The following is a 236,345-nucleotide window of genomic DNA, read 5'->3' as shown; positions in this document are numbered from 1 at the left end:
GACTTAGAAGAAGAAAGGGGGCTTGTCCAGCAAAAAGGCATTTACGGATTCTGTTACTTGACTGCCTAAAGTACGTTAAAGAAACATAACAACAAATTAAACAAACCTTGACATTGTATCGGGATATATATAAAAATATTTAAGACCCAAAATGCTACTTTCGAGACAAAATCTCCGGAACAAAGTTTTAAAGTCTCCTTCCATGATTATTCAGTATTTACGATCACACGTACAATTGTAAATTAAATTGTAATGTTCAACAGTCAATTCACTGTGAAAATATAATTACGGCCAGAGTATACCTTTGTGTAATTATATAGAAAAAAAAACAGATATCTATAATAAAATTAATGATAATAGCAGTGTTAAGGGTACTTGCTTGCATGCTATTCGAATAAATTGTTGCAATTAAAATCTCATGTATGCTTTAGTTTTATCATATAGAATCAATTTTCCTCATTACCTACCTGCGTTTAAAAAGTTATTCATAATAAATGCCATTCCTTAATGGAACGAATTATGCGACGTCTTATTTGGTATAATTACATTCCTTGACTTAATATGCTTATGTATTACATATAAATAAAATTGTATGCCCATTCGTTTTAATACCCCGTTTTATACTAATTTGAAAATATTAATAGTTAAGTTATAGCTAAATACTATGCAAAGTGCTTTATAAGATATTTAAATTGATCTACAGAGGGACTGAATCAAATATTAATTCTCATAGACAATAGTCTAGCTTCTAGGTTATAAATCTAAATATATTTAACATATTACTTTGATTAATTAATTGTAAGCAGAACAAATACCGACTTTTAATATTCGACCTTGAAAACACCTGTCTGTCTGATTGATCATGATAACCCCAGTGTTTGGCACGCTACTGTAGAAAATTACTTGGTACATTATTTTTAATAATTTCGAATAATTAAGTCGTTGATACATGTAATGATTGAATTAAATATGTTTAAATCTCACGTCAAATTATAACCCTACTGTGAAAAATACTGACATAATTTTTAAAGTAAAACCTTAAAATTAAGCTCATGTAAAGAATGCAGTTACAAACAGAATTTGAATGATTCAAAATGTAATATGGTATAGGTAGGTATATAGAGAACTCGGCGGTACTGAGAAGACCTGATGCGCTCAAGCTTACTGGAATACCTACTAAGAAATCAGCTGTACCCCTCTCCGTCTCTTGAAGAAGCAACACATGATCGTTTGCTCATGCTACCGTGATGCATTGACAGTTGAACCATCTCCAATCTTTACTGGTCTCCAAGCTAGAAGTTCTCGGGGTACAGAGATCCTCGGCGGCGCTTACATCGGGCGCCGACACTTTCTTCCTGGTCTTCTTCTACAGAGTGAATCAGTGGAGACTCACGCGCCCGCTCTCCGACATCACAATTTCTCAAATAAAAAGCTTTTCTCTCACCTCTCGCTTGCCTAGCATGGTGGTTATCACATTCGCCAACGAGTGATCTTTGCCGACTATCTCCACCAGGGAATGTCCCAGGGGACCCCAAGAGGCACAATCCATCTGGGCGTGATGCGTCTGGTATTGATATCTGATATCCTATATAGATAAATCTAAAAAAAAATCTAAGTTTTAATAATTTCTATATTTCTATTAACTAACTAATCTAATAGGTTATACAATACAAGACCGGTACTATTATAGTATTAGGTACACAGGAAACCACGTAACCGCAATCGACAGCAGTCAGCATCCGATAACTTAGCAGTATAAAATATATTCGTAAGCCGTACCCATCAGTTAATGCTGCTGCAAAATAATAAATAGGTATCCCAAAAAATATTTGTGTAATTAGTTATTAGCAGTTTGTATACTCTGAAAAGGATTTAAAACATTAAACACCTTATAGGAAACTGTATAAAGTGATTTATTGAAAACGGTTTTTAAGTTTAACTTCATTAACAGTTGAATGTTTAAATATGGAATTATTACAATCAGAAAAATACATATTATATGAAATCCTGTGGCCTAGTGCTAACGGCTAATATCTATAACCCTTACTTTTGATAACATATGAACAGTATGTATTAGTAATGGTGCTTATGACATTTTAGCACAAATAAACTCCTTATTTATTAAATGATTTGGCAAATGGCAAAATGTGGTTTACATTTTACTGAAAATAATAATACCCTAGCCCTATTAGCACTAGGCTACAGAATTAAGCATTGATACAAGTACATCTCTAATACTGAAGAATATAAATAAGTTTTGTTTTAATTTAATTGGCAAGATTAAGCTTGAGTATAAATAAAATATTTATATCTATTAATAGTTAGATATTATAACAGTTTTAAAATAATACATCTGAGGCAAATATCGATATCGTATACATATAAAAGCTATTTCTTAGAAGTCTACAAATTGGTATATAATAAGCTAATTGTGCAATACGAATGTAGTTTTACATTGCTTGTTAAAACGCTAAATTCTTGGAAAGTCACATCTGTAATCATAAATTGCGTTGAGAAATTATTGATCGTCTGGAAATTTTAAATTTATACATATATACAGATGTATTCAATACGAAAACATTTTGTGACTATAAATATAAATACATTTTTGAGTTGAAAGATCACACGTTGTTACGCTAATATCAGGCGATAACATTTCGAAATCGTTCTTTGCTTCCTAACTACCAAAACGCGATGCGTTAAACTGTGCGCATACATTGCAAACATTTAAATACTCTACATAACTGTGACTATTTGCTTAAATTGGCAAATATATGCACGCTTTGATTACAGCGAATACCTATGTACATCCATACTTCATTAGTATTGTAAATAGTGGAATCAGCAACCCAAAAAATATGATTAATAATTATAACAAGACCGTCCTAAAATATAATAAAATCATATATTTTTTTTTTAATCAAATATTATAATATTTTTTTTATAATTTAAAGTAATATATAATCTGTAAAAAGCGTAACATTTATTATTACTCTATGCCCAAAAACTTTAGAAGAAATTAAAAAGAAGCTGCTTGTTGTTTTTTCAAATTTATGTATTTTAAATTCTTAATTATTAATTATCTATGTTGATTTTTAAAAGAATTACTTTTTATATCCGTAATATTAAAATTTAAGAAAGACTTCTCGAGATCATATTTATTCATCGTTCAAACATGTAAAAAGTTTATCTTACTTAGTACTCTTGTAATATCAAAACATTGGTCGGTTATAAGCAAGCTATACATTATATATACTTCATACAACATTCAAATATACTAATGTAAATGATGATAATTTTCTGAATTACCAAAGATAAAACTTTTTTGTTGTAAATAAAATTGTAAATACTTTTTATACATGAAAAAATATGAGATAAAATTGTGTAAATAATTAAGTATATAAAAAACTTATTTCTTATATCTAAGTATAAAATTATAATGATTTGAAAATATCAGTCGTAACATCCAATAAAATAGAAGTCTGCAACATTTGCAGGTAATATAAATTATATGGAAAATTCTACAAAATTATTACGATTAAATTGACATTATCGCCTTTAAATAAAGTACATATTTAATATACTAAATGTTACAATAGTTAAAAATAGTATAATAACTGTAAGTAGAAGACATTTACTTAAACAGAAAAAAATTTACAATATATTCTTAGTTTAAAAAAATACTAATTTGAATAATATCGAATCAAATATCTTGAGAGACTAAATTTAATATGATTTTGAATATAACTAGAATCAATAAAATGCTGTAATATTTAAATAGTGGATGGGTATTTAGAAACGAGTGTTTTATTTGTGCTTAGTTGACTTATAATTATTTTGTTTGTTGATATAGAATCAGGTATGTTAAAAATGACTAAAGTTTGTTGATACGTTCGAAAGTCGAACAACTCTAATAATAATAGATACTATCAGTAATTGTATAATATATTAAATATCAATAAATACTCTTCCGCTAATTTATCCTATCTCACGAGTATTGTGCGCTCCAAGTCTTCATCATCGCTTATAAATACTACAAAATGTTTTACAATTCGAATCTTCTAATAAATATTTTCAAACATTTATTAAGCTTTTACATCTTTATAAGATACTCCTAATACATTTTAATATCTTCCTTATTCTTTTTGGTATTACATACAAATATAGTAACGCTCCCTTTAATCCCTATCGTAAATATTTTTCAGTTTTATACATAATACACGGTAACATCAAAACTCGATCAGTCGAAAACGTGCGCACCTCGAGAAGCCGAGAGCCCGTAATTACTAAGCACACCAAACTCTATAATTGAACAACTGTACCGATGGTACACAAAACTTCGACAAACAAAGCGACATCACAACACCTAACTCGAAAAGACCTCGGGGGTCGAGAGAAGGATCCAAAAGGCGCCAGCGGAGCACGAGCGTGTCGCTGGCGGGTCCGGCGGACGCGGGAGCGAGGCTCAGCGTGAAAGCATCGTGACGTCACAGCGCGTCACGAGCGGCCGGGGCCGTGCCGGGGCAGGCGGGGCGGGGTCAGACGGGCGCGCTGGGCGCGGACTACGTGGGCGACCGTCAGGAGTCGAGCAACACGTGCCAGCGTTGCACCTGGAACGCCGGGGCATTATATCACGCAGTGTTAATATCAGAAACTTTGAAAATATCTGAAAAGCCCAAAACTTTTAATTTCCGTTATCAAAATAATATAATTAAAAATGTATGGCAGCTTAAATGAAGAAGCAGTTTAGGTTCTAATTTCTTTACCTGCTGTCCTTGCCTCTCACACAGTTCCTGCCAGTGCCGCTCCTCCTCTCTTCCTGTGGAACTGTGCCCAAGCGAAAACCAGCCCACCATCTCGTTGCGCTTCACGCTGCGTCGCCACCACACGGACACCATCAGCGTCACCTCGCTCAGTTGGAATAGAGCCACCTTCAATAACACAAACTATACTAAATGAGGGAAAGCAAATGAATCAAAAGCCTGTAAATTTCCCCCATCTCCTCAATGGGCTGGCCCATTGAGGAGATGGATGCAGCTGTTAATTAATGTCAGTGACTTGTGAAATTATTGTGCATTCTCTTTAATTTTTATCAGTCCAGTACAATTTCTCACCCACAGTTTGCCCGTAGTTTTAGCAACTGTGTGGATCGGTCATGCTGTTACTCATGTTTTTACTTTTCGAGACTTTGCCCAGGATGCGACGTATTAATAAAACATAAAACATGTATAAATTGGCTCTTTCCATTTCATTTTGTTAAAATACGAATGAGCAAGCACATTTATTTTTAATATAATGAAAGAACTGCAGGATTTGTAGATTTAGGATTTCCTGTATAAGTTATTAAGTAGGCCGTTAGATTAGTTGTAAACCTGAAATATGAAGAGCTCCTTGTAAAGCGGATTAGACTGAGCGCGGCGCGTGGTGGATTTACATCGACCCATCTCCATTCCCAGCGAGCTGATGAGGCAGAGCTTAACGTAGGTGTCTGGCGCCTTGTTCGGAGACAACTTGCGGAAGTGGGTGCCCTTTATAATCTGTTATAAAAAGGGTGAATTACATTAGTAGAGTAACATACTATAAACTGTATTTTTTAGAGGATTGAATATTCAAAATGTTATCCTATGCTAAACATAAATTAGCATTTCTAAAGGCATTATCCTTGAAAATCGATTTTATCTATATTAATATTATAAATTTGAAAGTAAATCAGCCTTTCTGTCTGTCGCTCTTTCACGAGCAAATTGCTGAAACGAATTTAATGACATTTGGTATGAAGCAAACTTGAACTCCAAGAATGGATATAGGCTACCAATAACCTAAAACGCGAGCGAAGCCGTTGCTGGACTACTAGTTTAATAATAATTCAATCGATTCAAATCCAACACCTAACTCGAAAAGACCTCGGAGGTCAAGAGAAGGATCCAAAAGGCGCCAGCGGAGCACGAGCGTGTCGCTGGCGGATCCGGCGGACGCGGGAGCGAGGCTCAGCGTGAAAGCATCGTGACGTCACAGCGCGTCACGAGCGGCCGGGGCCGTGCCGGGGCAGGCGGGGCGGGGTCAGGCTGGCGCGCTGTGCTGTGTGTGTAAATTCTATAGTGTTCTATAACTTACCTCAACGGATAAGTATCCGGTGGTAGCGTTATACTGCAGGCCTAGTAGCAGTTCTGGGGCGGAACGCGTGCTGCAGCACGAGGAAGCGGAGTCCGAGCGCGCCAGGCTGCAGGCCTCCCCGCCGGCTGCGCCCGGGGACATCACCGTCGTGATCGACGACGGGCTCGCCAACACTCCCGTCACCGACTGATTGGGATCCAATTTTGGTAACTGAAATTATTACGAACATATCATTATGCTATCAATTCCTAGAATTACTATACGCAGAATACTATAGTGGATGTATACTGTATATAAGTATCCTTTTCTATCCCAACATAGAGAAGCTGATTAAATGGACAATGTAATAAACAACAACAACAGAATGTAAATTCCCACTGCTCGGCTAAAGGCCTCTCCCTTAGAAGAGAAGGTTTGGAACACATTCCACCACGCTGTTTCAATGCAGGTTGGTGGAATACACATGTGGCAGAATTTCTATGAAATTTGTCACATGCAGGTTTCCTCACGATGTTTTACTTCACCGCCGAATACGAGATGAAATATAAAGACAAATTAAGCACATGAATCAGCGGTGCTTGCCTGGGTTTGAACCCACAATCATCGGTTAAGATGCACCCGTTCTAACCACTGGGCCATCTCGACTCATGTGATAAAAAACTAGACGAAACTTAACGAAGCGGAAATAAGTAATATCCAATAAATAGTCTAGTTGGTTGTGAATTCAAACAATTTTCAAGTATTCGATTTTTTTTCTCACCCGTCATACACGAATATAATTTTCCGAATGGGTTTTGTCTTTTGCTGAAATATATGTTTTTTCCTTTAAAAATATTCATATGAGTATGAACAGCAATTTTACGGATTATTCCAGTCCAATAGATTAATTTTTTAAGAATGGGTTAGCTGTAGTGAGTTTATTAAACCATAAATTTGAAATATAATTTTGCATGATACCTACTTGCAGACTAGGTTGATGATGCTGTCGAGGTGCCAGTTGCAACCATAAATTGTTTTCTAGTTCCAAATTAAGCGAGGCGAAGCTGATAGTGGCTTCGCCTAGCAATCGCTGTCTGCGCATGCGCTCACATCCATATATTCTGATACGAAGTCCAAGACCATGAACGTCCTCTGTGAACAAAATAACATTTAATTCAATTAAAGTTCTAAGTTATAAATGTTTGCTTTAAATAGTCTGAAGTCTCACTAACCCGGATTTATTTTGTGTAACACGAAACTTTCCATATACTGTGGGTTTTCCCCGTTACGAATTTTTGATTTAAATTTTTGTTTCTTCAGTGGCAGCAGAACGATTCGAACCTGAAATAATAAAAATAAAAATGTAAATATTGTTTAGAGGTGGATATTTTAACGCTTAAACAAACAGTGGTCTTATTTTTTGAAGATTTTGGTAAAAAATATACATATGCATCGATACCTGGCTCTGTAGTACTTGGCCTTGAGTTTTCTGCGGTAACGAGCGCGCTTGTAGCATGTGCACGGTCATACTTCTCACGGGAGCGTCGTAAAGCAGCGTCAATTCTACGGAACCACGTTCTTGGGAACTGCCGCTTTCACCGCAGAGCAAGGACGTATCCTATGACAGTTTATTAAGACATTATTTACTTATAAAGAAGCAGCTTCATTTAAAATATATAGAATAAAATAAAAGTTACATTATGAGCGATCACATCGCTTTCGATGCTGCTCTGCGCCTCTAGGGTATGGATATACTCAGCACGCTGTGGAACAACCTCATCAATTTTTGTCTCTCGAAGGCTTGTCTCTCGCATTGCAGTCTCTATAAGGTCTACTTCCACCTTCGCCTGATTTTGGTTCTCATTTTTTTCCTCGTATCTACATTCCACCCCATCCTTATCCTGAAATAAATGATAATTTAAATTGAAGGAAAATGCTCACAAGATTGTTACATTAACGTGTATTAGAGCCGTTACATTCATTTTTGTAAAGTAGAGAGAGTGCAGTACAGAACTGCCTGGTATGTAGGTACCTAATCGCTTACAAGATACAAACGTGATCACAAAAACTTGATCCTCATGAATACAAAAAGGTAACATTTTCCAATTAAAATCAAAGGAGGCTTCTTCTGTTCCAAGACTAATGTAATTTTCTTTTGGATTGTTTTTGCCCAAAATGGTCTTTAATTGTTTTATTAATGTCACGTAAGGCTTGAAACGTGAGGCAATATAAGAAATTATATACATTATTATATTAAATATGATATTTCAAAGCATATTTACACCATAAGTCATTTTTGTTGATACGGTAAAGTATTTGTATGCAAGGATGTCGGTTTGGTAGGTGTCGCCATTACACATTAATTGTGCGACCACCTACTATCAATTCTCTATATTGCCACGTTACAGTTTTAACCTAGGTGAGCCAGTGTGGTTACATGGACAAGGCATATAACATCCTAGGTCAAATCTTTGGTGTTACATTTACTGTAAGGAGTATTATATATCTAGCAATGTTGATGCCTTTGGGTGAAAGATGACAGGTTGTTTATAAATCTAAATTAAAGTAAAAATGCTGTTGACTTCTTCTCTTAAAAAACCAAAGTATATGATTAGACAATGACCTCTTCTTAGTACTACCAATACACAAACTGTTCTAGAAAACTATTCTGTAATAGAAAAATAGTTTGCAAAATAAAATTAACGAAGTATTTTGGAAATTATAGTCTAAAACACATAAATATTTACATTGTGTTACCTGTTATAGGTAAATTAAATTACAATCTATCTTTGTTTACATACGAAATGCATTTATAGAAATTTACATGTTCTTATTTTATTGGAGAAATTCTGAATTATTACAAATTAAATGAGTTACAGCAGTAGTAGATAATTGAATGAATAAATAATTTTAAATTGTCCGATTGAAATTACACATCAGTGCAAGAAGATATAAGTTTTCTTTGAAGATCAATAGAGCCATTAGGTAGGTAGATCGCCCTCTACAGGTGGTGATTACGATAACAAAATCAAAATGCAGCCGATTCAAATACAAATACTGTATAAGCTAGACACAGACAATAAACCAATTTAATTGATGGAGCTGTTTACTTTATATATGATGTGATGAACATATATTTTTTTCTGTTTGATTCCAATATGATACAAGCTGAAAAGTAGTTTTTATCAAATACTGATGTAATTTCACTTACAGAACGCACATGAACAAAAAAAATTATAATAAAATGATTACATCATATTATTTTTATGAAATCCTGGCTTGCATGTTTGAATATTTAGATTACGAATTATGTGATATCAGTAAGTTTTGGTACATGTATCTTTATCGTAGACACACTAGGACTTTTTCGTAGACTTATTTACCTGTTGTATGCGCAAGCGCAGCTCTTCATCTGAGTCGGAGGCTTCGAACGTGAATATGCGTTCTGGGTAATGGTTCGGTTTCGACAAAGCATCTATAACAACACAGACGTACGCACAACGTCAATCAATATAATAACACTCTAGGAACTAATTAATAAACTACAAATTAAAAAGTTATAAAACTGTGCTTAGTGAATAGTACACTATTCTATCGACGACCACATATCCCTAATTAACGAAACACCTTATTGACGCATTCGTTGCCCTTGGAACTATGTCACTACTTCAACATTGACCTAAGGTTCTATTGTCCCTAAGTTAAAAGCAAATGGTTTGTAGGATGCATACATGATTATTTAACAAAGCTTTAATTTAGGGATCGATCTATTTACTATTCTAAGGACGTATTAGGATTATTTAAGGCTAATTATAGCCTACAGAGAATATTAAGGCTATATAATTAAGAAGGTGACAACAATTATAGGTAATCTATAGAAACACAAAACTAAAATAGTATGCAAGTCTTACCAAATTGAGCATTGTCGATTGGAAGGCCTGGTGACGTTACAGCAGCGTTGACGGTAAGGATGTCATCGCAACATTTGCGCCCGAATACCGTAGAGTGGCACCACCGCCTTCCCAGAAACAGTAGCACCACCAATACGATCACGGCAAATGCGGCTACTGCACTTATATATGCCGTTGCCTCAACTGCATAAAAAACAACATTAGGTGCCTGAAAGCTTCACAATGCATTGTGTAGGACATTGTTTACCATTAGTCGGAGTGATGACACCGATGTTGGCCACCATCCTGGCTCACGCGTCCATCGCTGGGCGGCATTAACACCTATTTATTAGCTGACCTTTTCAAAACAAATTCCAAGATACAACACTGAATTTTTACTAATTTTAATAAGGAAATAAAAATGGAACGCGTTGGCACGGTCGCTGTCAGTGGCGCACATGCGCCGTGAGCGAGGGGCACGGCAAGGCGTGTGGAATACTGCGCGGTGATAGGACGAAGGACCCACAGGTATCTGAATATCTCAATAGCTATAGCGAAGCGTCGTCAAGGCCGAGGGCAAGTGACCTCGGTAGGACGTGAGGGTAAATGATTAGACAAAGAGGATTAAGGACAGGATACCATCGATTAATTCAATTACTGCCTTGTGTTGAATTTATTATTTTTTATCTGACCGTTGAACACGAAAAATACTTATTAAAAGAAATGCAGGATAAATATATAACAAAATGCATACATATACAATAATGGGCATTAAAAATTTACATTATTTCTCAAATGTAAGGAGTTATTTAAAATAAAATATATCTAAACTTATACCGCGTTAGGTAATGCGGATAGCGGAGATAAATAAAGCTGTGAATTGCGTAACGTCTACAAGCGTTGCAATCAGGACACATTGGAATATTGCCAAGCCGCTGGGAGCGATAGTTGTTTCATAAGGCATCTAGTTTTCATGAATATATAATTTAATAAAGTTTCTATCTTTCGGTGACTTAATGACGAACCTAGTGGCCCAGTGATCTCATTCTCTACTTCATTTAGAAAATACGTGGGTATTTGATAGGTTCTCGCTATTTTCTTATTATAAAACAAACTGAAACTATGTAAATACTCATCATATACGTATTAAATAGGTATGAAAAGACAAGTCCATTCTTTATTTCTCAAATCACCGATTTAATTTTTAAATTTTTATTAAACGAAATATTCATGTATTACGCCTCCTTTCTCTACTTCTATTACTGTAATTTCAGAAACGTGTTGGTTAAGCTTTATGACTGTTTCTTATTTCATTTATGGTAATAATAAATAACACTTTTTTTCAAAATAAATATGCACATCATTTTGCAAACCCTTAAAACCTTTTTAACACGCTTTTATAAACTTGGGCTGTATGTATGTGTATCTTTGAGCGCGACTTTAAGCTATTTCCAGAAGTCTAATTAATTTGAAACTTTGCATACATATTATGTGCCAATAACAATGCCATTAGCGTATTTTTTAGTTTTTTTTTTAAACTATTATTATTATTTATATACGACAAATAGTAAAACAACAAATTATAATAATAAAAGAAACCATAAAAACTTCCAGTATTAGAATTTCATCAACAGCAATGAGGTCAGCACGATCGTCCTTGAAAAAAAACCATAAAAAGGTTACCTACCGAGTAAGAAAAGTATAGCGACCTTCAAGACACGCCCACGGTCGCGCCGCGCCAGGACACGGGACGCGTCGATCTCAAGCCACGGGCTGCGTTTCGTAATCACTCAATGTTTGCATGTTTCCATTGGTTAAATGTAGGTGAGAATCCAAACGGATCTTAAATTAATGTTACATTATTTGAATACTTTAAAGATTACCTATATTAATTGTAAACGATAATCCCGAATATACTATTCCAATAATAATAAAATAATTTTTAATTTTGCTCTGCTACAAATTAATCACTGTATACGAACCTTTTTATTTATACTTTTTTTTTTAATACAAGACTTTTGAATGGTTTTTTGATTGACAACAAATACATATTTATTAATAAATAACAAGATCTACATAGATCTTGTTATCTAATGATGTACTGTTATGTTTTTGGCGACTCCGTTAAAACGACTCAAAATCAAAAATAGGTGTATTGTAAATTTGACGTGTCAGATTAGGCCTGAAGTATCTTGACGCCCCGGGCTGGACTGCATTCGGCTTTTTATATTAGACTTAGTTATTAGAGTTAGACTGACCCGAGAGGGTCCGATTGGTTCCAGAGCGGTCGTTAACCTTTTTTTAGACAACTATTTGTAATATTTTCTAGTTATGGCATTTTATTCCAAAAATGAACACCTTTTACACGTTGACTTATTAAAGCTTGCCTCCTCAAAATAATTAAAAAAACATCGTCCTTATATCAGTCAGAGTAATTGGCAAATTAATAGACGGTCCAATACAAGTTATATTATAAGAAGTTTTCAAGCATTTGTAAGGAGTTTTCATGCATCGTCTGTAAACACCCGACGAAAGTTAACTCAGGAGTAACGTGACATTGGTTTGTCGCCTGTAAAGACGGTGGTGAAAAGGAGTGTAGACCATGATTAAGGACGCGTAAACCATTTTGATTTCACTGGATGTTATTTTGTTATTGAAGTTTGCACCATTGGCTTGTTATATTATTTTTTATTACCTCACTTCTGGTTGCCTAAAATAATATATTTTAGGAAACAAGAAGAAATAAAAACAAATCTTTACGTCCACATCCTATTATTTAAGAACGTAAATAGGTACTTATATTAAAATTTAAAGCGCCGCCGTTGAAGCTGTTTGCTGTAAAGCCTGAAAGTGTGTCGTACCAATTGAGTTAAAATTATGCTGTTTATTACTGACATACTGTTTTATCGAGCTAGTTCACGAATTTGCCAACAGATTGTTCTGTAAATATCTAATATTTTAGTAAATAAAATAAATAAATATGTGATTTTTCTTGTTTCTACACTTAATATAATTTCTGTAATTAAGTGCAGTCTAGTCTTGAATCTACAACAGTAGTCGAGTTCGTTTGGTTAAGTAGACCAGTAAGATAATGTTATTATGACGATGAAATGTCAATACTTTATCAGTCCCAAGGAATTACGACCAGAGCCAGATTAGCTATGTTGGAGCCTTTTTGACTGACAAAATATTATTGCCAATGCAGTAATACCAATGCATCGTCTTATCTTTTAGAATTTTTTGGTCTATTGAAAATACATCACCTATCTTAAGATCGTCATTTGGTCTAAGAATTCAAATTATATAAAATTAATTATCGTTCATTGTTACAAATGAAGAAAGGAATACTTTCTAAACTTTTCAAAATTAACTTTTAAAACGTGAACTAGCATTTCGTACCCGGCCTGAGTAATTTTGGTTTAGAGCTTACACATATTTAATTCATTGGTAAAGATCCGCTAAATGTTGCCATATATCATCCCTATGACGTAATTTAATAATCGCCTTCGACTTCCGTCACATTTTCACATTTATAGGATTAAAAATTCCCAATTATCAATTAAGATGTTTAGTATAATTCATATTACTAGATATATACTTATAAACAAGTAAAATACATTATAAAATATTGTAAATATAAAAAAAAATCATTTAAAAGAAAACAGAAGTTAGGTTTACCTTTATAAACATCGCTCTAATTATCCCAAGCGTTAGTTGTTTTAATTAATAAACTTGGCGCATACTTAAAAGCTCATTAATCAGTATAACTATTCGGGTCAATAGTCTTGCGATGTGGACCGTGGATTGCTGGCCGATGCTTTTGCAGTTGCGTAACTACTAAGGACTTAATGTGTAAAGAGAAAAGACAATTGTTTTATAATATTTTATTAGTATTAATAGTATTAGTAGTATCATTGTATTAGTATTTCAGCATAGATTTTTAAACTTCTACATTTTAATACAATTAATCTATTCTTATATTACATCTGTCTAAATATTTTATTTTACGATAATACTTTGAGAAATCATATAAAAAGTGTGCATAATAATTTCCTACTGGCAACACCCGAGGAGATATTGATTGAACTATTTTTAATCCTTAATCGATCCCGTCCAAAAAAGCAAAAGTACTTGCCTAGTTTAGTAATTTGTATAAAATCACTAATATTATTTCTTTTTGGGGATGTGTTATGTATTGTATAATTACTAAATATGTTATTGTGCCTCATTTGGGCGCAAGTTAAATTAACATTGCATTCTCTATTTTGATGTCTTACAGTCTTCTGTATAGTGATTCGAAAAATAACATACGGAACGGTTTTCTGCACTTATTTTTTCCTGAACATCTGTAACTGAGGAAACGTTGAAAAAAAGAGAGTAATTGTTTTCTCTATACATATTTAAATAATGTATTTCTTTATCTTTTTCAGTAAAAAAATTTTGAGCGTCTTCGATTAAGTGTTATGTTCATTATCAAGTCAAAATACAAAAAAAAAATGCATTTTTACTAAGAGTGAAGTCAAGACCTCGACTATTAGTATTATTAGTTACATAATTAGAATAAAAATTGTTTATTTTTTACATAAATTTGTCAATCACAATATCATCTCATGCTGTTCGTATATGGGTTGAAGTATTTTAAATAATAATGTTATTTAATCCTAAATTTATTAATATGCATAAAAAAATTATTTTATGCGATGAAAATTAAAGTTTTTTGGGTTCAATGTAGATTTAATTTTTTTTTAATGTTTATTGAATTAATATATTTTGTTCATAGAAAACTTTTGTATTTGAGTGTACAAGGTTATTTTAATATTTTATCTGTGATCAAGGACAGTGTGTGCGTACCTTAATGTGATTCTCTATAATGTAAAGGTAGAGGTATAAGTTCGCTCACAAGCAAATCAGACCAAGGTTCAGCATAAATAGAATTTAATAAATATTAGCTAATATCAATGAAACATCGCAATAATATTTTGAAAATGTTTTTTTTATTAACACTTACATTTTTACAGCGTTCCTAGCCAACAGAGTAATACTATAAAATAAAACGGTGTAAAGAACTGTCGAACGCAAAACAATGTTAGTTCTACAGTGTACGTTAAACGAATAGCTTACAAAGATCCAATCATTACAATAATATCAATCATAATCAACGACTATTGTCTGTGAAATGTACATCGTTCTCTTGAACAAGCACAGAAAGTCACTCTAAAGAAACAAACATCATTTAAATCTATAAACATTTCATATAATTTAGATTTATAGTCGCTATAATGTAATATAATTATTACTTTTGTAACCATTATTATATGTTATATGTATTCGTTACGAAAATTGAAATAAATCGCTCGTCTCGGCGCTCCGCGCGCGGCCGGCGGAGCGCCGAGCGGCGACCAAAACAAGATGACTCTATCATAACTGTATAATTTTAAAAATTTCTAATTACGCATTTCTACGTTTTGTTTATTATCTTTTAATTAAGAAATAAAATCTTATATAATAAACATGAGCAGCCTATTTTAATAAATCTCACGAAAATCACTAAGTTTTCAGTTAATTTTAGAAAAAGAAAAGCATAGTGTCCGGCCCCGGCGCGCGGCGACCGGAGACGCCCGTGCCAGTCCGGGTCGGTCGGTGTCGGTCCGCGTCGGCCGGAGAGGACCGGCGTTCCGGCGACCGGGCCGGCGCCGGCTTCCGTCCGCGGCCCTCCAAGCTATCGCGACTGTGTATGCTTCGTTTATCTACTTTACGATTGAAAATATGGCTCAAAATTTCAACTACCTACCTAACAGTAAGCAGTAGTACACTATAACTCAGGCACTCCACATCGACCTCTCACACACCATGCACCCGTTCGAATCGTCAACTAAACAATATTCACTCGAAAAAATCAACTTAATCTAAATCACTTAAATAATAATTATAATCGTGGCTTCTTAAATGTAATTTTACAACAAATGCTTCTCGTCGGCCGCCGAGCGCGGCGCGGCGGAACGATGATCTACCGCTAGACGATATCTTGTTACTTATCGTATAGTGTGTGAAAAACAACATTATTAGTATTATATTATTCTATCTTATATGACCGAGGGCGAACGACTACTGCGACGTGTCCGTCGCGGCCGCTGCGCGAGGCGTGTCCGGCGAGCGCCGCGTGCTCGCGTGCTCGCGCGGGCTGCTCGCGTGTGCTCGCTGCTCGCGAGTGCTCGCTGCTCGCGCGTGCTCCGCGCCTGCTCCGCGCGTGCTCCGCGCGTGCTCCGCGCGCCAACAGAGATTCAACGTATTCCCAGAAAGATCCGTTAACATATCGCATTTGGCGATTCGAGATTACTCAAATTACATTTCAAAACGATTTCGATACAAAAATAACGCGATTCACAAATTTAAAATTATAATATGTGTACAATATTTTTTAACATCACAAATTCAATTCATTCCTCACTGCATATATACATAGATAGTTCGTTAAGAAACGATAACGCGAGGCGTCCGCGGCCGAGGCGGAGCCCGACGCGGTGGACAGACACACTCGGCAGGTACTCGGGAGCCCTGCGGGCGGCGATGCGGTAACAAGCGGTGAGAAGCGTACACGACAGCGATTACACATATACCGAAACGGCACCGCAACCTCTGTCAGTCTGATATAAGAACACAAATGAACTTTATGTACGCGGTACTAACTGTTGCACGACGCGACGGTGTGGACAGTGGTCGGTGCAGCTTAGTAGTAAGTCTCTTGTTCGAGCCAGCCGCCCGGGTTGCGACGCAGGTAGAAGCGCCGGATTTCGTCGTAGATGAAGATCGACAACATGAATGGAATGGCAGGCAGCCACCACACGAACCTGTCGACGGTTTCAATATTAACATCGAGATCGCAGCCGAATTATCTAAAAGACACTCAAGGTAACTGTCACTGAGGCACTCACTTGAGAGGATACATCCGCAGGCCCTTGTCCATGCCGGGCGTGTAGGAGAGGAAGGCGGCGAGCGCAGTTTCGAAGATGAGTCCAAAGTTAAGCGCCCAGTTACGCATGCCCTGGTGCACGATCGAGTTACGGCGGGTCTTGCAAATGATCAAGTCAGCCCACTGCACCACCACGATGGACACGAAGAAAGCGGTGTGGCAGGTGAATTCCAGAGCCTTACGGTCGCGGTAAGTCTGCGAACACACACAAACATGTGTGAAGGATTCCAATATGACAAGCTTTTAACATAAAACACAATTTGCACCCAACTTTGATGCTACATACCCATTCCTGTCCATAGGAGTCAGTCAAGTCGTTGATGGCCTTCGAGTCCCATTGCTTTCTGATACCGAAGAGTTTCAAGGGAAGGAATCCGTTCTCAGCCATAATCACGAAGTATACGAAAAATCCAGCGGCGGCTTGGATCATTCCGATTTGACCATATGCCATGGAAATCAGCCTGTTAACACCCAAAATCAATGTTATAGAACTTGTCAGGCATTCTTGGCGATTGTGACAGCACCGGCTTTATGTTGAAATGGAGATATATATTTACGTCCACTAATTGAGGCAAATTCATTAGAAAAAAATTAGGATATTTACTTCTTATGTATTGCTTGAATAATTAAAAACTTAAAGCCAGCACCTTTAATTACACGTGCATTCTTTAAGCATTTTCTGTGAAACTCATAACGCAAATCAGAAAGTTCTAGTCATTATTTTTTTATCTAAAACACTCCAAACTTTTATACTTCTGGGGGGGCACTTAATTAAAACCAATAATCATGCAGCATTTTGATTATTATACAGATCTAGCACATTAATACATTTTGCGAACCTAAACAAGGCAAACTGCGAAAAAGTGTAATCATCTGAAAACATCGATATTATATCGATTTAGAAAATATCGATTCTCCCGTAGGCAGTTATCAAGTCATTTAAAATGTACATTTTCTTCATTCGCCATATTTAGGTATAAGCTTTGCGATGAAGGTAAAACTCAGTTACTGGTGTATATACATTTTTATACAGTATTTTGTCATTGATATGGCATTAATTTTAATAAAATGTATTCGTTTTAATTCCATCGCTGTTGTTAGTATAACCATTTGTTAGTAGGTACTTACAGTTTACGCCATACATGCATTAACATTGGGACCATCGATAAGCATTTAAGCATACGAGAATTTAAAGCGTTTGTGGAAATAGAAGATAGCTCGATAATATTACCAAGATTATGAGTGTTGTGTTGTGACGTAAGCTCTATAGCATTGTGAACGACTTAGCGTCGTGCTTCTAATAAAACTGCAATATTTTATAGTTAATATACCCGCATAATAATTAAATAAATATATAATAATAAAAAAATAAATAAAATACGATAACTATTAAAGTACGCTCCATCTCGTCAAGTCATTCCTTGAATAAAAAAAAGTTCTATTATAAATAATCTATTTCTTCTACAATTTCTAAACACAATCACACACAGTTAATCCACTAGTACGCCTGTATGATAACTAATTTTCACTAAATTTTTCACTAACGTGCAATTATTGACATTTCACTGCTAAATGTCTTTTTTTAATCTATCTTTAAAATATGGAAGAGTGAAGATTGTAAAGAGATTAAACACTATTATCTAAGTATTCTAGAGTTAAAAAGGGTTCTAGGAAAAAACTATTTTTATTCATTCTCAAGGATCTAAGAGGAAACAAAGAATATGTCGTGTATTTTACACAGAGTGGAGTATCTTTGGTATAGATATAGTTTTATACTGGGGCTCGGTTCGATTCTACACAGGTGGTTGCGTAGTGCTGGGTTGAGGGTGGGGGCCTGTCTTCATAATCACTCTTCCACATCCATGTCAAATGGAACTGTTTAACCATTAGTAGCCGCACCATTAAAATATTTCATTGTATTAACTGTAACCAATTCTGTAGACTAATACAGGGTACAATTTTGTTGTAATGAATGATAGGCTTTCTATTCGAATCAAAGGTCTAGAACTGCTGCATCGTAATTTGTTTTCTTAATATCATGAAATTATTTACTTTTTCACTGCGTCGTGTAACTAATTGCGTGTAAGTGAAAAAATAATCAATTTCGATGTTCAAACATGTTGACTGTTTTCATCTACATGCATTTCTATGGGACATTCCGGTAATAAATTGTACCCTATATGTAATTTTGATAGTGAGGCTATACATGGCGTTAACACCCAAATGAGAATCTAGTAAGCGTTGCCACGACAGTGGCGGCGAGTGCGGGCCGACCTTCTGTTGACGAGGTTGTCACGGTAAGGGTCTCGGGGCTGCCGCTTCATGATATCGGACTCTGGCGCCTCGTACGCCAATGATATAGCGGGTACCTTCGTAAACACCAAGCAATCAGCACAAACCAACACAACGACCGCGCTCCTCTTACACGATATTGTTGCCTACACACCCCAGTCGCCTCCAACTCTAACTCTAGCTCCGGTATACATATATAATAGATATAAAGTATCACTATATTTACTTAATATTACAATTATATTAGAAAATACTAGGAAATTGTTGTAAAATAGAAAGATATAGCGTGTTAGATGTAAAATAGCACGTCGATGTTTATTAAAAACAGCACAGTATAGAATATCTGAAATACTACGCTAGATGACAGGTACAAACCAGACCTAGAATAACTCATATGTAATACGAATACGTGTATGTGCTCATATAATATATAGTCGACAATGTATCCTAGCACGATATATACGATAAATGCGGTGAATGATTCGTACGCCGTTGTATCCTGAATGGTAACGATACTGATGTAGAAGTGTGTGTCATGGTGTGCGTGAAAGGTATGACAAATCAAAATATAGATAAAAAAATACAAGAAAAATAAACGATATCCGTATTATAAAGACGTTAAAGTGTGTTAGAATGCATGCACGGAAGACAGATGGCAGACACAAGGAAGTTTTCGGACAACTTACCTTAAGAGCGATCACTTACATACACCACAAATAGTAATAAATAATCAATAAAACCACAAATTAGAAATGGAACAATGTGTTTTGCCCGGCAGGAGCCAGGACGAGACGTAGAAACACGTTATTCCACAACGACATCAAGCTACGTTAGAGGATAGAGGAAATCAGTTAATAAAGAAAAAGTTAAAGACAACGCAAGGCAGAAAACTGGAGCGGTGCGATTGTCGCCTTCAATATCCACACTCTAACTCGTGTACCTACAGGACACCGTTCACACTGCAGGCAACAACCAAACCCCAAATATTGAAGACTAATTTACACGTGGTAGCAAGCAAATAGCAGATAGAATAATATCTTTGTACGAGCGATGTCACTCGCCGTATTTTTACCTCTCGTTAACGAGCTTATCAGTGAAAGGATTACGCGGCTGTCGCTTCATAATGTCAGATTCGGCCTCCTCGTAAGCCAGGGAAATGGCGGGCACCTACACAAACACTAGCTATGAGAGCGATCGGCAAGCGTGCGTCGCCACTCACGTGTCCACAACATCCAACACTTAACAAGACCTTTGCAAGCATACGCCCAACTTCGCGCCCTAAATTACTTTAGCCCAATTTTGTAACATATTTTGTCCAAGTCCAAATCGAATCCAATAATTGTGGACGTTTGCTTGCAATATCTTGCAAATACTTAAAATTATCATAGAAAACAAAACGTTAAACACAATAAAAATAGACTATGATATGACGTTCGTTCTCAATACCGCCAGGATGTAAAACAAAATCTAATCGAATGATCGGTGGATGAATTCGGATTGCCTTTGGGTATCGTGTCCAAATGACGAACATATCGTGATGACGATGGAAATGATTATGTTGTGATTGTTGTAGGTTCGTGTTATGTCCGCTCTCATGTGCAACATTACCTATCGTTTTTGATCATTTGTATTTCCTACTAGTTGTGTTTACGATCGAGTCCCTTATGCTTACCGAACACATTTCTGTACACTAACATCAGACACAAATTAGTTCCCGAGTCTATGGAGCACTAAAATTTATTGGTATTACTTATTATACTTTGGTGACGAGTGTTTTTCGTCTGATTTATAAATAATCAGTCGTCGATTTTTTTAGATTTCGGATTCTTTTGTGTCATTAATAGTCACTCGTCATCAAAATATAAAGACATTGAAACATATCATAAAATCAAGCATCACTCCATCATTAGTAGAACTCGACGTTCGCTAAAACTCCACATATTAGAATAAAAAATTGAACAACATTCTTGAAATGAAATTGTTTGTAATCATAATATACATGTACATATAAATCGATATTACTGATAACGTTCCGTTACAAAATATAAATGTTATGATTACAGACAACTTCACACTGCACTCGTCACGATACCGAGACAACAGCGGCGTTAGCTGAAAACCGGTTAGGGGTTAAGAAGGCGGCACATTGTATTGTAACGAAAAAGAAACCTCTCGTTGACAAGTTTGTCGCAAAACGGATTTCTAGGCGGACGTTTCATAATGTCCGCCTCGGCTGACTCGTACGCCAGCGCTATGGCGGGCACCTATTATCAATATCTCATTAAATATAAGCTATATCTTCCTCCGCGACTTTACAGCTGCAAGTTACTTCACCTCCAGTTGAAAATAAACAAAATTCAAGTGGATAAAATCTCAAACTTACTTGTATCGACTACATAAACCAATTCTTTTCGTCAAAACGAAAAGTTTTCTATTTAACTTTCTAAATATTTTGTTCACAGCGAATTTCGCTTTCTCATCTAATCGTCTCATTCTCACTTGTAAGTGTATACAAATCATTGTTACCTTGTAGCTTCTAATCTCGCAAAATTTCTTTATATGTGATAATTATTCGGTAACGTGTACAACTTATATCCACTTGCAATGTAATATCGTCAAATATTGAACTGTATCGTTTAAAATATAGAGTCCAACTTACCATGTCAGTTCCGAGATCGATGCAAAGGATGGTTACAGTACCGAGAGGCAGCGGGATGTCGCAGAGGATGAAGGCAAGGAAGGGGGAGATTTCGGGAATGTTCGAGGTGAGGGTGTACGCGATGGATTTCTTCAAGTTGTCGAAGATCAAACGGCCTTCCTCTACACCTGTCACGATGGACGCGAAGTTATCGTCGAGGAGGATCATGTCAGCAGCCTTTAAAGAAAAACACTCGTTATTTAATCATTCGGCTAAACATATATAGTAAAGTAAAAAAAAAAGTAAAGTAACAGCCTGTAAATTTCCCACTGCTGGGCTAATGGCCTCCTTTCCCATTAAGGAGAGGGCTTGGAACATATTCCACCACGCTGTTCCAATGCGGGTTGGTGGAATACACATGTGGCAGAATTTCAATGAGATTTGTCACATGCAGGTTTCCTCACGATGTTTTCCTTCACCGCTGAGCACGAGATGAATTATAAAGACAAATTAAGCACATGAAACAGCGGTGCTTGCCTGGGTTTGAACCCGCAATCATCGGTTAAGATGCACGCGTTCTAACCACTGGGCCATCTCGACTCCATAAGAAACATATATAGTCCATAATTAATTACTATGTTGGTACGAAGTTCTCACCTGTTTGGACACGTCAGATCCGGCGATACCCATAGCGACGCCGATGTCGGCCTTCTTTAGGGCGGGCGAGTCGTTGACTCCGTCGCCGGTCACGGCTACGATGGCTCCGAGTCGCTGGCAACCTTCCACGATGATCAGCTTCTGTTGCGGGGACGTACGCGCGAACACGATTTCGGTGTGGAACCTTGTTTCAAAACATATATTTAAATTATGTGTTTCTGTATTTGCATAATTTAGTTATGTAATTTGGGCAAAAACGTTGATAATATTAAAGGAAATCTGCAATTATTTTGTAATAGAAAAGTTACTTGTTTATAAGACATGGTATATATAATGTATTTACTTGAGAATTTCGTCGAGTTGATCGGAGTTCAGTTCCCTGAGCTCGGTTCCGTGGACTACGGCCGCCTTGGCCTCGCGGGGGTTCACTTCGGACACGGGAATGTTGAGACGAGCGGCGATATCCTCTACGGTTTCGTTGCCTTCAGAAATAATTCCTACGGACTTGGCGATAGCCTTGGCAGTGATGGGGTGGTCACCGGTTACCATGATAACCTAAAATATTTAATTGTTATTAACCAAAATACAATATCTAAAAACTGACAATAATTGAGCAGACCACAGCTCACCTTGATACCAGCAGATCGGCACTTAGCAACAGCGTCGGGTACGGCGGCACGGGGAGGATCGATCATGCTCATGAGACCGACGAAGCGAAGGTTTTCCAGGGGGAAGTTGGGGTCATCGGTATTGAACTTGTAGCCGATGGGATATTTGTCGGAAGGCAATTGCAGATCGCAGAAACCGAGCACACGTTCGCCGAGACCGCCGAGTTCCAAGTAGGCATTGTTGAAAGCTTCCTTCATTTCTTCGTCCAAAACCTATTTAATGATACAAAATATTTTCGTGAATTAATTAATCAATTTTTGTTTTATTAATATTTTTTCGGAAATTATAAATACAAAAGCTACCTTTTCCTTGCCACCGATGAAAATAGTGCTGCAGCGTTCCAGAATTCTCTCAGGGGCACCCTTCATTACGAGCAAATGACGAGGGTCGCTGGGATCATCACTTTCGTGGATAGAAACTTGGTACTTATTCGTAGAGTTGAATGGAATCTCGCATACTTTCTTGTTCCTCTTCCTGATCGATAGCACGTCACCGAGAGCCAGTTCCATACATTTGAGTAAAGCGGCTTCGGACGCATCTCCGGCAACTTCCTTCTTCAAGATTGGCACACCATCTTGACCACCTTTGAACTCAGCTCGGTTGCAAAGAGTAGCAATTTTGGCAAGCGCTTTGAATCCAGGGCTAGTGCGATCTGTGAATGAAAAACAAAAATTAGAATACTCAAGGCAGTTAATATAAGAGTGTTTACTTTTAAGTGGTCACCAATTTCACGTACCATATTGTACTCCAGACTGATCCTCAGTTGTATCAGCTTCAATGATCTGGTTGTCGAACCACATATGAGCTACAGTCATCCTGTTCTGGGTCAAAGTTCCAGTTTTGTCGGAGCAAATCGTTGAGGTTGATCCGAGAGTTTCGACGGCTTCCAAGTTCTTAACTAAGCAATTCTTGGAGGCCATACGTTTGGCAGTGAGAGTCAGACATACAGTTACGGTCGCCAGTAAGCCTTCAGGTACGTTGGCCACGATGATACCTGTAACATGATCGAATAATCAGTACATTGATCACTTTGCGCTTTGAAACACTATGATGAAACGTTAATTAGTATGAATTGTTTACCAATGAGGAAAATAACAGCATCCAGCCAGTGATAGCCGAGGATGAAGGCGATTAAGAAGAACGTTACTCCGAGGAACACAGCTACACCGGTGATCAAGTGGATGAAATGGTGGATTTCCTTAGCAATGGGGGTCTCGCCAGTGTCCAAGCCTGACGCCAATCCAGCAATACGACCCATGACCTACAATCAAAGATTCTTAATTAAGTCAAACTTTATACTTTTACTAAGAGATATTTGTCAAAAAATATTTTTGTCTATGTACATAGAATTTAATACAACAATTATTTTCTTACCGTGTTATCACCACAACAGATTACTACACCCTTAGCAGTGCCTTCAACAGCGTTGGTAGAGAAGAATGCCAAGTTCTTGGTTTCAAGGGGATTCTCGTTGGTAAACTCAGGTCCACGTGATTGAGGTTCAGACTCGCCGGTCAAACTCGAGTTGTCTACTTTAAAGCCACGTGCTTCAATGATACGAATATCAGCGGGAATCCGGTCGCCGAATTTAACCTAGTCGATGAAATTTTTGTTTGTTAAAATTCAACATTTATTTCATAGATTAAATCATGACTTAGTTAATTATTAGAAGCTCGATATATTTTCTGCTTATGTCTAAATACCTCAACAATGTCACCGAGCACAAGATCTTCAGCACGAAGTGTTAGTTTCTCTCCTTCGCGGATGACCGTGGCGAATTGAGGTACCATGTTCTTGAAAGATTCCATGATCTTGGACGACTTGCTTTCTTGGTAGTATGAAAAGATTCCAGTCACGATTACAACAGCCGCCAATACAATACCAAGGTACAAGTTATCATCCGAAGGTTCCTCAACGGTACTCGCCTAGAGAACAAAAAGTAAAAAATAAATAAATAGGAAAACTTGTTTTTTTTACAAACAAATTAACCACATAATTGAATTACGTTTCAAAAAATACTGACCTGAATTCCGTAGGCAATAAAGCATAGAATAGCACCAATCCACAATAATAACGCAAATCCGCCGAAAAGATTTTTACAAAACTTTACCCATTCGGGTGTCTGTTTTGGGGGTGTAAGTGCGTTTGGACCATCTCGTTCAAGGTTTTCTTTCGCTTTTGCGTGACTGAGTCCCTGTAAATTGCATTAATCTTAGTATCTTTTCTTGTACAAGATTAAAAAAAAAAGTTTGAAGTTGTTTATTGAACTTACATTTTCGGGGTGTGTTTGAAATCTTTGGTACAGTTCTTCGGGCGTTACTTTGTGGTAATCGATATCTAACTCCTGTTTAAGGTCATCTAAATCTCCGGGTTTCCGCTTTTTCGCAGGAGGTTTCCGACGGGTCTATAACACACACAATAATGCAAACTCATTAAAATTTTATAAAGATGTATTGTATAGTTTTGTTTATTTATATTCAAATTATAAAAATCAAAAGACTTACTTGTTGCTTATAATCAAGTCTTAAATTAGATGATTTTATGGCATACAGTTAAATAAAATGAAAAATAAAATGTATGACGTTGAAACAAAAGCATGCTCAGCGAGGGCGGTTGACAGCGGCGAGTGGTAGACTTACAGCTGTCATCCGTCACTCGTTAGATGTAGATGTGATAATGCAAATTATAAACCTTGTACTGTCCATCAGCAGTTCTATTATCATCCTTTATGGGGCCGATGGTGGCGACGCGGTACGAGTCGGTACGGCCATGCTGCAAACATAACTAGGGGCTAGACACATTCTACAAGGCGGCCCTAGGGCCATGCAATGAAACTAGGTGAGAGTGAAAATGAATATCAACACTCAAGAGATATTCATTAAAAAAATTTAATGAAAATTAAATTTATTTTTATTTCCAAAATCTCTTGGTTGTCGCAATATTCTAAATATAATATGACATGAGTAAAACAAGGAATGGTAACGGTAATTGTACACACACATTAGCATTAAATGAAAATAATTAAAAAATGGAATCGAGCAAATGTTACAAAAAAGATACGATAAGAATTAATTAAAACAAGACTACAAAAGACCACTGAAAACTAAATGAAAAAGTAATTTCAATTACCATTGTGTGCTACGAGTAATAATACGACGTATTGTACAGGGAGCACACGGCAACAGCGAGCGTGTCCGCGAGGTGTAACCTTGACAAGCTGCTCTATAGTCCTGTTAGGGATCACCGGCTCAATGGCGCTCAATTGAACTGAACTAGTTGCGTGTGCGAAACTCACAGCGACAATATGGAAGCAGGGCACCGCGCACCTCTGTGCATCGCTGCCTCACTACACATGCGCACTACTCATTCACCATTGAACTAAATTCATCGCTCGTTGGAACCCGTTTCAAATATCACTGGTGTATGACTGCGCATTGGATAAATTATGACCCAGTTTTAGTATTGCCTGGAAAAGCACTTGTGCTTATGAAGGCAATAACGATATAGCTATGTGCAAACTAGCCATAATGTCACCGAGGCTAAATGCGTCCGCGATGCCGTAAACAAGCCGGCCGTCGCCGTCGATAATTGATGAACGTTTTCATAACGGACCTCATTAAACCGCGCCCTGAATTTCCATGAAGGTTACAGTCAGACAGGGATAATAGATTGCGAAATGCAATACTATTTTTTCTACATGAAAGGCAGTAATCTAATCCATAAAATGAAGACGTCACGAAGTATTGTCTCGATTGCCTTTTACGTAATTCATATCAATAACAATTTATGGGCGTTGGTCAGGTCTTTGAAAAGTATTCCTTATATATAAAAATTTACGGTATTTTTATTGTCGATTTGGAAATTTAATATTTGGCGTATTATTATTTGTTCAATTTATCTTTAGAACGAATAAACGACAAAGGAACTTTCGCTAACATTAGTACGAAAATGATGAAAAATTCATACGATGGAAATGGAAGTACGGTTGCACGTTGGAAGGAAGGCGTGCTCGATTCGTTACATAAGAGGCACGCAGTACGCAGGCGCACTGCGACTCAACCCCCGCTACCCTCGACATAAATAGCTGAAAGACAAGGTTGCCACCCCCGGGCCCCAGCGACCGCATTCTATAATCTCTGTAAAGGTTAAACCGGAATATCTGATGGAAAATAGAATCCGGTTCCGTCGAAAATAAAACGATCTCACATTTAAAAAGATGGAAGACTCATTGTGATACTTGGGCTTGATAAAAATTAATAATGGTTTCTGGTATGAAGCGAACATATCCTTTAATTATGCTCGTTATTTCATTAAAATATACTTAATGTACAACTAGCATGCTAAGTTCTTAATTAATGATATACTTGATAGCTACTATTATTTTAATCTACGTCTCATTTTACAAGGACTGAACAAGCGTTGATTTATTTATTTCGAATGTATGAATCATTGAACGCTCTACATTTTACTGATTTAGTTCGCTCAAACTATCTTTTTATGTAAAAAAACGTTCGAATCGATACCGAATGCCGGCGATCAGATGATCATTGCCATGGTCACGAAACTGCTTTATACCGAAAATTTGTGGTTACTATCGTAGTAGTTCCACAACATGTGAATGAGACAATTATTTTTAACTAAGTCGGCGTCGCGACGCTCGACGCGTGATTCCCGACATGCAATTATAATATGCGACTGTTGCCAAAACACTATTAGTAGCCAGATTCACGTGTGTTTGTTGATGTGGTGTAACATGTGCGTCAGTGTCTCTTTACCTTTTGGCATCCAGAACAAAAGAGGCGATCGCGCATTTAGATATTACTTCTAAGTCTATTGTAATTCTCTCATCTTTAATCGACGTTATCTCATAATGAGAGTATTATTAAACTATCAACAGATATTAGAACTGGACTTAAAGATGTCTAGATTACAACTTTAACATTGAATTAAGCATTTTAATTACAAGTTATTGCACTTAATTGCCGCAGATAGTCGCCATATGATTTGAAAATGTTTTTGTTACTAGAATTATTATTTTAATCATGTATATTACGTAAACTCTGATTTAATATACCTTAATTACCGTGATAACGAAGGTAAATGAAAACAATAATAATATTTGCGATATTAATTGTTTCGTAAGAGACAAAAAGGTTAAATTATGTAAATTTCAATTTATCCAATGCGTTTTATTGATATGTATAAAGTATTTTTAAAAAGATCTGAGATTGTGTTAGCAATCAAAGACTTGAAAGTTATTGTCGCAGCAAAAAAAAATGAAGTACCAATACGACTTCTTATTAATTCAATAATGATTTAAATACTTCATATAAATGGTATTACTATTACAATAATATTAAAAAAGCTTGGATTGTATGAGACTACTCGTATATAAATTGAAAGATATGTAATTTGATTGGAGAACAGATTAATAAGGCACCGATTGCGTTTCAGGTTCTACGGTAAAACATTCTGCTCCTCCGGTACTTTTAAATAATGGTTTAGAAAACTAGTATAATAATAGTAGAATATTTAGAATAATATTAGAACTGAGTTCGTAATAGTTCTTGAATATTTTTAAAATTATTTAACAAAGTATATCATTTATGTTTAAAGGTATCGTTCGACTTCCATAGCGTAAAGCGTTAATTGGTTACATAATGAACCATTGCCCTAAACCCTATAAGTTTTAGCCGGTAACGGATTCTCAAAAATGGAAAAACGAGAATTTAACATTAATGAATCGAATGCAAGTTGTAAGTATACACAATTTTAGTTCGTATAAGTGAACTTGAAGGACTTTGTCTAGCAACCTAATTGCTCGGTGCGTGCTATCGTCATAAAGGATAAAGGAAATACTCCAATAGACCGACGGCACTCTATGCGATTTAAATGACATAATGACAAGGCAATTTTCTAATAAACCTTCGGTGCTCTTATATCTAGTTCTCGTGTCCGAACCACAACCGCCTCCCGCTACAACCCGTTAGCTACTTCCTTCAGGACACCTTGCAAGGAATTGTTTCAATGAGAGACTAAAATCGAAGTAACTCAAATAATTTTTTTTATATTTTCGGATTGTCAACGAGTAATGAAATAAATTTTCAAGCAACATCGCTTTGTGGTATATCCTTTAATAAAACGTGACAGTACTCATATTAATTTTATAACACTTAGAAAAAAAATCTATTAATCATTCGTTAAAGTATTCGACTGATATCATTATTTTGTTAACGTTGTCATTATAGACACAAGTCAACGATTCATATTTCAAATGATATATAGAAATAATTTTAAAGTCCTGTTATAAGAAAAAGGTATGTTTTATATTAAAAATATTCACAATAAACTAAATTAGTAGATTGTATGAAGCAATGAGTGATGGTATACGAGGAGACCACAAAGCGAAGTGTCTCGCTTGCCGCACAGATCAATACGAGCTGTTACGCAACTGGACTGGCGCTATCTCCGGCGCTTAATTTTACTCTTTTGACATTCTTGCACACATATTTTTTCGTTCTAATCATATTTGTATTTTACAATCACGAAACTATGACATACGATATTGAAATAAAGACATATAATATGACAAAAAAAAAACTAAAGGAGAAAATAACGCAAGCTACGAAGGAATTGCCGACTGTCTGTTCAATTTATTCTAATTGGTGCACAAGCTAGGACAACACTTGAATATGTTATAAGAGAACAAAGACAATGAGACGTGCAAATGGATCCCCTGGATGAACAAGGGGACTTGGCTGAAAGCAAGCACTATACACAAGCAACGACAATTGCTGACGACGATCGCTGTTCAATAGATTCTCCGCACTCACTACCAGCTACATGCACTCACATCTTCACGAAAGCACTGCGCCATCGGGAAATATTTGCTATTTTAAACGCCCTGATAAACACTACTGCAAGCGCACTGCACTCACCTCGCCCATTTTAGCTAGTCTTTATGCAAAGGCGGATTTAAAAGAGCAGACCGCCTTGTGGTCTCTTCTGCGTTCCTCGACGGAATGAAGTAGATCGTCTAGTTCTGGAACAACGGAGACCGTTACGGCTTCCTCGTCTCAATGGAAAAACTAAAATGTGCGCTTCACGTAGTCTCGTCGCACGACACTGAGGCTATGTCATTATGGTACGAAACTAAAACCCGGTATGAGAGAAGTGTACGGGTGGAGGAGGCGCGTAGGGCGCGTCTTTCGGCGGCCTGTTTCGGGCGGCGACTGACGATGGGGCTGGCGCGTATCGAGCCGACGGCTCGCTGACGTCACACTGCGTCACGACGCCAGCGCCGCCGCTACCACCGGCGCGCGCACCCCGCTCTACGACACACAGCGCCCTCTAGCGCCGCCGCACCGATTGCTCCACCCCGCGCGTAACCTTCCACAACCGACACGGTGACAACCGCCTCTTTCGGCCAATATATAAGATATTACGTTGCCGAAGAAGTTCTACCTTGCCGTTATTAAAGCAAAATCCAATGTTTATTAAAATATTTCGTATGTTAGGAACTAGCTGTACTGTATAATTGCCAATGAATTCGTAAATTTTTATTCGCACAGCGGCAGGTCATTTGAAGAGGCGCGCCCAAGTTTAATGTAATATTGAGTAGGTACCGAGATAAAAATACATTGGCAATCGATAACAACATAAGTAGTTAAATAGGTAATTCTGATGTCCTTAATTTTAATGAATCGTAATTAATATATTATTTTACTACAAACGTAACGTTCCACGTCAAGTACAAATAAATGTAATTTTTATGACTTCGTTCGATATACCTATGTAACAAAATATTTTCAAATTGGGGCATCTAGAGTTTCTCTAGAACAGTAAAACTATTTTAAGGCAAACACATTTGCGGTAGTTTTATTGCATACGCATTTCGATAATGTCATAACAGCCGAATATAAATAAATTGTAGACGCAAAATCTTTATATCCAGAGACCTTGAGGGGCTTAAATAGATCTAAGTACTTCGAGCACAGATCGATACCACAGAAAATTTCAATTCTTATAGTTTCAATAAGGAATCCATTGACTGAATCCAAAACTCAACATCAGATCTTTACGAAATATTAATGGAAGAATTTTAGAATAAACCTCTTTCAAAAAGGAATCAATTTCTAAGTTCGTCTATACGATTGACGTGAGCCCGAACATACATAAAAAAAGTTGTAAACCTCCTCCTTCTTTGAAGTTAATTAATTATAACAAACAAATGTTCACGGCGTACAATACTATTTATAATGAATCGATTGAGCAACTACTAAATACACATTTATTCTAAGTACGTATATCATGGCAAGAAAATGTGTTAAGTATCTTTTTAAAAAACAATTTCGCTCGTAACACTTCCTGTACGGATTCTCTACGCTACAGGAGACGCTGAAGTAATTTATACACACGCTAATGAAATTAGTTAATCTTAGATTCGTTAAATACGAGCACATTTTTTTTCATAAATTATTGTAGTTACTGGCTTCCTTTATTTAATTTTTTTTTTCATTCGTAGACCGAAACTTGAAAGAATAAATGATTTTCAAATATAATTCGAGATGGATCGAGGTGTATATAGTCACAAATACGGCAGTAGTTTCGTCGTGAGGGGGCGCCACCTGTCAGATATTAATTTCCGGCACTTGACGTCGTTCCTCGCGCAATTACACGTCAGCAAATATAGACGTGCCAGCTCGTTGCTAGCCACCGGTCAGGTTCGCCCCACACCACTTATGCACGTAGCCATATTGAAATCATACATTTTATTGCCAGGTACTACTAGTTCTAATAAAAGTACCGTCATTAAAACTTGAAAACATTACGCTTTAGATAATACTGAAACAATAACTCATGAGTTTAAAGATATTTATTATTGAATAAAATATTATTTAAAGATAACCCAGGATACCTATAAGGGCAAAAAACAGCATATAGCAGACAAATATACTCTTCTGCACAGGTTCGAGATTCGTTAGCAAAAAAATCAATATTATTCAAATGTTAAAAGGTAGTCAAACCTGGGGCTGATTTATGCGACGTCAGCGAGTATTAAAGATTCCATCTAATTCGGGTACGAGACAGGGTTTCGAGATATCACAGCCACCACTTGACCTTCTATTATGCTATCATAATTTGTAGATGAGAACCTCGCCCCAGACACGCACAAAGCTTAGGGGTTTTTTTATATACGATTGAGTGATTTTAATGTTCAGAAAGAAAAATATGTTTTTAAAAAGCTATGCTATATAAACGAGTGATGAAGCTACAAATTAAAAGTTATAATTGGACGAGGCGTTGTTTGTAATAAGGGTTTAAAGAGAGGCCATGTACACATAGAAAACAATACGCATAGTTGCCTACTCTTCCACTGCCGACGTCGGCCGTGTCCTGCTTTTGTGGAAATTTTTCATTTGAGCAGCTCGGCTCCGGAATGTTAAACAAAAGGATGTTTCCCGTTCATTCGCTTTTCACGTTCAACGACTCCATTGTGTGAAATATATTACTTTATTTATGACAATATTAGTATATAATACATATATATGTGTGCTCGTTTTAAAAATAGCACATTATAAATGAAAAATTGTAAATTATGTATCATTACGTCATACTGTACAGAATATCATCTGGATTTCAATGCAATATAAAAAACAAATCTTCCGTTTAACCAATTTATGTAAAATGTTTGTACTTTTTTTAAATGTATTCAATTATTCTCTTTTCTTTTATAAACACCTGTACTTGTAAGTTCCTAACCATTTGTTCCTAAATAAATTTAAGCTCAGAACTCCACCCTCCTAACTTAAATATGACAATCAATATTAGTGCAGCCTGTCAGCTATTGGAATACTATTAACTACGCATGCACCGCCCTAGCTGGATTTTCCCAGGAATAGGTCAGTTATTGACTTATAGAGGGATGAAAATGAAAGAGGGGAGGTGATGCGTAGGGTATATATTATATAATACAATAGGTGTTTAGATGTAGTTTGTTATAATAGAATATCTGTTATATTCTATTTATTATATAATGTTTTAAGAATAATGTAAAAAGATAGCAAAATAAAAAAGTATAATCTTATATGTAAATAAAAGCGAATTTTTTAGGAGATTATTGTTCTGAATGAGGTCTGTTATTTGAGAAGTTACTATATTTTAGCCTAAAAATAAATTTCACTTGACTACCTGTCAAATCGGTTATATTTTTTGGGAACTACGCTAATTATATTTGACACACGTCAAAAGTTGAGAGGACAAAGATATTTCAAGCGACGATAATTGAACAAGGCGTTCGTAATGTATTATGTAAGGCATTAGTATCAAAGCCGGGGCAACGGGCCATTCCTTCGGCGTGGAGAATCGGCTGATATGAAAATTCGTCGTGGAGCGTTTGTAGTGGGCTGGATCATGTGGTTTGAGGGTGGGGGCGCACGGAGGTTCTATTTGGGTCACCCCGGGCGTCACTCTCCACGATCAATAAGCGGGGCCGGCGCGCGCCGTTTACCCTCTCACTTGCGCCGCCTTGCCATCTACCTAACCCGTCTCGTGTACTGCTTTATCGACGTTAATTATTCTATTAATCGTTCTTATAAACAATAATGGTTCCAATATCGATGTTCGGAACTATTGCTGCGAGGGTGTATCGAGAGCGTTACGTTTAGCGAGCGTTACCTTTAACAATGAATACGGAAAAACAAGACCCGCCCTAAGTTCGCCGGCAGCCATGAAGTCTGTTTCTAACCAAAGTCTAGTGAATGTTTATGTAACGTAACATTTATAAATATTTTAAGATCTCTGTTACCTAAAAATATTTTTTATTCTTTTGGAACGGTCCTTGGTAATCTCTGTAATAAAACGTAAATGGTTTTCTTCATTTTGAAGAGAACAATTCGTATACAGTGTTTTAGTTTCGCATACATAAATTATCATAATAATATTACGATTATCTTTATTCACACATCTTGCAATAGAACAGCTAAGGAGGTATTATATCACTATGAGCTCAAGTGGCTTATATTACTTTAAGAGCGCTGAAAGCTTAACGGAGACGTTTCGAGCTCGATTCTGAAGTCGATAAAAAAACCATTCACGTTTACATCATACATAAGTAATACTGCATAACAATAGTAGTATTAAACTTTAACTTTTATGTAAAAACAGCGTTATCTAGATATCGAATTGTAAGCTGAAGTAAAATATGTTTGCTCAGCTGATAGCCTCGCGTTATATTACCATAAATGTCGCTTTAAGCTTTCAAATACGCTGTCATCAAGTTGAGACTTACGAAATAGTAAATATGAAAATAGGATACACGATGTTATTCTCGAAATTTGCATAACTGAATCGAGTTTGGCAAACTTTTCACATCAAGCTATGCCTAATGGTACTTTTCTTTTTCAATTCATATTATATACATATATTCAGTAGCACATATCGTCCGCGTATTCGCTGTGTTTTATGGGTTAGACATAAAAAAAGTACTATATGTCACTCCTTTGGATTCAAGCTTACTACTTACTAAGAGCCTATGGCCATGATAAAGATAAGAACAGATAAAAAACATAGGTACTTTAGCATTGAAAATATAGCAGATACAGAAGTATAGATTATTTCAGGTGAAATTATATTGTAATATAATATGGGTTGTTTTTTAAATACAGACTCAAATTCAGACGTAAATACTGGTATTGGTGGAAAGTACGTAATAAAAACACAAGATTGGCTGACAAACTATCCTGAAAGGATGTATTTGTATATATTTAGTATAATTTAGAGAGTATAGCAACAGCCTGTTCAAACCTGAAAAGTAGCCCTTTTTTCTTGAAGGTTTGAAGCGTATTTCACCAGATTATTCTAATATGGAAAAACACATTCACTAGTAGACAGCTTAAGCGTAAGGGACTTTGTTTTATACTATGTAATGATAATGATGAAACGAAAAAATTAAAAACGATTCTTTAAGTGTAGAATTACTGTAATAGACCATAAGTATCCTTTGATCAGTTCCGTCAGTCCATTGATGACGTCATGATTTCATTGTTCTATAGCAATTGTAATTGCTTCTGATATGAAATCGAAGATCGGGATGACGTTTTATATCCCAATGATGGGTTGAAAATAATATATACACTAAAAATGATTATTGGATGCTGTCCTCAATACATACATATACATTATTCATCCGATTGTGATTAAACTTTGGTTATTTATTCTCACGTACGCCCGTGAAGGTTTTGCTCCGAGAAAAATAAGTTTGTTTTTGTATGTTTTCCTTAAATATGAATGTTTAACGTAGACCCCCGAAGCCGAAACTAGCTAGTATTTATATACAAAAATGAATGTTATGAAATAGTGCAAAGAAATATTTATGTAGAACTTTATGCACGGCATAAATTATCTCTGATTTATATTAAAGAAGTATATTATTCAAACAATAAAAATAAAATAAATCAATAAACGAGTCATTTACTTACACGAGTATTTTATTAGTACACGTATTTAGTTGCGTAATAGTTATAATAAAAATAAATTTATTTCATATAGACACACGTTACGTAATCTATACGATAATTCTTTCATAGAATACATTAATTCCTTAGCTTTAAATTTAATTCAACACTGTAAAATGGCGATTGAGAATTTTTGAATAAAGAATATTTAGATTTTAATCTTAATATTATTTAAGACCAGATGTTTAATCTTAACTTACTAATAATATAAAAACGAAAGTTTGAATGGACGGATGTCTGTTAATCACGCTAGAACAACTGAAATCAGAATCAAATTAGAATTAAATTTGGCATAGATATAGATTATAGCAGATAAATTACTTCTTATTCCCTGGAAAATACAACCAACAACCGCAACCACCCCCTAACCTCAAAAACCGGAAACTAGCATATATTACGTATCGGTTCATGTCGGTTTCGCTTTTAATAATAATAACTTAATTACCTTATATGGGATGTTCGTCGTATAATTTTATCCAGTTTTAATAAAACCCAGTCTGATTATATGTACGTTATGATAATGGAAAACGACTAATCAGGGTAATTCTACTAATTTATAACAGGTGCGAACGACAACTGGATTTTTGTATTAGTACAAGGGAAAGAATTGAACGACGGCGATTTTGATACGATGCCATCTGATAGCTGAAAAGTGTCAATTAAACCTAAAGAATCAAAAATCAATTAGTAGAATTTAACCTCCATATTCAATTTTATCTATCGCTGAGAATAACACGACGTCAAAAATCCATCTCACCAATAAAAGCGATACAAGTTTTAATATTCAGTACAAAGTGTATTTAGAACGTGTTTATAATTTATCATCTTCCAACCATTTGTTTAGTTTACGCTATACATATTCGTACTATAGGCCGACTTATAACATTTTCAACTGATAAACTCATGATCAGAGAATTTTAACACAAGTAACTCGATCGGTACAGCCGTCACCAAATACAAAGACATATAAATTATTGTACGACATTATAATTATTTGGACCGTCGTTTTAATGTTTGAGGGTCGGTGATATCTGAAATAATTGGACGAAATTCGAAAGCGGGTCGGCCTCACTATAAATTTTCCATCTGACTCTTTTAAGTCTAGCTTCTGAAGCGCTTATCAAAGTCAGATTAACTAATTTGAGTTTAATCTCAATGTTCATTGGTCGATGACATCCTTTGACGCAATAGACGACCAATGAGCGCTCAGTGTTAAGTCAGATTAGTAAATCTGACTTAGCTCATATTTTCAGCTAGCGGTTACAGGGCACTATTCACATATTAATATTTTAATATACTTTCCAATTTCGAAGCGAATATAATGAAAATTTAATGAAGCATTCGCTGTTCACGTACCAAAATAAAAATCTCATTAGAAATGTAATTTAAAACTTTGGGAAACGCAAAGAAGTAGACTGAGATTACTCTGAACTTGGACTAGGGTTCCGTTACATTTACATTCATAAGGTTTCTTCATCTATCCTCATCGTTGGAATATATAGAACGAAAAAATTACAGCTAGTAGTGACCCACAACTGGGCAAAACCCTGCACTCCATCCACGAAGTTTTCATTGCCGAGCACGATATGAATTATAAAACAAATTAAACATATGAAAGTTAAGCAACGCTTTGAACCCGCAATCTTCATTTAAGATTCACGTATTCCCTCCGCTCGCCCATCTCGCTCAGCTTTATACATACAGTACGTAATAGTATACAACAATAAAAGCCCAACAACAAGGTTACTAAGCAATCCCATTTAGAGGGTTTTAGCAAATCGAATACACAATACATGCCTCTGTTGGTATTATATTCTAGGCGAGCAGATGCCGCTCCGAACCGCTTCGAAGAGGAAACTTAGTGCAGAATCAGCAATTGCCTACTGCGTCGCTGTATCAATATTACATTACAGAACCACATTTGACATGGCAGACGTATAAGTCGTGATGTTAACCTCATTTAAATTATACAAATGCAAGATTACATTATATTTAATTTCCTATTCTTTACTATACTACAGTCTGCTTAGAATTTGAACTAGACTAGCGTAGTGCCTAGAACGCGTGCATCTTAATCGATGATTGCGGTTTCAAGCCCAGACCATTTTTATTTTCATTGAATATCCATGTGCTTAGTTTGTGCTTATATTTCATCTCGTGCTCAGCACTGAAGGAAAACATCGTGAAAAAACCTGCATGTATCTAATTTAATATAAATTCTGCCACATGTGTGTTTCAACCCGCATTAGAACAGCGTGGTGGAATATGTTCCAAAACCTTCTCCTCAAAGGGAGAAGAGACCTTAGCCCAGCAGTGGGAAATTTACAGACTTGAAAACCAGTACTTGTAATTCGTTGGTTTTTAATTTAATGAACACTAATTTGGTTTAATTATAAATCTTTTCTATATATCTCGCCAAGTGATTTAACATCTAATAATAGCTTAATGACTTCCGTTGCAAAACAGATTTAAATAAGATGCCACAGATAAGCCAAAAGTGAAATATTGGAAACATAGTAATGATTAAAAGGCAATGATTATCATCCCAGAATGCCCTTAATTTATGTAACTTTGTCAAACCAAAAATAAATAATGCCATGTAGTCGCTCTATTTGTAATGTATAAGTATGCGATTGTCGATACGAATCAACATTCATCATTTACTTGTGGTCATGCCATAAATTTAAATGAATATGTTTAAATCGGCCGGAAACCCTACGTCATAGCGGACTATTTAAATAATCGATAGTCTTAAGATGCAAAAAATACCAAAAATAGTATTTCGGTCGATCTTCTTCTATCTTTTAAATCTAAATTATATATTTTAAAAGCCATAATATTGTAAGTGTCTATTAATATATTATTTCTCCCACTGTTTTGAAATTAGAAAACCTGATAGACAACCTACCTGCAGGGGCTCTTAGAAATATTGACCATTCTTTCCATCACCAATGAGCTACTTCGCCAACAACCTTGGAATATAAGATGCTATGTTTATTTAATTCCACTGGCTCACTCCATCATACCGGAGCATAAAAATACGTCCACATCCATTCCACTCCACTATTGACGAATATGTCAAGAGTGGATGGTATCAACACTTGCACCAAGTAAAATTATACCATTAATCATACTATCGAAAAAAATAAACTTTTTCTCATCTCCAAAAGCTTGCAATGGGCATATGAAAATTAAGCATATTTAATTTGACTCTGTCATCTTTAATTACACTAGAGAGCTTGACTGCTTATAAAAAATAAAGCAAGTGGAACAAATACAAACATTCGCTGTATTAAAAATAATTATTTCCTTTGCATTTCCATCTTTAAAAATAGTTTCTACTTATTTAATAAATGAAATAAGAACATGAAATATGAGTGTCATCGTGTTTTTAAAATGTATATTTTTTTTCAACAACGAAACGTTTTTAATGGAAATGCCACAATTATAGTTTTCCAACGTTACCTACGCTGCAAGCCATCGAGGTCAGAGCGAATATAACTCGTAGCCATGTCGATTTCCGATATTAAATTCTTCCGATACAAAAATTTCGCAAGACAGACGGCATCGCTTTAATACGTTATTGTTATTTCATTTCATCGGTCTCAATGCATAATGTATACAAGGGATGCAATTGTTGATTGATCAACTTAATTATAATCTAAAAAAAACTAGAAAGGATGTATAAAATATATACATTTTCATTTGGTATTGTTACTAAAATTAATTGTTATATTACTCCGTATAAAATAAGGGTGCTTAAATTGATATTTTTTTTTATATTAAAATCTATGAATAATACAATAATCGGGTAAGAATCGAGTAATACAGACGACGAGTGATAAGATCAATAATTTTAATTCTACTTGAATACCACTCTTAGTAAAAAATTATTTCATTTAACAACTATCAAATAAAATAAAATCATTTTAATCGGGTCACAGCCGGCGGAGTTATCGCGAAACATACGCAAAAAAAAAGACATGATGAATAACCTACTTCTCAAGTCGAAGAAAGAAGCCAAGAAAAAGAATAACTACGAAGTTTTTGCCGACACTTAGTACACGTAGTTTACATTCCGGTTGCTACTAGCTTTACCTAAAGCGCTTATTGTCTTATACCTAATTGAGTAACGTAATTTAAATTTAATGAAAATCATTTAGTTGCAAATATACTTCTCTAAAAACGACAAAGCAATTTAAGAGTTTTTCTTAACAAAACTTAGCAAGAAAGACGTCAGCACAACAAAGGAACGCATGTAAACGTAACATTTAGCGATGTCGGCGATTACAAGACTCAGACATTACATTTTCTAAAACATTTCAGTCAATGAAATTATTATAGAGTAAACCGAATATGAGTGAAGATAAACAAATCTCGTCATGGCCGTTACTAAGCCGATTCGGTTGAATCACTGGCTTTCATATACCTACAGGCTGAAGGTGAAGACGAAGGAAGTTTATTAGAATATAGATGAGATTTATAGTTCACAGAAATATTCTTGCGCACGTCTCACGTCTCAAGTTGTAAGGAATTTCAAAACGATACCTTCGTTACGAAAACATTTTTTTTTCTGAATGACCAGTATTTATTTTAATGTGTATCCTATTATTAGGAGCAATGCCATATTAAGATCATTGAAACTAGCAAAGGAGAGAAAAGACCCAGCGATACAACGTGGTTACGTAATACCATGAAACCTATCAACCTTCAGCTACATGAAACTCCGCACGTAAATAAACCCGCCAGGTGACATTTGAGAGCTGCGGTAATTTGCAATGCAGTATTCAAAGCAGATTAGTTGAATCTCTTCCGACAAGCCCTATGGGCGAGGTTTGAAACAACGGCGCTGTTATGTAACCTAACCACAAATTCAGCTGAGGCAAAAGTTAAATGAGACTTAATAGCACTTGTGCTAAATCAAGAGGAGACATTTTGTACTTTAGTTTTTTTATTTTTATTTCTAGACAAAAAAAGAACAATGTTCAGTCAGAGAACAGTGCGCAGTCGCAGAGAGTAAAACGAACTGGGGTAAAGTTGAACGCTCTTCTTGCAATTGATTAAAGTACCTCACGAAAGATAGATCGCAGACAGACCTACGTTACAATGTGATGTAAATTAATATCGTTGTTCATTACGATCATTAGAGTTCTGTTACGATATATATATATATATATATATATATATATATATATATGTTTGCTCTGTTATAATAACAATTTACGGTACATTAAATAATGGAAAGCACATCGATGCTTTGGCACCATGCACTAATATTAAATGTAGTAAATTGTTGGTATAAATACTACATGTTCTGCAATCCAAGTGTTATCTAATTCAAATGTCTAAATAATAACATCGAATGGTAGTACTATAGACATTTTATTACCCAATTCAATTCCCAAGTCTGCTGAAATCCATTTTATTCTTAAAATTTGGCATTTGAATCTACTACACTTTATTTAACTAGATCTCGAAGTATTTTTGGCATTATGTCCATAAATTTGCCAAGTCGCTTCTTGGCTCATTGGTCAGATAAAATATTCTTTAGTAAATCTACTAGAAGAAAGTAATACTATACGGTTAGTCATTTCCGATGCCAAGATTCATTTTTGGATATGTTTTAAACATAGCTTAATCAAAGTAAGTATCACAATGTCGCAAGGGCAATGCTAATACTAAATATACTACAGATTTTTTCTTGTTTCTTTACCATATTTTCCATTATTTATAAAAACCTTCCTCTCGAATCACTATCTATTAAAAAACACGTTGCATAATTTGAAAGATCTAAGCATACATAAGGTCAGACAGCGGTAAGCGACTTTGTTCTATATCGACATATAAAGTTATCTCAAAATACATAAGAAATAAAAGATAATAAGATATGTAGGACGGGGTCGTTTATCCGCTAAACAGTCCAGGTTATCTTATATTATGTAAATCCAACCGTGAATCGGCTAACGTTAAGTGCATGCGAGAATTGCCGCGGTCGACATAATTCAATTATGAGCCTGCCGGTTCGTCGCAAAGGTATTGTACGAAGGATAAACTTGCTCGGATAAAATATTAGACTCGTGGGAACGTTTGAATTAACGTACTCCTAAAAATTAATTAATTGAAAGAAATTGAACGTTTCCCTTCATTGCTGTTGCATGATATACCTACATAGTTTTTTATCACGATTGTCTTGAGTATTAAGGCATTAAACTCATTTTATCATGTACATTTTGTATGATGTGTAGCTTGTTATTTGAGCATAAGAATGCCGTTCACCACCCAAACCTTCTTTCCAAACCAATCAGTGCCAGCTTGAACCACTTGAGGTGGTTCAGACTAGAACATACTTCTACGCATCCTTTAACGCCAAGAAGTTCAATGACCATTTTACGATGTCCTACAAAGAAGTAATAAATAAAGCAAAAATATTATATGACGATAAAAAATAATAATATAATATTCTTAGCAATACCTAAACTTAGAAATTCCGATATCATAGGAGTTTAGAAAGTTCAAATACTAAATATTCATGAAGCAAATTATTTATCTGTAAAAATATAACCAACTAGCGGTCGCCCGCGGCTTCGCCCGCGTAGATAACGGTTCATAATCAGTCTTTTAATATCCCTACTGCTGAGGCACGGTCAGATTTGAAGAATTACTGCAACCGGCGCTTGGATCTATTGTGATAAACCTCAAATTCGTGATCACAACACCTCAGCCAGACCAACATCAGCCACGAATCTGATGAGGTTCTTAGGGTCGGAGGCCATTATGCCCTCTAGGGACCGGAGTTAGAACATTTTATAGTTCTATCTTTTATAGTTTAGGCATCATACGCAAAAAAACAACTTTTTTGGTAGATTTTTTCCTTTTTTGTCCGAAAAGCCCAAAACATCTTACGGAACCCTATTTTTTTTTCAAAATAAAATTTAGCCTATGTTATGCGGGATTAATTTAGCTTTCGAATGGTGAGAGAATTTTTAAAATCGGTCCAGTAGTTTTTGAGCCTATTCATTACAACCAAACAAACAAAGTTTTCCTCTTTATAATATTAGTGTAGATATTTAATCCATGTTTTGTGTTTATTCAATTCAATTATTAATAGAATAATCGAAGACAAGAATCAATGTTGATCGACATTAACAAAAATCACTGTTTATAAATCATAAAATACTTTCAGGCTTTGTATGGATATAATGTGTTGATTATCCACGACCAAGATACTGCTTTAAATTTTAAGATTTTAAAAATTTCAAGCAGTCTATCTTCTATATTCCTAAAAGCATATAATTTTAAAGCATTAGTTAATTTTTATATTGATACAAAAATTTGTTAATTTTTAACATCATATTAAAGGTCAATCCATACTAGTAGAGAGATAGAGCAAAATAATCAATAAAAAAATAAAATGCAAAAAAAAATTAAGCATAAAGTGACATAGCACGAAAAACTCTCGAAATAGCCGAACACGAGCTGCACTTTAATAGGCAGAGATTTATCATTGTACGTTATGAATGGGAGCATCAAACTTATAACGATTTTACGTAATGATGAAGTGTTTCGACAAGCCATTTGGCAGAAGCTTTTGGCAAGTTGGCTAAGTTGAAGCTGTTTTAACAAACTTAATGCTTCTTCGCAACGGACCAACTTGCCTATTAGTCTTTTCTGAAAACTTACGGTTTGAATTAGTATTTATGATACCGTCACATGATTAAGTTATCGGTACTTTAAAAGTTGTATGGATGGTGTACGTCGTAATGTGAACCCATTACGACGTACACTATCCATACAAGTACTAACAAACCATTATCCAAGCCAAATTGCGCGTAGGTTTTGAGCATGAATGAGGTTTGTGAACTTGCTATTGTCAGATAATACCTGTATACACTGGTTCAGAATAAATTTTAGTGTGGTCACAACACGCTCTCAGTAATATATTAATATTAGAACGCCTCGTAATATCACCGTATTAAAAAATCACGATTATGATCTACCTTTGATTGGACAAAAGTGAAAAAGTAAGTCCATCTCCCACTAAAATTGTACTTTTTAAACTATATATTTAGAGTTATTAGTTTAGTTAGTTATTTTAAAATAATGTTGTACTGTTAGATGTAAGGTATACTCGCAATCATACATTTTATAAGAAATAGGGATGTTCTTTCCACAACGCCATTTGATTGGATTTGAAAACTCAACTTTGCTTTACTGCAAGCGTATTAGGATATATCCATTCCTCTCGTCATATATTACCACCAAACAACAGTACTTAAGATTGTTGTTTTTTGATTTGAAAGGCCAGCCAGTGCCACTAAAAGCACAAGGACCTTAGTTGAATAAAGAAATTTCTTAAAGCGCCAATGTCCATGGGCTGTGATGATCACCTAGATGGTCCATTTGCTCGTAATCTTGTCTTTATTACAAGAAATGAACTATTGTTAGTTATAAACTGAATTCGCAGTATAGTACTCTCATTTTATATATTTACGTTATGTCTTATAATGCTCTCAATATTATGATAATATTATAATTCATATACAAACAATAAAACACATGTGTATACTGATTATTGAGTGTGTAGTTCATTTATATAACCAATTTAAAGAGGTCGTTACTGAGTTTATTCTACGTGAATTCTATCGGCATAATTACAAATAGAAAGACATTTTCAATGGATTTATTTGACACTATGTTATATAAAGATAAACATATTTGGTGATATAATACATATCACCTAGTATAGTCTGTTATCATAGTTTTTTTTTTAAATCATAAAAAACAATGTTATTATTTTAAGATGTTTTGTTGCAGATGGTGATACTAAAAAAAAACAAATGGTCAGATTCGCGCAACTCGCTAGCGAGTAAATTGAAAGTTTTTTTTTTTTTTTATAATAGCCTTTTGATATAAAGTTGATGATAAAGGCGTGAGTTATTCTGACACTATTCACTACTACTTAAGTATAAAAAATACATCACTATACTTTACGCTTACGTTACGGCTCCATAGGTATTTCAGCATCTGTTTGCGGATAAAATCAAGATCATAAGATCTAATACAAGTCAGTATAGGACTGAATTGTTTATCGGTAGTTAAAGTAAAAGCAACAACGGGTTCAATAATATCTGAAAAGAACTGGTGAAAGAATTTTAGTGGTTTTTGCAAACAACATGACTAAACTATTTGACTCGCTTGACGATCTATATAGATATTTATCTATATAGGTATGTATCTATATAGATCGTCAAGCTATATAGACATATTGCTAAATGTTGCTATAATAACTAAAACGTTTCCTTAGTCGTATAATCATGAAACTTTTAAGTCGTGTTAACTTGCCCTATTTCTGCGATAAATGTTCTGTCAATGTCAGGATAAGGACAAGATTAGTAAAATATAAATTACAGTGACGTATACTCCGACACACATGTGTAGCGTAGCTGACACCAGCGATTAATACAAAGACACCGTTAATTGCATTTAGTATCTAAAACATAGTAATGCTTTTGTAAGATTTCTAATAAAGATAAGGTTTTATGCGAGTGTAATAGAAAACTGACGTTAGCGCTATATAAGACTCCGACTCATTCGTAATGAAATGTATTTATTATTTTCTCGACCTTGCATATAAAAACTGCCTAATTTCTACTTTCGTTTAACATTATAATATCGAATCTGACCTTAATTACATTTAAATGACCATCCTAACAATCATTTTAAATGTAATGGTGGATCTGTTTATTTGTTATGATTTCTCTGTGAAATATTTCATACACATCGTTAGGGGTATAACATCTACTCCCACGCGAACGGAGACGCGGGCGGAAACTAGTATAATAATAGTAATAATGTTAAATATTAAAATTTATACTACAGAGCCGAGGGTAATTATGATGATACATCAAACAATTTCGTTATTGAGCCACAAAAAAGTATTTACTAATTTAATACCACGTGACTGTACGCGATCTACTCAATTAAACCAAATTATAATCAAATGATTGTCATCAGCAGTTAAATCTGGATTTCGTTTCGGCCTTTGGACTTGTTCATTGTGTTTATCTGGTATAAGTGAGATGTGAGTCAGAGGAAAGGAACAGTTAAGCCTCATCGTCAGTCACCAAATTACCTAGTACTAACGCAGACTGTCGAAACGAATTAACCTTGATTTCAATTAATTCATACAACTAAAGTCTAGTATATGAAAACGAAAACTTCGCAAGGACCAAATTATTTTCAGAGTATAGATTGGACAACATCACATACATTACTCAGATCACAATGTAAGTAGCTAAGGCATAGAAGTAACGATGGTACCACGAATATCCAGACCCAAGACAACATAGACACTTAATGAGCTTTTTAAACATCAACTGGGCCGGAAATCAAACCCGGGACCTCGGAGTGGCGTTCCCATGTAAACCGATGTCCTCACTACTCGACCACAGAGGTCGTCAACATGGCTAAGAGAACCATAGACGAATGCTCTGATTCATTAAGCTGAACATCTTTTTATTTGTCGTCAAAAATATATGTTGAAATGTGAAGGGTAATTTACATACCGAATACAAAATGAAACCAAAATATTTATGACATATACTAAAATATGTTATTTTAATCATTTTTATTTCATTTTTTGTCACTCGGAATATCGACAGCAAATATTCACATTTTATATTTTAATTTATTTATGATGCGAAAATAACCCAACAGACTACAACGTAATCTTATATAATCGTATCTTGATATAAATGGTTTTATCTTAAACAGTTTCTTTAAAAAAACTGTATAATATTAAATATATGTATTGCTGTTATCATTGATATTAAAATTTTCAAATCTATCTATAAATAATCTGGGGGCACGGCAGTGCCCCAGCCAAGTCTCGAGCAAAACAGGCACGGCCGTACCATCTTTTGATGATTCACACAAAACAAATAATCTGATCACAGGTCTCGTCAGTAACATTTGCACATAATTCCAGGCAGCAAGCAGCTTTTAATTTGTGCTCATTGCTAAGTCGCTATAATTATAATATAAAGAAAACTATTGATACAATTACTAAATGTTGATTTATAACTACATAATAATTTGAATAGGACTTGGCTTCTATGAGATCTCAAAACTTTTTACGATGGAAAAACTGCTGTGAAAGGCTTGGCATTTTTTACTTTTAATGTTTTTGGTGGGATTATGTATTTACGGAAGGTAAACGTCGCATAATGACCGTATATGAACTCGCGTGAATAAGATCAGTGGTTACGTTAACTATGTCTACGAATCGTATGAGTACTGAAATATTGTGACATATTAAATTTGTTAACGAACTAACGACTACATCCAGAAGCAACGATGCTCGCATGTGTCAAAGGAGACTCAGATTGAATACATTAACACTTGCGCAATGCAGCTAAATCTAGACAAAACTAATATCGCGAATTCAAATTGCAATGAGTTCAAAGGAAACGGTGTTAATAACTACATCCTCATAAGGATTCTCTTCTGTACTGTGATAATTCCAATTTAATAATAAAATTAAAGAACTAAACACTGATTCTTAAGCATGGTAAAATTGTTTTATAAATATTAAAAAAACCGGCCAAGAGCGTGTCGGACACGCACATGAAAGGGTAGCTATAAGATGGGCCATAGTCGGAAATTTAGCAATCTCTATTTCTACCCTGGCCCAATTATGTATGTAGGTATGTAACATTCCTACTTATTTTCTTAGTTTGTAGGTAGTTATTTCCATACATTAACATTTTGATCCTCATGGTTTCAAGACAATTTTTGTTGTATTTAAAGATACCTGTTTAACGATACCAAGCCGATGTACCAAATTTGATGAAATTTAGTATGAAGGAAATTTGAACTCCAAGGAAGGACTTTTTACGCGTAACACGTCATGACGAATAACCCCCTAAAAAGCGAGCGTAGCCGCGGGCTTCAACCAGTAGCTAATTAAATCTTCAAAAGTCACTAAGCGCCTAAGGAAACAAGGAACAAATTGAAATTTATTTTAGACTTGTATGAAATGGCATTTAAAAGAGTTAATACTAATTGAGATTTAAAAAATTAATGTAGAACGTCATGAACACCTGTGCTGATTGATTTTTCAAGCGCAATCACGAGCCTTACAATGCAATAACTTACTTTTAATATACGTAATAATACACATATAAGGATTTAAAAAAATATATTAGTCTTTACTGACATACTCTGTAATTAAAACGTTGGAAAACGAATAACTACTGACTTTGCTGCTGATCCTTCTCGGTAGAATCTACTTTCCGAACCGGTAGTAGCTTTAGTTATTTATAAATCTTTTACGGGAATTTTACGAGCCTACATGAATAAAGAATATTTTTATAATAATAATTTAGTTTTGATAATATATATTTATAATAAAAATTAATACAGTTTGTAAGAAGTATGGGGGTCGTAATAAGGCCTATTAATTATTTTTATTAACACAATTATTATCTACATTTATTAATTATTTTAAATAGTCATAGAACATTATAGAAAAGCAAATGTTCAAAAGATGTGTTACGAGAGTAACCTTAGCCTTCAATACGGTGTTATGACATTTGATTCTATATCATAATTGATATTACATTATTATTGCATATTATGAATAAAGCTATTGAATTTACTTTATTATGTACTTATATGGCATAGCATTTAATACGGGCATGTAACACTATTTCTTATTTAAAATATGATTACGCTGCCATTAGAAAACAATTGGATTATAGCGTGGTATTATAACAAAAGAAAGCGAGATTGGAGCATCATTATAAAACGATAATATTATTTTGCCCATCCCGAACTACTGAAATTACAGATGTTTGCTTCAAAATTTGAATAATGATAGTAAAAGTTCGACCACAGCATAAATAAATTACTTCAAAATTCAATTCACCCTACGTATAAAGTATGCACACATTTTAATACGATAATCTAATTGAGTGCTATATAGGAACTCTGAGAATTGGTCCAGGAGGTGTCCTGGTCCACTGTGGTTAAAAAGGGAAAGAAGGGAAAGCCGGCTTCCCTTCCGAGCGTTGCAACCACCACAGTTGCGCCTATGGTGCCTAAGGCTGGACAAGCAACGAAGCCTAAGCTGTCCGCGCCTCGTACAGCTGCAGTGGTATTAACTCTGCAGCCGGAAGCGGAGAAGAAAGGCATCACGTATGCTCAGGTCTTGGAGCGCGCTGAGCAGAGCGTGAAACTCCAAGACCTTGGGATCAATGGTGGGCTCAAAGTTCGACGCTCAGCGACGGGGGCCAGAGTGTTGGAGCTGCCGAAAGCACAGACGGAACAGGCAGAGAAACTAGCCGACAAGCTCCGTACGGTGTTGGATGGAGTGGCCAACGTTGCTCGCCCCATAAGAAAGGTGGACATCAAGGTGACAGGGTTAGACGACTCCGTCACTAAAGATAAAATTATTGCCGCAGTCGTTCGCGAGGGGAGTTGCCCCGCTGAAACGGTAAGGTGCGGGGATATTTCACGAGGACCTGGTTTCATGGGTATGGTCTTCGTGTCTTGTCCAATAACTGCGGCAAAAAAGCTGGCTGACACCGGTCGTCTTTTGGTTGGGTGGAGCTCGGCCAGAGTGTACGTGATGGAGCAGCGCCCTCTGCGCTGCTACAAGTGCATGGGTCTAGGCCATACAAGGTTGCTCTGCCCATTCAGTGCGGAACGAGGAAGCCTTTGCTACCGGTGCGGCGTTGATGGACACAAATCGTCTACATGTACCGGGAAGCTGCGCTGCGTAGTATGCGCAGACGCCGGCAAGCCCTCCGGGCACGTGATGGGGTCTAAAGAATGTAGCCCCCCCATCACGAAAGGTAAGGTGGCCCTCGCTACTCAGACTACCAATAACGTCGGACGACGCCAGGCTGAGGAGGAAGCTGCAATGTCAACATGAGCGCAGACTTCAGCTTCCTTCAGACGAATATCAACCACTGCGCCGGGGCTCAGGATCTTCTACTGCAGTCCATGGCGGAGTGGCAGGTAGACCTGGCGGTGGCCTGTGAACCCTACTACGTCCCTCCCCTACCTCACTGGCTGGGAGACTTGGACGACACCGTAGCGGTCCTCACGAGGAGCGGAACGGGGCCCCCCCTCTCACTCATCGAAAGGGGTTCGGGCTACGTAGTCGTGGGGTGGGGGGAGTACGTCGTCGTCGGGACGTACTTCTCCCCTAACCGCAGCCTGGCTGAGTTCGAGACCTATCTCGGCTTGGTCAGAGCTGCGGTGGCCAGGCAGTCGCCGAAACCGATAATGGTTCTCGGCGACTTAAACGCGAAGTCGCGTGCCTGGGGTAACCCTGTCACGAATCCGCGAGGGAGGGCCGTCCAGGTGTGGGCCCTGCTCTCCAACCTGTCCCTTCTCAACAGGGGACAGGTTCACACCTGCGTTCGCCATAACGGGGGTTCCGTGGTGGACGTTTCGTTCGCCACTGCTGTCGTAGCACGCAGAGTGGTTGATTGGAGAGTGGAGGAGGAGGTGGAGACTCTATCGGATCACCGGTACATCCGATTTGAGATCTCCACTTCTCGCAGGCCGGCGGAACCCCAGAGGGTGCCGACCACGTTGCCGAGGTGGTCTCTCGGCCAGGTCGATCGAGAGCTGGTCAAGGAGGCCGCAATCGTGCAGCGGTGGGGTTCCGCAGCGAGGAGGGAGGGCGCCAGCGCAGAGGAGCTGGCAGGCCGGATGCGCAGTTCACTCAAGGAAGTCTGCGATGCGGCCATGCCTCGGACCCGGCGCAGAGTTCCGCGCCGACACGTATACTGGTGGTCGCCCGAAATCGCCGACCTTCGGGCGACGTGCTGTCGGGCACGGAGGGCCTACGTCCGCTGTCGAAGACGCAACGGCCTCGACACGGATTTGGAGGGACAGTTGCTGGACGCCTATCGCCAGCTGAAAAAAGAGCTGCAGCTGGCGATACGCAAGGCCAAGGAGAAGGCCAGGGAGGAACTTCTGGCGGGCCTCAATCGAGACCCGTGGGGGCGCCCGTACCGCGGTGTACGCGGGAAGTTCCGCACCCAAGGCGCCCCCGTCATCGAGACGATGCCACCGGAACTCCTCCTTCGCCTGGTTGGGGAACTCTTCCCCCATCCAGGCGAGCACGTCCCTCCGCAGATGGCGCCCCGCTCCGTGACCGAAGACCCAGTGGTTTCACCACTGATTACGGAGCGGGAGATGGAGATGGCCCTCGGTCGCTTGAGGGCCAGGAAGACGGCGCCGGGTCCGGACGGGGTTCCAGGGCGTATTCTGTGCGACGCCCTGGAATACCTAGGTGCAAGGCTTCGGGAGCTATTCGACGAGTGTCTGTGCAGCGGGCAGTTTCCGAAGCCTTGGAAAGAAGGGAAGTTGGTCCTGTTGCCGAAGGAAGGTCGGCCGTTGGATTCCCCTTCGGCATACAGGCCAATTGTGCTGCTGAACGAGACGGGAAAACTCTTCGAGAAGGTCCTCGCAGCCCGTCTCGTTCAGCACCTCGAGGAGGTCGGTCCGGGTCTCTCGGAGGCGCAGTACGGATTCAGGGCGGGCCGATCGACAGTCGACGCCCTGAATGCCCTGAAGACTCGGACGACGGAAGCGGTGGCCCGGGGGCAGGTCGTCCTGGCTGTGTCGCTTGACGTGGCGAACGCCTTCAACAGTCTCCCTTTCGAGACTATACGGGAGGCACTCCGATACCATGGGGTGCCGACCTATCTGAGGAGACTGCTGGAGGCGTACCTCCAGGACAGGGAGATCCTCTGGGCGGGGGTCGATGGGAGGATCGTCCGGCATCGAGTGGGCTGCGGCGTTCCACAGGGGTCGGTCCTCGGCCCAATTCTATGGAACGTCGGTTTCGACTGGCTCCTGCGGGCTCCCGTCCTTCCCGGGATGGGGGTGTTGTGTTATGCTGACGACACTCTCGTCACGGCGATTGGACGGGACTTCCGGGAGGCGGCTCGCCTTGCCGAAGTCGGAACGGCTCTCACCGTGGACCGCATGGGAATGCTGGGCTTGAGGGTCTCCATATCCAAAACGGAGGCCCTCCTCTTTCACGGTCCACGAAAAGGACCCCCACGAGGGGCGAGTATCACCGTCCAGGGGACGGTTATCAAGGTGCAGGCCCAGATGAAGTATCTGGGCCTGATCCTGGACGGACGATGGAGCTTCGGGCAGCATTTTGTTCATCTCGGCCCAAGGCTCATCAACGCCGCTGCCGCTCTTGGTCGCCTCCTTCCGAATGTGGGAGGGCCGGGGTCGCTATGCCGGCGTCTTTATTCCGGCGTAGTGAGGTCGATGGCGCTGTACGGTGCCCCGATCTGGATAGACGCCCTCACCGCTAAAAATCGGGCTCTGCTGCGAAAGCCGCAGAGGGTCATAGCGGTGAGAGGCATCAGAGGATACCGTACGGTGTCGTGGACTGCGGCGACACTTCTCGCGGGCGATCCGCCCTGGGAGCTCCAGGCGGAGGTGCTCGCGGAAGTGTACCGGTTCCGGGTCGAGGCGAGGGACCGCGGCGACCGTTCAGGGTCGGCGGAGATCGGGCGGATCAGGGCTCTAGCCCAGCAAGCCCTGATCGCCCGATGGCAGGAGGATCTGGGGACTCCCACGGCGGGCCTAGCGACAGTGGAGGCGATCCGTCCCCACTTGAGTCGCTGGGTCGAGAGGAAGCACGGCACACTGTCGTATAGAATGACGCAGGTACTTACCGGACACGGATGCTTCGGTAAGTACCTGCACGGGATAGCGCGGCGGGAGGAGTCACCCTCCTGTCACGAGTGTGGTGCGCCAGTGGACACGGCGTACCACACCCTGTACGAGTGTGCTGCGTGGGGGCCCCAGAGGCACATCCTTGCGGCGACTATGGGCGGAGACCTCTCGCTACCGAGCGTTATCAACACCATGCTCGGTAGCGAGGTGTGCTGGTCAGAGATGCGCTCCTTCTGCGAAAGTGTCATGTCGCAGAAGGAAGCAGCGGAGCGGGAGCGGGAAAAAAATGCCGCCGCTGACTCGCTCCGCAGAAGACGACCGGGGAGAAGGAAAAGGCGCTACGCGCATCTTCTCCCTCCGCCTCAATAGGCGCCGTAGGGACCGGGGGGGTCCCAGTACCCTGGGAATCCCCCCTAGCTGTTGGAGGCCCGTATAAGCGGGCCGACCGTCAGGGCGTCACGGTAGCATGCGTAAGCGATCCCGTGGCGTCCGCCGAAAGACGGAGAGGGTACCGCTGGTTTTTTAGTGGGTAAACCCGGTGTGCTTGGGCGCACTCGGCGTTCAGGGCTCCGGGGAGTCCCACACACCCCCCCACTTTCCATCACGTGGGGGAAGCGCGCAAAGCGTTTTTCCAGCGTAATAAAAAAAAAAAAAAAAAAAAAAAAAAAAAAAACTCTGAGAATATCACTCTTACTTAAGCTAAATTAGATATTACATTATCATATAACCATATAAAATGCTTGAGTATCATTTTATCTACCACTCGCTTCATGTGATGCTGTAATGACGGCTCCGAGTGTCACTCAATATTCAATTAACTTGTGAAAAGGCACTCCATATATAAAACAGGCTACTCCTCACGGATTCACTCGCGCTAAGTGCTCTGCCACCGTGAGTAGCACAATGTTATATCACAATAATGCCTAAACAATCTCGATAAATGTTAAATAAAACTTCGATATTCCAAACACAAAGTTTTTTCAAATTGGATTTGTAGATCTCTACCAAACAGACTGTTTAAATATTAGTACAGGTTATATAGAAATTTCATATAGTATTATATATTTTATTAACGTAATACATAAATAACAGGCTTCGAATTTTTGATATAATAACCGTGTAATTTTCCATGGTTTCGTAAAGGCCGGCCTATGTGGGTGGGCTGTACCCACATACGTCTCTCATCGATTATTCTGCAGACAAATATCAGTACTTTGTGCTATTGGAAAATGGTATAATGATTAATTAATGAGCCAGTACAACCACTGACTAAGAACAATTTACCTTTACGTCTCAGATACCACGTTTGACAGCGCAGCGCAGTTTAGGGTGTGGTTGCTAATTCCTACAGTGCCAATGTCTTTGAGCAAACGCCATCATCCATCATACCATCGATACTGTCAGGTGACATTTTGCTCGTCATTCATTCGTTAAATTAAATTTAAAAAAGGAACTCATTTTGCATTATCAATAGTTTAAAATATATCCATAGTATAGGTTCAAAATGTAATATTTATATAATTTAAATTTAGAAGATAAACAGTATACTAGCAGAGGGTGTTACTGAAAGTAGGTTACAGTAAGTTACAACGATAGTCTGCAGGCGTAAGGGGCGCGTCGCGTCGTGTTATGTAACAACTAAGAGTCCTGTCCTAATCAATACGGCAGCACTTGAAGTAAAGCTAATGCACGGAAAAAAGCTCACAGCGCTTGATACTCCACCTATCTCTGAATCGATCTCTGGTAACAATGGGATGGTCTACATAAAAGAAGATATCGTGAACTTTTATATCCGCTTTAAAAAACTTGTTCCTTTCTCACAATTTTCAATTGGAACACTTGCCGGAAGATTGTACAATACAGTGGAACTTTTTTCTTATATTAAACATTTGATTTCTACTACAGCTCTCTCGCTAGACGAGGTCGAGACTACTCCGAATTGTTGTTATTTTTTACCAAGTAATAAATCTCAACTTCAATATAATATTATATTTTATGCTATTTTGTATCCGATGACATAAATCACAAAAGTTATAATGTGTCAATTACATAATTATTTCCATCTCAACGAACTTTCGATCACGGTGAACATTTAGAAAAGGGATCCCAATAGTATTCTTAGCTGACAAAAAGCACTGGACATTGATATATAATATCCAAGGCAAACAATTATCAGGTCGCAAACGATTTTGTTTAAAGACTTATTTTTGGTTAGCAACGTGCGCACACATACCTAAAAATCCTTTAACCCATGACCTTTCACATCTTATAACAGAATGCTTACAGAGGCTCTTTGGTATTCCCTAGAGTTTTATTTAGTATTTATATAGGTTGAGCCGAGTTGCGGTACTTTGTTATGCCCATAGTATACACTCCTAGATGGAGCTATGACATACGAAAAATGGCTGATGACAGGTGTAATAGTATAATGGTAAATTGCTAGTATTTCGGACTCAATGACGCAACTGTTGAGGGACGAACATGGGGCTTATAATAATTATGATATTTTAGACTTTTTTAGACAGGTAATCCTAAATACCTACTTAAAATACACAAAAAGATGTATACAGTTTTTTCTGAATTAGCTAATATCGCTATTAATACAACACTCGTATATATTAAATCGTATATATTTTAATTTTTAATACGTTGATTGTCAGTGTACTGTTTTAACTCAACACATTGTCATAAAGTTATTAAAAGGTATTAATATTAATTTTTCATATAAGGTCTCTACATATGTAATTGAACTCCTTGTTCATACCTTGTTTGTTTTATATAAAAACTTGATTAAAAACGTTATGCTTACACTAACGTTTAGTGCTTGCTTTCTGCTCAAATTATTTTCCACGAGGTGTTTCCACTCAATAAACACACATGCTGAAGTGTATTTAAGATAATTACATTTTTATAAAAGCATTTCATTCGATGGTGCCGCGCCCAACTCGACACCAAATTAATCTGGATAGTGAACTGACCTTCCACGACTAATTAATTCCGCTTCGCCATTTAATAGGCTCCTTCCTGATTCCTATGTATGTTAACACACATTTTATTTATACTTCGAATTCAATAATGTTTAAATTATAGCAAAATATAGTTTTACCTGAACTATATTATACCTATAATATCTATTTATGAATAGGAGTGTAGTACATTTCGTTTAAAAATCATCATATTATCTAGAAATAAAATGGTTCATTTTTGTAATGGCCTAAATAAAAAAAAAACGTAATCGCTATTTGTCGGTGTACGACTTCATAAAATATAACTGCCTTCAAACTGGCGCCAGTGCATCTAGCCGGCGTGCATGCGACGAGTTGCCCCGATCGATGGCGACCCCTTTACCGACCAATGCACCTAGCTGAATGCCCGGGAAAACCGACTTTGTTCTATATTATGTAACCATTTCATATTTTAACATTTTCAAATATATGTTAAATTTAAAAATAATACCACATACTTATACGACTTTCGTTGACGGCATATAATATGCCGAGCTGAAATATTCTGTTTCCAAAAATTTTGCGATAAAGTTATCGGCTTAATTTTATGAAGGCTGTGAATAGATATGATATTATTTATAATGAATCGAACTAAGTACATATATTGTGAAAAGAAACCGGAACACGGAAAAAATAGGACAGGCTTGAAAGATGAGATGGTTTTGTTAAGTAATGTTGATCTGCACCGATAGAGGATGATGGAACAAGTATTTTCTTTTCTCTCTGTATTTATATAATCTATTTCGTATCGCGCATTAAAAGTCACTTAACACAAAGCCATAAAAGCATTCATTAAATACAGTTTACATTGTTTTATGTTAGTTAAAATAACATTAACATGAGTCGTCTATTTTTATATAAAACTAGCGCAACTGTAGAGCTCCACTCTTGCCTATAGCATTTATTTCATGAAGAGAATAATTTCAAACATTAGGACCCATAGTAGTATTTATATATATATATATATATATATAATATTTTGTAAAGTCTGAAAAACTGATATTCAAAATTCGACACTAACAGTAAACGAAAAATGAGCGAGTTGCACGCAATAATCTAAATAAGTCTTCATTTGATAGTTTAATACCTTACGATAAGAATACTGAAGGTTCAAAACTTAATAGATATAGCACGTAAGAAAATTTAAAAAAAAATACTTGAATAATTAAAAAAAAATAGCCTTGCATAAAAAATCAATACATTTATGTAACGAGAGAGTATAAATGCGATTCAATTCAATATTCAAAATAAAATTATTTTATGTAATCGTATATTGATCAAATCTTACGATCAAAGAATCAACGAGAGTCTTCCAAAGAACTCCTATTATAAATACACCTTCAGTAATTTTAAGAGATAAATATAATTTTAAGAGAAAACATACAAGAAAATTAAATTCAAAGAATTTAAATCGGAAATTCTTTCAATAATCGTATATACTTGAAAAGTTACAGAAAATCGACATCGAGAAGTAATTTGAGACGATAAATTATCATCAATAGATTTGCTTAAAGATATCTTTAATATACAGGTAATCTTGAATCAATTAGGGTTTTCGATTGCTTTTTTTTTAATTCAATTTTAATTTACTAGAAGTTAAATAATTTTTCCATTGCAAAGCATTGACCAATCAAATTCTATTATCTTAATCATCATTACATAGTATAAAACAAAGTCGTTTACCGCTGTCTGTAACTATGGATGCTTATATCTTTAAAATTACGCATCGGATTTTGCTGCGTTTTTTTTTAATAGATAGAGTATTTCGAGAGGAAGGTTTTTGAATATAATACATTACGGTTACATACGTTAAAATACACTGATAATTTTAGAAGTAACAATGTAATGTAGTATATTACACCCGTGTGAAGCTGGGAGCGGATCGCTAGTTTTAAAATAAATTAAGGCCTAAATAGGTAGGTAGATAGTCGCCTCACGTTCAAATGTCTCACAACTTTATCTAGTATAATATGTAAGTTAAGTATGTTCAAAATTTCATGAGTTGGAGATAGACTAGAATTTGTAATTCAGCAACTCGTTGTAACCGACCCTCGGTTCATCTCAGTAAGAATAGCTCACGCATTGTTATGTAATCTCGCAGTCTGCCAGTACCTCTGGTACTCCAACCGTATTACGTAATATACGTACAAGCCTGCGTCTGGCAAGCATAAACCTTTATCTATTGCTATCGGCCTTCGTATCGTCTACGTTCTGCTTCGACTCAAATAATACATGAAATCGATTGTCTCATGCCGGTAGCAGACCAGCCTAATCGATTTTTATGTTCACCGTATTTTACGATTATAATCGATTTTGCTGGTAACTTTAACATAAGTAAAGACGATAAAAACAATTTGTTTAAGCTAGTTTTTAGAACCGATATTCAATTAAAAAGCAATTTGTAAATAAAATATTATATTATATCAAAGCTTAAACGTAAATAGCCATTACTATACATGTAGAGTTCAGTTATTTTAATTAATATTTTAAGCAAAGTTACATAATGATTCCATGGTTCCAATAATAGACTTTTATATTGTGAAATAGAAATAATTTGTATAGTAAGTTCGAGTCAGGTCACGCAGTTAATAGGGTTTCTTATTCACTGCCTCGAATCAAAGTTATTCATTTAAGTTTGTAGAAATAATTCTGATTGAACATTCCATTGTAATTCTAGTATTTGTAGGACCTTTTCGTGTATGTAAGTCTAAATAGATGAATAATTAAAACACATTGCAAGCCCTGTTTTTTTTACTACATACCAATTTTTCATATCAACGTACATTCTTTTGTTATTTGACGTTGACTTGTTACGCAGAATTTATGTAATTAAACTTTAAATCACTATAAGAACAAGACGCAATGCGGCTTTGCCGAGATCGTCCTGAATAATATCCTCATTATGAAAGCTTTCATTGCTGCTATCCGAAATGATAATAAAACCGAATGTTTTATGACAAGCTGTTCATATTATATTCACACAAAAATTTAGATTGCATATTAAATTTGACCATTAAAGTCGACCGGATTCAGTCGCCAGCGGCTACCCACGATAGTTTTATAAGGACACGCTCTCATTCCCGACATCCTACGGGAAGTAGGACCACTTGCGTCAGCAGAGAGGACCTTAGCCCGCACTAGACGACATGTCAGACGATTACCATCTATACCACTGGTAGGATGAAATACACCGATATAAACATTTGTTACGTTTACATGAGAAACCTAATTTTTACATCATAATAAAATTATAGGTATAGAGAAATAAATGAGAGATGAAAATGAGAAGAATGTAATTATATCTTTAATTAAATTTACATTAAAAAAAATTACAAAACTCATATTCCTATTCAGATCTAAGGTTTAACCTTTCAGGTAAAGGCTTTCAATGGAAATTAGAATCATGGGTATGAGGATACATTGTGAATTTCTTCTCCCTATCTTTAATATTGAGAAAGTATATTTATTGAGTATATTAAATTTGCTCCGTTAACAAACAGAAGATTGCCGATCCTTTATTTACAGATTTACACAGAAGGTCTGTATTGCATCGTCTCTTTCGATTTTCTTAGGTGTGGTCGTATTTCAACAAGATGTAGTCAGTAATAAAAATAAATAAAACCATATACAATATTACAGTCTTTTACAACACGGCATTTATCAATCTTTATAGTGTAAAAACACATATATAGCAATTGAATAAAATCATGTACAATCCCATCCCTAATATAAGACGTATGTCAGTCGTGATTTGTTTTCTTAACTTTTATTCAACATCAGGAGGCTTCGTGTTTAAACAGCTATCGACCATTTGGTTGTAAAAAGATAATGTAAAATACATTAATTAATATGAGATAAATAAGTCATTCAAGTAGTCCCATGCATCCTGCAATGTGTAAAGTGAATTATACAATGTTAGGATGGGCTGGTAAGGTCGAACTATTCATGTCTCGGTAATGGCCATACATTGAATCGAATACAAGTGATGGTATCTACAAGTAATTTATTTAATTAATATGCACATTCATTATACTTTGTACTTTTATATTACTTACGTTTAATACGAATCATTTTATTAAGATATTAATGGTATTGCTATACGAAAAAAAATCCTCGTGTTAAATTTATTGCACTTTATACAAAAGGGGTGGCATTCATTATTTGTTAAACCATATTTGTAAATCAATTAGTTTTCTTTTAAATTTATAAAATATGACGTCAATGCTTTAATACTATATTATCTGTTCAAAAATCAAATCGTTGCATAAAAATGTAGCTATGTCAATCGCGATTTTTATTTGATAGCGAGAATACCGACATGACTTTGAAAGACGCAATAAATATTAATCAAATTTATTTCATTATAGATGAAAAATGTAATACTAAAAGATAGCTCTTAATAGAAGGTGATAATATTATTAAGATCGAAATGTCCGCAATAAAATACAACCTACTCGCTCATGTGGGTATTTTTCCTATGCCGGCGTAACCTTGGGCGAAGATGAGCGCGTCTTGGAGCGTGCTTGTGTCCTCTGGCACAAATGCGGATGCGCTCAATTGGCGCTGGTCCGTATCGAACCGCGCTAAACACCGTGCAAGGTACATATACGCTTTTTGCGAAGCTGGTAAAGTTCACACAAAGAAATACATAATTGTGCCATTTTATCATGCATCATAATAATAAATCAATCAATAACATCTAAGGTCATATGAAGAGTACCAGTGAAGATATTTAAAAGAAATATTCTTTTATTTTTCTAATTTGAATTAAGAAAAGAGAATTGATATCAGTTTTGCTTTTAAAAAGCAACTCTTACTGAAAATCAAATGAGTTCAGACTCATCTAACAGTGACATTGCGAACATCTAAATTCCGTTCCTCTACTGAGGATCTATTGACAAAAACTTACAGACCTCGGTTTTGCTCCAGTGAGTTTTAGTTCTAAAGCGAATAAGCAAGAGGCAAGACCAGCCAAGTATACTATGATCAACGTAAAACCTGTACAGGCTACTGCCACATTGATATATAAGAGTTCAGTTTAGTTATCACGGTTTTATCTATAAAGTGAAAAGCTTGGTAGGTCAAATGGTCTGTATGACATTATTACATAAGTATTTTGGAATACACTTAAATTAGGGAAAATTATTGCATATTCCTATTTATATATAAGTTATGTAATTGTTCATATGATATTAAATTGAATGTTTCATTAAAAGAGACAATGTCATAACACACCCATAATAATATGTATTGAACAAATATTTTACTTTAAAAAATAATCTCCTGAGTAATGATTTTTGTGACAATGTGTACCTGATAGTATTTTAATCAAATTGAACAATAATGTTTAACAGAATGAAAGCAGAAGTTTGATTTGATAGAAGTTCATAGTTAAGAGTATCGAATCACCTACGTCCAAACTAAGTAGGAGTGACAAAAATCAATACATCCGTAACCTACATACCGATTTACGTTCTAATTCGTAGTATATGTAATATATAATTTATTCAAACCATTCGTTTAATTAACAAGCCGCATTATCATTTTCGCATTCATGTTACATTTAAATGAAGTTTTAAGAAATAAAATCGATTATATTATAATTTTCGAATCGGAAATATGATTCAAAAATGTATTTTCTTCTAATAAGAACCGAAGTTACAGTCCTCTTATTCAAGTTTTGGAATAAAAGCCGCTAATATTGAAAAATCTAGTAGTATTTGGAAGGGCGTGGTCTTTACTAGATTTACTGGGTCCATAGAACTCGTTTAAGTATTTTTAGAAATTACAACAATGCGTCGATCTAATACGGACATTATCAGTCAATAATATATTAAATATAGGTCGTAAATCAAAAAGAAAATTTACTTACATCAAGAGATTCCTTTGACGCCATTTTCACACACAAACAGTTTGACGTTTAATTTGTTGTTGAAGTTTCGTATCAAATGTTTTACAAATCGATACGTTATGTGTTCGGATACATATAATCAATGGGCCAATTAGAAATTATTATTTTCAGATAATCGTGTAAAACTATTAGCGATACTAATTAGATAGTTCGTATTAATATTAAATATTCTCAATTATTTTTTAGACACATCTTGAAATATTCCGAAGATTGATCATTTGTCAACCGGCGCAAGATGTTTGCTTTTATGAGTTTCAAGTTTGACATTTTCTTAAAATGTAAGCAGAAAAGTCTCAGACAAGAATAACAAATAAAATTGAAAAAAAGTTTTGTTCAGTTATTACATTATATCCGAAAAATACAGAAAAAAAGTATTTTGTTGTAAATACAGTGTATTGAGGAATATGCATATTCTAATAACTATTAAAAGTGGTTTACTATTGTGATTAAATCTTATCAGCCGGAATAATTGATAAAATTAATATATTACTGTAATCCTTTATAAGAAGTGTGTTCAAGTAACATAAATTTGACAATTTAACTCTAGCATGTGGCATATAATGAATGAGATTTATAAGTTTCATTGATCAAGAGAAGCCAGCAAAGCAATATGAGGATAAGAAGATTGTCAGCCCTATTTTGGGCGACATGTATTATAGCATTTATATTTATTCTATATGTTGTAACAGATCTTAGTTTTAAATTGCCTAGTATAAAACCTGCAATGGTGGATCTTGAAGATGTAAGTGTAAAAAAAATACATTGTAGTCTAGTCAGTCAACTTTTTCTCAGAAAAGTTTTATTAAATTAATTATAACACATACTGAAATGTAAGCACTTAATTAATCAAATATTTTAGAACAAATGGTCTTCGTTCGAATCAAAACTGCGAAACATAGAAAACGAACTAAACCAGCATCATGCTGTAGTTGGAGAGATTAAAAGTGCCATGGATCAGATTGTGGAGCAATCCCAAGAGTTTCATCCACCGCAGATAAGACCCAAACCCGTACACAAAGAGACTAAAATCAGGGAATTTAAGGTTGTCGGTGATGAGCCACCAAGGATGCATAGAAAAATAAATATGTCCTACTGCCCTATTCTTCAAACATCTTCTAAAACAGATGTGCAGGTAAAGTTTTACATTACACATACATTCACAGATTTTTGACTACAACACAACACTATTAATATATATGTAGTATTAATTTGAAATAATTAACCAGAAGTTAGTTTTATTGTTACTGTAATTTATGATTTTATTCAACTGATTAAAAACCCCAAGTAAATCATGTATTATATATGGAAGAGTACTTAGTTTATAGTTTATTAGCATAAAGTTAAATAAAATTAGAAATTACTGTTATTCATGTATTGTTTTTTTCATAATGGTACAGCTAATTTTCACATAATGAACTTAAGAATGTCATTTGTTAATTATGTAACTATTATTATATGGAAACTAATATGTTTATGTGGATGTATTTTTGTATATATTATTTGTGATGTCCTTATTATTTGTTAATATGCAGCATAGCTTTACATATACATTTATATTATGTAATATTCTTCATATAAAGTTTATATGAAAGATAGCTGTTAAAACATGATATATCCTTTGCCTATTTAAGCTTTACCTAAATTACCACTATTATTTGTTTATTTTGGGGTATAGTTCAATATATTTTACACTTAAAATACAAAATAACACAAGTCCTCTTGAAGTACTGCTTGTGTGCAACAGAATCAATAACTAATTATTTTCTTATTGCAGATGCTTTCAATGTATGACAGAATAATGTTTGATGATGTTGATGGTGGAGTGTGGAAGCAGGGCTGGAACATAGAGTATAAAGATAATCAATGGAGTAGTAAAAACAAGTTGAAGGTTTTCATAGTGCCCCATTCTCACAATGATCCTGGTAAATACATTGTAGAATATCTTGAATGTCATATACATATATTGGTTTGTGGAAACAGCTGATTTGTGTCATGTTATGAGAAAAAACATTTTTATGTTATTAAAAAGCAATAAATTATACAGGGTGGATCAAGACCTTTGAGAACTATTATAAGACTCAAACAAAAGCCATATTTACAAATATGGTGGAAAAACTCAAGGAAAATGTTGGAAGGAAATTTATTTGGGCAGAGACAAGTTATCTTTCATTGTGGTGGACATCTGATGCAACAGATAAGGAGAAAACAGATTTTCAAAAGTATTAATTAATTTTTATTAATAAATTATTTTATTTTGTTTTGCAGTGCAGTAGTTACTTTGTGAGCACTGTTAATATAATACTGTACTATGAATAATTATTTTTACATACCAGTGTTTAAACTTTGAATATATATAATAATCATCAGTATAATATTATATTATATCTATCCATACATAGAAAATAAAAATGAAAATGATTTATACACAAAAAATTTTCTATTGGATCATGAAAGTCAAATAAGCTATGAGAAATCATATAAATAATATGAGTTCATTAGGGGTGTCAAAAATATTAATACATAGCACACATATTTATTAAATTAATATTAATTTAAAACTTATATATATACTATTAATTTGAGTTCATAAAACATATTTTTTCCAGCTTATTAAAATCAGGACAAATTGAAATAGTGACGGGTGGATGGGTTATGAACGATGAAGCTAATTCCCACTGGCTATCAATTGCTCAACAACTAACAACAGGACACCAATGGCTACTTGATAATCTTGGTTACATACCCAAAAATGGCTGGGCAATCGACCCATTTGGGCATTCTAGCAGCCAGCCTTATTTATTGAAGTTGACGGGACTTGAAAATTCTGTTATACAAAGAGTACATTACAGAGTGAAGAAGGAACTTGCTTTGAACAGGCAACTGGAGTTTAAATGGAGGCAAATGTGGGGTAAGCTTGATTTTTAAAAATTTTCATTCAACCTTTCAAGTCATTGTAAAAAAATTCTTATGATGTTGCAACTATTAAATAGGCTAAAAGCTGAAACAATATTTGATAGATATGATTTGTCAGACAATAACGCTATCAAAGACCTGGAAGACCTATTCTGGATGTCAGAAAGTCTTCTCACATTAGTAAATCTGTAAGAAAGTCGAAATTTAGATACAAAGTGAATTCTAACAGAATATCACTGCAGAAGCCTATCAATTGAATATTGCACTGTGTCATTGTAAAAAACATGTTTGTGTATTTTATTGTTATGCCCTATAGAACTCTGGAGTTAAGTGTCTTTCTAACAATTTTTAAGATTGGATCATTAGTTCCGAAGATAACCATTAAATTTAAACTTATATACTGATGGATGTAATTAGGTTGAATTTACTTTGTCACTGTTGTAGGGTTTGTTAAATGAGCGAGAGACGTGTGTTCTAACTGCATTTATTCTTACGACTAATGTTACAAACACTATAGCGGGCCGGTGACATGAACGTATATAGGTATAGATATGGATATTAAGCTTCCTGATAATTGATTTAAAAATTGACCGAACATACCGCCCACCAAAAGGACATATGGTCCTTTTTAGATCAACTAAATGCTTATGAATGAATACAAATCTAGTAAAACATTGTAAAACAATAATTGCAAGTAAATCAGTTACATTATTGTTACATTGAGTCTATAGGTAAAGCGCAAAGTTTTGTTACAGATCGTTTTGTTATAGCACTGTTACTCTTCACACTGTATACTCTTGTAAAACCATCTGCACCTGGATGCTTATCAACAATTCTTCCCAGCGACCATTTTCCAGGTGGTAGATTATCTGTTTTAATTAATACTATATCTCCTATGTTTAGTTCCTTCTGTGTTTTTAGCCACTTAGGTCGCTGTTGAAGTCTTGACAGGTACTCATCTTGCCATCTGTGCCAAAAATCATTAACAAGTTTTTGAGTGTGTTGCCAGCGTGATAAGGCAGACATTTTGATGTTACTCATATCTGGTGAGGGAACGATGATGGGTGCTTCTCCAATTAGAAAATGTCCTGGCGTGAGTACATCTAAGTTGTCGGAATCAGTGTCATCTAGTGGACACAAGGGGCGTGAATTCAGACAAGCTTCTACCTGGCATAACACCGTGGTCATCTCTTCATATGTAAGGTGAGTTGTAACAATTCTTTTTAGATGGTGTTTAATGGATTTAACGCCTGCCTCCCACAATCCACCAAAGTTCGGGCTATACGCTGGTATGAAATGCATTTGTGTGCCATCTGTTGTTAGTGTTTGTGCTATCTCTTCTTTGTAGTCTAATTTGGCTTCGTTCCAGGCTTCTACAAGTTGTTTGTTAGCACCTACAAAGTTTTTGCCCTGGTCACTCCACAAGTGACTGCATCTGCCTCTTCGAGCAACAAAACGTCTGAAAGCTCCTATGAAAGCTTGCGATGTAAGATCTCCTACTAATTCAATATGAATTGCTTTTGTGGACATACAAATAAAAATTGCTATGTATGTTTTTATTGTTTTATTTCCTCGACCCTTTGACGTTAATGTTTGAAAAGGGCCACAAAAATCTACTCCACTGTGTAAAAATGGTCTGGAAGGAGTAACCCTTTGTTTTGGCAAATCTCCCATGATTTGAGATTTAGCAGTAGCTTTTATTCTGGAACATATGAGACATCTGTGTATATAACTTTTCACTAATGATTTTGCTTTTATTATCCAGTATTTAGAACGTAGATACGTTAACATCAGTTGTCTTCCACCATGAAGAGTTTTAGTGTGTGCATCAGCGATAATCAATAGTATAAGTGAATTTTTGCTTCCTATGATAATTGGATGTTTTCTAGAATAAGGTAAGTTTGTATGCCTGAGACGACCGCCCACCCTGAGGATATTTTCACTATCTAAGAATGGGGTGAGTGACTTCAGTAGACTTTTATTTGTAACTTGTTTATTCCTTTTCAGACTTGCTATTTCATCTTTGAATTCTTCTTCTTGTACCTTTTTAATGCAAATGTGTAATATGTCTTCTAGACTTTTAGTTGTGATTTCTTCTTGTTTTTTATAGTTTAGAAACATTTTACAGTAAGTTAATGTTTTTATTAATTCTGTTAAACTATCAAAATTTTCAAATTGTGATACTAATAATTTTCCTTGTTTTTCAGGTTCTACTGTATTCAGGTAAGTATTAATCTTTTCTACTTTCATTTCCATGTCTGTCATTATAACTTCTTGTTTACTAATCTTTATTTCCCTTTCAGCCAACCAGCTAGGACCTCTCCACCAGAGATCATTTTTCATCAGCGCCGAGAGAAACATTCCACGAGAGGCTAAGTCTGCGGGATTGTCACTCGACTGTACATGGTACCAATGTTTGTTGTTAATATTTTCTATGATTTGTACCACTCGATTGGCCACAAATGGCTTCCATCGATTGGGTTCTCCACAGAGCCACGAGATAACAATTGACGAGTCTGTCCATGCGTACATTTTGGATGTTGATATTTTCATAGCTTGTCCAATTTGTTTCATAAGTTTGCTGAGAAGTAAAGCACCGCAAAGTTCTAAGCGTGGTAAGGATATTGTCTTTAGTGGTGCTACCCTTGTTCTTGCAGCGATGAGATTTGTCATAATATTTCCTTCTGTTGTTATGGTTCGAATGTAAACAGCAGCTGCATATGCACGCATTGACGCATCGCAGAATCCATGTATTTGTATATTCTCTATATTATCGTTAGTTGTTCCTAGCCATCTTTCAATTTGTATGTTATTAACATTTTCAAAATCTGATCGTAACTGTTTCCATTCTTCTTCTAAAACGTCACTGATGTTTTCATCCCAGTCAACCTTTTCGAGCCATAATTTTTGAATTAATATTTTAGCCATAACTGTACTAGGAGCCAGCCATCCTAATGGATCAAATAACCTTTGTACGTCAGCTAAGATTCCTCGTTTAGTAATGGTTTTTCCCATCGGTGGTAAGTTTAAATTGTATCGAAAATTGTCTTCTTTTAAGTTCCATGTAATACCTAATGCTTTAATTGTTCCGTCAAGATTTAAGTCTAATTTGATATTTGTAGATCTTTTGTTTTCTTCAATGGACTGTATAAAATGCATGTTGTTGGATGACCATTTCTTAAGTTGAAACCCTCCTTTTTGCAAAATATCTGTTATTTGTTGCGCAATGATGATAGCCTCATCCACAGAGTCAGCGCCTGATAGAAGATCATCAATGTAGAAATCTTCCTTAATGATTTGCTTAGCTTGTGAATAGGAACCACCTTCATCGTCGGCTATTCTTTTCAATGTTTTGACCGCCAAATATGGAGCAGGGGCAGTACCAAAGGTGACTCGCAGAAGGCGATAATCTTCAAGGTTATCGGATTCATTCTGACGCCAAATGATCCGCTGATAATCTGCATCGTCTTTCGTCACTAGTATCTGCCGATACATTTGTTGAACGTCGGCTACAAAACAAACAAGCTTCATCCGCCATTTCATAATTAGGTTTCTTAAATCTTCTTGTAGCTGTGGGCCGACTAGTAACTCATCGTTAAGAGATATATTATTAATCCCCTTGCAGGATGCATCAAATACAATGCGTGTACGAGTGGTCTCCTTGTCACGGACTACGGCGTGATGTGGTAAGTACACTGACTTTGTTTCTTTTTCTTTTTCAGGAACTCTTTCCATGTGACCTTGCTGTATGTAATCATTTATAACTTTTGTATATTCTATTTTTAGGTCTGGTGATTTTTTAAATTTCCTTTCTAGCTGTAGAAATCTTTGTGTGGCGATATCCTTAGTCTTTCCTTCAGGTGATAGTGGATTACTTGTATTGAACGGTAATTTAACAATATATCTTCCTTCTTCATTTCTGGTCGTTGTGTTTTCATATATTTGTTCACATAGCTTTTCTTCTTGTGTTAAGCGTCTTTCAGTATCTACTTCTACTTCCCAAAAAGATTTGAACAGGTCATCAACGTCGATTTGATGGTGCATTACTACGTAAGTATCGTGTTGAGGTGAATGAATTTCTCCAAAAAGAATCCATCCCAGGCTGGTCTTCTGTGCACACGGTGTGCCTGGAGGACCTTTGATATAGTTTTGTTGCAATATTTCAGAATATTCCTTGACTCCTAAGAGTATATCTATATGACCTGGCTGAAAATAGTTTGGATCAGCCAGCTCGAGGCCCTTGAGGTGTGGCCATGGGTGTGTAGCAATTGTTCTGGCGGGCAACTTTGTGGTCAGCTGTTTTGACATGACATAAGCTTGAATAGGTAAGTTGAAATTTGGATCCCATCGCGATTTTAATTGTAGCTGAACCACATGCTTGATTTCTGTTTTTACTGATCCCACCCCAATGACATTGCCTTTCATTGGTTTACGTTCTAACCTAAGTAGTTGTGTTGCCTTCTCGCTAATAAATGTTGCTTGTGAACCTTGGTCTATTAACGCTCGTAGTGGAATGTTGTATCCTTGTTCACTTACTGCTTCCACGACTGCAGTCGCTAATAGTGCTACTCCCTGTCTGGTTGTAAAGTGTGACGCAATCATTGTATGTGCTTGTACATCTTCTTGCTTTTCTTCTACATGTTGTGAAATTTGCGGTTGTGGTTTTGAATTGCTCGTTGATGCCGCAGATTCCTGGTTCTTGGTTACATGTAGGAGAGAATGATGACGTCTTTGACATATTCTACAGGACACAGGTATCTTACAACTAAATGCTGAATGTCCTGGCACCAGGCAGTTGAAACATAACCGTTTGGCTATTGCGTAATTGTTTCTCTCAGTAGGTTCCATTTTCGTAAATTGTTTGCAGTGACAAAGTGTATGGTTATCATTACACATGATACAATTTTTTGTTTTGATTGACTTTGCAATATGGAAAGAACGTTGGCTCACTGTTGGTCTACTTTGGTGAGTGGAATGCTGTGTAGTATTTGCTGTCATCAATTCCAAGGTACGAAACTTTGACTCTAAGAATTTTTTAAATTCACTCCACGTGGGTAAAGCTTCTGATTCATCCTTGTATGCATATTCCTGCCAGCTTCTGTGCGTCTCTGGGTCCAACTTCTGAACCAGAAGATATATTATTATAGGATCCCAAGAGTCCGTTGAGATGTTCATATTTTTAAGGTTGTTCAAACATTCCATAGTAGTATCCAACAATCCTTTTAAAAGCGCAGCCGATTGTGTCATTATTTTTTTCTGATTAAATAATCTTTTCATTGTGCAGTTTAAATTTAAGCGTTTGTTTCCATATCTTTCCTTCAAAATTTCCCAAGCATGTGTATAATTATCGGACGTTACTTGAATATGCTTCAACAATGATTCAGCTTCGGCGGTAACACTTGTCTTCAAATAGTGTAATTTTTGTACGTCGCTTAAGTTAGTATTGTTGTGCACTAACGAAATAAAAAGATCACTAAAGGTAGGCCATGCTTCGTAGCTACCGCTGAATGTTGGTAATTGTATTTTTGGCAGTTGTAAAAGACTATTTTGTGGACATGAGTTTGAAATACTTGTATGCATAGATATTTCGTTTGATGAATTTGTTGACAATTTAATGAGCATATCCTTCAAATCTCCGTGAATAACATTATATAAATCTTCATAAATAAAAAATTCTTCGTTTAAAAAATATGGTAAATTTCCCTTGAGTTCCTTTGGTGTAATTTTCACTAAATCCCGATGAGCGTTCTTAAATGTGTTCCAATAATCATTAATTATTTTTGTCCGTGCTTCAATATAACCAATAGTTAATCTTGCCTTCGGGCATTTTTTTAAGTTGATTTGTGTTTTTTGCAATAAACTGGCGGTGTCTTCTAATACGGAGAGAAGTTGATTTTGTTCTTGGGTAGTCATTTTACACTGATAATGTTCCAAAAACTTTTATTTTAACGTCCAATAAACACTAAATAATAACCAATGTCACAAATTAATTCGTACTATTGTATAAAAACTTGTTTACAACTTCGTTGCATAGGCGAACCGTCCTTATCTATAAAGGAATGCGATTGTTTTGTACCGCTTCAGCGCCCGTCTTTCGATTCTCATCCGGCTCGAAGGACCATATGATGGATGTAATTAGGTTGAATTTACTTTGTCACTGTTGTAGGGTTTGTTAAATGAGCGAGAGACGTGTGTTCTAACTGCATTTATTCTTACGACTAATGTTACAAACACTATAGCGGGCCGGTGACATGAACGTATATAGGTATAGATATGGATATTAAGCTTCCTGATAATTGATTTAAAAATTGACCGAACATATACAAAGAGACAAATTAAAACTATTTTAATTTCAGATGGTTCTGGTAAAACCGATATGTTCACCCACATGATGCCTTTCTATTCGTACGATGTTCCTCATACGTGCGGACCGGACCCTAAGGTTTAATTTCATACACATAATTTGTTCGAAATATTATTGATGACATTTCAATAATATTTCGATGAAAATTTTAATTTCCAGATCTGCTGTCAATTCGATTTTAAAAGATTGCCCGGGAACGGGGTCACTTGTCCCTGGGGACTACCACCCAGAAAAATTGTCCAGAAAAATGTTGATGAAAGGTATGGTGTTTTTTCTATTTAACTTTTTTTCCAACTACTTTAACTTATTTTTTACATTTATTCTACCATACTATTGTATTATTTTCGCACATTTGGTACACTATGTTCTTTTACCTGTACCGCTGATCGAAAATATCATTTAGGTTGCAAAGGTAAGCGTAACAAACAAATAAAAAAACTTTTTTTATGGTATACGTTAGCGGACTAGCTTATGGGCCACCTGATGGTAAGTGGTCACCATCACCCATAGACAATGACGCTGTAAGAAATATTAACTATTCTTTACATCGTCAATGTGCCACCAACTTTGGGAACTAAGATGTTATGTCCCTTGTGTCTGTTGTTACACTGGCTCACTCACCCTTCAAACCAGAACACAATATTACCGAGTACTGTTATTTGGCGGAAGAATAACTGATGAGTGGGTAGTACCTACTCAGACGGGCTAGCACAAAGCCCTACCACCAAGTAAAACTAACTAAAAAGTTTATAAAATTATAATTTAACCTTATTAATGATCACGTTTTTATAAATATTCATTCAAATTTTTTTTATGTTACAGGTCTTTCATGATCTTGGATCAATGGCGTAAAAAGGCCCAGCTGTACCGCAGTAATGTAGTCCTCGTGCCGCTGGGCGACGATTTCCGCTACGACAGAGCGAATGAATGGGACAATCAGTACCAGAACTACGAAATGATCATTGATTACATAAACAGCAACGACGCGTGGAATGCTGAGGCGAGTTCGTTTTCAGTATTATATTGTATTGTATCTGCGAGCGGGTAAAGATTGCATTGATTCTGAGATTCGCTGGTTCTTCGCAGGTATGAGGTGCTTTTTCCAGATGGTGATTTTTTGACATTTATAAGCAAAAATGATGCTTCTATATGGAATAAAGATTTTGAGTATGAATTCCCTTCGATTCAACCAAATGCAGATAAAATACTAACAATGTACAATAGACTGATGTTCATATATTTTACGATTCGAAACGTACAATTGTCGTTGATTTTAAATAATATCAGTCAGTATTTATAGAGCTAAACACTGTATAATGTGTATTAGTACTGCCATGATGAATACCTTTGGGTATGGGGCCTCGGGAAAGAACTACTCTCTCACTAATAACCGCCTTATGATCTCAGGGTGTTGGGTACCAATAGCGGTTACGGTAATATTCCCCTTTCGACGTGCATATCGATTCTTTTTTGTTAGGGCTGGGGTGTAAATGTGCATACCTTGGAAAGTATATCAGCTCTAGCGAGATCTGTTCATTCTCTGTAGACGTGGATGGATCGTGCATGAATCCGTCACCATTTAAAAAGGAATTATAGCTTAGCTTCTAGGTATTTCAAAAACAATATTGCTGATGTAGAGTTCCGTACGTTTTCCTTCGGGAACAAGTGCGATCTGGTCTCATTTAGGCTATCTTAGGGCTATCGCTTCCATCTTCACACAGAGGTGGTGAGTCGCTAGCCCGTAAGAAGAAAGCGGATCTCATTGGTAAGAATACCACTAAGATTAGCTTTCCCTAGCGCGTTCAACTCGAGATTTTTAACGGTGAGAATTGGTTTAACAAAAAGCTAACTTAATGCAGCTTCGCTCATCAGGTACAATTTGGCACTCTCCAAGACTACTTCAAGGCGGTGCACGAGGAAATTAAACTGTCCGACTTCCCGGTGCTGACGGGCGACTTCTTCACGTACGCCGACCGGAACCAGCACTACTGGAGCGGGTACTACACGTCGCGGCCCTTCTACAAGAATATGGACCGGGCGCTGCTGGCCTACGTGCGGTGAGCAGTGTTGCCACCTGCTAGATGTTCACGCATAAATATCCCTATGACTAATGAAAATGTTGAGAAAGCTGGAGTAGCCCAAAATCGTCAAAATAAAATCTCATGTATCCCATTTGGGCGAAGTAGCCCAAAATCGTCAAAATAAAATCTCATGTAGCCCATTTGGGCGAAGAAGCCCAAAATCGTCAAAATAAAATCTCATGTATCCCATTTGGGCGAAGTAGCCCAAAATCGTCAAAATAAAATCTCATGTAGCCCATTTGGGCGAAGTAGCCCAAAATCGTCAAAATAAAATCTCATGTAGCCCATTTGGGCGAAGTAGCCCAAAATCGTCAAAATAAAATCTCATGTAGCCCATTTGGGCGAAGTAGCCCAAAATCGTCAAAATAAAATCTCATGTAGCCCATTTGGGCGAAGTAGCCCAAAATCGTCAAAATAAAATCTCATGTAGCCCATTTGGACGACAAGCGATTTTTCATATTTTTATATCGCCGTTTCGTCGGCGAGGTAGCCCAAATGGCGATAAATCGCCCAATCTGGCAACCCTGGCGGTGAGTTGCGAGTCGCTCGGGGCGACGCCGGGCCGACTCGCCGCTGACGGTGCTGGTCCGCAGGGCGGCGGAGACCATCACGGCGCAGGCGGGCGCGGCGGGCGCGCTGAGCCGCATCTCGGCGCTGCAGCTGCGCGACCGCGTGGAGCAGGCTCGGCGCGCGCTGGCGCTGTTCCAGCACCACGACGGCGTCACGGGCACGGCGCGCGACGACGTGCGCGAGGACTACGCGCGCAAGTCAGTACATACTAACGTCTCTCTGTCTCTTTCTTTCTCACGGACACACCACTGGGCCGAATGTGTGAAACATGCTTGAATTGTAAGGATGGACTTTACATGGCAAATACAAATAGAAGCGAAGCCGTTGGCTTATCATATGTACAGGGTTATTGGTAACTCGACGTACATCCGCTAGGAGGTGATAGGGGTGACTATTTGCAATATTTTTAACACCCATATGCATTATCCAAAAGTGAACCATTTTTGAGTTATCACGTTTTTTAGATTTTTTCAAAATTTGTCAAAAATGCAACTTCAAAAATTTATTTCGACAAAAATATCAATAAAAATCTATTTTGTCTTAAATCTTCGCGATTATTACACATTTAAATAAAACTAGTTATAAAGGATTTTAATCGCGTATATTAATTATTTTGGACATCCCGACGCAATTATTGCAAATAGTCACCCCTATCACCTCCTAGTGGATGTACGCCGAGTTACCAATAACCCTGTATATAAAGAGTAACTACTGAGTTTCATACCGATCTGTCTTCTCGAATATCCATTCGAAACAGTAGCTTTAATTTGATTTTGCTCCGGCACAATCCACGCTTCTTAACACTTCCCGTACGAAGACTTATACATTATATACCTATTAACGTACTTGGTACTGTTGCTACTTTTAAATTCGAGCTTATCTTTACAGAATGCTAACGGCCATCAAATACAGCCAATCGGCGATACAGCAAGCGGCGTACTATCTCTTGAAGCAACCTGCGATCCAGGACCAGACGCAGGAAGACGTGTACTTCGACGTGGACGACATCTGGCGGAAACACGACGAGATCCCGTCCCGGATAACGATCGCCCTGGACCCGATGTCGCCCTCGAGGCGGCTGCTGTTCTATAACGCGTTGGCGTTCAAGAGACACGAAATTGTGACCGTACTAGTGTCAACGCCACACGTTGAGGTGAGATTTGTTCTTATGCCAATATAACCGTGTTATTTAGGACCTGGTAAAATTAAATAGAACAGTGATAAGGAATGGTATGAACTAGGGATGTTGCGAATATTCGCGAATGCGGAAGTTCAGCATTATTTTAGACATCCGCAACCACATCCGCAATAACCGATGCGATTTGCATGCGGATGCGTATGTGGCACAAGTTGCTACAAGAAATAAATTTCGTGGGGCCGGCGGTCGGTGCGTGCTCATTGACCAATAGGAGCGAAGTATCGTTCGAATGGATTGTCATTTGTTTGCCGTTTTAAAATTATATTTTTTAATTCAAATCAAATCAAAATAAACTTTATTCAAGTAGGCTTTTATAAGCACTTTTGAATCGTCATTTTACAATTAAGTGAAGCTACCACCGGTTCGGAAAGTAGATTCTACCAAGAGCAAGAAACTCAACAGAGTAGTTACTCTTTTTTAACATTTAAAAAATACAAAGTTATGTTAGTTAAATACAATTATTTAAATTAATATATCCTGCTTGGAAGTCAACAGGTATTAGCTCCACGCTTTTTTATCATCTATAAAATGTTGTATCGTATAATATGCTTTTTCTACCAATGTATTTTTTACAAACGATTTGAATTTACTAAACGGCAAAGTTAAAAATGTCTGCGGAATTTTATAATAGAAACGGATACCTTGCCCCAAGAAGGACTTATTGACTTTGCGGAGTCGGAAACTTGGCGTTATAAGCTTATCCTTACTTCTAGTGCATATACAATGATTATCACTGATTTTATCAAAGTAATCAATGTTACTGTGAATATACATAATATTGTTGTAAATATATTGCGACGCAACAGTGAGTATTCCTACTTTGTTAAAAACATCCCGAAGAGAGTCTCTAGCTCCAAGATTATGAATAAACCGGATTGCTTTCCTGTTAGGGATGATAAATAAGAACTCCACTGAAGTTTGGAATCCAGTTCTATTCCTAAGAACACCGTAGCATCAGCTACTTCAAGACAGTCACCGTTTAAAGATATATTATAATTTTGCCTTCTAACATTGGGTAGGGTAAAAACTACAAATTTAGTTTTTTGAGCATTTAAAACTAAACTATTTACTGTAAACCAATTGTGTATAGTCTGAGATAATGCACCGTTCACATCGTCATAGTCAGTTTTTTTCCTGTCAACCTTAAAAATCAGCGAAGTATCGTCAGCAAACAGCACTATATCACAAATACCTTAAACATAGAAAGGAAGATCATTTATATATACTAGGAATAGAAAGGGACCCAAAATTGAACCTCGTGGAACACCCATTTTTAACGTAGATCCAGAAGACTTTATTCCATTAATGAAAACTTGATTACATGAGTTTTCAACCTAATTACCTTATTTTGTATTTTAACTAGGTATTCGACCCGGATGGCAACCCGATAATGGCTCAAATATCGCCCGTGGTAGCTGGAGAGAAGCGACTCGGCTTCGCAGCGAACAAGTTCCAGTTGTCCTTCCCGGTGGTCGTGGACGCGTTGGCTATCACCGTCTACACCGTGTCGCTGCGGGACAACATGGCTATCAATAAGTACGTGAATATTGTAACAGTCACTTCAGTTTTATTGTGTTTACTGAATAAATTAAATAAATAAATTTACTTGGTAGGGCTTTGTGCAAGCCCGCCTGGGTAAGATATCACTCACTCATCATATATAGCACTGGCTGTATGTTCGTCGTAGTCATCTGCTGCATCTATCGAAATTTAGCATTTATGTTATGAGTATATTATATTAAGCACTACCGATTTTGACATATTGAAGTACTTATTTAAAGTTACTTGGTGGGAGGACTTCGTTCAAGACCGTCTGTGTGGGTACGATCCAATCATACTCAGTATTGTTGTGTTCCAGTTTGAAGGATTATTGAGCCAGTGTAATTACAGGCACAAGGAACATAAAGGAAGCTTAGGTATATTATATATCGCGCGGTGGTGATCACTTGCCATCAAATAGCACGCGTTGCAAGTTCGCGCACATATTTCATAGTCGAGATGGCCGCGTTGTTAGAACGCGTGCATCTTAACCGATGATTGCGGGTTCGAACCCAGGCAAGCACCGCTGATTCATGTGCTTAATTTGTCTTTATAATTCATCTCGTGCTCAGCGGTGAAGGAAAACATCTTGAGGAAACCTGCATGTGACAAATTTCATAGAAATTCTGCCACATGTGTATTCTACCATGTGGAACAGCGTGGTGGAATATGTTCCAAACCTTCTTCTCAAAAGTGAGAGGAGGCCTTTAGCCCAGCAGTGGGAATTTACAGGCTGTTGTTGTGTTGTGTGTTTGTTATGCAAACTCTATAGCCCGTGTATAACAAATATAATTTAAAAATCGAACATAATATCTTGTAAAATTTAAACACTACATTCACATACATGAACTGTGATGTAACTGAACTAAAAGGCCGAATCATGATTCGTCTCTCGTATACACAACCACAACCTAATTAGAAGAACAGCTCAAACACCGCTTTCATAATGTTTCTTTTACATTCTACAATCTTGGAATATGTTCCAAACCTTCTCGTCAAAAGAGAGAGGAGGCCTTTAGCCCAGCAGTTTGCATTTACAGGCTGTTGTTGTGTTTTCGTTGTTGTACATATTTCATAAAAAAATAACCAAAGTATCGCGTACGTCCGATGCGTGTAGGTACACGTCGTACGCGCGCGTGCGTGTCTACAACGCGGACTACTGGTCGGTGGATCTGCCCAAGGTGTTCGCTGTGGAGCAACCTGCGGCGCGGCTGGCGGCCGACGTGGCGCTGCAGGCCGGCAATAGCTCGCGCGTCGTGGCCACCATGAGCGGCCTGCTCAAGGCCGTAATCGCGCCCGACGGACACACCATGCCCGTGCACATGGACTTTGTTCAGTGAGACACTTCGCTATTATTACATTTTATACATACAAAATATCTTTTAATACTCGATAATGTTTGTTTATATTGCCCAATTATTATATTTACAATCTGATTAAGACTATGTATATAAAGCTCTCTTAAATTATTAGCTGTCAGGTTGTAAGTGGAAAGTATAGTACGACACCACTTAGTATGTAGCATCGGCAAAATTCATAAAACCGTTCACATCCGAATTAAGTACACGATCCCGGATTATCAATATTCATTTCTTATGTGACTATGATCTTTACACAAACGTAAAAACATATAATATCATATGACCTAATATATTTGTCAATTTGACACGTCAATTTGCTTTCTCGGGTTGAACTGACTCGAAAATCTATAGCGACGAATAGCCTCGAATGGCGCGTTAGGGAGCTATTTCTATTGGTTGTGTTAATCGCCAGTAATCGGTTTTACGAATTTTACTGATGCTACACCTAACATGTGTCGTACTATACATATATCATCAGAAGTCTTTACGAAAATTTCAAGAACATTTAATAAAAATTCAAATCAACTGAATGAATATTTAAATCTAAGATTTGTTTCTGTTAACTGTCATTGGAATATAATACTGGACAATTATAAATAGTTTTTGATAAAAAAAATTAACCTATTAACCAGTTAATTATAATTCACAGATATGATACTCAAAAAGCTCAAGACAACAACAGCGGAGCGTACCTGTTCATCCCGGACGGCCCGGCGACGCCTTTCAAGCCGGACCCGTTCCCGGAGATGGTGATCACGGAAGGACCGTTCAAAGCTACGCTGTACTCAGGCCTAGTGGGACCCAAAGCTGCTGAAATATTGCTTGCGGTGAGTTATTGATTAATTCTCACAGTAAATATGTTTAATGTAGTTTTAATACTCAACTTTACATGTACGGCCAATAAACTTCAATGATTTTTTTTTTTATTTATTATAGTTAGGCAGACTCGCAGATATAGACAGGCCGCCTGATAATAAATTTGGTCGAAATGATCTGTGACGTGATTAGTAGATTGTTTCATCTGCGTTGTATTAACAATTAATTCTTTTAATGGCCCAGTGGTTAGAACGCGAGCATTTTAACCGATGATTGCGGGTTCAAACCCAGGCAAGCACCGCTGATTCATTTGCAGTAGTAATTTACAGGCTGTTGTTGTTGTTGTTATTGTTGTTATAGAAACTTGAATATCTAATTTAATAAGAATACGTATTTCCATTACATGTCAAGATAAAACTTATCAAACAACACTTGCAATATATATTTTATTGTAATTTGTAACCAGTTAAGATTATAATTAATACTCTTGGTTGGCTCCGTCTGAAAGTAACGATAAACAAACAAAGTGAGCCTCGTTCTGAATTACGTATTTTTGTAATAAATATTTAATACGATACCTATTTTAATGAGTCATGTTTATTTGGCATTACCCATTCCAATCTTGAACAACATAATCTCAAATTAAATTAAAAAAAACAACATTTCATATTATTTTAAATTAGCTAAAAAAAGTAACAACAAACAATTTCGGTATTGGTAATCGGTCAGTTTCAATACTAACCTAATCTAAATCGGAAGTGAATAGTTAAGGCAGTGAATATTTGATTATATTGATTGTATGTAACTGATTGTAATACCATTAGATATGGATAATTTAAAATATGTAATAAAAACGGTTTCCCGGCATTGTTCCCACAAAACAGTTCTGATTGAAATAGGGTATTTTCGGTGGTGAAATATAAATTATGAAAGTTGATAAAACTTAAAGATTCTGATTTTGAGTCATAAAAACACATTATTACTTTATAATACTAAATTAAAATTTGTAAAAGCAGAACGCCGGTCGTATTTATGAATATGGACTTATTTATACATGTGTGACGTCACCAAAATGACTGACAGCTTTTTTTGCGGGAATAAAAAGGTTTAAATTTTAATTTCATTTTCGGGCAAGAAAGGGTGTTTATTTTGTCAAAATATATTTTTTCTGGCTTTTTATGATGATATACCTACAACATTTTGAAGTACAATATTAAACACCCTATTAAATAGCTGAATACACCAAAAGCTCTGGCTATTGAATCAAATGAAGCCGAACTGATTTACTATTGTAAGGATCAGAAGTGGTTAAAGATAAAAAAAAATAACAAATATGACAAACATTTATATTTCTTACAATTTATTTAAGGAAACAAAATGTCAATCAACACTTTAACAAAAAACACACAGCAATTCGATTCGATAATAGAAATAAACGTAAGCAAAAGAGTAATTAAAGGGCTCACGTGACCAACGATCCGACCTCTCGGACTGTCGACAAGGAAATGTTCCCACAAACTTCTGTTATCGCTCTTTTATACGATTTGGGTAGCAGCAAAAAAAAATTGTTTGTCCTATTTTAAAGAAGCTTAGCTTATACTATTATAATTGAATGTAAATCAAAAAATAAGAAATATCTTGAATTTTCTTATAAAATAAGATATCTTTTTCGAAACTCACTAAGCGAAGGCAATGTATATTGTTTGCCATAAATATCCAGCGTAACTACGGACACAAGGAACAATATCTTAATTTACAAGGCAGGTGGCGGGATGACTCATATTTTTATGGTGGGATGGTAATTACCATCAGATATCTCATTTTGTCAGTTAGGCTACTGAATTAAAATGAAATTAATGTATTCTATATTCTACATAGGTGAAAAAGGCGTATTATTCGATACAAGATTTTGTAGATGATAAAAAAGCATGGAATTAATACCTGTTGACTTCCAGGCAGGATATATTAATTTAATAATTGTATTAAATAACATGACTGTATTTTTTTAAATTTTGAAAAAGAGTAACTACTGAGTTTCTTGCCGTTTCTTCTCGGTAGAATCTACTTTCCGAACCGGTGGTAGCTTCACTTAATTGTTAAATGACGATTCAAAAGTTCTTGTAAAAGCCCACTTGAATAAAGTATACTTTGATTTTGATTTTTGATTTCTAGTCCATCTTACCCCTCGTTAGATCTCAGTGTACAACAACCCGTCGCTACCGCACGCTGAGGTGGAGATCAGCAACACATTGTTGATCGACCCTCAGGTGGACGACTTGGAGCTCGCAATGCGCTTCTCCACCCCCATCAAGAACGGAGACGTGTTTTACACGGATCTCAACGGAATGCAGGTTAGTGGCCTTTCGAAATATATTATAATAGGCTATTTGACTGGTTTTTAAAATCAATTTTATATTATTCAATAGAAGTTAAGGAACCCAGTAAAAGTTGTGTTTTTTTATTTCTAGTAAATATTTGCCAAAAAAATATCATATTAAAAATTCCATATTTAAATGGCGCGCAAAAACGCTACTTGGACAATATGACACTGCAAGGTCGGTGACGTCACTTTCTTGTATTTTAATCTGTGGTACGTATAGTAATATAGAAAAGCAAAGTTTACAAAAAAGTGACTTCATCTTAAGCCTGGCCAATCAGGAGCGTTTTGTGTCACGTGACAAACGTTTGAAAATTTGCATTTTTATTTATGGATTTATGAATAAATTAAGTATTATTTTCAACTTTCGTTAGTAAATAACCATTTATAAACTCATAATATACACTGATTACAATAAATCACAATTTATTTTTCGTATTGTCGAATAGCCTATTACCTGATATTAACTACAGGCACAAGGGACGTAACATCTTAGTTCCCAAGCTCTGTGGCACATTGACGATGTAAGGAATAGTTAATATTTCTTACAGCGTCATTGTCTAAGGGTGATGGTGACCACTTACCATCAGGTGGCCCATATGCTCGTCCGCCAATCTACAACATAAAAAAAAAAAACTTAAAACCTCTAGGTACTAGCAGACGAGGTACCTAATTAATCCGAGGTTTGGCGTGTCTGCTGTATGAGAAAAACTATTACCGATCGCTTGTTTGTTGTATCCTATGTTCCATTTAGACTTTGATTGTAATATTTGAATGTATATCCAATTGTATATCAAAATCACTCACGGAATACTTATTTTATAAATCCGAACTCAGCTCGATTAGATATAAATACATTTATTTAACGTAATAGGTTCAATCTGCATAATTCCATGTTGTACAATCGATCATCCTTAACTTTCATGATAACCCCTTTCAAAAACCCCGGATTCTGACCACCGACAGCTCTCTTCTGTTTTTCTTGTTTTATTTCTCCTGTCACCTCACAATCTGTCCAGTAATCCAATTGGTCAGCCGAACAAAGTCGGCTTTCTTAACCAGCCAATCACGACGCAACAGTGTTATCATCTCAAAATCAGAATAATATAATTAAAATCATCACACTTATGTCTGGTCTGGGCCGGTGTCCGTTACAGCTGATCAAGCGTCGGTACTTCGAGAAGCTTCCGCTGCAGGCGAACTTCTACCCGCTGCCGGCCGCCGCCCTGCTGCAGGACGGCGCGGCGCGCCTCACGCTGCTCACCTCCACGCCGCTCGGCGCCGCCGCGCTGCGCAGCGGACAGATCGAGGTATAGCACGACACAACTTAGATGTCGCATCGGCAAAATTCGTAAAACCGATCACATCCGAATTGAGTACGCTATCCCAAATTATCAATATTTATTACTCACACGAATATGATCTTTGCACAAACGTAATAACTTGTAATATCATATGACCTAATATATTCGACAATTTGACACGTCGATTTACATGCACTTGCTTTCTCTGACGCGTGAATCTATAGCGACGAATAGCGTCGAACGGCGCGATAGGGAGCTATTTCTATTGGTTGTGTAAATCGGCAGTAATCGTTTTTATTTTCATTCCATTGCATTTTCCGATGCGACAATAGAAGATTATATTATAGATAAAAATCACATTTACTTATAAAAACCTATATTACAACAGTAACTATAAATATAATATTAATAATAATAATATGAGACAACATCACATACATTACTCTGATTCCAATGTAAGTAGCGGAAGCACTTGTGTTATGGAAATCAGTAAGTAATAAAGTAACGACGGTACCACAAACACCCAGACCCAAAGACAACATAGAAAACTAATGGTAATCTACATCGACTCGGCCGGGGATCGAACCCGGGACCTCAGAGTGGCGTATCCGTGAAAACCGGTGTACACACCACTCGACCATGGAGGTCGTATAAGTTATGTATGTTTTAAAAATCAATGCAAATGCAGAAACTTTGCAGTCGGTTGACAAGTAAAGCTGTTCTTAATGGAGGATCCGTTCCCAGGTGATGCAGGACCGGCGCCTCAGCCGCGACGACAACCGCGGCCTCAACCAGGGCGTGTTGGACAACGTGCGCACGCGACACACCTTCCGCCTGTTGCTCGAGCGCGCCGGACAAGTCTGCGCGGTACATTCCGACCCATGTCGCCCACGACGTGTGCGCAAACAAACGCACACTGACTATTCCTTCGTTCCCATGATGTGATGGGAACTCAAACTCAAACTCCTTTATTCAATATAGAAGCATTACACTTATTGATTGTCAAATAAACACTACCACCGGTTCGGAAAAAGGAACACCCTGACCTGAGAAGAACCGGCGAAAGAAACTCAGCGGGTCCTTTTTTTTTTGTTATTTTTTTTTGTCAAATTAATAAGATACATAGTAGTATATGATTAGAAATAGCCAGGTGGCGATCGTTTCATTCCCAAGGTGTGCTATCAAACATTAACTCGCTTATTGTATAGTAACCTTTTGCACACAAGCGTTCCTTAACAATTTTTTTAAATTTGGCAACAGAAGCATTTTGGACGCTTTCTGGGATCTTGTTGTAAAAGCGTATACATTGCCCCACAAAAGAGTTACTGAAACTATGCAGTCGAGTAACAGGAGTAACAAGATTGTGTTTGTTCCTTGTACCAATGTTATGAGAATCACATTTTCTCATAAAAACATTAATATTTTTCCGTACATACAAAACATACCTGACATTACCTATACTTGATTTGTAGAGAAAATGTAGTGACATGATACTAATTAACATTAGAGTTCTTGCCTCTTTGTATCGTCGTTCTAATAAAATAAATAATTTCGTGATGTTTGATAAAATTTCGTATCATATATAATATATTGCATTACTACTAGCTCATTTTTTATATGTAACGTATTAAATGATAGATTGGGAGTGGTTCAAGGTCAACTGAAGAGTGTAATGTGTAATGCTTTTATATGTAACGTATTAAATAATAAATAAATGATTTGCAGTGGTTCAAGGTCAACTGAAGAGTGTAATGTGTAATGCTTTTATATGTAACGTATTAAATAATAAATAAATGATTTGCAGTGGTTCAAGGTCAACTGAAGAGTGTAATGTGTAATGCTTTTATATGTAACGTATTAAATAATAAATAAATGATTTGCAGTGGTTCAAGGTCAACTGAAGAGTGTAATGTGTAATGCTTTTATATGTAACGTATTAAATAATAAATAAATGATTTGCAGTGGTTCAAGGTCAACTGAAGAGTGTAATGTGTAATGCTTTTATATGTAACGTATTAAATAATAAATAAATGATTTGCAGTGGTTCAAGGTCAACTAAAGAGTGTAATGTGTTATGCTTTTATATGTAACGTATTAAATGATAGATTTGCAGTGGTTCAAGGTCAACTAAATAAATGTGTAATGTATGTTGTTTTGCAGTCGAAGTCCCCCTAAATAATAAATAAATGATTTGGAGTGGTTCAAGGTCAAGTGAAGAGTGTAATGTCTATTGTTTCGCAGTCGAAGTCTCCCGAGCAGAGCAGCGAGTACCTGACGCTGGGCGCGCACGTGTCGCAGCAGGCGCTGCTGCAGCCGCTGGTGACGATGCACTACAGCGCCGGCGAGAACGAGCCGCGCCCCGCCTACGCGCGCTCTCTCCTCAGCGCGCCCGACGTCGTACTTGCCGCCTTCCACTCGCACGTCGCCGCCAAGGTTGTTAAATGACCCTTTCAAATCAAATTAAACTTTATTCAAGTAGGCTTTTATAAGCACTTTTGAATCGTCATTTAACAATTAATTGAAGCTACCACCGGTTCGGAAAGTAGATTCTACCGAGAAGAACCGGCAAGAAACTCAGTAGTTACTATTTTTTAACATTTAAAAAATACAACGTCATGTTAATTAAATACAATTATTTCAATTAATGTATCCTGCTTGGAAGTCAACAGGTAATATACAACATATACAACAACAACCTGTTGTTGAAGATAGAACGACACGCACGCGAATAAATTCACGTTCGCGCGAACTCGCCCTTACAGCGACGATGCACCAATTTTACGCCTTAACACTATAATTAAACTAGTTCTTATTCTCGTTTGAACCGATATCTAGCTAAAGGGATTGGACGAGTTTGCAGAGTCTACAGAAAACAACAACAGCCTGTAAATTCCCACTGCTGGGCTAAAGGCCTCCTCTCCCTTTGAGGAGAAGGTTTGAAACATATTCCACCACGCTGTTCCAATGCGGGTTGGTGGAATACAAATGTGGCAGAATTTCTATGAAATTTGTCACATGCAGGTTTCCTTACGATGTTTTCCTTCACCGCTGAGCACGAGATGAATTATAAAGACAAATAAAGCACATAAATCAGCGTTGCTTGCCTGGGTTTGAACCCGCAATCATCGGTTAAGATGCACGCGTTCTAACCACTGGGCCATCTCGACTCGACCCTTTATATACCAATGGTTTAAGACATATGGCCGATGTGTTGGTAATCTAATTTTTTTTGTTATAGATTAGGGAACGAGCATATGGGCCACCTGATGGTAAGTGGTCACCATCACCCATAGACACAGTGTCATTGTCTAAGAAATATTAACCATTCCTTGCATCGCCAATGCGCCGCCAACCTTGGGAACTAAGATGTTATGTCTGTGCCTGTAGTTTAACTGACTTACTCACCTTTTAAACCGGAACGCAACAATACTGAGGACTGTCGTTTGACGGTAGAATATCCGATGAGTGGGTGGTACCTACCCTGGCGGGCTTGCACAAAACCCTACCACTAAGTAATAACTGTCTATCTCTGTAAATGGAAATAAATTGAAAAAATGATTACTTGGTGGTACGGCTTTGTGCAAGCCCGTCTGGGTAGGTACCACCCACTCATCAGTTATTCTACCGCCAAACAACAGTACTCAGTATTGTTGTGTTCCGGTCTGAAGGGTGAGTGAGCCAGTGTAACTACAGGCACAAGGGACATAACATCTTAGTTCCCAAGGTTGGTGGCACTTTGACGATGTAAGGAATAGTTAATAATTCTTACAGCGTTAATGTCTATGGGCGATGGTGACCACTTACCATCAGGTGGCCCATATGCTCGTCCACCAACCTATACCATAAAAAAAAATGATTAATGTCATAATATATTATCAGATACGATATATTCCTTTCTACTGCCTAATAAATGAATGTGGCAGGAGAGTCTGACCGGATCTTGGTAACCACAAACAAGTACAGGGAGTATGAGACATGCGTGTTATATATATATATTATATCGGTAACGTTATTTTTTAAATCCAGAATAAGGACGGCGCCATACACCACGGCATGGGTATGACCTTCCAGCGTGTACAATTGGACACTTGCTACGGCAACAAGGCGATTGAGAAGTGGTATCCACTCAGCGAGGGACAGGTACAATATTATTAATTACTTTGAAAGTAATTATTTTATCTAAGATGAGTAAAATGCTTTTGTCAAATTTATTAAAGATATTGACATTGAATTTTATTTAAAACAACATCCAACACACCTCTCCCTTTGAGGAGATGGAGAGGTGACGTTTCCTCACTGTGTTTTCCTTCACCACTAACCACGAGATGAATTATAAACACCCGCAATCATCGGTTGTAACCACGGGGCCATCTTGCCTCTTATTTATAAAATATCTGACGACCTCCGTGGTCGAGCGGTGTGTACACTGGTTTTCATGGGTACGCCACTCTGAGGTCCCGGGTTCGATTCCCGGCCGAGTCGATGTAGTAGATTAGTTTTCTATGTTGTCTTTGGTCTGGGTGTTTGTGGTACCGTCATTACTTCTGATTTCCATAACACAAGTGCTTCAGCTACTTATATTGGGATCAGAGTAATGTATGTGATGTTGTCTCATATTTATATTTATTATTATTATTCAAATTTCCAGATACCGTTGACAGATATGGTGGACGTACAGCAGGATCAGGTATTCGACAGTTCGTTGACATTCGTCCACGTAAGGAACCCAATACCGGAGGCATTTATCGCGCTTTGTCCGATGGAAATACGATCTGTCTTCATAAATCAAACGTTAAAACGCACCTAAGACTTAATTACTAATAAATACTATTCAATGATTAACTTGTAAATTATTGTAACAAATTTTAGGCAATGTTTATTATAAACTTGAAAACAAAATTAGAGAGAAATAAAAGACGATTTAAAAAAAATATATCTATCTCAAGAACGTGCTTATATAAGTATAGAGAATATTACTCGTTGTTGTAATCTTGAAATGTGCTTAATAATAAAGTGTATATAGTCTGTTCCAATCTAATTACAAAAGGAAATAAGTTAAATAAACATTTGATATCATTGGTCGAAGGCTTGTATAATCTATGATACCCATATTCGCGTTTTCATATTTGACAAACTATACTCCAGCCACATTCGATCTAGAATTTTAGTAAACAAACCATGTGTCATCATAATTAGGGTTGATACACTCTTAATAAAAAATAATAATAATTATAATTACAACTATATTCATTATAACACAATTTCCTGTTTAAAAACAAAAATTTTAATTTAATACAGAATCCAAAAATTTTATTTAGCCGGTCAATACATAATTTTTATGAAAATTAGCTTAAAATAAAAGTTTAATAATTTTTAATTACCACTATAATATTACTACAAAACTAACAACCCTATATTTTAATACTGACGTAAAGAAATCGCAGGTTTGTAACATTTGGAGTGTTTTTTAAGCAATTGGCAGATTTAGGAAGGTATATAATAGCGATACAAGCTCTTCGTAATTGTAAGAATGTTAACATTACACACAACGTTTTATTACACATAGATTAAAAAAAAGACATCTTGTTTTGGCTAGCATAAATATAGCACTAAAATCACTGTTTCAAATTAATCTAAATTAGTCCTGTCGTTTGGGAGGCGATAGATAAAGTTAATAAAGCGAATTATATAACTACGAGGTAATTTCTGATATCATTTTAAAATTGGAGGTATTATTTTTGAGATCTACATTATTCCAGATGATCATAAGTATTATAATTATAACCAAGAATGCGCTTAGTCCTTTGTCTTAAATATTTTATTATTAATCATCAAATTTAATTTTTATTAACATCAAAAATAATTGTTGTACATATTTCTAAAAATGTTTTGAGTATCTGCCTGACGTTGGTTGCTAAGCAACGCTTTGTTATTAAACATTCCACATCGAAGTTGGCTGGAGTATAGTACGAAATTTGGAAGTAAAGTTAAAGTCTATATAAGAAATTGTTATCTATACTTAATATTATAAATGTGAAAGTAACTGTCTGTTTGTCTGTTGCTTTTTCACGACTAAACTAATGTACCGAATTTGATGAAATTTGCTATGAATCAAACTTGAACTTTAAGAAAGAACATAGGCTACTTTTTTGCCTAACACATGATACAACAACAGCCTGTAAATTCCCACTGCTGGGCTAAAGGCCTCCTCTCCCTTTGAGGAGAAGGTTTGGACATTTTCCACCACGCTGTTCCAATGCGGGTTGGTGGAATACACATGTGGCAGAATTTCTATGAAATTTGTCACATGCAGGTTTCCTCACGATGTTTTCCTTCACTGCTGAGCACGAGATGAATTATAATGACAAATTAAGCACGTGAATCAGCGGTGCTTGCCTGGGTTTGAACCCGAATTCATCGGTTAAGATGCACGTGTTCTAACCACTGGGCCATCTCGGCTACCACATGATAACCAATCCCTAAAATACGAGCGAAGCCGCGGGCGACAGCTAGTGGTAATATAAATAAAGGTATATTAGTCGAAAACACTTAGTAGTGCATTGTGAACTACTAATTGTTCTAAGCTGTAATTGCTAAGCTACGAATCGCGTGACATATGTATGGTACAACACAACTTAGGCTTTTGACGCGTCTATTTACATGCACTTGCTTTCTCTGACGCGTGAATCTATAGCGACGAATAGCATCGAATGGCGCGATAGGGAGCTCTTTCTATTGGTTGTGTAAATCGGCAGTAATCGGTTTTATTTTCATTCCATTACATTTTCCGATGCTACATCTAATTTGTGTCGTACTATACGTAAATATAAGGTTTGTTAATCTTTAATCCTTCTTGGATTGGAATAGACTATAACACCAAGTAGTGGTTCTGTATAAAGTGACTTAAAACAATTTACAAATTAAACTAGAAGTTAACTTTAATATACCACATCTATATACTTCTATAATTATATTAACGCACAATAGATCAAATCATAATATAATATATAAATCACACACACATTTAACGAATTTGTATATAATAATATATTAAAATTAATGAAATTTTGATGTTAAAATGAATACTATATGTAACACGTCACACCAACACGTACACCAAGACCATTTATTTATATATTCAATGTATGTAATTTTGTTATATTCTTTCATTATTTTATTGCATACGGCATAATATTTCGCTATAATAATTATTAAAATATGTACTGTTATATGTAAATTAACCCGAATATAACATCAGTATCTATTTTATGTGCTTAAAGATTATCATGTAGGACAATGGATACATTTTATATTTATTACTAATTAAAATAAAGAGTGACTCTATCCCGAATAATTAATAGGCTGTGTCTTTCGATTAGAATAGTGAGTGAGTCAGTGACGTCTTGATGGTGTATATCGTTTATATAAAATTGTTATAGTGCCTAGTGCAGTGTCTATGAACGATGATGACCCTTTAACATCAAAACTAACATTTAGCGTTCGGAAATAATAGGCTATTTGACTGCTTTTTTAAATCTATTTTATAATATTTAGTCGAGGTTAAGGACCCACTAAAAGTTGATTTTTTTATTTGTAATATATATTTGCCGAAAAATATCATATTAAAAATTCCACATTTAAATAACGTGCTAAAACGCTTCTTGGACAATATGGCGCTTGCCTTTAATCTGTGGTATATATAATAGACAATCGAGGTTAACAAGCAAATGACTTCATCATAAGACCGGCCAATCAGAAGCGTTTGTGTCACATGACAAATGTTTATAAAATTCATTTTTATTTATGGATTTTTTAATAAATTAAGTGTTATTCTCAACTTTCGTTAATTAATAACCATTTTTAAACTCATAATATATACTTATTACAATAATTGACAGTTTATTTTTCGCATTGTCATTTAGCCTATTTAAATAAATCGAATTATTTCTAATGTTTGATCTCTTTAATCTTTAGATCACAATGTAATTGTTTTGTTATGAAATGTAATGTTAAGATGATTTTTTTTTTAATTTGATTCATTTGGACAAGTGCCAAGGTTGAATTTATTCACAAGCCTGGTTTATGATAAATTGTTTCCTATTTTTGTAAATTTTCCTTTTCATAAATTGTTTAAATAAAATATAATATTTGTATATATTATAGTTTCGACATTGATGATGTACTTGATACTTTGTAAATATAAATTAAATATAAAAAATGTTTCATTTAAACCAATTCCTCAAACGCAGAAATATGGTTCACATAATTAAGTAACATAACATATAACATATTTAAAATTTTTACATATATGTGGAATTTTATTAAAAAAATATGCCAGCCTTAACGACACTTAATAAAGTATCTAATACTCACTAGTGATTGACGCGGGAGATATGACAGGTTGTCTCGCTCTCGCAAACAAAATTCACGTTAAATTTTTCGAGTCCACTGTCATAAATTAATATTTTGGCGCGCCAAATTGCTGCGCCTTGTTTATTTTGTTCGAGCGCTACGCTGAGGGAAGTGGTGTGTCATCTTCATGTTACGAGATTCCAACGGAAATGACGTTTTATTAAAATTAAGACCGCTGATTCCAATTGCCTCTTCTCAGTTTCTATGTATATAGCATATGTATAGACGTTCAAATGACATACAATTCTTAATAAATTACTGAACTAATTATAATGTATTAGACATAAATTCAGTTAATATATAAAAAAATAACATTTGGAGTAAAGAGGTTTTTTTCGTTAAAGTTTAGATATTTTAAAAAAAAAACCTCTTTACTATTAACGCGTGATAATTGTTCTGAATAAACATGAATATAAAATACAACTTGATTGAAAAATTATCTTTTTTAATTCGATAAAAATGTATTGCCATCATAATTTATTTTTCTTTATAGCTAAAAGTTACTATAAGTTAAAATAAATACTCCATCAAAACGTTTTTGCCGTGCTTTACCTGTAACTTTTATTCTATGACATGTAGAAATTTTTGAAATAATGCATTTTTAACAAATAAGTAATTTGACAAATATCACCTTATAAAATATTCTGTTAAAGGAGACTAAAATTTTTTACATTAATTTTTGTTTGAGTAACTGATAGATATTTGACTTTATAAACTTTCCTAAAAATGGCTAATCCAGCATAAGCGCTCTGACTAGAAAATAACGATGATTTATGATACTTTCAAATAAATCAGATCTTGTCAGGACTATTATATGTTTCGAATGATGACGCCATATTGCGTTATGCGCTTGTTGCTAACGGCATAATGACGTACTGATACATAATTAATTATTAAATTAATTACATTAACAAATAAACATTTTCAGTCTAAAGTTACTATCGTGGAGCTAGTGCCTATTGCACAATTATTTGATACGAGGAAGTATAATACGATAGGAACTTCATTTTGATACAAGAAACTGATATAAAGCCGCTTTATTATCACAATTAATGAATACCATATCAAAATAAATGAATACCGAATAATTTAAAATTGGAATATCAGAACTAAAACTATTAAAACTTAAATGTGGTCGATGGTTTTTACGGGCTATAAAAACATACCTACAAGTTTTTTTTGTCCTTGAATACGTCTGTATGTATTTTAGTTAATAGCTCAAGGTCGCGATCTATTAACGGCTGGTATTATATATTCAAAAATTAATTACAGACGAAATAACAATTATAAAAATAAAAGACACATAAAATTATTCAAATACTTTATTCAAAGCTTCCATTACAAACATATTAACAATGCAAATATTTAACCGTCATTAATTCTAAAAACCGATAAATTATAAAAATTCTAATGACTAACATATAGTACGACACAACTTAGATGTCGCATCAGCAAAATTCGTAAAACCGATCACATCCGAATTGAGTACGCTATCCCAAATTATCAATATTTATTTCTCATGCGAATATGATCTTTGCACAAACGTAATAACTTGTAATATCATATGACCTAATATATTCCTCAATTTGACTCGTCGATTTACATGCACTTGCTTTCTCTATCTATACCGACGAATAGCGTCGAATGGCGCGATAGGGAGCTATTTCTATTGGTTGTGTAAATCGGCAGTAATCGGTTTTATTTTCATTTCATTGCATTTTCCGATGCTACATCTTATTTGTGTCGTACTATAATGAATTATCACAGCTACTCTATACAATTAAAAAAAGCTAACTATCACGTTTTCAAATCGCGCAACCATGGTCCATTCAAAATATTTTAATTTATTATCTTTCTTAGTGTAAAAACAAAAAAAAAATCAAATACATGTGTTTGTACTATTACAAAAAAAAGTCTATTAATACTATATATTTCAATTAATAAATAAAAATACTTTTATAATAACATTGTTAATGGCAAATAATACGGCAATAACAGCAGTTATCTTGTGGAATAATTCAGGAGCAAAAATGATTAAAATTACAATTTAATAAATTCATTCTACGGACAAACGATTCGCTACACAAGTAAATTAATATTACCAAATTTAATTTAAATTACCTCTTCCAGTAATGTCAGAAAAAGATTTTTTGCTTTTTTTTCATCGTTCATCTAATCATCAACTGTATATTTTTTAATATATTAGTAACATAATGTAATCGTTAAAAAACTACTAATACAATTGACAAAGAGCATAATTTTATTAAATACGTAACAAGTTAATTGTTCATATAGGTACGCCGACAACCGTTTCACAATTCATGAACTAAGTAGAAAGCGGATGTTATTTAACTTTAAATTATTCTGTGGAATTAAATACACCTTATGATTTCATATGCAAATTAAAACAAATTCACTTTTATCTATACTTAATTTTAAATAATAAAAACAATTTATATCATTTAACAAAAAAAAACTTCCGGTACGGAATGTAGATAAATTAAAACACCAACAGTTAAAATAATTACACATCATATGGAATCAAATAACACAGACGTTTTTAAATAACTACAAACTATATGTAAAAATAATACTATGGTAACAATAATTATTTAATTAAACGCAGGTACAAAAAAAATCTTTACCTTTACCAAGTCTAGGAATTAATACTTGTCTTTGTCTTGTTAATCTTAATCTAGGGCGTGTTCGTGGAAGGCAACGAAACCTACAATGTGAGAACATTGTAGGCAGTTGCGTAGCTATCGTAGGGCCAGGTGGTGAGTGCAGGCCCCGGATTTCTGGGGGCTCACTTAACTAAACCCTAACCTTCTGGAACTAGAAAATCACGACACTACGCACAAGATTTCTTATTTGGTATCTATAATTTTAAAGGGTTATTATTAGTTAAAGAGGGATGGGAAAGAGGGGGTGAGGGCCCGATTCTTTTTCTATGCACCGGGGCCCTTCCTCACCTAGCTACGTCACCGATTGTAGGCTTTTAAATATTGGACAACATCACAAACATTACTCTGATCCCAATGACTTACAATGGGGTCAGAGTAATATACTAATAATGCTAAAGCACTTGTGTTATGGATAATCAGAAGTAACGACGGTACATACAAAATATTCTTAATTCAAGTAGGCTCTTAAAAGCTCTTTTGAATTGTCATGTAACCTGTTTCCGAAAAGTAGAACCGGCAAGAAAGTCAGTAGTTGAGAGTTTCGCGTCATTTTAATTACAGAGTTTATGGCAAAAAAGTATAATTGAATTTATTTATGTATATGCGGACATCAAGCCAAGCAAATACCAAGTCCACGCTTTTTTATCATTAATATAATCTTGTGCGCATGTACCCTAGGTACGATGCATTGGTTTAGCGAAGTCTAGTTTACCTTTTTTCCTCCTTAGACACAAGTGATTGTCGTTGTTTCTTTCAAAAATATTTTTACTATAGTATTGTTCCATTTCCCAGTATCGATAAGTCGGCCAACCACGTTTGTGAATTTGGTTTTGTATTTGATTGTTTTAACAATATCACAGCGGCAATACCGTCATATATTTAAAAACAATACATTTGTTTCAACTTTGTACAACTTTTACTTAAGCAATGGGGGTATTTTATCCATAATAGCTAATACTCCTAGTACATGCGTGGCTTCAAGACCTTATCTGGTCCTATCTAAGCTCTGACATTTAAACATATGTTGCATACATTACCAATTTGAACTCATGTGACGAGTAACCCAATAGTTATTTACTAAAAATACTTTATACAAAATGCAAAGATAAAAATTGGAAGTAACCCTTTGGAACGGAATCCGTCAGGTCGGTGAGTAGTTTATTCGTTATTTTCTTTTGTTTTAAGGCGAGTTTTATCTACAACTTCGCTTTGAAGTCATCTTGATTAAATATAACCGAATTATTTTTACCAAAATCAACATCACATTTTGGTAATACCGATGATATCAAACGACGACATTCCTCGAGTTTTATTGGCACCGTATCATATGTAACTTGTTGCTGTTTGCTGAAAACAAAATATGTAAACTAGTATAGTACGACACAACTTAGATGTAGCATCGGCAAAATTCGTAAAACCGATCACATCCGAATTGAGTACGCCACACCAAATTATCTATATTTATTTCTTATGTGAATGTGATCTTTACACAAAACGTAATAACTTGTAATATCGTATGAACCAATAAATTCGTCAATTTGACACGCCGATTTTCATGCACTTGTTTTCTTGGGTTGGACTGACGCGGGAATCTATAGCGACGAATAGCGTCGAATTGCGCGATAGGGAGCTATTTCTATTGGTTATTTAAATCGGCAGAAATCGGTTTTATTTTCATTTCATTGCATTTTCCGATGCTACATCTAATTTGTGTCGTACTATACTTAAAGTCATTTACGACATTACTTGAGGACTATGTTGTGAGGAAGATCTTGAGCATGGACATTGGACGTGGATGGATATGGAGGAAGGGGACGACCAAGAAAAGATGGATGGATTGTGTGAAAGGTGATATGGCTGGCAATAATGTTACTTGTGAGATGACGTCAGACAGAGAAGTATTGAGGAAGACATGCTGTGCTGACCCTAAATAAAATTGGAATAAGGGCAGGATGATGACGATTACTAAACAATCTAAATTCATACCAGTATTTTTAATAATCTTACTAAAAACATTCCCAAAACTACAATAACATAATGTTATCGGCTGTTTGAATTGATCAAATGTCATTATGGGGCGAGGCCATTTAAGAAACACCATCATATGGATTGACGATTTCATTTATGGCAAATGCCAAATTGTTGTAATGAATCTGGAATAGCTTTAAATATTGCACAATACACTTTGTTTAACCTTGGTATAAGCTCTAGATTATTAGATGCATAAATTTGTTCAATTTATATATTACAAATTAAGAGTAGGCCACAGCGAATATTATATAATTAAAAATTAATAAGTTTTTTATTCGTTTCATCATAATTAGTAAAAGTCAAAATATGTAATTATATTTTGAAGTTAGTTTACCTCCTTTGTTTGACGAGAGCTCCGTAAAGCGCCAGGCCTTGCAAACAGTTGTTGGCCGCCTCGAGGCTGAGGCAGTAGGGGTGGTACCGACCATTCTCCACTCGTTCCTGGACCAACTTCAACGCCCGTTTGTGCTCACATCTCTTATGCTGAAATATTTGGTGATATTGAAATATTTCTATCAATTATTATAGAAAGCATTGTCTTCAAATCCTTTCGAAAGAAAATTAGTAAACCTATGGTATGTCTTTTTCACTCCTGCCATTGCAATATGCAGTATTAAAAAATTACTGTCTAGTTGGTCTAGTGGCTAAATATAACGAAGGATCTGACGAAGGCAGATCCCGAAGTCCTGAGTTCAAACCTCAGGTGCGACCACTAAAAAATTTTTATTGCGTTTTTAACCAAAAAATTCTCAGTAATAGTCCTTAGTCTAGAAGTTGGGAACATTCCCCATCCTCGGAAAACACTTAAAGCCGTTGGCCATGCTTCCGTTATAACAGTGATAGAAAGTGCATCTGTGTTTACTATAGTTGATCTCCCTTGAGTTGGCTGCTGGAATCGAAATCGGTCAGGATGACATCAATCATCAATTAGTAACGAAACAATATAAAGGGTGTATTCACCAGCGCCATGACCTCCGCACACGTGTGCAGCGTGCGCAGCGCGGGCGCGACGGCGCCGCGCAAAAGCGCGTGCAGCGCATGCGCGCCCCCCGGAGCAAGCGCGGGTGACGTCACGTCGTTACGCACGCAGTACTCCAGTGCAGCATTGAATGTCTGCCCAACAAGTAAACTTACTTTAATAATAGTAAAAAATACATTTTTTGATTGAAATTGGAGTAAAAATTTTATACAACGGAAGACACTTGACATAATCCAAGGTACCGACGAACACGTCTATAGAAAAATTTTAGTAACAAAGTAGGTTAAGGTAAATAATGTAATGTATGGATTATTTAATTTGTCTTAAAAAACGGCAGGTCAATTCACGAGGGTCATTTAATCAATCACAAGTACAAAACCACACAGGTAAAATCGCGAGCGCAATAAAGTCGATATTTTAAAATAAATTCTGGCATCAAACGTGAATACAAAAAAAAATATTACAAAAAAATCAAGACAATCTCGATTGTACATAAACTTGTGCTATTTATTATTCATGTTAAATAAAAAAAAAACTGGTTCTTTTTACTGCTTTATTACATTATTTAACCAATAGCCTTCGAAAAATATAAAATAATATTGAATGCTTACTAAATTTTTTGCAGTATTCAATTAAGAGTATCAAAGATAACTACAATGCAGTTACTGCCGATGATATGTAAATAACGACGATGTACAGTCAGAGCAAGAAAACCTTCGTCAGTTTTCAAATTTATTCCTTTATCAAATCTTAAGCTCTTAGTTCCTTTTGGGTCTAAACATCAAATCATTGCGACGCAATATGTCATTCTCAATCGGTAAAGCGGATTACCGCTCACCCTGAGCACACGAAAATAGATCTTAAGGAGACGAACCTTTACTTACCCCGACTGTACCTGGCTTGTTTTTAACAGCTACAGCGCAATATATATGCATATATATTGGTTTAACTTGTATGTATTGTTTTTAACGACTTAATGAAAACAATTCACAATTATATAATAGTAAGGAAATACTAATTTACATTGTCTCAAAAATAACACTTACATATACATTATATAAAAACACAAACTCGTACATATTTAATCATATATTATTTTAAGTGGATTTTAAATGGAATACAAATATAGTATGGCTGTATGAGTTTATATTTATTGTTTATGCAAGGTTTAAGTAAAAACATATTTAAATTTTATCAAATTTAGGTTCAGTGGTTTTGCCGCGAAAACGTAACGGACAGATAAATAAATAAAATATAAATATTGGATAACGTCACATACATCACTCTGAACCCAATGTAAGTAGTTAAAGCACTTTTGCTATGGAAAAACAGAGGTAACACTGCATCACAAACGCTCAGACCCAAGAACAAATAGAAAACCAATGAACTTTTTTCTACATCATCTCGGCCGGGAATCGAATCCGGTACCTCGGAACGGCGCACCCACGAAAACCGGTGCACACACTAACTCGAGCACGAGAGGTCGTCAACAGATAGTTTCTAATATTAATATTAAAAATGAATTTCAAACTCAAACTCAAACTCAAATAACTTTATTCAATATAGAAGCATTACACTTTCTTATTGATGGTCAATTGAAACACTACCACCGGTTCGGAAAAGAAAATACCCTGACCTGAGAAGAAACTCAGCGGTTTTTTTTTTTTTTTATTTGTCTCATATATTATTTAAACAATTTAATATGAGATGAAATTAGCCAGGAGGCGATCGTTTCATTCCCAAGGTGTGCTATCGATCATAAACTCATTAATTGTATAGTAACCTTTTGCACACAAGCGTTCCTTAATAGTTTTCTTAAATTTGGCAACAGAGGCATTTTGAACGCTTTCTGGGATCCTGTTGTAAAACCGTATACATTGCCCCACAAAGGAGTTACTGACTCTATGTAGTCGAGTAACAGGAGTAACAAGTTTGTGTTTGTTCCTTGTACCAATGCTATGAGTATCACATTTTCTCATGAAATCATTAATATTTTTTCGTACATACATAACATTGCAGAATATATATTGAGAAGCAACAGTCAATATCTTGATTTCTCTAAATTTATTCCTTAACGATTCTTTAGCTCCTAGGTTATAGATTGCGCGAATAGCCCTCTTCTGTAGCACAAATATAGTATGGATAGCGGCTGCGTTGCCCCACAGCATAATACCGTATGACATTATACTGTGAAAGTAACTGAAATATACTATGCGAGCCGTATCAACATCGGTACATAATCTAATCTTTTTGACCGCGAATGCCGCAGAACTCAGTCTACTCGCCAATCCGTTAATATGGGGGCCCCATTGCAACTTGGCATCAACAGTAAGGCCAAGAAACTCAGCAGAATCAATTGGATCCATAGATTCCCCGTTAATGAGTACATCGGCTTTTACATTATGTACATTTGGTGTACTAAATTTCACAAATTTTTGTTTTATTATTATTAAGCCTAAGATTGTTTACGCTAAACCAATGTACTATATCAGCTATAGCATTGTTTATGTCGTCGTACTGTACCTGTTTTCTATTAATTTTAAAAACTAAGGAGGTATCATCAGCAAACAATACTATATCATGTTTGTTCCCAACAAGAAAGGGCAAGTCATTTATATATGTGAGAAACAGAAAAGGTCCAAGAATTGATCCCTGAGGGACCCCCATACCAACTGAGACCCAAGGAGACCTTTTTCCTTTAAGAGGGTTGACGCCCTCTGAATTCTATTGTTAAGATAAGAAGTCAGAAGGTCAAGCGCACATTCTCTAATTCCATAGTGATAAAGTTTCCTGACCAGAGTCTCATGTTGAACACAATCACAGGCTTTGGATAAGTCACAGAAAACCCCTAAGGCATCCCGTGACTCCTCCCAGGCTTCATAGATATTCTTAACAAGCTTGATACCAGCGTCTGTTGTCGAGCGACCCCTCGTGAATCCAAATTGTTTACTATGAAGCAGATTATGTTTGTTAAAATGTTAGAATACCTAATATGTTAGGTAGAATCGAAATTGGCCTATAGTTATTGGGGTCTGAGGAACTACCAGATTTAAATATTGGAATAACTTTACTATGTTTCATCAGGTCAGGAAATATACCACGTTGGACACAACTATTAAATATTAAAGCAAGAAAAGGTGCAATCACATCAATAATCGAATTTATCACCTTTAGAGAAATACCCCATAAATCAGCCGTTTTCTTGATGTCTAGTGTCTTAAAGGCGCGTATTATGTCGTTGGGGTTTACAAGGGTAAAATTAAAGTTAGATTCAACAATTTTGAAATTTAATAGTTATTAAATAATAACTATTTTGAAATTTAATAGTTATTATTTAATAACTATTAAATTTCAAAATTGTTGAAGATAGAACGACACGCACGCCAATAAATTCACGTTCGCGCGAACTCGCCCTTACAGCGACGATGCACCAATTTTACGCCTTAACACTATAATTAAACTAGTTCTTATTCTCGTTTGAACCGAAATCTAGCTAAAGGGATTGGACGAGTTTGCAGAGTCTACAGAAAACAACAACAGCCTGTAAATTCCCACTGCTGTGCTAAAGGCCTCCTCTCCCTTTGAGGAGAAGGTTTTTGGAACATATTCCACCACGCTGTTCCAATGCGGTTTGGTGGAATGCACACGTGGCAGAATTTCAATGAAATTAGACACATGCAGGTTTCCTCACGATGTTTTCCTTCACCGCTGAGCACGAGATGAATTATAAAGACAAATTAAGCACATGAATCAGCGGTGCCTCCCTGGGTTTGAACCCGCAATCATCGGTTAAGATGCACGCGTTCTAACCACTGGGCCATCACGACTCGAAAACAACAAAGCCAAAAATATATTTATGGACTGTAAATACATATATATAAGTGTTAATATAAACTCTATCGAGTTGCATCTGAATGATTTGTCAATTTAAACTATCTTGACAACAACTGACTTCTCTCGGGGTAACTGATCCCTGGATCCCTTCATTAAATAATAAAACCTTGATATTATATATATACAAACGCAGGATAATGTCCATAACATTTGATAACACGACAGATTCAACCATATAAACAAATCAAAAGTATACTTACAATTTCTTCAGTCTTCTCCAAGTGGAAGAATTCGTGTATAAGCATTTTTCTAAGTCTGTAGTAGTCCGCAGATAGCTCTTCTACAAAATACAAATAAAAAAATAAACTTAATTAAAGGCAGAAACAATACACAGACCTGTATGATCTACTATCAATACAGATGGGAAAATCAATCTAACCATAAAAGAAGTTACAGCTTATTCCCCGATCCATTCTGTGTCCCTAACTATATTTTCCGTCACCGCTGAGCAATGAACGTATTACAAGTATAATAAAAGTCTAGAATTTGAAAAATCAATGATGAGTCCGGGTTTAAACATCGGAAAAACACATGAAAAAAAAGACTAAGGTTTATCAATCATTACATAGTATAAAATAAAATCACTTAACGCCGTCTGTCCCTATCTTAAAAATACAACGGATTTTGATGCGGTTTTCTTTTAATAGATAGATTGATTCAAGGGAAAGGTTTTAGTAGATAATACATGGACAATATAGTAGAGAAATAGTGACAATTTTATAGGTTTATGAAGTGATGTAAGTTTATGCGTTTGATTGCAATATATTTAGTATCGCTAGTCTATTAATATTCGTACCTTTATTCGCGACGCCTCTCGAGGTTATGAGGTATATGATGGCGGGCGGCACCAGGTAATGTAAGACGGGGTTCACATACAACTGTAATTGTATTATCGGTATCGCATTCACAATGGTCTCTGCCTTTAAGATGTGACCTGTGGATATGTAATGTGTTAAATAGGCTATTTGACTGACTTTTTAAAATCCATTTCATATTGTTTAGTAGAAGTTAAGGAACCCAGTAAAAGTTGTGTTTTTTTATTTCTAGTACATATTTGCCGAAAAATAATCATATTAAAAATTCCATATTTAAATAGCGCGCAAAAACGCTACTTGAACAATATGACGCTGCAATGAGGTCGGTGACGTCACTTTCTTGTATTTTAATCTGTGGTACATATAGTAGAAAAGCAAAGTTTACAAGAAAGTTCATCATAAGCCCGGCCAATCAGGAGCGTTTTGTGTCAAGTGTGAAATGTTTAAAAATTGTATTTTTATTTATGGATTTTTGAATAAATATTATTGATTTTTGAATATATATTTTGAACTTACGTTAATAAATAACCATTTTTAAACTCATAATATACACTAATTACAATAACTCACAATTTATTTGTCGTATTGTCAAATAGCCTATTATATTAATATGGGATTTGTACGACATGTACGCGCTATAACGCCAGATTCTGGACACTTCAAATAAGCTAAGAGAAAATAGTAAATATCGAGGGTACAAAATTGTGAAGTAAACTAAAGCATGATAACTGTTTAGTTTTGACTCAATTTATATTAATAACTAGTTGTTACCCGCGGCTTCACCCGCTCTCTAGCGGTTGGTCGTCACGTGTTAGACAAATTAGCTTATGTCTTTCCTTGGGAGTTCATGTGTGCTTCATAACAAATTTCAATAAATTCGGTTCATTGGTTTGGTAGTGAAAGAACGACAGACAGCAAGACAGAGTTACTTGAACACTTTTAATATTATAGTATAGTAATAGATTATAGCAAATTATGTCTCAATAATCATAAACAAAAAAGGAGCGAGCCTTACAATAGTAGCATTTGATCAATATATCTTTATTAATGATTTTTTTTGTTTATCCTTCTCAGCCTTCACGAGGTTCTCGTCAAGAGGGATGGTGACGTCAACAATTATCGTGCGGCGCTCTGACCGATCTATCACCACTATATCAGGCCTGTTGGCGACAACAGTTCTGTCAGTGATTATAGATCGGTCCCCGTACAGTGTGATATGACCATTCTCAAGAACTGGGTCGGGCAAATACCTGTAGTATGGTACCTCTGATACCACAAGACCGTATCGAAGTGCAAGTTGTTGATGGATAATCTTGGCCACTTGATTATGTCTGTGCAAATACTCTCCGTTAGCAAGACGAGAACAACGGGAAATAATATGTCTAAGGGATTCGCCCGGAGTGTGACACGCCCGACATATGTCCATCGTGCCATCCTTCACAATATACTTCCGGTAATTGTTCGTTATGATAACTTCGTCCATAATCGCACAGACAAAACCTTCGGTTTCACCAAAAAGATTGCCGAACCGTAGCCAAGATACGGACGCCATAAAGTCAACATCGGGTCCATGAAGGGCCCGATAGAAGCGTCCGTGTAACTCCTTGCTCTTCCATACCTCCCTGTGGTTTTCAGTACTTAGTACTACAGGTTTGCGCCAGTTCTCTTTGCCTAAAGAGAGCGGAGTTAGCCCCTTGTCCTTTATAACTACATCTCGGTGCATATCCAAGTCAGTGTGGAGAAAATACTCCCTGAGTTTGTATACCTCACGGTTATGTAGGGTCTTGGCATTTAAAAAGCCATGGCCACCACATCTCCGTGGGATATACAATCTCATCACCGAAGATCAAGGATGTTGCATTCGATATGTAGTCAGCAGGACACGGACTCTCCTATCCAAGGCGTCTAGTTCTTTTTGAGTCCACTTGAGTATGCCGAAAGAGTACATCAAGACCGGCATGACCCAACCATTGAAGGCGCGAACCTTATTGCCACCTGATAAAAGACTTTTGAGTACTTTTTTCAGGCGACCAAAGAAACGCTCCTTCAATGATTGTTTCATGTCGGTCACATTGATGCCTAACGCTTCCGACATACCCAAGTATTTGTATGATTCGTTTGCGGACAGTGATTTAAAGTTTATGGAATCTGAAAGTTGTAAAACGTCAGATTCCATAATCTCCTCGCTTTACATGCATAACCGCGCATTTGTCAACTCCAAATTCCATTCTAATAGAATTACTAAAAGTTTCTGTTACCTTTAGTAACTCCACTCCTAAGTCATCCATGTAAAGTAGGTGGGATATTACTTTACCTTCTCTCCGCAAACGATAGCCTAGCCTTGAACCCTCCAACAGAGTGCTTAGAGGGCTCAAGGCTAAACAAAACCACAATGGACTCAAACTATCGCCCTGGAATATTCCCCGCTCAATCCTTATTGGTTCGTCATCACCATGAATCGTTCGTCATCCAGGATAGCGAAGGACTGTCCGCCATTGCCTCATACATGATCTCAAGAACCTGCATAGAGTTGTATCTAATTTATAGAACTCCAGCACCCTCAAGAGCCATGTATGCGGCACGGAATCATAGGCCTTCTTGTAATCTATCCAGCATGTCGACAGACTCTTTCGCAAACGACGAACCTGTTGGCTAATGGTCATATCAATGAGGAGTAGCTCCTTAGTGCCTCGTGATCCACCCCTAAATCCATTTTGAGACACAGACAAAATACTATTATTCTGTATGTGACTATTAATCTTATCTCTCGGATTTTCCTAGTTTACATTTAAAAGTAAATTAACAGCCTGTAAATTTCCCACTGCTGGGATAAGGCCTCCTCTTCCATTAAGGAGAGGGTTTGGAACATATTCCACCACGCTGTTCCAATACGGGTTGGTGGAATGCACATGTGGCAGAATTTCGATGAAATTAGGCACATGCAGGTTTCCTCGCGATGTTTTCCTTCACCGCTGAGCACGAGGTGAATTATAAACACAAATTAAGCACACATATATATATATATATATATATATATATATATATATATATATATATATATATATATATATATAAATACATATATATATATATATATATATATATATATAGTGGTGCTTGCCCAGATTTGAACCCGCAATCATCGGTTAAGATGCACGCGTTCTAACCACTGGGCCATCTCAGCTCATTATACAGCTAGTTACATTTATTAACATTATATTCTCGACAAAAGTTTTGCAGCGTGGTGGAATATGTTCCAAAAACCTTCTCCTCAAAGGAAGAGGAGGCCTTTAGCCCAGCAGTGGGAATTTACAGGTTGTTGTTGTAAAATATTATTATTCTAAAAGTTACTCTTTTAATTTTAATAATAATCACAACATGGCGTTAAATATAAACGCTATGTGTATTAAATATTTTTTTTAAAAAGCCAAAATGATTAGTACATTTGTCCAACTTGTTTTCTAACACAATTCGTAACTCATTTATATAAACTTTTTAAAATCCAATTGTCAGGGCCACAGAAGCATTCCGGAACAGAATAATTAATGAATACTTATCATGACATTCGTGTTTTAATATATATTAGGTGTATTTAATTTATATAAGGCCACTAGACTAATTAGCCATTACATGTATGTAGCATTGGTTTAAATTTAGAGTCGGGAAAATAAGTTGTCGGGTTTTTCTGTCAAGATATTGTCGGAAGTACGACGTGAGTATCGGATATTCTGTACCAAGAAAATTTAGTAAGACATCTGACCTTCGTATGGACTCTTATTTATTATTTAATCGAATTTTGAGAATGCACTTATATTTACGCACACAATTGAAGGCGACTTATAGGATCATGCATATGGCCCAATTCGCCGACATGGCTAAAGTCTGTCTCCTGACTGACTTGGACATGATCATATTTCATGCGATAAATTTAAAGAAAACATTGTTTTCGTATTTTTGTAGATAACACATTTAAAATATTTGAAATCACATGACAATTAGATATTTATTAAATCTGACCAAATATTATCAAAACGATTAGATACGTTAGTAATATTAAATAATTTGATAATTGACATAGGATTTATTAACATTGAGTGTTTCACTGACATTCTTTTAGGGCGTGAACTTTTTATTTATCTAATCTTTTTATTACAAATATAATTTTGTTGATATAATCATATGTCATAGTAAAATTGATACATAGTATAGACTTACCTTTCATTTTCTTCTGAACATCGGAATTGATATTCATAAGAGCACTAGACACGAGCCTTAATCTATTGTTTGCGTCCAATCTCATCAAACTCTTGTGCACGACCAATATTCTTTCTACACTAGTTTTAACGTTGTTTTCAAATACCGATGCGCCGAGGGCTCTTAGTACCAGGATCAACCATTCAATTTTCTCCAAAACTTCGTCTAAAGTCATCGTCGCGTTCTTCGTCAGACTTTCCATCAAAACAATCGACAGCAGATTGGATATCGTCACCACTGTGCAGTTCTGTTGCATCGTCACCATGTGATTGGCGATGTCTTGGACACTCTTAAACTGATCCGCGGTTAGTTGTTGCAAGTCTAATGGTTTCAACATTTCTGCGGAAAGAGGCAACTGATTGCCGACATATTCTCTAACAGATACCGGATCGCCGAGATTTATGTAAATATTTCCGTAGTGATCGTTCAACTTATGTAGAGATTTAAGGAGACCCTGCAACAAATCGGAAACGGTATTGTTATTACAACTAAAAATATGGCAACGCTTATTTATATTAGTTATTTTTTTTTATTTCGATATTATTCAATATTTTATTTAAATATATACAGTAGTTAATAAAATCGTGACATATTCGCGAATATATGCAGTGGCACAGACTAAAAAATCTTCGAGTTCAACATTAGTTTGCAAAATCAATCCCCAGGAGGCTAATAATAGGCCTCGAATTATTGATAATCAACAACACAATTTGTCTAATCTGCAAATAATGTATGACGAAGTGAAGCTCGATATCAATCAAAACATAAGATAATAATACCGTTCATTTTTATCAACAATATCGTCTCATTAATTTAATAAAACAATAAATGCAGATAAGCATCCTAGTGACTACAAACCCCTGTAGTCTCCTTTGGTTTTGGAACCCCCAGGTGCTCGTACGCGAACAGCCCTTGCTCCATGAGACGGTCGTAGCTTATGTTCACAGGCACCACTGTGATGTCAGACACTTCGCTTGCGAAGTAAGGCAGGAGGGTCATTGACAGCATGCCTGTTTTCAAAGACACAATTAGCCCCCTATTTGATCATAATTTTTCAAGGGGTACTTTAGTGTGACTTCACGAGAATAATATATGATACATTATATTATATTAGGACACGAGTATACCTTGCTTTTTTTACAGTTTAGCATAAGTTATTACAGTTAAGCATTACTGCCATGTATAATCAGGTGCAAGTACTGCTCACCATATTTGGGGGGTAAGCTCTTATTGCTCCTACTCCTGGTTCCCTCGAGGAAGAACTCTACAGGCGCGCTGTACTTGGCGACCAGAGTGCGCACGTAGTGGCGAAGCGTGGCCGAGTACAATGGCGCACCAACTAGAGTGCGGCGGATGTAAAACCCACCCGTCTCACGCATTTTTTGACCGACCACGGCCATGGAATAGAAATCTGTTTGAAAAACATGAACCCATGAAATGTGCAGTATTTTTTTGGAACAAGAGGACGGATTAATAATTGAGACATGTAGACTATATAATCGTAAAAAATACGACAAGTCATATTATTTGTCCAATCACTATTTTGACCGGAACACACGATTAGTAACAGCCTATAAATATCCTTCTGCTGGGCTAATACCCTCTCTCCCTTTTGAGGAGAAAAGTTCCTCCGTCACCACGCTGATCCAATGCGGGTTGGTGAATAAACATATAGCAGAATTCTATTGAAATGAGGCACTTGACTTTCATTGAAATTAGGCGATGTTTGACTTCACCACAAAGATTCGAGTCTAGTTACAAACATAAATTAATAACATGAAAATTCAGTGGCGCTTGCCTAAGTTTTAACCCGTAATTATTGAACACGATGCACGCGTTCTAACCACTCGGTCAGCTCGGTTCAAAGCAGGAATACGAGAGATGAATGACTTGCTAAAATTTCTACTATTCCTATACTTGCTTACTTGCATTACCTACTAGCCGTTCCGATGTCATATAACTATTTTTTCCCGTTATTTAAATGCCTACGTCCTTATCGAGATATCATGATGCCTCTGTGTTCAATGTCAATACGATCTGTTTAATGGTTTTATCGTGATGAGATAAAATATAAACAGAGCTATTTTCACATTTATAATTTGAGTACTAAAGACTGCTATATAATATAAATTGTATTGTAATATTTGGCAGAATGACGTTTACAAGCTTTAAGTATGCGTCCTGAATGATATGTGATAGTGAACATAACAAATACTCAAAAGCGGTCACCACCGCCCATAGATATCAGAGCTGTATGAAATTATAACTATCCCTTAAATCACACTAATGATCAACCGACTTCGGGAACTAAAGCGTTCCTTGTGCCGGTAGTACACTGACTCACCTTTCAAACTGGAATACAACAATACTAAATATTACTGTTTGGCGGTAACCTAAACTACCCAGCCTGGATTTCACAGTCCTTTTTTTTGTGGCTTTTATTTGTGCCAAAGAGGCACAGATTATTTCGCCAAATTCACAGTCCTACCACCAATCAAAAAAAAAATTGACGCACCCTAAGAAACGTCCAAACACTAAACATATAACATTCATACATTTCCCTAGAGTTTTAATTGAGCTTGTAAATTAATTTCATACGAAGAAATATTTTCAAATTTTTAGTTCCATCTAACATGCGAGGCATACATGTATTACTAATAAAAATAAATGTATGAATATATTCACGCAGGTATTCTAAGATGAAGCGCAATAATCATTTGCTTGTATCAATGTAAGCAAACATTCTCAACGTTATTTAAACAAATAACATAACCATGGCCAATGGATGTATAATCGATACATGTAGAAATATACATCACGTAAAAAGACATGCTGAATACAATATTTTTAACTCTCTGCCTATCTATTGTCGCTCCTATCGTATCCTCATATCCTCCCTCGTTGATCTAATGGCTAACTAAAAGCTGAACTCGATTACCTCGATTTATAGATATATCATTTCATTAAAGCAAGTTTGTTTTTTATCTAGGAAATCTCAATATTTAACAACCATAACAGGAAAAAATCCAAATAAACAACGCGATATCATTGGTCGAGAGCTTGATAAATCTATGGTATTCGCTATGGTATTACGAAAAATAGCGATTTTGATTACGACGAAACTGTAATCGGAATTATGGAAGTAAATTTGATTGGAAATAAGCAATGATGTTCTAGTAAACAGATATGTCATTAACGCGCAAAAAGTGAAGACTAGAAAACGTCCTAATTGGGACGTTTGCCTTTAGTCGTTTTCATGATAATTATGCCAGTAATACGTTATAATACATCACAATTATGTAGTAATACGTTTTGCATAATTTAAACATCTAGTTATCCTTTTACTTATTGTTTTTATCAAGCTATTATTTTTGCTTGTAACGAAATGTAAAATAAACGGGCCCGGCGCGGCACACTTTTTTCTGTTGTTTAGTATAGGTATAACATATATGTTTATTAGAATATCATTGGAAATAAGTGGTTAAGTGCAATATTGATGTATTATAAACAGAGATATATTAATCATAAACTTTTATTAGTGTACAATACAGCTGAGTTAATAACTCACATTAAATACCCAAATCAAAGGTTTGTTTATCTTTTTTCCTACTTCCGTTGGAATAGGCTATACATATCTGCACTTCTTTATCTCTAAAAGCACATAAAGCCTTTGGTGACACATTTATTTCTTTTCAATTGTGTAGGGTAGCCATTTTATATAAGAGTGAGGAATAATAAACATAGAGCACATAGTATGTAAGAAGATTATTATAATATTTTATATTTGAACAATTTGAAATACAAGTGATGTAAATGTTTATATTGTAACGGTTTATAGTCCTACAAAATATGTACAGTTTATTTCAAAATCTTTGACTCAATTTAAAAAAAATAAATTGAATAACAGATTATGTAAAAAATCTTAAACTAACATATATGATTGAATTGATGAAACAAATATAACCATGAAAACCAATACGATAATTGTAAAACTTTTTTCTAATCATGCACTGAATATATTGAACTAATATATTATATGATTTAACTAATGCATTAGTTACATACCCATTCCTGCAGCAACAGCGGGTAGATCAATGTCATAATGATAACAAAGGTATGTCATTAGACAGAAATCAGCATAGCTTCGATGTGTTGGCAAGAACAGAACTGGATTCTTCCCCATAGATGATTTTAACTTTAATATAAACAAATGTCATTAAAAATCCAACAGTGCCTTTAATATAAATTAAAATCACAATCAATCAATGATTGATAAAATTAAGTAAATAATTTGAGAATATTATACGTAACAATATCATACCTTTAATACGGAAGATTCATTTACAAATACTTCTATTTTCATCATAAAACATATTTTGAGGAACACAATTCCCATCCAACGAATTACATGTAATTTCTTATCCATTGCTATTTCTTCTAAGTAATCCAACACCTCTTTTCGCAGTTGTTCTTTCGGAATTCCATTTCTAATACTTTCCTGAGTAATAACCATGTCATTAAAAACAGATGTACGGATACAGTAAACAATAACTCATTAATGATTACTTTTTTTACCTTTTCTATAAAAGCGTCGATATACACAGAATCGGCGACAACTTTTTTGAGTTCATGCGGGAAGTAGTATTTATCAAGAGTTAAGGTTTTCGTGGGCTCCCATGGTCGTGTCATAAATTTAAAAATTCCGAATTGAGAGTTCCTCGGTTCCAATATATTAACAAAGTTCACAATTTCATTCATCTCGACTAAATTTTGATATTTTATCACAAATCTAATAGGCTTCAGGCACTAAAATAGCGTAAATACATTACATAATCATTGGTTTATTATTATATTTATAACTGTAATTCACTCGTATTTTTTTAATTAATGGTATGGACATAAATATAAGATTTTGTTTTATAAAATAATTTTAATTTAAAAGCTCTGCCATGCACATTTTTCACAACCACTATCACTCGAATGTCAATTTTACTGATTTGAAGTTATATGAGTATTCTGAAGTACTGTAATGTCATCTGTTCTGTCAGTGTCACCTTTTGATTTTCTTACTTTCTAAAACAGACAAAGAAGTTGTACCATACAACCTACCGGTAGGGAGTAGGGAAATGACTTTTTATTTTGTTTTTCAATCGACTTCAAAAAGGAGGAGGTAATCAATTCGTCTGTATATTTTATGTTTGTTACCTCATAACTTTTTACTGGGTGGGCCGATTTTGATATTTTTTTTTGTTTGAAAGGTAGTGCTTCCCGTGGGGTCCTATTTTAATTTTATTTTTTTCCAATGATGGTATCCCTATGAAAACGATATAAGTCTTAAATTTGCATTATATGTGCGCGACAAATAGGTTAATAACTTAAAATTGTGCTAACCAATTTTGATGATTCTTTTTTTACTATAAAGGATATACTTCAAGGGTAGTTTGGTAAAAGTTTGGTAAGGTTCTGAGCATAGATAGGATCCATGACAAAGTGACGGAACGGCAGGGAACGGAACAATTCTGAGGAACACGTTAGCGATCCTCGGCCGAATCTTTTATTTATATGTTATTTGGATATTTGAGTCACCTTCCGCAACGTGCTTATGTTCATGTAATTGTCATAGGCGAATATTATAATCAACTAGCGACCTGCCCCGGCTTCGCACGGGTGCAATACTGATACTGAATATACTACAGAAATTGTTTATTTACAACATCATACTGCAAACATCTAAAATTATCAGTGTTTCTTTACTATGGTGTTCATGTATTATATACACAAATCTTCACCTCGAATCACACTATCTATTAAAAAAAACCGCATCAAAATCCGTTGCGTAGTTTTAAAGATATAGGGACAGAGAAATCAACTTTGTTTTATACTATGTAGTGATGGAACTTCTAAACGGCTTACAGTTAGGGTGCGATTTGGGGCAGAATTTCTTACTGTCTTTAATAAAATTTTGTGTATATGATGTGATGCCATATGATGTAGGTATGACATATATTAGCTCTTTTGCAAAGTTTTTCAGCCAAGAAAACCCTATAGTATATCCCTATAATATACACATCAACATCATCTAGGGATATTCTGTATAAAATTCTTAAACTAAAAAAATCATAGCAAGTTTTAAAATCTTTTGATGAAAGACTATTTTGTAAACCTTCTTGGACGATTCTAAATTTGAATTTGAAAAAAATAAATAAAAATAAAATATTTACGCGACATAATTGTAGCGAAAGCCGAGAGTTTCGTTTACCTACAGTCATATTGAGATATTTTTTTGTGTCAAATTTAAATTTTATAACAAATGTAAGATCAATCCCAAAGAAACACCACAATCTACTTATTAAGTTTATTAGACTTTACACTGCACTCATTTACATATACTATTCGTTCAAATATTATAGCAGTACTACAATATAAATTATACAATTATATCAATATATCTCGACATACAATTATATCAATATATCTCGACTATAATTATATCAATATATCTCGACTAGACTTTCGTCTTTTTCAAGTTCGCGCCAGAATGCCCCACCGCCAACCAGCCAAGAAGAATGTCACTTTTTCCCGCCATAAAACTCTGCTCCCGATTGGCTCATGTTCATGACATCACGTTGTCATCAGCCAATCGTCGAGCAGCCCGCCAAATATTTTACGTATTAAGTGTTGCTATACTAGAAATTAGTTTTTATAAACAAGCCTTTTTTAAAATATAAATCAAAAATTAAAAGACCTAACAATCGTCCGTCCTGACACCGTGTGCGGCCCTGCACACGGCTCCAGGTGGAAACCTAACAATCGGATTCTTGGCCAGTTGTTTGAACTTCTTACAATAATAAAAACTCTGAAAATGTACTAGTAACAAATTATAACAAATGTATTTAATATAGAATTATTACATACTATTCGCAATCAACTAATAAACTTGTTATAAATTTAATAAAACAGTAAAATTGAGTTACAACGATTATACATATTTCAAATACATATTTATAACGAAATCTTTTGCTATTTTTTTCGAAACTAACCCAAACGATCGATTAATTGGGTTGTTACGTCATGGTTAAGTTTACGACCGATCGACTTATGTCACAAAACTAACCAGACAGTTAAATGATCGATTATCTTTACTAACTGAAAAAGTCATTGATTTAACAACTTATCAATTGATATCAATTACATTGAGCATAGTTAACAAAATACATTTTAAGAATAATATTAAATATTTAATCAATTCATTACATTATATTCGACTTCTGCATACATGTAACGAAACCTCTTAAATAGTTTATCGAAATGAACCCAAACGATCGATTAATTGGGTCATACAACAGAGTAAGTTTACGACCGATCGATTTATGTCGTAAACAAACTAGATCCCTGAACGATCGATTAATCAGGGTGCCCTAACCTCCTGAACGATCGATTAATCAGGATGCCTAGCGACGCCCGCACGAGCCGATCGATTTATGCTCGTGGAGCAGCCGTAGGTCTTTCTCTAACATTCGTAGTATCCAGCCTGCGAACCGATCGATTCTCGCATGCTGGCTCTGTAACAACGAAAAATATTCTGTACATAACAAATCCTTAATTTGGCATACAATAAGATGTTAGTAAACTAGTTCGAAATATTGTCAGTATTAATTTCGTTGTTAAAATAGCTATCAACTTCGTCGGTCTCATCGACCTCTAGAGCAGCCACATGAATCCATGGCTTCATGCGGTCTGCAGCAACGGTCGTTGGGCGTCTGTTTTTGGTATACCCTAAGCCCGGTATGGGTGCTACAACATAACGGTCACTGCCTAATACCTTACTAACGCGATATGGACCCATAAAAGGGGGCATGAGTTTCTTGCTTTGTCCATCGTTATTAAAACATGTCTGTGTTATTTTTACTAGGTCACCTTCATGATAGGTACGCGCCGGTTTTCGATTACTATCATACCTATCCTTCTGTTTAACCTGCTCCCTATCTATTCTAGCTTTAACTTCTTCGCGTATGACATCTAAATCTTCGTTATTACTACTATTAGCATTACTTGTGGCGTCATTAAGCATAGGGTTAAATTCGCTGTTCATAGAGGCTCCGAACATTACTTCTGATGGTTTCCTTCCTATTGTTTTTTGAATAGTGTTATTGAGTCCCCATTGAATTTTACCTAAGTTTTTATCCCATTCTTTTTCACCATGCTTAATACTAAATGCCTTCAGAGAATCTTATATTGTTCTATTGTACCGTTCTACCTGACCGTTTGATCTGGGGCTAGCTACTGCATTTAGAACATGTTTTATCCCCCTATCTAGACAAAAACGCTTGAACGAATGTGACGTAAAACAACTACCGCGATCACTTATGAGACGGTCAGGATTCCTGAAAGTGCTGAAGATATCCTCCAGAACCCTAACTACGTTTTGGGTGTTGGTGTTTCTAACGGGTTTGAGAAAGCAAAACTTGGTAAAACCGTCCACAATAACTAACAGGTAAGTAAAACCTCTATTAGACTTCACAAAGGGTCCAAGGTGGTCCACATGCAAACTATGAAATGGTATTTCTACTTTGGCAATGGGGTGCAGTAAACCCTCCCTAGTAGCACAGTTGTTTTTTGCATATGCACACTCAATGCAAGCTCCCACATATTTCTTGACGAACCTGGACATCTTTGGGAACCAATAATTATTTTTAATTCTCTCTAAAGTTTTCTCAACCCCAAAGTGTCCAATATCGTCATGATTAAGCTTACATATTTGCCACCTTGCACCCTTTGGAACTACCCATCTAATACTATCCTGATCCCCATTCAAGTAACGAAATAATCGATTATTTTTAATGATATAATTCTCCTTAATGTATCGCAGGCCCTTTTCGTCTAGATCGCTATTTAATATGTCTATTATTCTGCATAGCTCCGAGTCACCTAGTTGGAGTGTATAAAGCCAATCATCGCTACTAATGGACAATATCATTGGAAACTGAACCTCGAGATTTTCCGATGGTTCTACAGGATTTCGAGACAAAGCGTCTACATGGTTCATTTTAGTACCAGCCCTATATTCAACTGTACAGTTAAATTCTTGTAGCGTCAACCACCACCGTGCTATTCTTGGGATTAAATCCCGCTTTGAGAACGTGGAACGCAAGGCGCTGCAATCTGTAACAATTTTGAATTCTTTCCCTAGCAGATAAACTCTAAATTTACGAAGAGAACAAACTACTGCAAGGGTTTCTAACTCGTAAGAGTGGAAGTTCTTCTCTTCGGGAGAAGTCTGCCGACTATAGTATGCAACAGGGTGGAAATTCGCGCAGCCTTGCGTTCGCTGTAGAAGAATGCCACCGATCCCTAGCCTACTAGCATCGGTGTGTAATTCCGATTCCGCGGCAGGGTCATATATCGCTAGAACCGGTCTACTAGCTAATATTTCTTTTAGCCTCTCAAACGCTTGTTCTTGATCTTCGTTCCATACCCAGGACGTGTCTTTCTTAAGTAATTTGCTAAGAGGAGACGAGATCTGCGCAAAATTTTCTATAAATTTACGAAAGTAGCTGGCAAGTCCTAGAAATGGCCGGACGTTGTGTATATTTTCAGGTTTTGGAAAATTAATAACACTACGTATTTTCTTTTCACCGGGCCTGATATGTGCACTAATTTCATTACCTAAATAGTCTACCTTGTCTTTCAAGAACTCGCATTTTGTCAAATTTAGGGTAAGTCTCGCCTTCTCTAACATTTGTAAAACTTCTTCCAATCGTTCTAAACACTGATTAACGTCTTTACCGAAAATGAGGATGTCATCAATGTAAGCTGTTGCTTTAGTAAAACGAGCTGAACCTAGTATTGTATTCATCATACGTTGGAATACGGCAGGTGCATTAGCTAGCCCGAACGGCATACGATTGTACTCGTATTGGCCGTCCGGTGTAACGAATGAGGTCAAATGCTTACTCTGTTCCGAAATCGGCACCTGATAATAGCCAGAGGCTAGGTCGAGGGTGATGAAACAAGATTGCCCAGCGAGACGTGCTATCTCATCTTCAATAAGAGGCATAGGATATCTCTCATTAACCGTCACCGAATTAAGCATGCGATAATCAACACATAACCTCGAAGAACCGTCTTTTTTCCGCACGAGCAGAATAGGACTAGCATAGTCGGAAACAGATTCTCGTATCACTCCAGCATCTAGCATATCACCAACCATAGAACGTACCTTCTCCCGCTCGTGGTGCGACAACCTGTATGGACGATAAACGACTGGACGCTGACAATTAAGTTCTATGCTCATTTCGGTGACATTGGTACAACCCAGCTCCTTTAAGGAATATGCAAAACAATGTTGATATTTCTTAAGTATTTTTACGAGATCTCGCCTTACATCTTCAGAGATTCCTTCACCCACGCGTACCTGACTTTCGTCAAACCCCTGCTCAATTTCTACAACAGTCTCATTGACGACCCTATTTACAACATCTACTCTTTCACCGCGGCAAAAAACGTGCTTAGGCGATATACGGCAAAAATCAGAACAAGGCACGACCATTACGACAATATAACCATCTATTGAACGATGAATGCCACCAACAATTATATATTGTTGATTAGGTTTTCCCGAAATCATATACTTTAAAAGAACTTCACCATCGAACGCCGGCCTAGTTTCTACTCTAACAGACGCTGAACCATATATGTCAACTGTTCTGGCTATTGAAAATCTCAACAAATTGTCACTCTTATCAATAACTCCAGAATAAGGCATCTCATTCCCAATATCGTAAAATTGTAACGTAGTCCTATCTTTATAGACCGATATATGAGACTGCTCTGTGAACGACTGTCCTATTAGTACAGCGACCTCTAGCAGATGATCACTCACTACCTTAGAAACAACCCTAGCTTCTACACCATCAACACTAATGTAAACAGTCAAATTACCTAACGATTGAACCACACTATTCCCAAATCCCTTCATAAGTGTAGGAATATTGTCGTGAGATATCCCTAGTTCCCTAGCTGTAGATTCTTTAATCAAAGTAACATCGCTTCCGAAATCAATGAAAGCTTGAAGTACAAAACCATTAACTTTTATTTCTTTCATAAATTTCGTACTAGGGCAAACATTGATACTTGTGTTTTCGTTGTTCATAAAATCAATTCGCATAGCCTGCTGCACCGTACCATTACCATTAGTTGTTTTATCATCTAACCTACTTAAACATTTTTCCGCAACGTGACCTATCTTATTGCAACGTGTGCACCTTAGCAGTGGTTTAGGGCAGTGCAAGAAACTATGGCCCCTTTCCTTACAATTGTAGCATCCGGCTGCATACCGATCTGGTCTAGCCATTTGCCTAGAGTTCGTCGAGTTAGAACCCTGAACTATCAAAATTCCTACTCCTAGCATGAAATCTGTCCGGACCGGATTGATTGTAATCCCTATTACTAATTAAATACTGTAAAATCTGATCAGGATGTGTACAACGTAATGCTAAAGCTCCCGATTTGAGTGTCTTATCTGTAATGCCATGTATTATACATTCTACTGCGCGAGTACCGACTATATCACATTGATTAACTAGACTTAATTTCTCGTAGTAATACACTTCTATGGATTCGTTGTATCTACTCTTTCTCTTGATCATGTCTTCCAAGGTCTGGCCATAGTTCTGTTCGCACGGAAATGCACTTAACAATTTTGTTTGCCATTCTTGCCACGTATATAAGATAGTATTTAAACTTTCGTACCACGTTTTGGCCAGACCTTGCAATTTCTGCATAGCAAAATGAATGGTGGTTCTTTCATCCCAACTGTAAACCGAAGCGCACTCATTAACCTTTTTTAACCATACGTCCATCCGCTGACTTTTAGTCGATGGATCAAAATCCGGCAATATATTTTTATGATCAATTTTCTGCAATTGTTGTGATGCGCTTTGGTTCACAGGTGGTAATGCTAGACCATCCCTCAAATTCTTAATAATATCGAACAAATCTTTTTTTGAAGAAGTCGGGCTACGTGACCTTTCTGTCCGTTGGGCGTGGTCGCGCTGCAACTGCTCGCGCTCCACACGATGCTCTGCACGTAGCTCTGCGTCCCGGCGCCGTCCCGCGGCGGAGGAGCGGCAACGGCTGTCGTCTCGTAGCTCCGTGTGATGCGAAGCGCGATCGGCGTCAGCGGCGACTCGCATACGGCTGCGCTCCCGTCTTACTTCATCCTCCAGTATGCGAAGACGCTCCCGGCTCAGTTCCATGTCCAGCTCTGGCCGATGACGATCTTCTGATAGCCTTCGACTTCGACTCCGCGCGGCAGAGTGAGGCTCCCTGCGACTTCGACATGGAGTTTCTAGCCTTCTAACTGGCGTTTCTGACATGGTCTGAAATCTTACAACAGTAGGGTTTTAGATATACAAAAACATAACAGCGGTAACCCTAGAAAAACAACAAAACATAAATAATTCCAAACCGGCGTCGGTAGAACGTAAATGAACTAAAACTTGCAAAAATAATTATTTGAAATGCTGGGATTGTTCATTTTATTTCAATACTATAAGCAAACGTAACGTCTTCAAATTGAAATAAAAGTTAACTTTATTAATAGTAGTCTCAATAAAGCATAAATGCTATGTTATCTGTTTTAATAAGCATGAGATAATCAAGCTAGTCATAGGGAATCTAGATAGACGGCCTCGAAAGCCCTAGAAAATCCCTTTACCAGCCATCAATACACCATCTTCCCTAATAAGCAAAATCTCTAATATCTAGGTTATGCAAACAAGGTAACGGAATTACTATACTGGCCTAAGAGAATCTAGATAAACGGCCTCGAAAGCCCTAGAAAGCTCCATATCCCAGCCATAGTAACCATACGAAACAGTCTATATAACCGCAATAACAACTGGGCGTGTTACTTACGTTTTGGTTGCAGAATCCCACTTCTGAAATGTAAGATCAATCCCAAAGAAACACCACAATCTACTTATTAAGTTTATTAGACTTTACACTGCACTCATTTACATATACTATTCGTTCAAATATTATAGCAGTACTACAATATAAATTATACAATTATATCAATATATCTCGACATACAATTATATCAATATATCTCGACTATAATTATATCAATATATCTCGACTAGACTTTCGTCTTTTTCAAGTTCGCGCCAGAATGCCCCACCGCCAACCAGCCAAGAAGAATGTCACTTTTTCCCGCCATAAAACTCTGCTCCCGATTGGCTCATGTTCATGACATCACGTTGTCATCAGCCAATCGTCGAGCAGCCCGCCAAATATTTTACGTATTAAGTGTTGCTATACTAGAAATTAGTTTTTATAAACAAGCCTTTTTTAAAATATAAATCAAAAATTAAAAGACCTAACACAAGTTATCGATTAATTTCGAGTTAAACCTATTGTGTGTATCATGCAGCGGCGCCATTTAACGTAAGAAGAAATGCTAAGGGCAGTAGGCATGCTACAAGCTGGGGCTACTCAACGAAGTATTGCTGAAGATATTGGAACAAGACAAAACGTTATATCTAGGTTATGGTCACGCTACCGTGCTACTGGTGAAGTGACGGAAAGATATCCAGATGGGAAGCGCATAACCACTCAATGACAAGACCGATATTTGCATGTTACCACGAAAAGAGAACCAAATGTTGCGGCACTGCAATCGGTTCAGAGGCTCCAGCCAGAGGACCAGTTGCTTGTGAGTGACCAAACTGAAAGGAGAAGGCTGCATGAAGCTAACCTTCATTCTCGCAGACCGCTTCGTCTTCCAGCACTACGCCGAGGCAATCGTGGGCGGCGACTAGAGTGGGTTCGTGTAAATTTGCTCTCGGAAGATAACCAGTGGTCTGTAGTGCTACTTACCGATGAGTCCCGGTTCGGTTCCATCCCGATACACGTAGAGTACATGTTTGGCGATTCCCTGGTCATAATAGCTGTCTGCAACATCTTCAGATTGTCCATTCATACCACGGCGGGACAATTATGGTTTGGGCGAAAATTCATCTTGTTGGAAGAACAGACCTCGTTTGGATCAGAAACACCATAGCGGCTGAAAATAGCGTAACGAGATGCTTGTGCCAATAATTTAGCCCTATAGACTTAAAATGGGCCAAGAATTCACGCTCATGCACGACAACGCTCGTTCGCACACAGTGAGCGTGGTGATGAGATGGTTGCAGTAACAAGACGTATCGGTCTTAGGTTGGCCCGCTCAATCACCTGACCTAAACCCCATAGAGCATGCATGGGACATACTCCAAAGAAGGGCTACGAGGAATTTCCCTGCAAATATTGCGACGGAAGAGAAACTTTTTTGCATCTTAGTCGGACCTGGGACAATATACCGCAGCAAGGCTTGGATAACTTAATCCAAAGTATGAAACATTTTTGCAGGACCGTTATAATTGTCCTAGGTGGTTTAACAGACTACTGATTTTTCATATGACTGTTAGAAACAATAACTTTTCTATATTTTTCACATTTTCTTGAGACAAACATTAATTGTTAGTTTTACCATTATTTTACGTTGTTTTCTTTATTTCATTATAAATTTGTTTACGCAAAGTAATAAGGTTTATTTTTTATTCTGGAGTATAGTCAGATATTTATCTGACCCATTTGGGTTTTATAAAAGCCCATTTGGGCTTTATAAAAATATAAACATGTTGCATGTTATCTCTAATAAATTTTGAAATAATTGAGTAAATGCAAAATATCCCTAGACAATGTTGATGTGTGTATATTTCTTACAAATTACCTTTTATACGATAATATACTGGGTTAATCAAGGTGCTCGTATCGCTTCTTTCTTTTGATTGTTGAGGCGTGTGCCCGTGGCTGACGCCGGCTCCTAATATAACAATAACTATAACTACATTATATAATCGTAAATTGACTTTTAAGTAGTCTAATATTTTTCATTTCATTTTACCAAGAGGACTCTAAAAATATGTTAAATATGCAATTATTTTTATTACTTTTTAATGCATTTTTATTTGTTTTAAAATAGTGTTTCGTTTGAAGTCGGATTTCTTTTTGTTAAAATTTTTATGTAGCATAGACTGTATCTTAAGGATCATATCAAATTATAGTACCGACACAAATTAGATGTAGCATCGGAAAATGCAATGGAATGAAAATAAAACCGATTACTGCCGATTTACACAACCAATAGAAATAGCTCCCTATCGCGCCATTCGACGCTATTCGTCGCTATAGATTCTCGCGTCAGGGAAAACAAGTGCATGTAAATCGAGGTGTCAAATTGACGAATATATTAGGTCATATGATATTACAAGTTATTACGTTTGTGCAAAGATCATATTCGCATGAGAAATAAATATTGATAATTTGGGATAGCGTACTCAATTCGGATGTGATCGGTTTTACGAATTTTGCTGATGCTACATCTAACTTGTGTCGTAGTATTATATATTGAAGTATCAAATATAAAAAACACTACAACTTTCCATCCTTACATCCAGCAACAACGAACTAGGGCCGATAGTTAGAAACTTGAACACACAACACTTTCAACTCGAGACAGAGAAGCCGAACTTGCCCTGTCGTACAAAGATAGATATCCTCTCCAAATGATCCCTCTTTTACCTACATGTACGTTTACTTCGGTAGCTTTAAAGAGTGGGACTTTTCTATTAATATCTGGTTGAGTGTAGACCGCCATGATTGCGATTGATCTTCCGAGAATCTTCGCGTGCCTCAATAGGCCCCCATTGAGGCAATACCAACCGATTTGAAAATAAAAGACAGTTGTCTATAAAAATATATTTTATTTCAATAAAAACTTTTTAATCATGTTGCAGAGTAAAATACCGATTTAACAAATTAAACATTTGGTAATCCTAAAATTATGTTACTAAAATTATAAAAAATAGTCATATAGTATCGACTGTCATGTCATCCCATTAATGTTTTTTTGAATTTAAGAAAATAAAGTTTTTTTGTTATGTTTCGACTGTCGTTTCACAGACGATCCTATGTGCTATCACAAATCATATGGTTATTTAGATATAATATTTAAAACACAGTAGAACCCCGAATATCCGGACTAATTCGTCTCGACTGTTAAATATGATTTGACGGATAGTCAGAGAGACAAATTATTTCCAACCAAAATTTTAAATATAAGTTAATAAAGTTATAGTATGTAATTCTTTATCCATCGTAACAGCTCGTTTTTTAAATATCATATTATCAAAGTAAAACAAAATACATACTAATAAATTATTACATTTAAAATATTGTTTGATTCGCTTCTAAATCGGTTATCCGAATAATCGGGGTCCTACTGTATCTTTTCTTCTTAACATAACAATATAATCTTAAAACTAAAGAATATCTTGTATTGTCTTTTCTCCTTAAATGTCCAATTTAATCCTGAAATCTATTAATCAATGTGTGAAAATTATAGCTTAAAAAAAAATTATACAGATTGCTTAATTAATCTCCTTAATATTTAAACAAATATAAAAATAAATTTACAATGGTCTGTAGCATTTCAAATGTCAAAATGTAGCACCTTAACTATGCAAGTTACTAACATTAAATTTTAATCAAAAGGCTTAAGTTTTACAACATCTTTTGTCATCTCCTAAAAAAAGAGGAAAATATTTTTAATAAATATTTCCAAAGATTATTTCTAAAATTAAATAAAACTTTTTTTTAAATTTCCCCTTCACTTATTTATAATAAGTATTGATTTTATTTATATTGTACTTAATAGAAACAAAACAAACATTCTAAATTATGTTTGAATAAAAAATCGATGTTCAATATTTGTCAAAATAGTTGCTCAGCCTAAAATATCTTTCTAAGTATTAAAAATATTTTAATATCACAGGAACATATATACTTTAGCAGTACATTCAATATTAATTGTATAATTATTATATCAATGTACTTTTGTCTACTAGCCTAAAATTTGGAATAGTTTTTTTTTAATGAAGATATATATATTTTTAATATTAGCTTAAATATGTGATAATGTAAATAAATATAAGATATATTTATTGTTATCAGACAAGAAAGGAGAAGATAATAATTAAAAAAGGAAAAAGAGTGAAACAATTGTAAACATCATAAAGAACATACAAAAGAAAATAGAAAATTTACACACACAAAGAAGTTTAAGCTAATATTACTCTACACATATTTAACAAGCAATTATAACATAATATCTAATTATTTTCATGCGGAAAAGATTAAAAACTAAATATAAAATAATAATTATATCAAACATAATTTCTTATAAAAATATTGATTGAACAATCATAGAAATAAAAATATAGATTAAATGCTTGTTAAAAATTCCTTCTGTCTGTATGTTTTTAAAGTTAAAATCAAAGAATGGCTATTTTTTATTTTTCTTTGTAACCTTTTCAGTTTTCGGCACTAAAAAGTCAGAGAGTCGGCATTTATCGAATCGCGACCTAGCTATTTCTGTGAGTAGAGCGGAGCTTCTTTCTATCTGCTGTGTTTCTTGTCCGTAATAACAGTTTTTCTGTCGACAGAAGTCCATATATTTGCGCCATTTTATGTCGCGTGTCAGGCACGTGGGGTTTCCAATTATGATCAGCTTGGCTTTAGCTCGCGTCAATGTTACGTTGTAGCGCTACAAATGTAACAAAAACATTCTTTTTTAAATTGAACTGTTTAAAAAACCTCTATCTTTTTAAAACATTGATATACTAACCTTATCGTCAACTAAGAAACCGAGGCCATATTTGGCGTCGTAGTCCAAAAGTCTGCAGTTAGCCCTCACTGTAGACACGAGGATAACTCTTTTCTCCTTCCCTTGAAACGACTCCACCGTTCCAACTTCAATATCTTTATAGTTCTCACTTGTCAACCAACCTTTCATCTTGTACACCTTTAATATTAACATGTAATTAAAAGTAATATTACGTAGTACATACAGCTTAACATATTTTCAAAGAAAATTAACAGTTATTTTCGGCAGCATGAACATTGCGAATAAGTGGTTACTTAACCTTGAAACACTAAACTATAAAAGTAGTTTTTACAGGAGGGAGCTGTGAGTGCTATTCCAGCGCCCATGACTTTTTATAGAAGCATTGAAATATAAAGTTATCGTACTAGGGTTAATTTTAAAATGACTATTCGTAATTGAACCTAGTTGAATATAAGCAATTTCGATCGATCGCTTTATTACGTATTGAAAATACGTAGGATGCGTTATCATACCCTTCTCAAAGGGAGAGGAAGCTTTAGTTCAGCAGTGGGAAATTTACAGGCTGTTGATGATGATGATTATCACCAACTTTAGCTCGACCAAGTATAAACCTAAACGAAAACCAATAATAGTATTTTTTTTAATACTTGTCTAATATATGGAGCGATGACGCCGATATCTTTGGGTGACACTTGGTGCTTTTCAATTAAAGCCTTTATATATCTCTTCAGCATTTCAAGTTCTTTTTCGTTGAAGTAACTGTTGGACAAATGGGTGTTGGTTAACACAAATTAACGTACAAAACACTAACATAAATATTAATTTTCATATATGTAAATAAAACAATTAGACTACAATGAATTTATCAGAGTAAGTAATTCTCTTCAAAAAGGGAGTAAAGGCCTTTTGCAGCAGTGGGTAACTAACAAACAAGGTATAATATCATTTTACGTTTATTAAAATATACTTTCGGTTAGACAATTGCATACAAAATTTAAATGGGAGAAAACTATATATAAACGTATATAGATTTAAAATTTTGCTATAAATATTTAATACGTTATAATTTTCAGAATTTCGAGACACACGTGATAATGTGACGCTTTCGCCTGTCTAGAAATATAAGATATTTTAGATTATTAGTTTTAAGATATATTATGGCCCCCTCCAAAAAGAGTGAATGTCAAATTATGGACATATGTATACAATATACGTTGCCGTACCTGGGCGCTTTACCCATGCGTTGCTCGCGCGAGTGCACGGCGTGGAACACAACTGCGCTCTCTCCGCCCTCCGAGCCCAGGATGTTCTTATTGCTGAGCGGATCTAAGGCTGCTAAGGGCTGTAAAGTTTGATAAAAATGTTTTAAGATTACTATTGACTTATGAGTCAGGGGTTACACTCTAGGTTAAGACCTAGATTCATTTTCATTGCAATTATTAATATTAATTCCTGATATTATATAGGTAGGAAGCGCCATCTGTTGGTTAATGGTCATCACTTCCTACATATATTGTAACTGAAAATTATAGACATTTTTACTAAGATTTTAACCCCTGTAGCTGCAGTTACACTGGCCCATTCACTCTTCAAACCAGAACATAATAAATAAGGAAAAATATTAAAAAATATAATATCTTTTAAGTATTGTTTTATTATCTGTATATATATTTATCAAAAAATGGTTGAATAATGACAAGCAATGGTCAATGAAAATCCGATATATATATAGAGAAGACAAAAAATAAATATTTTAGTGTACTGATATTAAGAAAAAGAATACTCAACATACTTACTTCTAAACAATTATCGTAAAACAATTCATTTGGTATTCGCAAAATGTCCGGATGCGATCGGAAGTTTTTGACAAGCATCGTTATATAGTTTGGATCCGTGTAAAGATTTTCGTATGTTTGCTTCAACCGTGCTAGTAGCGACTGACCTGGTAACAATCGTAGTATAAGTGTGAATAACAATAAACCACATACTAGGTATATTCCGTTTTTTATTAGTTGTTATAGCAGCCATAAAAATACAACATGAACGGACAACAGATTCTTAGCAATAAACCGTTACCCTTTGGATACAAAAGCCGAAAAACTACTTAGTCTTAGAATAGACATGGCAACACTGGTAGAGATCTAAAATTGTCTATGGTATATGGATAAATGACGTGTACTCACCTAGCCCCCGTGCGGCCGCCTCCTTGGAGATGCAGACGGGGCCGAGCTGCTGCGGGTCGCCGGCCAGCACCAGTTGGCCGCTGGGCGCCAGCAGCCCCGTCACCGGCACCAGCGTCGCCGGCTCCGACGCTTGCGCGGCCTCGTCGATGAACATATGCGTCATTTGCAATTTGTACGCTGTTTGGCTCCTCACCCTGTGTCAGATTGAATTTGAATTATTATGAATTATGAGACAACATCACATACATTACTTTGATCCCAATGTAAGTAGCTAAAGCACTTGTGTTATGGAAAATCAGAAGTAACGAAGGTACCACAAACACCCAGACCCAAGACAACATAGAAAACTTATGGTATTCTACATCGACTCGGCCGGGAATCGAACCCGGAACCTCGGAGTGGCGTACCCATGAAAACCGGTGTATACACCACTCGACCAGGGATGTACGTCAGGTAGTCGACAATATTCCTCAGTTGCGGTATCATACATGCATTACCAAAGACCTGATAGCAAGGGTAGACGAGACAAGACTGACGGAAAGTAATATAAATAAAATGCTTGTAATGGTAAAAATAAGGCACCAAAAAATAACAAAAATAATGTAAGGATTTTTCCTTATTACACAATGTACGAGTATTTATTTATTTATTTGAATGGCACATCAACAGTACATACATTGAACACTTAAAATTAAACATATAAAACTGACACTTATCTGATGTACGTACCAATTACAGACGTACATTAAAATATGTATGTAATATATAATGTTTTGTTTAAAATCGATATGACGACCTCCATGGTCGAGTGGTGTGTATACCGGTTTTCATGGGTACGCCACTCTGAGGTCCCGGGTTCGATTCCCGGCCGAGTCGATGTAGATTATCATTAGTTTTCTATGTTGTCTTGGGTCTGGGTGTCTGTGGTACTGTCGTTACTTCTGATTTCCATAACACAAGTGCTTCAGCTACTTACATTGGGATCAGAGTAATGCATGTGATGTTGTCTCATATTTATATATTTATATAAGTGTGGACGTCAGATGAAATTGTATTTCATGTGTTATAACCATCATTTACTACCATCATTTCATGTAAGCTGGCTAACGTATGTCAGAGAAAACTCACGATCCGTATTTGGCAGCGTGCAGCAACGTGGTGACGAAGATCCTGTAACTGGACACGTGCACGTTGCTGACGGAATAGAAGCTCTCATAGCTCGTGCCGTTGGACACGGGCGCCAGCCCCGGCGGCATCACGCTCCTGACGCGCGGACAATATATGAGTATAGTAAGACACAAATTAGATGTAGCATCGGAAAATGCAATGGAATGAAAATAAAACCGATTACTGCCGATTTACACAACCAATAGAAATAGCTCCCTATCGCGCCATTCGACGCTATTCGTCGCTATAGATTCACGCGTCATAGAAAGCAAGTGCATGTAAAACGACGCGTCAAATTGACGAATATATTAGGTCATATGATATTACAAGTTATTACGTTTGTGCAAAGATCATATTCGCGTGAGAAATAAATATTGATAATTTGGGATAGCGTACTTAATTCGGATGTGATCGGTTTTACGAATTTTGCCGATGCAACATCTAAGTTGTGTCGTACTATACCGTGTGGGCGCTATACCACACAAACACACACATCTAAATCGGTAGGTGTTGTAAGGACCGAATTTGTTTATGCCATAACAACAACAACAACAACAACAGCCTGTAAATTTCCTAAGCTAAGGCCTCTTCTTCCTTTGAGGTAAGTTTTGAGAAATAGATCCACATTGGAAAAGTGTTTCCACCACACTTTTCCAATGTGGGTTGGTGGAATACAAATGTGGCAGAATTTCTGTGAAATTAGACACATGCTGGTTTCCTCACAATGTTTGCCTTCACCGCCGAGCACGAGTTGAATTATAAACACGAATCAAGCACATGAATATTCAGTGGTTGTTGTTGCTTGTCTGGGTTTGAACTCGCAATCATCAGTTAAGATGCACGCGTTCAACCCACTGGGCCATCTCGACTCTCGGCCATTTATGCCATAGAATTCAAATGACTATAGTCTATTCCAATGGGAAGAGGAGAAAAGGTAAATAAACAACTTTGACCTTGAATTGATATGTCATTTGCTTTCGACTAGTGAGGTCAAAATAATTGAATGAATGGGTAATTAATGCTAAAGAACGATATATATTTTTTGATTTTAAAAGTAATTTTCCGTTTAAACAAAGTCAGGTCGTAATAAAAAACTTCAGAGAATTCCGAATATGCATCCGTGCACATGATACGAAAGATGAGAGACGAATGTCTTTCTTAACATTGTATTATTTTCAAAACTATAAAATTGCTATGCACAAAACTAATCTACATTTCGAGATAAGAGATTATTTTTAAGTAAAATAATTCTTTTAACATTTTTGGCAAAAATATTATTTTTATGTAAAAACCTTACTGTATAAAAATAACTTTTTTATCTATCGTTAGGTAACTTTTTACGTTTCTAATATATAATTCATATTATATATTACAACCAATTAAATAAATATATTTAAAAAAAAATATCTATAATGAATTTTAAAACCAAAATAATATATTTTTTATCTGTATAAATTCATTCGTCTACATTAGTTTAGCGAACATGCCTAGTTGAGGCCTCTATTTTTAATGTTCGTCATCGAGAAATGGCGTCTTGAATGTCGACAAAACTGTTTTCGTTACTTTGGAAGTGAAATTAAAGTGGATCTATGTAGTTTAGTGAAATATTGTTGTATTACAAATGAAGATATATTAATCAAGAACTGTTTGTAGTTAATCTTATAGTGGAATTATCAACAAAACACTTGTGATATTGAAAAATACGGTATGTTTTGAATGTCTCCTTTTGTCATTGGAATGGACTATAAAGGTATGGCCGAGAATTTCTCATTAAAGTCTCTATAAGCTGTTTTTACTCTACGGAGTGATATCGGCAAGAAGTCAAGTGCATACCATTCTCTAGATTGCGAGCTGGCTCTGAGGAGGAAGTTGCCTATGTTTAGCTTTTTGTTGTACTGCATTAACATAAGAGCGATGTGGTCCGCCGCCATGTTGGAGTCAGTGCACACCATAATGCGATTTTTCGTACTTTGCACTACCAGCTGTCAATAATAAGAATCGTCAATGTATGCGAGAATGTGAATGTTCAAATTGTGTAAATAATATTCTTTAGACTATTCAATGGATTATGAAAATATAAAAGGTCGTTGGTACATAATCATAGTGTGTTTTTTACCACACTTTAAAGTCGTAAAAACTTAAAAGTTTGAGTACTTATCAGAAATATAAACCACTTCTTACACCGTCAACATACCGCCAATCATGGGATGTCATATTATTTGCACCTTTAACTACGTTGACTCAACATTTAAATCAGAGTACTGTATCGACTAATATTTATTGTTTTATATTAACAAAACTCAATATAATTCACTATACCTGGATGATAGCCTCGACAATAGTCATCGTTTTTCCAGTTCCCGGCGGCCCGAAGACGATGTACGGCGCCAGGCCCGACGTGCCGGACACGATGTGCTCCACAGCCGACTTTTGTTCCGTATTGCCAGCTATTAGTGGGTTATAGAACCTAATAGGAGACGTGGCCATCGTTAGTAGATTGAATACTAAAGCTGTAGCAAACAGCTCAGAAATACATTTCGTTACTCGTATGTTTCGTATGATACGAAACATGCCAGTTTTCGGTGAATATGGTTAATTTATTATTAGCTTATTATTTAAATTTTATTGTCAATTAATAATTTTCAATACCTATTTTTTGCATTTTCATTATAAATAATCGATTGTGCCGTTTTTCAAATATAACATAAGTTCACGGTGAAAAAAATCAAAATAGTAAACCGAGTATCCATTGCAAATTTGATAGATTCAACTAGATTCCATCAACAGTTCACTTGTAGTTCTACCCTTTACCTATTAAATCAAACTAAATTTAGATTAACTCAAATGTACGTAATGTAAACAATAAACATCATATACAGTATACGAATTGCATACGCAATACGAATCGATTCGTTGCTCTAACATAACAGCATGATATGAGACATCAGAAGTAACTAGTAACTAGTAACGATACGAAAGTAACGAGTACTGATTGCTATAGTAACGAATACATGCGGGTATGTTTTTTTCCGTTACTTTTACACCTCTATTGAATACATTAGCGAGTGTAGAGCTAAGGGCGCGGGCGGGGTCAGCGACCTGGCGAGCGCGCGGCGCGGCGGCGGGGAACGCGCGGCCGCTATAGTAACGAATACATGCGGGTATGTTTTTTTCCGTTACTTTTACACCTCTATTGAATACATTAGCGAGTGTAGAGCTAAGGGCGCGGGCGGGGTCAGCGACCTGGCGAGCGCGCGGCGCGGCGGCGGGGAACGCGCGGCCGCTATAGTAACGAATACATGCGGGTATGTTTTTTTCCGTTACTTTTACACCTCTATTGAATACATTAGCGAGTGCAGAGCAAAGGGCGTGGGCGGGGTCAGCGACCTGGCGAGCGCGCGGCAGGGCGGGGTGCGCGGCGCGGGGGCGGGGAACGCGCGGCCGGCCTGCCGGCTGGCGAACAGCGCCGACACGGCCGCGTGCGCGCGCTCGGCCGGCACGCGCGACATCAGGAAGCGCACGTCGAACGCCGCGCCCGCGCCCGCGCACGACGCGAACCTGCAAAACGATCCTATTGTCACGTTCGACGGTTTTAATGTACTGTCAGGATATTTACTTGGTGGTAGAGCTTTGTGCAAGCCCGTCTGGGTAGGTACCACCCACTCATCAGTTATTCTACCGCCAAATAACAGTATTCAGTACTGTTGAGTTCCGGTCTGAAGGGTGAGTGAGCCAGTGTAACTACAGGCACAAGGGACATAACATCTTAGTTCCCAAGGTTGGTGGCACATTGACGATGTAAGGAATAGTTAATAATTCTTACAGCGTTAATGTCTATGGGCGATGGTGACCACTTACCATCAGGTGGCCCATATGCTCGTCCGCCAACCTATACCATAAAAAAAAAAAATATAAAAACCTTCGTCAGTTTTCGAATTCATTCCCATATCGAGTCTTAAGCACTTAGTACCTTTTGAATCTAAACATCAAATCTTTTCGACGCAATATGTCATTCTAAATCGGTAAAACAGGTTATCACTCATACTGAGCACACAATAATAGATCTTAAGGTGATGAACCTTTTCTTACCCTGACCGTACTTATAATCTGAGTACTCACGATGGATCAATATCAGACAAGTGAATGTGGCAATCGTCGATATCCTTGATGACGCTCTCGAATATCACATTCGGAGATGATACCGGACGGATGAAAACCCGATCGCCTGGAAAATAAAACATATATGAATATCACTTTGGGCATTAATTTAATACTTTGTTGTTGTGACGATACGATCGCGATTTAGGTCACGGCGGCATTCTCGACGAGTGTGTTCGCAGACACGGTTTTATGATTCGATTAGACTTTAATTCGACTTCGCCGGAAAAAGATCGAAACACCTACTTCGCCACTTGAGAATTAAAAAACTATCAACTTTCAAACTACTGTAAATTTATTTGAGTTGAAATCCCAGCAGTTAAGAATCTATAAGAATATAACTTAACGCCGAACATCAGTACCAAGTATTGTTGCGTTTCGGTCTGAAGAGTGAATGAACAAGAATGTAAAGCCGAAAACTTAAAATTTTCCCCTGCATTACACACGAGATATGTTTTATTACGTTATGTCTGTCGCGCTATCTGTACAATAATAAAGGTACTATGACAGAAACCATCAGACGTGCAACAATAAAAAAAAATCAAATTGTGATAAACATACTAATTATCTTATTAATACAGCATTTAAATGCATAGTATACTGACAAAATACAATATTAATCGTTAAACGAGACATACACATATTAGTTACCTCTTAATAGCGATGGCCGTTTCTCAGCCAAACCGGGCACTTCCAGCACAAAAACATCTCCTCTCTGTTCAATTTCAACGCCTGCCATATTATATTTCTGAAAAAAGAAAATATCAATAATAAGCTATAATTCATAAGATAAATCACCAAAAATATATGTAATGCAGGTATAATAAAAGTAAACTCAATTCAAATATGCAATAAAATTTATATAATTTAAAAAATCTACATCTATCATAGAACTTTTTTTTTGCTCATTTATAAAACACTAAATTATCCTCTACTGGATCTTTGTTATAAAATTTCTGTTTAATATTTTTTTTAAAAATGCTTATTATTATTAATCGTAGCAAAGTATTCTACTTTACTATTTACAAATGCATACTTAAAAAGAAAACTTTCTTTATCAAACAATATTGTAAACAGAATGGCCACATTCAATACATAATTTATAATGTAAAGATCTTATAGATTATAATTATAACTAATCTTTTCATATTTATTTTGCCCCTGTTCTAGAATCCATCCAAGAGCTGAGATGGCCCAGTGGTTAGAACGCGTGCTTCTTAACCGATGATTGCTGGTTCAAACCCAGGCAAGCATCACTTTATATATATATGCTTAATTTGTGTTATAATTCATCTCGTGCTCGGCGGTGAAGGAAAACATCGTGAGGAAACCTGCATGTGTCTAATTTCATCGAAATTCTGCCACATGTGCATCCCACTAACCCGCATTGGAACAGCGTGGTGGAATATGTTCCAAGCCCTCTCCTTCATGGAAGAGGAGGCCTTATCTCAGCAGTGGGAAATTTACAGGCTGTTACTTTACTTTACTAGAATCCATAGTACACAGTCAAACCATTTATTGTTTTTATTGCACTGCTAGATCCGTTTTCCATATGTCCTTCCCTTTTCTTTAAACAAATAAATAACATACTAATAACTGTTTTCACTCCAGTTCCAATAACTAATAAATCATAATTAACACAACACACACTTAAAAAATTTAGACATTGACCAAAATTTTTTACATTAAATCAAGATCAAAGTCTTTACTTCTCCTATTAAAATCTACATATATTAATATTGTAAATGTGAAAGTGACTCTGTCTTTCTATATGTCTGCTACTCTTTCACTATCAAACCCCTGAGCCGAATTTGATGAAATTTGGTTTAAAGCAAACTTGAACACGAAGAAAGGATATAGACTACTTTTATTGCTTAACACATAACAACCGAACCCTAAAACGCGAGCGTAGCCGCGCGCGAAAACTAGTTTACTATAATTACTAGTTTTTCGATTATATTGATGTCCTTTTGACTGAATTTGAACTCAGGACATTAGGATCAGATGCAGCCAAATCAACTGGCCATAGACCAACGGGGTAAACGATTTGAATATGTATGACGAACTTTTTAAACCAATGGTTTTAATAGAAAGACGTTTAACTCACCCTTAAATTAATTCTGCAAATTATTTCCTCCCACCAGAGCAGATGGTGAAAGTATAACATGTAGTTGTTTTTTGTTGGTCCTTCATCAAATATTGCTCTAAAAAGATAAGCTGTATTGTACTATATATTATTATTAATTTAGATTGACAGAGACTTAACTTAGATTGATCAATAAAGTCAGGTTTGTAGTCTTCAGTAATGATGTACTTTGAACTATAAACTTACCTGGTAGATATTAATAGTTTCTTCAATTTCATTATATTTTCAGGAGTCTCTTTCAAGCCCTCTAAAGCCCTCTCGTCAAGACCGCGTGGCAGTAAAATTTTCAATAACTTAGGAATTTTGTAATTGACTTGATAAGGCCTATTAATGAAGAATTATGTGAGATCAATATTTATATTGAAATAATGAAATAGTAAAATTTTGCTCTAATCTGACATGTTAGTGACATTTATAAGAGCCAAAACTACAAATTACCTTAAATAGCAAATAGTAATTAATGTAAAAAAATATTTATATTGATCACCGGCCATTTGAGGCACTCAAAAAAAATATATACATACACATGCATAGTTGACTCGAAAAAATGCTCAGCTTTCTCCCAATTTGAAGAAGTGTAAGGACTTTTGTTACTCCATGGTAATAAAAACTCTTCTTGTACCAGGATTACCTGTAAATATAATATTTTATAAATAATTATTACATTATTGATTCCATTCCTATGTAACTTTGACTAAGTTAAAATACCTTTGGTATAAGTTGCTAAAACATGCAATGAGATTTTTCTACTTAAATTTTTTGTGCTATTTGAAAAACAACTCAAACATTTGTAATTAAAGTTAAAAACTGTAAAACTAATTTAAAGTCTTGCTTTAGTCTTGTTTAAACAAACCTTATTTATTAATTTAATTACAATTAAATAATTATTTGTGAATAAAAATCTTCATTCATCTACTAAGTTTTTTTGATAACAGTGGCTTTATAAATAATTAATAAAAATTATAAATAATTTATATACTTTCCATTCTTAAATGTGAAGAAGATGTAAGCAATTCAAAAATTTGTTCAATGAATTTGACATATTTTATCTTTCTCTCCCCAAATATAGAAAGTCGATTGAGGCTGTATTAAGCGATAACATTGTGTAATCTTATATCTCTTAGTGTATTGTTTTAAATATTATCTATTAATGTGAATTATTGTGAGAATTTATTATTTTTAATTTACTATATTATTTACTGCCTTACTTAATTTTTAATTAGTTAATGTCATTATAATATGTCTATCTATTTTTAAAGTTCGATTTAATTTAAATTAGCTTTGAAGATTATTAAATTTAAAATTTTAATTAAATTTTAATAATAATTATTTGCATCTATACTGTAACTGTAAAAATTGTATGAATTATTTAACATAGGAAACAATTTAGGTTTAAGTAATAGTTTTTGTGTTAAAATTTTTATGTATTCAATAGTTACTGTATGTTTCCAAAAAAAATAAATAAATAAATAAATATGTACCCACCATTTCACGTATGAATATTAAGTTTTTCTCATCACTTCTTCTATGAAATGTAAACACAATAGGCATCTCATACTGCCCAATATCCACTGCTTTAAAATTGACACTAACATCTTCTTTTATAGATGATTCTGTGAGAATAATATATACAATACATTATATCAATAGCAAGACATATTGTGAGCATGGTGATAATAAGTAATATAGTCAATAACCATACATCTACAAACACAAGATATAATTATATAAAAGAAAAGCAACTACTAAGGACTTATATATACACTAACAACCAAATTTCCTTTGGTAATTACTATAATATTATTGCTTTCTATTGTTATTATTATACTATAATTGCAATAATAAAGAACTGTTTCATGATCATATTATTCTATATGATGATATAAAACGTAAAGTAGTATTTATAAGATACAACAAGAAAAGTAACTTATACCTCAAATTAATATCATGCAAAGAAAGGCAACATCAGATCACAGTAATATAGAGTGAAATTTAATCTATTATATATTTCAAATAAAATTATATATATAGATAAGAGTTATATATAGTTATTACGTATAGAGTTGACTTATCTAAACCTTTTGAATTACATATTTTGCTTTGATAGCATTGAACAATGTACTTCAAACATATCTTACTTTTATCATAAGGCAAGAAACCAGATCATAGCTTTATTTTTCCCCCATAATTTATAAAGTATTGATATTTTCTACCATGTTATATTTAAAAGATATGTCAAAATGATTTCTAGAAATACCAACTTTAATGTGAGACTTACAAGATATTAAAGCAAAGCAAGTATCAACTACGAAATGATGTGATAGACCCATTACAGAATAGAGTTCTCAAGATTACTCTACAAATAAAAGGGAAATATATAAATATAGTCGAGATGGCCCAGTGGTTAGAACGCGTGCATCTTAACCGATGATTGCGGGTTCAAACCCAGGCAAGCACCGCTGTTTCATGTACTTAATTTGTCTTTATAATTCATCTCGTGCTCAGCGGTGAAGGAAAACATTGTGAGGAAACCTGCATGTGACAAATTTCATAGAAATTCTGCCACATGTGTATTCCACCAACCCGCATTGGAACAGCGTGGTGGAATATGTTCCAAACCTTCTCCTCAAAGGGGCCTCAAAGCCTTTAGCCCAGCAGTGGGAATTTACAGGCTGCTGTTGTTGTTGTTGTTGTTGTTGTTGTTGTTGTTGTATATAAATATAATTACTTTTCTCCAAAATGTGGGGATCTTTTCCAAAAATGAAGGGATGATTGGACATTTTAAATTGTGGCTGCGGATGAGCTAGTTGTACACCTATGACCAGTAAATCCTCATTCCTCATATCATTTTGAATGCTGAATGAAAAATTTACTTTTTCATTGGGTTTTACCTGTAAAAAGAAAATCATAATTCATTAAACAGTTAGCATGCCCCTAAATTAACAGAACCATAATTAGAATAAGAAGTCCATACCACACAGGTATGTCATAAAAAAAATCTCATATCTCATCAGTTGAAGTGTGAGGATTAAGTAATTAGACTAAATTAAAAAAAAAAATTGAGCAATGAAGTTCCAATCTGTGTGGGATTAGACTGACTGCATAAGTGTTTTTTTCTTTGGGAGCATATTTCATAGAAATAACTTCAGAATAATAAGTACTAAAGTGTTCTTGATTGCAAATAGTTTGTTTGAAACTGTAACATTTTAATATAATTACTGACTAACTAAATGTAACTTAGATTACGTTATATTATTTTATTTTTCATCATTATATTATATTATAAGATTATGAGTAATATTATTGCAACTCTGCAATTTATAGATAAGAAATTGAATCACTACTTATCTTGTCTACTCTCCTATCTTAGACATTATAACATGTATTTTAATGAACATACTTTTTATTAAAATACAATAAAACAACACAACTAATAAAAATAATACTTACATAAACTATGATTTTGTGGTGATCACTGTTTTCTACAGTTACAGTAGTAGTGTTTTCTGTGATACATTCAGCACTACACAAAATTATCACCCCATCTCGGTTCTTGCTGTACAACTTTCTAAGAAAAAAATAATACATTCAAAATTTATTGTAGTGTAGACATCTAATAACAGCTATTCCTTTCTTCATAGAAATGAATATTTGTTATTATTGAAATGAAAATTCATTAAATACTTCATATACCAACAAAATTTAAGTTAAAACTGTTTATATTTTCAATACTGATCTTTTAACGATAAGAAGGAAAAATATATGTATTAAATAAATTAATTCGAGATCTAATTAAAATTCAAGTACTCTATGTTTGTGAATAACTAAAAACGATACAATCAAAACAATTTTCAAACAAATTTTGTTTAACTTTTGCTTCTTAGAATTTTTTTTTTTTGTTCTTTTTTGTAGGTAAAACTGTACAACTTACTTTTTGTGTTTGTAGTTTAGTAAAATTAAGTTGCATAAATGCTTAGGCGTATCCTCATGATCAACAAGCGCATTTTCATCATAATGTTCGTCAACTATGCCACACACTTTACAAATCATTTTGTTAATCACTGTAAATTAAAATTCATTTCAGAAATATTTACTGTAAAATTATATTAAAAATTGAAAAATAGTGGTTACGTTAGGAGTACATGTCATTTTGACTTATCAGTTTTTAAATTTTGAAACACAAAGAACAGTATTACTAAAGATTCAACAAATAATACCCTATACCTTCAGTTGGACTGCCGCGTTTGAATCTATTTGTTTTAAGTTGGACAATGGACACTGATATAATTTCTTATAAACCCCCTGTGCCACACCACCAAGCCAGTTGAAATTAAGTAACATGAATTTATAAACTTGGAATTCCCCTACCACAAACTATTTTATTCCTATTTCCCAGGGTTGCCGATGCCTATTCACCTAATTCCCCAAAAATCTTAGCTCAATTCCCCAATTTGGGGGAAAGAAATGTCCCAAATCCCCACAAATTCCCCACACAAAAATAAAGGAAAAAAAAACATGTTTTTGTATGTTTGTTTTTCATTTCCTAACAATAAAATCCAATTTTCGAGGTAAATTCGTTAAATTAGACTAGTCCATGGTTACTAACGACCATTTTTTTTTTCGTTGCCTCAGACTGGTCATCGTTACTGACGATCTTTTTCTTTTTTTTTTCGTTGAATCAGACTAGTCGTGGTTAATATCATGTCTGTATATTGCGTGTTTTTTTGTTACTATGCTAACTAATAATCGAACTAACTAAAAGACGGATAGACCATCAATTACTGATCGTTTTGGTATAAAACATAAGTGTAAATTCCCCTCATTTTCCCCACATGTGACAATCCCCACACTAATCCCCGATCGACTTACGATTCCCCGCAATTTGGGGAATTCCCCACACATTGGCAGCCCTGCTATTTCCTTTAGTTGCACACAGACTAAAAAGCAAAATCTTTTAATTTTACCTATCAATAATGGTAGGTAATCATTAATATTACTTTCTAATGGTTTGCAGGCGATTCTCACAAGATGTTGATTATTTTTTTTTAATTTATTCACGAACCTAAAAGTAAAACTTTTTAAGACTATACGTGTATAAAACATTTAGCTAATAATTAATTTAATATTATGCATTCGTTTTAATCATTTTGGAGATGATAGTCGATCAAAATTATTTAATAATATTACTACGTACAGTTATAAATTATTGCAATCTGTAAGAAGTAACTAATAGTTTTAGACTGTTAATCGAAAATTGACGATCAATGTCGATAGCGATACAATCGAATGAAATCGATAATCGAACTATAAAATTTGTTAGGATTATAGCACTAAAGGAATTTATGTAAGGCTCAATTAGAATGAAATACTTTATATTAAATATTATATAAATTATTATTGTCTGTAACATAGACGAGTATCTGTCACTTTGTCTATTACATAAACATTATATTTTTAATTTGATAACATTTACATTAAACATTGACAGATACTCGAAATGGCGGGAAAATTGATTCTGTTTTAAATAAAAACCTAATAAATATTAATTATTAACTTATTTCTGAGTTGAGACTATGTTCTCACATATGTTTATAATTATAAGTTTTATATAGGTTACAAACTAAACAAGAAAGTGATCAAAATTAATTATAATTTATAATTTGATTCCCGTTTTAAGCGACTTCAATAAAAGGAGTGTTCTCGATTCGACCCGTATTTTTTCGAAGTAGTTTTTGGTAAACTTTTACTATATTTACAGTGAACGCAACCGACTAATTGAAGTACTTTTAACATTTGGTGGTAATATCTAATGGAAAAACATGTGTAAAGCACAGTTAATATGTTAAAAATAAAAATAAACCATATTAGTGGCAAGTTGCTATTATAACTGAGAAGGTACCGAAAAGCGCTTTTATCAAGGAATACCTGTTTAAATAACAAAAAATAAGTTTAAAATATCAATCAACTAACCATCTGTTACATTTCTTTAATTTCTACTTCGGTTATTCTTAACTGTAGACTATACTTACAATCGATGTAGGAATAAAGATAAACAAACCCTTGACTTACATATGCCACGCGATTTGATAATAGCCCAGCTTTTTATGTAATGCATCTTTATTTATAATAACACTATTTAATGCTTAAATCCTAATAGACCAATGATAGACTATAGATGCATCTATTAATCAGCGCTTATTTTGCTTACGTTACAAAGTTCGAGAGTTTCCTTCTTTGTTTAATTGACAAATTTACTGAATATGAACATTTTATCTACAGCTGTAATAAATTGAAAAAAAAAACAAACAGATGAGACATGGTGATATCTATCGTCTCTAAACATCTTCCTGTCGTTGTATGACCATTAATTCGAGCAGTTAGGCTATGTATTTTTCAGGTGCTTTTCTTATAAATTTGCTTTTAATGTAATAATGGTTATTTTTTCCACAAAAGAAAGAAGAGTTTTTGTTAAGAGCCGGTGCTGCTGCGGAAATATCTGAAGCAAAAAAAAGAACTAAATATTCGTGTATTATATCAAATTACTTTTTTTGTTCCGTTTGCTGTCGAAACGCTTGGCCCTTGGAGTAGTGGTGCAAAAAGTATAACACCTCGCCCCATTGCCTCCAATGGTTGTCACCATTGGGCTGGTTCGTTTTTTGTCCAGAGTATCGGAATTGCGATTCAACGGGGAATTGCTGCTAGCATTCTTGCCACCATTCCACTCGGTCAAGATTTATACAGTAACTAGTTTTAGTTCATATTTGTATATATTTAAGCATTTAATGTTATTAATTCTTATGTTAGTAAATTATTTATTAACTTTTTTCCATATATTGGTATATATGTATAAAATGCAATTAATTATTTTAGCTTTAAGTATTAAATTCTAGCTGTAATCATTTATTATATTAGGTTACACTTATACTAGGTTGGTTAAGTTAAATGAAATAAAAATAATGTAGTATTAGTTTATTAGTAGTTAGAATAGCTGAGGGTAACATTTGCATTCAAATAACTAGAACATGATTTACGCGACAAAAAATGCAGATTTATCAATTAAATCGTCATTTTGGGAATGAAGAGGATAACGATAGAGACGATTCGAAAGTATCAAATGGGAAAGTGGATCTACGGTATAGCGAAGGCCGGTGCACACGTGTAGGGCACTGTTGCAGTAGTACCCGCGGGCACATTTCTGCCCGTAGATATCGTATTCCATTTTTTCAGTGCACGATTCTCCAGGACCCTGTTGATATAACAAAAATAATTATCCTCTGGTGACTCCACTACGCAATAAAAGACTGCGTTCAATTTACAAATTCTAAGTTAATACAAAGTTTAAGAGTAAATAAAAAAATACCCGATAGCAATCCATACGATTTCCGCATTTCTCGTTTAAATAAGTGCCCATGTGACATTTTTTGAACCGCTTGTTGCCCTTTACAATGTCACATTCTTCTTGCGGAAGCAACCAGCTATGGGAATTTTCGCAGACGGGACACTCGACGATTCTGTGAAACATAAAAAATTGTGTTGTACATCTGTGCACAAACCATTTTGTAGTTATATACAAATCAATGCTACGCTTCGTGGAAATCTGAAAACTCGAAGTTCAAACCATCAAGTACACTTAATTATTTGAACCTTTATAATCGAATAAATTGTGACCCAGCGCTCAAATCAATTATGCCGACAATGAGTCTATGTTCATTAAAGCCATAAATAATCTAAATTTACCACGCCCGTGTTTCATATTACAACTCCATTATGCATATTTAACAAGCTTTAAGCAATTTTTCAATTATAATATTAATGCAAAACAAATATATGCAAATAAAATTACCGTACCATATAGTACATTGCACAACATCGATTGACACAGAATTACCCTTCCATTTCGGCATGTGCTTCATCTCTTTCTATAAGGTTTCTGGATTCATATCCTCTATAATGAGCCAGGCATGTGCCAGCTAAGATGAGGATAAAGACTACGGGATGCATTATAGAGTTCTGAAACAGGTTACAATTGTCACTACATGTTATAAATTATCGATAAACTGAAAAAATACTGAACACATTTTCATACGGTTCTCACTAATCTACGAGTTTGTGGAAAAGATTTAGTTGTGTAACACAAAATTTTTTTGTTAAATTTCCTGATATGTAATTGTCATTTCATCATATCAAATCGTTTCAAAGGGTATTTATGTATAAGTTTAGATATAACGATAGAAATGTTTTGTATAGACCCTTAATAGTACCCATTCTATCCGTGTAAAGGGTATCTAAGTAATGAATAAAATAAGAAAAATATGAAGACTTAACAGTTTTGTAACATTTCATTACCATATCCACAAAATAAAGTGCTGTGGTAGTTTTTTTATTTTGCATATTGTCATAGCACAGTCTGTTAACCACGATGCTGTTTTGTTATATTTTCAGAGCAAGTAGCTACTATCTCCAAAGACTATATAATAATTTGAAACATATAATATAAAAACTCTTCCATTGTGATATTTACATATTCAAACATTTTCGTGAAACGATAAAATTACTGGAATGATTTATATTTTAGAATAATTCATATTGAAATCATCTTTTATTCTAAGAAATTATGAATGAAACTCGTGGGAGTGTCTGAATATATCCGATGATACAAATAAATACATTTGTATCTGTTAACAGCTTTAAATTAACGTACAAGTAAGCGTGGAAAGTGAAAACACTAAAGTTTTGTGAAAGATCAAAAGCAATGTATATAAGTCATTGAGATATATTCATGCATTGCTAGGATTTTTGTCGTGACATTTATTCGTATGACGTAGGCGCGTCCGACGATCACGCTGTATTGTTTGCGAACATTTTGTTTTTAATTTTAAACTGCCGATGCATGCGTGGTGTTTAACACGTAGTGGTCTATTTTCATGATTATGACGAACATTTTTGACAGACAAAACAAGTGCAGGGTTCATTTTTAATAAATTTCTACACTCAAGCTTGGATATGTAGGTACCTAAAATGTTTAAGACGACATCAAATACACTAATGTATATTGTTATATCTCAAAAACTAAATATTGAGATATATTTTAAATATATAATAGTATCGTATATTTTCGTAGCCACGTTCCATAATTAAAGAGCACATAGCTATGTAGGTATTTATAAAGAAATAATGTTTAAAAAATTACAAGTCACTGACACGTTATTTTAAATAATATCTAACTCCGATTATTGGCGTGGACATCGGCAACGATAATAATTATCAATACACTATGTCATGCTGCATATGTTTAGATATCGTTGTTATTTGTTAAGAAATATAGAGCTTTGGAATCGAAAACATTTTAATACATTGGCAGAGCGGTAAGTGCGATGCGAGTGCTTGCGCAAGCGCCGCCCGCCCAGCATCCCGCGCCCGCCCGCGAAATGCGCATTCGTGAAACACAACTCAAGTAATAAGGGTGTTCGACTCTTTTGTTCAGTGATAATTGTTTATAATTCGTGATATTTAACAAATAACTACCTTAAAAGTAATATATTTTAAATACGTGTTTAATCTTTACGTAAAAATGGGAATGATTTCGCGAGTGCGCGGACGTCTTAGAAGTGATTCTTTCTCGAAGTTTCATACACTTAAATCTGAGGACAAAATTGCTAATATCGGTAAATGAAATTATATTATATTTTACGTTATTAATTGTTATGATAAAATATTTTGGTGTGTAGCGTGTAGAAGAGGCTAGATATTTATGTCTGAAGTCTGATCACTTTTGTCTGAAAAATCTAAAAAATTAATTAACCTTTGTGATTGTAAGTTGACTATAAATAATACTAGTGAATAATTGTAAAAAAAAAAACATTTGTTTATTTTGTAAATTCAGACACTACAACAGTGCTATCAAATGCTATATATAAATGTGTGTGGACTTCGTTGTCCAACGCACTCGTAAAATTATTAATGTCATATGGTGTGACATTGTTTTCACTATTGTTCTAACGTAATATTGTGCAAATATTATAAAAATACATTTAATTTTCCTTGTCACGGTTTACAGTTGTTCTTATCCTTATATAAGAATTTAAATAATATATAAGATATGTCATTTGAAATTAAGATCTGTTTCTTTTTCTCTGGGTGTTGTATATTTTAAATGTATGATATTTTATTTTCAGTGTGGTTAATATCGTTAGTATTTTTACTCCCATATTGGGCGCCCCGAGGACTATTGGTCGCCCTGGGAGGCGCATGGTTAATGGCAGCTTATACCTGTCTGGTACTGCCTCTGCTTATCTCTGCTAACTACCGTTACCCTGCTAGATGGTACCCTGCCGTCGCAAAAGTCGTAAGAAGTAAGTAAACTATTAATTCTTATTAATATTTTAGTTAAAATAGATAATTGATATTGAATTATAAAGAAAAGTAATATAAAATATATAGTAAGTAGTAAAATATTTATCAAATAAGTGCTACTTTAATAACAATTAAACAAGTAATTAAATTATTAAAGATGATTGCGTGGCCCAAAACTTATCGTAATTTACTAAGAAATGTGTAAGTTAATGTAAATTGGAAATTTACTTAACAAGATAAATAATATTTTATTTTCGTTATACGTATGTGAATGATGCGTATAGAAGTCATTAGACTTTGAAACACTCCAATTCATATCCGATTTGGCATTATATCGAGTAGTGTTTGCCATCCATCGTAATTGATTTCTGACATTTCAGTTTAATCAACAAACATCAACTCTATAAATAATGTTTTAAATAAGACGTTTTATCTCAGAACATACGAATAAGTTTATGTTTATAGTAGTTTTGGTAAGCGGAATGAAATTGTGTTTTCTGATTCGATGATTTTGAATGCGTTGTTTAAGACTCGCTATTCGTATAAACGTAAACTCGTACGTCACGTTGTTTTGTAAACAAGGGGTGCGCCATTCAGACTTAGTTATCGATCCCTGTGCGTTGTTTATAAATCGAGATAAAAATAAAGTTTTATTTTCATTACAAAAATACTATTATATTAAAGACAATATTTAACATAAAACTTTTCGTTACGGATGTGTAAATTCACACATAGTCTATACGTATAAAACATTCTTTGGTTTTCATTTTTATGTTATTTATTACCGTCATTTGAATAAATCTATAGCGTTGTGCCTTTCTATCAAAATTGGCCGATAATGAATAACGATGAACGAAAAAGTTTTTAATCAGCTGTCAGAAATTAAAAAATAAAATAAAATTAGAATTAAGAATACAAAAACAACTACCACAGTATGGCCATGTGATGAGATTAAGATTTATTACAACAACAGTATTGTAATATAAGAGAAGGACAACATCCGAAGCCACTTCGGCTCTTGAGTGTATGCGATATAAAAACACTTCACCCACGCGAATTGGGTTCAGGCGGGTGATGATGATATGGCGTGATGATATTTGCTTAATTTAGCTGTGATTTATTATCTATATATATTCTGATGTCGTCAGACACACCCTCTTTCGGATAGATAAGAAAATCGTATTTTTTAATAAGCTAGCTCCTGTTTGTAAATTATGAATTTAGGTAGGTACTTATATTGTTTGTTCGACTAATTCGGCTCTTTCTAAGAGTCACTAAGTGAAATCCGACTATAAAAATTCCAGAAAGAGTATACATACATATACAGTACAGATACAGTTACAATGAAGAAATTTTAATAGTGAGTACATATATTATACTAACGCAAATTCATATCGAAATAAATTTTTAACAACCTTAAATCTCAAATGCGAATTCAAAATAAAAATAAACAAATCAAAGTTATTTTATTTTCGGAATCGGGTCATGTCCGTTTTTGATATTGAAAAATTTGCGAGGAAAATCTTAAATATTTTTCTCTTGCGATCGAAAATAAATGTTTTACGAACGAACATTCAACGTTGTGAGTCACGGGCTTATTTTACACAAAATATCCGAATAGATTTGTACCAATAGATAATTATCTTTATCTTTTTATCTGTAAGATGATATATATCCTAATAATAATATATCCTTTATAAATATTTAATAAATACAAATTATGAGCCATGAAATACATTTTGACTGAACTTCAAAAAATCAAGAGTTTTTGAAACATAGTTACTTTTTATTATCATTTTGACAAGAAAAAAGATATTTTTTTAATCATGTTAGTTTATAGAAGCACTATAGAGTCAAGCTACAATACTGAATGAACAAAAACTAAATTTTATATTTAAAATTTCCTTTTTATAGTTTACACAAAGAGACGTACTTATATAAAAAAAAATTTAACGTGACGTGTGTTGCGAACACAATTTGAAAATTGATTTTGAACAATAAAAATCCTAATAGTTTTGAAATGCATCATGGTGTTTCATTTTATATGTATTTATGTGGGAGAGTCAGGTCATTGTCGAGAAGCTGAATGGAGCGGCGGAAGCTGGCCCCGAGCCAGTGCATGTGCGTCACAGTCAGTCCAATTTACTAATGCCTTAAAGAATGTTTAATAACTTTTGATAAACATTCTTTTAAGCCGTCAAGTTTGATATTCACCAAATATCAAGAATATTTTGCGTTAGATAGAAGCTTCAATCCCTCCGTACTTATTTCGGCCACGGCGTCTCAAACTCTTATCTAACTGCGCAGGAGTTTATAGTAAACAAAAATGTGCGCAGGCGCGCTCGTTTTCCGGTAATCCGCACTGGCTGAAGATAAATATATGACAACTTTCGACTGCTATTGAGAATCCCTTGACGGAAACGCTCATTATTTTGTACTGTACTCTGTACAACTAGTTCCAGATACTATTAAATTTATATAATTTATTATTTATACTATAAGCGATTGTATCAAACATTCGTAAGACCTTAGAGCTTATGGAAAAGCCAATATCTCGAATGTATATATTAAAATTCGTCCGTTTCAAATATGAATTATTTATTCAACTTACCAGAGTTGTGATGTTGGTTGGTTTCCTGTTGCTCCCGATGGATGGCTGCTCTGAACTGCTTTTGCTAAGGCAAGGGTTGGTCTTTTATACTTTACAACCCTTTAGAATATTATTATTAAAAAGACGTGGTCAAGAAAATGCGATATGAAGCATTCAAAAATACGTCGTTATTGTATTTTTAAAGTTTAATTTGAACAATTAAAGTTATAAGCTGACTAATAGACTGTTGATGAACTTATAGACTGTTAAAACAAAAGAATATGCAAAAATATGATATAGACTTTTTTTAAATTTCGATTTTTGAAATTTTACCAATTTTTCAAAAGCGCATAATAATGTAGTTTTTTTTAGTATTATACTATCCTCACAGTTTTTGAGTAAACATGTAAAAACGAATAAATATAAATATATAAAATTATGTTCTTGACTACATACTGCATTTAACTAATTCATTATTTCTGTCACAAGTTTTTTATCATAAAAAAATATGTAAATAAGCAAAGTTCTTTGGATCGGAAAGATTCCAGTAGCCAATACATTGTGACAGTCACTACCTTGAAATTATGTTGCTAGGAACATTAATTATAATTAAAGTAAGAACTAATACTTGTTTCATTTTTAGAATAATACATATAAACACAAATATATAAATAAGACAAACCTATATATTGTTGTAAATTAGTACTAGGTGTTTTCTATTAAAATCAAACTCAATTAAAACTGACAATTTCCACACCCTAAATATATTTTATTTAGGATGTGGAAAAGATCAGTTTTAATACCTTAAAAAGGTAAATGAATTCGGACACGAGTTTTAGGTAATAAGCATTCCATGCAATTGTATTTATGAGTACTAGTAGATAAGGTCTATACCAAAATAATATATGTACTTAAATCTCAACATCACTAAGCTGATTGTCGACAAAATTGTGTTTAGATTCAGTGGTTACAATAATTAAATAAAACACAAGACATAGAAAACCATTTACTTTCTATAATTATATATCATTGTTCGATGATAGTATAGTCATTTCTACACTACGGAAGATTACAGGTTCGAATTCAGGCAAGCACAACCGAATTTACATTTGTTGAAGTTATCTCGTTTTCGGTGAAAATCTGCCACATGAATATAAATAATACGCATTAAATAAGTCTGTAGGAATGCTTACCTAATCTGGTAACTTTTTTTCTCAAAAGAAAATTAATCTTTAGCCCGGCTGTGGTTAATTACTGAGTTTTATTACCTAACATATCTTTATTACACATTTACATACAAATCAAATACGGAAATCTTTGCTCAACATCATAATACTCAGCTCCAACGTTAAAAAATCGCATATGAGTTTTTATTATTTACAGTAACAACCTCTAAATTTCCCATTACTGGGCTAAAGAGAGGCTCCCTAAGGTTTAGAACATATTCCACCACGTTGCTTTTTTTTCCTGCACCAAGCACGAATTGAATTATATACACAAATTCACTTACATGAAAATTCAGTAACGCTTCCCTGGGTTTCAACCCATAATCATCGGTTAAGATACACGCGTTCTAGCCACTTGGCCATCTGTCTCATCTTCTTTATTATTTTACATATGTTAATTTTGGACTGTATACTATAAACAAAACTTTGTCTCCGCAGACAGCTGCAGAGATTTTGTTGTTGTTTACTACGAACTCAGTGTTGACGACACATAAGAACTATTCAAAGTGTCTTATCTATATATATTAATAATTACTATTGATATATATTATTTAAAATAATAAATAAGTATTTAATTTTTAGAAACTCATTATAATTTATATCCTTCAATAAAATAAGATATCCTCACGTAATAGATAAAAAAAACTTTAAAGTATATATTAATGTTAATAATTAATTATTTTTACACAGAGATCATTCGTCGCCTTCGCGCTCCGACTGCATGTGTGCTAGGGGTCCTGAAAACGGCGTATGCGCCAATTGATCGCGCAGAGAAATTATTTTTGCAAATGAACAATCTTTCCACAATGATAAGCCAGGTAAATATAGCATAAGAATAAAGGATAAATAAAAAATCTTTAAAAAAATGGTTATAGATATGTAATAAAAATTAAAACCAAATGATTACAATACTTCTACTTTTTTTTCTTCTACTTCTTTAATAATTAATCGAATTATTATTCTAGCATAAACAAATATGAATGTTTTCTTTTTCAGTTACTCTTGTTTACAGCATGCGATCGTCTCTTAGTATTCCGTGGAAGACTGACCTGCCTCTACTCTTTAATGTTCTACAATGTAATCACATACTCGGTTAACTATGTGCGCGAAATTTGCACAAAAGAAGACTGGTCCCCGTACGTGAACGTGACTCGTCACTCACAAGTGAAACATCTCGCGATGTCCGCAACCAAAATAGTTTTGGAGTGGACAAAAGCAGTGACCTTCATAGTCACGATGACTTTCATTCTCTTGACGCTAGGATTGGAGCAAGGTTTGGAGCATTTCCGCCCGACGGCCTTGTACACGATCGTTACTGGAACTTATTATCTTCTATCGGAGAAGACGTTCCTCGAATTATGGCCGATTGCCCTATCCGCATTGAAATTGGAACGGCTCGAAGGGATGGAACCGCTATATTGCGGAGTTTGGGCTAGAGGCATCACGACGGCAATAGCAGTTCCTCTGGTCCCCATGCTTGCGTGGAACGAGCGCTGGAGATTAGCATTTTTGATCTTGTACATCTGCATCATCGTGCACGGCCGCCACCGGCTCGGCGAGGCGTTAGTGAAGTTGAATGAAGCTCAAAGTTCTCTAGCAAGGTTCAGACGAGCGACTCCAGAAGAACTCTCTACCCTAGAAGACGTGTGTGCTGTGTGCCTCGGTACAATGAAATCGGCCAGAGTAACGCCTTGTGCACATTTTTTCCATGCTGATTGCCTAAGAAAATGCCTAGCGACGTCTGATAGATGTCCTATCTGTGTAAGAGAATACATGTTCTGTTAGGGAAAGCTTAAAAATGAAAAGACTGCTTGCTTAAGATTCGTAAAACATTCTTGTTTGAGTTATTCGAACGCGCCTTTTTGTCTGACACATGTGTGATAAAGTTTATGAGGTAAGATTAAATATGTAAATAAATACGATACATGAGTCACTAGATTTAGTGACCTCTAAACGATGAGAGTTATGTAGGTATGTATATTAAACTGTATCGCAAACAGGAAAATATCTGTTCCTACACAATACGTTGTTTATTTGTACGTAAGTTTATGCTTTTATAAAAATGTAATTTAATTTTACGGTTATAGTTGTAATCGCTTTAAATGATTAAAAAACGTAAAAAAAAATAAAAGAATGTTCAACCACAGATAAATAAATCAATTTTACTAGTTATTCATACAATAAAAAAAGTTTAATATTTTCTTTATTAGAACTACGTCATATGTTTTAAATAAAGGGAATCAGTATTAGATATATGTATTTGATTATAGGATAGGAAAATATATAAATTGAATTTGTCATTAAAATCGAAATTTGAAGTTCAGGGAAGAGAGCGAAATGTATATGAATATAATTTAAATGTGAATGTGAAGGGTAAGGTATTTTTTCATCATTTTTTTTTATGCTTGAAGGATCAACTATACATACAATTTAATGTTCACGCCGCTATAAAAATATCTACAAAATTTCGGGAATATTGTTAAACAATATATCTCCATAAACATAATAAAAAGCTGTTATTTTTCATTTCTTTAAATAATATTAATAAAAATGAAAAATGCTTATAAAATCATATGACAGCAAAATAATTATAAATAGTAATTACATTCATTCAATGCCTAATAGGGTGTAAATGGTTATCTTTATTTTGCGTCAGATCCATTGAAAATTTTATTGTGTGTTGATATAAAAACATATAAATAAAAGGTCAATGGAATTTCAATTATAGTCATAAGCTTTATTGTTCATTTAAAAAAATCACAGGGAAATATTCTCCGTGCTATTATATACATTTATAATGAAATATACGTAGCCGCGAGTCACAACGAAATATACTAGAAGTACCTCTTGTATGTGTCAACTTGTATGTTAATCGGTCAAACGGCGTCGAAGCTTTTTCATCTCGAACAGATATATCAACTTATTTTTTTTTTAATTTAATATTGTCATCACAGATAAAATATTTTTAATAGAGATGAATTAATTACACAAAAGGCTTTGTGGTTTTAAAAAACGTCTTCGTAAGAAACGTCTAAACTTCGAACACTGTAATCGTGAATTATCGACAAAAATATAAATATTTATCAATTGTTTCTATGTTTTATTACAAATCTCTTAATCTACCCTGTCTAATGGTCTTTTTATATGCCTGCACAAGTGTCAAACTTGTTATATTTTATTGATTGTCTATGGAATCATCGTAATGTCATTGATTAGATTAGACGTATACTCCACCACCAGGTGGAGTATACGTTAAAAGTTTTAAAAAAATCATAAAGCGTCTAAGGGCAGTGGTGACCAATTACCAGCAGGTGACCCATTTATCATTTAACTTCCAGCGCCAAAAAAATGTCGCACTCATAAATATACTAAGATTAATATATAGCTTGAGTCTCTAAATAACACTGATTTGTATCTGTAAAAAAATATATTAAAAATCATTTGTAAAAAATTCCAGTATCTAAATGAGACGATTCATGATCCATATCTCACGGGATAAAGTCTGGTGTCAAACGGACAGATTCTTAGTAATCCGTTTTACCTTTTAGGCACGGAACCCTAAAACCCAGCAAGCAGCTGATTCTGTACGAAACAACTTCGAATCTCACTAGATGATGATATGCCTAGGATTTTCAAACCTGTGTCCTATAAATATTGTAATTGTTACAATCAATATCGCACATCACATTGTAACGAATCACGCTTGTGTTTTGCGGTAAATTTCGAATTTATTCTTACAGAATAGGTTTTCTTTATTACGCAATAGGCTCATATTTGATCGGTATATCATTCTTTTCAGTGATTTATTTTTATAAATTCCTTGTTAAAATCCACCTTCTTAAGGAAAAACCAAGCAAATAAGGAAAATTCCCAAAGCCTACTGCGCATGTATAATAAGTGATCTGTGAACTCAGCTTCCCAAGCTAAGTTTCATTGATCGAGTAGCTTAGACTGCGATACGTAAAAAAATCAATAGATGCTTAAAGTAAAGTATCAATAGAGCTCTTCAATATTTCATTCCGTATCGTTCGCTGCTGAATGTAAAAAGTAAAAACGTAAATTACTAAATTATTAAAAGGTAAATAAATCTGAACTATAGTTTGTTTTACTAGTATAATTAATTATTAAAATATTTAAAATTTAAAGTGCAATAAACTCAACTTAAAATATGTTTAATGTATTATGGCGTTGCCATGACATCACACCATTACGTCACGCAGTATATGTTGCATGTTGAAGACTGCATCGACTGTACTATTGTTGTCCTTATCACACACAAGAATTTCATAGTAACAGTATGATATGAGACACGAATTAAATATTATTTTCGTGCTATCTCTTTCTTGCATAAAACACCGGTGCTCATATCTGAAAAGTCCCATGTGCCAAATTGAATTCTATTTGAGTCAGTTCAGTCCGTCGACAGTCCGTCATCGTGTTGCGTCTTTTTGTTATAATAGTTATAATACGTAGAATCAAAAACTCAAATTTAAAACATTTTTTTGTGAAATAACATTTTTATCAATAAAAATGTGAATAGTTATCTTCGCAAAATACTGGAAACAAGCAATCGTGTTAGCGGATGTATTAATAACAAGGTTTGTATCGAACTTGCATGCATTTTTTTTTATAACAATTGATAAGTAAACAATGTATCGGATATGAAATGATAAAAATTGAAACCATGATAAAACACGTATGTGTTTTTGTGTCGTTGACACAGTTTTTCGAATATTTTAGCGTTTAAAAAAACAATAACATCATGTATCTAAAAAAAATAAAGCTTCAATATTCGAAAAGTCCTTGACTTGCAAATGAAGTGTCGTCAAAGTTTCGATTCTTTAACTTAATTCCTAGTTATTTTAAAGCATGTTAAATAGTATGAATCGTTTGTTTTCCATTACAAAATAAAAATTATTTACACATTCATCCTTGTACTTCATTCAAATTATAGAGGACTTTTTGACAATCAAGTTAAGATTAAGAGGTCAACATTTGTATTTCTCCTTAGAAGTAACTTAAGCGACCTTATGCAATACGATCTGTATTCCAAAATGTTATTGTTCTTTAACCTTGTACACGAACTTTAAGTACCAAGTTTACGTCACAGTAAAGAGAACCTCTGGAAAGCTATAAGACTTCTTATTAAGGACCTCAAGCGTCTGTTTTCATATTGCAAAATAGGAAAATTTGCACACACTATAACATTAATAACAATGAATATAATGGAAAATCTTGATACATATTGCTAATATCTAATAGGTTTCCTACTTAAATATTTTTGAGAAATAAATTGATATTGATATTATGAAACAGTATCTAAATATGAAAGATCTCGGCGTTGTTAAACATATACGTATACAAATACTTTGAGTTTAAGCTTCACTTCTTAACATTAATATAATCCTTGGTAGGCAGGTACCAGGCATAAAAACACGTACAATTTGCACGTCCCATATCACGGTATATGAGTTTTTTTTTAATCTGTGGAGATGCTCAGATTATAATTATAGAACTAAGTAATTATATTTCAACATTATTATAAACACGTACTCACGGAAGCTAGTTAACATCTATATTTTAAATATTATTTACTTTTAATTTTGGTTTAACTACATTTTTATGATAATGTCTGACATTACTTTTATTTGGTTACAGAGGATATGCTATTTATCTAACATTCGGACATTTACTGTTGATCTTTTGGACGGACTGTCCTAAAATTAACTCGTTGAAAGAATAAAAAGTAAGATTGAAACATTGGTTACTTGCTCACCAATAAAGTGCATACATACTTATAAAAATAACAACGTTCGCGTTGGTAACTAAAATAAAGCACATGCTCACGTTTTAAATCACAAGTATTTGTTAGGAGAAATATAAATACATTGTACAATAGTTATTTTTAAAGCTTACATTGCTTTTATAAAATTTGCCAGTCAATACTTTTTCATTTCAAGTTTGCGAATTGTATTTGTAAAATTCGAAAATTATTCAGACAGAATTTAACGATGACAAATACGCAGGATTCTTATCTCGTGTTTAAACGGAACGGATGTATACGAATTAACACCTCTTTTGCGAAACAATGACTTGACTTATATGTATGTAAAACGCTTTTTTTATAATTACACTCGAGCAATAAATGTGAAATACATTTTCACATATTATTTACAAACTATCGTTTACAATCGTAGTTTAGTGTAAAACAAACTCTAGGAATACATTAATATACAGTCTATACTACTATTCTGAAATATTCTCAATGAAACGCGTTTCATTCGGAACACACCTCAAGCGTATGCCGAGAGGTGTCCCGGTCTGCGCCACAGTTGTGTAAACCAGAAGGGACTCATCATTTTCGTCTTATCCAGGTTTCAAAGACGGACCGGATTACACAGACGACGATGTTCATCACCGAACTAGACAAGTTCTTTGGTTTTCTCCAAATGTTTCCCCAACAAACGTGTCATCCGCATAACAAACGACTCTGCAGACTCAAATTTAGCTGGATCCTAAGTTTCTACATACGTCTTTAAACATATACTACTTTTTTGGGGATAACCAAGAAGAATAACCGTATCTATTCTTAAAACCAATAATGAATGCGTCTATAAGCTCATTTTTTTTATTACGGAGTTTATATTTTGATTGTTATGTGTATATACTTGAACATTAAATATAATTGTAATTCGAGTTCTAATTCGCTTTAAACAATATCTTACTTCTGGTCTCTATGTCTGACTAGCCGACCAGCGTCTAACGCTCGGTAGTCATTCATTCGTGTTCCTATCATTAAAAGACACTTTCATTTGTTGCATTGGGGTCGAATAAGCTAGCCACTGTTATAAAAAATATAATAGACTAAACTGATTTGATTTGATTTAATGAAATAAGGAACATTACGGTTCCTAAATATTTATGTTTTGCAGACCATGCCGGACTTAAGAAGCACATATTTTAAAATCAATGACACTAATATTATTATTACAAATTTGCGTATTTATAGCAGTATACATTAACCTATACTGTAAAAAAAACGTGTAAAATTGCCAGCAACGTTTTGTTACTTTAAGGAGTTTGATTATATGAGTCAACCTCCTACACTACAATATGAAGCCGTACAAATTACACATACATATATATATATATTAGCTACGGGTACGTAATATGTATGTACGTGTTTGTAATTGATTGATAAATAAACAAGAAAATATAATTTAAATATACAAAACATCGCTTCGGTAACATAGAGTGACTTACAATTGTCAAGTATTGTATTGCCAAATGTGAAACAGCGAATCTGAATAATAAGTAGTATTACGTCATTCCGTTGACGAGATTACGAGACGCTCCGAATATAATCAGGAGGCCGATTCTACTAATTTATAACTGTTACGAGACACGTCTGATTCCATCCCAATACAATTTCGTCAAATCGGGATCTTTGAGTAAGTAGCAGAGGAAACTGGACAGTATTACTTTTAGGTTCGATTGCGATTCAATAATCTGTGAGGAGATATATATTAAAAAAGCATAAAGTGCGCGAATGATGAAGAATGTGTATAAGATTACAAAAGCCTACCTAAGCCACCTAAGATTTGGAGACGACTTGGTCCTCTTATCTCAAACGGGACTAGAGCAGGTTTAGACTAATCTTGTTGGATTAGAACGGAACCTATTCAAAACAATGTTGATGGCTGACAGCACAAAGAGAATACTATAATTGAGTAGCTTGCTTTTCAAGTATAAAAACAAATACTTGTTTTTTAATTTAATTTACAACATCCTCACAGGCTCACAGTTGCCCGTGCCTTTGTTACATTTTACATTAAACGTTTTATATCATATATTTTTACTAAACATTTAGTAGATCTTCGCTCGATTTCATTCTTGTCGTCAACTTGTCGTCTTCATGGGAGACGTGGCTCACACTGACTTTTTTATACTTATTATAAAATAATATATACATAATCTATAATAAATAATATATAATAAATGCGTATATGGGTAATACTTTTTACTACAATCTAGCGGGCCCTGGTCCACGCTTGATCAGAGAGCGTACAGCCTACAGCCTCTACAAATACATATTATAACCTGCGTAAACTAAACAACGATCGGAAAAGTATTAATGACAATAAGATGATTAAGAAAACACATAAAATAGGACTCGTCGCTTAATCAAAAAAAAAACTCTTTGGACATACATGTAGGGCGCGAAAGAGACCATAGATGGATAATAAATGTGACCACGAGGATATCTTCGGAGGAGGCCTTTACCTTCTGATATCTGAATAATACAATTATACCACTAATATAGAATTTAAATTTTCATCTTTTCGTAATCTCGATCTCTTTAATAAATACGCAAAAGATACATTTTTAACAAATAAAGCATCAGCAACTTATTTTACAAGAATACGTCAAATTATTTTGTTAATAAGATCGCAAATATAGACACGTATGGTAATCTTAGGAAGTATATAATTAATTGCCTGAAAATGTTGGGCTTCTTTGGTTTTGAAGATAAGGTTTTTGCAGTTTCTTCTACCATGTCTAGCAATTTTCATACAAAAATATATGCAACCATCATTATTCCCTCACATGAAAAAAATCTCTGGGTGTTGTCAGTTTTGAACCCCCAATATTTAAATTTCACGTATTGTACGTGTTGATACTTTTATATCTGAATAAAAAAATATGTATAATTTTATTATTTGTGAAAGCGAATGACCTAAGGACACTGACCTTCGGCTTTGAAATGCAGGAATACAAACAGATGTAATTTTATATTACACATATAATTTCAGATTTCCATTGAATAGCCTCAACATACAATTACGAATAATGTGTGCCTAATGAAAAATAAATCATCATCATTATATTTATACCAAAATGAGGTCTTGGTTTTAAATTATGGCATCTAGCCAATTTAGCGGTGGTCTTGAAAACAAATGTAGTTTGGCCGTGTAATTAATACAGACAAGTTCGTTATTGATAGTTTTGACTATGTTCATGTGTCTTCATTTAATTTTTAATGATCACCAACTTCATACTGCTGAAAATATGAATACGTACCTAAATGATAATGAAAGATCAATCTTTCGTCTTATTTAATTAGTTGTTGAATACGATTGTAACTAAATTTAGGATCAAAACTTGTTAGCCTTGACGAGTGTGTCGAACTGTGACGATTCGTGCAATGACATCACAATATATATCTAAGTATATTATTGTATGAAATAAGGAAAGATCTACATATATTTTTACAATTTTCTCCATATAGTGAGAAACGGCAGACGTGCCTAGGAATGTAACTGTATTTATAAATAAAAAAATATCAATTAGAACAACACTAATTAATGTTTATATGCATAGTTATATTTATAATAATCTCATTTACCATAGCTTATAATAGTTTTATGTTTAAAAAAAACATGTTAGTTTAGCGGTTGATTTTCTTAGATGTGAAAAGAAAAGCAAACAATGATTGAGGAAATTCAGATGTGTTTGCGCGGATTTGTATAGGACGCGGTGTAGGTACACATTCGTTCAAAAATAACTCTTGCAACACCAAAACTATCAATAGTCCATTCAAACAAGCATTTAAATTTGTGTTATCTAGCTGTTTTTTGCATAGATAGCCCAAATTAAAAAACAATATTTAGTAAAAAGTTTTTTTTTTTTTTAAATCCACTTTAAATTTGTCGTTAGTATTACGAAGCACTAAAAAAATATGTAAGACTTTGTATATTTAACTAAACAACAAGCAGTATTTTCCCGCATTATAATTTTTTTTAAGCATTCCCCTTAAAATTATTTCGCTACATTGAGTACCTCAATTGTAATTTAGTATAGATTATTATATGTTTTTGCAGAAATAAAAAGTAACCCCTTTTTAAAATAATAATAAAAGAAAAGAGAAAAAAGAAAAGAAAAGTGGCTTCCTTATTAATAGTACTTAATTAAGACAACAATTAGAACTAATGACACATTAAAACTTTTTAAATTATTTATTTATATGATTAAAAATAAACATAGGAGTGTCTAAGAACGTGAAAATAAAACGCGATTAATATTAATTTTTTAAAGACCAGTAATGAAATCGATAAATAATTATTTTATTACTACAATGACCTCATTTGCTGGACAGTTGTAATTTATGAAATACATCAGTCGTCAAGGCAGGCTCAAGCCCGTGGGAAATATGGCTATCCGAAAAGTTTTTTCACTAATTAGACACCAATCGCATGACTATTCTACATAAATAATCTATCTATAGAAAGGATAGCCTCGTCCTGTGAATATTAAACGAAACTAGCCCTTACTCTTGCTTAGCCTATGCATAGTTTTAATCTTGGTATAGTCAGACTTTTGTAATTATAAATAGAGAAAAAAGTAATATTGCCATTATATTAAGAGAAATTTAATAGCTTTTTAATTGTGTTTAGTTTTAGATATATCTTTTTCTGTAGCCCTAACAAATTGTACGCACTTTTTCAAACCTTATCTTTACGTATATTTGTGATCTTAAGTAAGAATTCTCACGACTACCTACTACTTTTCTTACGAGAGGGTGGGAACAATCTTGTAAGAAGAAAATAAAATACCACCATATTTCCTCCTCCCATCCCCTCCACCATCCCCTCTCCCCTAAATTACTAATAAATGAATTAGCGCCATTAAGGCAGGATATTCAGATTTTAACTTTTACGTTTTAACCGCGCAATCAGCTCATCTCCACGACAGTTGCAGGTTGCAACTCATATATGCTATCATAGAGTTGATTTAAATAATAAATAACTACATATAATATTTAAAATTATATATGCCGGGCAAAAGTTTAATCTTTAATTGTGTTACATTTTAATTTTATCGTGATATAACAAACGTATCTGTTATTTAAATTTAGACTTTCAGTACCGTTAAGTAGGTACATATAATATGTATTTATCGTATGCGTTATATATGGATCGGATACGGATCGATGAAGGGCCAAATTGATAGTACATGCGGGTCCTCATTGAACCGTTGAGTATGACATGAATATAATTATGTGGGACACAACATTACACAAATTCTTAGCTTACACAACTAAATAGTAAAGAATAATTTTCCAAAACATGGATGGTTTGTACGAAAGAGTACATATGACATGACATTAAAATCCGATATATTTCTATTGGTTCGATCTCGAACTTGGAATATCTGCCTTATATGGCCATCCAGACTATTAAATGTAAAATTAAAGTATAAACCTATTGTAACTTTAGCTAGGAGCTGACATAAAAAAAGAAAACCGAACATAATGTTTCATAATTCACACATCGGAATACTAGGAGTTTTTTCTAGACTTCTAAAAATTAGTACTTGATGAAAGAATAGTTTAATTGTACCTAACTAAGTTTATCTCGTTGATTATTTAATAAGAGTATCAAGCAGCTGATGTAGAAAATATTATATTTTATCCGTGATTTTTATAATGCCATACAGAAATACTTAGTAATATTTTACTGTGTTACGGTTTGATAGCTGAGTAAGTCAGCCCAAGGTAGGCAGCGTATTGACAAAATAAGTGGTTCATTATTCTAGCATTGAGTGTCTATGAACTACAGCAACGACCATCGAGTACTCCATTAGACTGACTGTTCTCAAACTAATGACAAAAACATCAAAAAGTTAAAGCGCCTGAAAGTGTAGCTCTATGGTTAATTAAATTATATTTCGAATTGATATTGTTTCAGAATGGAAATGAGATAACCTGTGATCAAAATGACAATACTTCTTTATGACTACCGTGAGCTGGAGGAACGGGCTTCGAGATATCTAAATGTCTGGAAAGGTAAGGCTATTAAGGGGACTACATGAGCTAATGGCAAGTTTTAAAATGCCAAAAAGTATATAATCCAATGCAATAAACCAAATGAAAAAAATATATGTTAATCTTCAGGATAGATGCTAGTTATTAATTGTGTTGAAAACATGATGTAATTAATTTGGTACGATAGAAAAAAATCGCAAAGTTACCTCTAAAAAAGTCTTTTTTTGTTTTTTAACTACACTTATATACCTTCAATAATTTTGGTCTTTTGTCAGATTATTCTACAAACAATATACTAAAAATTTATTATGTTAATTATTTAGTAAAATCAATAGATTTTTTTTAAATCAGATTTTCTTATTTTCGACCAAAATGCGTAAGCATGTGTGCGTGAGCGCCTCGTACAGACACTGCCGGCCGAGGCCTGTTGCTATACAGACGTGTCGCTCTTTTCACCGCATCGTTGCGAATAAAATCTCGTAGATTTTATTTTTGTGTAAATTTAATTGTAAATTAATTGTCGAATATTATTCTTTTATGTAAATAAATATATTAAGTTAAAGTAGTCTAGTTGTAGTTAGCCATTTATTTTTTTGTTAAGTTATTTTTTATAAAGTTTAATTTTGTAAACATGGGAAATAAAGTACAATCTGTGAAGAAAACTAAAAAACGTTCATATAAATTAAAAAGCCGAACATATGAAAGATAATATGAAAAGGTAAGAGTATTTAATTAGTAAACATATATATATTATAAATAATGATTATTGGAAACATTTATTAAAAACAATGCAATTAGTTCGCATAGAATCAGATTTTTCGTCATATTTCTTACAGTCACCATGGAGTATTTGGTCAATGCAAGCAAGTCCAAGAAGAATGTGCGGGTTCGATCCCCGCACTCTGAACTAAAATTTTATTATTTTTAAAGGACTATATTTAAAAATATATATATATTTTATAATTATTGAAATTTAATTCCTAACAACTATGCATTTATTTTTTCAGAATTAAGAAAATCGAAAAAAAAATAACACGGAAGCTATTTCTATTACGTTAGAGTTTAATTTTATCAATTTTGTGTATAATAGGAAATATAGTTATGTATGGATGAAATTTAATAATAAAAAAAATAAATAAATACTAATTAGCACATCACATGAATATTTAGTGGTGCTTGCCTGGGTTTGAACCCGCAATAAGATGCGCGCGTTCTACCCACTGGGCCATCTTGAAATATGTAATTTTTGTGAACCAAAGAACTAAAATATTTAGAAGTGTCATATACGTAATTCAATATTTTTTAAAGATTGGAAATAGTAACAATTGAAAAATTTTAGCTCGTAGCTTCAGTGAAAGTGGGTGAAATATTGATTGCAAGTATCCAAGATATTTTAATAACGAACGACGACGAACGAATAATTAAAAAAAATATTTTAATAAAAAAATTGAAACGAAATTTATTTGTTTTTTTGTTAAACCAAAAATAAATAAAAATATTTGAATTTAATTGAATCAGTTTAATTTCAAATATCAGTCAAAAACAATACAAATAATTCTAATATCCAAACTATTTTTATGAGATTTATGACTAAACCCACTGTGATTGACCGAGTTAACCAATAATTCTACTAAACTGACTTGATGATATTATTTTTATAGTAACTTTTTGATGCTGACTTTTTTAACTTAATTTTTTTTCTTTGTGTACCGATATTAGTAAAACGAACAAACTCTACGCTTTTTGTCAGTATACAAATTACGAACAGTTCGAATTTTATTTAATAAATCGCTTAACAAACTTACAAAATTTAAAAATAGGTACGATTTAATATTTAGTATTACAACTAATTGAATTGATACAGTAAAAATTAAAGAAAAAAATGTTTAAATTAACTATTTTTTGTACATAAAATAATAATAATTTAAGTTTAATTAATTCTGTTTAATTTTATCATAATTTTTTAAATGACACAAAGAAATTAAAATAATTCTGTTGTCCTGTCTATTTTTATGAAATCTATGATTGATAGAATTGATAGAATTGACTTCGCTTCGCTTTCGCTCGGCGCGGCGCGCGGCGGTTCGGCGCCATCTATTGGAATATTCAGGCGTAACCTCGCCGCCTCGCTAAGCGTAGTGCGCGGGGGGACATGCCGTTTTTGTCGTTAGACTCGTTAGTTTATGTATGTGTGCGCGTGATTCTCAAGGGCAATTAGCTCCTGTAGTCCCCTTAAATGAAAGGCTCTATATTATAAAACAATAGCGAATCTACATATTGCGTGTCTTCATACTCAAATTTTAAAATTAAGAAAATCTTATTTTTATATAACCTAAACCTTTAATACACGCAACAAGAGAAAATGAAAAGAAATAATATTCTGTACTATTCCTATTAAGTTAATAGTACTCTATAACTACTAACAGCTCTATCTACTCTTACATAGCCTTCTGGCTCACTTTCACATATTGTATTAACTAATCAAAGACACAAAGATTTAATTAATGTCTATACTTTTTAATATTTTGATGACAATTCATTTCGACCACCATCAAAGTCATTAAAAATCAAAGTAATCGGTATATGTATGTATTCATTTTACTTTTCAAAGAAAACAAAAATATAAACTATGAAGTAAATATGAAGGATCGGCAATAAAGTCAGTCTGTAGATAAAATCAGATATGCTGTGATAAAATCAACGTACAGTTAATAACTCCATACTGTTTTATCTTTAACAGATAATCTTCTATATATGTATATAAAAGCTAATACCACTTTAATTAATCACGAAATTTAGGAAATGTAACACTTACACATTTGAAATTTCGCTGGTAGTTTCCCCATAGGGTGTAGACTAAGTGACACCTAAGATTTTATGAAATTCCTAGACCTAAGGGGGGAAAACGAAATTCGACACGAAAAAAAAAATCCGATTACTGCCAATTTACACGACCAAAAGAAAAAGCTCCCCATAGCGCCATTCGACGCTATTCGTCGCTATAGATTCTCGCGTCAGTTCAACCCGAGAAAGCAAGTGCATGAAACTCGACGTGTCAAATTGACGAATATATTAGGTCATATGATATTACAAGTATTAAATAAATATTGATAATTAGGGATAGCGTACTCAATTCGGATGTGATCGGTTTTACGAATTTTGCCGATGCTACGTCTAAGTTGTGTCGTACTATATATAAATATATTTTTGTAAAAAATCTATTTATAGTCCATGTTACAGGTAGTTATTTTAACAAATCGCATTGTATATGTAAGATTTGTAGTGTATTTTTTTTCTTTATAATAATGCTTGTTTAGTTATTTAAACATTTCGATCTTGATCTATCTAATTAGAAGACAACTATCTTTATAGTTGTAAGGTAAATAAGTATCTACTTATTTGAAGAAAGATGACAGTACATAAAACATCGGACTATGAACCTTTATGGACTACTACGAACATTTCTGCTCCTAGAAATTTACCCAACATTACTTCTTAATCTACAAGTATATGACTACTTTCACGTAGTTTTATACGTAATCATATAAACTTTAAATCTCCGCAACTAGAAACTTGCCTCCGTTAAAACCTTTGAACAACATTTTCTTTGCTGAACGAAACGGTCGTTTAGTTATTATGACGAATTCACCGTGCCACATTCGTACTTAAGATTTAACGAGGTACTTTCATAAATATGTTCAACTAGAATTTCAAAACAAATTTGTATGAAATATTTATGTTCTAAATTTAAATTTATTTTCGCTGTACTAAGAGTTGTTATGGCATTTGTAATAAAATTAATAAAATAAAAAATGCGTGTGGAGTCACGTCACTAATAGAGTTTCAATCTCTCATTATATTGAAATATTTAATATTTAGAGGCGAAATTCATTGTTTACATTATATTTATTTATCTTATGAGGTCATTTTTGTGTTATCTCTTTACTTTCAATACTTCTTTCTCATTTTTAAACTCGTAAAATATAAAATAGATTATTTTATTTGGGTAATTGATATAAGTAGAGCTACATGAGTAACTAATAATAATCATACGGTAACCTTGCACAAATGTTCGTTATGAGCCATAACTTATGTCTACTGCTGATAATAAAAGTTAAAAATATATCCCACGAGATATAGGACGACTCATGTTTGCAAAATGAGGTCAATTTTTGCGGCTACTACTGTTGATACCATGCTTAAACATATTGGCTATGAAAAATGTTTAAGTTTACGTATTAAAAAATATAGCGAAGATTTACTGTCACTGATAAAAAAGAACATGATTTATTATATATCATTATCGACGACCTCCATGGTCGAGTGGTGTGTACACTGGTTTTCATGGGTACGCCACTCTGAGGTCCCGGGTCCGATTCCCGGCCGAGTCGATGTAGATTACCATTAGTTTTATATGTTGTCTTGGGTCTGGGTGTTGGTACCGTCGTTACTTCTGATTTCCATAACACAAGTGCTTCAGCTACATTGGGATCGGAGTAATGTTGTCTCATATTTACCTATTATTAATTACTCGTCATTGCTTTCTTCCAGCATGGCATTTAATACTCTACGCTCTGGCAGCGATCTTCGGAATTCTCAACTATGTGTTCCTGCGAAACACCATGCAACTCGTTGATAACAATTGCGTATTGTACCCAAGGGAACTAGCATTCCGATATATAGACTTACCCGATGTGCCAGAAACATATAGCTTAGTTAATTTGACGAGCATTATTAATGAATCAAACTATACAAAAAATGAAGAAAATCGAAATGCTCAAAATTTACCCGTCCAATTAGAAAATGCAACCAAAAGCGTTGAAGAGAAAAATGTGACTAATATGAACAATACATTACGAAATGACACAGAACCGGCCACAATTGAAAATGACGTTAACATTCTCACAGGTACAGTAAAAATATTTATTCCTGTATATGTATGTAGATTCTGTTACGTAGCTTCTTAAAATATCATATATATCTTAAATCAATGTAAGAGATTTGTATAATAAAACAACACATAAAGGTATATTCTTTTGAAAAGCGTCAATCGTTCATCATAATTATATGCACATTTCTTCTTTAAGACCACTTATAGACTTTATATTTTAGATATATGGGCGTATATCTAAAATATAAAGTGCCTTTGGCGATTTACGTCCGATTGTAATCGAAAGAGTCTCAACGAATTTCTCTTCGATATTAAATTAACGTTGCTCTGAGATCATTAAATGTTGAAATAGACTAACTACTGATGACGATTCAAAAGTGCTTGTAAAAGCTTACTTGAATAAAGTTTATTTTTGATTGATCAATACCTGTGATCTGCCTCGACCTTGCTTGCTTCAGTCATCAAATAACACGAGTGAATATATTATTACTTTACAGTAAATGAAACTCATCGTCTCGTTTTGGATACATCGCGGACTCTCTTCGGATGGGACAATGATTGTCAATATGCGGAATATATGCCGATCATGTCCATGATTTTTGCGGCTGCGTGGGCAACTTTCTTTACTATGTGTCCGGGAGGCGGTTATTCAAGATCTGGGTAAAAACACAAAAATTATACAATTTGAAGAGCATTTAAATAACCATTCTTTATCCAACCGAAAACTAAGAGCTGACACAACAACAACAACAACAGCCTGTAAATTCCCATTGCTAGGCTAAAGGCCTCCTCTCCCTTTGAGGAGAAGGTTTGGAACATATTCCACCACGCTGTTCCACATGGTGGAATACACATGTGGCAGAATTTCTATGCAATTTGTCACATGCAGGTTTCCTCACGATGTTTTCCTTCACCGCTGAGCACGAGATGAATTATAAAGACAAATTGAGCACATGAATCTGCGGTGCTTGCCTGGATTTGAACCCGCAATCATCGGTTAAGATGCACGCGTTCTAACCACTGGGCCATCTCGACTTCAAGAGCTGATTCAAAATAATATAAATATTTAAGTGTTAACAAGACAGATAATTATAACCTTGCGTATGTGTTACGCACCTATGTTTCAGCCAAATCGTTACATATACAAACCTGGTATAGGTCGCTTGTCGCTTGACTAAATCACTTTAAAAATATTAAGGAAACATTAATATTTCAATTGAACTAAGTTTTTATTACATTGGATATGTATATAATTTACAGATTGCAGCAACCGTGGCGTATTCTAGCACCGGCCTTGCTTTTCGCTCTTGTAATGGTTGGTCTCACCGGTTACAGTTTTACAAGTACCAATAGAGGCCTATATGCATTTTGTTCAGCATTTTACAACATCACAAACGCTACGACGTAAGTATGTGTACTTATAGATAGTTCATTCAGTCCCAATGACGCGCCCACTCGTTTAGAATAATTATTATAAATCAATTTTAAATTGAAATAATTGAAGTATAATTTCGATCTAAATTACGGAGTCGTAATTTTTACTAAATAGGCTATTTGACAATGCGAAAAATAAATTGTGAATTATTGTAATTAGTGTATAATATGAGTTTAAAAATGGTTGTTTACTAACGAAACTTGAAAATAATACTTAATTTGTTCAAAAATCAATGAATAAAAATGCAGTTTTTCAAACGTCACGTGTCACGTTTGTCACGTGACACAAAACGCTCCTGATTGGCAGGGCTTATGATGAAGTCACTTTCTTGTAAACCTTGCTTTTCTACTATATGTACCACAGATTAAAATACAGCAAAGTGACGTCACCGACCCCATTGCAGCGCCATATTGTCCAAGTAGCGTTTTCGCGCGTTATTTAAATATGGAAGTTTTAATATGATATTTTTCAGCAAATATGTACTAGAAATAAAAAAATCAACTTTTACTGGGTTCCTTAACCTCTACTAAATAGTATAAAATGGATTTTAAAAACCAGTCAAATAGCCTATTGCATATATTTTTGACTGGATTGAGGTCCTAAATCATGTAATGCAGTGATACGATAAACGTTTTATAGGTTTTTCATATTTTCTCAAAATTTCTTATTATTTGCGGAAAGCCAATTATGCTTTTATAATTAGTGAATTTTGGAGACTCTTTTTTTCTAAACCACAGTTATGATAAGCTGCGTTATCTAAGAATACTAACTACTGCATCATCAAGACTGGGTATAAAATTGTAACTACTTTTAAAATTTCGCAATTTAAAACAAAAAATATCATAGAATAATCAAAATTATTAGAGCACCTTTCTCGATATCTCATTATATTAAATACCCTTGGTATTAGATTTGAAAAATATAAAGGAAATAAAGGCATAAAGTCATGCGTTTACACGGACTTTGTGTTTTGTACCTACGTACTGTTTCGTTGGACTATTGGCTGACATAATATGAGGATCTATATTCCGAGGTATTTGGTTTCAGTTCAGCTTCAGAACGGCTTAATTATAACTCACAATTGAACCACCAATTGGAAGAAGTCAATAAACGCCACTTTTCGACATATTCACTTTTATACACTCTTTCATTCTTTAGACGTAGGCCTAAATGTCATACATTTAAGGCGGGTCTGTCGGTGAATAAATCAGGATTTATATTTTCTTAATAATCATTGAAGTCCTATAAGTTTATAAGTTGAACGCAAAAAGTTATGAAGTTTTTTTTATTATCTCCGTTCCTATTTTTTGGATTTATTCATTTCTTCCAATTGGTGATTCAATCAAAGACACGAGTACCGATTACAGAGATAAATAAATATAAAATAATGAAAGTTGTAAATGTACAGGTGCTCGTCGGTGAGCCCGTACGTGTCGCTGGCGCGGAACACGTCGTGGGCGTTCGGCGCGCGCGCGGCGGCGGCGCGGGCGGCGAGCGCGGGCGTGTGGGCGAGCTGGGCCTGCGCCGCCGCGCTCTTCCTCGCGCGCTGCCTCACGGCGCCCGACTTCCAGATCCGGCGGACCGGGGCTTACCTCAATGACCCTCAGCAGGTACGCAGCTAGTTCATCTTTAATGTAAAGCCTGTTTCGCAGAGTACAATTGGACCCTTTGATCAGAGTCGGATTTAAAGGTGTGGAGGCCCCGGAGCCACAAACACCCTAAAAATTATATTATTATGAATTAATTAGTTTTTTTTTTATTTCAATCAGTAAGCTATGAATTGTTTCTTATTTGTATCGGTAACTTTTTAAATATTAAATAGTAACATTATTATAATTTGACTATATCTCAGTATTTGTTAACTTGCTGAAAACTGTGGCCCCCTCTCATGTGGAGGCCCCAGGGCAGTTGCCCCGGTTGCCCTCCCCTAAATACGGCCCTGCCTTTGATTGCTGCTTAGACTAAATAGATACTATGATTGCTTTTACAGTTAAACAAATACAAAAAAAAGACGTTAACGGTACTCTGTTTCATAAATTTTTCAGAAAATAACACCGTACCTAAAAAAATCTAAGCGTCGACGTGTTTCGAAAACATCTCCAAACAAACGTGACACTGCTTCGATTAAATCGGAGCCTACGGCCACCACGGAGCTTGTTACTGCTTCCGTGGAACAAGGGCAAGACACCGTGCCTCCCTCGCCTCAAGTAACTCCGTTCAAACAGATGAATGGAAGAGAAGACATCGAAATGACGATAACCCCACACCAACTGCATTAAAAGCTTGAATATTTTATGCAGGAAAATACCTATGTATTTTCTTAAGTTATTATTATATCAGAAGATTTTTTTCTAAGAATTTATTTAAAGCTTAAATGTAAAATGTGAAATACATGAAGGACTTATAGGACGCATTTAAAATACTTATACTAAATGTTGTCTGTAAAATGTTGATTTTATTGCTGTATAATTAATTACTGTTAATCTGGTTTGTGTTTATTAAATAAATGTTTATAAGAAGCGTTTATATATTTATTTATCATGCTGTTTAAGATATATACGTAGCCTTAGCTAATAGTTAATCAAAACAAAATATATACGAATACTTTTTGGATATTTTTTTTTACCAAAAAATAGAGAAACTACTCCACAGCAGCTCTCATATTATATTTTCTCGATGGTATTGGTAGGATAGCTGCCCATGAGTATTACTATTGATACCATTGATTGTATTGCAAAAACCAATGCTTTTAAAATAAACTGTCGATAGTTTTGTGCTATTGATAGCCATTTATTTTACGATAGTATTACTTTCTCAAGATAAGTTATTTACTAAGCCAGGGTATGATATCTACCATATGTTAATATCTTAATAAAATTTGCGCCAGTAAAGAGTATAAGAATTAATACATTTAGTACTTTCTCTTCGATTTATGAAAAAAGAAAACATTAAAGTATACTCTCAATTGTAAAAGTCACATACGAGTTTACATAATTTCATATAACCATCGATGTCCAAAGTCGCATTTGAAAAAAATAACAATATTCCTTGCTCTTCGATTTAAGAAACATTAAAGAGTTGCCTTAAGTTGCAATTGGAAAATGCTGACTTAAAAATATAATAATAATGACATTTGTTTTTATTTCCTCATTAAAATGCATTTTAATTAAATTCATTACATAATTCATTTTATGAAAAAAAACTTTTGATTTTAAAAATTCTTGTAACAATCTTCGTCGTGAATATATTAAAAAATATTTTTATTCCTTCCTTCCATAGTTTTCTAAACTTTTGTTTGAGTTTTGACATGTTTTGAATATGTCAATGTCAAATGTCAATATAATATGATTTCATGAAAGAGTATTATTAAAGTAAAATTATATAAAATATAATCCACCGTGATATATAATGATATTTAATCAGGTAAATAGAATTTTAAACAATCGTTATGTTATTAATAAATTTTTACGCAATGTTCATAACGAATTGCCGGCAAAAGTATTATATCCGCTAAAAAGTCGAGCATTGCTAAAGATTTCGGGCCAGGAATCTTCCTCCTTTCTTCAGGGGCTAATAACTAACGACATGAGACATTTTGAAGAAGGTGCTAAGTCTATGTATGCAATGTTTTTAAACACCAAGGGTAGGGTTATGTTCGACACTCTTATACATAAATGGGATAATGACGAAACGTTCTTAATAGAATGTGACAAAAAATTGGTCAACTTATTACAAAAACACCTAAAAATATATAAATTAAAACGCAAAATCGATATTGAAGATGTTGATAAAAGTTTTATTATGTGGGCTTTGATTCATCCTGAGACAGACAAGATCCCTGATTCAATGTCTAATGTAAACTTTTATAAAGACCCTCGACTTGCTGACTTAGGTTTTCGCATAATCTCTGCTGTTGGAACAAAAGATTCACAGATAGTACAAATGATTGGAAAGGATATTGTGGCTAAAGATAGTGAAGAAGGCTATAAATATTTAAGATATAAACTAGGGGTAAGTGAAGGAGCCGATGAATTGCCACCAGGAACTTGCTTTCCTTTGGAGGTAAATTGTGACTACCTGCATGGTGTGAGTTTTCATAAAGGTTGTTATATAGGTCAGGAGTTGACAGCTAGAGTTCATCACACAGGTGTTGTTCGCAAAAGAATAATGCCTTTAAAATTCAATGAAACTATAAGTGAAAACATTGAAATGGATTCTGTAATCTCAGCTAGTAATAAACCAAAAAGCAATTTGGGAAAATTGAAAGGTGTGATGGATGACTATGGAATAGGATTGATAAGAATCAAAGAGGCACTTGATGCTAAAGTTCTTATGGTTAGCAAATATTCAGCTGAGGCTCTGAAACCCTCGTGGTGGCCAATAGAAGCCCCTAAGGAAATTATAAAGAGTGAATAGCGTTCTTTAATAATTTATGGACAACTATATTATTGTAAACAAAAATGTTGTGAAAATCTGATATATGTAGGTATCTATATTTTCGTTTACTTTATTATTGTATTAAACAGTCTTAACATAAAAAATGATATTGGAACATTGCCCTAATAAACTTGTAATTTTATTTAAGTTTACAATCAGAAAACTGTTTTAAATCATGTCATTTTGTTTCAGTAAAATGGAAAGCTCAAAAGGAAAAGATGAATGTGCACAAGTTACTTACAATTTTAGGTGTTCTCAGTGTGACCTTAATGAAGAAGCTCACTATAAAGGTGTGAGTCCACCTTTTTCACGAAAGATTGAACTAAAATACCCAAGCTATGTAATGAAGGATCCGTTTAGCCCTCCAGGGAAGGGAGAAATTTTAGTTCTTGGGGCCGATTGTGCCATTTGTGATAAAACAGTCTGTATTAGTAAACAATGTAGCATTTTCTATTTTAAAACATATTGCCTAGAATGTGTAAAAAAATGTCTTGATAAATTTCCAACAGAAGTAACTAATAAAATAAAAAAAAATTAATGACACTTTTTTTACTTCTTTATGCAACTACTTTAACATGTAAATTCATATTTTTACTTTTTTTTTAAACATTCAAAATAGTATAAGTCAAATACCTCTGTCTTAAAAAATAAAACACCTTTGTACAAAATACTGTTTACTTTGGCTTTCCAGTCCGATTTACAGTATTTTTATCAAGTTTTCACAAATTAATTCAATAACACAGTTACATTCGACCAAAACATTTGATCGCATCGGTGTAAGTATAATACATAAATTTAAATAACTTTTACAAGCCAGTATTTAATACGCAAAATACAACCTCAATGCTATATAAAAGCAACCAGCAGATGCCCACACTTCATCAGAAACAGAAAATACAATCTTAAAATTATTAAAAAGATAATTACAGCATAGTTATATTTACGGTAATATATTAATAAGCTCTAAAATGACAAAATTAAATATATATACGTATATATATTTTGTCGCCACTGCCTGTCACTCAATTCAGATTGTTAGCACCACAATACATCATAACTCTTTTATAAAAGTGACCGCCTTCACCGAACAACGAAGTACTTCAATATAAAACAACACAATATTCAGTGAAATATTTATCAAAATACGTTAACAGCAATTATATATAATAATATATAAGTTACAGAGAAATATTATTGCTTCCAGTGTTCCCTAGTTAGCTATTGTTTCGTAGAATATTCGAGACTGAGATTTTCATATATGTAGCCTATTGCAGTCAAAAATAATCTTTAAGAAAAGCTTTATGGGTAGATAATGTTACAATTTGAATGTATCATAAATGGACATATTTAAAAGATGAATTTTGAATACTATACATTTTAAACTACTTATTGACGAAATACTACAAGACATCTTAAATGTATTATTTGTGTAAATATCTGGGCAGTGTGCTATTTCTTTCTCTAGTTCAATTAAGTATTAAATAACACTAGCGATTACGAAGAAAGTAAACACATTGTAGTATAAAATGGTGATGACAGAATCTAGACATAGAAAATTATTCTAATATAAAATCTTATAAATAAAATTGTAGGAAAACATATTGAGTCGGCTGCCTTCAAATAATTTTCGAACATTACTTCAAAAAGCTTTCAAATGATGTATGAATTACAACATTCTATTGACGACGAGCGTGTCAATACATTTTTTCACACAATACATTTAAAAACTTAATAAGACATATATGGGACTATAAAATTTAACTGGCCTAGTTTAAATGTTCGGCAAATAAAAATAAGTGGACTTTGGACGGGTATACTCTTACAGTAGGTAAAAATTGTGATCTAAGTGAAATTTCACTGGGGTACTCTTATGTGGGTAAGTGGAACCATCTTCACAAATTTTAATTTATTCCTAAACTAACAAAATTTTCACAGCCGAAACGTAATTATAATTTTGATGAAAACTAATTTTTCCAAGGTTGTTCCTTGTTTTAAAATAGCCATCTATATTATCTCTCTATCCTGCTTCTTATATTAAAAAAAGTGGGTGCTAAGATTAAAATATTTTGTAAAAAATATTTTTTGGTCTCAATTAATATTTAAGGGACCTTTCAATAAAAAAAAACATTCCTACTCTAAACATCTTATGACTAAGTATTCATGTGGTGTTTTCTATCTCGTCTGGGAATGAATTGAATTTATTCCAAGAGATTCTGTCAGGATCAAGCGATACAATAAAAACATCTACCATTATTTTAGTTACACTCAATACACAATATTTAATTACCTAAGATTACGGTCACAGAAGTAACATAATTTACATTTGGGGTCGGAATAGAGAGTATTACAAGTCAACGTCAATCTTTTAAATAAGTAACAAAATGAGATATTTTGAAAAATATGTTAATTAAAAGATCAATTGTGATACAATTAAAAAATCAAAATCAAGTATGACAAATACCAGCAGTGTTTGAAACATACGGGTAAAAGAGATAGTTGATTTTGTTTCATCCGACCTCCGATATAATACTAAAATATCTGCGACCGATTACATAAAATGTTAAACATAAATAAAATAGTCATTTCAAACAGGTAGCAAACAGACTCTATACATATTTACTTTAAGCATCGTTTGTTACAAACTCCTTATATACTAAACGAAAAAGGCAATATCTAAAAAATTTTATAAAATTACATATTGAGCATCTATACTTTTGAAAAACAAGTCAAAACACCAAAAACATATTTGGTCGTCTGAATTGTTTTTCAAATACTCTTACAAAGAAATCGTCACATGAAGTTAAAAACGATACACGATACACTTCCACGTAAGAGCAGCGAATTGGGTGTATTAATTTGTATTTTACTTCTTGTAAAACAGATAGAAATATACCCTAACTCCTATTCGTAGAAGTTTATTGATCAAAGCTTGGAATGTTCCAAAAAAATATGTAACATTGTTATGTCATGAATTTATAATTACAAATTTAATAATAAATAAATGAAAGTAACTGCACATATTTCAACATAAGCACCCGATTCACTTCGCAACAATATTACGACGATTTTCATTTCTTTTTCTACTAGATTTTATATAGCCCTCGAACAATTTTCATTGTAAGTAGTGCAACAAACATATAAATTAATAAACGATATATGGGGTAAGTCCCAAATATATAGTTTTCATGTTTTAAAAATTTTAAATAAATTTTCAAAGTAAGATATATCATAAAACTAGTCAATTGCTAAACTTAATAGTCAAAATTTAATTCGATTCACGCCACAGAGTAGCCATTTATTTAATATTGAGAATAATTACAGGTTGCAGACATATAATATTTACAGATATGTGTGCTTAAAAAATCTAATTTGTAACGGTTTACTAGAAACAACCGTGAGGTATATCAAACACAATGCGGTTTATTTTTAAAGTGCTCTCATTTCATAATCTAAATTTCAACGTGATAAAGGTGGGTGGGAGCTGAGATGGCTCAGTGGTTAGAACACGTGCATCTTAACCGATGATTGCGGGTTCAAACCCAGGCAAGCACCGCTGTTTCATGTGCTTAATTTGTCTTTATAATTCATCTCGTGCTCAGCGGTGAAGGAAAACATCGTGAGGAAACCTGCATGTGACAAATTTCATAGAAATTCTGCCACATGTGCATTCCACCAAACCGCATTGGAACAGCGTGGTGGAATATGTTCCAAACCCTATCCTTAATGGGAGAGGAGGCCTTATCTCAGCAGTGGGAAATTTACAGGCTGTTACTTTACTTTACTTTACTTTAAGGTGGGTATTAGAGTCGCTCTGATGTCACAGTCCGGGGTTAAGTCGCTCAGTCGTCGGGCGGCTGCAGCTGGTGCAGGCGTCGCAGCGCGTGCGACAGCAGCGGCAGCAGGTCGGGCAGCGCCGGCGCCTCCTCCGCGGACTCGTCGGACTCCTCCAGCGGCTCCTCGCCCTCGCTGCCCTCGGCGGACGGGCACCGCGCCTCGCTCGTCGGGCCGCCCGCCTCCGCCTCGCCGGTTTCTTCTTCTATAATGGAAACTATTATTGCTCAATAATTTGCCGCAACATTGTAACATCTCAAGTTATAATTTGCTACAATAGCAAAAAATAATAAGACGATATATTCTAGTAGCGTAAAAAAAACATATTATATTTTTTTAAGGACAAGGATATTTTAGTCGTATGGTGCAATACTGTACATGTACTACAGAAATTGTTTGTTTACGACTTTACAGAAACTTCTAAAATTATCAGTGTTTCTTTACTGAATCGTCCTTATTAAATACTTCCACTCGAATTACTCCACCTATAAAAAAACGTTCACATCAAAATCCGTTGCGTAATAGGCTATTCGACTGGTTTTTAAAATCCATTTTATATTATTTAGTAGAGGTTAAGGAACCCAGTCAAAGTAGATTTTTTTATTTCTAGTACATATTTGCCGAAAAATATCATATTAAAAATTCCATATTTAAATAACGCGCGAAAACGCTACCTGGACAATATGGCGCTGCAATGGGGTCGGTGACGTCACTTTGCTGTATTTTAATCTGTGGTACATATAGTAGAAAAGGAAGGTTTACAACAAAGTGACTTCATCGTAAGCCCGGCCAATCAGGAGCGTTTTGTGTCACGTGACAAACGTTTGAAAAAAATCATCTTTATTTATTGATTTTTTAATAAATTAATTATTATTTTCAAGTTTCGTTAGTAAATAACCATTTTTAAACTCATAATATACACTGATTACAATAATTCACAGTTCATTTTTCGCATTGTCAAATAGCCTATTATATAGATCTAACCATACATAGGGACAAACAGCAGTAAGCGACTTCGTTTTATAATATGTAATGATTACATAAACTCAGCATAGCGATTTACCGGTGGGTCTCAGCAGCCTTTGGTGCAGCGCGGTGGCGGCTCGATGCAGAGCGCGCGCTAACGACGAGCCCGTCGTCGGCCGCGCCCGCTCGGCCATCAGCAGCAGCGCCCGCGTACTGCCCACCAACGTCACGAGCGGCGCCCGAGCTGCGCTGCCGGCCAGCTCCTCGGCCAGGGCCTCCGCCGCCCGCGACGAGCCGCCCACCGCGCCCGAGCTGCCCGACCCCCCCGCCACGCTAGACGCGCCCGACGCACACGGACTCGTCGCCCCTCCCAACTGTATTAAAAATTAATTAGTGAATTGTTTAGGTCAATATCCAAATAAATGTAAACAAATTAAACGAAGAATACTTTGGGATAATAATGCTGCATGAAGTCGTAGATGGCAGGATCAGCTAGCGACTCTCGTTCGTCCAATAGCACCGCATCGACGTACTCCGACACAACACTACATTCCAGCAACATTTCTTCTAACTTCGCGTCCGCCTGGAGGATAACACGCTATCAGTAGTTTTTTTTAAACTTAGGTTGAATATAACAAAAGTATCCACACCGACGAAATTGTACATTGAAATGGCAAACATAGTAGTGCCTCACCGGTGACGTGGCGACGTCTCTCCAGAAGGTTGCGAAATAATTGAAACGAAGCGGCACCGCCTCGAGCGCGCACAGCGCTGACAGCAGCACGAGCTGCTCCGACATGCAGCGCTGACTCCGCGCGACTCGACAACACGTGTCTGCAAAATTTAAGTTGTCATATTGTTGAATACCGTTCGTAATATACAACCGTAACCTATAAAACGGCATGGACATAATATCTGGTACACACCAATGAACTTGTGGTAGGGGCGGTAGAAGGCGGGGCGCGGCGGGGAGTGCGGGTGCGCGTGTGCGTGCGCGGTGCGCAGGCGCGGGCGCGACGCCGCGCGGGCCGCCGCGTGCGCGCCCGCCGCCAGCGGCACGAGCGCGCCCAGCGCCGCGCCGCCGCCGATCAGCACTAGCTCGCGGAGAACACCTGTCGACGGCGGCATCAGATAGGCGATCTCAGTGCATGGACATGTTTTCAATCTCATGATTTTGTTCTCTAAGCATTACAATTTTAATATCTTCAAATAATTATCTTCGAAGAGTTAATTATTAATTTATAATACATAACGAACTGTCGAGAAACAAATAAATATACAGATTATTTGAATTTGAATGCGGAGGAAAGATTGCAATAACTTTCTATTCTCATATTGAATTAGGAACAAACCACAAGAGAAAAAAAGTGACCGAGTGTGAAACCTTCGATATTTACATTTTATTATCTAGCTCCAAGATGCTCGAGGTGTTATTTTTCTGGGTATACATAAGGGAACATGTCCTAACCGAGAGCGGCGTGCGGCAGGCGCGGAGTGCGCTGGTGCAGGTTGAGCAGCGTGAGCAGGCGGCGGGCGCACTCGGGCCAGTCCTTGCAGGCGAGCAGCAGCGCGCGCGCCTCCTTGGCGTCGCGGCGCAGGCGCAGCGTGCGGCACAGCGCGCGCGCCCAGCGCAGCGCCGCGCCCAGCTCCGCGCGCACGGCGCTGCCCGCGCCCGCGCTGGCGCCGCCCACGCCGCCCACGCCGCCGCCCTCCACGTACACCGCGTGCAGGCTGTGCAGCGCCTGTTACAGGACAGCATCGAATTGCATTTATGCGTTCATTGTAAGATGATGATAAGTATTTCTAATACGTAGGTCTAAATAACACTTCAGATAGATACATAAAAGTTTCTTCTCAAAATATTCGAGTCACAAATAGACACACATATTAGATTCGACGATTTTTCAACACTAGACCTTCAAATCACATTAGTTTCAATGTATTTCAAACGAAAAGTTAAAATGTTATATAGTTTATGTATACTACTCACTTCAAAAGTCATCTGTAGGCCACCATTGTAAACTACATACAGTCTATCGTCCTCGTTCTCGACGAGCGTGCAGAACGCCGATATTAACGTCGTCCAGCACGTCCGTCCATTTAAACCTGCAAAAGTAATTCGTACGATGCGAACACTAGGAGAAACCGCCGCTACTGAGGTATAAGCTTAGTTATAGTATTAGTAGAGAGACGGCTCAACTTACCCTGTAAGTAAGCGGAGAGCGTGCTCCGGCGGAAGGCGGCGGCCTCGCGCGCGTCCACGCCCTCCGCGCCGCCCGCGCCGCCCGCTCCCCCGCGAGCCGCCAGGATTCGCGCTAGCCTGGCGATCAAATTATGTTACTTATCTCTTTATAACTTACCAAAATTGTTTTTGTATAGCTTGCATTATAGTGCCGGTCGAACCTGAGCAGCTCGTCCGCGGCGCCGGGGTAGAGGTGCGCGTGCGGTGCGATGTTGCGGAAGGCCCAGTGTATGTTCTGATGCTGCGCGAGCGCACGCGCGAAGGCCCCCGAGCGGCGGCAGCACAGGCGCAGCAGCGCGTAGTACGGCGGTAACATTGCGCGGTTGTACGCCACTACCTCGCCGTCCTCGTGGTCCGCACTGCAAGTTTTAATAGTACAATGAGCAAATTTCTCTATTTTTTCAATGATATAAAATGTTAGATGGTTTTTATCTTAGTTGAATATTTTATAAGTTTAATGTAGAAAAAATATATGCAGAACTGTAGCTTACAGAATATAATTGAATGCTATGTGTTTAGTGAGGCGCTGGTTGGCTAGCATTAGTTGCACGTTCTCTGGACAGTCCACAGACACGGCGTGCCAGAACGTGAGCAGCGCCTGCTTGTTGGGATGCACCGCCACCGACGGCTCCGATATCGCGGGGTGGTACAGCTCCCACAGATCGTTGAAGTACTGACCGAACTGCGCACGAAAAAAGAAACACAAAGATAGGTACATTTCTTACTCAAGTCATTGACTTTTGAAGTAAATCGATTACATACCATTAGCTTCTCTACCCTACTGACGACACAATACGACATGACTCCAAAATATGCGGTCAGCTTCATAGTTCCGTGGACGGCGATGTCCGTATATTTTCGAGCAGCTTTTAATTTCCCTAGCAGCATCGTATACACCTGGGTAAAGCGAGAAGCAAATTAAATGACTACTAATAAAACGAGACGTGGCTAGTGGCGTGGCCAGAGAGCACGGGGCTCGGGGCGCACCTGGTGCAGCGTGTGGTGCGCCGTGTCGGGCAGCTTGGCGAGGTGCAGCGCGGGCGCGGGCAGCGGGCGCGCGCGCGCGTAGCCGGCGCGGAAGTGCTGCGACGGCACCAGCGCCACCAGCAGCAGCGCGGCCGCCGCCCGCACGCGCGCCGCGCCCGCCGCCAGCAGCTGCGCCTCCAGCCAGCGGTCGGCCGTGCGCAGCGCCCACGCGTGCGCCGCCTTGTTGCGCGGCACCTGCATGGCGAGCCACTCGAGCGCCGCGTGCGGGCACACGTCGCCGGCGTCCCACAGCCGCGCCAGCACCAGCTGCGTGAAGCACGGCAGCCCGCCCGACGCGCCCGCGCCGCCGCCGCTGCCCTCCACCAGCAGCGTCAGCAGCTTAAAAAACGGCCCGCAGCTCTGGAACGAACGATCCCGTTTAGTCTACGTCGGTACGTTACATTTGCGACCGATTAATTATACTAACTTCCGAGTGTTTCGCGATCGCCTGGAAGATCATGTTCACTATTTTTTGGGCGAGCGCTTCGTTCCACCGACACAGAGCGAAGATCAGAGATCTAGTCTGCTGCAGATTTAGACTGTCCCTCGTTTGCTGATAGATGAAAGGAAACCCCTGAAACGTTCATAAACAAAGTATAATTTTAGGATAATAAGAGAAAAAAATTGTCATTATTAAGATATATTTGCGTACGTGTTCGTACGAAGATACAAACTATTACATATGGTCCACCGTACCTTGGCGTGCAGCAGCGCGCGCGCGTCGGGCTCGGCCAGCGCCAGGTGTCCGGCGGGGTCCCGCGAGCGCTCCACGAGGCCGCTGACGAGCGCCACCATCTTGTCGAGCGCGCCGGGCCGCAGCTTGTCTCCGCAGCCGTCCGCGGCACCGCTGCCGCTGCCGCTACCACTCGCCTCCTCGCTGGGGGATTCCACCTGCAGCACTTCTCCGCTCAGTACCGCTTATACTCGCTACCGACATTCTCTTGACGAAATTTACGATGTAATTGACATGATGTCGTAAGAAGATCGTAAAATAGCCGAGCTAAATATTAAGAATACATATTTTTGTGTGAAAATTAGCTAATATTTGATCCAATCGCTAATAATTCTATAATAACATAACACAAATGGATTTTAATAATTACCCAAAAACCTACAGTAACCAATACATCATACCGTGTTAGAGTTCTGCCCCAAGTAGAAGTTGACCATTGAGGAGATAGCGTTGACCCTCAACATGAACTTGCCCTCCTCCTCGCCCATCTTGCTGAACTCGTACAGCAGGCTGAAGTACTCAGTCAGGTGCCGTAAATGAGACCGCGCTCCGCTTTCCATCTGACAACAGGAAATTCACTTTTTAAATAGAAAATTCAGCTTCAAATATTAAACCAATAAAAGTTTATTATTAGACACCCATAGTAAAGATTTTCACTATTAAAATTTTAACTATTACATACTATAAAGTCAAACTTAATTGTGTACCCCACTAAAAGAACGCAACATTGATATTGTTACATTTGGCAACCATTATTAGAAAATTGAAATAAATCCACAAGTCTATAGGACTAAAACCTTATTTCTCGTTATTTTATATTATTAAAAAAAGGAAAGAAAAAATTCTTACCAAAGACAATAACATCCTTATAAACCTAGTAACACAACTCGCTTCCCCTAATTTGCTATTGTCTTCACTTTCTTCCGTACCCTGAAGATACAAGGCACAATGACTAGATCTGAAATTAATAGGATTTCACACAATCATCCATTTATATGTTTAAAGTTACTTTAAAAATAAATAATAATAATCACCTCAGCCTTTGTATAACATGCATGCATAGCCTCTGGAACATTTGTCGAACCATTTGATTCGGACATTTTATTAACACCTGAAAAAAAAAACGGTTTTATTTGATAAAAATAATAATTAAAATTTATCGAAACAAAACGATACATTAGTGTCAAAAGAGGTATATTATAGCTTAGTTTGTGATAAAAGGCTTTACCTACGAGTCGAGATGGCCCAGTAGTTAGAACGCGTGCATCTTAACCGATTATTGCGGGTTCAAACCCAGGCAAGCACCGCTGATTCATGTGCTTAATTTGTCTTTATAATTCATCTCGTGCTCAGCGGTGAAGGAAAACATCGTGAGGAAACCTGCATGTGACAAATTTCATAGAAATTCTGCCACATGTGTATTCCACCAACCCGCATTGGAACAGCGTGGTGGAATATGTTCCAAACGTTCTCCTTAAAGGGAGAGGAGGCCTTTAGCCCAGCAGTGGGAATTTACAGGCTGTTGTTGTATGTGATAAAAGGCTTTACCTGCATAGGCCACCACGTGTCATCAGCCATGTGACCGAGAAACCACTCGGAGGCTGCGGCGGACGCGTTGAACTGTTTCGTCACCAGCTCCACCCAGGACACCATCGTAGGCTGTAACATTTATTTTTATATAATAAGTATAAATATAGTCACGCGTAAACTGACATATTCCTATACTGATGATAAATGTCAGATAATGGACATAATAATAATAAATAGTAAATATTGGACAAAATCACATACATTGCCCCAATGTACCCCAATGTTTAGCTTAAGCACTTGTGTAAAAAAAATTAACGACGGAACAACTCATACCCAGACCTAAGACAACATAGAAAACTAATGAACTTTTTCTATATCGACTCGACCGGGAATCGAAAACCCAACTTACTCATATACAAAAAAAAAGTCGTGGTGTACACACTACTCGACCACGGAGGTAAATATATCCAATATTAAAATCCATACGCTCCAGTTATTGTTTTTAATTACACTACGCATATCCTGATAGACTAACCTTTTCCTTGGCATGTATAAATGTTTCGATGAAGAAAGAGGTCGACAGTCTGGCCGCGACCTCTGTGATCTCCGGCCTCAGCGTGAGTAGCGACTGCGGCACGGAGCTGCACATCTGACCCATGAACCTGTTGGGACATGGAGTCTTGACCACGGGCAACAAACTTGGCGTGTTTTACTTTTATGGCCTATTTTTGACACTATTCCAACATGGTAGGTTTGTTCATGTTAATTCAATGTAGTATACTATGTTATAGAACAGAATCGTTCGTATAAAACTAGCGACCCGCCCCGACATCACACGGGTCTAATGCTGATACTTAATATACTACAGACTTTTTCTTATTTCTTTACTTTATTTTCTCGTATTTTATACAAAAACCTTCCTTTCGAATCAATCTATCTATTAAAAAAAAAAAAAAACCGCAACGAAATCCGTTGCGAAATTTGAAGGATCAGACAGCGATGAGGGAATTTGTTTCATACTATGTAATGATGATAAATGATAATGATAAAATTAGTCGTTCTTTCTCTCAAACATGAAGCGTATACGAACGTGAAGTAGGCGTGTTGGAATATGTTCTTGTCGTGCAGGAACTGCATGTTGTCGTCCCAGATCCAGCGCAGCAGGTCGGGCGGCAGCTGCACGGCCGGCGCCGCCTCGCGCCGCTCCACCGCCGCGCTGGCGCTCTCCTCCGCGCGCGACGACTGCCGCCCACACACAGGCAATTATTAATACTGAGTGACCATCCTATCGATTCTATATCTTATAGAGCTCAGAAGAGAAAACTACTGAGTATTGATTGACTATTGATTTTTCATTCTCATTTTGCTTCTCTGGTCGATTAAGGTAACAACGGGTTGTATTTCGGATGTTTATAAGTATTTAATTAATGAGAGAATAATATGTCGAAAAGAGAAAAATATGTTGTGTTCTACTCCACAAGTGTTATCGACCCAAGTACCTGCGCCTCCTCCTGCTGGCCGCAGTCCGAGCCCCGCTGGTTGCGCGGCGGACTGAGCTCGTAGAACAACATGTAAGCGCTGTTCGTCTTCTCGAAGGAGAAGTCCATAAATTTATCCGTGACCGAATCGTATGTTTTACTCTGAAACAAAAAATAAGTTACTTATTTGTATATAAAAACATTTTTGATAAAACGCATACATAGCTAGTCTTCAACCACTCGCATAACATCGCCAAAAACCCACACGGTAACAAAATAATTTTCAAGAAAGGATTGAGGCATCAGCAGTGGCGTAGCTATCGTAGGGCCAGGAGGTGCAGTGCACCAGGGCCCCGGAGTTCAGGAGGCCCTCTAAACTAAACGTTAAGCTTCTGTAGCTTGAAAATCACGACCCTACGCACAAGATTTCTTATTTGGTATCTATAATTTTAAAGGGTAATTATTAGTTAAAGAGGGATGGGAAAGAGGGGGTGAGAGACCGATTCTTTTTCTATGCACCGGGGCCCTTCCTCACCTAGCTACGCCACTGGGCATCAGTGCCGTAAAACTTTGTCTAATCCATTTTTATAGTACTGGTAAAAGCCCCTGCACTCTCCCCCCTGCCTCCGTGAAGGAGTCGGGGGGAGGGGGGGGGGGGTAGTAGAGTGCGTGCGCTCACGGTCATCTCGCCGCCGAAGCACTCAGCGGCGATATGCGCGGGGTCGAAGGGCTTGACCTCGGCGTCGTTGAAAAGCAGCCAGCGGTCGTGCAGCTCGTGCTCGCGGTCGCGGATGAACGAGTAGTAGTGGCCGCCGTCCGCCGTGCCCGTGTGCACCGTCACGCCTATCAGCTCGTACCTGCGCACCGACACCGTTAGACACCGGGACACCTCACACTACACTAAGCTCACGGAGTAGTCGTCACGGAGTAGTTTGTAAATAAAAACATTTGGAGATAACCTCAAACTATCAGGCAAACAGTTTTATATCTGTATTATTGAAACCGCAAGTACTTACTCATAATGCTCTTCTGTATCTGGATCTTCGGTTTCATTGTAAGAACTATTTTCGCCGTCTTTTTTTAATTCAGCTGATTTTATTTTCTCCTCTGTAATATATGCCAGTGTTACATAAACATATTTTTTTTTATTGTCTTTGAACATAATCAGACATAAGCAAGGAGATATTTGTTAAAATGAATCGATATAACGCTTACCTTGGTATTGCGCCGGCATCAAATGTTTCTCGACGTAGCCAGACATGTCGAGCCGCATGGGAAAAGAGAAGTGCGTGTTGACTTTCTCCTTGAGCATCGTGAGCATGTTGAACGTGTACCGCATCGTGTTGAAGCAGAGGATGCGAGGTAGTTTCTTAAAACACGCTCTAAAAATATAAAAACAATATGTTGTTATAATCTTAATGACAGCATCTTAACAAAAAAAAATCTTATTATTATTATTATAAAAATATAATATTAGACGTTAACAATACTATACGTTTTATTACTTTGCTTATTTTAAACAATTAAAGCATTAAAACAAATACGTATTTATCGATTTAATCGTACTTATAAATAAGGAGGCCACAATCAAAATACACTTAGGCTCCTACAGGGACTTTTGAATCGTCATTCAACAACTATGGTAAGTGGAGCCACCACCGATTCGGAAAGAAGATTATTACCGAGAAGAACCGGCAAAAAGCTCAGTAGTTACTCTTTTTTCCATGATCACACAAATCTTATGAATTAGACAAGTAGTCGGTTTGTATTTGGGCAGTTCTTTATGGATCGTTAGTCAAAGCACAATCTGCCTAGGAACTGTTTAGTGTTCCAACTCCCGAAACGATTGACGACCACAGCGACACGACACATCATTTATAATAACTGTAATTTAACAAGTGTTAGTGAGTTACAGATAACAATTACCGTTTCTCGGCGCGAACTTTGTTGGCACACTGCGAGCACGTGTAGCAGTTGTCGCCCTCGAGCGTGTCCTTGACGGTGACCTCGTCCAGGCTCTGGTGCAGGTTGCGCATGTCGGCCACCTGGCAGCGCACCGTGTAGAACTCCTCCAGCGTGCGCGACACGTGCGGGCAGTCCTGCGGACACGCCCACCGTCACACCGCGCACTAATGGCGTCACCACTAGCTAAGGTAACCATGTTATAAATACAAAATGCCTTGATGGTGGCTAGCTTGTGGAAAATTAGATCATATACAGGGACGGATTTTATTGTAAGCAGCTGCGACAGTACGTAAAGTCACTAGTCCTTCGGTATGATTATTGAGATTAGATAAAGTTATGTACTTGTGATGGAGCATGATATCTAATGCCTCATTAGCGAAGTTCATTGCCCTGTAACTGGTCCAGATGTTCGTGTTAATCGACTTGTATGAAAGCTGAAATGAGAAATGTTTACTCACCAACGACACAACGTTGTTACTTAGGACGCCACAAAAAAGCGTCTTGACTAGTTTTTTTAATTCGGGAGTCATCTCCTCGAGCTTGGATACGAGGTCTATGAAAAACTCTGCCATGTCCTTCTGTTCGCCAGTGTTCAGCGGCTGGTGATCCATCTGGTAGACCTTGCAGAAACTACGCGGATTATAAGCCTTGCGTTCACTTTCCTGAGAAAATACAATGAAAAAACTTAGGCATGATCAGTGATTTTACGGAAAGTCAAAATCTTTGTATCATTTACGTTTAAGAATTTATGTTTAAGAACATCATCCAATTTTAGTGACGCTCTAAATTTTACCCACCTTACCCAAAATTTATATATAGTTTTTTTTTATTTAACAAAAAGCAATATATGTAAATTTTGGGAGCGAATGTTTAATCCTGATTCAGAAAGTAGAGGGCGGGGGCTGGGGGCATTACCATGAGGTAGGCGAACATGCGCTGCATCTCGTGCAGCGTGGGCGCGTGGCGGCTGTGCGCGGGGTCGGCGCGCAGCACGGCCGCGCGCGCCGCCGGCATCATGTACAGGTGCTGCATGCACGACGCCATGTAGCACGTCGCGCCCAGGTTGGTCAGCCCCGCGTAGCCGCACTCCGAGCGCGACTCCTCCGCCGGCCAGTAGTCCCACGGGTACGACGACGACGGGCCTGCGGGGGGGGGGGGCGGAGCTTAGTACGCGCGCTCATCTACTCGACGATCCCGACGGATCGGATCGCTTACCGGGCTTGTGATGTTCCATGAGCTTGTGATGCAGGACCATGTAGTTGTCCGGCGCGCCCCGAACCAGTTCCACTAGCAAGTCGTAGGCTGCGGCGCGAGACTTCTGCGACTTGCACTTCGGAAGATTTCTCTGGGAGGGGTTGGGGACGTCGAACAGGAACCCGAAAACCTAGCGAAAAGTAGCACATTTTTGAGGGTTCGTCAGACAGAGGTTTGATTAAGAGCCGTCCAAATAAAGATTATTTTATATACCATTTCTAAGGTTCTAGTTCCTTGTTCTGAGTTTTTAAAACGTAGGGGATGTTTCGATAAGTGCGTGAGGAGACTCAGTTGGCCGTACAGTCCGTCGTCGGGGGTGCACGGCTCAGAGCGTTTCTCTATTATCTCACGTTTTTCAAGGGAACAACGGATTTGTTCACAGAGTTCGTTTAAATCTGGAGCTCCGCTGTCTTCTGCGACCGCACCTTCTAAAAAATGGACTTTTTCTAAATCATGTTTAATCGACAAAGTTATACTCTTTGAAGCATATATATATATATATATAAAATTTTATTAATATTACGTAAAAAAATATAATAAAATACCTTTAAAGAAGTCTTCTGGTAACCCGTCTATCAATCTACATACAAGCCAGAAGTAGTCTCTACATGCTGGGCCATATGGTTCCTTTCCTTCTTCGGCGTGATGATGAGCAACCTTCAAATATTTAAAAAGCAAAATAGCTATTAGTAGAAGATAATGGAATGATGGATGGATGGAATATAAAACATTAAAAAATTAAGTGTAAAAATTATTTAAACATTCATATCGTGCCATAGGTTAAAGTCTTCCCCGGTTACCTCGTGGTGGTGGTAATTGTGTGGTCGCATGTCAGCGGCGCGAGGCAAATGCTGCAGCAAAAGTTGCAGCAGAGGAGCCAGCACGCCCGTCTCGCCGCCAGCGCACAGGCGATACAGCGCGCTGCCCGCCTCGCGACGAACCTACGTAAACATTGGTTAAACGTCGAAACTACCGAGAATATGATACAGTCAGTTTAGGCGCAATACCAGCAACCATACGTGCTTTCCGGGGCACGGGAGTGTACTGGCTTAAAACTTTTTGATTCCCAGACTGGGAATAGTAGCAGAAACCCCGACAACTTTTAAAAGGACAGAACCTGCGCTATGAAGTCTCATCATCTGCTTCAGAATCTGCCTTATATCAAAAGCCAGATTGACGTGCAGACAAAAATCTCTGAAATGTATAGTGGAGGGCTGTAATCGAAATAATATGGCTCAATGTGTAGGCAGCACTCACGGCGGGGTCGGCGTCGTCCAGCAGCAGGCGCGGCGCGGCGCGGCGCAGCGACCAGGCCAGCGCCACCGCGTCGCCGCCGCCGCGCGCCCACACCACGCACACGCGCATGGCGTGCTGCACCACCTGCGCACACGCACACTCACTACCGGCCCGCTCGCCCACCCGCCCGCTCCGGCGTCGCGACCCTCACCTGCGCCCTCCCCCAGAATCCAGTCTTGTATGTGGTGGGCTCCTTCACCGTGGCCGCCTCGCATAGTATCGATATCAACCTCTCCGTCGTTTCCTCCACGTTCATCAAGGATAGTAGAGCCTAGGATCAATGATTGGAATTAGTGTGTTTTAATTTTTAACAAAAAGTTCTACATAATTACTATTTGTGCTACTTAAAAGACTGACAATACCATGGAATGGATTTAAATTTTACACGTGTGAATTTTTAAATAAGATTAAAATTAATTCTTGCAATGTCACAGGCAAATTGTTGATAAAACACAAATACAATATTTTCTTTTAATAAGATAGTACGAATAACGTACTGGGTGTAGTTTTGGAGTCTGTCCGGTTTCAGAGGTGGGCAATGTTCCGATGCGACACAGCAACTGCAGTAATAACGCGAGGCAGTCTTGCCGCCACTCGCTGTCGTCGCTTCGCTGCAAAACGCCTGGAGAACCAAATTACACATATACACATAATATGATGATTTGTACAATTGGAGATTATTACCAAGCCTTTCAACGTTTACTGTTTGCTACGATGTATATTAATCAGTGCATTACAACCGTTTTCCAACAATACTGATAATTCGTTACAGTATGTATTTGTATATAACTAATAAACTTTCAATTTGTAATGTGAATACATCAGAAAACGTAATTACAAGCTATTTTCGACCTTAACTTGTATCAAATAGATATAACTCAATATGTATATATAATAGACAAAGATTTTATTAGTAAGTTTTTGGGTTTATTTGTCAATTAATTAGTTTTCGCACCCTAGTTCTTGGAAGCCATACTTTTTCAAATTAACTGCAGTGGCCAATTTTTTTTTTTTGTAATTATAATGAATGAATGTAATGTTAATGGACTAACCTGACATCATAATATCATACAGCAACCTCAGTCCACCCTTCTTAATAAATAATTCGTTCCAATTTTCTACACACACTTTCTCTTCAGTCTTATCCAAGCTACTGGCGGGTTCCTTCACATTCGAACCATTATTGTTTGAACTTAGTTTGTCTATAATATGTAGAGAGTACATTAGTTTCTGTGGACTCATGGGGTCTAAGAGTTCTGGGAGCTTATTCTCTGATGGGTTTTGAAATGCTTCCAGAAGTGTAGGGTTAAGAGGCACAGCTTGAAGAATGTCCCAGACGCGGCGAGATAAAAGTTGCGCTTTAGTATGAGCTACAGGCTCCTGAAAATGATAAATGATTTAATGTTATAAATTAAATTACAATACATTTATAACAAATGTTCATAATCAAAATTAAATAAATATAATTAAAGTAAGGTAAAGTAAAGTAACAGCCTGTACATTTCCCACTGCTGAGATAAGGCCTCCTCTTCCATTAAGGAGAGGGTTTGGAACATATTTCACAATGCTGTTCCAATGTGGATTGGTGGAATGCATATGAAGCAGAATTTCGATGAAATTAGGCACATGCAGGTTTCTTCACGATGTTTTCCTTCACCGTCGAGCACGAGATGTATTATAAACACAAATTAAGCACATATATTCAGTGGTACTTGCCTGGGTTTGAATCATCGGTTAAGATGCACGAGCTCTAACCACTGGGCCATCGCAGCTCTTATTAATTCAACCATTCATTTTATTATTTTCAATAAAATCAAATAAAAAAAAAATTAATAGACATTCACCCCAGTCCCTGGCTCCTTCATCTGGCCGAGCGCTTGCATTAGCGTGAACAAGTGGTGAAAATAGGTGGGGTCCAGCAGCAGGTGGGTGGGCAGCCGGGCTCTCGCCGGCGCCGGCTGCGCGGACGGCCACTCCGCCCACGCGCCGCGACCGCCCACGCCCACCGACACGAACACCAACTGTGGGCGTGGTACAGAAATACATATGACTTTACTATTAGTTACTGAAATATGTAGATAGATAGATAGATATGGGCACTAGTTCAGATTTTATTTTCTCAAGGTCACATTTGAGCATAAATTACATTATACATGCGAAAGTGAAATCGTTACGCTTTTAAGTCTTTTCTATTCAGCGGATTTTTATGAAACTTAACATCCACGTTGTCAGGGGTGCAGGAAAGGATATAGAGGATCATAAATGCCTTTGATACTGAATAGACTGAAAGTGTGAGATTATGATTTTATAAATATTACTTCTATTCCAGACCTGGTTATCCTTAAACCCCATATCGTAAAGCGTCCTCTCATCATAGTCGATCGTCAGCTCCTGGCCTTGCGTTATCATTCGGAGAGGACCATCCGTTGCGAGCGCAGTGACGCCCTCTTCCCCTTGAATCTGTATGTAAATAAATAAATATAAATATGAGACAACATCACATACATTACTCTGATCCCAATGTAAGTTGCTAAAGCACTTGTGTAGTGGACAATCAGAAGTAACAACGGTACCACAAACACACAGACCCATGACAACATAGAAAATACAGACGAATTGATAACCTCCTCCTTTTGGAAGTCGGTTGAAAACTAATGATAATCTACATCAACTTGGCCGGGAATCGAACCCAGGACCTCGGTGTGGCATACCCATGAAAACCGGTGTATACACCACTCGACCACGGAGGTCGTCAATGTAATGTAATATGTAAATTATTAATTTATAAATAGAAGTGAATCATATTTAGATAATGTCGATGTGTAACTAGGGGTCGCGCACCTGTCTCTCCCACCAGACGTGCACGTGCGCGCGCAGGTGCGCCACGAGGTCGGACTGGTGCAGCGCGAGCGAGGCGCGCGGGCCGGCGCCGGCGGGCTGCAGCGTCACGCGCACGCTGCCCGCGCCGCTCGCGCCGCCCTCCCACGCGCCCGACTCCGCCAGCGCCCAGCGCCGCAGGTGGTACGCGTACCTGCCGACCGACCGACTTGTCACTTGTACTCCCAGAACAACCGAGTAGTGTTTTAGTAGGCAGACATTACAGAGGCTTTTAGCCATACCTTACGTTGCACATGCCAGATATAGCATCAATATTATTATATGATATTATTAAATTTTGTAATGCGTAAGTTCTTATGTATAATTGATCAAAGTTATATTTATAAACACAAGATTAAAATAACAACATACCTTCTTTTGAATGTATCTAAATGCGTTTTTAGCAACAACAAAGCCCTCTGTATACACTGTAGCGCGGCTTCTTCGGTCATATGCTCATAAATATTCTGTTTATCGGTCGTTTTTTCAGTCTCTTTATTTTCTTCTATTGGAACGCTCGATGACAGCGACGTGCCCTGGCCGTCGTCGTTCTTAGATATTAACCTCTCAGCGGCTGATGACAGGTGAAACATACATTTCGAGACAAAGTCGTCTTCTTGTTGTAACTGTTGGCCCATGTAGTAGCTGTTGAGGTATTGAATGGCGCCCATCGATACATCTGTATGACAATAAAAAGAAGGTCAATTATAATTTTTAAATACTAGACCAAAAAGAATGGCACAAAGCTTTTTTATGATATTTGCAACGAAGCAATATATTCCAAAACTATCTCCTCAAAGGGAGAGTAGCAGCAGTGGAAAATTTACAGATTGTTATTTTTTTTATGATATTTGCACCATAACATTTTACGATTATTTTTTACAAATAAGAACTCAATGGATTAAGTATCATTAATTTGGAATGTTTAAGTGAATGTACCGGTGCTATTGGCCCTAAGCGCGATCTTCCACAGATGGTCCATGGCCAGCGTGTGCGGGTGCGCCGCGTCGCGCGAGTCGCCGGCGCCCAGCGCCATGCGCGCCAAGTTGCACAGCTGCTGGTACAGGCTGAGGCCCATTATGCTGATAGTCTGGGAAACACATTCAATCAAACTTTTATTTCTAGTCTATTATTAAATGAAGTATTGTTACAAAGTAATCGAGACTAGTACATATACAATTTACAATTTATGGTTCTAGCAATGGAAACTACAATTCCATTGATTATATTTATTTCAATAGCAGAAATAATGACGTTTATAAAATAATCAAACATAATGAATTTTATGCGTATGTATGTTCAAATATATTATTTTTATATATAAGTTTATTAACACAATAATGTTTTAAATGAACCTCAGGATCCAGTGTGGGCATTTTCTCGACGTAGAGGAAGCGTAGCGCGTCTAGACCGAGCGCATGTTGGTCGGGCGACTTGGTGTGCGACAGCAGCCACGAGTACAGGCAGTCGGCGCACTCGCTCGACCCGCGCGCCACCAGGCACTGCCACAGCTCCTCCACTTGCTCCACAGTCAGCCTGTGGACGAGGACTCGGTTTTTAATTCATACAATAATATAAATATATAAATATATAATTTTACTTGGTGGTAGGGCTTTGTGCGAGCCCGTCTGGGTAGGTACCACCCACTCATCAGTTATTCTACCGCCAAATAACAGTAGTCAGTATTGTTGTGTTCCGGTTTGAAGGGTGAGTGAGCCAGTGTAACTACAGGCACAAGGGACATAACATCTTAGTTCCCAAGGTTAGGTTTTTAGGAATAGTTAATATTTCTCACAGCGTCATTGTCTATGGGTGATGGTGACCACTTACCATCAGGTGGCCCATATGCTCGTCCGCCAACCTATACCATAAAAAAAAAAAAAAATTATGGACGATCGATCACGACATATTTGCCAGCCGATTGGTAAAAATTATCAGGACTCAGAACCTTGTTCCATCAATCATTACACATTCAGTAACTCGAAAATTAATTAGCTTCTAACTCGTTCGAACGCTGAAAAATGACATCGAATGTTCTCATTCTGTGACTACAAGGACGAGCACAGCAGGGGGCTGCGGTATGTCTATGATGGTACGTGTATGAGCGGTCGGTGTGACCTGAAGTGGTGCGGCGAGCCGACGGGCGAGAATATGGCGGTGAGGAAGTGCAGGCGCACGGTGAGCTCGGTGATGTGCGCGTAGTGCTGCGCGTCGGCGGCGCGCGCGCCCGCGTAGTGCCGCAGGTCCTCCAGGAACAGACGCATCATGCCGCGCTCGCGCTCCGCCCACATCACCACCTGCGCACGACACGAATCAGCCCCCACCTCAGAGGAAACTTACTCACGAATACCATTGTTGCTATCCAAATTTATTATTTTTAATTAAATACAAATATATGAGACAACATCACATACATTACTCTGATCCCAATGTAAGTAGCTGAAGCACTTGTGTTATGGAAATCAGAAGTAACGACGGTACAACAAACACCCAGACCCAAGACAACATAGAAAACTAATGGTAATCTACATCGACTCGGCCGGGAATCGAACCCGGGACCTCAGAGTGGCGTACCCATGAAAACCGGTGTACACACCACTCGACCATGGAGGTCGTCGTATAATTCTATATTAATGTTAAATAATTGTATTAACTAACGTGATTGTATTTTTTTTAAATGTTGAAAAAGTGTAACTACTGAGTTTCTTGCCGGTTCTTCTCGGTAGAATCTACTTTCCGAACCGGTGGTAGCTTCACTTAATTGTTAAATGACGATTCAAAAGTGCTTGTAAAAGCCCACTTGAATAAGGTATATTTTGATTTTTGATTTCTAATAACAGCAAAAACAACAGCCTGCAAACTTCCCATTGTTGGGATAAGGCCTCCACTTCATGACATATTCTACATACTATTGGTGGAATATTCGTGTGGCAGAATTTCTATGAAATTAGACATTCAGATTCCTCACGATGTTTTACTTCATTACGGAGCACGAGATGAGTTATAAACACAAATTATTAATTTACATAACAATAACATTTTCATTCCAAAATATGACAGTATTATTTTCGTTCCGTCATACAATTAATAATATAAGTAAAATAAAAACTGTAACCTGGTGCATATCCATTCCTCTTAGTTGTTGGAATGACGAGAATAACTTTGGCAGCAAACGCAGCGATACCGCAACGGATCTGTTCGAGTTAATTATGTTTGATGAACATTAGTAGCAAAAAAAATAATCAAAGATCAAGTGAACAAAAAATATATTTACCTATGATTAGCGAGATTGTCTAGACATCCCTCTATGAATTTGATTCTGATGAATTTGTCAGTACTAAAACATAGCAGTGCACATAAAGCTTTCTCCGCCTCTAACGCCAGACCCTCGCCGAGTTGCTCCTATAAAATTTATAACAATTATAACACATATCATAATGATTTAATATATTTTTGTTTATATTATCTGTATAAAAATGAAACCATTGATTTACTACGAAATCGACGCAAAGATACTTCTAAGAAACTATATGATTTTTACTCATACAAAGTCGAGTCAAATAACCATACATATTTGATTGATTGATGATTTTTATTCAATAGAAACTTCGATAAATTGTTTATATGCAAAAAAAATGCAACTAGAATAGGATATAATATGTGTGGCATCGTCATACGACTCACAATGGCGCCGTCCTGCAGCAGATCCCACAGCAGCGTGTTCCCGGGCCGGCACACGTCGTCCACGTTGAAGGGCAGCGGCGCGGGGGCGGGCGACGGCGGGCGCGCCTCTAAGCCCACGCCGCCGTACTCCGTTAGGCATTGCGCCTGCATAAAAAGGATACACGTTCAGTATGAAATTAGCCGCATCTTATAATCTATAAATATTCATAAAATTGTATAAAAAGTCATAAAGCCTGCACATTTACTTAATAAAAGGAGGATTATTCTCAATTCGGTTAGTATTTTTATTTTCAAAACAAATATTTTTTGTCATTTTATAACTTGTTATCAATTTGTCACTCGCTCGCCGTAAGCGTGTGGGGGGGGGGCGTACCTGCGCGGCGAGGCGGGCCAGCTCCTCCTCGCAGGCGGAGTCGTCCTCGTCGAGGTCGGGCAGGTGCCGGTGCGAGTGCGAGTGCGCCGACAGCGCCGACGACGCGCTGCCCTCCTCCTCCTCGCGCCGCTTGTAGCTCTCCATCAGCCGCAGCTCCATCAGCCGCCTGCTTTTTATTAACAAATTATATAGCAACAGCAACAACAACAGCCTGTAAATTTGCCACTGCTGGGCTAAGGCCCCCCCCTTTAAGGAGAAGGTTTGGAACATATTCCACCACGCTGTTCCAATACACATGTGGCAGAATTTCTATGAAATTAGATGATGATGTTTTCTTTCACCGCCGAGCACGAGATGAATTATTAACACAAATTAAGTACATCAATAATCGGTGGTGCTTGCCTGGGTTTGAACCTGCAATCATCGGTTAAGATGCACGCGTTCTAACCACTGGGCCATCTCGGCTCTAATTTAAATAGCATATAAATTATATAGCAGGATGCTATTATTATTTTATACAGACAGTCGAAGCATTTCATATCTTGTGATGGATTTTAGAGAGTTGTTATGTCAAAATAAATATGAAGACCCCACCCGTCCTAATATAGGCAGAAAATAATGTGTATAGTACAACACAACTTAGATGTAGCATCGGAAAATTCAACCACGTCCACTTGTAAAATTGACGAATATATTAGGTCATATGACATTACAAGTTATTACGTTTGTGTAAAAATCATATTCACATGAGAAATAAATATTGATAATTTGAGATAGTATACTTATTTTGAATTTTGCCGATGCTACATCTAAGTTGTGTCGTAATATACATTTTCCAAATGGTTAGTTAAAATGAAAGTAGCGAAATAAATAAATATTGATAATTTGAGATAGTATACTTATTTTGAATTTTGCCGATGCTACATCTAAGTTGTGTCGTAATATACATTTTCCAAATGGTTAGTTAAAATGAAAGTGGCGAAATAAATAAATATTGATAATTTGAGATAGCATACTTATTTTGAATTTTGCCGATGCTACATCTAAGTTGTGTCGTACTATACATTTTCCAAATGGTTAGTTAAAATGAAAGTGGCGAAATAAATAAATATTGATAATTTGAGATAGCATACTTATTTTGAATTTTGCCGATGCTACATCTAAGTTGTGTCGTACTATACATTTTCCATATGATTAGTTAAAATGAAAGTGGCGAAATAAATAAATATTGATAATTTGAGATAGTATACTTATTTTGAATTTTGCCAATGCTACATCTAAGTTGTGTCGTACTATACATTTTCCAAATGGTTAGAAAAAATCAAAGTGGAGACGAGTCCTGGCTCTAGTAACAGAACGCATCTGATGTGCTGTCTCGTACGCAATTAATTAGTAAATAGGTAATTTCCAACCTGGCGTCGACGTTGTCGCACAGCAGCTGACAGTGCGCCGTGTCGCTGCCCGACGACTCCTCCTCCACGTCGGACACGGACTCCGCTAAGTCCGCGCTCTTCAGTTGTGTCGCTACTGGCCGACAATTATATTACAAATCTTATTTAGCGGCAGTAATAAACAATTAATAATGCGATTAACAGTTTTCAATAAGAATATAAAAACAGTTTTAAACTCATATATACACTATTTGACATCTAAATGCAATTATATTAAAAGATTTGTACTGTAATTTTTGTTAGTTGATATATCTCTAAAAAGATCCAATGAAGTATATGGACCATGCACTCACGGAAATGCCTGGTCTTGCCTGGCTTGTGACGCTTCTTGTAAAGCTTCTTCTTCCGCGGCCGCAGCAACTCTTCGGCGCCGCTGCTGGCACTTCCGCTGCTTCCTGCTCGCTTGTTACGTCTATGAGAACAATTTATATTTTACTCATCATTCACAAGTTTTAGTAGTCGCCCACAGCTACGCTCACAAAAAGTTAGCCTATGACTTTTGTTGGAGTTCAAGTTTGCTTCATACTCAATTTCATCAAATTCTGTAGCGGTTTGGTTGTGAAAGAGCGACAAAAAGGCAGACAGACAAACAGAGTTACATATTTATAATATTAATATAGATAATAAACAAATTACTCTTGTGTCTCATTTAATGATCTGTATAAATACGAGTTTATTTAAATATAAAAAAACTTTGAACGAATTTTCTGATGTGACTTACTTTTGACAAGATTTAAGTGAAGAACATTCTTTCTTAGTCAGTTCTTCGCCTTCTCGGAGCCACTCTTGCTCAGCTGTAAATACAAAATACATAAATAATTTATCGTAGTTTAGTAATTAAAGAGAAAAAAAGTTGATTATATACCTGTAAGTTCACGTTGATGTTTGCTTTGCTTCCGAGGTGTAGGTCCAGCCTCTTCCCCGGAGGTACTCAATTCTTCACACTTTAAACATATTATCTATATAATTTACAACTACCAATAAAGTGTAACAAACATCTAATGCATTATTATTTTTTATATGTATTTTTACAATGTACACATAAAGCGTGTCTATATACAGTGTTAAACGCAGCATGAATGGGTTCCACAAATGATTCTTGGGTCAAGGCCGTTACCGGGTCGTCGTCGGAGTTGGTCTGGTCCATGCTGACGCTGGCCTCGGAGGAGGAGCGGTGGTGCGGCTTGCACACGGGCGGCGCCAGGCGCGGCGGCTCGGGCGCGGGCGAGCCGGCGCCGCAGCCGCCGCGCGCCCACATCGCGCGCATCAGCGCCGACGCCAGGTACAGGCTCTGCCACCACAAGCTCAAACTCTAATCCCTTCCTCCAGTGTGGAAGCATAACACACACTTATTGATACCGCCGGTTCGGAAAAGAAAATACCTAAGAGGAACCGGCGAAAGAAACTCAGCGGGATAAAACTGGCCGCTAAAGCACTACAACCCAAATCAAATTTATTATAATTTATTACCATGCTTAAACTTAATGATCAGTAGTTAGACTAACCTGTTCAGTGTGTTCCTTGGGAGGTAGAGAACATAGCAGACTATATAGATGTGCACACGGCTTTGGTGCTAAGGCCCTAATAAATCCAGGTAGCAGGTCATATACTTGACGGCCACAGTGCTTAAGCTGGGCAGCCGCCCATACCAACTCTACATGCTCGGGGGTAACTCGACCTTCCACAGCAAGAAACTTTAAAATCATGTGGGATTGCTTTATCACCTGTAACATAGCAAATTATTTTATTTAAAATAAATTTATCATAAAAAAGGTTAATGCAAAGTAAAGAAATAAACAGTTTATTTACCTCAACATGTAAGTTAGGACCAAACAAGTGTTCAATGATATTATTATTAGTTAACCAAGTTGCCAATTGTTGTCCGGCCAGTTCTGCATCAGCAGCCGGTTCTCCTGCACAGAGCTCATTATGTGCAGCTATATGTGCATTGATTTGTGCTACTCCAGCCAGCCTCATGGTCAATGTACTGCTATTGAAATATTTGAATGCTAATGCCAAACCATCTCCGTCAAATGCTAGCGGGGCATCAAGTGGTTCTTTCGCAGCTCCCCACATAAAATCTGGTATCAAATTTTTATGTTTTAGTTTAAATAAAATTTAATGAATTATGAAAAAAATTAAATGACTTACCCGCCATAGACTTGACAGCTGGTACCCTCAAGTCTTTGTCTTCCAAACTACACATATATTTTAATATCTTGCTCCTTAAAGGCATAAAAAGTTGAGCAACTGCTCTGAAATTTAACCACAGTTTTAAGTTACCAACAGCTGCCACTATTGCATGTGCCATAGACAAAGGAAGACTAGTAGGTGTTGCACTTTCAAATACTGATGTCATGGCACAAACTCCTCCAAGTTTACAAAATAAGCTAACATTCCGTAATAAATATGCTGGTATTTCTGTATCATGAAGATCACAGTATGAGCTCAGATTTGATATCTCCTGTGCCGACAAGTCATCTAGACGGCTAAGTGCTGAATGTTTACATGCTAAATAAAGAGGGAAATTTAGGAGAAATATCTTGGACACTATATGCATTAGCTTTTCCTTCTGCTGCATAGACCATGTTTCCGTATCACCAGTAGGAGTTGCAGGTTTATCTATGCTAGTAGCTTCATCTGCAGATGGTTCATTTAGTTCTGGAGGTTTCGTACTTTCTGTTTCCAGAACCTTTTCTTTTGATTCCGGGCTTTCTTCTTCATTTTGTAATGTGTTTAAAACTTCTGGTTCTTTTTGTATTTCTTGACTATCAGTGTTTGCTTCAGTTTTAACAGTAGCTAATAAATCATCTTTGAGTTGTTTAAGTTGGCACACGGATAAGCACAGAATGCTTTGAACCACCAAATAAAATCTTTCAAAATTCTTCACATCACGGTAACAGCACATACATTGCCTTAAATATAAGTACATTATACGATTTAATATCATTTTAAATAAAATTAATTAATTAAATACATTTTGAACTGTCAAAATACGTTTATAACAATTTACTAATACAAAAACTAATTGTGCCTTAAAAGGAAAGCTTGCCATCAAAATTATTTATAATTTATAATATTTTTTATCATAATATAATAATTTTATAAATGAATAATACTCTAATAACGCAATTCCTACCTTTGTGGCCACGAAAGAATATAATTTAATACTGTTTCGAGTTCGGATTGACTTATAGTTGGATACTGGGACACATCGTCGGTTAATCTTGTTTCACCTAAAATAAAACAAACATAAAGGGCATTTAGACTAAATTTTATTTACTTTCATTCATTTAATAAAAGTTTAGTATGAATAATCAAAGTTCTAAGTAAGAAAATACACGTAAAAGTAAATGGTTCACAATATTTCGAAACAATGTAACTTACAATTTACTAAAAGCTGTGAAAACTCCGAACAAACATCACACATTCTCGACGTTTTGTGTTAATATAAGGCGAAATATTATTAAAATATTATCGCAGTTGTTATTACTTTTAAAATATTGATCATTATTGATATTTTCGTATCAGAAAACGAACACTGCCTCAGAAATGTCACAGAATCCGTTCCACCATTGTTGACGATTGTTGTCAAAGTAGCGTTTCGATATGGCATATTTACAAGGTTATACTTGATCAAATACAGCGATGCTCCAAAATACTTTAAAAATATAATGTACTAAATCGTTTTAAAATTAATATATAAAAAAGTAATTATTTTAAACAGCATATACACAGGACAAGGACGATTATTTTAAAATGTCACAAATAACCAAAGGTTTATTTTAACAACAACTGAACGCAAAACCGTTCGTAAATACACACTATGTAAGAATTACAATATTGCCTTTTATAATTAAATAACTAAATTTAAACTTAAGAGTAACCAAGTGATGGTTTTTGTTACTAACCAAGCTTCGAAAATTCTGTAGATAACAGATTAATAGCAAACAATAAAAACTATCATAATATTATATTCTTAAGCATAACTTGTTTTTGTCAATGTCAGTAATTGTCAATACATGACCGTTGACATTAGAGACCGTATTGTCAAATGACTCGAATTGTATTAGACAGCTCCGGGAATAGCAAATAATCTAAGATATGGTTTAAGTTGTGATTTAAAGAACTTTCGTAAATAAAAAGAAATGGTTCAGTTATTTTATATTGTCACTAGCTTGCATGTGCTACTATGTCCATTCACAAAAGTCGAAGAAAGTTTTAATATTCAAGCATTTCATGATATTTTGTATCATCGGCTAAACATATCAGAGGTATAAAAGAAGTTCTAATTTTGGACTCGTATGTTGCGCACTGTCTGTGTTTTTATAATAATCTATTTTTTCCAGTACGATCATAATGAGTTCCCGGGTGTAGTGCCTCGTAGTTTCATTGGACCACTTGTGATATCTTCATTATGTTCACCTGTTGCTTTTCTATTTCATTTATTAAGTATAAATAAATTTTGGATGCAGTATGTAGGTAAGTCGACGTCACAAAAGTCTACTATTAATTTAATGTAGCCATATACAAAGTAAATATTTTGGAAAAGTTAGATTAATTCACTTCAATTTTGTTTATAATTACAGTGAGACTAACTTTAGCATTGACTGTAATAGCAGCATGGAACCGACTGCGAAATGCTTTAAGAAAACAGTTTGGGAATACTTTTGCATGGTGGTTTACTTTAGTCAGTGTGACCCAATACCACTTTATGTTTTATATGAGCCGTCCATTACCTAATATTATGGCATTACCACTTGGTAAGTTAATTTATTATAAAAATAAATTATTATTAGTATTAATTATTCATTTGTTAAAAAGTTCTGTTTTGACTAACAACAAAAGTTATATTGAAACTTTAGAAGTATGTATTTAAATAAAAACTGTTTTATTTATGTCATTGTCTTATTAGTGGCTATTATTATCTCTTCATCATAAACATACTCATCTTGGTTAAGAGTTTTTAATTGATTTTTTTTTTTAAATATTTTTCCCCATTTTTTTAATTGTTATGCATTTCAAATTATTGATAGCTAAAGTATATAATTTTTTATTCATTCTCTTCTAGTACTCTTAGCGCTGGAAGGATGGTTACTTGGAAAACATAAGCAGTTCCTAATATCAGCAGGTGCTTCAATTATTATATTCCGCTCTGAACTTGCAATGTTATTTGGTTTATATCTTATAATAGACCTTTACTTTAAGAAGATTGACTTCCCAGCGTGAGTTACTTGTTTTATATCCTTGATGATAAATAAAATAAAGGCTTTTTTATAAAAGGTTTTTTATACAAAAACTAAAGTGATAATAATTAGATAAATGTTTGAAACACTATACTCACCTAACATGTTTAAAAGTATATGTTAGGAATTACAATTAATAAAAAGTAAAATAAAATGATGTCTAAATATAATTTACTTTAATAAGTTTTTAATTATATTTGAGAATATACCAGATGGATAAAATAGAAATGTAACTGACTAATTATTGAAGTAATGTTATAATCATTTTAAGAAATGTATGTATATTGTCTATAAGAAATTATTAAAGTAATTCATTGTATTAGTATCCTGATATTAATGTGTAATCAAAGGAATAGAAGTCTTGTTACAAATGTACTAGGTCACATAGACTAATGTTTATCCTCACATAGATTAATGTTTAAACATATTTTACCTATAAATATGAGTAATCATTAGTCTGTGTGAGAATTGATAAGTGGTATTTGAAGATTATATATTTTTTTCAGGTTACTTAAAATAGTAATTCCAGCCGGAATTACCTTAGTATCACTAACATTACTAGTTGATTCAATATTTTGGAGACGTCTCGTATGGCCAGAGGCTGAGGTTTTTTGGTTCAATACAATTTTAAATAAGAGCTCAGAATGGGGTGTATCCTTTTTAATGTATTTGAATAATTATCATCTACAACAGATTATATATTTTTGTTCATAGACTAAAGACACCAATAGATAATGGTCAACAGTGCCACAGTCTAAGCTACAATACTATGAAATTTAATGAATGTTAAGAAAAAATGCGGAATGTGAATTGGAAGTCTGCTTTTGTTTTTCAATGAAAAATGAAAAAGTAAAAACCGTAGAGGTTATGACTTTGTTGCAAATAATTCGTTAGCTAAAAAAATATTTTTGATGACGAATGGTACAGTTATATTATAAGGTATAAATTTGCCTTAGATTCTATCAACTAACCAATATGTAAAAAAAGTTACCAGTGGATTTATATTTCACACAATATTAGCATTTTTCTCTGATCATAGACTCATGTTAAATACATACGACACTAGTTCATACACGAAACTTCATAGATCCTGCTTCACATAATTAAACACTTTTGCTTAGATCCTTGCCATTTATAAATTTCCCTTTGGTCTGAAATCATCTCATGCTTATTTTAAAATGAGGTACGTTAATTAATCGCTTGTTTTAAATTATTTTCGTTATGTGAACACAGAATATATAATTATACAAACATTTATTTTAAATTTTTACTCATCGATAAACCAGACTGCACCATTCCTATGGTACTTTTATTCAGCGCTACCTCGAGGACTTGGTCCCAGCATTGTTTTGGTGCCCATAGGATTGTACCTTGAGAGGCGTCTTGTACCGATCGTGGCTCCGGCCCTAGTTTATATCCTGCTATTCTCTTTTCTACCACACAAAGAGCTCAGGTTCATAATATACGTTTTTCCTTTGCTCAACGTATCTTCAGCTGCGGTATGCTCATACATGTAAGTTATAAATGTGAATGTTATACTTTGCTTGTTTGTAACGTCGTCGCTTATAAACTGTTAAATCGATCTTAATTAAATTTGTCAGAAATGTACTGAAGCCTGAATAAGAAACAGGATAATGGGATAAAAAAAACGGTCAATCGCGGTAAACCTACGGTAAAACTTGGTTATTTTTTTATGAAATACATCAAGTATCAAAACCTTTTAATGCCTAATTTAAATTTATCACATTTTAGTCGTGTACAGTAAGCATCATACATTAAATAAAAGTTATGAATACAGCCATTTATAAGACTTTGGTTGTATGAATATAATTGATCAGTTTTGATGTTTCTATGTTTTTTGTAATGTCAACTGGTAATCCTATATCATGCCGACCGTACATAAATACTATACTCCAGCCACATTCGATCTGGAATTTTAGTAAACAAACCATGTGTCATCATAATTAGGGTTGATACACTCTTAATAAAAAATAATAATTATTAAAATTACAACTATATTCATTATAACACAAAAAAAATAATTTAATACAGAATCCAAAAAATTTATTTAGCCGGTCAATAAAAAAATTATATGAAAATTTGCTTAAAATAAAAGTTTAAAAATCTTTAATTACCACTATAATATTACTACAAAACTAACAACCCTTAACAATTTTAACAATTTTAATTATCTAAATTACAAAATAATAATTATACAAATTAATATGTGCTAAATGTGTTTCCTACCTGCCAGCTAATCTCCATAACACCAATATAATCAACAAAAAAACAAAAACATTAAACAAGTTGAGTGAAAAGTAATAACTTCACTATGGAATCCATTAAGCACTCAATTGAGGACCTGACTGAGCACTTCAACACACGGATGGCTGAGTTTCAAAAATCTCTTCAGGGTTCCATCCCAGCCACTAGTCCAAACTCCAACATTGCGGCTCAATTTAACACCTTCAGAGTCTTTGTTTTATCTGCATTAGAAGGCCTTCAGATGCAAGTGGAAATATTATCGAAGCAGTACAATCAGCTGGAAATGCGAAGTAGAAGGAAGATGCTTCTGTTCCACGGAGTTCCTGAAGACAAAAAAGAAAATTTGCCAGTCATAGTGTCAGGTGTTATATCAGGCCATCTTAAGGTACCAGAATTTACCATAGAGAAGCTCAGTCGATGTCAGCGATTAGGTCATTCCTCTAGGGATAAGCCTCGACCTATCCTTGTAAAATTTCGTGATGTAGTGCTTCGAAACAAGATCTGGTATTCAAAAACGTCCCTTAAAAGCACAGGCGTGACTCTGTCGGAGTTCCTTACCAAGGAAAGGCATGACCTGTTTATGTCTGCAAGACAGAAGTTCGGAATTTCAAAATGCTGGACGAAGGATGGAGTTGTTATCGTTACGGGGTCTGACGGTAAGCGTCACCGTATCGTCACAACAGCAGAGCTTAACTCAATCAATTGCAAGCCGAATTACATGCCCTCGGCAACTAATCTTGCTGCTGCTGCTGGTACCAGTACTGTCGGTGTCGACTCAATTTCAAAATCGTCCAACTCCACTCAGGTTATGCGAAGTAAGAGAACCGTTAAAAAGTAAGTTTTCGTTTTATTAGTAGCAGTTTGTCGTCGCTCCATTAGATTGTTCTGTTATTAATTTATGTCATCTATTTTTGTTTAGTTACTATAATTATATTTCGGATAAAATTAGTGTTAATTTGCTAACATGTCGGTATTATTATATTCAGTTCAGTTATAATTATATTATGTTTTTTTTTTTTTTTTTTTTTTTAATATATGGCTTTTATTTGTGCCAAGAGAGCACAGATTATTTCGCCAATGTCACGTGCGATGGAGAAGACACGATGGAGATTGAACGGTGCGGTCGAGATTGCAGGCTTAAATTAATTTTAAGGGCACAATAGTAGTAGACTCTCTGTTAACCCATAACCTAAAACAATACAATATATAAATAATTAGATAAACATATTACAATATTATTAAGACATCAAATAAGAACGATCACAAAAATATTTACAACTTAATTTTATTACGCTCAATATATTTACATAAAAATTTACAAAGTGGACTAAACACACACATTAACAAACATTCAACATTAATAGGGCGAGGAACTTTGGGAGGGAGAACGTCATATACGGGGTGGAGGAGATTGGGGCAAGAAAACAATATATGGGATAAGGAACCTTCGTCAAGGCCACATTCACACAAAGAGTGATCTCTAACTCTAATTTTACAAAGATGAACGGGCGTACATGCATGTCCAAGGCGTAAACGGCAGATAGTTGTGGTGACCCAACGTTTAGCTTGCCTGTGATGAGAAAACCAAGGTCGCCTCGGAATAACTGGTTGTAGACTTGCGTAAAATCTACCTTTAGATTTTGATGAAACTTCCCAAACAGAGTTCCAGGATTTAACAAGATGAATTTTCGGTAGAGCACACAAGTCCTGTGTTGAGTTTTTAAAATGATCAAGAGAGCCAGTTGATATAGCAGATTTAGCAAATGAATCTGCTGCATCGTTGTCGGGAATACCAGAATGGCTTGGTATCCAGACAAGCGATAAATCTAGCCCTTTTTGATGACAAGAAAACAATGCTTCCCTGATCTTAAGGATGATGAAAAACTTTCGTTTACTACGAAACGGATTTTCCTTAATTGCCAACAGACAACTCAAAGAGTCTGTCAAAATTATCGTGTGTCTGAGGTCATGGGAGTGGACAAAAACGATGGCTTCTAAAATTGCAATCGCTTCACCGGTAAAGATGGATGATTCAGGAGGGGATTTAAATTGAAGGACAATTTTGAATTTGGGGATCCAACAGGCTGAGCCGACGCAGCTTTCAGGGGATAGTTTAGAGGCATCAGTAAATATAAGTAAATGATTTGACCAATTTTGATGAAGAAATCTTTGAAATTTTGAGTTTGTATCAGGGGCCCCTTTAATAAGACCAAGATCTGTAATGATTGACGGATTATAGACTAGAGATCTAAATGGAGTGGAAAAAAGAGGATTTGACTGGAATCTTAAGATAGGATGTGGGAGTGTAGTAAATTTTAAAAAACTGTCTAATAATAAGGATGGACTTCTAGAGCGAACGCAGAGTTGGGACAGTTCGCTTAGACGGGACCAAAGAGGATGAGAAGATAACTGTAAAGATTTTACTACAAAACGGTCGCATAAAAATTGTCTTCTCAGTTGAAGCGGAGGATCAACACATTCAACCTGCAGAGCGTTAGTGGGAGTAGTTTTCATAGCTCCTAGGATTATTCTGAGGCATTTGTATTGAATTTTATTAAGTTTTTCAGAAACGGATTTACTAAGTGGTTCTAAGACAAATAGTCCGTAGTCTAAATGACTACGAACTATTGCATTGTACAGTAGTTTAAGAGAATAGGGGTGAGCTCCCCACCAGACTCCTGAGACTGCTCTAAGGACGTTAATACCCTTTTCACATTTTTTAATAACATGCTCAGAGTGACAAATTCCATTCAGTTTGTTGTCGAGAATAATGCCTAGAAATTTCGTCTTGTTGGCAAAGTTGATGCGTTGATCCCCACAAAACAAGTCGAAGACAGGAATTTGTCTTTTCCTAGTGAACACAACTGCCTGAGTCTTATCAATAGACAAAGACAGGCCATGGTCAAAGAGCCATAGGTCAAGATAATGTAAAGCAGAGTTTAATCGCAAAGTTAAATTTTCAACAGATGTAGATTTAAAATATAAAACGATGTCATCAGCATATTGAAGTATGTTACAGAAATTATTCACAGACAATTCGAGATCATGGGTATAAATGCTATAAAGCAGAGGGCTAAGGACTGAACCTTGCGGGAGACCTTTCCAGACAATCCTGGGGGGAAGAATACAATTTTGGTATTTAACAGAAATTGATCTGCAAAAAAGCAGATTACATATGAAATGAGTAATCCTCGGAGGGATACTCAGCTGTTGCAATTTTTGCCTGAGTACCGGAAGAAGAACATTATCATATGCAGAAGTAATATCTAGAAAAACACCCACAAGGTACTCTCCGTTAGAGAAGGCTATTCGAATGTCTGTCGTAAGAATGCTGAGACTATCAAGAGTGCTCAAACCCTTTCGAAAGCCAAATTGAGAGGGCGAGAGAATATTTCTGCTTTCCATTATCCATTCCAAACGGTTTTTTAGGAGATGTTCAGTAACTTTCACTAGTGTAGACGATAAAGCAATGGGTCTATAAGAATTGGGGTCCAAAGGGCTTTTTCCCGGTTTTAGTATGGGGATAATAATTTGGGACTTCCAAGATTCCGGGACGATTCCTGTTGAGAAAAAAGCATTAATTATATTCAGATAGACGCATTTAGCTTTATCACTGAGGTTTATTATAAAGGAGTAGGGCACGCCATCTTCCCCTGGTGACGAGTCCTTCAGTCCGTTCAGAGCTGTGTGTAGCTCTGAGATAGTAAACGGACTATCCATATCATCTGAGGTAGATGATTGAGTAAAATTTATAAAACTATCTCGACATGGAACAAAGGGGGGAGCAAGTTTGGTAGTAAAATCATTAAGCCATACGGATGGATTATAGGCGTTTGGGTTATCAGAATCAAGGGAGCGGCGAAATCTCTTAAGATTTCTCCAAACTGTTTGAGGGGGAGACCGAGGACTAAGGGATTCACAGAAATTGGTCCATCCCTGTTTTTTCTTTCTGGAAAATAGTTTTTTAATTTTGGCATCTATATGCTGATATTTGATAAAATTTTGTGAAGTCATAGATACATTATATGACTCTTCGGCTTCAGATCTCTGTTGGACCAAGGAATTACACTCTTCATCCCACCAAGGCGGAGAGATGCAAATTTTTTTATTAAGATTTTTTTGTGGGAAATTGGAATCAGCAGAGGATTTAATAATATTAAGAAAAAGCTCGTAGTAAGCAAGAGCATTTTCACCGTTCACAAAATCAGGGAGAGAGCTTAACATGACATCAACAGAGTTAGAGTATGCTAACCAGTTAGCATTTTTAAGTTTATATTTAAGGAGGGGGGAGGATTTGGATGGAGCAATGGATCTGTTGTTTAATGAAAGAAGGATAGGGAAATGATCACTTCCAAACGTAGATGGAAGGATATTCCAAGATATTTGCGAGGAAAGGGATGGGGATGCTATGGATAAATCAATAGCAGAATTAGGATTCTGATTAGGATAAACCCTACGAGTCGGCGAACCATCATTGAGAATGCAAAAGTTTACATCATCAACAATGTCCACCAACAAGGGGGCAAATCCATCACAGAAATAGGAACCCCATAATGTATGGTGGGCATTAAAATCCCCCATAACAAGAACAGGGCTTGGGAGGGAAGAAAAAATGGAGTGTAATTCAGGAACAAGTGAAGGGTTAGGATGAGGAATGTAGATAGATAAAAAGGAGATGTTGAAGGCTTTGATAGCTACAGCATTGATTTGCTGGCTAAAAGGAGGTAAGGAAATTTGGGAGAAGGGAATGGAGTGCCTGATCAAGATGGCACAACCTGCATACCCATCATTTCTGTCATCCCTCAAACAGGAGAAACCCGGTACCCGAAAACGAGAGCCGGGAATCAGCCATGTCTCAGAGATGGCAATAATGACAGGTTTAAATGAATTAATAAGTGAGAGGAGTTCAGGTTTCTTACGACGGACGCTTTGACAGTTCCATTGAAGGAATCTGATTGGGGCCATTATTAAGGATTGTAAATAGCTGGGATAAATCATTGGCAACGTTGGACGGTAATGGGACATCATTACATGTACTGAGGATATTTAGGAGGATTTTGGTGAGTAATTCCAATAAATTAGGATTATTATTAGGTGGGGAAGGCTGAGGAACGTTTAGAGCGCAACCATTAGGAGAGGAGGAGGGGCAATTGGCAACTATGGCCTGATGGGCGTGTTTATCATACCCCTTTCCTTGAGGAAGTCTAGGGGAGGGAGAGCGGACAACGGTTTGTCTGTAAGATTTAGTAGGACTAGGGGTGGACCTCGAAGGACCAGGGATGGGTGGGACGTATGCAGGAACAGAGAACAACTCTTTTGCTACCTCAGCATAGGATCTGCGGACATTAGGGAAGCGAGAGGCAGCTTCCATGTATGAGACATTATCTTGTGCCATTACAATTTTAATCGATTGCTGACGAGAATACTCAGGGCAATCCTTATCTGTGGCAAAGTGTTTGCCAGAACAATGTAAACATGTAGAATTATCTTTAATAACCTCACACGAATCACCCGTATGAGATTGAGAACATTTAAAGCACCTGGGAGTAGATCTACACTGAGTCCGAACGTGGCCATAACGACAACAGTTTAAACATATTATTGTGGGGAGATTGTATATTTCAACGGGAAGGGATGTATGAAATGAATATATTTTGCTAGGAAGGATTTGACCTTTAAAAGTTATGACTACCGATTGAGTTGGTACCCAAGACACAACTCCTTCGTTAATAGTCTTCCGGTTAAGACGCCTCAATTTTATTACTTCCCCACATCCATGAGGAAGCTCAATTGATTCAATTAGATCCTCCATAGACCAGTCTACCGGGATGCCTTTTATTAGACCCATTCTGGTAATATTATATGTGGGTAAGTTAGCAGCATATTTACAGAGTGCTAGAAGTGGGTTTTTTAGGAAACTATTTGCAGCTTGTGCTGAAGTAAACTGTATTTCTATTTTGTTCCTACCAACATTCTTAACACCATCATTCATAATAGAGCCAATCTTGTGTTTATGCAGAAATTGTCCGAATTTAATGGCTCTAATAGAATTACCTGCAGCTGGATCAGCTACTTCCCGAGAGACATGGACAATGAAGGGACCTTTGTCGTCATCCGTGTAACTTTTTGGGCCATCAATAAAGGAAGGATTAACATAAACATTCTGGATAGAGGCACTAGCGGTAGAAGGGTGGATAACTGTTTTCTTTGAAGAGGAATCAGGAGAGCAAGAAGACTTATCGCCGGAGCGTTTGCGAGAAGAGGATGTTGGAGGATCAGTTTGACATTCTGAACCCCCGGGATCAGGAGGTTCGGGAGGTGGATCGACATCCATTATAAACTAACTACTGTAACTTAACTAATATACTATAACTATAATCAAAAGAAAAATAACACTTACCGAAACCGAATTATGTTAGTAAAACCCAGAAACCATAAAATTAAACTATTTGCACTGAAAATTCATAAAAAAGTTACACAGAATTAATATAAAAACACAGATATCTCACTAACACGTGTGTCAACCAAAGCTAACGCAAGCGAAAAAAAAAATCATTATATTATGTTGTTGACTGAAGGTATAATGTCAATTGTCAACAATCTGACGTTTGATCTGCGTTTAGTAACTACATTGATAAAACTAACTACTGCCTATGTAGTTAGCATTTTGATTTTATGAGGTAGTTTTTTGTTTTTAGTTTAATTCAATTTTTTTTTTTTATGTTGTTCTCTCTACTTACTAGTTTATTTTTTATATTTAATGTTATTAGAATTTAAATCGTATTTTTATTTTGTTTATTGGTTACTTAGTGTGGTGCTTTGCTAAACACTGATTTATAACTTGTTTTTATTTCTGTTTTAATGTTGTATCCGGTTCTTATGTTTTACTATATTTGTGATAAAAATATCCTTGTAATTGCTTACTCACAAACGGCTGGCGGGATGGAGGAGTAGCTTATTAGAACTCAATATTCTAGTATTTTGATTTATTTTGGTATTATTATACTATTTAATTATTTTTACTTACATATATATAATATTAACTTGTATTTACATTAATAGTATGATTTCAAGCGTTCACAGCGTAAGTGACTCGAATGATAATAGTATCTATCTTAGTGACTCAGTATTATCTACTGATGATAGTTTTCACAGTGCTTCTCTTCCTCTTAATTCTCTTTTAGACTCAACTTTCTCCGGTGTTTCTAGAAACTTTAATGTAGTGCATATAAATGCGCAGAGTATTCCATCTCATTACCCTGATTTCCTGTCCTCCTTCGATAGTAAAAATATTCATGCCATTCTTGTATCCGAATCTTTTTTGAAACCAAGTTTACCCTCGACGTCTTACTGTTTGCCTGGCTACCATCTGATCCGGAACGACCGAACAGGTAAAGGTGGTGGTGGTGTGGCAATATACCTCCGCAGTCATATCCCCTTTACAATTTTAAGTAAATCTCCTTCACAATACTCTGAGTCATCGGAACACATCTTTATTGAGGTCTTATTCGGTCATCTCAAACTACTACTGGGCGTATTTTATAGTCCGTCACTCAATATTAATTATTTTAATAATTTTGAAATGTTATTAGATCAATTTAGAACTTCTGTCGATCACACCATAATTATGGGTGATTTTAACACCTGCTTGATTAAAGACGACCAACGTGCCCGACGACTTAAGAATATAATCGATAGCTGTAACCTTAATGTACTTCCAACGAATGCGACTCATTTTTTTCCGAATTGTTCTCCCTCACTATTGGACTTAATGTTTGTTTCCTCTCTCAGTCATGTTGACGTCCATGGTCAGTTTCCCGCAGAGGCCTTTTCCTACCACGACTTAGTTTATTTATCCTATAGAATTCGGCCTCCGCGAGCGAAGCCAACTATAGTGATGCGGCGTAATTTTCAAAAGCTTAATAACACCAATTTCATGAGCGATTTAAACAATATCGACTGGAATGCTATTTATAATGCCAGCTCAATTGATGAAAAAATTAGCATATTTAATTCTCTCTTAACCGATTTATTGGATGTACATGCCCCATTAAGACCTATTAAGCTTAAGCACTTACCGGCTCCTTGGCTAACTCAGGATATTAGAGCACTCATGGCTAAGCGTAATGCTGCGAAGGCCAAATATAAAAGAAATCCAACTACTGACAACTTGGAAAAATATAAACATCTACGAAATCGTTGCAATAAACTCTGTCGTGATGCTCAGCGTAAGTTTATTGCAAATGCTATTGATAATAGCGGTACATCCAAGGTTTGGCGGTTTTTGAAATCGCTGGGAATCGGTCGTCAGCGGGAAACCATTTCTTTTAATATCGAACTTGATGATCTTAACAGACACTTTCTTTCTTCTTCTTCTATAAATATGTGTGACAAACTTAATACAATCAACTTTCTTCATACACTGCCTATTCCTGATAACCCTCCTTTCGAATTCAGCTCTGTCACCATTAGCGAGTTAAGGAAGCACATCCTTAGTATTAAATCAGACTCAACTGGCTGTGATGAAATAAGTCGAAAACTTATTCTCCTTACTCTCAACAATATTTTACCTATTTTATGTCATATATTTAATTACTCCCTGTCAACTGGTACTTTCCCTTCTATTTGGCGCAAAGCTCTAGTGATTCCTATTCCTAAAGTTTCCAATCCCTTGTTACCCTCTCATTTTAGACCTATATCTGTGCTTCCTTTTCTCTCGAAGGTGCTAGAACGTGTAGTCCATTCTCAACTAAGCCAATTCCTCTCTATAAATAAAATCCTCTGCCCTTTCCAATCTGGGTTTAGAAAAGGCCATAGTACAGTTACAGCTCTCACCAAAGTATGTGACGATATACGTAACGGAATTGACAACAAATGCGTAACTATACTAGCTCTTCTTGACTTTTCGAATGCTTTTAATACTATCGACTATGACATATGCTTGGCAATCCTTGAATCTCTAAACATAGGTTCTATTGCTGTTGATTGGTTCCGTTCTTACCTGTTCAAGCGACAGCAATGCATAACGGCAAACAGTAGGTCTTCACCTTTTTTAGATATCCCTTCCGGTGTCCCGCAAGGTGGTGTACTCTCTCCTCTTCTCTTTTCTATTTTCATTAATACTCTCTCTACACTTATCTCTTCATCCTATCATCTGTATGCTGATGATCTTCAAATATATGTTACCGCTCCCTTGGACGGTATCGACGAGGCTGTTGCAACTTTGAATAATGATTTGGTAAAGATCAGTGAATGGTGTAGATCTTACGGTCTCCAACTGAATCCAAGGAAGTCGCAAGTAGCTGTTTTTGGCAGTCCTAAGCTTCTGTCGAGGGTCAAAGACAAAATCCTATCTCCAATCATGCTTGATGGCCACACACTACCGCTGCAAGAAACAGTTAGAAATCTTGGACTACTTCTGGATGCTTCCTTATCCTGGGTACCTCAGGTTGCAGAAATGAGTCGTAAGATGTATGCCATCATTGGTTTTTTAAGGCGATGGAAAAATCTACTACCCATCAAGGCTAAGATCAGCTTAGCCAATGCATTTCTTTTTCCAATATTAGATTATGCCGACGCCTGCTACATTGATTTAACTGAAGACCTTCTGAATAAATTAGAACGGCTGCAAAATTTGGCCATTAGATTCATATTTGGCCTGCGTAAGTATGATCACGTTTCGCAGTATCGGTCTCAGTTGAAGTGGCTGCCAATCAGGCTTCGAAGAAACTTGCACGCCTTATCTCTTCTCTATGCTATTTTATATGTTGAGCATACACCACCTTACCTTAAAGAACGCTTCAAATTTCTTGGGTTTGATAGCACACACAACCTGCGTTCTAGTGAGGACAACAAACTTGTCACACCCTGCAGTCGGACACAAACCTACAGCAACTCTTTCACCGTGAAAACCGTCAAACTCTGGAATGCACTACCCACTGATATACGGCAGTCTAAATCCTTGGCAATATTTAAGCATCGTTTGAGAAACTATTACCTATCCATATCTAGATAATGTATGCAAGTATGTAATAATATGTAGTTTATATTTATGTATATATGTATGTATATTTTAATATATATTATATTTCTATGTATGTATTATTGGTATGTAGTTATGTGTAGTTTATTACTATACCTTAGTATAAATATTATTATATTGTACTTTTCCTCATTTTTTCATATATTTTTCTTCACTTACCTGTTTTCGTTCTAAGCTCCTATCACCAAAGGTTGTCTGTGAGAGATCGCTATAAGCGATAAGACCGCCTTTGCGCACCATGTACTTATTTTATGTTTTATATTTCCCCTTTTTTTCCGTGTGTTGTGCAATAAAGCATTTTAAAATAAATAAAAAAAAACCCTATATTTTAATATTGACGTAAAGAAATCGCAGGTTTGTAACATTTGGAGTGTTTTTTAAGCAATTGGCAGATTTAGAAAGGTATATAATAGCGATACAGCATCTTCGTATTTGGTGGTGTATATTTTTAGTCGTATAATTTTAATTTTAAATAAAAATATATACTTATCGCGCATTCCTAATAAAGTATAAAATATTAATGCTTAAAAAACATACTAATACACTAGTATACCAACAGACGTTGCTTTTTCCAGTATTAGAGCAATTGTAATCTCAAACCTCCCATTGACCCATTCAAATATACACAAAATTAATCTAAATGAGACCTGTCGTTTGGGAGGCGATAGATAAAGTTAATAAAGCGAATTATATAACTACGAGGTCATTTCTGATATCATTTTAAAATTAGAGGTATTATTTTTGAGATCTACATTATTCCAGATGATCATAAGTATTATAATTATAACCAAGAATGCGCTTAGTCCCTTGTCTTAAATACTTTATTATTCATCATCAATTTTAATTTTTATTAATATCAAAAATAATTGTTTTACATATTTCTAAAAATGTTTTGAGCATCTGCCTGACGTTGGTTGCTAAGCAACGCTTTGTTATTAAACATTCCACATCGAATTTGGCTGGAGTATAGTGATAATAGTTCCATTTGTATGACAGTGCATAGGACAGTATAGCCTATTCCAACAAAGAGAGGACGAAAGATAAAGAAACATTTGGAACGATATCAATATATTGAAAGATATTGATATTAGTTACTGTGCATTTGCGAAAAAATGGCGCTTGGCGTATATCGAATAAGCTGAAAAGAACTTTGTTAGTAAAATCAAATTGCTTATAAGTAGTTAAATGACAATAATTAAATGTATATATATAAATCAAAACTCAAACTCAAATAACTTTATTCAATATAGAAGCATTACACTTTCTTATTGATGGTCAATTGAAACATACCTATTAGTATCTTCAAGAACGAAGATACTACTAAGTACTACTAAATAGTGCAAAATATAGTTGAGCTATAAGTAAAGCACATGTAATACGTAAATCAAGGGTTTGTTTATCTTTTTTCCTTCTTCTATTGGAAAAGGCTATAGGTAGCGAATGTTTATGAGATTCTATTATTTAATATTGGTAAATATACATAATAAAAAAACATTATTTACAGATTTATACGACGAACTAAATCACCAATTTATGAACTACTCTTCTGGGGAACAGTACTAATTATAATTTGTAATGTGATATTTTCCTTAGCACTGGCTATGGTTGCAATGACAAATTATCCCGGAGGTATTGCGATAACGAGGTTTGTTAATTTGTTATTTATTGTCGTATTTTTTGTTATTAATTGTACTTAAATGCTGCTTATAACTTTACAGATTTCACAAGTTATTGAAAAATGAACCTTACGTCCATGTACATATTAGCAATTTAGCAGCGCAGACTGGAGTGACTAGATTCACGCAATTAAATGACCACTGGACTTACAGTAAAAACGAATCACTAAATGTCGATCAGTTACAAGAATATACTCACCTTATCTTCGAAGCGAAGAGTAAATATTCATCAAATCTCAAGGCGTTTTCTCAAACACATAATATTTTAGATAGTGTGGAATCGTTTTCACAAATAACAGTGACTTACAAACTCTTTCCTCCGATTAAAATTAAGACCAAACCAGCTATATTTATTTTAGAAAGGAAGAATTTTAGAGATGATGCTTTTAAATTGACCAAGCAAGAAAGACACACAGAAGATATTGAGTTAGATCGGGTGAGTGTTGAAGAAAAGGAAATGGATAATACTAATTTTAGTGAAGAATTACTTGAAGAAACTTCTAATCAAATATTAGAAGTTGAAATAAGCACTACAGATGGTAAGGAGGATGTTATCGAAATCGTTGAAACAACTCCAGAACAAAACGTTGTTGTAGTATCAGATGATGATAACGAAGATGATACCTCAGAAGAAGAAACAGAGAAGGCAGCGACAAGAATTTCGAAGATGAGAAAAGCGTTAGAAGAAGTGAAAATGTATAATAGACAAGAAAGAAAGAAAAAGGCCATATCAAAAATAAAATCAGAGACCCGTAAGGAAGTAGTCGCTAGTGCTAAGGAAAAATTAAAAGAACTTATGAAACGTCATAAACATATCGCCGATGAACTTTCAGAAACGCACATATCAGATAAATTCAATGAAGAAAAAGAAGAAGATGGGAGGGGAGATATACCTGATGTTGAAATTGATTTAGTTGTTCCTACAAATATTAATGTACAATTAGACATTGAAACTTCAGAAGATATTGTTGAAGTTAGTGAACCTACTAATAACACAAATGTAAATATTGATTCTATAGTAGAAGAGGTAATAGTTCGTTTAATAGATAGAAAAATTTATGACGATAAGACGAAACCCGAAGATATTAAACTTGAAGATAGAATAATGATTCAAAAAATTGTAGAAGAAATCTTAACTGAAAAAATGAATTATACGACATCTGAAAACAAAACTAATTAAAAAAGGGATTTCGAACGATTTGGTTGTGTGTATCTCTATACTAATAAGTGATCTCTATGTGAATATTAAATATTTTTAATGTATAAATGTGTATATAAATTACGACTTTTCAGTGCCAAATTTTAGTATTGATAATAATTATTAGTATTCGGAAATAAAGTAAAATTAATACTTAATATCTTTTTCTATATTTAAACATTCTTGCAGTTAATAATAATATCTTTATTGTGAACCGCTATTTTACATAATATCTTACATATAGTCTTGACTTCAGAACTACAATAGATCGTGTATCAATGTGTCATGTACATCACACAACCATTTTAGCCACTTGGGGATCTTATAATAGAACCCACTTGCTACGCAACATTTTTTATTACAACTTCATTTGTATTGCTGTTTCGGTTTGAAAGATGAACGAAATCATTTAATTACAGGCAATGGACTAAAATTTTAGGTGCGATAATTAGTGCTACATTAGTCTACAATGATTAATATTCTATTTTATGCTAATACTATTTGTGGAACATATTTTCATCTTTTGATGTCTACAGTACTTGAAATTAGTGCCTCCTACTGTTGTTCATATTCATATATTTCACTAGCGTTACCTAGTAAAAACCCAATTTCAGAAGTATTTTATTCATTACAAGCCATAATCCCTAAGCGTGGGTTAAATAAATCATGTGGTCTAAGAATTCGTAAACTTTGGTGATTCGGTCTTTTCTTGTTTAAATATACGAACTGGTAAAATTGATTTTTCAATTTTTTTTATAATTAAGACCCATTATTGTGCCTTAGACTATAATAACTGTACTTTTTAAAAGTAAAGAAATAAAAAAAACGTATAGTACAAAATATTATTTTTTATTAAAATATATCTAACATATCACTCACAATTATTGTATTTATTCATCACATAGCGTTTTATATAATAATACCATAAGATTATGAAACATGAAGTAACTAAAAAAACAGCACATAAAATCTTTTAAAAAATCAGAAGAATACTTTGAAAATTGTAATTTTTTTTTAAATTGACATTACTGATCAAAGATATGTTTTTGTATGACAATGAACACAATTACATTAAAAAAAAAAAACAAAAATAAGAAAATATATGGCGCCACTTCTGATGTTCATAATTTCTAATGAATCTCAATTTGACAGGACTAAAGCTGTCGCTTTCTAACGTTACGTTAGATACGAAATCTTGTAGGATTGACAAAATTTATATGAAATTCCCAACAAAAGTAGCGCCAACTTCAATTATGAGGTAGTTATAAAAAATTACAAACTATTTAAAATTATATTTTACTTAACTAAAGAAAAAAGAAAGAGTAAACATTTTCGCACATTTGATACAGCTGAATGTTATCAGATTAAATAATTAAAGTCTTTTCTCTCATACTTCGTATATTATAAAATAATTATTGAAAACAAATTACCAATATTTATTGAAATAACTGTAGTATTATATGCTCTATACTTAACACATACTCAATGTTGAATGAAAATTTTAACAGTTAAACAGATAATTACTTACGTTGTAAACATAAAATACATCATATGAGTGTTAATACAACTTAACATATATCACGAACTAACAAAATTTTGCTGGATACATTTAATGAAATTATAATTTTAATTATGACAAAATATAAACTTTAATGCAGTCTTATAAGTTTCTATATGGATTTGTTATAGTAATTATTTTAATGATCAAATATTTATGAGATTTTAACAATTATTAACTTATATTGAGTAACACACTCTGTTTTTATTCATATTCCTCTTCATCATTTTAATACGCGAAAAGTACAGCCTCGTATTTTTTTTTTTGTATATATTGCTTGTTTTGTTGTCTTATTTTGTTTAAGCATTAATTGAGCAATTTCGCTACCTTCCCTTAAATGGCTATTCCTCAGAGAAAACTAGGAAAATATTTTTTAATTTTTCAGGGCCTTAAAATTTACGTCTTATATAAATGGCAAATTGATAAGCTATTTTAAAAAAAAAAAAAAGATGGAATCATTTCCGAATTTAAAAATTTTAGAATCGAAAGCAATTATTGACTGTTTTATTCAATTTCACTCTCGACATCCATCAGCAGCTTCCAGTCAAACCGGCCCGAGCTGGAGTTGATGGAGGGCGGGCAGGGCGGTGACGTCACCTGCAGCGGGCGGTCGCGCATGGCGCCCAGCGCGCAGTACGGCACGCGCGCCAGGAAGTTGCCTAGCTGGTAGGGGGGGAATTCCTTCCTATCCACTTTGAGACGCTTCAGCGCCGTCACCATTATATCCAATGTCGTCGCGTGACCCACAAACATGATATTATCACCTGAGGAACATAAATATGATATAAAAAAAACATCACCCTTTTTTAAAATGAATGTTGAAATGTTGTTAGCAAAATTATATTTATATACTGTATGATAAATATTTCTTCGTTCGGCGTTCTTCTCTGGTCCGTGTTATTGTCGCGTTGAAGTGTTACATTTTTGGCATTGAATAAGAAAAAAGGCTTTTATATTCAAAATAACATTTGAATTTAATATTAAATAAACAACCTAAAATAGCATATTTATATTTTTATCCAATAATAAGTACCTTCTTGCTCTTTGTCCTTAGCCACAGATTGAATGACATATTCGTTCCGCTCGTAAAACTCTTGCATCGTTTCCGTGGTGTTTATGTCCAACTCTATGTATGGCTTATAGCTGGAAAAAATAATAAATATAAAATAAAGTTCTTGGAATATATCAATAAAATCAATATGGGTGAGCAAGTACATATAGTATATATACTCACTCGAGGTCAACAGCGTAACCGGCCTTATGCAACTCCAGCGGCGTCATAAACGGCCCCAGCCCCTTGGACGCGTGCCACAGCTTGAACTCGAACAAGCCGGGCTCCACTCGCACCTTCACGGAGGGGTCGGCCTGCAGACCTGCGGGCACACACACACACACACGGGCGTTAGGCGGGGCGGGCGGGGCGCGGGGGGCGGTGGGCGCGGGGCGCGGGGCGCGTACCCTGCAGCACGTGGTGCGCGGTCTGCACGGCGCGCAGCGCGGCGGAGGCGTACACGCGCTGCAGGCGCACGCCGGCGGCGCGCAGGCCCTCGCCCACGAGGTGCGCCTGCAGCTCGCCCACGCGCGTCAGCGGCGTGTCGCGCCGGTACGATTCCGCGCCGCCCGCCCTGCCGGACACACAGTACCCACTGAGCTTTAACGTTCTTTTTATTAGTATTCACATTCTGAACCGTCGGTTACATCACTTTTAATACAACTCTGTAAAATGATGATTTAAAGTTCTCGTAGGAGCCAACTCCAATAAAATAAAATTCGATTTTAATATAATGTAGTAAATATGTATAGATTTGGTCAATCTTCATCATTCTTCTATATTGAAATTAAAAAATCATGCACCAAATCATCAAAAACCATGTAAGTAATATTTATATTTCAATATATATATGAAGAAGAAGAAGAAAGAATTTTTATTTGTAAGCATCGTTTTGTTACATCAGTGACATAATCAATACAACAAAAAAAAAAACAAAAACTTAAAATAACAATACAATTAAATAATATCTAAGAAAGATTTTAAAAAGAGGCATAAATAAATAAAAACAAAATGCTGCCTACATAGCAGTACGATGCCACAAAAAGGGAAATCACTCAGCATTAACTGGCACGAATATGCTTTATTACTATTTTCAAACCTATAAGTCAATCCACAAAGTGAGGCTCACCGTTCCGACAGCGTGAGGGGCATGTTGAGGTCCTTGCGGGTGTAGGTGCCGTCCTCGTCGAAGCAGTACGGCACCCACGAGCCGTACGTGAGGTCGACGCGCTCCCCGTGGCGCAGGGCGAACAGCCAGCGCCGCTCGTTACCCGAGCTGCCATTTGTCTGTTTCACTTCAGTCTAAAATATAAAAAAAAAAAAACTTTCAAAATAGAATTTTTAGTAAATATATTTTTAAGAATTGTTACTAATATACGTGAATAAGCATTACAAGTACATTAAATAATCATTCGACACATCTGACCAGCTGCAGAAGCCAAAATAATATAAAATTTGATGTTATATTTTTATAACAATAATAGATCCGTACAAGCTAAACAAATATAACAAAATCATTACCCTGTTGACGGTGGCGTTTGTATCACCGTTTTCTTTATTGGTGACACCGTTTCCATCTTTATCGGATGAACCTGAAAGGGGATTTATTTATAACATTTGAACGCAATTGAATGCAAAGCACATATAACTGTATAATGTATTGCGACCACAAAACGTGCAAACAACTTTGACATTGAAATTGACGCGACGTCTGCGGTCGCTAATTAACCAAATCTATATTTATTACTAGCAACCCGAAATATACTACATATTTTTTCTTGTTTCTGTACTACATATATTGTCTATGTATTATATAAAAAAACCTTCCTCTCGCTTTACTATCTATTTAAAAAAAACCGCATCAAAATCAATTATAATTTCAAATATATAAGCATACACAAAACAAACAGCGGTAAGCGACTTTGTCTTATACTATGTAACAAAAATAATTAATTCTCAAAAAAAAAAAAATGGCGTCTTCAATTTCAACACAGCTGTTATCGAAACATTATATTTTAATGTAAAGAAAAAAATTATATGAATTAAGAACTGTCTTTAGTCCATATATATCGAAGCTTATTAGCAAATCATGGAAGTAGAAAAAACATATTGATTACTAAGAAATTATAGCCTAGTGAAAAACTACACAATAAACAAATTAATTTGAAAAATAACAAGCACAATTAATATCCCCCATTGTTCATTTTTAAATGGTACATCTGATGTATGTGACCACAGACCACCATCGCTTATAGACCCATGAAAATTGTACCTTGTGGCAGGATGCTCTTCTGCCTTCAAATCGGAACAAGACAATATGAGCATCGCTGCTTGGTGGTAGAATATGTGACCAAGCGATGGTGGTAACCTCGCCGTCTCACCTTGCTGTAAGATGTTCTCCGTCTGGTTGAGAGTCGCCGCCTTCCAGTAAGTCTCCCACGTCTTGTACACCTCTTCGGACTTTTCCAAGGCCAGCTTGTCAGCGTCCTCGTGCGGGTAGCTCGTCGCCATCTCCACGTCCGTATTGGAATCCGATTCCGACTTACTATCACCGCCTATAACATTTAACGACAATTGACAAATAAAAATACTAACAAAGCAACTAGTTCTCATATCTGAAATTGATAATATTCAAACTTTAAGCATTATATTGTTTTAAGCGTAATGAACAATATAACGAGAGCAGAATGAAATTGTTTCTGATGCTGATAATACTTTAAAAATTATTCGAGTCGTTAATGTATATACATATTAATATTTATCTTTTGTTTGTATATATATTCTAAATAAACACAAAGTCTAGTGGGGTTGCGCAAACAATCGGGACTGATAAACTATTTAACTTATAAATCGAGACTAATATTATAAATGTTAAAATAACTCTGTCTGTCTTTCTGTCGCTCTTTAACTGCCAAACTAATGGACCGAATTTTACGAAATTTGCTATGAAGCAAACTCGAACTCCAAGGATGGACATTATGACAACCAATCCCTTAAAAGCGAGCGAATCCGCGGGCGACAACGACCTCCGTATAATTTGAATGCATATTTACCAAAAACGAACAACAGTAAAATTTTGAGGGACTTAAGTAAAAATACAGAGTTACAAAGCAATTAACAGACTTAATAATTATTACACGAACAGTAACGTACAATAAACCTTAACTTCTCTTTTATAGAATGAGTTATATACGCTTTAGTGTGCGTTCAAGTGTTGGCAGAATTTCATCTGTACATAGATACGTACAGATGATATATGATATTGACGACCTCCGTGGTCGAGTGGTGTGTACACCGGTTTTCATGGGTACGCCACTCTGAGGTCCTGGGTTCGATTCCCAGCCTAGTCGATGTAGATTACCATTAGTTTTCTATGTTGTCTTGGGTCTGGGTGTTTGTGGTACCGTCGTTACTTCTGATTTCCATAACACAAGTGCTTCCGCTACTTACATTGGGATCAGAGTAATTTATGTGATGTTGTCTCATATATTATATTATACGTGATAAGATGTAGAGAGTACTCACTGCCGCTTGTGGTCAAAGAGATGGCGCGGTGTAGCGTCCAAGCGTCCGAGTCGGGCGTGCGGCGCGCACACACTCCGGGCAGGTATCCGCTGACGCCTGCGCACGGAGCAAACTCAACATTTACCGATTATATGTTCGATTTATATTTATATTTTACCATTTCATACGTCTTTTTATATTATCGTCTTATACTAAATCTATGCTTATATTAAAGATTACTTTTTTTTCATTATGATAGCATAGAAACAGCAACAATAACAGCAATTAACCGACTAATTTTAAAATGATGAGCAAAGGTAGATTCTCTCTTGACAAAATATTAAACGTTGATTGGTCATCTATTACGATGTCGGATGCTATCTATCAATGACCGTTAAGAATAAAGTAATGATCGTTTATTTTTCACCCTTATCGCCGTTTAAGACCTGGAGGTGATGCCAATAAACTCCAGTTGACGATATTTGACAATTTATAAACTGCTTTGGTGATTAGAAAAGACGCGCTTTAATATTTATATTATACGATATTTTTTGTAATAATTTAAGTAAAATAAATGATTGAGTAATATATATTTTTATGATACATAAATGTTCACATAAAATGGTAACGCTTTTCCTTATGTATTTTTACTTTACTCAAGATATGGCTATCCACATTACTTTTATAACCTTCAAACGTGGCTTTTATTGTAAATCATAAATCTTAATTAACATTGTATTTACATCGTCAAAGTAATTTCAAAATTCGTCCAATATAGTCGACTTAACTAGCTGGACGTAAAGTCAATATCATCATATATTATATAACCTTAACCTTTTTTTAGTTCAATTCAAAATCAAAACGACAAAAGCTTTTAACTTTATGATAGACATGCACACGATATAAAAAAAGACAAAATGGTTTTATTTATAACAAACGTAAACCCTTGTGTAAATAAATTAATATATTACATCACACAAAACCAAGTCCACTGTTATCGCGAATGAGTAACGCCGGTAATATAAATCCGATAACGAACTGCACTTCATACAAAAACTATTAACTAAAATATATGTAGTTTGTAAACAAAAACAAACCTTTGACACCCAAAAACGTAAAACGAAAACATCTCACTGCTGTTCTCATCGTTGACGTGAAACTTCAAGTAAGGAGCGAGAAAACAATAGTTCGACGCCACACATTCGACGAATCCACAAAGCATGCACGTGCAATATTGTCTTGCGGGGAAACTCGATAATTTTAACGACATTATTGACTGTGTCGAAACGGTAGTTAAAATTAATTATATTGCCATATAAATAATTCAACGATTGCTATTGGGACCGATATAATCCTCCTTGGATTATTCTCCTTGCGTTATTATATTTACCTGTGAGCCAAGATGTACCGTAAACCCAGCCGTCGAGCGATGTGTCGAACTGCTTGTCTTCGATGTAAACGTAATCGCCGAGCACCAACTCCAGTTCGTCACTGGCCTCCGGCACGTAGCTTTGGGTAACTTTATATACCTGGCCATCGAACAAGTTTATCATCAACGATACTCACATCGTTAGTTATCACAATGTAATTCAACATTTCATTCGGACATGTACTAGCGAACGATTTATCTTAAAATTCCAAACGCGTATCATCATACATAAATTGTTAAATAGTAAACAAAATGATATAATGTGTCGGGCCATGTAGGAAACGACCATTTCAGATATGATAATGACCTCAGTAAGCCAAACATTTATTTAACATAACTGCACATAATATCAATACACTAAAACAATCTATTGTTTTAGTTGCTCTTAAAACAAAAAATAATACAGATAAATTAATTTATTTAGATAATTTTCTTCTACCTACACCAACATTAAGTAAAAAAAAAGAAAAAAACATTTAAACGTGTAACATATGACGACGTATGTACGGATCTCTGCAGCCAAAACGCAATGTCACTATTACTTATTTTTTAGTATCGCTGATAATATAAATCAGCACTTTTGATAAGTGATTTAAATTTCTCAGTTACGTAAGCATAATATAATACAAGTATACATAGCCGCCATCATATGATTCAAAGCAGATCTGGCATTAACTTTAGCTGCAAACATTCGTTTGTCAATTAATGTTTTAATGCCTACAGTTTTATAATAGGCGCACCAAAAATAGCATTGTAACGAAGATAAGAAGAGGGTGATAATGATAGTAATATCGTTTTAAGATAATTAGTCCTAGTACCGGCAACATCTGAAGCGCAGGGCAGGGTTATTATAACGTTAATTGACAAATAACGTGGTATACATTAAAATAAATCTAAATATATTATAGGTACAACTTATCTTTGAGAGCATTATATTGGACAGAGTTACAAGAGTGTCAATCTGTGATGTTTGCAATAATTTGTAATCGTAATCGTACTCAAGCATAACTGAAGGATTTACATGATGTGTTATAATACTTTTTTCTATCTACGTTTCAATTCTCAAAACACACGTTGTTTACTTGGTGGTAGGGCTTTGTGCACAATAACAACAACAACAGCCTGTAAATTTCCCACTGCTGGGCTAGGCCTCCTCTCCCTATGAGGTTTGGAACATATTCCATGCTTTGTGCAAAAATGATATTGATGATAATTTAAGACAGAATGAACTGTTAAATTGACATAGGTCTGTACCCATGTCTGAAGGTGGTTGGTATGCAAGCCTGTTGAGTGAGTCGGTAATACTCATCGGATATTTTAAACATAACCAAACCGCAACACTTAGTGTTGTTTTGTTTCGGTTTGAAGGACGAGTGAGACAGTGACTACGAGAACAAAGAATACAAAAATCCTCACAGTATATTATATTTTTAATAAAATTTACCATCAAAGAAAGTCTTGGTCTAATGTTTTGCTTTTTTAAAGTTTCATGTTATCCCAGGGATATTAATTGTGATAAGTTTTCTGAGATAGTTTTTGGTGGACTGTTGGTTACTAGCTATTATTGATACGTGATACTTGGATGCACTCTGACGAGCATTATCTCGCTCGTTCGAATGTAAGCACGTATCTATAACGTATACAGTCAACAAAACTAACATAAATAAACGACATTTGATATAATAGAAGTGCTAGTATAGGTCGATAGCTTAAATAATAGCAAGGTTACAGGGAATACTCATCAGTTATTCTACCGCCAAATAACAGTACTCAGTATTGTTGTGTTCCGTTTTGAAGGGTGAGTGAGCCAGTGTAACTACAGGCACAAGGGACATAACATCTTCATACAGCGTCATTGTCTATGGGTGATGGTGACCACTGACCATCAGGTGGCTTATATGCTCGTCCGGCAACCTATACCATATAAAAAATACGTAAATTTAAGATTTGTTTATCTGTACTCCGACTGTATAACTTTATTTAACCATCACCTTTCGAATTTGCCCCATGTGTGAACATGTGATTATGAAAACGGATTACGATATTTGTTATTTTATACTAGATTATTATTCATAGAATATTTTATGAAGACTGAACATAAGCAAAATGACTCAGACACATTTTCTGCTTTCATTACTAAAAGTCAATGAAAACAATTGCATTAAGCAATTAACCGCTTAGCATATAGTTATTAATATGAGCCGACTTGTAAGGCTTTGTGCTAGTCCTTTTGGATAGATACCACCTATCATTAGATTTTCTATCGTCAAACAGTAAAACCCAGTATTACTGTGTTCCGGTTTAATGGACGAGTCAGCCAGTGTGACCAAAGGCATAAAGAACATAACATCTTAGTTCCAAAAGTTGGTGGCCCTTTGGCGATATAAAGAATGGTTATTATGTGTTATAGCGCTATTGTCTATGGATGATGGTGACCACTTACCATCAGGTGGCCCATGGACCCATCTATGTATATTATAGAAAAAGTAGTTGATACAGGTGAATCTTAATCAATTATGGTACCTTAAAACTCAGGCAAGCACCACATAATTTTCATGTGATTAATTTGCCATTATAACGATATATAATATAATTATCGGTTCAACGATTTAGTCGTAATCATCATTACACACTATAAGAGCTTGCGCGCACTGGTGATTTTTGTCACGTGGACTTTAAAGTGTTTGTCACGTCACGTTTCCAAAGTGGAGTGCGCTCATTAATAGACAGTGACAAAACATTTTCGAAATCCAAGTGTCATTTGCCATTATGAATTTCGAAGAGACGGTCGTTCTCTGTGAACTCGTGAGATTTGGGAGAAAAGAAAGCGAAGAGAATTCTGGGTACTAATTTCTTTCCACGCTTTAATTTTCACGTGAATATCTGAATACTCTTTCAATTTTATCATAAAGAACTGGTCTCTTTTCCACTTCTTCTATTAGAACATCATTATCTATATCGTCTTTACGAATGTTTACTTTTTGAATAGATGGTAACGCCATTTTACGCGCGCCAAAGTCGGCAGTCAAAACGCAAATGGCGAAAGACTGACGATGAGAGTGACAAATTTGTCGCTAATGGGCGCATTGCTATGAAAAAACGTAACGGCGCTGACAGTTTCGTCACGGGCTTGTTCGCCGGTCGGCGTACACAAATGTCACCCAATTGTCACGTCGTAACAAGCACGCAACTCCATACATATTCACGGACTTGACAAGAGTGACGAAACAGTTACCGTGACAAAAATCACCAGTGCGCGCTAGCTCTAAAACAAAGTCGCTTACCGCTGTCTGTCCCTATGAACGCTTAATACTTTCAAATTACGCAACAGATTTTGATGCGGATTTTTTAAATAGATTGAGTGATTCTAGAGGAAGGTTCATATGTATAACATATGCACAATTTAGTAAAGGAACACTGATAATTTTGAAAATTTCTGATGTGATGTCCTAAAGAAACACATTTTATGCGCTTACATCGCAAACTATATTTTGTTCAATGATTAAAAAAACTGCAAAGGTTACAAGACATTCTGTAGCATATTTAGTATCAGCATTGCACCCGTGCGAAGCCGGGGCGGATCACTAGTAAGACAAAAAAGATGGGAGTCACGTTCACATTTGCTATATTGATTACTTTTTAAACAACACTCTTAATTTGGAAATATTTTACGGCCAGTTAGGTGAGAACGTTTCTAAAAATATCTTTTTATTTTTTAACAAGGGACCCTTTTTTATGTTTTTGTCAAACCAGACCTTCGAATTGACCAATACCCAGGTCAGTTTAACCTAGTTATCACACTGGCGATCGGCGAGCTAGTTTACAGCCAGCAAGAAAGCCCAGCTCGATCAATAAAACAATACAATTCCGACGAAGAAACACTTTTGTTTATTACTTCGAATACGAAAAAAGAAAAACAAAGACAGATACAAAGGGTACTTTGCGAGGATCCGTTATTATGTAAACATTTCGATCACTATGTTCTCTCGTTGTTTGTACTCAAATAATGGAATGAATTTAAATTATAAATAAGTCATTATCAATTGCTTTAATCCGCTGAGGACAACATTTAATGCAATGATGTTCTAGTAAACAGATATTTCATTAACGCGCAAAAAGTGAAGACTACAAAACGTCCTAATGGGGACGTTTGCCTTTAGTCGTTTTCATCATATTTAAGCCAGTAATACGTTATAATACATCATAATTATGTAGTAATACGTTTTGCGTAATTTAAACATCTAGTTATCCCTTTTACTTATTGTTTTTATTAAGCTATCCTTTTTGCTTGTAATGAAATGTAAAAGAAACGGTCCCCGGCGCGGCACACTTTTTTCTGTTGTTTAGTATGGGTATAACATATCTGTTTATTAGAATATCATTGATTTCATGTGTTATGTCTCGCTTTCACTGGTATCTTTGTAATGAACGGCTGCAAGAGTGTGTACAAAATGGCGCTTACAGCCTTATTGATACGAAAAACAGTACGCTTCCGCAAGCACACTCTCACCTCGTTTTGATGTGTGCTATATCCCTAACATTTCTTATAATTTAAAATATTAAAGCATACCTGGTGGTTTGTAAACCGTGGGTCCCTCGAGTAAAGACGGAGCTCCCAAGTCGGAGTCTGCATTTGACTCAGATCAAGTTCATCAACGAGTGCCTTAAGAGCATCGTATGCAGTCACGTCAAAATGGTAAGCCAATGTTATGTGTAGCGACTTCGTCTGCGCCTCCACATTTGTCACTGAACAAAAACAAAATAAAAACAAAATTACCTAACTTAGTCATTTTAAAATAAAATTAATGGCACGATTGTAGTATCTAATAAACATGATTATAATAAAGCTTTTATATGCTATTGTTAATATGTGAGTCATGCATAAGCAATCATATTATTTATGGTTTTTGTATTCTATATATAAATGTGATATAAACAAATAAAAAAACAAGGTTACCTTAAATACCTCAGACATAAAGAAAAATCAAGCATATCTTCATCATATTTAAGCCAGGCTGTCAATAAATAATGTTTATTAAAACTAAAATTGCTTGCCATACTAAATAAATCATTTATTGTGATAGAACTTATCTTACATGTATTAGAATGATCTTCGGGATTTATACAATTTTTCGATTGCTCATTAATATCCACCTTAACACCCACTGTATAGAAAATTAGATAGATGTTAATAATTATTTTAGTCAGTAAAAATAAGTACCTACATAAACACAAATTGAAAATGCATTCATTGCTCACAATACATTCATTGTTCACAAAAAGATTCATATTGTTTTATTTAGTTACTTTCACCAAATATTAATAAAATAATAATGGAACCCTCAGTACCCATTAAAAATATGTAGATTTTATAGTAAAAGTACTAACAAAAAAATTAATCAATCTATGTAAATACTTACAGATAGCTGATAACTGCTTGGCATATTGTAAAGCAATTTTTTTTAAATAGTCTTCATGCTCCTCTGATATGAAAAGACCCATAAAGTTTGGTGAAATATAGGGTTCTAATTTTATTGGACAGACAGGAGGTTTCCCTACACTCTCTACAACCTGCTTGACTGCTTTTGCTAACTGTAGGGATGTATCATCAGCAGCCTATAAAACAAAATACTCTTGAATAACTATAGACTATACTATTAACACAGAGGCAGATCCAGATTTTATTATATGAGACTTAGTCAAGCAAGGTAAACTTATTACCTATGATTTTGCTTGTAATGTAATAAAAATTTATATAAAATCAATTGTTGTTTAGCTTGCTTCTAGAACTTCATTTGATATAATAATATGGAATATCGGATTTTAAGCTTAGTGGATCATAAATATTTGATATGGCATGTTTCAAAATTTGTAAAATAGTATTTAACATAATGTTTTTTACTGTGGTAATGTTCTAATTATTGATTTGTACCACTTCAGTAAGTATTGTTTGTTATAAATATACAGTTTAAGTTTGACAACAAGAGCGGATTCGGAGTAGGCCCAGGCCCAGGGTAAAAAAACTTGGTTTCTGAGTTTTTTGGCAGTTGCACCCTTAACAAACTCGCCCACAAAAGTCAAAAGAGGTACCCATTGCACATAAGAAAAATAAATTACTTTATTTTAGTCTAAAATCTTACACACCCTATAATCTAACTATATTTACTATCTCCTATAGACCGAGGCAGCCAAGGTATCAAACTAAACTCTGAGTAACTTTAAGGAATAAAAAATGTACCAAATACAATGAGAGCTTTTTGTGTTGTCATAAAATGGACTACAATTCATTGGATACATACACCCTCTCATGGTTTTTCTTTATCTTGATTTATATATGCTGTTATGACACTCTCATCCTTCTAAATTTTTAAATAATAAATATAATATAAATATTACCTTAAAAGATGGGACGAGTGTTATATGGGGTGGAAAGTTGTGTGCTCCATTCCATCCAGTTTGCTTAGATTTTTCCCAAAAATCATGAAGCTGGGTAAACAAAGGACCAGTTGGAATAGCATAAAATATGAATTCTCGAGGTTCATCGGCGTCGATGTAAGCGTCATTTACATGCGTAAGAAGCCAGTCAGATGCTAATTGAACGCTACGATTTCCGGTCGCAGCTAAAGCTTTCAAGCTAAAAATCAGATTAATTATTTTATATAATTTTAATGACGCTTATTACCCAAAGTATCTATAACTAGAACATAAAACAATAGTTTTAATTCATAATATATTGTATAATACAAAGTTATAAAAAGTGAAAAAAGTTTGAGAAAAACTTACGCTCTTTTTTTAGGAAATCCCATTTGCAGTAGTATTTGAAGAGGATTTGTATCTTGTTTAGATATTTTACCAGAAGCGGACTTCTTACGTGGAGGAAGATTTGCCATCGTATTTTTTTCTATTGATCGACTCTATCGCAACAATAGCAAAACTTTTTTTTTTTCAATTTAAATTCACAACAGTAATCTCAATTATGTATTTAGTTATCGAGTATATTTGTATGTTATTGTTGACGACTTTATTTTGTTCATTTATATAATAATAAAATTACGTACGTAAGTATTACAACAAGTATGTATTAAGCATCGAAGAATGTTCAGATGAAGACGTAAATATTTATATTTTTATTCAGTTGCAATCACAGACTATAAAGGCCGTAAGATGCTAAGTTGTAATTTATGTACATTGTTTATCTATGCGTATATTTTTATATAAAAAAATGTTTAATATATTTTTAAATTCAAATATATATTCATATTGATTTTATTTCTTCTTAATACAAGTGTAAAGCTATATACAATAAAACCCATGAAATTATAATATTTTCTTTCTCTACTGGCACCAATTTAGAGTATAAAGCTTTTCGATTTTTTGAACGTGGTAGCCCTATTAGTTTACCAACTTGTCAAATTGGCAGGTGTGTTTTCTTTTGTAAACACATTGTTATTTGAACATTTGTGCCTTGTGGGTTTCAACTAAAACGAAATTAAATAATTTTGAGTTCTATCGTTTACTTACGAAGTATTTTCATTTATTATTATTACTTACTTCAAATTACAAAAATGTATCTAAGATATTTTTTGAATGAAAATGGTGACCGACAATACACACTAGCGGTGCGTATTTCTTTATAACCTAAAAAGTTTTATTGCATGCTCGCTGATAATAAAGAGACATTAGTAAACATATTTTTATTCTTAAATTGCAGACCATAGATCCATCTGGAAAGCCTACGCTGTCAGCACACCCAGGTAGAAATATTTTTAATGTTACCAAAAGATACAATAAACTATTATTTAATATAAATACAATATGTATATAATTATAGTTGTAATAATTACTGACCATAATTTATTGATATTTCAGCACGATTCTCGCCTGAAGATAAATATTCTCGACAAAGGATAATAATCAAGAAGAGATTTGGACTTCTACTCACACAACAACCAGAACCGATACATTAACATACCATTTGTTATTAAGCATAATTTGTGATAAGAATCTTGTAACACCAAGATGTTAACTACACTGGAGACATTAATGCCCAAACTTACCTAAATTATGTTACATTAACACTTCATTACAACTTAGTATTCTAATTGATTCAAGCATTTGATCATCTAAATATTGCTCATAATTTCGGGGGTTTAAAAATTATTATTAAAATGGAATATCGAATAACTGATGTGTAATATTAAGGCTGACTCTGATTATATGAATGGCTTGTGATTACTAATGTATGCCAGTAAAAGATGTACCATAAAAATATACTATAGAAACTGGTGTTAATTGTGTTGTTTTATTTTTCTTTTTATTATCAACAAATTTCTGAATTACCCTATTAACAGGTATACCAGTCTTAAAACATCTCAGTTTTCAAAGTTACTATTTCTTAGAGAATGTAAGGAATTAATGTTTCTTACATCGTCACAGTTTTTAGAATGTGGTGACCACTTACCATTAGCCTTTCATTACACTTTTTCTATTACAACAATAGTTTAGTTACTTATTTAATATTATTTGAAATGCTTAATAGAGTTAAGCTTTTGGTCATTATAAACAAACAGAGTATAAATATAATTTATCATATATTGGAAGATGTAGAATGGTTAATATTTACGGCTACAAAGTTTGTTGGTGGTGGTGATCTATTACCCTCAGATATTTGACAAAATGACTGTCCACCTGCTAATATACACAATAATTACTAACATTTAGAGGCCAAAATTTAATTTTTCTATAGGAAAAGCGATATTATCCATATGGATGACATGCTCCAAACTATTCCTTTGGATGTACTTTCAGACTAATTTATTAATTTTATATTTATTTATTTATTTAATATTTGGGAAACAAACAGATATAAAATATAATCTAATTACATAATACAGTTTAGATATCACATTATCCAACAAAGTTTCCACCGATTGATAAAACATAAAATGCACTCAAATATTTTAACACAATAAGAAAAAAAAAATTATTTGACAATATTAAAAGGATATAGCTAAGTTAATTTAAGAAAGTTACAAATTTTATCTTTAAATTTAATTAAAGATAAATGAAATATATCAATGTTCCCAAAATGCTTATTGTATTCGCGACAAGCTCTGATTAGAAAACAGTTAGCATTATGTGATGAATGACAAGTGGAAGTATAAAAACATAGCGGTTGACGAGCGTTGGATCGTTGGCAGTTCAGAGACAGCTTGCTTAGTAGAAAAGGGGAATCAATAATATTATTAATAATTTTATATAAGAAAACTTTGTCTCTCATAGATCGGCGTTTTGAGAGAGATAATAAAGGTCCATGGGTACAATCGCTAGATTTAAAAGACAAATATTTTAAAAATTTGTTTTGGATCTTCTCAATTTCATTTATATGAATATTGTAGTGAGGATTCCATACCGTAGATGCATACTCGAGTATAGAACGGACGTAAGCGTTATAAAGCAGGTTAATAGTAGAAGTATTTTTAAATTCAGATCCTGTTCTCATGATAAATCCTAGCATGCGATAGGCTTTTGATGAAGTGCTTCTAATATGAGAACCAAAAGAAAGCTTGCTATCCAGGGTCACGCCTAAGTCTCTCACCTCGGTCTTCCTTGATATGTCGTTATTATTGATAGTATATTTATAAAGCAAAGTTTTACGCTTACGAGAAAAAGAAATTATAGCACATTTGTTTATGTTAAGATGAAGAGAATTTAATTTGCAGTATGTCTCTAACCTATTTAAGTCAGATTGTAGATCATGACAATCATCTAAAGATTTAATAGATTTGAAAATTTTTGTGTCATCAGCATATAGAAGAAAATCTGAAGACACAAATACATTATTTATGTCATTTATAAATATATTGAACAGTAAAGGACCGAGGTGAGAGCCCTGAGGAACACCTGAACTTATCGGTATAAAAGATGACAGATAACCCTTAATAGAGACAGCCTGACTACGGTTGCGAAGATATGAATTCAACCATCTGAGCAGGTCGCCGTGTATACCGAAACCTTCAAGTTTGTAAATAAGTATATTGTGAGACACTTTATCGAAGGCTTTACAGTAATCGGTATACACGACATCCACCTGATGTCCTTGATCCATGGAATTAGAAACCCGATGCAAAAATTCACATAAGTTTGTTTCCGTCGACCTTTTATTGATGAAACCATGTTGCTCATTTATTAAGTAGGGACGTATAATAGGGAATATTGTGTCGTAAATTATTTTCTCAAACAACTTCGCAATGCAGCAAAGTTTGGATATGGGCCTATAATTTTTTATATCATGTTTGTTACCGGATTTTAAAATAGGTACAATGTAAGATTTTTTCCATAAAGTTGGTAAACATCCGGTATGGAGAGACATGTTAAATAATAAAAATATCGGTAACGCTAATGCATTGCGAAAACAGGGAGGTAAAGCATCGGGGCCGGTACCCTTGCGTGTATCGAGGTTTTTAAGATAATTCTTGACAATTGGTATTGAGAGTTCAATAGAGTGTAGATCCACGAAAGATCGCCCCATCGGCGCCAATGAAACTGAACCTCCTTCCGGTTCAAACACAGATTGAAAATAACTATTAAACATGTTGCTTATCTCCTCGCCATCAGATGACGATGTGTCTCCAAGAGTCATAATGTTTGGTAAATCGTTAGGACCTTCCTTTTTTGATTTTAAGAAGGACCAGAAATATTTGCTATTACGCTTAATTTCACATTCTGCGCGATCAATGTAAGCATTGTAACAGTCTATTTCAACCATTCTCTGCCTATCTCTTAGAAGCAAAAATGTGTCATAATCCTTAAATCTAGAATAAATTTTCCATTTTTTATGATATTTTAATTTTTCATTAATTATTTTTATTAAAGATTTGGTGTACCAAACAGGATATTTATGTGAGACATTGATTATTTTGGATGGTATATGTTGATCGATAATACTATAAACAATATTATAAAAAGTAGCTGTAGCAGTTTCAATATCAAGATTTGAAAAACGAAATTCCCAATCAATTTCATTAAGAGACTTGTTAATTGCCTCATTATTGGCTTTATGAAAAAGACGGATAGAGTGGGGAGAGTAACGCATTAATTTGGTATGTACTTTCAATGAAGTTATTTCTAGAGCCGGATGGAATTTGTCTTCATCGAGTAGGGGAAATGGACATTTAGAAACATTACAATTTCGATTACAAAAAACTAAGTCTAATAAACGATCAGTACAGTTCCGAGTGACGTTATACTGCTTTAAATTTGAAAAAGACAGAAAATTGTGTAATGTTATTACTAACGAGTCTCCGAGAGAATCGGACAACTCCATATAATCTTCTACCTGTATCCATTGCCCATTGCTAACATTAAAATCGCCCAGAATTAAATAGATATCGTTAGGTTTATCCAAAAGTAATTTAGAGATTAAATCAAAAAATAAATTTTCGGACTCTACTTGCTGCGGGCAGTGAGGAAAGTAACAACAGTAAATGTTTAGCAAGCGTGATTGTTGAAGATGAATAGTGACAACTATGGCTTCAGCTGCAAATTTATCAAAATTGATCTTTTCAAAACTGTGTACTTCAAATTCACGACGTAATGCAACTAGCACTCCGCCGCCCAATTTATCACCACGACCCTCATAGTTGCGGGATAGTCGATATCATCATCGATATCATCGATATACAATATAACGATAGTCAAAAAGTTCAGAACTAAGCACCGAATCCAATAGCCAAGTTTCACTCAAACAGATAATGTCATAATCGTTAAGAAGCAAACTTTTATAGAATAAGTTAGTTTTGGTGCGCAAACCACGAACATTTTGATAATAAATTTTTAAATTATTATGATCCAACACGGTGACCGAAGATTATAAGCATAATTAATATTAACAAATATAAAAATAATAATAAACATGTTCATACAATTGTCAAGAAAATAAAGTTTGGTAATCGTCAGTTTGTAAAATAGTGGCAGTATTAAAGCATTTAGGGAAATTGATTTTAAATAAGATAAATTAATTAAGATTGAACATACAAAAATTGAATTGAATTGATACATAATAACGCCTATTTGATTTTTTTTAAATCATTGACATTCGCAATATGAATAACTGGGCTGGTGTCACCTTTTCTAACCATAATTGAGCAATTTTTTACCCAAACATATTTAAATTTTTGCTCTTTAGATATAGTTTTAGCACGCTGTAGGAGCATTTTATTAAATTTAGTCAAATGGTCGTTAAAATAAATACGAGAGTCATTTTTAGCAAAGCCCAGATCACTACATATTAACTTTAACTTTTTTAGGCAAGCCAAAAAATCGTCTTTTCTATAGCTCGCTTGCAAACGGATAACAATGGGTTTGGGTTTATTGACTTGACTATTAGTTGCGACACGTGTTACAAAATCAATATCCGAGGGCTTCAAGTCGAAACCAGCCTTAACAGCTATTTCCTCTGTGAGGCGAAGAAGGTTCTCGCCCTTCTTTTCAGGAATACCACAGATTTCGATGTTAGAGCGTCTCGCCCACTGATCCTTTGTATTTATATCCATTTCTATTTTTTCGGATACAGATTTCAAGTGTTCAACGCTGGTAACTAAAGCATCAAAGGCCTTAAACTTTGTCTCCATTTGAAATATTTTATCATTAATTTTATTGTGTTCGTCGTTGATAAAACCCATAGCTATTTTGATATCCTGTATTTCTTGTCTCAGTGAGGTAATTTCATTAGAGATGCTGCTCAAATCCAGTTTCATTGCACTAAATTCCGATTTAATAATATTCTGTATATCCAGAGATAGAGACTGCCCGATTTGATCTTGTTTCGGCCGAACACGTAGGGTTATATTGTCGTCAGCCGAATCCTCTCTACTATCGCTGACGTCACGAGCATTGCCACGAACAGGTGTATTATCTTTATTACGATAGTTCGGAACGCGGCATTTTTGTGAGCAATCGGGGCAAATCCATGATGATTTAAGATCGGATGACAATTTTTTGTTCACTTTTTGAGGAAAAATACAGCGATAGTGAAAAGAAATCTGACAGAGTTTACAGTTCAGTATGCTGGCTTGATCTGCTTCGGTAGAAGTACAACACCCAAATTTATTCATAGTTAATGCTTCCTTTGTAGGCGAAAGCCAAAAGTAATATGAAATAAAATCTTCTTTATATTTTATTTTAAAATTAAAAAAAAAGGAAAAAAAAAAGAAAATCCTTTTTTATCGGGAAGCGATCTCGTGCCATGAACAGATAAGACGAGACGTCTTATCTGTTCATAGCAACTATGTGTAATGAAGAGCCAAGCGCATATCGATGGTCCCTATTAAGAATGTCGAATATGCAAAATGACAAATGCGCAGTACAGAGGTTTAAAGTTTGTTTACTTCAATAAAAAAAAAGTTGTTGTTTTAGAAACTTGAAACTTACAATATAGAATATTTTACCGTTATTTTATATTCTGAAATATATAAATAAATTATATTAGTACCGTTTTACGAGAAAATGCACATGCGACACTTCCGGCATTGTTAATTGGTTTTTGTTAGAAAAATATGTCGGTAGTGTTACTTTCGACCATCTTAAATGCTAGCTAGGAAGTGAAAATGTCGGAGATGTGTTGGGTTACTTAAAGTGCTCAAAATAAAGAACACGATTACAATCAAAACTTGTTTATTTTTATAATTTGACTTAAAATATAAGCACGGTATGTATCAAAAATAGTTATTTAGTTTTATAACACAAAATATTTATGTTTTTTTTGAATGCCCAATTTTGGATAAAATTAGTAAGACATTAAAGCTTAGCAACAATATTATGTAGAACATTTTCTAGATAGTCATCGTGATAGAACATTATTGTGATATATCTATTTCAAATCAGTCTTAAAAATTTAAAAATCATCATAAGAGTCATGTCAAAATATATATAAAAAAAATGGTAAAACAAGCTAACACAACCTTAAAATAGCTCTGACATAATTATATGTACTTCAAATCTACAACGCAAGAACAATATTATTATAAACAGTCTTAGTACCTAAAACTATGGCAACAAAATCACATAAGTCTTAATTTAAAATAATTATCATATCAAATAAAATACTATGGGATAATATAACTATGAGATCAATTAACACCTGCTTAAAATTAGTACGAGTAACGTGGGTAGAATCTTGAATTATAATAGTCGGTCATTCATTATTGTTCTCATCGTCACTAATTTGTCCCACTTTTTGGGGCAAATGTGGCAAGTCTTTATAAAATGAGTGTTATTTTGCCGGGATTGCTAGTGACCTAGACATATCATTGAGATCTTTATACTTGCTATAAGGAATAGGTATACATTCATTGTACGCTTTATTAAGTTCAAAGTGCTTTGTGCGATTATTATTCCCTTTTCCTGTTCTTAAAACAACTAAAGTTGGACTCTTACTCCAAATCATACTTATATTCAATCCGGCCGTAAACATTTGCAATTACTTTTATATCACAGATTTGTGTCCATCTCATCATCTGATTATTAGTATACTTTGTCCAGTTCTTTTTGTCCAGAAATCTTTTAAAATTAAAGAAAT

The 236,345-nt window shown here is 35.6% G+C and overlaps 14 protein-coding genes across 28 annotated transcripts; 7 read left to right on the top strand and 7 right to left on the bottom strand.

Annotated features, from left to right (window-relative positions):
- Nucleotides 1-1,877: 1,877 nt before the first annotated feature.
- On the bottom strand, nt 1,878-10,656 carry LOC124538633 (synaptotagmin-16). The gene is made up of 11 exons (XM_047115753.1): nt 10,252-10,656; nt 10,005-10,187; nt 9,477-9,568; nt 7,791-7,994; nt 7,553-7,711; nt 7,326-7,434; nt 7,076-7,245; nt 6,115-6,324; nt 5,373-5,537; nt 4,767-4,931; nt 1,878-4,610 (listed from the first exon to the last, which is right to left on the bottom strand). The coding sequence occupies exons 1-11, from the start codon at nt 10,286-10,288 to the stop codon at nt 4,578-4,580; spliced, it is 1,527 nt and encodes a 508-aa protein (XP_046971709.1). The 5' UTR covers nt 10,289-10,656; the 3' UTR covers nt 1,878-4,577.
- Nucleotides 10,657-14,955: 4,299 nt separating this feature from the next.
- LOC124538592 (sodium/potassium-transporting ATPase subunit alpha) lies at nt 14,956-61,416 on the bottom strand. Of its 9 annotated transcripts, none has more exons than XM_047115700.1 (18): nt 61,321-61,415; nt 25,901-25,981; nt 25,482-25,613; nt 25,233-25,403; nt 24,913-25,134; nt 24,584-24,802; nt 24,290-24,470; nt 23,946-24,203; nt 23,512-23,861; nt 23,170-23,421; nt 22,884-23,095; nt 22,541-22,724; nt 21,905-22,120; nt 20,318-20,412; nt 17,240-17,414; nt 16,916-17,148; nt 16,671-16,831; nt 14,956-16,538 (listed from the first exon to the last, which is right to left on the bottom strand). In XM_047115700.1, exons 1-17 carry the CDS (start codon nt 61,342-61,344, stop codon nt 16,711-16,713), a joined length of 3,126 nt encoding a protein of 1,041 aa, XP_046971656.1. In that variant the 5' UTR covers nt 61,345-61,415; the 3' UTR covers nt 14,956-16,538; nt 16,671-16,710. The 9 variants fall into 9 exon arrangements, with proteins under 9 accessions (XP_046971656.1, XP_046971658.1, XP_046971655.1 ...); XM_047115702.1 differs by adding an exon at nt 30,148-30,251 and having other exon boundaries at nt 14,956-16,831; nt 61,321-61,384; XM_047115699.1 differs by lacking the exon at nt 20,318-20,412 and adding an exon at nt 21,415-21,509 and having other exon boundaries at nt 14,956-16,831; nt 61,321-61,416.
- Nucleotides 61,417-61,602: 186 nt separating this feature from the next.
- Nucleotides 61,603-86,804, top strand: LOC124538591 (alpha-mannosidase 2). Its single transcript, XM_047115695.1, has 20 exons — nt 61,603-62,101; nt 62,219-62,491; nt 63,134-63,281; nt 63,404-63,578; nt 63,966-64,267; nt 70,629-70,714; nt 70,796-70,896; nt 71,459-71,636; nt 72,509-72,693; nt 73,311-73,484; nt 74,176-74,440; nt 75,849-76,021; nt 77,142-77,360; nt 78,035-78,212; nt 80,394-80,552; nt 81,736-81,888; nt 82,627-82,749; nt 84,124-84,315; nt 85,909-86,022; nt 86,531-86,804. Exons 1-20 carry the CDS (start codon nt 61,970-61,972, stop codon nt 86,687-86,689), a joined length of 3,489 nt encoding a protein of 1,162 aa, XP_046971651.1. The 5' UTR covers nt 61,603-61,969; the 3' UTR covers nt 86,690-86,804.
- A 7,286-nt stretch (nt 86,805-94,090) lies between these two features.
- Nucleotides 94,091-109,751, bottom strand: LOC124538525 (dihydroxyacetone phosphate acyltransferase). The gene is made up of 11 exons (XM_047115611.1): nt 109,527-109,751; nt 109,273-109,449; nt 109,017-109,146; nt 106,159-106,362; nt 105,810-105,961; nt 104,913-105,405; nt 100,679-100,816; nt 100,083-100,162; nt 95,970-96,122; nt 95,344-95,492; nt 94,091-94,325 (listed from the first exon to the last, which is right to left on the bottom strand). The coding sequence occupies exons 1-11, from the start codon at nt 109,707-109,709 to the stop codon at nt 94,175-94,177; spliced, it is 2,010 nt and encodes a 669-aa protein (XP_046971567.1). The 5' UTR covers nt 109,710-109,751; the 3' UTR covers nt 94,091-94,174.
- A 10,992-nt stretch (nt 109,752-120,743) lies between these two features.
- Nucleotides 120,744-136,721, bottom strand: LOC124538263 (putative helicase mov-10-B.1). 4 transcript variants are annotated; one of them, XM_047115254.1, is made up of 20 exons: nt 136,561-136,721; nt 136,268-136,397; nt 135,787-135,904; nt 135,065-135,227; nt 133,822-133,949; nt 132,861-132,967; nt 132,523-132,660; nt 132,298-132,394; nt 130,842-130,938; nt 130,152-130,257; nt 129,378-129,590; nt 128,352-128,499; nt 127,866-128,014; nt 125,994-126,128; nt 124,866-125,059; nt 124,479-124,624; nt 123,906-124,024; nt 123,330-123,441; nt 122,683-122,859; nt 120,744-122,601 (listed from the first exon to the last, which is right to left on the bottom strand). In XM_047115254.1, exons 2-20 carry the CDS (start codon nt 136,384-136,386, stop codon nt 122,341-122,343), a joined length of 2,727 nt encoding a protein of 908 aa, XP_046971210.1. In that variant the 5' UTR covers nt 136,387-136,397; nt 136,561-136,721; the 3' UTR covers nt 120,744-122,340. The 4 variants fall into 4 exon arrangements, with proteins under 4 accessions (XP_046971210.1, XP_046971211.1, XP_046971212.1 ...); XM_047115255.1 differs by having other exon boundaries at nt 129,420-129,590; XM_047115256.1 differs by lacking the exon at nt 129,378-129,590.
- A 2,596-nt stretch (nt 136,722-139,317) lies between these two features.
- LOC124538604 lies at nt 139,318-145,344 on the bottom strand. The gene is made up of 4 exons (XM_047115718.1): nt 145,301-145,344; nt 140,225-140,346; nt 139,697-139,847; nt 139,318-139,582 (listed from the first exon to the last, which is right to left on the bottom strand). The coding sequence occupies exons 2-4, from the start codon at nt 140,335-140,337 to the stop codon at nt 139,364-139,366; spliced, it is 483 nt and encodes a 160-aa protein (XP_046971674.1). The 5' UTR covers nt 140,338-140,346; nt 145,301-145,344; the 3' UTR covers nt 139,318-139,363.
- Nucleotides 141,720-149,205, top strand: LOC124538603. The gene is made up of 4 exons (XM_047115716.1): nt 141,720-142,001; nt 142,512-142,688; nt 147,196-147,323; nt 147,502-149,205. Exons 1-4 carry the CDS (start codon nt 141,908-141,910, stop codon nt 148,288-148,290), a joined length of 1,188 nt encoding a protein of 395 aa, XP_046971672.1. The 5' UTR covers nt 141,720-141,907; the 3' UTR covers nt 148,291-149,205.
- A 1,690-nt stretch (nt 149,206-150,895) lies between these two features.
- Nucleotides 150,896-167,175, top strand: LOC124538483. The gene is made up of 7 exons (XM_047115562.1): nt 150,896-151,103; nt 158,253-158,350; nt 162,881-163,237; nt 163,718-163,880; nt 164,481-164,624; nt 166,064-166,265; nt 166,701-167,175. Exons 2-7 carry the CDS (start codon nt 158,281-158,283, stop codon nt 166,932-166,934), a joined length of 1,170 nt encoding a protein of 389 aa, XP_046971518.1. The 5' UTR covers nt 150,896-151,103; nt 158,253-158,280; the 3' UTR covers nt 166,935-167,175.
- An 824-nt stretch (nt 167,176-167,999) lies between these two features.
- LOC124538294 (putative transferase CAF17 homolog, mitochondrial) lies at nt 168,000-169,635 on the top strand. 2 transcript variants are annotated; one of them, XM_047115306.1, is made up of 2 exons: nt 168,000-169,137; nt 169,285-169,635. In XM_047115306.1, exon 1 carries the CDS (start codon nt 168,064-168,066, stop codon nt 169,069-169,071), a length of 1,008 nt encoding a protein of 335 aa, XP_046971262.1. In that variant the 5' UTR covers nt 168,000-168,063; the 3' UTR covers nt 169,072-169,137; nt 169,285-169,635. The 2 variants fall into 2 exon arrangements, with proteins under 2 accessions (XP_046971262.1, XP_046971263.1); XM_047115307.1 differs by having other exon boundaries at nt 168,000-169,141; nt 169,285-169,435.
- Nucleotides 169,636-172,775: 3,140 nt separating this feature from the next.
- On the bottom strand, nt 172,776-197,380 carry LOC124538260 (ubiquitin carboxyl-terminal hydrolase puf). The gene is made up of 56 exons (XM_047115250.1): nt 197,186-197,380; nt 196,938-197,034; nt 195,950-196,713; nt 195,608-195,879; nt 195,304-195,522; nt 194,916-195,089; nt 194,664-194,742; nt 194,520-194,592; nt 194,092-194,210; nt 193,760-193,874; nt 192,348-192,516; nt 191,975-192,118; nt 191,565-191,692; nt 191,406-191,484; nt 190,409-190,587; nt 189,646-189,826; nt 189,230-189,380; nt 188,663-188,969; nt 188,255-188,444; nt 187,745-187,873; nt 187,258-187,434; nt 186,466-186,793; nt 185,911-186,035; nt 185,565-185,684; nt 185,375-185,497; nt 184,918-185,058; nt 184,663-184,774; nt 184,331-184,545; nt 184,079-184,247; nt 183,779-184,005; nt 183,322-183,525; nt 182,825-182,997; nt 182,114-182,280; nt 181,915-182,005; nt 181,578-181,755; nt 180,920-181,060; nt 180,511-180,662; nt 179,956-180,082; nt 179,439-179,549; nt 178,925-179,001; nt 178,740-178,848; nt 178,292-178,450; nt 177,854-178,048; nt 177,585-177,731; nt 177,119-177,517; nt 176,894-177,028; nt 176,623-176,813; nt 176,293-176,490; nt 176,094-176,209; nt 175,880-175,995; nt 175,358-175,631; nt 174,816-175,001; nt 174,584-174,723; nt 174,338-174,472; nt 173,987-174,263; nt 172,776-173,128 (listed from the first exon to the last, which is right to left on the bottom strand). The coding sequence occupies exons 1-56, from the start codon at nt 197,226-197,228 to the stop codon at nt 172,932-172,934; spliced, it is 9,744 nt and encodes a 3,247-aa protein (XP_046971206.1). The 5' UTR covers nt 197,229-197,380; the 3' UTR covers nt 172,776-172,931.
- A 455-nt stretch (nt 197,381-197,835) lies between these two features.
- LOC124538668 (dol-P-Man:Man(7)GlcNAc(2)-PP-Dol alpha-1,6-mannosyltransferase) lies at nt 197,836-214,383 on the top strand. Its single transcript, XM_047115801.1, has 8 exons — nt 197,836-198,072; nt 198,148-198,280; nt 198,388-198,561; nt 198,870-199,023; nt 199,551-199,695; nt 200,331-200,557; nt 212,856-212,996; nt 213,070-214,383. Exons 1-8 carry the CDS (start codon nt 197,947-197,949, stop codon nt 214,205-214,207), a joined length of 2,238 nt encoding a protein of 745 aa, XP_046971757.1. The 5' UTR covers nt 197,836-197,946; the 3' UTR covers nt 214,208-214,383.
- LOC124538669 lies at nt 201,242-202,292 on the top strand. The gene has a single exon (XM_047115802.1). The coding sequence runs from the start codon at nt 201,377-201,379 to the stop codon at nt 202,145-202,147; it is 771 nt and encodes a 256-aa protein (XP_046971758.1). The 5' UTR covers nt 201,242-201,376; the 3' UTR covers nt 202,148-202,292.
- A 1,677-nt stretch (nt 214,384-216,060) lies between the features above and the next one.
- LOC124538433 (ecdysteroid-phosphate phosphatase) lies at nt 216,061-228,896 on the bottom strand. Of its 3 annotated transcripts, XM_047115495.1 has the most exons (14): nt 228,551-228,896; nt 228,164-228,401; nt 227,188-227,383; nt 226,864-226,932; nt 226,338-226,513; nt 221,729-221,867; nt 220,360-220,455; nt 219,216-219,389; nt 218,356-218,426; nt 217,964-218,136; nt 217,242-217,408; nt 217,018-217,156; nt 216,817-216,926; nt 216,061-216,547 (listed from the first exon to the last, which is right to left on the bottom strand). In XM_047115495.1, the coding sequence occupies exons 1-14, from the start codon at nt 228,655-228,657 to the stop codon at nt 216,288-216,290; spliced, it is 2,115 nt and encodes a 704-aa protein (XP_046971451.1). In that variant the 5' UTR covers nt 228,658-228,896; the 3' UTR covers nt 216,061-216,287. The 3 variants fall into 3 exon arrangements, with proteins under 3 accessions (XP_046971451.1, XP_046971452.1, XP_046971453.1); XM_047115496.1 differs by lacking the exon at nt 226,864-226,932 and having other exon boundaries at nt 228,551-228,895; XM_047115497.1 differs by lacking the exons at nt 226,864-226,932; nt 227,188-227,383; nt 228,164-228,401; nt 228,551-228,896 and adding an exon at nt 226,725-226,743.
- Nucleotides 228,897-229,177: 281 nt separating this feature from the next.
- LOC124538361 (H/ACA ribonucleoprotein complex subunit 3) lies at nt 229,178-230,059 on the top strand. The gene is made up of 3 exons (XM_047115406.1): nt 229,178-229,386; nt 229,479-229,521; nt 229,637-230,059. The coding sequence occupies exons 1-3, from the start codon at nt 229,333-229,335 to the stop codon at nt 229,732-229,734; spliced, it is 195 nt and encodes a 64-aa protein (XP_046971362.1). The 5' UTR covers nt 229,178-229,332; the 3' UTR covers nt 229,735-230,059.
- Nucleotides 230,060-236,345: the final 6,286 nt, after the last annotated feature.

This window comes from Vanessa cardui, chromosome 20, assembly GCF_905220365.1.
Source record: "Vanessa cardui chromosome 20, ilVanCard2.1, whole genome shotgun sequence".
Classification (NCBI taxonomy): Eukaryota; Metazoa; Arthropoda; class Insecta; order Lepidoptera; family Nymphalidae; genus Vanessa; species Vanessa cardui.
Note: the sequence above shows the minus strand (reverse complement) of the source record. Positions and strands in the feature narration are given on the sequence as shown.

Bases quoted from the DNA above. Each gene is read 5' to 3' on its own strand.
- LOC124538633 (XM_047115753.1), bottom strand. From the start codon at position 10,288: ATGGTGGCCAACATCGGTGTCATCACTCCGACTAATG. The intron at 10,188-10,251 runs GTAAACAATGTC...TTTTTTATGCAG, and splicing joins TGTCATCACTCCGACTAATG to TTGAGGCAACGGCATATATA. The intron at 7,435-7,552 runs GTATCGATGCAT...TTATTATTTCAG, and splicing joins GCCAAGTACTACAGAGCCAG to GTTCGAATCGTTCTGCTGCC.
- LOC124538592 (XM_047115699.1), bottom strand. From the start codon at position 61,344: ATGGCGTCAAAGGAATCTCTTGAT. The intron at 23,422-23,511 runs GTAGCTTTTGTA...ATCATTAAATAG, and splicing joins TCATCGGTGGCAAGGAAAAG to GTTTTGGACGAAGAAATGAA. The intron at 21,510-21,904 runs GTAAGTTGGACT...TATTGATAATAG, and splicing joins TCGATCTCGGAACTGACATG to GTGCCCGCCATAGCGCTGGC.
- LOC124538591 (XM_047115695.1), top strand. From the start codon at position 61,970: ATGAGGATAAGAAGATTGTCAGCCCTATTTTGGGCGACATGTATTATA. The intron at 62,492-63,133 runs GTAAAGTTTTAC...TTCTTATTGCAG, and splicing joins CTTCTAAAACAGATGTGCAG to ATGCTTTCAATGTATGACAG. The intron at 80,553-81,735 runs GTTAGTGGCCTT...TGTCCGTTACAG, and splicing joins CGGATCTCAACGGAATGCAG to CTGATCAAGCGTCGGTACTT.
- LOC124538525 (XM_047115611.1), bottom strand. From the start codon at position 109,709: ATGAATGAAATTGTGAACTTTGTTAATATATTGGAACCGAGGAACTCT. The intron at 106,363-109,016 runs GTATGTAACTAA...TTTTTCAAACAG, and splicing joins CGCTGTTGCTGCAGGAATGG to ATTTCTATTCCATGGCCGTG. The intron at 100,163-100,678 runs GTACGAATATTA...TGTATTTTGTAG, and splicing joins GAGAGGCGTCGCGAATAAAG to AAGAGCTATCTGCGGACTAC.
- LOC124538263 (XM_047115254.1), bottom strand. From the start codon at position 136,386: ATGATTTGTAAAGTGTGTGGCATAGTTGACGAACATTATGATGAAAAT. The intron at 130,258-130,841 runs GTAACTAATATG...TTTATTTTCCAG, and splicing joins ACGGCCATCGCTATTAAGAG to GCGATCGGGTTTTCATCCGT. The intron at 128,500-129,377 runs GTATTCAATAGA...GTCTCCTATTAG, and splicing joins TTTGCTCTGCACTCGCTAAT to GTTCTATAACCCACTAATAG.
- LOC124538604 (XM_047115718.1), bottom strand. From the start codon at position 140,337: ATGCATCCCGTAGTCTTTATCCTCATCTTAGCTGGCACATGCCTGGCT. The intron at 139,848-140,224 runs GTAATTCTGTGT...TATGTTTCACAG, and splicing joins GCACATGCCGAAATGGAAGG to AATCGTCGAGTGTCCCGTCT. The intron at 139,583-139,696 runs GTATTTTTTTAT...TTATATCAACAG, and splicing joins ATCGTATGGATTGCTATCGG to GGTCCTGGAGAATCGTGCAC.
- LOC124538603 (XM_047115716.1), top strand. From the start codon at position 141,908: ATGGGAATGATTTCGCGAGTGCGCGGACGTCTTAGAAGTGATTCTTTC. The intron at 142,002-142,511 runs GTAAATGAAATT...TTTTATTTTCAG, and splicing joins GGACAAAATTGCTAATATCG to TGTGGTTAATATCGTTAGTA. The intron at 147,324-147,501 runs GTAAATATAGCA...TTTCTTTTTCAG, and splicing joins TTTCCACAATGATAAGCCAG to TTACTCTTGTTTACAGCATG.
- LOC124538483 (XM_047115562.1), top strand. From the start codon at position 158,281: ATGACAATACTTCTTTATGACTACCGTGAGCTGGAGGAACGGGCTTCG. The intron at 163,238-163,717 runs GTACAGTAAAAA...ATTACTTTACAG, and splicing joins TGACGTTAACATTCTCACAG to TAAATGAAACTCATCGTCTC. The intron at 163,881-164,480 runs GTAAAAACACAA...TATAATTTACAG, and splicing joins GGCGGTTATTCAAGATCTGG to ATTGCAGCAACCGTGGCGTA.
- LOC124538294 (XM_047115306.1), top strand. From the start codon at position 168,064: ATGATATTTAATCAGGTAAATAGAATTTTAAACAATCGTTATGTTATT.
- LOC124538260 (XM_047115250.1), bottom strand. From the start codon at position 197,228: ATGTGTGATGTTTGTTCGGAGTTTTCACAGCTTTTAGTAAATT. The intron at 191,485-191,564 runs GTAAATATATTT...TAACTCGAACAG, and splicing joins GACAATCTCGCTAATCATAG to ATCCGTTGCGGTATCGCTGC. The intron at 181,756-181,914 runs GTAAGTACTTGC...GTCGGTGCGCAG, and splicing joins GATACAGAAGAGCATTATGA to GTACGAGCTGATAGGCGTGA.
- LOC124538668 (XM_047115801.1), top strand. From the start codon at position 197,947: ATGGTTCAGTTATTTTATATTGTCACTAGCTTGCATGTGCTACTATGT. The intron at 199,696-200,330 runs GTATCCTTTTTA...TCGATAAACCAG, and splicing joins ATAAGAGCTCAGAATGGGGT to ACTGCACCATTCCTATGGTA. The intron at 200,558-212,855 runs GTAAGTTATAAA...CATTATTTACAG, and splicing joins GCTGCGGTATGCTCATACAT to ATTTATACGACGAACTAAAT.
- LOC124538669 (XM_047115802.1), top strand. From the start codon at position 201,377: ATGGAATCCATTAAGCACTCAATTGAGGACCTGACTGAGCACTTCAAC.
- LOC124538433 (XM_047115495.1), bottom strand. From the start codon at position 228,657: ATGGCAAATCTTCCTCCACGTAAGAAGTCCGCTTCTGGTAAAATATCT. The intron at 221,868-226,337 runs GTATGCTTTAAT...TTCGATGGCCAG, and splicing joins CACGGTTTACAAACCACCAG to GTATATAAAGTTACCCAAAG. The intron at 220,456-221,728 runs GTAAATATAATA...CTCCGTGCGCAG, and splicing joins CGGTACATCTTGGCTCACAG to GCGTCAGCGGATACCTGCCC.
- LOC124538361 (XM_047115406.1), top strand. From the start codon at position 229,333: ATGTATCTAAGATATTTTTTGAATGAAAATGGTGACCGACAATACACA. The intron at 229,387-229,478 runs GTGCGTATTTCT...CTTAAATTGCAG, and splicing joins ACCGACAATACACACTAGCG to ACCATAGATCCATCTGGAAA. The intron at 229,522-229,636 runs GTAGAAATATTT...TTGATATTTCAG, and splicing joins TACGCTGTCAGCACACCCAG to CACGATTCTCGCCTGAAGAT.